The sequence below is a fragment of the Gallinula chloropus genome (genome assembly GCF_964237585.1).
Source record: "Gallinula chloropus genome assembly, chromosome: 23".
NCBI lineage: Eukaryota > Metazoa > Chordata > Aves > Gruiformes > Rallidae > Gallinula > Gallinula chloropus.
Genome location: NC_140108.1, coordinates 8,415,611 through 8,697,555, shown reverse-complemented (window position 1 = coordinate 8,697,555; position 281,945 = coordinate 8,415,611). Strand labels below are relative to the sequence as shown.

Here is a 281,945-nt window from a genome sequence, read left to right as displayed (position 1 = left end):
GGAAAAAAAGGGGTTCTCAGTTACTTCATGAGCTGTTTTCCTTTTCCAGATCTTAAGACACCTCTAACCTCCCTCCCCGCTCCCTTCTTAGCGGACTTCACTCTAGTAATGATTTCACTCCCTTCTTCCCCCTGCTCGCTGCACAGAGGGGCAGGGACAGGGAGATGGGGCTTCTCTCAGTCCCTTGCAAGTTGGTTTCCCTCTCAGCCGGGGAGGGGGGGCATTCATTCCACACCCTCCCCCTGCTGCACCACGGGGTCTCACCCACAGGAGAGAGTCCTCCACAAACTTCTCCAACGTGAATCCTTTCCCCAGGGCTTTATCTATTCACCAGCTGCCCTGGCGTGGGTCACTGCTATGGGTGCAGTCATCAATCAGTGTCTCTCAGTCCCAGTCCTCTGTGGGGTCACCAGCCTCCCCCAGCAAACCTGTTTCGGTGCAAATCTCTCTCTCACTCATCTCTGTGTCTCTGATTCTCCTCACGGCTGCAAGTGCTGGCAGGGGCTTGTTCCAACATAGGGTCACAGCATCTCCTCTCTGTCTCCACCTGCTCCATCCAGTGTGGAGCCCCTCCACGGGCTGCAGGTGGGGTCTGGGCCTTTCCCATGGGTTTCTCCAGGGGCTGCAGGGGCATCTTCCTCTCCAGCACCTGGGCCACCTCCTCCACGCTCCCAGTCCTTGGTGTCTGCACAGCTCGTTATATCTTCTCACTCCCTTCTCTGGTGGTGAAATGCAGCTGCTTCCAGGTTGTTTTCTCCTCTGTGTGATTCTCAGAGGTGCTCGCTATCTGTCAGGCTGCAACTTTGGCCTTGAATTGCTCGTTGCTTATAGTTCAGGCTGGCAGAAAGCTCTAACTGCTGCTTAAGGAAACCATCTCAGCAGCACAGCCTCACCAAACTGCAACAACCCCACAGCCGGCAGCGAGGCAGGCCCTGGCCCCCAGCCCCACGCCAGGCGGGGGCAGCCCCTGGCCCCCAATCCCAAACAAAAGCCAGGCCCGGACCCCCAGCCCCACGGCAGGCAGGGGCGCGCCCTCACCGCCCCGCAGCCCACCCCCAGGCTGCGGCTGAACAAGAGCTCTCCCGCAGCGCTTTCTGACCCCTTTTATCATCCCCCGGGCCGGGGAAGCCGGAACGTTCCGCTCTCGGAACGCCGCGGCTTCTGTCGCGGTTCCTGCCGGACCGATGGGGGAGCGGGTGGGCGGGGATGGCGCGGCCGGCGCAGGCGTCCTGCCCGCACCCGGCGCCATTGCGATCGTTCGCGGCCAGCCCCGGCTCCAGCGCCCCCACGGCCCGGACATGGCCACCGACTCCTGGGCCCTGGCCGTGGACGAGCAGGAGGCGGCGGCCGAGTCGGTGAGCGGGGGGGGGGGGTGGGAAGCGGGGAGGGGGGCGGCCGGGAGGAAGGGAGGCGGGGGTCCGGCCCGGAGGCGGGGGGCCCCCGGGGCTGCGCTGCCGCCTCCGCAGCCTCCTCAGGGGAAGCGGCGAGCGCCGGGAAACCCTTTTCTGCCCCGTCCGTCCCCTTCCTTTTATCCCTCTTTCTTCCTTCTTCCCTTCTTGCGGCGCATCAGAAGGGGCAGCGAAGCCTCGGCCTTTCCCGAGGCTGGCGGGGCCCTGCCGGCAGCCCCGCCTCGGGGCGGCCCCGGGCCTGGGCGCTTCTTTGCAGCAGCAAAGAATTCCGCCTCTCGTGCCGTTTGCTTTTTCTTTTTTTTTCAAGATAAAGGTTTTTTTCGTTTTGTGTGTACCGGAAGGACAGGGAGTGCTCTCTCCTTCCCCCTCACCCCGCATCCAGGCACAGCCCTGTCAGCAGCGCTGCTCCTGAGGTGGTCACCTTCACTCAGGGGCCAAAAACTCCCTGGTCCTCTCTTTTTTGTACTTCTTTTTTTTCGTTCCCCCCTTGGTGACAAGGTGTAAAATCGTTTGAGGCGTTGGGTTTTTCACATGGAACAAGCTGCCCGGGGAGGGGGTTGAGTCACTGACCCTGGATATGTTTAACAGACGGGTAGATGAGGTGCTCAGGGATCTGGTTTAGCACAGGACAGGAATGCTTGGACTCGATGAGCTTAAAGGACTTTTCCAACCTGTGATTCTATGATTCTATTTTTAATCTTGAGGCATGTGGGCTGACCCTTGGGGCCGTGGTAAACCAAATCCGCAGTAAGAGGGGCTCATTCCAGGCTGCCCTTCGCTCCGTTTTCCATCCTGGTTGTGAATTTTCTCCTGTTTTCCATCAGCTATCGGGAAACAAGAGATACAGGGCCAGGAGACAATCCCCTTCGCTGTGTCACTGTGACACCTTAGAAGAAGTTGCATTTGTCTGGAAACTCGTGTTAATCTTGCTTGCTTCACCTGATGATTTCCCTTTGAGTGCCAGTTCTTGCTGGGGCCTGCGCAGTAGCTTTTGTCGTCAGTAACTCTTGATGAGTGCTCAGGTTTTCCTGGCTGTCAGTATGATGTAGGAACTGTACCCTTTGAGTGACACCGGTTTTGTGTTTTTCTTCACTTGTAGTTGAGCAGTTTACACCTGAAGGAGGAAAAAAGCAAACCAGATGCCAATGGTGAGTTGCAGCTGCCCCACTGGCCTTAGAAAGGGGCATGATGTTTTTCTGTTGGGATTGCAGCACTGCTGACAAAGTAAATTCCCCATTAGTTAAGAAATTCCAGAAAAGGGAAATACAAAGCTAAGATTAAACAGCGGTGTAGACTAAATATCTGCCTTGAGTGCTTGTTCTGCTAGGGTAATTTTTTTTAATCGTCTTGTGATGTGCTCAGGGAGCTGCATGGGCAAAATCTCTTGCTGTGGGTGATAAAATTCAATTTGGCTGTAGAGAGCCAGCCACGACTCAGGTTTCTAGTGCACAGGGCTCTGGTCAGGAAGATGGGCTATTTTGTAGCTTCCTCCCCAATATTCAAACCCTAAAACGGCAGGTGTGAGCTGCCTGACCTCACGTCTGCCCCAAACCTGTCTCTCTTAATTTAGGTGCTGTTGTAAAAGCCGACGACAACATAGAGAAAACAGAGGATGAGGAGAAGGGTAAGTGCCTTCTTGAAGAAAAGCTTTGGCAAGGAATATTGAAAAGAAATTAATTTTATGTGTACTTAAAGTAAGTCTGCCTTATGTCTTATGTTTTATTATCTTGTATCCTGCCCCAAGGACTTAATTGTAAGACATGTCCTCCCTCCATAATACTTTTAAAGCCATTGGGTCCTGTAATAACTTGGGAGACTCCTGGATTAGAGTGGAGAGAAATATGGGGATAGCAGTATCCTCAAAGGCAGGACTGGATACAGGAGCAGTTGGATAACCTGGAGCTGGAATTGCTGTAGGAACCAACATGTTGCCTTTATGAAATGGCTGTTAAGAGGTGGGTAACGGCTCTAAATCCTTCAGAAAGTGGCTTGAGAGAAACTTGCTTTAGTAAACAGACTTGTTAGCAAAACCCCAAAGTGCAGCACTCCGGGCGTTCCCTTTGACCTCACGTGTCCTCAGCGCTTGCTGTGGATCAGCCCTGGGATCTTTCAAAGGAACCGCTTGCCCTCAGACTTTTTTTTTTAAAATTAAAAGAAAAAGCCCACCTGAAAGGTGTCTGCCCACACCTCGGATAACAGCAGAGGCTTTCAACCCTGCCCTGCCCTCCAGTTAGGTGCTAAGCTATGATACCTTAAGTGAGCAGAGTTCTGGACCTGTTAAGGTTCCCCCCTTCAAACAGCGCTCGCTCTGGTCTGTCTTCCTAAACGTTACATGCGGATCCCTGCGGTACCCCTGTAGATGTCTTGTTCAGCAAGTTTTGGCTCTTTTAGACATCTCTGTACTACAGAACTTCGGTTTCTAGATTCTTCTTGTCCTCTGCTGGGCTCAGTAATGTAGTGTTTCAGCAGGAGTGACACCTGAAACGGGCTCTGATTTAGTTTGGGGTTTTTTTCTACCTCCTTTTCCAACAGAGGACAGAGCTGCCCAGTCCTTGTTGAACAAGCTAATCCGCAGTAACTTGGTTGACACAACAAATCAAGTGGAGGTGCTGCAGAGGGATCCCACGTCGCCTCTCTACTCCGTAAAGTCCTTTGAGGAACTGCGACTGTAAGTCCTGTTAGATTCCCTGGCTCTGTAGCAGGTTTTGCTTAAAAGCTTATGGGTTTCTGCTTCAACCTATTGCAAATTTGTTGCTAATAAGTTAGCGTATCATTATTTAAACGCAAGGAGAATTATTTTATCTCAGTGCCTCATGAAGGCTTTTATCTGAAACAAGCTGCTTGTGTATTTTCTCCCCCTTCATGCTGAGTACCTTTAGCTGTGCCAATAGCTGCATTTCAGGCCTGAGAGACTTATGAATTTATTTTTTTTAATGTGCTGGGGAGGCTGTCCTGTTGGGATTGTTCCTGGCTGTATTGATGTTTGGGGTTTGTTGCTTTTCTGCAAGCTCCACGGGGAAATCTGAGCCAACGAGACTTCTTGCCGTGCAATGTCAGAGTGTCGTTTCACTTCGTTAATGTTAGTGGCTGAGCCTCTACAGAAAAAAAAGCTGAGGTCCTGTAATGCCTGTTAGACTAATTCCCATCTGCCAGTAGCCGAACAATCCAAGTGAGTTAATGATGGGGACAGCCAGACTAATTGAGTCTTCATTTTGTTACGACTTGGTGTAGCCTTGGCAACTGTCGCAGAGCCGGGCTGTGTATGTCCTTGTTTCTGAGCAGTGCAAGGTTACACTTTCAAAGAGCTTTTGTTCCAGCCGCTGTCTGAAAGTCATATGTGGTTCTCTTAAAAAGCTTGTTGTGCTGAGTGGGAAGTTCTTAACAGCAGGAAACGGTGGGCAGGAAACCTGTAACCTGCTTTGAGAGGAAAACCCTCACTGCTGAGCACCACTAACAGCACTCCAGTGAGCACTCAGACGTTGTTGGTTAAGGATTCGGTAGCGCCGTAACCTTTGGTTTAGGTTGTTCTTGGAGCTCCATGTCAGCACAAGTACCTGCTGAGACTAGAAAGCTGCCCTGAGAAATAGCAGCTGGTGCTTTTGATGACGAGCAGTGTCATCACACGTCTCAGGTTGAGCGCTGTCACCGTGGGTCACAAGGTGTCCATACAGCCAGCTGAGCTTGTTGGTTGTTGACTGGGTTTTGTGCACTAACCCAGTATCCCTCCAGTGTTAGGGTGTCAGTTGGTATTACAGAACCTGTCATGACTTAATGAGGGTCCTGAAACCCTGCGCAGGGGTTTCATGACATCACACTTTATTCCTTGGATACTAAGATCACGTTGTCCTGTAGTTGAACAATAATTTCGGTGCCGAGATTAAGGATGGCTGAGGAAAAGGGATTGGCCTGAAGGACAGGATTAATGCTTTCTGCTCTGGGATTCCCAGGGCTGTCTGAAAAGCGGCTTTAGAACAAGAAGCCCAGTGCTGACCTCACACTGTGACACAAGGTTTTCCCTGTGGCCATGAAAGGCAGATGTGCAGGCTGGTTTAGGAAATCGAGGCAGCTCTGGGTCTGCTTGCAAGGCTTTTCCTCACCTTTTTGTACTCAAACAAAAACGAAGTGTATGGTCACAGTATCAAAACTTTGTTTTCAGGAAACCACAGCTCCTGCAAGGTGTCTATGCCATGGGCTTCAATAGGCCATCGAAGATCCAAGAGAACGCCCTGCCCATGATGCTTGCTGAACCGTATGTATACATAACTTTCCACTCCCTTCCAGTATAGGAAGGATTTGAAAAATTTAGCTGAGTTTTGGATGGGAGGATGATGATGAGGGAGCTGCCTGGGGCTGTGTTGAGAGGGTTCCTGTGCTGCTGTGTTTCTGTGGTCACCAACTACGTGACAGCGGCCCTGGATTTGTCCTCCTAGGACAGGCACTGACCACACAGTGCTGCTGTGTTTGGCTGAGGTCAATACAGTATTTCTGTTCAGTTAGAATCCCAACTGGTTTGGATTGGAAGGGACCTCAAAGACCATCCAGTCCCACCCCTGCTGTGGGCAGGGACACCTCTCACCAGCCCAGGCTGCTCAAGGCCCCATCCAACCTGGCCTTGAACACCTCCAGGGAGGGGGCAGCCACCACCTCCCGGGCACCCTGTGCCAGGGCCTTACCACCTTCAGAGTGTAGAATTTCTTCCTAATATCCAATCTAAATCTCCCCCCTTCCAATTTAAAACCATTCCTCCTCATCCTGTCACTCCAGGCCCTTCTAAAAAGTCCCTCCCCAGCTTTCCTGTAGCCCCTTCAGGGTCTGGAAGGTGCTGTAAGGTCACCTTGGACCCTTCTCTTCTCCAGGCCCAACTCTCCCAGGCAGTTCAGGGAGAAAATATGGAACGTAGCTCCAGAAATCCTGGGTAGGTGGGAGTGGTTGAGTTGATGCCTTGCCCACCTGGCTGCCTTTTCTCTCTGTGCCCCTGAACTGAAACCTATGAAGTATTAAGTCACTAGGGGGAGATGTGCAAAATGGAAAAGTACTGACAGATAATCACAGTTTTTCTTCCAAATCTCCATAATCAAGAGCTGCTGAAAGAGACATTGGTGGAGGGCAGAGGTAGGGGGTGTAGCCAGTCAAGTTAGGCACCAACCTGGAGCGGTGGTAAATCTGAAATGCCACTCATTGTGTTTTCTTTATCATTGAACCCCTTTGAAACGCTGTCTGGGTGGTTCATCTGGTTGAGCTTGTGCCTGCTGTGTGTTCTCCAGCCCACAGAACCTGATCGCACAGTCTCAGTCCGGTACTGGCAAGACAGCTGCCTTTGTCCTGGCCATGCTCAGTCGTGTTGAACCTGGAAACAAGTATCCACAGGTAAAAGTTTCTGGAATGCGAGTGTTTGGGGTTGGAGGGTTTGTGGTGGTGTAGAGCCGCCTAGTGAAGAGGTTGGGCTTCTTTGGAGACCTTTGATAGTAAATTTATAGCGTGATGAACATACCTCTGTGCAACTGTTTCTGTAAACTGCTGACTGTTTGTTAGGGGCTGGTGGTTTGGGTATCTGTCCAAATGGCTTTAAGGCAACAGATGTGGGGTTTGCTCACAGCTTGCTCCTTTCTGGTTGCTCCCTTGCATCACTCGGGATGCCATCACTCTGCGGGGAGTTAATTTGGGGATTAGCATGCTGGGAGAAACTACATCAGATAAATACTGCAGGCCAGAGGGGGTTAAGTCAGTGGAATTTAGGATGAAAGAGATCTGTAACAACAGAACAGAGAATGCCCACAAAGGGGCTTTTAACTCATTTCACTGATGAGATAGCCTTGGTAACTACTGCTAGGTTAAATCCTCCTCCTAAAAAACCCATGCTGTTCTCTCTCAGTCTAATTATCAGTGTTGGGTTCGTTGTCCCTGCTGTCTGTGCATGTCCCTGGCAGGGCCGAGGAGCAGAACTGAACACACCAAGCCAGTAGCGTGCAGACCACAGTGGCTTTTGGAAACCATTCGCTGCTCACGTGTTCATCATTAGGAAAGCTTCAGCAGTAAGGGTTTTAAAAGCATGTGTGATGGCATTGCCCAGGATGCTGGTCACCTCGAACGTGTTATCCTTCTGTCCCTTCAGTGTCTGTGCCTTTCCCCAACATACGAGCTGGCCCTTCAGACGGGGAAAGTGATTGAACAGATGGGGAAGTTTTACCCGGAGCTGAAACTCGCTTATGCTGTCCGAGGCAATAAATGTGAGTAAGGTGGAATGCTGCCAACACACTGCAAAGGAGAAAGTGATGTTCTTCAGGCACGATGGTGAACCAGGCTCGTTCAGAGAGGGGCGAGCTCCTAAGAAACCTTTCCTTTCTCTGTTGCCAGTGGAGCGAGGTCAGAAGATCTCCGAGCAGATTGTTATCGGCACGCCAGGCACGGTGCTGGACTGGTGTGCCAAACTGAAATTCATAGATCCCAAGAAAATTAAAGTCTTTGTCTTGGATGAGGCTGACGTGATGATAGCCACCCAGGGCCATCAGGACCAGAGCATCCGCATCCAAAGGTAAGGACTCAGCCTACATTGCCTGAGGTGATTTTTGTTTCAGTTCCAGCTCCCTTGTAACATAGGGACCGCAGGGCTGGGTTCCTGACTGGTGTCTCACCGATAAAGCAACAAGATTAAAACGATATATTTAGCTCTAATCTAGATAGTTAATAGAGGCAGCACATCAGGGGAGGATAAGCAGTTTCATTTTCTTCCAGAATAAAAAGCCTGTCCCTGGAGGAGGGGTTATTAATTTTTTACAAATGCCAGTCTGGATGCTGCTGGTCCGTGAGGGAGCCATCAGGTGTTGGTAAGATTAGCACTAGTCTTTCCAGCCACTGAAATAACTGGCTCTGAGGTTATCATTCTGCTTTGCCAGTAGCATTAATCCCATCAGGATATTGGAGGGAGGCGGAGAGACGCCAGTGTTGTGTAGGAACCCTGCCCATTTTGGTCTCTCTTGCAGAATGCTCCCCAGGGACTGCCAGATGCTTCTGTTTTCAGCCACTTTTGAGGATTCTGTGTGGAAGTTTGCTCAAAAAATTGTTCCTGACCCAAACGTTATCAAACTGAAGCGAGAGGAGGAGACACTGGACACTATTAAGCAGTATTACGTTCTGTGCAATAACAGAGATGAGAAGTTCCAGGCTCTCTGTAATATCTACGGCGCTATCACCATTGCCCAGGCCATGATCTTCTGCCACGTGAGTCCTTTCAGGGAACATTCGTCCCAACGACCCTGTTGCTGTCTTCTGGTGCTAAAAACCCAGCCAGGCACCGTCTTTTCTTTCAGAAAGAAACTGAGAACACAAATTGCCCTTTTCTCTGGCTTTTCTACTTCCCTCTGAATGAAATCACATTTCTGTGGGGTTTGTCCATCCAGGTCATTTTTATCCCTGAAGTCCTCTGAAACAAAGATCAGATTAACCCCACGTTTTTTCCAAAACAAAGTAGTACTCAGGACTACTGGAAACCACACATTTGGGGTTGGAAAATGGATAAAAATAGGGCAGAATATGAGGGATGGGGAAGGCTGGTATCTGTGCAGCTGGTGCATCACTTTTCCTGGGCCTCTCTTTCCCTTGGGTAACGGGTGGTACAGCTCTGGGGCCACCCTGTGAATTGTACCAAGATTGCTTTTTTCTCTGGAAACCACTATAACTCACAGAAAAAACCCAAACCAAGCATTGCTGACAGCACCAGAACAGCATGTAAAGCTAGCTCAGAGAAGGTAGAACCTGTGTTTGGAGCCTGCTGCAGCAGTCTGCTTCGATGCTGGTTAGAGCTGTAATAATATCAGACGTAACCAGAGCTCAGGAAACTGTTTAATTCAAGACTGCACAGAGCCCGTGATCGATTTCACAGCTACATTCAGCTGTAACCCTGCTGGTTTCCAAGCTGAGTGGTTTTGTTTCTTTGTGAGTCTTTGGTAGAGTGAAGGAGCAAAGCGCAAAGAAAACGTGTCCTTCTCTTACGCGAGGGCTCCGGCAGCGGCAGGCAGGCGTTTCCCTGGCTCTGGTGTGTGAGGTGTTTGTGATGGCACAGGGATGGGCACAGCACTTCGAGGCTCTTTCCTTTTGAGGTGGAAACTGAGCAGCCACAGAGCTCCCGATTGCTCCCAGAGAGGTTTGTTACCACTTTACAGTGATAAAACTTCATAAACACATTCAAACTTTGTGTTTCAGACTCGGAAGACGGCCGGCTGGCTGGCGGCAGAGCTTTCCAAGGAAGGCCATCAGGTGGCACTGCTCAGCGGGGAAATGATGGTGGAACAGAGAGCTGCTGTAATAGAGCGCTTCAGAGAGGGCAAGGAGAAGGTGCTGGTGACCACAAACGTCTGTGCCAGAGGTAGGGCACGGCCGCGCATGGGAGTGTGTCCTAGGATAATGCTGGGTGGCTTGCAGAAAGGATTCATGGCCGCAGCCCTTCTAGTCCAGCGAAATCGGGGTCCTTACAGTAATTCCTGGGCTGCTGGCTGTGTCTGTGGGATAAAGAAGCCTGTGGCAAAGCCGGGCTTGGAGGCTTCCTGCAACTTCTGCAACTTCTCCATCCTGAGAATCTTGTGCTTCTGATGCCAAACATGGTTTGTGCTGCTGTGAGCTCTAAAACCACATTCTGAAATAGGGAGATCTGCAAAATCCTGAAATCTAGTGGAAACGTATGTTGCAATTGGACGTCCTAGAGCAGTTGAGAGCTTGGAAAAATCCACAGGGGCTGAACCGCTTCAGAGGGAGTTTCCAAAACCTCCAAGTGCTGGTTAAAGGATCTCCAACTGCGTTTCCATCATCTGTTTCAGTGGGATTCTGTGGTGTAGCAGCTAGATGGGTTTTGTTTCAAATCACATGTGATATCATAGAATCACAGAATGGTCAACTGTGACCGCTTGACATCCTCTGGGAACGAAACAGTCGGACTCGCCTGCTGCCCAGCACCCAACAGCAAAGGAGAAAGCGAAAGGAACAGACACTGCGGTTGTTCCACAGCCCTTTGCCAGCAACAGGTTACTGGAAGCTGGGTCCCTCCTCACCCCAGGGAAATGGAAACTCAGCAAACCGACGCTGAGCAAAGCCAGGGCAGAGCCAAGCTGCTTGGGGATGGAATCCCAGCCTGGTCTGGGTTGGAAGGGACCCCAGGGATCACAGAGCTCCAACCCCCTGCCACAGGCAGGGACACCAACCTCCAGGCCTGGAGCTACACAAGGTTGCCCAGGACCCCATCCAACCTGGCCTTGAACACCCCCAGGGATGGGACACTCACCCCCTCTCTGGGCAGCCCCTTCCAGCCCCTCACCACTCTCTCTGGAAAGAACTTACCTCTAATAGCTAATTTAAACCACCCCTCCTCCAGCTTCACTCCATCCCCCTTGTCCTGCCAGTCTCTGCCCTTTAACAAGCTGATTCCCCTCCTGTTCCTCTGCTCTCTTCAGGGACTGGGAGGCTGCAATGAGGTCCCCCCACAGCCTTCTCTTCTCCAGGCTGAACCAGCCCAGCTCCCCCAGCCTCTCTCCATAGTGGAGCTGCTCCAGCCCTCTGATCATCTTTGTGGCTCCTCTGACCCCTCTCCAACAGTTCTACATCTTGTATTGTGGCCCCAGCACTGGACAAAGGACTCCAGCTGGGGCCTCATGAGGGCAGAGCAGAGAGGGACAATCCCCTCCCTGTCCCTGATATTGGGGAAAAGATCCTTGTCTGAGTTTGAACCTGGCTGTTCACCCCGTGTGGAAGCAGCCACGCAGCAATCCCTGGGTATGTCAGGTTGTTTGAATGTAGTTGTGTTAATCTGATGTTTGCTCCTTATCAGGGATCGATGTAGAACAGGTCTCTGTCGTTATCAATTTTGACCTTCCTGTGGATAAAGTCGGAAATCCAGATAACGAGACGTACCTGCATCGGATTGGGCGTACCGGTCGCTTTGGGAAGCGAGGACTGGCTATTAACATGGTGGACAGCAAGCACAGCATGAATATTCTCAACAGAATCCAGGAACATTTCAGTATGTACCCTCTGACTTCCTTCTTCCTCTGCAGTTGGGTGCTGTTTCTGCACAGTCGTGACAGGCCGTACACTGGGCAGATCTCACGGGCTGCTGGCGAGCAGAAGGGCACATCGGCTGCATCTTGTGTAGCGTCATGTAGGATTGGGATGGGAGCAGGAAGTGTTAGGTGGGGAGGGACCTCCAGACCCCATCCAGTCCCACCCTGCAGTGAGCAGGGACATCTTCACTAGAGCAGGTTGTTCAGAGCCCATCAAGCCTGACCTTGAATGTCTCCAGGGATGGGGCCTCCACCAGCTCTCTAGGCACCCTGTGCGAGTGTCTCACCACCCTCAGAGGGAAGAATTTCTTCCAATATCCAGCCTAAATCTCCCCTTTTCTAGTTTAAAACCATCACCCCTCTCCTATCTCTCCGTGCCCTTGGGAACAGAGGTGCCTGTTCACAGGCTGTTGGGAGAGTCCTTAAAACAGACGTTACCCATCTCTGGAACCAACTGACTCCCCAGGTGGGTGAATCAGAGAATCCTTAAGGTTGGAAAAGGTCTCTAAGATCATCCAGTCCAACCATCCACCCACCACTAACCCACGTCCCCAGTCCCTCATGCAACCTTTCCTTGAACATCCCACGGGACGGTGACTCCACCACCTCCCTGGGCAGCCCGTTCTGATGCCCAGCCTCTCTCTGAGAAGAAATTTCTCCTCATTTTCTAACCTGAACCTCCCCTGGCACAACTGGCAGCCATTCCCTCTCATCCTGTTGCTGGTTATCTGCGAGAAGAGGCTGAGCCCCAGCTCACCACAACCTCCTTGCAGAGAGCTGGATAGAGTGTTAAGGTCTCCCCTGAGCCTCCTCCAGACTGAACAATTCCAGTTCCCTCAGCCACTCCTCATGAGACGTGTGTCCCAGCCACTTCCCCAGCTCCGCTGCCCATCCCTGGACACACTCCTTGTGTCTCTCTTGGAGTGAGTGGCAAAGTTTTATGTTGTAGTTTTAAAACCTGACCCAACAGTTCATGGACAAACCCAAACTCCTCAAGACCAGCGAAAGAGAACAGCTGTTCCTTCTCTGCCCCACATTAGGAAACCTGACCTATTTCTTATCTTTCCCAGACAAAAAGATAAACAAATTGGATACCGACGACTTGGATGAAATTGAGAAGATAACTAACTGAAGTACAGCTGCTGGAAGTGGTGTGTAACCCCGCTGTGGAAGCTCTCCCGCTACAATTGGATCAGCGTTCAGATTGGCACGCCTCTCAGCTCGTCCCGAAAAGGACTCTTTAAATATGAGTACACAAAAATTACCTCATTTGAAAAAGTCGGACTTCAAATTGTGCTACTAAGGGGAGGAAGAGGAAATGTTTACAGAAGCTTTTAACATTTCTTAGTTTAGCCTTAAAACGGGAAGATCTTTGGGATTAAGAGAAATACTTGCCAAAAAAACAACAAAAAAAGGGCAATATGGAATTAATATGGAATTATCCAAACCGTTTTTTTTAAACAAAAACAAACAAAAGCTTTATTGCCTTTAATTGGAGTAAAGGTCAGCAGTAGCCTGATCAGTTAAAATTCAACAGTCAAATATATCATGGACGTAAGTATAAAGAAGAAACTCAAACCCCACCCAACCAGCCCCCACACCAAACAAGGCAGCTGGTTTTGGTTAATATCTTGGCTTGTACAAATAGGATGCCATTCCCTTTGGCGCTCCCCTCAGCTCTTTTAAAAACCCACTTCTGGCTTTTTTTTTTGATGGATTTGCCCTGCTTTTCCTTACCTAAATTATCCCAAGGATGTCTCTGGTAGCTCCTACTCGCAGACACCGTGGTGCTTTCGCTGGATGGTGTTTTCCTTTAGTTCCTCCTCTGCTTTGTTGGAACAGGCACTGTGTGTAAAGCAGCACAGGGGCCACAGCACTTGAGCACGGGCTGGAGGCACTGGGGTGAAGCGGTTAACCTTGCCAAGGTGTAGGTAGGTGGGCTGGGGGAGGGAGGGGACTGTATTAATTAATTTTTCTGAATAAATTCACCTCTGTGAAATGCTAATGTCTGTTGGAGTGGGGGTTGGGTCACCTTGAGACAGGTGCTGCCAGTTGGGAGATGCTGCTGGGAAGCTCCACATGGGTAACACAGAGCTGCTGTGCTTCACTGGTGGCTGATAGGAGTAAGAGAATACCCAACACAGAGCTATAGCTTGTATTGACCAGAACCAAAACAGCCCTTTCCAACACCAAATTTACCTGTTACAATGTTCCAGTACCGGAGTCTTGAGTTAAACTGCTCAGCCAGCTCACAGAGGGGAAGCGCTCCACTCCCACTGTGCTCATAGCCCATTTGTCCCTTGCCCCAGGGTGATCCTTGCCAGAGAGGGAAAGATCTCCTGTGCTTGTAGGTCATTTGGGACCATTCTCGGGTTGTTCCCTGAGCCTGGCTTCCAGGAGAAGGAGGCTTCTGAACTAGAACTTAGGGTGCACAGCTTTTTTTTTGGGGGGAGGGGGTGGAAACAGGACATGCATGAGCATCTGTGGGCCTGCGACTCAGCGCAGGAATCACTTCAAAACAGATGTATAAATTGTAAATGTCACTAGGAATTTTTCTTTGCAATTCTGGCCATCATCTTCTGTTCAAAGACAGGAACGTGGATCCTTTTACCAAGTAAAAAAAAAAGGCTCGTTTAAAATGTACCTAAAATTTTAGGAAATCGTGCACCCTTTTATCAATTTGTACAAAGGCTTTAGTGAGAAAAAAACAAAACAAAAAAAAAAGAAAAAAACAAACTGAAAATTAAACTTTTTGTATTCTGGGGTGTATCTATTTTTATTCTGTTGAATCCTATTAAAAGTGGCAGGTGAGTGAGTGCTTGCGTGTCGGGTGGAGGACTCGTTTCAAACACCTACTCTTGTAGTACAGCTGAATGACCTTGTGACAGCAGAGTGTCGGGTTGAATTGTCATGAAAGCTGCTGGGCCTGTGTGCTGTTTCTGATGTACTTTTAATTGGAATAAAGACAATTACTGAACGCTGCCTCTGCTTGTTTCTTCCTCAGACACACCCCCAGGCAGGAGTCCTGACGGGTTTCCTGCTCCAGGTCTCAGGTGTGCTCTGGCAGACTGGCCTTCACCTCACTCAGTGCCGAGATTCGGCCAAGCTTCCCCCAGGGAGCTTCTGAACCAAGACCACACTGTAACTGAGGTCAGAGAGATACTGTTCTTCCTCTGCAGTGCTGCCTTTGCAAAGGTGCTGCTGAGACACACACACACACCCCCCACCCCCCCCACAACTCTCCTACTGGGAGGAGGAGAATGGGGGGAGAAACACGCCTCACCCAGCTGTTACCTGGCTGTGGGTTTGTGTGGCTGGGGTCTGGTGGAGCAGCCAGACACTCTCTGCAGGCCCCACAGAGCAAACACCAGCTGACTCAAGGCTGGAGTCACTGCTGACCAAGAGCAACGACTGGTGGGTGTCCGGCCTCCAACCAGGGCTTTCCACCTCACTGGAGAATCCTGGGGAGAACAGCCCCAGGGCTGGTACATCCTCCCTGGGAAGGGATTTGCAGCAAGACCTGGCCAGCAAAGAACTCTTCTGGGGGCTTCAGCTGGCCTAGGCTGGGGACCAGCAGCTTGTGGGGGGCTGCTGAGGTGGCATGGGCACAGAAGCTCCATGGGAAGCAGAGGATCCCCTCCCCTGTGGTAAAGGGAGGGCTCTAAGGGATGGGGGGGGGCATTGGAAACAGGGCCCTCCTCAGAGAGGCAGGCGCATGCCCTTCCCACCGCCCTGACCTTCCCAGTTACCCTACCACAGCAGGTACCGGACTCTGGGAATTGAGGGCCAGGTGTATGAGGATGGAGATGAAGGATGGGGAGTCTGCTGGGGTGACAGGCACCCCCCACAGCCTGGGACCAGTTTTAAAGGACCAAACTCCTTCAGCTTCACCTTGGCTGGAGACACAGGAGGTACAGAGTCCAGCACGAGGAGGGCTGTGCCTCTGCTCCCAGCTGTGCTGGGTTAAAGCACCAGCCCTTGTCTGATCTCCTGCCTGCGTGGTGGTAGCCATGTCTCTGGTGGTGGGCAGTCACCTGGGCAACCCCAGGGCTTCCTCCTTTGCTGCAGTCTTGTGCTCAGCTCCGGACAGAGGGAGAAGCTCCAGGAAGGCACAGCAAGATGGCACAGGCTGCTGAACACCCAAAGTCTGACCTGGACAGTCCCCTAGGTATTTGCCAACAAATTAACAACGTTTCTTGTTCAACAGGAGGCACAATGGCCAAGCCTCTGCTTTGCATAAAGTATTTTAAAGTCAAGTTTCAGCCCCAAAGGTTTTATTGATTGTACCACCACACAGCATGAAAACACGCTGGAGCTCAGAAAGAACATAGCAGAGTCAGAAGGAATTAACCACCTGAAGCTGAATTAAACACAGAAACCGGTTCCTGGTCCTGAACCTGAGTGAAACACTTTGCTACTTGCTGTTTGACTAAAAACACCCATGATTTTTGGAGTCCCTGGTCTCCCTGAAGACCCCGGGGAGACCCCAGGATTGCTACTGCGTAACCTCCATCACTGCAGCAGTAGGTAACACTGTTTCACCAGGGACCACATTTTCACTGAGCCCCTGGGGACCCTGAACACAGGTTCCAAAGGAGGTCATTATCTCTCGGGCCACACCAGCTGCTTTCTGCTGCCATTCTGGTGCTGCTACTGCTCTGTGTCACTTAAAAACCAGTTGTGTTTACCTCAGAAATACTAAAACGCACTCGTCTGTGTGGCACGTGGTCCAGGTCTGTAGCACACTGACCCTCTGAACCACAAGAATTCCCATTAGAAACCTAGAAGATGGTTTTCTGTTAAGCACAACCACACCCTATTTACCTAGAAGCTGCCACTGTCCCCTGCTGACCTCTTTCAGCACTGTTTTGGTACATGATTGTCCCCTGCCAGAGCCAACTCCTCAGTCAAATCCAATGACTGTGCTTTTATTTTTAAAATTCTCAAAGCAGCACCTGCTTTCACAGGATCACAGGTTGGAAAAGACCTTTAAGATCATCGAGTCCAACTGTTCCTGTCCTGTGCTAAACCAGATCCCTGAGCACCTCATCTCCCCTCTGTTAAACACACCCAGGGATGGTGACTCAGCCCCTCCCTGGGCAGCCTGTGCCACAGCCCCACAGCTCTGCCAGGGAAGAACTTTTCCCTCCCATCTGCTCTGACCCTGCCCTGGGGCAGCTTGAGCCCATTGCCCCTTGGCCCATCTCCTGTCACCCAGCTGAAGAGATCATTACCCACCTCTCTGCACCCTCCTACAAACTCCCAGACCAACTCGTTCCTGCACAAAGGTGTAAAACATCTGCACCATCCTCCCAACCTCTCCAGCCACCCTTACCTTCAGCTCACTTGAGTGCAGTGAGAGAAACTACAGAGAAAATCCTGCTGCTCACCAGTACAGCCACAGTAACAACTCTCTGGCCTCAAAAGGCCTTTAAAAGCTGTGCTGAGGTTACCCCCAAAGAGCTGAGCCCTCATGGTGTATCACCGCTGGATTTGCAATTTAATACTTCCCAAGAGTCCATTAATGAGTCGTTACTGGTTTGGCTAGATGGGTTTGGAGTTTGATCTCCTTTTCGGTCACTCTCAAGGAGTTGTTCAGGATGATGGTAACCTACTGAAGGGGTTCTCCAGAGAGGGACCTTCCTGCAACATGGAAAAGGACAAGGGGAGAGGGCTCAGAAGTTTCAGTTTGCAGAGAACAACATTAACTTCAAAACACCTGGAAAGGCTGAAGGTTGGTGGTGCTCAGGAAGCACTTTGTGTTGGCACGCGTGGAAAAAGACACTGTGTACGCAGCAGGTCTATCTGCTGGGAATACTATGTGAACATATACACCAGCTGGCTCCAAGGAGAGGGTTTGGGAGATGACATGGGGAAGAAGTAGACCCAGGAAACTTCAGACTTGGTTTTTGGAGGAACCCACCACGGTGGGTCCATGCCTACAGACCCGCATCGTGCTGCTCCTTCTGTCGGATGCACAGCACAGACTTGTGGAGAACCCCACACTCACGGAGGGACCTCCCAAGGTCAGAGAAGCTCCTGCGAGGCACCTCCATCGTCTCAATGCTGCAGCACTGGTATTGGGCTGACATTTTCTGTTCTGCCACGGCAAGGACCGTCTGGAGACTGTCGGTGGGCTTGAAACGCTGCTCAAACCTCTGACCAGAGGGAGATCGGATAGCGAGCAGTAGGTGGGACTCTTCTCTCAGTGACTCTTCCACACTTACAGCTGACATCAAAGGGTTCTCCTGTCTCATTTTTCTTCCTGGCTTCTCAGGAGGATGCTGTGTGCATGAGCTGCCTTCGTTAGGGACAGCAGTTCCTGACAATACACTGGCAGATCCTTGTTCTCCAGGAAGAGCTTTGATTTTCGGGTCGTCCTCCCGCCCCTCACTCACCTTCAGCTTGTCAGTCTGTTCAGCTACTGCTTCCACAGCACCACTCCCTGCGCTTCTGCAGCCGATGGAGGGGAGCACTCTGTATTTGTTCAGGGAAGAGGAGGTCCTCAAAGGCACTTGCTGCAGGAGCTCTGGGATTTCCGCAGGAGACACCTGGCCAGACGCCGGTTTTGTGGACGATCCCCTCTGGCTGTTCACTAACGGGTGGGGAGGTGGCGGTGGTGGCGAAGGCGGCACTCGGCAAGGACAGGCTTCCAGGCTCTGAGAGCAACTGAAGCTCAGCCTTGTGCGCCCCTTGGCAGATTTTGGCCTGGTGAGGTACATGTCGGGGCTGCTGGTCCACAAGAAGGCAGCTGCTGCGCTCGGAGGGAAGTAGAGGCGAGACGGTGCTGAGGTCAGAACAGCCACTGTGGCCATCGCTTCTCCAGGCACCTGTGGTATCTATAAAGTAGAAGTTTCCACTTTACAGGGGCAGAAATGTGTTTGGGTTAGTGCCCAGACACCGGTTAGGTCAGGGTTCAATGCACAGACCTGCTTTGGGAAAGACTCAAAGGCCCAAAGCACTCAAAGAGCTCTGCTTCGCTCCAGAGTATCCTTGGAGAAGAGCTAAAGATGGATAGAAAGGAAACGTGAGAGCTGGGGGATGGCCAGAGAGGAATGAAGGCAGGAGAAGTGGGCAGGGACTTCTGTGTGTGGTGTGGAATTACCACCCAGCACCCATCTCTGTGCCGACATGGAATAAATCCAGTGCCTCTGCTCTGGGTGTGTGTCGGGGTCCTGCCCAGCGGGTAACGACCCCCCCTGTGGGACAACACCCAGGGAGCGGAGGGAGAAGAAACTGCTCAGAAAGCTGCTAGAGAGCTCGTTCTCCCTGCACATCAGCTGGTAAGAGCCATCAGCCTCTGGAGTCATGCTGTGGGCAGGCAGCAACCCTACGGCTCAGACCATGGGATCAGATCCCAGCTGCATCCCAAGGGGCGTGGCCAGCAGATGGAGAGAGGAGATGGATTGTCCCCTTTGCTCTACTCTGCGGAGACCCCACCTGCAACAGTGTGTCCAGCTTTGGAGCCTCAGCACAAGGAGGACATGGATCTGTTGGAGTGTGTCCTGAGGAGACCACAAAAATGATCAAGGGCTGGAGCAGCTCTGCTGTGAAGCCAGGCTGGGAGAGCTGGGCTGGGTCAGCCTGGAGAAGAGAAGGGTCCAGGGGGCCCTTATAGCCCCTTCCAGGTCCTGAAAGGTGCCTGTAAGAAACCTGGGGAAGAACTGTTCCCGAGGGCACAGAGAGATAGGAGAGGGGTGATGGTTTTAAACTAGAAAAGGGGAGATTTAGGCTGGATATTGGAAGAAATTCTTCCCTCTGAGGGTGGTGAGACACTCGCACAGGGTGCCCAGAGAGCTGGTGGAGGCCCCATCCCTGGAGACATTCAAGGTCAGGCTTGATGGGCTCTGAACAACCTGCTCTAGTGAAGATGTCCCTGCTCACTGCAGGGTGGGACTGGATGGGGTCTGGAGGTCCCTCCCCAGGTTACTCAGTCTGTGATTTGTGTATTTACAGGTGCTGCCTTTGTCAGGAATGGTTTAAAGCTGCCTTGGAATGGTGGAAAGTTCTGCCCTTCCCCAACCAAAAGTTTTTGATGGAAAGAACAGCAACTTTTCTTTTTCCCTCCCTGAAGCTAGAAGCTCACTGAGAACAGGAGAGAACTTCAGAGCACAGAGCTGGCCTTTTCCCTGCCCTGTGCTGGCAGGTGAAGGTCCCATTGCAGGCTTTTGGGTAACACTTACTCTGCTTTGCTCCTAAAAAGTCTCTGCAGACCTTTGGGATGGGTCTGATTCAACAGAGAGAACCCCACTCTGACTTCTGCTCCTGGAAGCTGTTTCACAGGGAGCGATCGGTACCAACCCCCTGTAAAAGGTGAAGCCACGTTCTGCGTGTTCCCCATTTAACCCACCTGTGCTCTACTGGGACGAGCAGCCCAAAAGCTCCCACAACCAGGCCATGACCCCCCAGCAGTGTTTTGGAGAAGTGGGACAGGGTCACACGCCTCCTCTTCCCTTTCTGAGGTTTGTGTAGCCGGAATTGAAGGGGGAAAAGGGGAAAAAAAGCCAACTGTGACCGCTTGACATCCTCTGGGAACGAAACAGTCGGACTCGCCTGCTGCCCAGCACCCAACAGCAAAGGAGAAAGCGAAAGGAACAGACACTGCGGTTGTTCCACAGCCCTTTGCCAGCAACAGGTTACTGGAAGCTGGGTCCCTCCTCACCCCAGGGAAATGGAAACTCAGCAAACCGACGCTGAGCAAAGCCAGGGCAGAGCCAAGCTGCTTGGGGATGGAATCCCAGCCTGGTCTGGGTTGGAAGGGACCCCAGGGATCACAGAGCTCCAACCCCCTGCCACAGGCAGGGACACCAACCTCCAGGCCTGGAGCTACACAAGGTTGCCCAGGGCCCCATCCAACCTGGCCTTGAACACCCCCAGGGATGGGACACTCACCCCCTCTCTGGGCAGCCCCTTCCAGCCCCTCACCACTCTCTCTGGAAAGAACTTACCTCTAATAGCTAATTTAAACCACCCCTCCTCCAGCTTCACTCCATCCCCCTTGTCCTGCCAGTCTCTGCCCTTTAACAAGCTGATTCCCCTCCTGTTCCTCTGCTCCCTTCAGGGACGGGGAGGCTGCAGTGAGGTCCCCCCACAGCCTTCTCTTCTCCAGGCTGAACCAGCCCAGCTCCCTCAGCCTCTCCATAGGGGAGCTGCTCCAGCCCTCTGAGCATCCCTGTGGCTCCTCTGACCCCTCTCCACCAGCCCCACATCCTCCTTGTGTTGGGCCCCAGCTCTGGACACAGGAGTCCAGATGGGGCCTCACAAGGACAGAGCAGAGAGGGACAATCCCCTCCCTGTCCCTGCTGCCACCCCTCTGCTGATGGAGCCCAGGATCCCATCGCCCTTCCAAGCTGCAAGAGCTACTGCTGGCTCATGGGAAGTGTCTCCCCCACCAAAACCCCCAGGCCCTTCTCACAGGGCTGCTCTCCAGGAGCCCTTCTCCCTGTATCTGTGTCTGGGATTGCTCCATCCCAGGCACAAGACCCGACACAGCGTTGAACCTCATCAGGTTCATCCATGCCATTTTCTAGCCCATCAAGATCCCCCTGGGTGGCTCCTTTCCTTCTCTTGTGTCCACCACACCACTCAGCTCAGTGTCACCTGCAAACTTGCTGAGGGTGCACTCAATTCCATCATCCATGTCATTGATAAAGATGTTAAAGAGCACCGGTCCCAAGACAGAACCCTGGGGGACACCACATGTCACCGTCCCCTCCTGGACACAGACCCATTGACCACCACCCTTTGGCTCCGTTCTTTCAACCAAATCCACATCTCTCTGATTTAGAGGTAAGGGTGTGGTGGGGGGACATGTCAAAGGCCCTGCACAAGACTGGGCAGATGACATTGGTCAGCACTGAGCAGAGCCATGGAGAGCGACACGCTGCTGCCCAAGTGACTCCTTGGAGTTTCCTAGGAGTTCAGGGGAGGGCAGAGGGATGTGCCTTTCCTCTACTGCCTCTAACAAATAAACTCCAGGGCAACACGCTGAAGTTTGTTATCCTCCAAAGAGGAACCTCTGAGCACGCTGGGGCAGTTCCCAGCTATCACCAGTAACATCCCAGCTCAAAGGACAAACACCCCAGAACAGAACAACCTGCTGTGTTGGGGCGGGGCCCTCCTCAGCGAGGGCCCGGGCCACTTCGCTGCAGGACACGTTAGAGGCTCACCATGGGGGCTGTCTGCAGCATGGCACGCTTGACACTAGGGTGGGCAACTGCGGTCAGGGATGGCTCAGCCCACAGGCAGGCCAAAACACCGTAACTCCAGGGCCCAGGAGGGCAGGCAGCCCCTGAGTCCCTGGCCCTACAGCACAGACACAGAGCACAGCACAGCCCTACGGCTGAGCTTACGCCTGGCTCCATAGTCCCACAGCCAGGTCCCTACCCCACTCCCCAGCCCCACAGCCCAACTTCACAACCAAGTCCCAGCCCTACAGCCCCACTCCCCGCCCCTATAACCCAACTCTACAGCCAGAGCCCAGCCCTACAAACCAACTCCACAGCCGCACTGCCAGGCCCCGGCCCTACAGCTCAGCCCTGGGCATACAGCCACCTCCCCAGCCCTACAGCTCAACAGACCCCAGCCTCACAGCACAACTCTGAGCCTACAGCCCCCCTCCCCAGCCCTACAGCCAGGCTCCTGGCCCTATACCCCAACTCCACAGCCCAGCCCAGCCCAGCCCAGCCCAGCCCAGCCCGGCCCGGCCCCGGCCCCGGCCCCGGCCCCGGCCCCGGCCCCGGCGCTCACCTGCCGCCCCGGGCCGCCCGCGCCCGCCAGCAAACACAGCCGCGTTGCCACAGCGACCGCCCCGTTTCCGGTCGCGTGGCAGGCCCCGCTCCGCAACCACAGAGACGAAGCGGCCGGAGCGCCGCCGGCCGTAGTCCTCCAGCCGCCGTCCGCGCCGGCTCGGGTCGCGCCGTGCCCGCCCGTTGCGGGGGTGTCAGCAGGCTGGGCTCCGGCCGTGCTGTCCCGCCGCGGGGCCGTGGCCGTACGCGGGCAGGGGGTGGCGGCGGGACCCCCTCCCACGCAGCCGCCCCAGGCCCCGTCCCCCCGCGGGTGAGCCCGAAGCGGCACCGGGCGCCCCTGGAGAAGCCGCGCTGTGTGTGCCGTGGCATCGGGCCGCGGGGCTGCGCCGGGAGCAGCCGCGCTGGGGGAGCCCCGAGACCCCATCCCCGAGGGTCCCGAGCCGGGCGCGTTGGCTGCGGGAGCCCTGGCACCCACACGAGGATGGAGCCTCTCGGAGCGAGGCTGGAGCCGGCCGGGAAGATGATCCGAGAGCTGGAGCACCTCTCCTGTGAAGCCAGGCTGGGAGAGTTGGGCTGGTTCAGCCTGGAGAAGAGAAGGGTCCAGGGAGAACTTACAGCACCTTCCAGACCATGAAGGGGCTACAGGAAAGCTGGGGAGGGACTTTTTAGAAGGGCCTGGAGTGACAGGATGAGGGGGAATGGTTTTAAATTGGAAGGGGGGAGATTTAGTTTGGATATTAGGAAGAAATTCTACACTCTGAAGGTGGTAAGGCCCTGGCACAAGGTGCCTGGGAGGTGGTGGATGCTCCCTCCCTGGAGGTGTTCAAGGTTGGATGGGGCCTTGAGCAGCCTGGGCTGGTGAGAGGTGTCCCTGCCCACAGCAGGGGGGTGGGTCTGGATGGTCTTTGAGGTCCCTTCCAATCCAAAACATTCTGTAATTCCATCTCCCCCAGCTAATCCCTTTTAATCCCACTGCTGGTTAACCAGATGCTTCTCCCAAACAACAGATGCCTACCAAAGAAGCAATAAATAACTTAAGATAACTTATCTACCTTATCTACCTTCCCACCCCATGGGTGGGAGAAGATCAAAGCAAAAAAGTTAAGAAAATAGTTCCCGGCCAGCTGATCCCATCCATGGGACGTTCAGCCACTGCAGGGAAGACACATGCTTTGCAGATCAAAGCACCGTGTGTATTTACACTCCAGTAAGGCCCGAGCAGGGAGCTGTGCGGGGGTCACACCTCTCACTGTGCCACAGGAAGGCTGATCCTGCTCTATCTGGTAGTAATGTCCACGGGTGGGTTTTACGCCCTCGGGGTTCGTGGCTTGGTTGAAGAGAGGGTTTATCTCCGTCCTGAGATGCCCTGCGGAAAGGGAAGGCTTAAAATGAGGAGATCTAGTTAAATTCACCTGTGGATCCCAGCCCTCTGGGCTCTCTCCAGGTCCCCAGACTGTGCCTTTCACACAGGTTTAACCAAACTACGGCAAAATCTTGGGAAGATCAGGGCCATCTTTCCCAGTCTGGGCCAACACAGAAGCAAAGCCACCCCAAAGGACATGGACCCAGATCTGGTGAGACCACACCTGGAATATTGTGTCCAGTTCTGGGCTCTTCAGTTCTAGAAGGACACGAACTACTTGAAAGAGTCCAGCACAGCGCCACCAAGGTGATGGAGTGGAACCCCTTCCTTATGAGGAGAGGCTGAGGGAGCTGGTCCTCTTTAGGCTGGAGAAGAGGAGACTGAGGGGTGACCTTATTTATGTTTACAAATATGTAAAGGGCGAGAGTCAGGAGGATGGAGCCAGGCTCTTCTCAGGGATGGCAGCAATAGGACAAGGTGCAATGGGTGCAAGCTGGAGCAGAGGAGGTTCCATGGGAACATAGGAACTTTTTCTCTGTGAGGGTGACAGTGCCCTGGGACAGGCTGCCCAGAGAGCTTGGGGAGTTCTCTTCTCTGGAGACATTCAAACCTGCCTGGATCCGTTCCTGTGTGATGTAGTCTGAGTGATCCTGCTCTGGCAGGGGCTAGACTAGATGAGCTTTTGAGGTCCCTTCCAACTCCTAATGCCCTGTGATTCTGTGTGATCAGCAACACCAAAGCACATGAGCAGGAGTAGTGCAGAGAATCATGGGCAAAATCCTCTGGACTGGAAGCTTTTCATGGATGAGGGGATGTTTAAGTGTCAGGGATGCATTTACAAGTCAGGTGGGGAGAGTGGGAAGGGGGAAAGTTGGGTTTGCATCACAGAGGTTCAAGATGGTTTCTCAGGCAGGTGGTGAGTGGGCATGCCTGACTGAGGATGTGGGTGAGCTGCTGTCCCCCATCCTTTCCATGCCAGGCTTGGATGGCTTTTTCTTCCACCTGGCAGCAGGAAATAAACAGTTAGAGGGAAGAAAAGCTGGGAGGAACACCTCTGCCAGCCTCAGGGGACAGCCATGAGGTAACATCCCTCCAGTGAACAGCTTTGGTGGCCTTCGAGAAATGCCCCAAGGGTTTTTCTTCTTGCAGGACAGACCCTGGGGCCATTTCCCTGCAATCCCTCACCCCAAATTCCTTTCCCTACAAGCCTGGCTCCTTACCGAGGGTGGAGCCCTGCATACGTGCCTGATACATGCTCCTGTGTGTTTGCTCTTGGCCCTGCAGTTTCTCAGGGCAGACAATGGCTTTTGTTCCTTATCTCCTCTGGTTTTCTGCCTCCCTGCCTAGTGCTTTTGTGTTACTGTAATTAAATAAACTGTATTCGAAAAGTGTTCCCATGGTGTTCCCAGCTTTGGCTGCTGATTTGATGTGGCAGACTCCTTGCCCATGCAGTCCGGGGTATCCAGTGCCCCGAGGGCAGAGGACAGGAAAACCACAGACTCAGGAAATGTCCCACAGCATACACTGTCCTCCCTTTGCCGTTCCACTTGACCAGGTTTGGATGCAGAGGTGGATTTGGAGAGGCAATCGCAAGAGAAAGACCCCAGAAAAACCATGAGTTGGCAAAACCAAGCACTGACCGAATCCCACCACTTCTAAAACCACATCTGAGACCTCAACTGGCCTCATGTCGGAGCTGTGTCAGCCTGAGATGGAGACAGCTCCATGCCCAGACAATGAGCAGGAGGGAGGTGATGGAGGGATGCACTGTTGCGAGGAAATTCGTGCTTTGGGAAGGATGGGAACCTTCTCCTTCAGCGAGGGGCCGCTCGGCGAGGCCTGCTCTGCAATGGGCAGTGCCGGCAGCACAGGCAGAGGAGGGGGTGGGCCTCACCAGCTATATAAAGTGAACCTGCTAAGCCGGCAGTCTCGGAGATGTGAAGTCCAGGCCGGGTAAGGAGAGGGGGAGGGGGGTTTATTGCCCTCTGATTTCATCAGACAGCCAGGGGCAGAGGGGGAGGAGGGCGGCAGTGGGAGGCTGCAGACGGTGAGCTGCTCTGTCAGGCCCATGCAGCACAACCACTGTGTCCCCATACACATCCCTGCCAAGCGCCACATCCTGAAACCAGAGTCAGGAGGCCCCATCGGGCATCAGGGGTGCTCTAGGGCACGGGGACGCCTTCACAATGCCGTGTATCCACAGTCACTCTAATGTCACCAACACGGTGTTGCCCGGGTGCACCCCATCAGCTCCATGCCTGGGGGGCAGCATCTGTCCTGCCCCTGACGTGCTGCTCATCGCCCGCCGTTGCCATTTCCTTCTCCAGGGCCAGCCTGAGGATGAAGAATCTCCTCTTTGCTGTGTTCTTGGCTTGCGGTAAGTGCCCTGAGCCAGGCCGGGATCTCATCTGTGTGGCAAAAAGACGTCGCAAACCCGGAGCCTTTGTGCACCACTCAGGGGTTTGTTTGAATTTTGTAGTTTCTAACACTTGGCGTAGCACTGCCGGGTTCCAGAGGCCCTTCCTGATGGGAAGGCTTTGGGATGCTCAGCTCCATGTTTAGTTTAAGAGGTGCTGCAGCCTTTTTGTCTCCTGCTTTGCTGCCTGTTGAAGCCCAGCGCTGATCCTGGCAGTGTGGCTGGTTGCAGGAGGCAAGTGTGGCATGGCCACACAGAGCAATACCGTCTGCCAGGCCGAACCGGGTAGCAGCAGAAACCAGACATAATCCTGAGGGGTTTTTTTGGGGGGGGGGAGGTTTCTTAGGGTTTGCCTGCCTGACAGCATGCATTTCCAGCAATGCTGGAGCTCTTGAATCCCTGTGCCGGGTACGAGTGTGTCCCTCTGCCTCTCTGCAGGGCTGCTGCTGGCCCGCAGCAGCATTTTGGAGCTGGAGCGGATGATCAAGTCGACGACAGGGAAGAGCGCCCTGCTCGCCTACAGCTGGTACGGGTGTTTCTGTGGCATCGGTGGCAGAGGCACCCCCCTGGACTCCACCGACTGGTGAGTACTGGGACAGCCAGCACCACTCCCCACCCCAGTGCAGGACATGTGGGGGGGTCCCTAAAAAGCTCCTTGCTGGCAGCCGGCTGGCACTGGTGTGCTTGAAGAGAGGGGTTCTGTGCTGTTCCCTGGCCACAGTATTCTGCTGCCTCCTCACTCCCTGCTCCTGCTCACCTTGAATTGGAGGCTGGCCCCTCCCTTTACCATCCAAGTGTGGCAAGGGGGTGCTGAGACAGTGGTTTGAGATGTGTGTGTGTGTCCCTCCCTGGGTAGGTGCTGCCATGCCCATGACTGCTGCTACAGGAAGCTGCGAGAGAACAAGTGCAGACCCCTGATAACCCCCTACCACTATAGCATCGCTGACAGAGAGGTCATCTGCAGTGAGTACCGCTGAGCAGAGAGGGGGGAGCCAGCCCTGCTCCCCCCAGCACCCCAGCCCTGCATCAGGGGATGGTATTTCCCCCCACCCTGTCCCTGCCACCCCCAGTGGGGATGAAAACAGCCCTGGGGGGTGGGGGACAGTAGTGTCTGATAAACGGATGTGGGTGGGTTGGAGAGGGCGAGCACCGCAATACGCTTCTTCACGTGCTTCCCCTGAGCGGCTCCAGGCATCTGGGGTGCTCCAAGGGGATGCACCGCTGGCAGCTGGAAAAGCCACCACAGAGAACAGCAGGGGCGTTGTTTGTTCCTTCGCAGGTACCGAAAAGAACTGGTGCAAGAGAGAGACCTGCCTGTGTGACAGGGCGGTGGCTTCGTGCTTCGCCAGCACTGTGCATTCCTACAATAGCTCCTACCGCTTCTATTTCAAGCTGAGATGTCAGGGAAATAAGCCCCAGTGCTGAGGAAGGGGAATCTGCACGCGAGGGTGCAGATTGTTTTGACTTGCTTTCCCCATGGCTACCGCAAGAAGGCCCCGACATGGGGGGCTGAGTGGAGCTGGAGCCAGCAAGGCTCCCTCCTGGCAAGGCGATGCTCAGGCTGAGGGAGAGCACACACCCATTACAGAGGGAGATTTCCCCCAGTTCCCAGGAAGGCTCATCAGCTTCCATCTTGTCCTTCTTTATTCTCTGTTTTCTCTCTTGATTTCATTTCCCAGCAAAGACAATGAAATAAAAGGTATCCAAAATCATTCTCCATGGGTTTGGGGTTTTTTTCCTGTTGGAGTCACTGAGATTTGAGGCACTGCACCTGGGCCAAGCCTGGGGAGCACTTTTCCATCTGACCCCCCACGATTTTCGCAAAGCCAAGGGTCTGATGAGCAGCTGTAACTCACAGTCAGTTATTTACCCCACCAGCCGTATCCTGCCATGGAGCAATAGCTGCTGCTGGGTTGGCAGCTACAGAGGAGCACTTCGCATCAAGAACCAGGGACAAACGGGCTCCACCGAGTGAAACGTGTTGGGGTTTGTCAACGAAATGACTTCCCCGGCCACAAGCCCGGATGGCAGCTGGGGGGGGGGGTGTTTTGGCTTCTCCCAGCACCCCTGGGCTGCTCACAGAGCTGAAACAGAACGATGCATTGAGGGGAAGGAGACGTGTGGCCAAAAGGTGTTCTTACAGGAGTCACGGCAGTGGGGAAATGCAGGGCATTTCAGACCCTCCTGAGGAATAACTATCCACAGAGGAAGGAAGAGTTGAAAGCTTCACCCATCCCAGGGTGGATGCTGATTTTGGAAGGCGGGCAAGGTGGTGACTAAATGGTTTCTCCATAGGGTCCCTGCAGAGGGTTTGCAAGCAAGGAGGTGGGAGAAAATCATACAGAGAAACAAGGAGAAGCTGGAATCACCCACCTTTTGCTTCATTCCCCTCTCCTGGTGGGCGAGCATTTAATCATGCGGTGTTTGCGTAACCCTGTGCTTCTGGGGACCCACATTTGTCTTGTCCCTACACTTTTCCCATAGAACTGTAACTTGCTCTGCATCACTGTGGCAGCGTGGCGCAGCAGCAGGATGGTTCCCAAACCGTGTGATCCCTCAAAAACCCCAAACCCATTTCGTTCATGGATGCTGGCACGCAAAAGCTGAATCAGGTTTGTTATTTCCCCCCTGCTGCCACCCCGATATGGCACTGTGGTGCTGAGAAGGGTGGGGAAAAATGCCCTCAGGCACCTCCGGCCGGGGGCAGATAGCGTTGGCTTCCTCCTTGGGCTGGACATCACGCTGTTTCACCAGCTCATCCCACCCGGTGCTGGCCCTTGCATGTGAGGTACAGAGTTGGGGTGTGAGGGGGGATTTCTTGTATTCCTGTAAAGAGGAAGGATGGTGTCTTCTCCTCTGCAGAAAAACCCGGTCGGCGTGATGTGGGTGAAACGAGCAGACCCTATATAAAGGAAGCCCCGAGGGGTGCAGGGCTCTGCAAGCGAGCGGCGGCTTTCCTGAGGTAAGCGGCGATGGAGGAACACTCTGCCCCATTTCCCTCCTTTAACCGAAAACACTGCGGTGCAAGCAGGCAGCCAGCTTCACGCCAGGAAAGCAGGAGCAAGGGAGAAGCTACCTGAGATGCCAGCCCAGGGCCAGAGTGGTGGGGTGCAGCTCTCAAAGGCCGATCATTTCTCTGACTTTTCTTCCTTTCCCTTTGTTTTCTCTTTTCCCCACTCCTCCCTCATCTGATTTCCATCACTTCCCATCCCCGATGCAGCAGTGCTTTGTGCTGAAGCGATGGCAACAGGCACAAAGTCCTCACCCCCTTATCTCCCCTAATCCCCAGAGGTGGGAACATCTCTGTCCCCAGACAAGACGGAGGGGGGACAAGTAAAAAAGAAAGGCTTTGATCCAAGGGGGAAATGGTTTGGTTTCCTCTTGCAGGGCTATTGGCAAGATGAAATCTGTCCTCGCCTTGGCTGTGCTGCTTGCCTTGGGTAAGTGTCTGCGCTCTCACCAGTCCCATGGCTCTCCATGCACTTCCACCCGTAGAAATCAGGACCAGGCTGGTGATTTCTTATCCCTTCCCCATCATCACCCCTCCCAAGCATGCAACAACTCTCCTGCACTGAGCTGGGAATATGTTTCCTCTCTGTTGCACCTACTTGCTCATTTTTAAGACATCGCCATTCTGTGACATACCAGTTTTGGGGGGGCTGAGCCAGGGATCAGCGTGAGTCCCCTTTTCCCCTGCCCAGGTTCCACCCCGGCTTGCGGGAGTCTCTGGGAGCTGCAGAAGATGATCACGAAGGTGACAGGGAAAAACGCCTTGCTGTATTACGCCTTCTATGGCTGCTACTGCGGCATTGGGGGCAAAGGGCAGCCCAAGGATGCCACAGACAGGTAAGCATCCCCTTAAAAACCACCCTGTCCTAAGACATCCTTGTGTGGTTTCAAATAGGGGGGGAGGGGGGCAGGGGGCAAAAAAATCCCCAGTCCCCAAAGTCTCAAACTCCCATACAGATGCTGCCAGCTGCATGATACCTGCTACGACAGCCTCATGAGATACGGCTGCGATGCCAAGATGCAGAGATACCGCTACAGCTGGCACAGTGGCAGCCTCTCCTGCAGTAAGTTGGACCTGGTAAAGGGGGGGGGGGGGGGGTGTCACCCCTCTCCCGAGCCAGAGTGACCCTGGGCTCCTCTCTGCCCACAGAATCGAGATCAAGTTGCGCCCACTTCTCCTGCGAGTGCGACCGGAGCCTGGTGCTTTGCCTGAGGCGAAACATCAGAAGCTACAACACATGGTACCAATTCTACGCCAAGACCCAGTGCCACTGATGGGAGCTGGGATGCAGGGCTGGAGCACGCACATTGGTTCAGCATCCAGATCATCTGTGTGCAGTGTTCGTGTGGCTGTGTATTTAATCTGTGTGAAAATAAACAATGTGCTTAAAGCTGTCCCAGTCCTCTGTGAGCTGCTGCTGGGCAGAAAGAGAAATCCCCGTAAATACTCAGTATCATCCTCCCCAAAGACAGCCCAAACTCTGCACAAACTCTGCCTCGGCCCCCGCGTCACTCCAGGCTGCAGCCCGCAGGGAGGGGGAAGTTGGCTGGCGAGGGAAGGGGCGTAGCGTAAAGCATTTTTGGGACAGACAAGTCATTTCAGTGCTTCCAGTTGGGAGCCCATAAGCCAGGCTCGGAAGGCAGCACTCTCCCTGGGAGGACGGGCTGGCAGCGAGGGAGCAGAGCTGGAGCGATCTACCGGTGAGCTACTCCCACCCTCACCCTGCTGCTGCGCCAGTGAGGTTGCATTGCTGCCACAGAGCCCAAAATGCTGGGGGGGGGGGATGTTGGGAGGAGGCAGCAGGCAATGACGCTCTATCTACAGGCAGGGAAAAGAACTTCCCGCTATTATCCCTGCCTGGATATAGAGTGTCATCACTTTTAGGTTAAGAAACCCCAGCCAGGATGCTGTAGTTCTGGGGAGAAGCTGCACTGCTGCTGTGAAGTGATGCCCTGGGTGCTAAAAGCAGCAGGAAGGGAGGTGGGAGATGCTTGTGTGGTGGAGCAGCTTCACAAAGTGTTTGCTTCCAGCCAAGAGGCAGCAACAGAGATGCACAGGGGAACGGCTGCCTCCCTCCCTCCAAATTTTGGGGTGATTTGATCTGATTTTAGAGGGGCAAGGTTTGCAAGGCAGCTCCCCTCAGCCGGCCACGCTGCCTGGCTGAACCTGTCCTCTGTTTCTTCTCCCAGGGCTGGGTGAGAGGAAGATGAAGGTCCTACTGATGCTGGTGGTGCTGCTCACCTGCAGTAAGCACGGCCAAAGGACGGTAGCCAGGCTGCACTCCTGTGCTGGTGCCGGGAGCATCCCCAAACTCCCCTGGTCTCCCTGGGGAGCCCCCCTGAAAAGCTCTCCTCTCCCCCCGCTGGTTCCCTAGGCATTGTTTCTGTATATAACTTGCCAAAATCCCATTTTTTGGTGCCTCCAGGTGTATTCACAGCCCATGGGAAGTACCCACGCAAGTTCGCTCCGGGACTTGAGGGAAGCACCGTAGGGAACCTGACTGCCCGTGGCTGCTACTCAGGATGGGGTGGCAGCGGCACGCCGAGGGCTTCCATGGACCGGTACAGGCAGCACAGCCTGGGATGGGTGGCACTGGCCCTGGGATGGGTGGCACTGGCCCTGGGGTAACCCTGGGGCTTATGAGCAACCCTGGTAGCATCTTCTGAGGCTTTGCAGAACGCAGACGAAGCAATGGGCGGCAACAGGAAGGGAACAGGTTTCAGGGAAAGGGGACAAGGCAGCATTCACCCCTGGGCTCATGCCAGGGACAACTGGCTGAACTCAGTGGGATGGCTCCAGTGAGAAAGGATGGTCCCAACACCAGGATGCACCGAGCTCCTGGGGCACCGCAGGGCTTTGTGGGGAGGCAGAGAACCAGCTTGGCCTGAGAATGGGCTGGGAAGAGCAGCTCCTGGGGGACTCCAAGCAGGAGGAGGAAGCAAACGCTGGTGGCTCTTCCCACCTCACTGGCAGAGCCTGTTTCAGGTAGGTCAGAAGCTGCTGCCGCCGCGTGCCAATAAAGCCAGGCTCTCCTTCTCACTGCAGGTGCTGCCTGCTCCGTGCCTGCTGCTACGCCAAGCTGGCTGCTCGCCAGTGCCGTGTGGGACCAATCCAGCCCATCTCAGTCCCCCAGGCAGGAATCCCCACCTGCAGTGAGTCCCCGCAGCTGCGGTTTGGGATTGTCTCATTCCAGACCATCTCCCTCTCCTTTGTGGTGCCCTTTTTGGGTGGCAGCTCCTCAGGTATCTCCCCAAAAAGCTGGTCTCAGCCATGTTTTCTCTCTGGTCCCTGCAGGGTCCGGGACCTGGTGCCAGAGAGGGGCCTGCAGATGTGAGCGGGCGGCCCAGCTCTGCCGCATGCGCGGCCGGGGGCTGCTCCGACCTCGCAGCAGGTGTCAGGGACGAGCTGGGTGGTGTTGAAGCAAAAGGGGCTCTTTGCAAAACCACCTCCAGGCTGACAAGTAAAGGAACGGCGCATGGTGCTGGGAGCGTTTCCCAGCCCTGGCAGGTCTCCTCGGGGCTTTTCTGGCTTCCACAGGAGGACAACAACCCTCTTGCAAAGTTGCGTAAGCGGACACCCGGTTGGAGGAGGGAGAGTGGTGCAGATGCAACATTTCAGCACAGAAAAACAAGGGAGGGGTGGGACACCTGCATCTCGTCGCTGTGGAGGGCGAAATGGAAACCAGCCCGAGCCTCCGCGCTGACACTCATTTCCCCTTGGCCTGAGCTCTCCCTGTGGCCTGGCAGCTCCCTCTGCTTTTTGCTTCGCTATGGATTCTCTTCTGTTGCTCTGAAATAAAACCATAGAGAGCAAAACATCAGGCCTTGGTGTGATGTGACTCACCACCCCTGGCAGGGAGCAGCTCACCTCTTCACTAGGTATCACCCACTGAAATACCCAGGAAAAATAAATGGCACCCAAGAAGTGATGCATCTCCAACCGATACGTGCCTGCACCCCTGAACTGCCCCCTTGCTTGGCCCTAAGCTGTCAGGCCCCGAAAATTTGCTGCTGCTTTGAGATAGAGACATCAAAGGCAGTGCAAAGGGCTGCAGGCAGGCTGGATGCTGTGGGAGGGCTGGGTGCTGGCAACGTTCGCTGCGATGGGGTGGCTGGGAGCTTGCTCTTGCCTCACGGCCAGTGCAGAGGAAAAACAGATTTCTCACCAGAAAAGAATGTTTTGGCCCAATTCTGCTGTAACCCCAAGCACATCCCCGAGGAAAAGGCAGGTTAGGCCGTGGCTGCTTCACACCCCCAACCACCATAGCATCTCCAGCACACACGTTTCCAGCTCTGCAGGGTTGACCCCTCCTGGGAGGTCTCAGTGCTTTCCCCAGGGACTGATGTCCTGGATAGCAGCAGCTGTAATTCCAACCCTGGCTTGCCCCAGAAGTCCACAGGACCAGGCTTCCCACAAAGATAATCAAACCTTTACCATCCTCCTCATCCAGCAGCGTTGGGTTCTGGGGAAGAGGAGGAAGGAGTGGGCAGCTCTTTGCCCGACAGCTGCTGTTTGCAAGGCATTAATGGAGGATCAAATCCTCACCAAGGTGGGACAGGGGCGATCAGGAAGACAGATTGCAGGCCAGGATGAACCGAAACACACTTTCCCTGTTTGAATTCTGGGTGGATTTTAACTATCTACCCATCCTTCCTCTTGGACAGCTGGCTGTATGAACCCAGGCACAGGGAGCCCTGAGTGCTGATGTGTTGGCTCAGATGCTGCACCCTATCGGTATCTGGCAATAAATTGGAGCTGTAAAAGTTGTGATTTGCATATCAAAATCCACATCCTCCTAGGGACGAGAGTTCAGCCCAGGGGTGGGAGGGAGGGGGTGCTTCACTTTTGGAGAGGGGCTACTAGGAAACCTGCCACAGGTAGAGGAGTTTGGGCGGTGGGTGATTCACCTGGTAGCTCAGCCAATTTGATGCCCAAAAATAAATCCTGCTCCCCTGTGATAAAAACAGAATTCAGAAAACCCTGAATTATGACAAGCCCTGGTCCAGCTAATTAACTTGCCCCCATCCCACAGAACTACTTAAACTGGCCCGGAGTGCTGACGGGGCAAACGGCACGTGCCAGATGGCGGAAGAGATTTTGCTGAGGCCCTGACTGGAGTTCCCTTTTCTCATCATCTCTCCAGTTTGTACACAAGTAGCATCCTTGTTCCCTGCCTCAGTTTCCCTGTGAGTGATGAAGGCAGGGGTAGGCTAGGGGATATTTCCTTCCCCTGGCTGCATGCCTGCCCATGCTGGGGTTCCCCACAAAGTGGCACAGAGCTCTGTGCACCCACAATCTCTGCCAGCAGAAAAATGGGGTAGTGTTTGGCACCACCTACATCGTTAGAGATTCTCTCCCAGAAAACATGACCACTCCCAATTTCCTTTTTACTCTCCCTCCACAAGTCTGTCACAATGGAAACACTAAGACACAGAGTGGCATTTTCTAACCAAGACACCAAACACAAATAGTCACCCAAAGTGGTTCTGGTTCTCCCTCAAGATCTCCTGTTTTGTTCAGGGAGGGACTGGGATGCTGAGACAGAGACACCCAGAGACACGCACAGACTCAACCCCAGTCTGCCCCACATGTCCCAGTCGACCAACACCCGTGCCTGGCAAAGAGCTTCCCTGGCATAGGGCATCCTGCAGCCAGGGCCTCCAGCAATGCCGGAAGAGATTCAGACACAAAGCGGGACGGATACAGTGAGGAGTGTCAATATTTGCCCACTTTGGGTTCTCTGAAGGAGGGGCCCAGCTGCACGGGTACAAGGGCCATAAAAGGCACGACCAGTGGCACTTTGGGCTCACCCAAACACCGAAGCCGTCACCACCAGACATGAAGCTCTTCATGCTGCTCCTCTGCCGTGAGTAACCCCCCCACCAGACAAGGCAGCAGGGAAAGCCCGGCGTTCACAATTTCTCCCTGCGAACCATAAAGTTGGGGAGGGTGAAAACAGATTGCTACAGAAGGGTGGGATAAGAGGTTGCTTTACCTGATGCTCCTTAACCCTCTGTCTCCAGTTGCAGGGCTGGTCCCCACCGACTGCAATGTGCTTCAGTTCGGTTCAATGATTAAATACAAGACCGGGAAATCATCACTGTCCTACAATGGCTACGGCTGCTACTGCGGCTTGGGGGGATCCAAACGGCCACTGGATGCGACTGACTGGTAAGCTGGGAGCTGGTGAAAGCAGAATGGGTGCCCCCAGCTCCCCTTACCTCCCTGTCCCTGGATACAGCAAGGGAAGTGCTTGCAGCTGCTCTGGTGAGCTGCTGCACACCTGAGCCCAGGCATAAAAGCAAGATGCTTTTCGGGGGGGGGGGGGGGGGAGGAGCTGATATTCAGCACCACGGGCCTGTCCCTGCCCTGACCACGGCTCTCTTATTTCCAGGTGCTGCCATGCTCATGACTGCTGCTACACAAAGGTGTCCTCTTCTCACTGCAATCCCAAAATAGTGACATACAAATACAGCATGTTGAGAAACCGGATAACCTGCGGTAAGAGGCAGCACAGGGTCAAAGCCCTGAATGGGAAGGCACAACCATCCATGCTCTCTTCCAAGAGGTCCTGTACATGCCCCTGGCTTGAAAACCACTTGTTAGGAAGGGGGAAGAAATGGGGTGGAAGTGCCAGGAATAGGGCAAACATTTATTTGCTAGGACTGTGTTGAAGGTTAGAGCTTGGAGACCTCCCAAAGAAGGGGGCTCACACTTCTGTAGGGGTCAGATAGAGAGGGGTGAGGCAAGGCTTCCATCCCAGATAGGGACTTGGCACTGCCACTTTCCCAGAGCAAACACTGCTCTTTCAGGGCAATTGGACTAAAACAAAGCCCTTCCCTCTCATCAGAGCAAGTATCTATACATACACAGAGAGATAAATCAAACAGTCCCTCCAGGGCCAGACAGGGTTTGTGGCCAGGTAGCTCCATGCACCAGAGGTAAGAGCAGAACTACCCAAGGCACCCCAAAACTCACCCGGGGGCCTGGATATGTCAGAGGGATGGATGAAAAGTCATCCCCTGGCACTCAAACCCTTCACCCAGCTCCATCCCCTAAATTTTCTTCCAGGATCCGGGACTTCATGCCAAAGACACAGCTGCGAGTGCGACAAGCGGGCGGCAGAGTGCTTCCAAAAGGCAGCCAAGACTTACAACAACATCTACAAGAATTACCCCAACTTTCTGTGCAAGGGCCGCAGTCCCTCCTGCTAGACACACCGGGACCAAATCATGATGGAAATGGTCTAAACTGGGGGAGTTTTGCCTCCCCTGCAGCCAGGCAGGGCCTAGTCTGGCAGCACCTAAAAAGCATCCGCTGCCTTTCCCTGCAGCCCATGCACAGGGAATTAAATAAATCATAAAGATGAGGAAATTCCTGCAAATAAATTTTTAAAGGCAATTTGTAAAGTGCATCCAGTGTAGTGTGTTTTGGGAATTGATGGTGGAAGGGGCAGGGAATGGTGTGGAACCTCACAGCTGTTCCTCTGAAGTAAATATTTATACATGCACAGTTTTAAACCTTCTTCTTAAAAAAAGATTTCCCCAGAAGTAAGATTTCAGCAGCCACCAGTAAATCTGAAGATCTTCAGAAGAAATAAAACCCAAAAGTGACCAGAAACAGTGGGTGGCTGCTGCACCCCAACCCCAGCTCCCTTCAGGGAGCCCAGCCCCTTGTGCTCCTACTGACCAATTAAATAATTGACACTCATAAGAGCCATGAGGTAACATGGAAGTCTGAGGGGATGTTTTCTTGTACCCCGTCTCCAGGAAGAGCTGGAGCTGGCCTGGCAGGTTTCCTCAGGCCGCAGCTTGTCCCTCACCATGCTGCAGCCCAGGCACCATTAGCCCCGAGGAGCAAGGCCGGCCCGGTCTCCATGAGGCACCTCCAGTGCCCTCTCCAGAGCTGGCTCCACACATCTGGGGCTAAAGTAAAGGCACTTTCAGGGTATTTTCTTCCCCTTTCACCTCAGCCTTGGGGCTCCTGCCCAAGTCCCTTAAGCATCTGAGCAGCAGCCACATCCCTGCCCCTTCCTCCCATACCCCTGGGTGCCTTCCTGACCCCAAAGCACTCGCGTTCTCTTCCCGCTCAATTTTCTGAGGGCTTGAGGCCTGAGGCAGAGCTGAGGAAGCCGGTGCTGCCCTCTACGGTCTATATCTGCAAACAGGCTCCGCTCCCAGCAGCAGCAAGGAACCATCCCACTGCTCAACACCAGCACAAACCATATCGGTTTTATACGACTCTGGAACACGAGTGTGAAGAATGACCCCATGCCCCTGCCCTCAGACACGTTTCTGAAGCTTCTGAAAGCCAGGAGGTGAACACTCGCCTCAACAGCCACACAGCAGTCCCAGGAAGGGTTCAAGTCATACAGGCTCTTTGAATGCAAGTTTCACCTTTGACCCACAGCACACCTCATCCACACAGCTCATCACACCGTTCTGCTGGCACTTTTCTGTATGCTTTATTGAGTCCAAAAAGCAGAGGGCTGGTGAGAGAAAGGGACACCCCATGGAGCGTGCAGGAAGCCTGGTGCGTAGTCCCAAGACTCCGCAACAGAAAGGGTGTAGTTTCCACACTATGGGGGTGAAAAGCCCTCCTGGAGTTTTTTAAGGCCAAGATGTGCTTGTGGACAGTAGATAAAACCTGGTGAAACACTTCAGGCTCCCAGTTCAACCAAACTACTTACCTGCAGGGCAGGATTTGGTAAAAATAAAGTCTGGGGAAGATGATGGTGGCAGAGAGGAGCATGGAGGAAGGGGGTAGGCAGGACCCCTGATTAAATCAGTAACAAACAGTAATCCTCCTCAAATACCAAGGGAACGCGGGCTGCTCATTGTCCTATGACAGCATACTATGAAGTACAGTTAGCTCCACCAAAGAGTAAACATAAGCTATGAATCATGATGTTCCTCTCTCTTGTTTCTCACCCCCCTTCCTCCCACACGGAAAATCCATGACCTGTTTACAAAGCAAATGCTCCACCTAAAACCAAGTTCCCCGAGAAATCCTGTGTAATGATCCCCTAGAAAAAAAATATACATTGAAAGGGCAAATGACAGCTCTGATAGGGTAAAAAGAAAAGAGGGGAAAAAAGTAAGAGTTGCAACATCTTTGGATACAAGATGTTTGTGCCAGTACAAAGCCATCCTGGCAAAAATACAGAGAGTTTGGTCTAAGACGACTTAAGCCCAGTGCATCAAGAGTTTGTTTTAATCACATTACACTTGGAAATGAAAGCATTTTGAGTCACGTGTTTGGTTACAGTCATCAGAGGCCATGAGCTGAAGGTCAGTGCCAGCCTCTGCTGCTGCAGGCCTGCCTGTCTGCCTGGGACATGGATGAGGTCAGGCTTTGCAGGTCCCTTCACCCCTCACGAAAAGCTCAGCTGATTACAGGACAATTGTCAAGAGCCTCCCGGGCTTGAAGCAACAACAGTCCTCTTACCCACTCTGTCTCAGGCAGACAAAAACCCAATTAATTCACACCAAACATCTTATTTGTAGCACACAACTGCTATTTCTCCCTATCTTTTAAAATCTGCAGAACCCACCCACCTTTCAAACCAAAACACAGCTGGGCAAAGGTGACATCTTCAAATGCTCTCAATAAACAGCAACATGAAGAAGTATTACCTTGGTGATTCAATCAAAAAAAGGTATTTATATTTCTGTGTTGATTTGGAAACTTCAAAGAACACACAGGATTTTTTCAAGTGCAACATTCCTTACCTTCAAAAAAATCCACTTCATCCTGCCCTGGCTGAAGAAGCATCTCCTGTTACCCACTGTGTGTGTGAGTGCCCATGCTTTCTTCAAGCTGAAGGCTTGAAACAAGTCTAGAAACCTGGGTGAAGCTGAAACGCTGCAAACCACCACTCCAGGGCCAAGCCCCAGAGTCTACATTTCAGCCCAAATTCCCAGTCCTACATGGGCAGCACCACAGGACTCAAGCTGTGCGTTCTAGGGAGAATGCATTCCTAAGAGGAATTTAAGATTAAAAAAATCCTGCCCTGGAAAAAGCTTGATTTAGGAAGCATGAAGCAGGCAGGGCTCCCAGCAATCACTGGCACTTGGAAGCTCGTTTCTAGAACTCTTCACCCTTTGGCTACATGATTTCATTTGGAGACTAACAAACTCTCAAGTTCCTGCTCAGACTAAAGCTCTGGAGTAGATTCCAGGCATTCAAGTAACAACACTCAACAGAAGTCTCATGCCTGCTTGTGTCACACTGTACTACCTCATTGTACTTGGTGGATCAGATGAGTCAATTATGTGATCTCAGGACTCCACTGGTATTAGTATATTATTCCTTTTTTTTTAAAACTCAAAAGCTCTCTGCAACTAGCAAATAAGCTGCTCTCAAACTGAAGCAAGCACAGATGCAGCAATTCTGTTCTCCCTTTGTGCATTAATCACTTCTGAAACAGCTCAGTGCAACAACACAAGCAGTTCCAGTTAAGATTAAAACTTACCACTGCATTCCTGATGGGAGAAAATAGAAATTAAAAAAGAGGACTCATGTTTATATTCAGAATATATTCAATTTGCAATATCATGTTAGTGTTGGCTGACACACTTAGCTTTGGAAAGGATTGTGGGATTCTGTTCCATCCTTTCAATTTAAATATAACTCCCCACACTGTGTTCCTGAGTTGAGAACTGTTAAACCTTCCCCAACAGCAAAGTAAGATGAAGCTACTCCAAATGTAATCAAGTAAAAAGGTGCTGTATTAAAAATAATAATAATAATAATCTAAGCACATCACGAGATGTGAAAGCAAACCTGGCTCCACAGTGTGAAGAAAAGGTTCTCACCCTCATCTAACTCCAAAATGATAATAAGTCTGTAATTTTTGTGAAGTTCAAAGAACTCTTCTCACACACGCAGGTTGATGCAGAATTACAGAGTAACTGCTTGCCCCACAGCTGAAGAATGTGGAAGTTCTGGTGTGCCCAGAGAGGTCTCTGCAGAAACTGATTTTAAAGATAACACTGGCTTTACTTCAGGGGCTCTTTGCCTTCACCAGTTTTATTTGCTTTTCTCACCAGAGCACTCCATGCATTCTGTCATATGTTTAGAGTTGCCATGGCTTTCACTAAGGTGACATGGTTGGTTGAGTCTGTCTCTCTCCTGCTGCCATCTGGACAGTTACTCTTGTTGGCCAGGACCTTTTGTCGGTGCCTTTCTTCCTGCCGCTTCTTCTTCCCCAGCCGCTGCTGCTCTTTCTTTTGTTTTTTAGATGCCTGAAAGGAAAGGATGAAAACACAAAGCTGAAAACAAACACCTTCTCAGTTGTGGAAAAGTAATACACTGCAAAAGAGACAAGCTGATACCAAAGCAGGATACCAAGCTGACACCAAAGCAGCTGCCACAGAATGTGATGTTTTGGGCAGTGACACGTCACTATAAAATGCTTGTATCTGAGAAGTCCCAGCTGTAGCAGCAACAAAATCCAGCAAGCAGAAGCTCCTTCTAATTCAAAGATGACAGCTGCTGATTAGACAATCCTCAGCACTCCCCTAATTGTTACAGGGCTTGTAATTCACTGCCAAGCCACCCCAATTGTTAAAGGACATGTAAATGACCAGTAAGCCACCCTTCTCATACCTTGGTGTTTCTGCTAGTTTGATTCTCTTCATCAGATCTAGCCCGCCCTTTATTATTTTCTATTTTATCTTGCTGCAAGCTCCCACTTCCAGAGATTCTTGAGCCAGTTCCGTTTTCCTCCCGCAGAGTCCTGCCACGTGATTTCTGATCCTCGCTCTGGGGACTGTGCTGCTGCTCAGTACCTACCAACAACAGAGGTTTTTCTCAGCCGCTCTGCCCAAAAGCTGTTTCAGTGTCAGTCATTTCATTTTCCCAGACTTTCTGGAAAAGCATGGGGTTTGTTTTTTAACCCCCAGTCTGCTCTCACTAAAGAACCTTCCTGCACACAGAAAGGCCGAGGTGGTGGCACGGCTATCAGGACACTTCCTGAACCCATTACAGTGAACACTAAAGGTCAGACACCATTCTTTTGAAGCACCAGGTGACAAACTCCATGTACTTACTGATTCTTTCCACTTCTTTCACTTGAAAGATGGCAAATATTGCAGATTCTATATTATAGCCTTCTGCTTCCAGAATCTGGCTAACTAAATCAACATCCTGTCCAGAAGAGGAGAAAGATAAGGCTGAAAGAGAGTTCAAATCACTGACATACATTTATTTAACAACCATCTGCACTACTGAGGGGGGGCTGCTGCCTGCTTTTATCACCTTTCAATTAGCCTCTACTCCATTTCTGAGAGAGTGAGAAAGCATTAAAATCCTGAACACATCGTGATAATAGGATAGTCTGTTTCAGTGTTACTCTTTCGCTCGTGATCCTTCCCATCCTTTGCATTGGCACAATGCAAGCAGCAATCTTCAGGAACCAGGCAGCTACCCAGTGATAGCAGCAAAGATTCACAGAGTATCGAGTTGTTTGGTATGTTCAACTACAGACACCCTCAAAGGATTTCAAATTTCACAAGGTTTGGTGTTTCACAGTAAAGTTTTCTGAGGTTACAAGACAAACCTTCCAAAATTATTAGGCATCCACACAGAGTACTGATCTGATCTGCATTTAGGGGTTGAGTCTAGGATGAAAACCATCCTGATTTGTGGCCAAGGTACTAAAGTTATCCAAGATGAAGACATTTTTGAGTTTTCCCCAAGACTCCTTTCATGTCTGAAGAAGGTTTGAACATTGAATGTAAAAAGGCTGCACAACACTTACTGAACACCCAGTCGCATTGCACACTTTTTGGATAGCATCTTCCATTTCAACTTCAGTCTCATCTTCAGACTCACCCTTCAATGGCTTCACTTCCTGCTCCTTATTCAAACCATTTTTGCAAAGCATCTGCAAGAAAAGCAAAGCCCTGCAGATCCCACAAGCACATGCAGCAATTTCATCATATGCACTAAAAAAAAAAAAAAAAAAACCCAAACCCTGACATCATAATACATTTAACTATTACAGCACACTTTGTTCAGAAACATCCTGTGCCAAAGCACCTTGGAAACTGTGCAACTTCCATCCTGGCTGGTATCAGACAGTGTGGCCAGTAGGGCTGGGGAGGGGATTGTGCCCCTGGACTGGGCACTGGTGAGGCTGCACCTCGAGTGCTGCGTCCAGTTCTGGGCCCCTCACTCCAAGAAGGACATTGAGGTCCTGGAGTGAGTCCAGAGAAGGGCAACCACGCTGGGGAAGGGACTGGAGGGCAAATCCTATGAGGAACAGCTGAGGGAGCTGGGGGTGTTCAGCCTGGAGGAGGCTGAGGGGAGACCTTCTCCCCACCTACACTGACCTGCCAGGAGGGTGCAGAGAGGTGGGCGATGGTCTCTTCAGCCAGGGAACAGGAGATGGGACAAGGGGCAGTGGGCTCAAGCTGCCCCAGGGCAGGGTCAGCTCAGATGTGAGGGAAAAGTTCTTCCCTGAAAGGGCTGCCCAGGGAGGGGGTTGAGTCACCAACCCTGAGTGTATTTAACAGACAGGTAGGTGAGGTGCTCAGGGATCTGGTTTAGCACAGGACAGGAACGGTTGGACTCAATGGTGTGAAAGGTCTTTTACAACCTTGTGATTCTGCAATTCCATGATCACTGGCACCACTTCCCACAGCTCATACACTACTGGGCAAGCTCTCTCACACTACAAGACCATGCATACCAACAATCAATCAGTAGCTTCTGAAAGGCAGTACTTGGATTTTTACAGTACAACACGTTACACAGACGTGCAGAGAACGCAAGGGCAGGATGGCTCCTCCTGAACAGCACAAAGTGAGATATGAAGAGGCCTATGGTCTCCAGCTGTTGCACTTCCATCTCTTTCCACCCTTCCCTTTGTTGTTGCATTCAAGGTGCATGAGTATGCAATTTACATGGGGTTGCTTCAAGACCTCTTCAAGCCTGAAGCATGATTCTGGATGGATTTTCCACTCAAGACAACGGGCAGCACTGGTTACAATGACCTTAGTGGCTTTTCCATCCCCAGCATAACACAGGGACCAGACTAGTTTCTCAGTGCCAATGCAAATGAGAAAGGAAACCAACTGGTCACCATCAGCTGTTTTATTTATCATCCCACAGCTGACTCAGGTCAGCCTGTCATAACCAACCTCCATCTGAAGATACGCCGGAGCTTCGGAATCGTCACTGATTCTCCTCACGCTGTCGTAGTGCTCCCCGTAGCGATACGCAATATGCAGTTCCCTCACGTTGCTTTTGTCTGTGCCCCGAATCTGGGTGAAACAAATGAATTACAAGTGAGGATTTGGAATCCACTTCAGCATCGTGTACTTCAAAGTATTCGTTTGTCGAAGCCATGATACACACTGTGATGGGAAGCAGAGTACATAACTACTGAAGAATCTTTAAACAGGAAGAGTTGAGCTAATAATCCAGACGTGCCTACAGCAACAACAGAGCTTCTGTCTCCAGGATGGAGTTTGAAAACCACAGAACACAACACTGTGTCAGTTACATCATAACTAACAGAATGTGGTATGAAAACACTGCAGTGCAAAGCTCAAAGCTATTTCCTACGCTTTACACAGAAGCCATCAGCTGGCTGATCATCTTCCCAGAAGCGGTTTCAGCAACAGCTCCCACTGAGCACAGTGTCTTCTTCCCCTCAAAGAGGAGAAGAGCCCGTTGAAGTTATGACCACAGTGAAAACAGTTAATCAGAGCAAGTTCTGTTCTGCAGCTGGGACAAGATGCCATTTTTTATATACAGATAATTTTGTGGGTTTGTTTTTTTTTTTTAAAGAACAACAAAAATACAGCCAAACCATGAGAACACATTAATTCCATTCAGGAGTACTGTTAACACCAAATCTTCCTTTGCCTTGTCAGCACCAAGTACAGCAGCTTCCGTAGAACCTTCCTGCCCTGAGTATTATCTGTACTGATGCAGGAATAATTCCTACCCTAATCATCCATGCCTCAAACTCTTAGGTAAAAGCTACAGCATTCCAACTCTTGCAAGGAATGTGGAGAATCACCCTGCCTTTGCAGATCTCCTTGGCTTACCTGTCAAGCCAGAGGTCAAAGATCTGACAGGTCTCCTGGAGAAGCCGTCAGTAAGCAAACAACAAGGAATGCTTGCTTCAGGGCTCCAGAATTTCCCAACCCTTTTACATCTCTGAATCGGTTTATCCCAAATTACAGAATATACACCAAGTCACCTTTCAACCACTGTGCTGCACTAATGACTTCAGATTTCACCAGATATTCTCCATTCATCTATTTTACACTAACTCACCTTGAAGTTCCAACTCAACGCTTAACTCCTGCCTTTTATCCTATTAAGTTACTCAGCAAGAGTTATTCTCAACATTTGTCCTCTGCCAGAGCCTATTAGATATGTATCTAACAAATCACAAGGCTCTCCAAAGATTATTCTGAAAGCTCATTTGGCTAGTTTTCAGTAGCAAAGCCTTTTTTTACCCCCACGTGCTCTTTCCACAATACAGTGGTACATGCTGCTCCGTCTCCACATGCTTATCTTTCAGAAATTCACTGTTATGTTTCATCCCCTCTCCTCCTTGCTGAAATGTGGAGTGTTTTCCTTCAAGGCTGAAAAAGCAAGCATGGTTCTACACCAGGTCCAACTAACTACAGCTACCAACTGCTCACTCCTAATAAATCAGGAAGCTTCAACACTATTTGTACACTTCAGCTAAAAATCAGGCCAAAACATATAAGTTTTGTTTCTCACCTGCCACAGCGGAGCATTAAGCTGATGAATAACCACATTCATCTGATTGTTCCTTGCAAAGGCCACTATAGCATCGTTGCCAGCAAAGGTACCGGGCTTTGCCAAATTGGTAACTGAAGGGAAACACATTCAGAAGAGTTGGAAAGCCAGTCTCTGACACTTCCAAAAGCATGGAGGGTTAGCAAGTTAACAACATTTCAACACAAGCCCAAGAAATTCTCCAAAGGAAACTCCAGCTGTGAAGCAGTTACTGCTGAGACCAAAGTGTGGCAGTGACAGAAGTTAACACATCTCAAAGGACCATAGAAACCTCTAAAAACCACATTACACCCTTAGATTACCAGGCCATCAGCTCTGTGTTAGCTCGGAAGGAAGAGTGCCGCGTACTAAATGACCAAGCTGCTTTCGTGTGTCACCAGCATGGCACATCCTTGAAGCTGTTAGAAAAAAGGCTGCATTGGTCACTGCTCCGGGTCTTCCCCTGGGTTACCACTATGAAATATCAAGTGCCAAGGAAAAGGAGAAAACCAAAGAACTCAGGCATTCAATACCCGTGTTGAGTATTCTCTCGTATTCACGGAGAGCTAGACAAGTTTTGCAAGTTCCTTTTGAAAACACCAATTCTTTACTCCTTGCCTTTCTTTTCTTCTCCAAGGTTTTTCTAAATTTAAAAAACTTCCTAAGGAAATTTAATGCACATTTAATAGCCCATCTTTCCACAGAGGCATTAACGGACAGAAATGTAAACTCACTGTTTCTAAAAAGCAAAGGGGAGCACCGGCATGAGGCACTGTTTAGTAAGCAGGTGCTCAAATGAGATGTAAACACATCACACAATAACCCCTTCCCTCAGTGTCCTATGGAGACCATACCGTGCTTCTCAAAGGGCACATCATCCTCCACAAAAGGCTCAAAATCCTCCCGTTGCTTTATCATGTAATCCACCGTTTCCTGGCGATGTCTGAGGTGGTTCCGTGAGTGCCCCTCGAGCTGGTCACCGAGGGCCCGAAACAAGCAATTGCTATGGAAAGAAATAACACCAAGTTAGCGTGTCTTCAAACAGAGCTAACAGGAACACCGTTAGCTCAAAGCACACGGCGTTAATGGGAAAGGAAAAGAGCCATGCTCTTTCTACCCAGTAAGTTCAACAAAGATGTGAAGAAGGTAGTACCTTCTATTCTAGCAGCTCTGAATGGCTGCTGAAATTAGAGATGCTGGCAGAGAGATAAGGCTTTGAGCAAACGTGTCACCAGCTCCAACAGAGTAAGTCAAGGGCGGCAACAGCACTGGGCCAAACGGTCTTAAAACTGACAGCAAGACAAATGACACAGTGCAACAAAGGCTAACCCGAGGGCCTACCAAGCACCTTCCAGCAGACACATCTCATCGCCTTCTCCCAGTACACGCAGGTTTCCCCACCACCAGGCACCCCACTGGGGATCAGAGCAGAGCCCCCGACCACTATGGGGTACAGCAGGGAAGCCCTCACCCCTGCAAAGACCTGGACCTGCTTGGCCCCGAGGGGAAAGCCCTCGGCCCCGGGGATACAGGGTCCCACCACCCGGGGGAGGAGAAACCTTCAGCCCCGGGGACTGGGAGGGTCACGGAAGCGCCGGCTCCGAGGCTGCCCGGGTGACCCGGCGCGGCGCTCACCCATCGCCCGGCACCTCCCGCAGCTTGAGGCCGAGGGCCCGGAGCTGCCCGGCGAGGCCCCCGCCGCCCGAGCCGGGGCCCGGAGCCGGCCCGGCGGGGCGCTGCCGGGGCCGCCGCACCTTCCTGGCCCCGGCAGCAGGCCCAGCCCTTGCCGCCTGCTTGCGGGACATCCCCGCCGAGCGCCCGCTGCGCCTGCGCCGCCCCTCACATGACCGCGCCACCACCGAGACGGGCGCAAGAGCGGCCGGGGCGCTGTCGCTCTAGCCTCCCCTCTCGCTGATCGCCCTCCTCCATCCCGGCGGATCCCTCCAGCAGGAGGAGGATTTGGAGGAAGAAGAAGGTGAGAGGAGGGTATCCCGGGAGGGAAACCGAGGCCGGGGAAAGCTGAGGGCTTTAGGGATCCAGAGGGATCTTGGCAGGCTTGAAAAGTGGGTTCGGGTGAGCCTGGTGAGGTCCAACACTGCGAAGTGCTGGGTCTTGTGCCTGGGCTGGAGGAATCCCAGACAAAACCCATTTCCCTGCATTCTCTGTGATTCCCCGTCCGTTATACTCACTGCTACAGAAAGGTGAACCCTGGGAGTGGAAATCAGAACACAAAGAGGCCGTAAAAACTTAAACTGAAGAACTAAACCCACTGGGACCAGTACACCCACACGACCCTGGCCCAGTTGAAGGGAGCTGAACGCCCCTCGTACTGTGGCCTGTTCCAGGCCGGCCCGAGGCACCACAAAGACCTTTATTGTTTAGCTCAACCACCTTTAGAGAAACAGCAGAGGTATTCTGCATGGGAAAAAGGACTCTCAGCTTTAGCCCGAGCAGTTAAACTAGTTGAGAAAATACATCAGGGACAACCTGTGAAAACTAGAGGACCATTTAATTTACTAGCAGCAATCTTCAGGGGGACTGCTTCTCCGGAGGGAATTGCTCAAACCCCACCATCAGGAAATGGCAGGCTTACCTGACAGGAGCTGCAGAAAACACGCAGTTAACTGAAGGACACACTGAGATTTACGAATTTCAAATGTCCATAAACACAGACCCTTTAGCAATGATTGCTAGATATAGCCAGGAAGACACCTTTTAAGATGGGATGGGTAAAAGCTCATGCTAAGAATTACCAACCAGCCACAAAATGGAATCAAAAGGTAGATGAACTAACTGAAATCCCCCAAAATCGCCTTAAATCCTGAGTGGTATCGATTAGGAGAATGGTTGCATCAAAACTTAGGCCACACAAGTAAAGCAGCACCTTGCTGCGCAGAGTAAAGGCTGGCCTGTAAACAGAAAAACCTGTGAAATTGTTCTCACAGACTGCCCTCCGTGTAGATTGGAATTGCAAGCAGACCGTCCTGCTAAAGCACCGCCTCTGCATACCAGTGAAGGGAAAATGTTATGGTCTACATGGCAAATAGATTGTACCAGACCATCCAGGTCCTCTGCAGGGTATCAGTGCATCCCCACAGGAGTAGAAGTAGTCTCTGGCTTACTTATGGCAACTAAGTGTTGGAAAGCCAATGGAGGAAATACAGTGCAGGGACTATTGTTTGGTTCTCACATCTGCCTGCTTCTGATGTTATCCAGAGTGATAGTGGCTCACGTTTCTCATGTAAGGAAGTACAAGGCTGGGCAAAACGAAGAGGAGTTAAATGGGTATTCCACACCTCATACTACCCTCCATCAAATGAGGTAGAAAGAGCTAATGGCTTATTGATAAGGAACCTCAAACCACATGAGGCTCCACAGGATACTGGACCTCCCCAGATACTCTCCATCAATTAAATAAACGATATGAGCCTATTGGAAGCCTTGTAAGCTGAGCATTCCTTGTAAAAAGTGAGTTCAATGCTCCATCTACTGGGAAAGGAGAGCACCCAGAAACACTACAGCCAGGACAACCTGTGATGCTAGCTCTACCTTCCATTGGTACTGTGCCTATGACTAGCTAAACCTCATGGCCCATGTGCTTGGGAAGCTACCAGTATCAGTGATGCAAAACACAAACTTACTCCTCGGGGTCGAGAGAATCTTTGCCACATCTTTCATTCCAGACACCTTTGTTCTGTGAGCTATAGCTCTATGTGTAGCATTGTTGAAGTGTGACACTGGGAAAGCTGGAAAATTACATAGGACAATCTTAGGACTATTCCCTTGGCTATTAACGCCGTGGACTCCAAGGTCTGTGGGGCTGCCTGTGGGCTCCATGGGGAGGTTTCAGACTAGGAACATCTTCCAGTCCTCCTACCTTTGGTTTGGGAGCTGTTGCTTGAGGTTTAGCTATTAAGTAAAAGACACTGTTCCGATGACCCTGAAGGAGCTTTTTAATGCTCCTGTGCAAGAAAACCCATGGTCCTGCTGACACAGAACCTACTTGTCATGGATCATTCTGCTCCAGCCTTCACATTTATTTTGGCAGTGGGCTGCCTCTCCCTTGGTATGTTCTTGGAAGTCAGTGGGGCCTTTTTGATTTTTCCACTTGATGAACTCTGTTTCCCTGGCTGCTTCTGCCTCTTTGTATTGCAGAGCCTGGGCATGAGGTCCAAACATCTTGATGGGGCTGTGACTGACCTTCCCAAATTCATCTTCCTGGGCAGTCATGGAGACTGCAAGAATTTCTTCCCCTTCTTTTTGTTGAGAGCTCTGTGTGGGATGGCAGAATGAGTAGCTTGTTCCAAAATTTAGAGATTGCTGCTGTCATATGCAAAAAGAAGGCAGGGGAGTTCCTGGCATGATGTATCAGGTTGACATCATGCCTCTTGGTAACCCCTGGTTGTTACACAAGATACGCTGATGGCTAACAGGATCCATTTCCTTCCCAGCCCTCACTGCAGCGTGATCTGTTGCTGCTGTGTTCAGTTGTCATGGTTGTAATGTGGTGGTGGTATCTGTAGCACCTTGGCCATAGAAAGCTTAGTCACTGATACTTCACTTACTGCAGTACAAGCATTGTGTGAAACTAAGAGAGCCAACACAGTGGGAAGAGAGGAAATCCATAGCTGTAACTGGTGCATCTGACAGCTGCCATGTAAAACAGAGTTTAGAACTTGATCTGCTAATGTGGTTTATGTACAAAGAAAAAAAGGTTGGTTTATGTGTGGATTTTTTCTGTAGGCTGATGACCCTCTCCTTGTGACAAATCTTCTTCATGGCAAAAGTTGTGTCTGCATGTGCTCCCACTCAGTGAGGGACCCGAGCTAAATGGAAAGGAAGCTGGGAAATCAGTGGATCTTGGTTGATACATGAAAAGATTATGAGATTGTTGGAAGAGTGTGAGGGGAGCAGGGAAGCAGGAAGGAAGGGGGCATTTAATATTGCTGCTATTTTTTCTTTCCCCACAATTTTGTGTAAACTCTGATTTAACTAGTTTCATTTTCAAGCTGACTCTGTGACAGTAATCTCGTGGTAGAAGAAAGAAATGATGAATGGCCAAGTAGATACAGCTGCTGTTAATCACAGCATCTACCAAAGGTGGGCATTCCCTTAGGAGGAGCCCACAATAGAAGAAAGATGTAGAACTGTTGGAGAGGGGTCAGCGGAGCCCCGGGGATGCTCAGAGGGCTGGAGCAGCTCCCCTACGGAGAGAGGCCGAGGGAGCTGGGCTGGTTCAGCCTGGAGAAGAGAAGGCTGTGGGGGGACCTCACTGCAGCCTCCCCGTCCCTGAAGGGACCCCAGGAACAGGAGGGGAATGGGCATGTTAAAGGGCAGAGACTGGCAGGACAAGGGGGCTGGAGTGAAGCTGGAGGAGGGGTGGTTTAAATTAGCTATTGGAGGTAAGTTCTTTGCAGAGAGAGTGGTGAGGGGCTGGAACAGGCTGCCCAGTCCCTGGGGGTGTTCAAGGCCAGGTTGGCTGGGGCCCTGGGCAACCTTGTGTAGCTCCAGGCCTGGAGGTTGGTGTCCCTGCCTGTGGCAGGGGGGTTGGAGCTCTGTGATCCCTGGGGTCCCTTCCAACCCCAACCATTCTGTGATTCTATGATTCTATGAGTAGTATCATTTCTACATCTACATGGGTGAGTTTCACACAATGTATCTTTTCCAATTTCAGATGCATTTTGATGGATTTGGAAAATCCTTGGGGATTTCCCTCTTTAGACCAGAATAAAGCTTCTTATTTAAGTCGCCTTTGAATCATTTGGCCAGTAATTTTTACAATACACTATGAAATCTTCCTGATGCCACATTGTCAAGGAGGAAACAGTGACCATCCTCTTTACTGAATTGCTGGATATGTTTCAACACTTGTCCTATATCGTGTCTGCACAAGAACTTTGTATTTCTATATTTGCTTTCCTCTGAATTCTGAGTAAGAGTAGTTTTCTGCCTATTACTAGGGATGTTGGCATGTCCTGCAGGTAAAACTTCTGTCAGGAAGCAGTAGCTAGTTCAGGGAAGAGTATGAAGATACTACACTATGGAGAATGAAGGGATCAGGAAGGCAGTGGAAAAGTCACAAGAAATAGTTGAACTATTTTCCCCCTTCTATAGAGGAAGCCTGTATAACTGATGAAGAGGGGTTCCTTTCTTTCCAAAGGCAGTGTGTTTGATCCATTCAGATCTTAGTTAATAGTGGATTGAGTGGCTGTTCAGTCTAAAGCACTGGGTATGCTGAAGTGATAAACAGTCACGGTGGGAGGAGGCAGGAGCTGGGAGGGAGGTGGCAGTGCTAGCTAGAGACAGCTCTGCCTTCATGAGTGAGGCACAGCTGGGGCAGTTGGCTTGGAGTTGAGGACAATGAAGTTTGTGTGCTGATTCTCTGACAGTCCTTGCAGCCCCAAAAGGGAGATTAAATACTGCTACATTGTTGGGAATTATTTGTTGTCAAGCTTAGCATAAGTGGCATTTGCTGATTGGCATGACTAGCTTAGCATAGATGTCTAAATTTGTGGAAAACTTAGGCCATGAGCTGTGAACTTTCACCTAGACATATTGAACTTCTGCTGAACTTTCACCAAGTTGAGTAAGAAATGACCCCAGAGCTGGCTCAAGACAGAAGGTAAGGATACTACACCCAGGAGTGAAAAGCTGCAACCTTAGAAATGAGAGAAGGAACAGCCTACCTATTGCCAAGGGAGGGACCAGAGGTGGAATGGGAAGACCCCCGATGCTGTTATTACTATTGGTGACAGTTACCTAATAATAGGGAAGCTTTCAGAAAGCAAGGAAAGACGAGGCATGTTGGAGTGGAAGGTTTATTTCAGACAGTTAATTTGGGGGTATCCATTCTGTGAGGATCCTTTGGCTTTCACTCTTGGAAACTGAAAAGTAATGGCTGAGAATAAATCAGTTTCCAGATTCTCATAACCATACAATGTGCTGAAAAGAAGTGTCAGATTATCTACCAGGAAACAACACCCCTGGCTTAGGAATCGTGCACTTTGTGGAGATCAGGTACTGTGAAAAAGCTTTAAAAAAAAGTCCTGCTCCTATAACTCTGCTCCTGAACATTGTGCTTTCAGGCTGAGTTCTGCAACTGTGATCACTGGACACAGACTCTCGTGCTTTCAGATCTGGACCTAAATACAAACACATACATCTTGGTTCTGCTGCAGTTCTAGTTTAATAAGAAAGCAGCTCACATCTGTTGTGTGATCACTGTAGTCCTTGAAAGCTATATCTAGCTTATTTCTAAAACAGAAAGGAAGTGAGAGAATTAATGTCATACGCATCTTATTCATACATGTTCTGCTTATCCAGTGACTTCAGAGATTGCTTCATGCTTATAAATGCAGCTTTTCCTAAATGAGCAATAGTCCCATGACCTTGAGCAGTTCTGTAGGAAAAATGCTTTTGTCAGTATGCCCTGTGCCATTACTGAGCCTTGAAACACTGGGGTTTAGCCTTATGGAGTGAAGTAGTGAACATCAGTGGGAGAACAGTTTACCCAACCCAGTTCTTCCAAGCTATTGTGTCCTCTTGTTCCCAATGGCACGATTGCCTCTGGTGCATTGGAGCTTTCCCATGCTTACTGTAGAAGAAACCTCTGTCAACCCAAGCCTAAGTATTCTCCTCCTGTTGCATTAAAATAATAATTAAACACCACCACCAGCAGCAGCAGCTATTTTGTCCCGTTCTCACACTGGGGGAGCTTTTATACATCCACATCCACACCCCTGTACTCAGAATGTAAGGGACCTCAACAGGTATGTCAAAATCCCATTCAACTAGTTGATCTTGCCCTTTCTCCTCCGGCTATTAGGTCCCCTGCTTTTCACCTCTAGAAGCCTTTCTTTTAGTTGTTTACCCATAATTTTGCAGCAATTCAATCTCCAGAGGGCAGGCACTACCTTTCCATTGATGTTCCATGTGTGGCAGTAGGACTGTTTTTAAAAAGGGAAAGGATCTGGGTTTTGAACCTTTGGCTTTTTCTAGCATTTTTCATATCTAGTTTCTCGTTCCTTTTCCTTTGCCCTTCAGAAACTCTCTGACACTACCCAGGGTGGAGGTGGTGCTGGCATACTCGATCCCTGACCGAGCACATCAAGGACTCTAAACCAGCACTGAGCTGCAGCCTCAACCCGCTTCAGGGAGATCTCTGCGGGCTGGATTCTCTCCGCCCTGACTCTCTCCGGATCACCTTCCTCACTTCGCGTCCGCGGGCGGGCCGGGACAGCGGCTGACGCCACGGGCACTGCGGGCTCCCAGGCGGGGCCGAGGCGGGGGGGCCCGGCGGCTCTGCCTCGCCTCTCCCCGGCGCCCTCCCCGCCGGGCGGGCAGCTGCCGGCCGGCCCTTGGAGCAGCCGCCGGCGCAGGCGGGCACAGCGGGGTCTCTCGGCGCGGCCGGGCATGGCGGGGCGGGACGGGACGGGACGGGGCGAGCAGAGCCGAGCGCGGGGCCCCGGGGGGGTGGCCGGGGGCGGCCCTGCGCGGAGCTTGGCCCAGCCCGGGGCTCGCCCCCGCCGGGACGCGCCTCTCTCCCTCCGTAAACACCGCTGGGCCGCGGCAGCGCCGGCTTGGTCACGGCCCCCCGCGTGATAATTGAGGGCTATTTATTGAGCGGAGGCGGCCCCGAGCGCAGGCTGCAGAGCGGGGGCTCCGCCGCAGCTCGGGTGTCCCCTTTCAGAGGCTCCGGCCGCTTGTCCTTGAGGAAACCCCCGCCGGGAGCGGGACCTTGCGGAGGCTGCGGCCCCACCCGTGGCAGCCGCGGACACGCGCTCCGCGGGGCTGCGCTCCGGAGACGCACCAGACACACGAGGTGCTGCTCGCCTGGCCGCCAGCCTACCTGGTTCTGTTTTCTCCCCTCCCTAGGCATCGCTTGGAGGATAACTGCAGGAACCCTGATCAGTGAGTAGCCCCAAATCGTCGGTTGTCCGTTACTAAACCTGCTCCAGGGCGATCGGGTGACATGACCAGAGCAGAAGGACAGCTCACAGACGGCCATCCGCTGCTGGCACTGGCCTTTTATCTCCAAGACCATCACCACCTTGCAGACCTGACTGGGCTGTAGGCTATGGCGAATGGTCCCTCTTCCAAAATGACTCTGGAGTGTCATCTTCAGGGAAGTCAGCTTGCCGATCCTGTTCCGTGGCCAAAGGCATGGGTCTGTTACAGGAAGCCCATTGCCTGCAACTCCCCGTGTGCAGCACCGTTGTGGCAGCTGCACTCCTGATATGGAATAGAAGCTGTTCTCCTGGGTTTGTACCGTAAGCAGATCTGGAACATTTCTGCTTGTATTTGAGCTATGAAAACATGATTTAAGAATAACCAGGGGGAGCGGGCAGTTGTCTTCGCTGGCATTTTCAGACAGGCCTATGTTATTATGTACCTCACCTTGGTTAATTTTAACTTTTTGATTTAGTTTTTCAAGAAGCCAGCATGTGTCCTTCTCTCTCCTAAGCAACAGTTAAATACCACTTTGTAAAAACACTTAGTGACTGAGAAGCTAACTTTTAGAGTGGGATTACACGCATGTTCTCAGTTGGAGTAATGTCACAATGATGAAGAAGAGTCCTCTCAAACTAAATCTAAAGGGGGTTTGCTCCTTAGTCTTGTTTGCTTTCCCTTTTTCACCTCAGTAATTGTGTGGAATTTATTCTGCCATACATACACTGTTTGACTGTAGACATTTAAATTAGTGAATCATCTACCTTCCTTCACAGATGCCCTCAGAACATGTCTAATTGGACAAGCCTGTGGTATGTCTGGTAAGTTTATTATTAATCTTACTAACCCAGAAGAATTTGAACGTTACTGTGAACAGTAACTGTAGTAACATTATGTAGTAAGGTTATGGAAACGCTGTTCTGTCAGACAGGACAGAGGAAAGGATTTCTCCTCAGTTTGATGAAAGTTACCAGTGGAATATATTACAGATGAGACCACGGGGAGATAAGGTGTCAGGCAGGGTACAGCATTCATCTAGGGATATGTCATCTTTCCTTTCCGAGGACACCGCAGTTTAACTCTGGGGCTTGTTTGTTCTTCCTAAATAGACAACTTTGCTGAACACAGTGGCAGCTGTGCATAGCATGGACTTGTTGGGGCTTGGCACCGCATTGCCTAATGCTCAGCCCTCTGCTCCCTCCCCTTTATGGGACAGCAGATTCTTGGCTTACAGTGGTGTGTTTTCGTTCTGACCTCAAGCTGGTTACAAACCTGTTTACTGGCAGTTCAGATGACTGAAAGGGTGAAAATAGTGACACGGGAAGGGCTAAGCTGTTGCCACAAGAGGCTTTGTCTCTTGCCTCACACACACATCATGGGTATCCTAACATTATTTTTCTAGTTTAACCTTCTGTCAATGTATTTATGTTGAGGGACACACAGAGTGAGTTGGTTACTTTCAGCTGCTATTCAGCCCAGCCTAATTGTGGTTGATACTCTTTGCTTTCTTCAAACTGATACATATAACTGTTTATAAGGACTTGCATAAAATTTTTTAAGAAGGTTTCTGTATTTAGGCAGCATTGAAATCATGAAGGTTAATGTGCTAGTGCTGAGATTGATACTGCTGGCATGCCTTTACCTAGGTGATTTTTGCCTTCATCAGAGGGCAGCAGCATGTGAAGGCGTGCAGATTTCACCTAACTCACTAGCATGCAGCTGGTGGAGCATCAGGACATAGCAATCAGCTAGCAAGGAGGAATGTTTCATTGCAGAGTTCCAGCACTGCAGCATGTTCTTCTCACACATGGTTTTAGGTTTCCTGAAAAGATTTTTATTGAACAATAATTTGGAAGAGAATGCATGACATTTGTGGGCATTCGAGGCCCTCGCATCCAACCTTTCTACCAAGCGTAGTCTGTGTGTACCTGACTGTCATACTAACAGAAATGCTGTTGTTAAAACAAAATAAATCAGTCCCGAAGGAAAAGTTTATTTTGGAATCATGATTCTTATGGGTAATTATTACATTCAGTTTGGAAAAAAGAATAGAATGCTACTGAGGCCATTCTTATACATATTTAGTGTGGAATATAATCCTGATTCAGGAGTCAGGAGCACCATCTGTCACAGAGTAATTGCTATCAAGCTACTATGAATGTACTTCAGCTTTGTCCACAGACCTACTTCTTTACAGGATTTTGTAGCATTTCTTATTACCTCATCCTCTCATGATATGTCTTACTGCTCACCCAGCTCCTGAGAAGTGTGTATTCATTTGAGAAATCAAGGGGTAGGAAGGTAGAGTTTCAACTGAGAGGAGAACCTGAAACACTAGCACGTTGGCCTAGGTACGCTACAAATTCTTAAGCAATAAGCTTCATTAAAGAATAGCTACAGATAGAATTGCATTTTCAAGACACTGTAAACTACAATTTCTATGCACATTTATAAATACAGGTCCTAGACCTTGGGAAGTTTGTACCTGTATTTCCCTCCAGTTATATACACACTCTTACTTGTGAAAGCAGAGCCATTCTCACTGCATGGAAGTTGAACTCACAAATCCTTCAATAAGCCAAAGATTCAGCACTGGAACAAGTAAAACAAAAGCAATGAAATGATGGTATTCTCCCTCCTCTAAGGTTAATCTTGCTGACTGTATTCATGCTCCTGCTCTGTGGGATCACAGCAAGCTGCATCAAATTCTGCTGCCGGAAGAAGAGGCCTCCAGTTGAGACCTTCCCTAGGCACCCTTATGATTTGACAGTCATTCCTATTGACAGTGACAGCACTGCCCACAGCACAGTGACCTGTAAGTATCCTCTGAGAGCCAACTGTTCAACAGCGCTTTGCTGTTGAACCTTTGCCTGGAATCCTCTGTCTAACCCTTGCAGTAACGGGGACTTTCTGATACACTCCCAGAGTCACTTTCAGCCCCACGGGGTGGATGAAAGAGATAAAGGAAGGTCATCAGGGCAACACAGTGAGTGAGTGCAGAAAACAAGTAGGAATCACAGCTATAAAGGTTAAAATAAAGTCCACATTTGGTTAGTTTCTTACATGTCATCTCCCACATCTGTTCTTATTGCCAGTCCCTCATTTTTTAAACTATTCTGCTCACCTCACTGTCCAACTTTGCCAGCCAAAGTGAGTGTGAGGAATTGTTCACAGCTGTTCATGAACAAACCTGACTGAAACTGCCTCTGTTGCAACATGCTACGTCAGGTATTTCACAATCATTTCGGGATGGTGACATGCTGAGACATGTTCTCTTCTGACTGAATTCTTTTGGAGAATGTATAGTTTCCATCACAGGTAATTCTATGCTGATAGCTTTTATTATATGGTACATATGTTCTGACACTGCAAAAATGGGTCCATAATTTCTTGGAGAAAAGCAGGTTTAGCTCTTCATAGATCAGTGTTCCATGCAAGTGCTTAATTTGTTTTTAAATTCATTTTCTTCACAGCGTATAGCTCGCTGCAGTACCCTCTAAGTGCCCCTATCCATTCAATATTTGTGGATATGGATAAGAACACTGTGTCCCCTCCAGCTTACACTCTCTATGAGATGGACTTGCCACCTTCTTATGATGAAGCTGTCCAAATGGGTAAACAATACATTGAAGTAGCACGGATAAACCAGAAACTCGATGACATCCCAGGACAGGTCACACCAGGTGGGCTGAATCCCATCCAGTATTCGCCAGCTACAACCAACAGAGATCCAGCAAGACAGGCAAATTCAGAAGATGCCACACAAAACCAACTGCAGCTCTGACTCATTTTACATGGGAAGGAAAGGAAGGGAAGGACTGGAAGAGTTACAGGAGACATGAAGAGTTTTGTTCTATAGGCAGGGTATGATGGAAAGATGTTTCCTCTCATGCCCTTGTAATGATTTGTCAGTACAGAAGAAAGTTTTTCTGAGTGCTATAACCTCCTGGTGAAGCTTCAAGGATGTGAAATGAAGTAAAAGGGCAGTTTAAAAATGACTGTAGAAGTGGGACATGAATGCTTGTTCATATTCTGATTAAAAAAATGAGTAATTCCTTGTGTCCAGCATACAGCAGTAAAAAAGGTCAGGGGAATTTTTCCATCTTGGGAACACACATGGAGTCAGAACTGTACAAACAGCAAGTTGTTGTTATGGAACAGAGGCTTCCCAAGCTGGAGTTGAAAGAGGAATCCTAGCAAGGCACACTGAAGAGCCTCTGTCCTTTCTCTTCTTTTGACAACATTAACTGTCCAGCGAATTACTGAAGTGCAAATTGCTCCCTAATGAAACAAGTTCTTTAAACTGGGGGAGGATGGCAAACAAGGACAGGGGAGTGTGTGGAGGGACATGTGTTATGTTATGTTTCACAACTAGAGACAAGGAATGAGGCAGGAAAGAAACTATTTGGGTCAGTTGGTTGGTTTTGTTGGTCAGGAGACCTGAAGGGATTGGGTTTGGGGTTCTTTTAATCTCTCAACTCATTCTTTTTAAGATGAGCCTGCATTTGGGGGGGATCCTGTTAATACTTATTTTTGCCAGTTAAAGTACAAATTAGTCTCAAAGAGACACTTGCACTCATGGTTAAGTATTACTAATGTGTTTCAAATATTCATCAAATATTGCAAAGATGTCTTTATACTTGGGTATCTGCTCAGGTGTCAGGGCCTCAGTCAGAAACAAACCCCAAAGGTTCCTGGCAGCTTCTGCCAGGTTAGTACATAGATGAGCTCAGTAATGTGCAGGGTGAAACAAAGCATGTTCTAGGTGTGCTATCCAGAATAGATGATAAATGCAACATACCACACTACAGGCTGGTCAATAGTCCAGAGAAATTACTCTTTAGGGATGATTCTTTGTGAAGTCCTGATAGCAAGGATAACTGCTATGCATCATTTTAGATCTGGAAGATTGGAGTGGATTACAGTGGTCTCAGACCAGACAAAAATAGGGGCTATGAGAAGCCTTTTCAAAAATGAAAGCTCTTTCCCTTTCTTGCCCCTCACATATTTCATATAGCATGAATTTTGTCCACTCTTGAATAGTGATTTTCTCTGAATCCATTAGCAAGGTGCTAATTTGGTGGCCTTTAAGCATACCAGCAATCTACAAAGTGGTTCACTGCCATGGAATAATCTACAAAGAGCAGGAAATGAAGCACGAGCATTAGGTGCTGTTAATGAATTTAACATAAACTGTGGAGTGCTAGGTCAGAACTAATGTTGACAGACCTTTAGTAACAGGACTATGATCTTCATCTTCACTGACGCTGTGAAAAGGGGCTACCTTCTGCAAATATTGAGGTGTCTGTCATTCATAAGCAGTAAAACCAGTGGGCACAAAATCCTGCACAGCTTTTAGAAGATGTGTTTGACAACCATCACTGCAAGAACTACCCTTGAAAGAGCACTAATGATTTAAAAATTAAGATCTTTCTGCCAGCCAATAGGCCTGAGGCCAGAAGCTCTGCTGCACATTCACAGTGTGAGCTGTCCCTGCGCCCAGCTCCCCGGGGAAGGGTCGCTTCTATATTTAACTTCCATATAGCTCTCCATGAGGGGTGCAGGGAAAGACTGGTTTAACAAATCTGCTTCTCAGCTGTCTTTTCTCTTTCGTTCTTAATTATAATTCTTTTGCTGTACCCTCTCCTCTGCCTCCTTTTTCCTGTGTCAAGACGGAGATGAGGCGTGACGCAGTGTTCCCGCCTGGCTGCTTCTGCTGCAGGCATCCTGGGCGTCTCAGCGCCAGGTCACAAATACAGTACATGTGTGCTTATTCAGTGAACCCTTTCATTAGGGCAGGGCCCGGGAACACACCCTTCGCCTTTCCAGAGAGGGAAATGGCTGATAGAGGATTATGAACCCAGGCAGACGAAGCCCCGCCGAGTGACACAAGAGGGCAGTCGGCCGCCTTTCAGCGCACGGCCCCGGGAGCAGCTGTGGAAGGGGCAGCTCCCGGCGCTGCAGAGCGGGGCGGGGGGGGCACTGGGTTTGCTCGGCCCTTCAGAGGTTACTCTGCAGTGCCCGGGCTGAGTCTGCTTGAGGTGGGCGAGGGAATCATCGCAAGGGTTTGTCTTCCCTTCCTGGTTTTGCTTGCACAATGCTTCTGTCTTGGGAGCTGTCAGCAGTACCTGGCAGACTATCTACCAAACGGGGAGCTCGGCTTCCATTTGGTCATGGGGTGTGACAGTTCCAACTGCAAGAGCCCAGACTAAAGCCTGAAAGCCCGTGGAGTTCTTACAAACCAGATCTGGCTCTGTTACCGCCTGGGTTAACAGGAGAGTCTGTCTTGCTCTGAGGTACCTCTCTTGACAATCTACCCTAGTTACGAGTTTCTCTACAAAAGAAGAGGGTAGGCAAAGCAGGAGCAAGGCTGCAGGAACTGACCTGCCACGTGTCTGCTTAGGAAGCAAGTGTCGCTTGGAAATCAGCGAACAAAACACTTGGAGGTTTTTTTCCCAAACTTCTTAGGAAGAAGAGAATCATATGGTGTTTTCTTTCTAATGCCTAAGGAAAAGTCTGGCGTGTTGCCCAGGTTCTTGCCATGTAATGTGGGTCATTAATTCAAACACAAATTGTTTGTTAATATAAACTACTGAGCTAATCCACCTGCAGGAATACAGGATTTTCTTTGCACATTTCTACTCCTCACCATGTTTTCAATAGTGATCTCAGGCTCTTATTCAAATCAGCTGATCATCTGACTCCTCACAGGAAGCTGATAATCAAAGCTGGCCTTGGCCTTCTGTCTTTGACAGGCAGGTTACCCCCACAACTGTTCTTTATTTACATCTTCACTTAGCAGGTTCCTTCACCCCAGCAGCATTACAGAAGCCACGGCTCTCCAGACAGGCTGAAGGTTCATGAATAGGGGAGTTACAAATTCTGTTTAAACTCCTGCTGCGAAGAGTGAGCTCCCCCCCACTCCAGAGAACAGGCTATATTGGTGTGGAGGGTCCAGTTCAGCAATTAGAGCCATTGCTGCGTGTGGGAAGGCAGTGAGAGGAAACGAGCCCTTAACAAGCTGATGTCAGAAAGAGAACTAGGAGGGCAGGCTGTGAGTGCTTGGAGAACCTTGCTCCCCTATGCCTTGCATAATGCAGGAATTAGGATGGAAGAGTGTCCGTTGATCACCTGGCTCTTCTCTGCTTAACCGGGTAAATCAGAAAAAGAAAGACTTTCTTGTTGTGGATGTCTCCAACAACAGGCTTAGTAGCCAGTTTCCTCTCAGTGTGTATTTTTGCAATATGAAGAGGACATTACCAGCTCCTTAAACCCATCCCATGGTAAGTTAAATTTAACTTCTTTGTTGTAACTGATGTTTTAAAACTTGCAACTAAACCAAAAAAGTGGCATCGAGATTTATGTTCTGTCTTTATTTCTACTGCTGTTTTCCATAAGTTGGCTCTTTCAGCTTCTGCTCTGTGTTCTGAAAAGCTCTGTTTACCTCTCAGTGTGGGATCTGACTTAATCCTAGAAAACTTTGTTTTGCTGTTGATGCTTTTAATGAGGCTCAAACAGCAGGTGGGATACTTTCAAAAGCTCCCAGCCCAGGGAGATCCTTTGTGTTTCATCTACTGAGCGTGGAAAGGGGAAAGGAGGGGTAGGACTATCCTTAAACTTCACTACTTCTTACTGGGTATGATGACTGGGTTACTGGTTTTGCCAGTTCAAGTATTGGGCATGTCAGTGGTTAGTTTGCTTTTATTGAATTCTGTGATATTAAATCAGAGGAAGCAAAAGAGATTCTGCTGCAGAAAAATAGCTTGTGTTCTGGTGTATCCCTCAGCCACAAACGCAGCCTCTCGGAGCAAGCATGACGTGTCTCAGGTTCTGGTCAGGAATCTTGCAGTGATGACACAGGTTCTGAAGAGCCATCAGATAGCATCCAGAGGTAGGGGTGTGTCCGTAAGAAATTGTATCACTTGATGTATTTCTTATAGCCAGTTTTTAAGGGACTCTAAGATTTCAAAGACGCTGTAACTGATATTAGTTATTAGTGCTAGAGGCATCTAAACTGGGAATGTCTGAACCAAAAGCCTTTCATGAGAAACATGCTATCCCTGGTGGTAATACAGACTAGCCTCTTGGGAAGATCCAGAATTAGCATATTTCCACTCGTAAAGAATTAATCTATATATTTTACACCCCCTCAAAATGCTTTAATAATTAAATAGGAGGGTTTTTTTAAAAAAAAAAAAAATAGAGCTTTCCAGAACTGAGCAGCAAACTTAAATGGACAGATTAAAAATAATTCAATTACTTTCTAATAAGGTTAGTCATTCAAGCCTGTCTAAATCATTTTAAATGCATGTATAAATAATTTTAAATTACGGAATTAACCAAACAGGACTTTAGTCATTGCCAGATCTGCTCAGGGTTACTCTGAAATAATTTGTCTTTGACAGATGTGTATTACAACACATTTTTCATACAAGTCTCATGCCATTTGTGTAAAAGATGTGATGTTACAGGCACATAAAGAAGCTGCAGGTTTTACAGAGCAAAGAAAGGTAATATACTTGCTATATTCTTAGCATCTTTAAAGACTGCTCAGATAGAACATCCCTAATCTCCTGCTAAGTGCTGGTCCCAAATGGAAAATGAACTCTCCCTTTCATACTGTAGAAAAGGGCTGGGTGGTTAGTCTTGAGCTCCTGAAGTCATAACAGTTGTTCAAGAAACCCTGTCCCTAGATGACTAAGAGCTCTATTTTTGGAATACTTGATTCTCACTATCTGCTTGAGACAGGAGTTCGCAGCCAAACTCTGTCTCTAATATGTCCCAAGGATGCATCTTCCTAAACCATATATTTTAAAAGATAAGTATTATAAAAGATAAGCAGTTTAGGCACGCTTGCTAGGTGTATCAGAAAAGAAGGTTAAGAGAAAACATGTGATGGATGTTTCCTTTCCTTTAACCTTTTGAGTAATAAGAAATAATCCATTGATGATACCGATTGTCCCCTGGCACTCAACTGGCATAAAAAAATGCTTTTACTGCTTGCAGGGGTATGAAAAGGCCAAACTGCAACCACGTACCAGGGATTAGTCTGGTCTGTGCTGAAGAAATCTACAAACTCTCCTCAAGGCTGCTTACCCTGACTCAGCTCTAGTGGTCCTGGGCAGGACTGGAAGCCATAATCTAGACAGGATGGTGATGAGCACAGTTAAGGCAGCAGTTTCCAAACTCGGTGCCTGTCCTACCCAGTGCTGCTCTGACAGCATATTGATTCCAGTGTTCACATTTTGCTGTTGGTTTTATCAGCCTGCTCTCACCTGTTGTAGGAAGGCATTAGGAAGTGTGAACTCCTGTCAACATTGCTATTAAACCAGTTCCCCTTTATACTGCTTCTACACCCTATGCAGGGAATCTGCTCACAGCTGTCTGTGTGCTATTGAGAAGTGTTCTGTGTAGAAGTCTGCTAGGTGACCTCCCTCAAGTCACTTCCCCTCTTATGTCTGTTTCTTTTCCCAGCCTGTCTGTCTGGTGTTTAAGACACATGTTTGATGGTGCAGGAAATTCTTCCAGAGTGCCTGTCATAGTTGGAATCTGGTCACAGAGGGATCTTCTCCATGTTCAAAGAACATTAACAATTGGGGAGGGACAAAAAAACCTGAAACCCAGAAACAAACCCTTCAAAACCCTCTGGATTCCTTGAGCAGTGGAAGACTCAGAGCCTGGTTTTCTAGATTTATAAATCTTTAGAGTTCCCTAACATTTAAGAATATGTAACCTTCCCTGGATGTGTTTTAAAAAAAGGGTTGATCAGGTACTTAGAGATCTGGTTTAGCATAGGATGGGAACGGTTGGACTTGATCTTAAAGGTCTTTTTCAACCTTGTGATCCTGCAGAAGCTTTCCTTATAGTTAGGACATACATAAGATGACCAAACCTCACTTCCATAACAAACCAGGTTTAGAAAGAATATCAGGTGGAAGGCTTGGTCCCACTGCAGGTTTATATGGTCAGCTGGATGGAGGGATGAGAATTTAGATATGTCAGTCAACATTTTTCACCACCACTAGATCCACTCAAGTTTTATCCACACAAGTTTTGTGACACCTCTAAGGGAAAAGCCCTCTCTGTAAGTACCCAAAGTGCATTTCTAATTGTGATCTGAGGCTGGTGCTCTTTTGGCCCTGTGCAGCATGCAATTGTTCTTCTCTCAGCTATCCAAAATGATTGCTTTCACAGTTATTTTCAGTTGTTACTGGCTGGCTGTGTGAAAGAGCCTGTGATGGGGAGATGTGCCATTAGAGGAGTTGGTGCTTACATCACTGTCAGCAGCTTGCAGTCCTGCCTCTCTCCTCTCACACACACACGCACGCATCGCGAGCTCTTGCGCTCGGAAGGAAAACGCAGACTTGGAAGTAAATTGCCTCAATAATTCATGGGCTTTATAGCCCAGAGCAAATTATACCTTGGCTCTGTCATGAAATTCAGGTTGCAAATCCCTTTATAGCCAAGCTCATTAACAGTGTAAGTAAAGTGGTACATCTGTAATGGCTTTTATAATCAATGCATTATAATCTTCAGAGTGTATTAAGTGGTAAACCTGCAGCATCCAGAGCGAAGCATCAATAGGGCCTGGACACAGTAAGAGTCAGAGAAAAAACATCTCTTTCTGCCTGGCAGTTGCCTTTGTCTGCCCTGCTGCCCCCAGGTACCTTAGAAGGTTTGGTTTGTTTGTTTTCTAACTGCATTTCAACTTCATCAGATGCAGTTTTTGAGGGAAAAGAATGACTGCTGTTGACAGTACTGATACTTGGTTCACTCAGGCACGTGCAAAACCTGCTCACTCAAAGAATAACGCAGCTCTCACAATATCACTTCCAGATCCTTGCTCTTAGCTGTCTCCTGGCTCTGACTGGAATCATCTTTACCTGTTGGAATTAGTTTTGCTTAGAGAAACGTTTAGTAATTTTTCTTTACCAACAACTATAATTCTAACTGAGAGAAGCTTTTGAATCCTGCTCCGAGCAGACTATGAAAACATTGTATCATAGGAGAGTTGTGTTCTGTGAATGTGGAGAAGACAATAAATGTTTTATGAAAAATTACATCCTGAGGTTAAATCCAATGCACAAGAAAAACCTTAGGTGCAAAACCACATCACTGGAAAAACCATTTTGTTCTGGTCAGTCACAATTTAGAATATAAAAAGAGCTCTGGCATTTCATCTCACGGGGTGGAGGGGGGACATGGACACGGGATGGGGGTGTCAACAAGAATGCACACTTCCAAAGATATTTCACATCTTTTTAGAAAAACCAAGCTCACTTTGCACACTCAGAGAAAGGAGAAAATCAATTACTATTTAAAATCTAGAAATGCCTGAATCTGCACGAAAGTGCTTGATTTTGCTCAGGTTTTTTACCCTGCTTTCCCAAATAGCTTAAAAAGGAAACACAACATAAGAGCCTGATGTTGAGCTCTTGTGTGTACATTGTTTTCTCTCTTTCCACACTAACAGCTTGTGGCATAAACTGCTTCCTTCCAACAAGTAAGGAATTACGGTACCAAGGTTGAAGAAGTGTCCTGGGAAACCCAGCTCAGCTACTTGTTTTGCCACAGACTTCCCATACAACCCTGGGAAAGTCACTTAAGTCTCTGCTGGCTGCTGCTCCTGGCCTGTAAAGTAGGGGCTGCAGCACTGTCTTATCTTGAGAAGAATTTTAAGGCTGACTGCCCTGAGCGTGGGCTGCGCTGTCATAATGAAAAACAGATACAGTCAGAGCATGGTGAACTTGTGTGGGACATGAAGCTCAGGGAAAAACCTCCCTGCTCCCTCTCTCTCTTAAGGGAGGGAATCTAGAGAGGAAACCTGGGCAAAACAAATGCTGTGAGCTTTCTATCTTCCCTCTGGACTTCAGATGCTTAGTCCAGGCATCGTTAGGTCGTGCCTAATGAGAGGAAGAAGCGGAGGGGAGAGAAATGTAAAAGATGGGCCCAGGATCAGTGTGAGGTACCTGATGAGGTGATGGTAGGAATCTTGTGACAGCAGCGTGTCTTGGAAGATTGCAGACCTGTTGGGGATCAAATGTCCTGAGAGACACCAGCTCAGATGTAAACATGAAAAATAATTCTTTATCAGTTTGTACAAGCACTTAATGCTTATAGTTTTGATTTCTCTCTTGCTAAAACTCAGCCTGTAATCTGTAGCTCTGTAATCTATAATCTTTTGGCCTGGTTCTGAAGGGTCTGTAGTCTGCTTTCCACCCTCTGCACACTTACCAGATCAGACTAGGCAGGAAGCTTTGTTCAGCTCCATGGGGCAAGAAACACGATCCTTTTTACCCCTGAACAGCACTTGCCAACTGGCTGCATCTCTTGTCACCAGGCAGTTGTTGGAGCCACACCACTGTCCTGGGAGCAGGTAGAAGGAAGCTGCTTTGCACTGCACATAACCTCAGTTCGGGTCTTTTAAAGGCAATATAAAGGTGATTAGCTGGCTGACCGGACGGCCTTAAAAGTAAACCCACCCTGTCTTTTTGGAGAACGTGTCCCTGGTTTCCGTTATTCCGGCTAAAGCGCCTTTTCCCACGAGGTGTCACGCGTGAGCCGAGGCGGCCATCGGCCCTGCGGGTGCCGCGCTGGGCGCTGCGAGCAGAGGGTTGTTTGGAGGGGAAAACGCCTTGTCCGTTTTTATTCGTGACTCTAAAAGCGCACATAGAGTAGACTTTGTCATCTTGGTAAAAGCTCTCCCATACCTGCTGTAAAATGCTGAAATCCAACTGACTCTGGCCAGAGGGGAAGCACAAAAGTCTGTGTGCTGGTACCGTCACCAATATCCCAAACCCATCTGTAATGGGAGGAATTGTCGTTCAGTCAAGCAGCATCCTGGAGTGTGCCAGGCTCCAGCTTTACCACAAATGCATCCTGGGCAACTACACATGAACCGCTATCAATATCTTTGCCTGTATTTTCCATTGTTAAGCAATTCTAGACCCACGGAGATTAGAAGAGAGCTCTGGACATCATCTGGCCCAACCCTAGAGCAGCTTGCTCAGGGTCCTGTCCGCTCTGGCTTTGAATTCTCCAAGGCTGGAGACGTCACTGCCTCTCTGGGTACCTGCTCTAGTGTCTGGCCACACTTAAAGTATGTTTGAGTGGTATTTCCTGTATTTTGGGCTGTTCCCACTGCTGCTTGCCCTGTCAGTTAGTGCCCACTGAAAAATGTCTGTCTCTGTTTTCTACACATGTTCCCATCAGGTGTTTATGCATATTGATAAGATCCTTCCCGATCCATGTTTTATTGAGGCCAAAGAATCTCAGTTTTCTCATCTCTCTTCATATGCCGGATGCTTCAATCCCTTAATCATAAATTTATTTAATCTCATCTTTCATCCAACTTGTCTAAATTGTTCAGGAATTTCACCTTCATTTGAGTGAGATATTCATTGTATTTCTATTGAACTTGGGCATAGAATAAACAGTTGCATAAAGCAGACCACGGGAAATACCACGTGAGCTGGATACCTAATCACTCTGTTTACCTCCTCACACTGTGCTGTAAGCTTTGCTGGTGCTACCTATGCAATGTCTTTTATTGCACTACTTAGGCTGACATTGCATCATCTCATACAGGGAGAGTTCAACACGAGCTTGTGATTACAGCGGTCAGCTCAGTGTGCTGCTGATTTGTGTCCCAACGGTAAGAAAATTGGCAAGATGAAATCAGACAGAGAGCAGAGGAGAGAGGAGAGATGCATCTACATGAACTGTTTAATCAGAAGGGGATAAGCTAGTTGACAGTGGGGAGAAAAGAAATGCAATCTTCCTACTGCTTTACATGGTGCTCTTGGGTAGAAGATGCTTTATAAATACCCCTCCTGTGGGAGATCGTGCTTTAGAACTACAGGAAATTGCCTGGATTAAAAAAAGAACGTAAGGAATAATGCTCTTCCAGGCCAGAAAAGGAAGAGAGGTTTCCTTTCTCTAGTTTATCTCATTCTTGCCAGCAAGAAAACTGTATTTCATCAGTGTGCCCTTGCTTGCAGAGATTTCAATCAAAATGATTGGTTATTGATAAAAAATACTTGTCTTTGTTTTCTTATGTAAACTGTAGCTAGTGATACTGTAAACCCCCTGTTCAGTGCTGTGCTATAATAGTAAAGAAAAATCAAAGTTTCTGATTGATTCCTGCCTGTTTCCTAACATATCTCCCAATTGTTGGTAAAAAATCCCAAAATCTCTAAGCTTTAATCCTTTAATCAATGGGTAAGAAGCTAGGTAACACATGCTAACACAATTAAAACAACAAAAAAATCAAGATAAAGATAATTTGAGCATCTGTGGGATTAGTTTGGTGACTTCTTCATCTGTTTATAAAACATAAAATTGCAAGTGTGTACACGTATCTAATCAGTTAATAGCTCTGCTATATACAGTCTTTCTTAGTTCTCACCTCCCCCATTTGTCTGCTACGGATGCCTGTTTCTTTGTCTCTCAGTTTGTGCAGTCTTTTACCCATCTACCCTTGATTAATCCAGATGCCCAAATTGGCTTTCACAAGTCTGAAACAACATTCAGAGAAATGAAACTAAAAGAAGAGGGAGTTTCTTATCAGTCTGGGCATGGGGTGGGGGACAGAAGAGACAACTGCTAGGTCCAAAAATTAGTCAGATTGTTCATTATGAATTCACAAGAAATACATGAGTCCCAAGCATGGATGCAAGAAGGGTCTTCAAATCCTGCATGTCTGCAGTTCTAGTGATTCATATCTTAAGCTGTTGCTACATTGTCTTGAATTCAGGGAAGACTCCAGTACAAAATCGCTGGCACAGGAAGTTCAGCTTCCTCTCCAGATTTCCTTCCTCCACCTCCTTATATGCAGAATAGCAGGGAACATGCTTTTAAGCCCTGCCTGTGTGAGTGAAAGCTTGCACGACTGCAGAGCAACTTGGATTTATAGGCATTACCTTCAGCTGAAGTGCTCAGGACAGGCAGCACGGGAGGCAGTGGCTCTTAATGACAAGACTTAATCCCCACTACATGCTGAACTGTTGAGTCGGTTTTGTAACTGCACACTGAGCTGCACCTACTCTGTACAGAAAATAAGATCAAAATGAGTGATAAAAGTGACTCTCATGGCCATTCAGTCCCACTTTCACAGCAAATGAGGCAAAAATCTTACTGATGACAGTGGGGAATTTAGACATAATGAATGTAAGTCTGCCACAATTGCAGAGTAAGAAAAACTACAAAAAGCAGGCCTGGATCGAGTCAATATCTAAGCTTTCACTAATTTTAATAGACTGATTTCACTTCCTAGAATTTTATCTAGGCTTCAGTGTCCTTCAAAACCTACTGGCTGAACTCCAGACTGAGGGCCCGTCCATCCAGCTGTCCAGTTTGAGCCTCAAGCTGACAGAGGCAGGAATAGAGAGAGGCTACATTATAGCTAAGCTCTGGAGATGCATGTTAAGCATGCTAGGTAAATAATGATGCTTAAAGTGTGATACAACGTTAAAGAGCCTGCAGAAACTGGTGCTACTTTGTGGCATTTATGCATATGTGCCAAGGTCCTTGTTAGCATCACAGAAGCAACACAACCATGGCAGTGCTGTATCCCAGGGCTAAACCCACGTGTGGCAATACACTAATGTGGCTCATGTTGCCTTCAGTGCTGGAATTTGTCTGTTGAGCTCTCTGGGATGTGTGGCTGTGCTACTACTGCTTCAGTGTACATATTCTCTACAAGAATGCTCTCTTGGTGTAACAGACCCAGCATGCTGCATTTGCAGAGTGTGTATGACTAAGCTCTACCAAGCATAGTTTATTCCATCACCAACTTCTCTGCAGAACAGAACATGCTATACTGGGGAAAAGAACAGGAGCAGCACCTGCTTCAGAACCTTTCACCAGAGTAGCCAGAAAAGGCATCATCTGTACAGCTGCAACATGAACATGGGGAGAGAGGCTCCAGCAGCTAATTGCTGGTTGTATGATCCAGATACTGAGCAGTTATACTAGGAAGAGGACAGGCAGAGAGCTACAGTATAGCTTTCTATACCATCCCTCCCTGGGTTAAATCTTTGCTTTCCTAAGATGGCCCTTGACTTCTCTGAGTGCCACACACACACTGGCAGAAGCACGTACAGGGATCTGGCTCTGGCTGTAGCACAGAAACAGGAAGTGCATCATTGAAAATAAACGAAGGCAGTCCAGACAGCCAGAGCCCAGCACTGCCCTTGGAACACGCTGGACAGCTTTCTGATGAGACACGTGCTGCTAACATGCAGCCGACCACAAGGCTGGCAGAAAGTCAAGGTCTGAAAGCATAAGAAGGGGAGTCACCTTGGTGCCAACTGCAGCTGCTTTCCCTGGGAAGCTCTGAGTGTTTAAAATCCATATCGTGCCACTTGCTCATTCATACAAGGAAAACATTTTTTTTAAAAAAGTTGTGTTTCAGTCACATTCAGACACTCAAAGTAACAGCCACCAATAAATAATAAATAGCAGTACCATCAATAACAAATGCTGGGGGGTGATGCTGGATCTCCACGCGTATCTGCTGACTGGTGCATATTACCAAACCACAGAGTGCTTTTAGCTCCAACTTCAATATTAATTTTGGCAGCAGAAAGAGGTTTTATTAAAAGTACTGAAAATGTCATTCATCTTCATTTGTATTACATTTGTTATAAGGATTTAAACCCCAATACACAGCTGTGTGTGTGTGTGTGTATGTGCAAAAACTAAAATTGACCGATCTGATCATAAAAATAAATGAAACTCAAAGCAGAAATGTTTCAGATACTGAGAAGGACATTCACTTCTTCTATTTCTAATACTATAAGGTGTTACTGGTAGGAATTCTTCTTCAAGGTGGTTTTTTTTTTCTCAAAGCTGTTATTTTTAGATCCATTGCAAGCTAAATTATCTACCTGAAGGTACAATATGTTGGTAGCCCACAATCCATAGCACTAAAAATTTAAAAAAGGTGGGAACATGGAGAAATGAAAATAATTTATTACTTTTTAAAAATACTAATTTCAAAGGAAACAGAATATTTAAATACTATCCAGTAACCTAAGCTGTTCAAAATTATGCAGTAAATTCACTTCTTTGAAATTGTGTCCATTTTTTTTTTAATTAGGTGCTGCACAGCATATTAATATGTCAGTCTTCCATAATGCTGAATCTTTTATAGGATGTTCTAAACTTTTTAGAAGTCACTTAAGCTAGTGGGGAAATTCACTTACAGCCCAGGATCCATAACCTCAAAATAGGACTCATCAACAATTCTCTAGATTGTTCTGCTGCTGTTATATTACCAATGCAAATCCCGACTGGTACCAGCGTGGTAGAAGTCACAAAAAATACAATGGTCGTTATGTTTTATTGGATTAGCATAATACACATCAGTAATAGACCAGCGTAACTCAGCCTAAACACATACAGGTAATACTGTAGCTCTGTGGCTGAGCTTTTGTAGGTTAGAACTTTGTCAGCATGTTGCTTGCAGTATGATGTAAAACCTGGTTTCCAGCTGTTACAGTTCTCAAGTAAAAATGTCTTTAATCAGGCATCAGAACTCAACGCACAATAATTACCTACAAATAGAAAGGTATTATCAGTTCTGAAACTAGTTTGTTCGGTTAATTAAAGTTCAAAGATTTTTTTGAGAACGCTGGTTTTTTATGGGTTTTCCTCCTAGTTTTGTGTTTGCTCATGGAGACCTGTTACCATTGGGGAAAGCAAGTGGTTTATGTTACTTTGACTATCTATGTTTTGAATGTGTTCCTTGACCCTCAGAATTCTTAGTCCAAATCTGTTTGTGTTTTAAGGTTTATCAAAATATTTCCTGAAAAAATTATTTCTTCAATAAATATTTTGGCTTGCCTAAGCAAAAATATACATGGAGAGGGGCTTATTTTTTTTCCATTACGTGTAATTGTCTTTGTATAAAAACTCAGTTTTGCTTGCTGTTTATTTACTAAAACATTAATTCTTCCCAGGAGAGAAACTTCCTACTGGCTCAACACGCAGGGATATTTCCACATGCAAATCTCTAAATACAGGAGAAGGATGGTAACTTTTCTCATTCCATATCCCTGTCAATTAATTCTGAATCCTGTTTCCAGAGCTGAGAAACAGAATTCAGTAACAGCAGCAATAATAGTTGCAAATTCTTCATCTCTTTCAATCCAAGAATCTCAAAGCACTTTGAAAGCATTGCTGGATTAAGTTTTGCAAATACCATTGTGTGTTACTATGTCCATTCCCCATTGGTGCATATAAAGTAATGGAGCTAAATCATTAATTCAAAATCAGCCTTCACAGCTAATCTAAGAATAAAACTCAGATTATAGAGTTTCACTCTGGAATTTCAAGCCTATCTTCTTGAAGCAGCCATAACCCCTTTCTTTGGTGCTATGTGGGGGAACTATCAACAAGACCATTTTGCAGCTGGGATAACACGTAAATGGATTTTTCTTTAAACAAGACAACCAAGATAGCAAGCCATATGTTGGCACCCCTGGAGGGAGCTGAAGAGTTATAAAGAATAGTAGAAACATGAATAAGAAGAAAACTGAAGTTAGATTTCCTCTATAGTAAATGACAACGTTCATAAACAATTGGAGTATTTGAAATGCACAGTGTGGAGGGGTCTGTTGCACATAAAAACAACACAACCCACACCTCATTTCCAGTGTTGTCAGTGGGAGTTATTTTCTGAACAAATATAGGCCAGCACCTAAAAACCTAAAAGTACATTTGATAGATTTCAGCACAGAATTTTGTATCAAGCCAATTTGTGGATATTGGGGAAAAGCTGAATGAATCATAGAATCATAGAATTGTAGGGGTTGGAAGGGACCTCAAGAGATCATCGGGTCCAACCCCCCGGCCAAAGCAGCTCCCTAGAACATATCACTCGGGTGTCCAGACGGGTCTTGAATATCTCCAGAGAAGGAGACTCCACCACCTCCCTGGGCAGCCTGTCCCAGGGCTCCCTCACCCTCACTGGGGAAAAGTTCTTCCGCATGTTGGTGCAGAACTTCCTGTGCTCCAACTTGCAGCCATTGCCCCTTGTCCTGTCTCCACAGACACTGAAAAGGGGCTGGCTGATTCCCCCTGCATCCCCTGCTTCAGATAATTATAAACTTTAATTAGGTCCCCCTTTAGTCTTCTCTTCTCAAGGCTGAAGAGTCCCAGCTCACTCAGCCTATCCTCCCAGGGGAGATGCTCCAGGCCCCTAATCATCTTCGTGGCCCTTCTTTGGACTCTCTCCAGGAGATCCCTGTACTTTTTAAACCAAGGAGCCCAGAACTGGACACAATACTCCAGGTGGGGCCCGACAAGGACGGAGTAGAGGGGGAGGATCACCTCCTTTGACCTGCTGGCTACACTCCTCCAGATGCACCCCAGGATCCCATTGGCTCTCTCAGCCCCCAGGGCACACTGCTGGCTCATGGCCAACCTGTCATCTACCAGGACCCCCAGGTCCTTCTCCACTGAGCTCTTCTCCAGCAGGTCATCCCCCAGCCTGTACTGATACAGTTGGTTATTCCTCCCCAGGTGCCAGACTTTACACTTGCTCTTGTTGAACTTCATCTGGTTTCTCCCTGCCCAGCTCTCCAGCCTGTCCAGGTCTCTCTGGATGGCAGTGCAGTGTCCTGCGTGTCAGCCACTCCTCCCAGCTCTGTATCATCTGGTACTTGCTGAGGGTGGATGCTGTTCCCTCATCAAGATCGTCAATGAAGATATTAAACAGGACTGGACCCAACACCGAGCCCTGGGGAACACTGCTAGTCACAGGTCTCCAGTCAGACTCTGCTCCTCAAATCACCACCCTCTGGGCTCAGTCCGACAGCCAATTCTCAACCCACCTCACTGTCCACTCATCTACCCCATGCTCTCTCAGCTTTGCTATCAGGGTGTCATGGGAGACAGTATCAAAGTCCCTGCTGAAGTCAAGGTAGATGACATCCACTGCTCTCCCTCCATCTACCCAGCCTGTTATGAGATCATAGAAGGCTATGAGATTGGTCAAGCACGATCTCCCCTTGGTGACTCCATGCTGACTGCTCCTCATGACCTTCTTCTCTTCCAATTGCTTGGAGATGGCATCCAGAACAAGCTGTTCCATTACCTTTCCTGGGACAGAGGTGAGGCTGACTGGCCTATAGTTACTAGATTCCTCCTTCTTGCCCTTTTTAAAGACTGGAGTGACATTGGCTATCCTCCAGTCTTCAGGCACTTCTCCTGTCCTCCAAGACCTGTTGAAGGTGATAGAGAGCGGCTCAGCAAACAAACAAACAAACAAGCTATGTTACTGCTATGTAAATTTTAAAAATGAAGTTATAAAAAATTACATATGTTCCTTTTTATACAGTACTGAGTAACTTAAGCTCCCAGCTCATGGGAAGTGAGGCTGGAGTGCATGCTCATGTCTCTGTTCATGACTATATTTGCTCTTTTGTTGCCTTTTTTTTTTTATAACTAGCTTAAGCATTCAATCATGCAGGATGAAATTCTGGCTGCTAAGACAGCAGTAAAACTCCTGCATATCAAGTGTTCATGTAACTTTAAATCTCCTCTGAACTCTTGGAATAGCACTGCTCAGGCTCTGAAAATCAGACTTTACTAGCTAGGCAACTGTCTCTGTCAGTTCCCTTGGGTTAGTGGCTTAAGAGATGTTTCACTTTATGTATGTTTTGTTTTGTTGCTTGGAAACACAAATTTTATAAGCACATTTTTTTCTAACAGGTGCTCACAAGCAAGGGTTTTGCAGAACTGGGATCTTTGCTGACAAGTGGTTTGAAATGCGGGATGTTTACTGCAGCAGAATCCCAGAAGTCACAAGAAAGTTCTCTTTTTGTAAGTTACGACTCACCCCACCCTCTCGTTCAAAGGTCATGAATTTTCAGAGGTATGAGATGCATGGACCTTTGCAGCAAGTTCTTTCATTCTTAGTAGCAACCAAACAGCAAAGTAGATAAGTGTCCTGAATGCTCACAGTTTGATAACATTAGCTTGGCTTTTTGAAACTCAATTTTGTAAAGAAATTTCCTCCCTTCTGCTCCTCTCATGATCTTCATGAATTTCTCATACTAATTCCTTCTGGTCTGGTGAGAAGGAAATACAATATGCAGGTCTTTCTAGGAATCGCTGTATCATTTCACCTGCTCAGGTTGTGGTTTAATGTACCATTAGAACCAATTTTGTATTCAGTGTATACACATAGCTAAACCCACACAACATGGGACCTGATGACTGGTGATTCTTATTGCTTCTCTCACAGCTTCATGCTCAGCCACATCATTTAACCATTTCATCTCTGCAGTCCCTAAACCTTATAAAATTTATCCCTTTCCTGTATAACAAATGGGGTTTGTTTGATTAAACATAGATAGTCCAAGGACAAAGGTACAAACTCCTCTCATCCAAACATTTTTGCTTTATGAATGTGGAGTGCTTTTTGGTTTTTTCCTGGAATCTGCAGCAGTACTGAAGCTTTCCTGCAACTGTAGCAATGAAATCAGGCAAGGACGTTTGAAAGAACAACGCTTTCATCAGTCATGCCAACATTTGGTAGCTGCTTCACTAGGACAAACACCCATGCCCACCTTCTGAAACTGATGTAGGAATCTGGCACACAGCTAAGCAAGCAAATTCTTTCTTGTGTTTTGAGGTATTTCTCACTGGCAAACTTCATGTCAGGTCTGATGCACCTGACATCATGGGAAGTTTAGTAGCTAGGCTGAATTCTCCATGTGGGTTCTAAACTCTCTCCTGGGTACCTGTTGTTTTTCTGTTAGTTGGTTGGTAAGAGAATGATCCCCTTGAGGGAAGTCCCTTTAAATGGGAAAATATCAGGCTTCATGCTTTTGCTCAAGCTGCTTAATCAGCATTCATGCAACTGAAATGCAACTTAAAAGCTTATGTACTTGAAGAAGGACCTGCAGGTGTGCAGTTGGCTCTGTGCACGCATGTGTGTATTTGTCCTGTAGAATCTGACTTTGAGGATTATTATAACAATACTCGTTGTTGCTACTGTAGCTGGAGGATATGTGTCCATAAAGGAAAACATACTTCCACCTACTTGCTTCTAAATATCTGTCCACTTACTCCTTCAGTTCCACCTCAGCTCTGAACAACCTATGCTCAGGACAGGACATGAGATTTTTGGAAAAGATGTTCATACCTTATTGTATATTCTCTCCTGCTCCTAGCAATGTTTGCTGTGACTCGAGTCACTGCAAAGCCAGCTATGTTTGTTCCATGCCACTGAGGGGTTTCACAATGTGGAAGAAATATCTATTGGCACAGGTGGGGCAGCCTCTTTGCCAGAAGCACCAAAGGACTTCTAAAAGCTGAGCTCAGCTTGCCAAGTTTAAATGTACAGACCCCCCCCCCCCCCCACCCCCCCAAAACAAAAAGCCAGTAACACAGGGTTGAATACAAAGGAAAAGCAGATCAAGACCTTGAACAATCCCCAGTGCACGAAAAGAGCTCTGTTATAATTCTGATTACAGCAAAAAAGCAATTAAACCCTCATCTTCTGGCACTTCCAACATGTATAAATAGAAGAAAAAATGGAGAAGGTGGTTGGTAAGTGTACAGATAGGCTTAGACCAACCTTAAGACACCCATGTGTGTTTGAAGGCTGGAAGATGAACACACAGAAAAATTCAGAGCAGAGCTCCTCCCAGCAGGGAAGTTCTGTTATTTTGTTGAACAAGTATACACAGAGATTACAAAATTACCAATTTGTATCACACAGTTAAGACTGTATCTCAGTATAAAATTATGGCACTGGCTGCAAGGAATGCTAGATGCAGCTTCAATAATAGATATGCTTGTTAAATTCACAGTAATGTATCTGTACATTGATGCAGTAGAATGAAACCTACAGGACAGCCCTGGGCCTTCACAACTCTCCTCTGCTTAGAGGCTACAATAGATTATTTTCAAAGGATTTTGAAGCAACTTGCAAATTCTCTCAACATTTCTGAATTAACTGTTCTTTAATCCATCCCACAGATAAGCCATAATTCATACCACAAGAAGTTCAATATCATCTTCCAAGACCGCATTAGTTAGGAAAGTCGAGTATATGGATTTTCCTGTCTTTTTTTCTAAATTACAAGATGATTCTCAAAACTAGTTCCCCCTACCTTAAAATCTTGTCAATTATATTCTCTTTAGACTAAAACAGTTCTGTTAATTTTATGCTTTGTTCTCAGAATTCGTTTAAAATAACTCTTTTGTTCCATAGCAATAGGCAAACTGCAAGAAGCTGTGAGAATGCAGAACGTAACTAAGGAGACTGAGTTACTCCTACTTTTTCCTCTGCTTGGCCTCACTGAATATTTCTGTTCAGTATGCTTTTATTTATTTATTTTCTTTAAAGAACGATCAGGATGCTCAGCTACCTGGGTCCTTACTCAGAAAACAGCAGCCATGATTTTCATTCAGTTGTTAAAGGATGGGCAAGTAACAACAAGTTGGTACAGTTCTGAATCAGATTTGGGGTTTTTTTAATTAATTTTTTAAAGTAGTTCCTGAGCTCCTGAATAGGGTTGGGACTGAAGCATATGTGAAACTCAAACATGGCAAAAACTTCATTTAATTTTGGTGGAAATACAGGAGAAACGAGGATTCTGCGTTGCTTTTGGGACCAAATGGAGTGAGAAATTCAACCAAGATTTGTGTGGCAACGTTTTGGTAGCAAGGGGACTAAAGAAAGGTTTCTTTGAGAAAGTGCTAGAAGCTTCCTCTAGGTCCAACAGAGCCAATGCCAGCTGGCTCCAAGGCAGACCCGCTGCTGGCCAAGGCTGAGCCCATCAGGAATGGTGGTAGTGCCTCTGAGAGAACGTATTTAAGAAAGGGGAAAAGCCTCCACAACAGCAAGAGCAATTGCAGCCAGAGAAAGGAGAGAGAATGTGAGAAACAGCTCTGCAGACACCAAGGTCAGCGAAGAAGGAAGGGCAGGAGGTGCTCCAGCACCTGGAGCCAAGATTCCCCTGCAGCCCACGGTTACGACCGTGGTGAGGCAGGCTGTGCTCTTGCAGCCTATGGAGGACTCCATGCCACAGCAGGTGGATGCCCAAGAGGCATCCCATGCTGGAACAGTGCATGAGGAACTGTCACCTGTGGGAAGGTCTCGCACTGGAGCAGTTCAGAGGAGTGTGCCCTGTGGGAGGTACCCTGCACTGGAGCAGGGCAGGACTGTGAGGAGTCCTCCCCCTGAGGAGGAAGGAGCAACAGAAACAGTGTGATGAACTGAGAGCAACACCGCACTCCCTGTCTGCCTGTCCCACTTGGGTGGAAGAGGTAGAGAAAATCAGGAGTAAAGTTAAGCCTGAGAAGAAGGGAGGGGTAGGGGGAAGGTGTTTTTAAGATTTGGTTTTATTTCTCATTACTCAACTCTGATTTGATTGATAATAAATTTTCCTGAGTTGTCTGTTTTGCCTCTGATGATAATTGGTGCACAATCACTCCCTGTGCTTACCTCAGCGCGTTTTTCCGACTCCCTGGAAGTGCTTCCTCTGTTACAGAGTGCAAAGACTTTGCGGATGAGAGAAGAAAAATGACATTTTTTGGTTGTCACAGTTCCTAAGTCTGTATGTTACAACTATTTTAAAACCTCTCAGTAGCCTTCATGTTTTACATGTTGATAGGAGTCACATCCATGTAAGAGTGAAAGCAGAGCCCGGAGGCTGAAAGCTAGAAAGCACCTTTTGATGGGTATGCAATCATTGGCTCTATTAATCAGGAGTTGGTAAAAGTGTAAAACTATGTGTGGCATAACTGTCCCCCTTTTAGAAAAGCTTCCCAGGAATACCAAGACAGCTATTTTTCACTTTATCAACCAACATTTTGTATTCCACAAAAGGCCTGAAACATTGGTTTTTCAGAGCCTGGCCACCAGGCAGAGCAGCCTCCACAAGCAGGTGTTCTACTAGCAGACCAGGTAAGACGGTTTTGTCTTCATGCCTGAAGCAGCTGAAGAGACACACAAACCAGTGAAACTGCCTAAAGATTAATCTAATTCTGTATTCTCCCCATAAAGGGGTTAATATCAGCTGATTGAGAAAAAGGTGCAAGAAATTTTGCAAGAGAGAACTATGGAGCAACCTGCTTACAGGAGAGGGGTTTTTTAGATCTAAACTAAGCTTCAGGAGAAAAGCTATTTTTTTTCCTTCAGCTGACCTTGTCCTGGCATATGAGGAGCCCTCAGATTTCTCTTCAGAAGTTTCACTATTTTGTGAAATTGTGTGAGTTACCATTTCCCAGCTAATTTGGGTATTATAATTAGCTTTGCCTATGCAATCCACTTCCAAGTAGACCAATCTAAAACCACAAAGATTTGGCTTTAATTGTGTGTAGTGGATGGACAGGTATTAGCAGATATTTTCAGCTCCATTTTTAGTTATAAACCATATATTTTTTAATGTACAGAAACAGATATACACTGAATAAGTACACTTATTTCTGGTGATCTGCATGCTCCTCTACTTAATACTAGGACAGTTTCTATATGTATCTGTATGCACAGACAAAACCCAGTGATTAAAAATGAAAGAGAAATTTAAAATATAAAGATAATGCATATACAGTTGCTTCCAACACAGGGCTATTCAGAGAGATCAGAATTAAACACCGTGTTGCACACAGTAATGTGTGTGATTCTTCTGACAGATTTTAAAATGAAGCAAGGCTGATTTGCCCAGTGAGATTTACAAAACAAAAAACCACCCCACCCACCCCACCTGAAACAACCCTGCACTTTGTAAACAACCATTTCCCATCTTCAAAATCCTTCGTCACACCAGTAGTATAACCCTATATCAATACATTTTTTCACTGGAGAACAAGACATAATTAAGTCACTGGATCAGAAACAGGAACTACTGCAACAGTTGTATTTTTACAAAAGAAGAGGTGTGGTGAAAGCATTAGTTTTGTGTATGTGTGGTTACACTCAACATGTACAAACACATTTGGCACATCCAACTTCCTTACCCAAATTCCATGGATTTAAAGGCATGGCAGAGCGCAGATCTGTGGACAGAATTTCCCTTTATCTCTCATAAAACAGAAAATTCATAAAAATTAGAACGCAAGGAAAAAAAAAATAGGTATTCCTAGGCCAGGATAAGATCTGAATGTATATTTTATTATGCACGCATACATTTAGGTACTATAACTGTTCCACTACTAAAAGTGTGTAAGAATTGTAAGGAAGAAAAGCAGTACTTTTATGATAAGGCACATGCAATGGGGAAAACCCCATGCTTTATTATGATATAGTTAATTCACACAATTCTTCTAGTGCAGTAATAAAATTTCAATGCCATTACCCTCTCAAAGAGACGAAATGTGATTTACTGTTTGTTATAAACCTCGCAAGGGTATTTTTGTTCATTACACAGATTTCTTCTGTATGATCTAGCAGAAAATTTTCCACAAAACCTCATCATTTTGGACTCGATGATCTTAAAGGTGTTTTCCAACCTAACCTAGGAAAAAAAAACAGGATTCTGTAAGACTTTTACATATATTCTTTAGCAAAACATGGCATGTGGGGGTTTTTTTCACCAGTCTTTCATGTATCACACTTTTTATTCCGCTGATTAAGTGGTCATTCTTTTCCAGAAAATTGCAGTGTATCCTCAAATGGGCATTTTAATGTCTAAAAAAGCCATGCAACTTGCCCACTATAAATCTCCCTGAGTCTTTCTGACTTAAATATTGCAGTAATGTGTGTAACTGCTTTTGATATTTTGCAAATATCCAATAAACTTCTGGTGTTTCTTAAGCACTTACGTTTAATCAGTATTTGGAAGATAGGACTGCTAAATGAATCTCTAGCCCCACTGTCATGGACACACATCTCTAACCTGTAATGTGTGGTTCCCCAGATTTAAATTGGGTAATTCCTCTCCATGATGCACATGTGCATATATTTATTTCAGGAGTAGAACTGAAATTATTTCCCTATGGTTACTGAACAGAATGTAAGCAATTTGGGACACCAATTCAATAATCCTTTATTCTGATTTCAGGAAATTTCTTACTTTATTACTTGTAACCTTCAAGGCAAATAATTAAAACTTTAATGCAGCATACATGTTATTTAAAAACAAACATCTGATTATTATAAACCAAAGGATTAACTGCACCAGCATCTAGTAGCTTTTCATAACAGGCAATGTGAATGATAGCTAACTCATGTTGCAACGTTTTAATTGGCAAACCTTTTTTTTCCCAGAAAGCATGATGGCAAGTAACAGCTTGGTTTAAATTCTGGATAAGCAATTATTAGGGGGAGAGTTTGCAGGAAAAGTATTTATCTCTCTAAACTTTTTTTAAAAATTAATTTCATTACAACGCATTCTTTCTGGATAGGTTTGTAGTTCAGAATTTGCTGTAATGCTGTAGGTTTTTTTACCTTTTGCTGTAGACCTGCTTGGGCATAAACGGATAGGGGGGGAAAACCCTCAGATTTATACCTGTGATGGGAGAAAAAGTGATGTGATACCGTACGTATACTTACTTTCTATTATTAAGTAATAATATTTTAGTATGTGAGCGCTGGTGTGAAATGATTCCACCCTGGTAACCCATCTGTCCTGCCTGGCTTGTGTGAGCCCCAGTCTGTAGAGTAGAAATTGCATTTTTAAAGGTTCTCTTCTCTTTCGTTTGACTTGCTATGTTCTGCGATGCTTTCCATAACTGAGATGGGTGCTCATCCGGTGAGAATAAAGGTGCCTCTGGAAACTTTGGCTGCACGAGTACCCTTACAAGTGATACTAGAGAAAAGGAAGCTGTAAGCCTTCTGAATTGTGATTCCCTGTCAAATTCGTGAGGGAAAGATGGTGACACCAAGGCGTTCAGTGCTTGCGAGCGAGGCATTGACCTCAGGCGCGCAGGGTTTTGAGACCTCCGGCCCTGGCTCCCACCATCAGCCGTGCTGAGCAGCCTGGAGTTCCCACATTGCACACTGCCTTGCCCTGCTGAGAGGTACCCGCTCCTCCCCCGAGCCCCGCTCTCTCCCGAGGGGACTTCTCTGCCTAAACAACGTCGTTTGGGCGGGGGGCGGGTGTCTGTTTCCTCGCCCCTGCTTCTTTTGTTCGCGCCGGGCTTTCACACACTTGTTTGCGGCCTGCAGCGGCGGCCTGGGCGCGGCGAGGCAGAAGCGAAAAACACCCCGCGTCCGTCCCTCCCTCCCTCCGCCACCCGCCCGCGGCCTTTGTTCGCGCTCCGGGAGGAAGCGCCCGAGAGCGGGGCCGACCCAAACCCTCGATGGGCGGGAGGCGGCAGAGGGGCAGTTGCGCGCGTCGCCGCTTCCCGCCGCCCGCGGAGCGGACGGACGGGCGGGCGGGCGGGCTGCCTGCCTGACTGGAAGGGCGTTGCCGCCTGCGTGCGCGCGCGCGGGAGGGGGCCGGGGAGCGCGCGCCGTAGCCGCGGCCCTGCCGGCGGGTCCCCGTCGAGGCAGCGAGGCCTCCGGCGCGGCAGAGCCTGCGCCTGCCGTTGGTGCCGCCGCCCGGCAGGGCGGTGGGGCGGGCGGGAGGGGAGGGGGGAGGTAGGGCGGGGCGGTGCTGGGGGCCGGCGACGGGGCGGGGAGCTGAGCGGAGCCGAGCCGGGGTTTCCCGGCCGGGCAGCACGGGCGGGGCGGAGGGGGGAGGTTAACCGCGCCCAGGCTCTCGCTTCCCGATGGCTGCGGGGAGCTGAGCGGGCACCCAGCGCGCGAGGAGGAGTCGAGACCCAGCGACACCCCCCTCCCCCGCGGCTCTCTCCTTCCGACTCGACTCCCCGGCCGGCTCTGCTGCCTCCCCAGGACCAGCCGGGCAGAGAGCGGGCGGCTCCCCTCCTCCGCCCTCCCCCTTCCCTTCCCCGGGCCGGCGGGACGCGGGCGGGAGGCGCGGGCGACGGACGTACCGGCCCGGTTAATGAGCAGCGGCCGGGAGGGCAGGTAATGGTCTGCGGGGAGAGGAGGTGGGGGTGGGGGGTCCGCACAAAAGCCTCGTCGCTCTTCCTCGCTCCTTCCCGCCGCCGCCCAGCTCCCCACGCTCCCCCCCCCCCCCCCCCCTCCTTCCCGGTCCCGACCTGGCCCCACCCTGAGGCCATCTTCCCGCCGGCGGCGGCCCCGGCTCCCCCTCATCCCCGGTTCCTTCTTCCTTTGCGCGGCTGCGCCCGTACCCCGCTCCCCTCCCCCGCTCTTCCTCCTCGCTGCCGCACTTCTCCTTTCCCTTCGTCCTCCCCTTCCGCCTCTCCCTCGGTTCTCGCGTCGCCCGGGCACCGGGTTGGGCCCCCCCCCCACCTCGTTCCCTCCCTTCCTCCCCGCCGCGGCGGTGCCCTCCTCCTCCTCGCCCACCCGTTCTTCACGGCCCCCGCAGGAGGGAAGGGCGGCCGATGGTTCGTCCACCTCTTAGCATGGCGGGGTTGGAAATAGCCCCCCTCCCCCGCGCTTCCCCACCTCCTCAGAGCTCCAGCTTCCCCTAAAAAAGAAGTGTGTTTGTGGCTGGGGGAGGAGGAGGAGGAGAAAAAAGGTGGGGGTGGGACTGGTTCTCTTGAAGGCTTTAAGGCGAAAAGGGAGGAGACCTTGGATCTTGCGGGGTTCCATTTTTAATTATAATTACGCCGTAGTGGTCTCTGATAGAGGGTTTTGGGGTGTTTTCTTGTGCGCCTTGAGACACAAAAGGCGAGCTTCGCGAGCGATCCGGCCGGCAGAGGGAATATTTGGAGAGAGATCCAAGGGAAAAAAAAGCTATGGTGTGCCTGCTGTAATGGTGGAAAACTGATTAAGAGGAGACGGGGGTGAGACAAACAGGGTAAGACTGCTTCCAGCAGCCCCCGGGCCGGCCAAGGGCTCGCAGGTGGGGTTCGTGCTGGGGGGAGGGACGGGGTAGGTTTTGTTCTCTTTAAAATCAGATCCGAGGATGGATTTAGACCGTATTTGTTGTTCCCCCATGTATTATGGTGCTGCATATTTTTGTGTGCCCGTAGCAGCAATAATGAAGATCATGGAGGCTGTTTGCTACAATAGAAAAATGGAGTTTTCTTCTCCGAAATGTGGTTAAAATTATTATTTCTCTTCCCATCTTATTCTTGAAAGAATTTCAGCTTTCCTTCTAATCTGTACAAGGGATATTTCAGTTGTAGGATTTAAATTCTACAGCTTTGGAGGAAATGAAGACGTGTAAAGTCTTGTATGTAAATATGAGAGAGATGAGACGTTTTATTAAATAAAAAAATCCTGTCCAGGAGAAAATCAGGATGATGTAGAGGTTGTTGTAAGATGTCAATTTATCATTCCTGAACATGAACTGAAATTTTAACGAATGTGATATTTCATTATTCTCCAACAAAGTCGCAGTTGGGATTCGTTATTTTAAATCGGGCATCCTAGAAAGGATGCCGACTGCCACGTTATTATGTATTGTCTCCACAGCAGAAAATAGGAGGAAAGGGCTGTAAATGTAAGGCTTCAGCGATTATTGAAACAGCTTTTCGGACTAGTTGTTTGAACTTGGAGAGGTGATTTAAGACTGAAAAATGAAACATTTTGCTGGCTGTAACATATCTGCACGTAATCGGGAGAGATTTATCCCATATTTTAAGCTGACCTAAACACAAAGATGTGAAATCAAGGCAAATTCTGTCGATGTGTATGTGAGATACATGTGAGAAAATGAAGATGCTACATTACACCTAGAACGAATTTAGATCTTTATATATTTAAATTATTTTTTTCCCTTATGTGCTTTAGGAAAGGGAAGGGGTGATAATAGTGTAGTTGTTTTGGTGGCTGCAGATTAGGCAGGGTGTGTGTTTGATTTTCTTTTTGCTGTGAATGAATGGATCTTTCTGTGCCTGGGCCCAATAGCTGCAACAAGATGGCGTTTGCAGCAAGGCAGCTCTCATTTTTCAACTCCTCCTCACCACAGCTTTGCCAAACTAGATCTTATTTCGTAATTGTATTTTAGGTTTACTTTCTCATTCTCTTTGCTTTCTCGTTTTTTGGGGTGGGGGTGTAGGAGGAGCGTTTGGAAGGCTGTTGGGAGAAATGTGGGGATTCTTTTTTTTTTTTCCTTAATTTTTTGTGAGCTTCTCAGATAGGAACTAGGTGGGAGGAGTAAATAGTTTTATTGAAATGTTCGCATAGGCTCTCACTGGATAAAGGTGTGACATAATTTTCTTTATTACCTTGCAGTGCCTGCTTAATACCATCAAAACGTTCTTAGGTTTTATTAAGCTTGTTGCTGAAAAACAGTATTTTAAACCTAGAGCACAGGTATACAAAGACTCTGGGGCTCTGTACTGTTGCTGGTTCTCTGCTAGCCAGGTAATCATCAGACCCCGTGCAGGCAGTTCTCTTTCTGTAATACAGAAGAGTCTCCCATCTGTTTCAGAATGCTAACAATTTGTGGAGGTTTTTAAAACTGCTTTTGACCTGGAATTATTCTCACAGTCTGGGTAACTGTTCTACGGGAAAGAATAAGAAAGGTTTTTGGGGGATGTTAAAACAGTTCTGTGTCTGTGAGGTATTGTATTTTAAAATGACATCACAATTTTTTAAAGCCTTTTATGTGTGGGGTTTTTTTAATATCTTTTAAGTAAAATGGACTTTCCGTTTGTAGCTTTCATGGTATTTCACTGTAGTGCCAAGCTTCTACAACTTTGGTAGCCTAAATAAAATAGCTTGGTTAATATTTGATATACTGAACTCAGGCTTAAAATAATACACTACCCAGCAAGAAAAATAGGAAAAACTTGTTATGTCTCCTGTATTCAAATGACCTCCAAACCTTTGGTAATATCAACCTTTTTAGTACTGTTTATCTATGACTTAATATATAATCAGTTGTTTGTTAGTTTACTGTAATAGCCCAGCTGTAGCTCTCACAGGAGGAAGCTGGGAAGCAGAAGAGGCCTGTGTTCTCTTTTGGGTGTGTTTGGGTTTGGGGGTTTTTTGGGGTTTTTTGTTTGTTTTTTTTAAACCAAAAAATACCAACCTGAAAACAGCTGAATGCATTTTACTCCTCTAGTATATCAGGAACATTTTTATTTTTTCTTTTACATTAAGAGGATTTGTCCAATAAATGGTTAGTTCCATTTGATGGCACTTTTAATGTGCTGTTGAACTTGAAACTAGTCATACGAGTTTGGTTTTGGGGTTGGTGCTTTTTGGTGCTGCTGCTGCTTTGGCCTTTCAGTAAAGGATCAGAAAGCAGCAGAGTGAAGTGGGATCCTGTACAGGGCCAGATAAATGGCGTTTATCCTTGTTCAGTCCTTGCAGTTGCCAGGTCAGTGTGTGGCAAGCATCCTACCATGAAATCTTCAACACCACGTGAAGTTAGAGTTACAGGGTAAATCCCAGCAGGGCAGTTTTTATACCACCTCCATACCTCATGGAAATCTGAAAATACTATGTTTAAACTTAATAAGAATTTCTCATGTGTAAATAACCAATAAAGCTTTGTATAATTAGGAAGTGTGTGGAATTTTGTGTATTCTTAATAGTCTTAGTATCATCCAAGGATAAACACTCTATAGCTATTAAAATATTTTGGCCTAGAACAATTAAGCTAATATATTTATAATAAGAAAATTCTTCAATTACTACAATTATTTTTCAGGATCTTTTAGTTATAGTGGAAAGATAGGGATGGGTTTTTGGTGTGTTTGTAGGGTGCCTTATTCTGAAATCAAGCAAAATGGTGTTGGCTGCGGGGTGTGTAACAACTTCCTGGTGCTTCAGAGGCTTCACTCTGGTCATGTGGGAAACAATTATAACTGTTTCCTTCTACATAGTTACTTAGTTATGATTTCTCAGCCCGTGTGAAAGGAGGTGCCAAATCATAGGAAACTCCCCCCTTGCTTTACAAGGTTTCTGTGGTGCCTATTCCTGTAGTTGGGGATGGTAAAGAAGTGTTAGATTTAGGTAGTTTTATCCTCATTGGAATAGAAAATCAGACGTGCCTGCTCCCTCTGGAACCAGCAATAGGTTTGTCTTCTGTATCTCAGGCTCAGCTTGTGTTTTAGTGAATTGGATTAAATTCTTACTGTCCGTGGATTTTGGCTCTCGGCATTAGTGGATTGGTAATTGATATTCTCAATTTTAATATCCAGTTTTAGCCATATGGCACACCGTATTGTTTCAAGAATTGCATTTAGTTTGCTACTAGCAAGCTGAAATGAGGAATCAGGCATTCCAGGGGTTGAATCAGGCTTGGGTTAGTCGTCTTTGGAGTCTCTAATGCCAATGTTAATGCCAGTATTTTCTGCGTGCATATATATATATATATATATTTCAGTATTTTACTGGATATGTGTGAGAGAAAAAAATACAACCTTGAAAGCAACTGGCTTGTGTTAATGAGATATTTCTTAAGCATGTGATTGAAGCTAAAGTGGAATTTTTTTAAGGGAGTCTCCTGATGGCTTGAAGAGCAGACTCAAAATGAAAAGAATCTGCATTCCATTCAGAACGGGTTTTTTCTCCCCACTGATAATGTTGGAACTAGTGTGAGCCAAGGTCGTGATAAAAAACAAAAATACCCCCACGCCCCTATAGTTTCTATTTAACATAGTATCTCAATTTATTGTTTCTTCACAGGGTGTCTAGTATGCTGGGGATTTTGTGTGCATGGATTTGTTTTTCACCAAACAGAAATGTATGCAGAATCCATAGATACTTGAGCCAACTGGTAGTTCAGCAGGACATTAAGAGGTTTTTAAAAGCTTTAAGCTGGCTATGAACAGTACCTTTACTTTAGATGCCAAAATAATAAATGTAAATTACTGTGGAAGGCTTCCTAGTACAAAAATATGGACACTCCAAAATAGGTTTTGAAGCAGAATACTGCATTTTTTATTAAAGCACAAGAAGAATTTTAAGTAGAGAGAAAGGAGATGGTTAGTCTTTGAATAAAAATATACATTTAAAAGTGTTTTGGGGAACATAAAGATCAGATGCTCTTGGCTTGGTGGGGTTTTTTAACAGCTGACCTAAAATGTGCTCTTCAAAATTAACATTTTTTAACATTAATTTTTAAGACTGCATTAATTTATTGAAATGCTCGCATCCATTCCATTTACTAGACTGATACAAATCTGTTATGATTTGTTAGTCTCCCTAAATATAATAGGATAATTCTGCTTGTCTGGAAGACTGCAGTTGGAACCTTGAGTGTACAAGGTTCAGGGGGTAACGTCTGCCTTGCCCAGTGAACCCAGCTAGAGAGTAATGACATGACAGTATTCGTGGGTGCCACCTGGAAACAGCTAAGATAGGGTTAGCTTGCTACGTATATCTTAAGCTCAGTGTCATGGGGATGCTGCAGTAAGATGCCTACATGATAATTTGTATATATATGAGCACAAATTTTAAAAATTACATTTCTGGAAGTGTGATTTGTAGGGAGCTTTGGAAACAATAACTTTAAATTCTGTCCAGGATTTTCAGCACCGTCCTGAGCACTCATTTGTTTGGTTTCAACATTTTAAAGTGGCAGAAAATAAGGACCCCGGACAAAGCGTTACGTGCTGACCTGGTTGTGGTCACTGCTGTTCTTCAGGGTCAGGAGGTGGGGGCAGGCAGGAATGTCATGACACAGGAATAAGTGCTTAAGAAAACTGTTATCGAGCCAATAGTGCAGTTTGGATTTTGCCAGATTTAAGCCTTTTTGAAATCCAGTACAAATAATTAGAGCTGATTTACAATAGGAATGTTTTAGAAGATTTTGCAGATGTTCAGAAGACCTGGCTTTGGATTAATGAATAGGTTCTCCTCTGCCAGCTATTCCATGGTAATTATCCAAGCATCTTAAAATAAATGCAAGGTTATTCAAATAAGCATAGCCCTTCATGGGGGAACAAATTTATCCAGATACCTTGAACTCAGTATAGGCTAAAAGGATGCATATAGATGACTTGTGCAGGTCAACTAATGTTGGGAACTTGCTCAAATCTGAGCCCTGATTGGCTTGTGGGCAAGCAGAATTTGATGGTTACCATCAAGATCTGAGATTTCTTACTGACCTGAATACTCTGGAACACTTGCTTTAAAATTACTTTTTTCTAAATATTTTTGTCTTAAGAATTATTGAAAGTGAGGTATTTTTGTCACTTGTCACAGGCTTATGAAAAGAAGACCTATAGTTATTTTTTATTTGGTGGGACTGAAGGGTTAAGATTTGATCCTCCTGTTTTGGAAACCTAATAATGGGTAAGTGAAGAGGCTGAAGACCTGAAGAAGGTGATCTGAGGGAGCTTACAGGAGACAAGATATAAGGTACCTCTGTAATTGATAGTAGTAAAGATAGGCTAAGCCTTCAAATAATTTTCATAGATGGTATTTAGAACTTGATGAGGGGAAAAAATAGCAGATAATAAAGTGAAGGTGGAGTGATTTAAAAATCTAGTTGCCGTTTTAATGTAAAATGTAATTAATTTCTAGAAGTTTGCATGAAAGTGCTTCATTAAAAATGTGGGGTTTTAGTTGTTCAAGCTAAATTTCAGCGTATCAAATCATTGCATTTCTGAAGGCTCCATGTAGAGAAGAAATACCTCATGTATGTTATAAGCATTAATTGAGTAGTAGATAGCTAAATATTTTTTCTGTGTGTTTCTACATTGGTCTGAGAAACAGGAAGGTTTGCCTAAGATTTCTTGCCAATTATGTTTATCATGTTTTTCTCAGATGAGAATATTTTTGATGTCTTGAAATCTGCAGTAGTGCCTGCCAGAACTCCCCAAAAAAGAAAATATTAATTATCTGTAATTAGATGGATTAGATAATTTTTGTAGCTTTATGTAATGCAGTCCTGCATTAAAAACTATGTAAAGATTTTTGTCACTATATTCAGCATGCTTTTTTTTCTTTCCTCTCTAGCAAAGGGGGGGAAAAAGTAAAACTGAAATACTTATCTCTGAAAACTCCTGCATGTTATCTGTCAGACTGGTTGTGAATATTTTACCAGTTCAAGTGTCAATGATGATTTTGCTCATCCTTATGGAAAAATCAAACTGTATTGATTACAAGGGACTAACCAAGAAATTTTGCAAGGCTTTCTCTAGATGACTTTCAGAAAGGCAAACACCCACAAAGCTGACATCACTGACAGGAAAGCAGTATCTTCTGTGGCTTCTTTCTTTCTTCTGTAACAGTAGGCTTCATTATAACAGCCGATGACAGTTATTTTCTTTTTTTGTAAGCAATAAAGAGTTTCTGCTTAACTATTGCAGGTGAGATGTTAATTCTGTACACTTTAATTTATATTTTTTCTTATTGCTTTTCTGGCCTTCTTGCCGATCTTGACTAGATCTAGGGAAACACCTTAGAAGCCACTTTGGGTAATGTGCTTTGTGTTTATCCTGGCACTAAAGGCTATCTAGAATTATTTGCAAGCTCATGAAGTTATTTGACAAACTGAGTGGGGTTTTTATTTTATGAAATGATAAAACAAATTTCCAACACTGTGCTGACAAGAATTTTTAATTGTGCACTTCAAAATTGGAGTTTAACTTACATGGAAACTGAAATACATATATATATATATATGCACAGTATTAATGGTGTATGCTTCACTGTGAGGACTTGCTCACTGGGCCACCTGTGGTAACATGGTATATTTTACTAGACTTTTGCTGAGGGTTACTGTTGAGCTTGCAGATGTTCTTGGATATCATGATTGTATCTGTGCAGATCTTGTGCCTGGCAAGCTACTGCCTGAGGTGTTGCTGCCCTTTTGTAATTGTTGTGGAATGTGGATGCCTTCTGGAATTAGAGAAGGTGAACTGGTAGATTCTCTCTTAAAATCAGTACAATTTATATTCTCTCCAACCATTTGACTTTTGGAGGTATTTAAGGCACTGGCTGGAAGGAGAGAGAGGAGGTAGGTCAAAGCTTCAAGGTTAAAAGCGTACAAAAGATGATATGACTGTGCCTTTTTTGTTGATGCAGAGGTCTTAAAAGTTAACGCTTAGTTGTCTTAAGCAGTGACATTTGTAAGGCCAAACAGAAACATTCACTCCATGAATGGCATTGACCAGAAGTCCGCAAATGTATTTCTTAGTTAATGTGCACAATACTATTATTTTCTGGTAAGATCTTTGTGGTTAAAACTAGTGCAGTAAGTCTGGTTTTGCCATATATATATATATGGTTCTGTTCTATTGAAATTGTTGAGGGGATACCTTGAACCATTTGGTTTTAGTGAGACACAGGTGTTGAACATCACAATGCTTTAATGTCAAGATAAAAGAGTAAACTTATGTTTTCATATTTTAAAATATAGTTAGTTATAACTGCATAGTAGAGAACTTACTGTGTGTGTTGTTTTCAGTAAATGAAGTAATAATGCTCAACAAAGCAGGCCTGTGCGTGCTTCAAGATGCTGAGAAGAAATCTGCTTATGGTCCTCTTGAATTTTTCCTGTTGAGTTCCCAAAACTGTTCTCTTCAAGTGGCCTGTTGTGTTTGGAGAGTGGTGGTGATAATTTCTTCTGCTTGTCTAGAAAAATTAAGTAGATGTGGTAGTCTGCTGAAACCTTTGACACTGGAAATAAGATTGCACTGTACTAATTAAAGTGCTGTCTTTTTTGGGGCATATGTTTGATATTCCTGTTGCCCATTGTTTGTGAAGTGGTAAAATGCTGAAGATACAGGGCTGTCTGTTTAACAAAGGTGTTGTCTGTACAAAGATCAAGAACAGTTCGCTCAGTGCTTAGAGCGATTTAATTGTGCTCAGGGTTACTAGGTCCCAGACTTCACTACAAGTTGGCAGATATCTGGCTGGTGCCTGAAAGCTTACTGTCCAAGTTAATATGCAGCACTTGGGCTAAAAGACTGTAAAATGCTTAAAGAAAATTAAATAATATTGAACAATTTAACAGATTTAAAATCTTGACAGTGTCGTGTGTATTGGTAGATGCTTGAGAAATTGGGGAAGAATTTCTTTCATGTATGGAAACTCAAATATATAGAAACTTTGGGCAGTGAAGTCAAATTTGTTAGTTCAACTTTCTTCCTTTATTCTTGTGCCTGTAGACAATAGGTAAAGCTTCAGCATTTGAGGAAATACTTCAATTTATTCTACAAAAAGGTTCGCTGCTGATATATGGGGGAGGTGGAACTTGTGCAGAGCTTGCATTTGGGGCTTTAATATCTAGGCAGAGTAGGTTCCACATGGGAGTACTTGGGTACCTGATTATTTGGAGCTTGTCATTAGTCTTGAACTTGACATACTACACATTCAGGATATCCAAGATTCAATTATGTAATGATTGCAAAAAGAAAAAATGTGTTTCCTTATCAAATGGAGTACTTTTCTTGAAGAAAAGGAGAATACACCTTAAAAACACCTTAAATAAATTCAGGAACTTAGAAATATAATTAATTTCTTCCAAACATTTTTGAAATTTTAGGCAAGTCCAAAGATGTGAGAAGATGCCCAGTGATCTTCACATTTGCTTCTAGTCTGTCTATTTCCTCTTCACTCTAACTCATATTAGAAGATTGAACTTGTACAAAATCATAGGTCAGAAATTGGTTTTTGTTTGCAACCCTGGGGATCAATTTATAAAATATAAAGCATTTGGACATGTTTTCTTCAGGCAAGATGGGGTGTTAAGCTGTATCACCTAGCTATCAGTGACAACCAGTTTACCTGGGTACATACCATGGAGAATCCAAGATTTAATTTGTTTTTGATTTCTCAGTCTATTTATCCTGTAGTATTCTCTTGTTCCATACCCTGCTGTTGTGAATTAAACTCAGAAGGGCTTCACTCTGGAGAAGCCAGTTGTTGCTGCCCTCTGTCTCAAAAGGTGGCCCAGACATCTGCTGTGCAGCAGCTGCCTTGCCCCTTCACAACTTGGCGTGTGAAGGAAACCAAGGTGGGCAAATTGTTTATTACCCTGCACTGTGCTGCAAAGCTGTGATAGTTTGGGATCTGGTTAGTGAGCAGCTCAGCTCTTGCAGAAGATGAAGGAACTTAAGAAAGCAAGCTGAGGCTGAAGTTAGAAACAAGAACTGTGGTTTTTCCCCCGTCAGAATCCTTAATATTCTCTGTAAGGTGACAGTGGCAGATCTTCAAAGCTCTCTCCATTTCTGTTTTTAAAGTACCACGTTGATATATTCTTTACTGCAGTTAGTATGTTTCCTGTTTTAAAGGCTCAAACCCATCCTCTTGTCAAAAACTCCAAGGTTTTGCACAACAATAGTGCCCATGGGCTCCAAGGTTTTGCACAACAATGGTGCCCATGGGCTCCAAATAAACATGAAGCAGTGCTGCTACAAAGGAGATGCGCGGAGGAAATCGCTGCAGAACCTTAAGAGTTACAGATTTCACCTCTGCTTGCTGGCTGCTGACTATTGAACAGACTTTGCTTTCTGACTTCACTTTGCACATATCTTTCCCTAAAATAGATCAGTTGCCTTCTGATGTTTTCAGTTTTGTCTTGGCTAATTCCCACTCTGGTTCCTAACCTTATTAGTACTTTACTTGTTCTCTTTTAATTTTATTTTCTTCTTTCTTTCGATGCCCTAACTAGATGCATACTATCTAGGGGAATACAACTGCTACTTAAAGGCTAATGCCACAAGTTTTGAGAGGGTTAATGCAACATTATGAAAGAAGAATGTCCAAGGGTGAAAGCGAGTATTTCCTGTTGTACCTTTGTGCTTTGCGTTGTGATATTGTCCCTGGGTTGTACTTGAAGTTTACCTTTCCTATCAGCATTAAGCGTTGTTGCACTGTCTGCTCCAAACACCACTTTTCAGTCTGATAGCTTCAAGGTCTCCTGCCTTACTCTACTTTTTAGTCTTTCAACCTTGCTTTTCTTGTTCCTATTCTTCTGTACCTTAACTTACTTTTTATCAATGGTACATATCGAATTACAGCAATTGCTGGAAGAAACCAGTGAGCTACTGGAGTATATAAATCATTGGTATTAGAACTCAATGGAACTGCTTGCACATGGATTAAAGATGGGTGATGTTATTGCAGGGCTAAAGTATTGCTTGGTCTCTTGACTAAAAAGATCAGAGCAGTTGTGCCATGTTTTAATATCTACTGAGTACTCTTTTCTGTGCTATATGCATATAATACGTTTTGTTGATCGTTAAGGACCACTGAAATACTACTTCCCTTAAGACTGGTGTTTCATGGTGAGGCTTCTTTCTGTCAGTGCTCTGTTAACTTCCATTGAAGATCAGTGTGCTGTTTGAACTCCAAAGTTCAGTGAAATCTATGTATTCTTTTTATTAATTACCTGACAATAAGATCTTCAGCAATTGTAAAGCATATTTTTCTTTTTGATGATCTCTGAGGCTGTTTTGTACTTACTGCCTCAACAAAAATAGGGGAGTTACATGATAGCAGTTATGGCCAGAAGGTAGCTATCAAGTCTTGTTCAGCCTGTCTCTAGGATGGAATACCTTTCTTGCTTCTATTGGATTTTTTAATTCATGATTATTTTTGTAAAAGCTTAATACATTAGAGCTTGCTTACTTTCTCAGAGCCCTTCTAAGAGCAGAGAGAAGAAACCATGTTACTGAGGTACTCTATCAGGATTCAGTCCTAACAATGAAAGGTATTTTGGATGGAACTCTTGATCCACACGGTTCGGGTTTGATAAAATATAAACTGTCTTCCTGCTTCTGGAAACATGATGTGTCATTCATTCGTGTTTTGAGGGCCTTAGTGCAGTGAGACATGTGAGTATCTGAAAGTCTGTGCCTGCATGCGTGGACATGCTTTTCAGAAGAGAAATTGTCCATAAAAAACCACCTTAAATGTCTCCCTTAGCTGAAGAATAAGGGTGTGTTGATTTGATTGGCTATTTCTTCTGATTTCAAAAGGCTTGACTTTGAAGGATGTGAAAAGTACTGTAGATAAATGTAGCATTAGGAAAGTTGGTTGTATTATTTAAGAGGACATAATAAATAGGAAGCAGCTGATTCTCCTTTGACTCAGTTGACTCTTTACTAGCTGGCATGTGTAGAATGAAATGGATGATTCAGCTTCTGTTGGTAAAATAGTTGAGCAGAAATTTATGGAAATAGAAAATACAATAATAGGCATTTATAAATGTGTAGTGCTTACTGATTTTTATTAGTATTTTTCATGTCTAATTTTGCTATTTTTGCTTCTGGGTTTTTTTTTTAATATTGTAAATAAGTGATCACGTAGCCCATTTCCTCCTCTAATATAATAAATACTGTAGAGAAGATGTTAAAGTATCTACTGATGTCACTGTAACCGTAGTATCTGAAACAATACATGATTTTTAACAAGGTTGAGAGGATGGTGCAAACACAGAGGTGTGGCAGAGCTGAGAGAAACACCCTTCAAGCTTTTGGAAAATACTTGTTCTTCTCTTACACTCCAGCCCTCAGTCAGTGGCAGCTGGTTTGCCTGATGGATTTTATTGAAATCTTCACGATTTGGGTAACAGGAGGTGGTGTAATCACCTACCCCTGTGCCAGTTTTTGCATCTAGCCATCCGTTCGCTTGGGAGCTCAGTGCAACCCATCCCGTCATATGCTGTGCTCTCCTCAGCACCTACTGTGAATTATCTGGGGAGAGCTTGAGCAGAACATCGTCATGCTAAATACATCAATCCTCATGGAGACTTTTAAACATATTTAAATTACAGAAAGTTAACTGGAGACCTCCTAGAAAATTGACTTTAAAAAAACCTCTGGAAGCTTCATGAGACTTGAGAAGAATTGTGTTTCTTAATAGCATTGTAACTTACTACAGGCATGTTCTTAAACTGTGGTTTACAGACTTGTTTTGATATCTGAATAAATGTGTTTCAAATGTTGATTTTTTTTCTTCTTTATTAAAAAGAAACAAGTATAAATGTTTAGGTGTGTAACATTGTCATTTGCTGTGTTATGATTCTGTCACTGCCTTGGAACGCTGGGGTGATGTACAAGCTGGCCCCACAACAGCATGCTTCCATTTTAGCTTCTAGGAGAAAGATGTACTGTTTGTACTGGCATTCTGAACTGCCCTAAACCTGTCACCTATAGATTCAGCTGATATAGGTGAGAGATTACACATTGTCTGAAAAGATAATCCCGATACTGTGGCATTACCTTAGGTCCCCTGGAGAAGAAATGATGGATTTCTTGGTTTGTTTCTGGGGTTGATTGGGGTTTTTTGCATTATTTTGTTCAGCTTCTCCGCAATGACACTGGTGATAACACTTTACCAACCTTCCTATATCTGACTGATTTTATATTATAGTTTTACCTTTGCTCTTTTCCTCTTCTGCCTCCTTAACATTTTTAAATCCCAACTATGAGATTGTTCTGGTTATTAGCAGCTTTCCAGATAGCACCTGCTATACATGTTTTTTCCTATTAAGCTCTTAAGCATTCCTGATGCTAAAGGGCTTATGTTAAAAAGTGTATTTCCTCAAAAAATCACAAAAAATAAGTTAGCCCAATGCTGAGGGGATAATTGCTATGTTTTAAAAAAAGAATAATGGAAGGAACTGTGGTATCTGGATTAATGGCACAAAGCCTAGTTGGTTCATATTAGCAGGCCTGAGAAAGTAACTAAAACTTTTTTGATTTGTTTTTAGTAGTTAGTGCAAAGTTGATGTATTTTTGGCTTAGTTTTTGTTTCTGCAGCTCATAAATAGTTGCTTGCCAGATGATGTTTGGGTCCTGCAATATTTGGTTACATGTTCTTAGCTCTGTATCTAAGCTTTGTGTCTAAGGTCTCTTTTTTTTCTAAAGAGTGAGAAATGAGGTGTGTGTCAGTGATGCTGGCGTACAGGCAGGACTGCCATAGCCCTGTTGTGTGTGTGTTCTGACCTGTTTAGGTAAAGAAAGATTCTGGTCAGTGTACAAATGAATTGAAAATGCCAGTGAAACCTGGGGTTAATGATAAAAAAGGTTGAAAGAAGCAATGAGAGATGATAGTTGAGGTAAGAAACAACTGTACCGTTACTGTAAGGCTCTGCAGATAGAAGCATCTAGTAATAGATGCTTAGTCATTTCTGTGTTGGTTAATTAATAGTAATATATTCTTCCTGAATGCTGCCTGGGTTTTGTTTTTCAGTTTGAAGGGAGATGTCTAGTACTATGTGACAAAAAATTGCTTGGTTTAGGATAAGGAGATGGTTTATCAAGTGACAATTTTCAGTAACATTTTTCTGATTAACTAGAAATTTGTGCACAAGCAGAGTTGAAGTGTTCCTGATTACTGAGGGGTTTTGCTTCTAAGATCAAGAAAGAAGACAGCCAAAACCATCGCTGGCCAGTTTAATAGAATTGATGCAGTTTATGGATAGATGAGTTGCTCTTCAGAAGGAGTAATTGTCAGTAGGTAATTTTGAAAAAAGGAATAAAACCTGGAGTATTATTTTGACATTCTTAATAAATGCAAGTTTATTGAAAACTCATACTAAATATCGGTCATCTTTGTTCTTAAAATAAGTTGGCTTCCTATGCCTGCCACTTACCAGGAAGGATTAGAAAGCTCTTAAAGGTGAATTTCTTTCAGAGCAAGGCAGAAAAGAGGTGTAAGAAATGTTTTGATTGAGTTGCTAAAGTAGTAAGAGTTACTAATATTCATGAAATACTACAAAGATCTCCCAAGACTTGCTCTTCCTAAAATGTGTGGTTTGAAGCATTTAGCTTTTAAGCATCTGTTAAACTTGTAATAATCAGTTTTTATTTTTTACATAAGTTCTCTGCTTTACGTAGAATTAAGATGATTTTTTTAATAATGCACGTAGGTTGCAGATGCCTGTAGAAGGGATTAATGAAGTGACCTGTTACAGTCCAGATTTTTATGCTGAAATATTGCATCAGTGATATTATTTTTTTTCTTAAATGTAGGTCATGGGATTAGCATCAGGAAATGTGTTTTGGCAACATGGGGATGCTGACTTTCATGAAGACAGCTTGAGTTTGTTCACTGCTGGTGGCAGAAGAGGACAGGCTGCTTCACTATAGAGCTGTTTATTGAAAGCATGTGTTCCTGCCATGATCTTAAGCATTGTTGTCTGCTGATTAGTATTCTATTTTGAGAAAGTGGTAAGCTATCATAGAAACACAGGATGGTTTGGGTGGGAGGACATCTTAAATATCAACCAGTGCCCCCTGCCATGGGCAGGGACACCCCCCACCAGCCCAGGGTGCCCCAAGCCCCATCCAACTCGGCCTTGAGCCCTGCCAGGGATCCAGGGGCAGCCCCAGCTCCTCTGGGCACCCTGTGCCAGGCTCTTCCCACCCTCACGTGGAAGAATTTTTTTATATCTAATCTCAGTCTGCCCTCTTTAAGTGTAAAAAGGTTTATTTTGAAATACTTGTTAAACAGAGGGAGTGATGAATCCTCAGGTCTTAAAAAAATGTAGGCATGCAAGCAAAAGGTGATGGATTCTGCATGTGTAGCTAGATATAGCTAGGGTTTGGTGATCAGTAGATGATGATGTGTTGCTTTACTGGGTGGTGGTAACCTCTGGTACATTGAAGAATTTGCACATAAAGTTAACTTCTGTGAATGACTTTGTAACGCTTTTGGAAAAGAAACATGCTGTGCTTCTGAGGCAGAAATTAAGGTCTGGGACTTTCAAATGCAACTGTCTTATTAGATTCTGGCTTTGTGATGTCTTGTAAAGTTTCCAGATTTCTTAATATCTAGTTTCTCCTCTGAATTTTCTGAAATAAAAGCTTAAATATTAAATTTTTCACTTTTCTGGGTACTGGCAGCCATTTATAGTGGATGCAGTTTTGGGGGGTTTTGTTGTTTATGGGATTCTGAAGTGCTAAAACTGCTCTTCTCACTGCTTGGTGAAAGCAGATTGATGGAAGGCCATATTGATTGGTCAGAAGCTGTTTTGTGTAGATCTCTTACCCCTAGATTTTCCCTTTGGATGTGCATCTTTGTGTGAATAAGGTTACTGGATGAAGGGACGTAGCCAGAACTTTGGAAGGACCCTAGACCTGACCTTTAATCTTTAGTCAGGTATCTCCCCGTGTTCTCTGGAGCTATGAGAACTTTTTTTCCCTAATGCAGTCTTTCAGATACACCAAGCAGAGTAGAAAATAGGGTCCAACTTCATAGTACCAAGTCACAAGCAGAGCTCAAATGTGTTTTTCTCAAACTCTTGTGATGTGAAACAGGAGAAGGATTTAATTTACTAGAGCAACTCGTCTTCAGACAGAGCAAACACCAGAAAGCTGATTTTTTTAGAATCTTATGTTGCCAGGTATTGAGCTATACGTGATGATGAAGCATCTGTGAAATCAGTTCATTCAGTTGCAGGTATTTTTAGCTTCTGTAATTGTTATTTTGTACTTGCACACTCTATTGAAAATGAAAGTTTGTTAGCTTTTTAACCAACTAATGTTACTGTTGTATAATGAGCGTTAACACTTATTGACCAGATATCCGCCTGGGCTGTGTGTGCTTCACACTAATATATGGAAAAATGTCGACTGGGCACAATGACTGCTTCAGCTGGAAGCTTGGCAATTCTTCAGCACAAGAAGCAGCCAAGACCTCCCACAGAAACAGTCCAGCCATGCTAGCCTTTGCCTACAGAAGTGTTTTCGATTAAGTTTTTCAAGGGGTAGTACCAGCTAAGAGTGTCTTTACTAAGGTAATCTGTTTCTGCAAACCTGTTAGTAAGGTAGTGTTTGCTTTTCAAAGCTTATACACTTGGAAATCACAGAAGTAGCAGATTTCCCAGAAGACATCAGATAAATGAGAAGGAGTTGTATCCGTTTGCTTGAGCATATTTAGATTGATGAATTTGTAATTATTATTTTATACTTCCATAGGCTGTCCTTCAAAGCTGCTCTCGTAGGAGGTGACAGCAAAGACTAGGCTTTCTGGAATGCAAATCTCTACTCAACAAGAAAAGCCTAAACTAGAATTAACTGTTGGAGAAGCAGGTACAGACCCCAAGTTTCCAGCTCTCTGATAAAGCTGTTTATGTTGATAGGACAAAGCCATCAAACTGAGGCTAGGTTAGCTTTTTTGTATATAGAATAGCCGTAAAGAATAGCTTTAAATTTCAGGCTTCTAATTACTGTTGCCTGGTGGCATAATTAGCATTTCACGTTGCTAGCAGGGATTTGAAAAAGTTCTATAATCTCTTGGGCATCGAGTTACTGTTTTGTGATAATAATCAGCTATGTAGACTATAAGAAATAATTTTAATAAACTAACTTGCAATTCCTGGCTTCACAGGCATTAGCTCTACCGTGTAGTTGATATTATAGTAGTGATGAGCATTGGGTACTCTAACAGAAGCACCTGCATAGTAAATTAGTAACTGCCTGCCTACATACAGCTGTCCTTTCTGGGGATAAGATGTATCCCATTCAGGTGGGTCCATGTTGATAAGGCACATATACTAGAGTAGCAGAGTAACATCTGAAATTGTTATACCTTAATAGTAATATTGATGTTTGCTAGTAGGTTCTTTGTTGGGCTTTTTCCGCTCCACTGAAATCATCTCTGGTTGAATGCCCTGGATCAAACAACCTTGTGTGCCACTCTTGCAGGAGGATGTGTCATGCAAGACGTTTTTTCAGATTCAAGTAGTGCAGTGTGGTCATGGAAACTAGTCTGTACTAGTGTTGGTTGAAATCCATTTTAAACTGCTGATAAAGCCACTCAAACTACACGTGACCCAGGAGGCTGTGCACATCGATAAATCCCCCTCTGAGCCTTCTTCAGGTTCAATGTGTGTCTCAGCCTCTCCTCATATCAGAGATTCTCTAGTCCCCTTATAATTTTCAAGCCCCTTTGCTGGACTTCCCAGTAGCTCCATGTCTCTCTTGTGGTGGAAAGCCTGGAACTGGACACAGCAGTCCAGCTGTGACATTTGCCTCCCCTGAGCTCTCGGCAGTGCTCTTCCCAGTGCAGCGCGGGATGCTGTTGGATGCCTTTGCCGTCAGGGAGCATTGTTGGCTGGTGATCAGCTTCCAGTCTGGCAGGACCCCCAAAAGATGAAGTGGTGTACTTTTCTTGGGCACTGGTTTGGGGTGGGATCCCTCCTGCAGCTGTGCTGGAGATCTCCCTGCTAAAGAGGAATTGGTGGTGGCTGTGTTCCTGTGACAGGTGCTGCTTATGAAACCTCGTCAAACCTTGTTCCAGGGGCTGAGCCAAACCCTTGGTGGGCAGGTGTCTTTGTCCTGTGCCTGGCCTCCCATGAGCTCATGTAGGAATTGATGGTGTGTTACAAGAGACTAGAATGCTTCAAATACTGGCCTTGGCATCTAGTCAGTGTATGTGTAAAGCACTCTTAAGAAGGTGCGTAGGTGGAACTAAAATACAGAATATTTGGGGTTTAAGTCTCATTGAATCCATAGGTCAAGAAGGAAAATGTATTTATGCAGCTAATGGCTTTGGAGAGGGCTACAGTGAATGTATTCAATCTTCTTAAGAAGTTGCTTAATTTTGGAGGATTGTTCAGATTTGCTATGTTAAAGTAAAATACTACTAAATGTTTTCTCTACTCTTCAAAGTCCCTTTGTCCCTTTTCTTCTGTTCCTCCCTCTTTTCTTCCCTGCTTTCCCCAACTTCATGAAGAAGTTGTAGTGTCTTCTGCAGAGGAGTCTTCTTCACGTGAAGGCTTATGCTCTGATGGATATTGGAGTTAAATTTTTAGGCTGGGTTGTCCCTTCAGTATAACAACTTCAGTACCTTTTGGTTTATTTAAAAAAAAAAAAGGCTATTTAGGCTGACAGCAGTGAGTGAGAACCTGTAGTAGGGCTGCTTTACCCAGAAATGATGATGCTTTTGGCTTCTGGACTTACTCTATTCTGTGCTGCTTTACTTGAAGCAGAACGCTGTGGGAACATGGGGACACTGGGTACATTAACCATGCGTAGGGCTGGCTGACCTCCAGGTCCTTTGGTATAATGGTTTAACCACTTGAACTGTGCTTAAAGTATTCTGTGGTACTTTTTGTTCTCTCCTGCTTTAGAAACCCCAGTTCCTGATGTTGAGAACCTCAAGCTCTCAGCTAAGCAGGGTTATAAGGGCTGATTAAGGAGAGTGCATGAAGCTTGCTGCAATAACTTTCTCTGTGCTGAACCAGTACTGTGGTGCAGTGAATGGGTTGGCCTGTAATTTTCACGTTGCTTTTACCTGGCTAAATTCTTGTTAAAAATGGAAGCTTGTGGCAATGCAGATCTTTTTTTTCCCTCTTCCCCACCCCCCACCCCCCCCCCAAGTAGCTTGCCTACTTTTATTCTTAAATGTGCTCCATCTTTAATGTAGAATTGAAAATATCTCTGTTGCCAGGGTTGTGCTCTGCAGGCATCACAGGCTGCTGTCAGCATACCCAACTGAAAACTGACTTGAAAAATAACCTAAACTTTGCAGAAGTTTGCTGTTATGCTTCCTTACTCTTCTTGCAGGCTGGTTAAAGTAGCTTTTTTTGTTTTGTTTTTGTTTTTCTTTTTTGCAGAAGGCATATGAAATCTGCAACACCTCTCCTGCATTAATGAGGGTGCAGCACAGGACAATAATGGTGTGTGGTTTGGTTTTTGCTATTGTGTATTCTGTGTGCTATTAGTGTTCCAGGGTAATTTTACTTGTTTACACTACAGCTAATTCCTTCAGAATTTCATTAGACTTTTATTATCTCTGCAGTGTTGGGCTAATTTTTCTGTCAAGCCTTCTGACAGTTGAATTTAGTTGCTCTCTCTTCAGAACTTGAAATGGTTGTGTCGTGTTTGTGTTAGTGGGTGGGTGGAGTTTGGCCTCTTAAGTGTGAGTTACTGTTTTATGTCTAAAAGTGTGTTGTTCTGGCAGGAACAAACAAAACTGCTTACACTGTGATGGTTTCATAATCACAGTATTAAACGGTTCATCTATAAATGAGCTTAGATGAGGATGACCCATATCCTAAGTAGCTTAACCTCCATACCAGACACTGCGTGGCTTGTAAATTTACCAGCTTATAATGACCCTGTAAAATCAGAAAGACTCATTGCATGCAAGCATTTCAGTTTAAAGTGTATCAAACTGTAGAGTGGCTTTCTGGTTCAAGATTATTTTGCTTCAGTACATTCTTGCTTTGTGCTTAGAATAATCTTCCACTGTCCTGGTGCAGTGGCTCTGAAGATCTACACTCAAGGATCCATTGACATACCCGTAGCCCTTGTCTTGCTGTGCGATAGGGACAGATTGCAGATGTTTTGGATGTATAAGAGGTTGTCAGTGTTTCACATCTTGGGGTGAGCTGTGATTATTACTTTGTGCTGCCAGAGGGAAAAAAAATTGTTCTGAAATTTCTTACAAGAATTTTTTTTCACCTTCCTACAAAGGCAGTTTGTATGTTAGCTCATTTCAGTCTTCCAGACTGTGAGTGTGCGAGTCACTTAATGTGTTGGGTTTTTACCTCTCTACTTATCTTTAGTGACCAGAAGCTGTAACTCTTCCAGAAGTGTTGTACTCTCACGTGAGCTCATTAGGTTTATGTAACTTCTTTGGATAAAATAGATGATACCTTGATATTTAACTGTGTTTAGAAAGCAAGCATGCCTCAGGAACAGGATTGAGCAGAAATAACTCCAGTGCTTTGAAAATGCAGGTGGGGGGGACACACACCTTGTAGTGCAGTGAAAACTACAGCCTTGTATGAGTGAGGTGATGTTTTCTTACAGTCCTAAACTCTGTAGTATTATGGACCTCTGCATTACTAGGAAAGGAGAATTAATGATCTGAGGATTGCAAGAATTTTCTTGGAAAAAGAATGTTAAAAGCTTCTTGACACGAGCAAGTCTTTTGGTTGTGTTAGTGCTATTAAAGCACTGCCCATTTCCTTCATGAAGATGAGCTGGCTGTTTAAGATACCTAACACAAAATAAGCTGTGCTTTAATAATAGCATATTAATCTCTGCAAGATTTGTTAAGAAATTGGTGTTATTTCTTGGTAATTGTACTGATTCTGTTTTGTTTTCTGTGTTTTTTTTTCCAGAATTTACATGTTTGACAGCAGCAGTTGGCTTTCTACTGTAGTGAGAGAAAATGTAAGTAGAGAAATAGAATAACTTCTTTTTTTTCTAGTCCTTGAGAAACTCAGGCTATTTTTATAAAGTGACTAGCTTAAGGCTTTTAGCTATTAATCTGTGCAAGCCTAAAGTACCTGTTTTTACTATATCATACGTATTCTTATGTCAACAGGAAGGATTTTGAAATGGCCAGGAAACCTGGTAAATAATAGATGTTAGTGCCTGCCTTCTTTCAGAAATGGAACTGGCAAAGCAGAGGGAGACCACAGATGAAACTGTTTCATCTCAGTGGGACAGGGAACTGTAATAAATAAAATGATGAGAATAGTTATTCTCTCATGCATGAAAAATTACTTATCCACCATGTTTGACAAAAGAAGGCCAAATTCCTTCCCAGCCAAGTGACTTTGTCAAACGTTCTCTTCACTGTGTCAGTATTATTTAAACACAACCTAAAATTTTCAGAGTTTATATTCTGCATAATCATAATTATTACTGATACTTCTTGGAGCGGTGAAACCTTCGTTATCTTCCAGACTATAGCTTCAAATGTTTCTGCCTCTTGTGAAGCCCCTTAGTCTGTTAGGAGCTTTACTAGTGTATTGTATAGCAAGTATTTGCTCAGCTAAGTTTTTTACTTTCAATTATTAGATGTTTACCTGCTTTTCAAAAAGCAAGCAGCAAGCTAGCCCCCATCTCATTCTCTAAACCTGTTTTCTGAGGGGTTCTCTGATTAGTTAGTCTAGGGTCAATCCTAGACACCTCCAGTGGTTTTGTTTTCCCTGTGCAGGCAAACCAAACTCCTAGTATTCTGGATAACCTTTAGTTTTAACCTGTGCTGGATATGAAGCCAATGTCTTTGGGCCATTCAGTGCGTGTTCTACAGGGATGTGTCCCCCTCCACCCAACTAAAGTTGTGTGATTATGTATGTTCCTTAAGTTGTGTTCCTGTACATGTTTTCTATGATTTCTAACGTCTAAAATTCTCTTTTTTGTGTTTTTTTTTGTGAGGATCAGAAGGCACACCGAGTTGTTTTTTTTGTTGTTGTCTTCTGTTTTGGATTCTGTAAATGAGAGAAAGGACACCTCAAATTTGTTCCACAGGCAATTCTGATCTATCTTACTGTGGACTTCTATTCAATAGAAAACAGGAATCAATATATACTTTGATTAACAAAAAACCGCTCAGCTTTTCAAAGCCAAATTAATGTCAAAACGTTGGAACTAACAGTGGATTGTGTGTAATTCCTTTGTCATTGTGAAAACATACAAACTGGTGTGCATGTTGCTAATAGGATTTATGGTATCTAATAGATTAGCACAGCTCCCTTTAATCAGATGACCTGCTATGAGACTGTCTGGTAGGCATAACATGAACTCGTTAAGGCTGTAAAGTTTGGGCTCTGTTTTTGCAGATTACGTGTTTTGCTTTTTTTCTGGCTGTTTCATACATATCTGAGTGATCTGTATTAACAGGAAAGATGTTGGGTGAACAAATATCAAGACGGCCTGTTCATATGGGAGAAGGTTGGACAAATCACCTTCTTACGAAACTACTGTACAAGGGCAACACTCTAAGAATATAACTTTAAACCCTCCAGGTTACCAGGCTGCATCAACAATAGTCTGGTGGGATTACTTTACTTTTTGGCAGTAGTAATGTGTAGTAAAAATACCTTGTAGCAAACCAAGGTTGGCCATCAAGGGATAGAAATTCTAAATGTTTGACTTGATGATAGCTGTGGTTTCAAATCTGTCTTCTCTTACTCTGTAGAGATTATTCACAGGGCAGGCTCTATCCTTATTTGTTCTCTTGTATGTGAATGATGTGAGAAAATAAGTGCCTAGTAAGTGTTGCCTCATTGCTGTTACCAGGTAGTAGTCTCAGAGAGGAATTTTATTTAACCAAGAATATATGTTTGTATGAGTTGTATGCAGTTCTTCTCATTTCTCTTACAATGTAGGTAAGCATCAGTCTGCATACAAATGTGATAGTATTAATGATATCTTGGTTTCAGTTACTGGGATTAATTGGATAAGCAGCTTGAGCTCTGGAAAGGACACTTAAAGTTGTAACAATGAAATAAGTGAATTTGAGTTCTTCCTTAGCCTTTGAACTGCTCTATCACTTTTCTGAGTAGTGATGTTTACCTTTAAATTAGTAGCACCATATGGGGATCCTAAGTATATCTCCATTTGCAGGGAGTATGTGGACGTTCTGTAGATCTCACAAGGCTTTCTATTCAGTTCAAAGATTTCATGCAGAGTCGTTCAACATGTAATTGACTGTCTGGACACACACAGCTTTCCTCTTGCATAGGAATATGGTTTGTGGCTTAGAGAAAACCAAACCCAGAAGCTGTTACTTCAAATGTGATGAATCCCTTTGAGATAGTTGAATCATGAAGTTTTATCATACATGGAAAGTAGCAAATTAGGCTACTTCAATACTTGATTTTTCCTGTAAGGGAAACAGAGGAACAAAGTGACTCTTCTATGGGTGATTTAGGAGAAGAGATTAGAGAGTTGGGTTATTTGGAGTAGTGAAGAATAGTAAACTACCTTGCAAGTATGCATATTGTTGTCCCTAGCAAGAAGAGAATTATCTGCAAGGTATACTTGTCAACAAGATTAGGGGGAATTAGGCTTAGAGCAGAGACACTTAAGCACTTCAGCCTCTGGAAAGGTCTTGAGTGAGTTCAACAAAGTGAATGTGTTATTCTTGAGAAGCCTGCCTTCAAGTAACATATTCAAAAGAAACGGAGGTAAGCATGAATTTGGCTCCTACCTATTTCTTCACAGCTGTGGTGGGAATTTGGGAAAAAGGAGTGTGGAACTGGAGTAGTGACATTTTGCATGAGGCTTGCTTCATTTAGAAATTTAGTAACTTTTCAAAACCCCAGAAAGAGAAGCATCATCCCTACCAGGCTTACAGTTTCTCTTGGTAACCTTTTCAGTGGGATTAAATGCCTTTAAAACATGGTGAGAAAAAACGCATAGAATTTAATTATATTTGATTGTGCTAATTTGCAATGAGCATAGACCATATATTGAACGCTCCCTGCTTGCTACTTCTGTCTGTAATGAGAACAAATCTGTATTAAAAATTCCTATGTATCAAGACTGACAGTAGTTAATAATATTTTTCCCATGCATTTTCCTGACCTTACCTCTTCATCTTTTAAAGATTTTTTTTTTCTTAATGCTAGATGCTAGTAAGAAATGCTGGATACTTGTAAGCTCTGCTGAATTACAGTGCAGCTGAAAAGTACACAGGAGGATGGAACCCCTTTTTTTTTTGTCCCCATGAATCTAATATTTCAGCCATAAATTTAATTGCCTAAGAGTTAGTGTAAGAGAAATAGGGTAGTAACCAAGTTGGTTCACTGGTTTTCCCATAAATTTTATAGTCTGCTTCAGATACCTATATTTTAATGCCCTTGGCTTCATTAGGATTTTTGCTTCCTGAGTGGTAGGGAGTTCAGTCATGTTGGCAGGAATTAGAACTTCCTGTTGATGTCGAAATAACAAAGAGTACAAAGGGAATGTGGAAATCTGGTTTAACCAATTCCTATGGATGCTGTCAGAAATGCAGCTCAGGGTTTGGAGTTGCTGGAAATGTGTAAGGGCTAACTTGTGTATCTAACCTCAAGAGACAGAGTTACCATGGGGGTAGGTGCTTACAGATGGGAAAGACACGAAGGGCTGTATGCATTCAGCTACCGTTTGTCATGCACTGAATGTCGAAACCAGTCCTACCAATTAAGTGACTGAAGGTCAAGAGCCATAGAAGCTGCTCAAACAATGGTAGTTAACTTCCTTGAACTCCTTGATACCTGTGATAGTGGAGATGGTATCTTGCATGTAGGTGTAAAGGTTTCTGCAGTGTTGGTAAACCATTTGAAGTTGTTTGTTAAAGGGAAGCTTTCTTTAAAACATTACTGAGTGACTGTCTTGATGTGGAGGTCACAAGAAAGCATTTTAGGATCTTGGCTGCACAGTGGGGAGGGCAGGTTGTGTGTATGCATGTGTGTATGATAAAGTGCATGTCTGAAATGAGTCTGAAGTCATTCTGATAGTGTATTTAGTGAATTGTTACAAATTGTGAAGGAGTTTGGGTTGTTCTTCCCCCGCGTGAAGTGGGACTTGGAAGAGAACGGAGGCAAAGTGCTGTGCCAGCCAGAGAGCTGGCTCGAATTCCATGGGTTTCTTCCACAACAGCAGCACAGGTATGGTTACAGCGCTGGGCCTTTGGAGGTGTCACAGAAGTGTTCTTCATGTGAAGCAGGACGTGTATGTGCTAGCTAAGCTGTGACAGCCCAGCCACTGGGCAATGTGATTTATGTCCTTTCAGCAGCTTCTACAGCTCTATTAAAGCCAGTGCTTCTGCTTGACTGCAGGAGACACTCAACACGATCGGGCTGCTTCATCTGGCTTTGCCATATGCAGCAGTACTCTTCACTGCCTGCTGTATTAAGCAATAAAGCACAAGCATGAGATAATCTTGCACGATCTGTTTGAACGATTATCAATACTGTGATAGGCGCTTTATATATATCTAAACATATAAACTCAGTATATACAGATACTTCAGAATGAAAGGGCTCAGTTTCTGTGAAGTGAGCTTTCTCAATATGACTCTAGCCCTAGGATTAGTGCTCATCTGCTTTGGCCTCTTGCTGTTCTCTGCAAAGAAGGTTTTCTCATCTAAATGCAAGAGAATTCTATTGTGTAGTGAGCAAATTCTGGCAGAAATAAATTGGTGCTATTTTAAACTGTATGTTACAGGAGAACGTATCTGCTTTGACTGACATTAGATTATTCATCCTATTATATTTTTAAATAGAGCTGCATGTAAATTTTCTATGTCATTACCTGTAACTCTGCAGCTGGAATTATGGTATCCTAAATCTTTATCTTAATCCTGTTGCTGAGTTGCCATGACCTTGAGCTGATCACTTAAGTTTTGGATCGTGTGATTTCTTTCTCTGAAATAGGAATGATACCATCTCTAAATTCTTTGTACTCTGCCTGGAGAGGTTGATATTTACTTAGTGGGAAATGGGCTTATATATTAACTTAGAGAATGGCAGAAGTAGAACTGGATATCAAAAAGCTAAAAGATGTGAAAAATTGCAGTGTATTCTTAAGAACAGTCTTTAGAGTATATATACTATTTCACAATGTGTCTCACCACCAAGAGCTGTAGGCTGTGACGACTGCAGGCAAAAAACTGTAGAGGCCCAACCGCAGAGTGTTTTGTATTGAATGTAGAAAGAACAAAGCATCTTGGGTATAGGATAATAAAACACCCTTGATGGGTTTTGTCTTAACTGGCTTTTGGACTAAGCTGAACAAGCAGTCTTAAAAGGGCTTAAAGATGACCCTGGAACCAGAAGAGAGAAAGAAGAGACCTAGTTTCACAAGAAAGTGAAAGGGCTTTGAAGCAGGGGTTGGACTCATGACCTTTAAAGGCCCCTTCCAACCCCACACATTCTATGATTTGAAGTTGTGTGGATGGAGGCTTTCTGAGGGAGGCTAACTAAAATTCCTCTTCTAAAACATTTTTGATTTCAGAGAAGAGTATAAATTTGTAAATGATGGTATGACAAGATCTGACACTTGTTCCTCGAGGTCCTTGGCTTGGAATATTGCCTACTATGAAGAGAGCTCCTAGACAAGTGGTTTTGTGAGATAGCAATATTTAGGGAGTGGTAAAGTCTTAATAACTCTCTTGAAACTTTTGCTTTTGACAGTGATGTTTGCTCTACTGCTTTAATTTGCCTTCACAATATATTCTCTGTTACCATGACTGGATAAAATTCTGGAAGTTATCCTCCTCTTTCTCCTTGGATGGAAAGGGCTTTAGGAAAAAAAACAAAACCTGCATGCTTGCAAAGATAAATAAGCTCATTACATCTTAACAGTGTAAATTTGCTAGCAAAGCATTTACTTTATTTAATAGTAGAGGGTCAGTTCTACTGTCTGTATGGCTAATAAAATGTTTTTAAAACACACTACCAGTATTTGTTTATAAAGTCCAGGTGCTCTAACACTTGAGAACAGAACCAATTATCTTGTTCATGATAGAAGACAAACTTCATCAGCACATTTCTTCAGCATCTTATATTGGTATCAAGCTGCAGAGACTTTGTAACAAGAAGTTAAAGAAAGCTGAGTTTTAAGTTTGGAATGCTAGTGAAAATGCCAACAGTATCTTTCTGGAACAATGATTTTTAAATAGAAGTTGTGTGCTTAATGGAAAATGCCTACATACTTGTTACAGTGGAAAACAGCCCAGTAGTTGAGGAACTCTGTAGGCAATAGCTGGGATTTTCAGTGACAGTTACAAGTCTCTGTCTTGCTGGCTGCAGAGTTCAGCAGGCAGAGGGATATATGGTGGTAACTTGGTGCTTACTGATGCTAGGAAAATAGTCTGTCTCTTGGCAGTGGTTTCTCAAATACCTCCCTTCACCCTAACATTCAAAAAAGAGTCATTTTATTCTGACTGTATGTTAATGTTAAAATAAAAGTAAAAACCTGAACAACCTTTGTGAGTGATCACCTTTTATCCAGATGCCAGCACAGCGTTTCTCATCAGTGCTGTGTAACAGACAGTGTCCATAGTAGATTTTTTTACAGCATTTTGCAAGTGTTTGTGTCAGTCTAAAAATTTCAGATGCTGATTTTTTTGATAGGAGGAGGATTCCTTAACTCTATTCTGAAGACCTACCAAGTAGTTCTGACGTTTTTCTCCAGCATTAGTGTTATTTGCTGGGAAGTTTGAGTTTATATAAGACTGAATCAGAAAAACACTGATTTAGAAAAAGTAAAGAGAGGCCTGGAAGAAAGGAATAAGTCAATTATATTTTATTTACTGTGGCTGGAAAAGTGCTGAGCATGTTCCTGTATGGTAACATCTGACTCTGAAGGGATTTATGGAAAAAATATTTTCACCTGTATTCCAGTACTTATAAACCAACCTGCCTTTTCTCAAAATGATGTTTGAGATGGTCAATTGTCTACTCTAATACTTTCAAGCTATGACTTCTACTAATTCTCATTATCACCTGTCTTTCAGATTTCTGGTTGTTTTGGAGGTGGCAGTGCAGCACACCTTTAGCACAGGAAAATGAGTGAGCTTGACCAGTTACGCCAGGAGGCTGAGCAACTGAAAAACCAAATCAGAGTATGTATTGTATCAGTGGGTCTTGAAGCCACAGGAGAGAGGAATGGTCATTTGTGCATCTTGAGGGGAACAGAGATGGACAGAAATGATGCATGAAGTTACATGCTTTCACAGTGTCAGTGTTAATGTGGGTATTTAGGGTGACCACATGTAACTGCTTTAGGAAATTACTTTTGGGTCTTTATTATTGCTTAGACAGTAAGTTACATAAATCATGCACAAAAATGGGTTAGATTAAAATTAATGTTTATTGACGTTTTTCTGAATCAATGTTAAGAAACCTCTTGTTTAAAATGAGGTCAGCTATGAGGTTATTCAGAGTTTTGTCCAGTTAGCCCTTGAAAACCTCCAAGGACAGAGACTGCATAGCCTGTCTAGACAAGCAGTTCCATTGCTTAACTGTCTTTGTGGTGAAAATTGTTACCTTTCTCTCAAAATAAATTTTCAAAGTTAAAGCTCAATGTGCTTTGACAGCAGACAGCGTTATTATGTTTATGCTGCAGTTATAGGTCCTTCTGGATGACACAGAAATGTTTTCTGAACTTTGTTTTGAGGGTGCTTGATCAACTTCACCAAAAATAGATAGATTATAAAGACATGTACAGAACTTCTTCTGACTTTCTAACTCTCTTCCATTGCAGGATGCTAGGAAAGCATGTGCAGATGCCACCCTGGCTCAGGTAAGCATTTAAGAGTTTAACATGAAGTATGAAGAAAGAAAACATGGTCTAAGAATTTAAATGCAAGTTAATATTCCCCCTCCCTGCCCCCTATTTTTTTATTCTGCCTTTAGGTGATTTTTTTTTTCCAGAAACAAGTACCTTATTTCTGTTTGTCCAGTTTCTGACATCTGTAGAGCTGTAGTTTCTGTAATTGACTTGGGCTGTATCTCTACTGCTCTATGGAAATGAATGCAGGGGATTCCCAGTGTTCTGCTGCGGATGTGGTAGTACCACAGTTGTGTTCCTGTGATAATCGGAACCATAAGACCTGCTGAGGTTAACCTACTTACTAATTTCTACATGATGCTGCACTTTTGTCTGCACTGCTGCTGAACAGGAGCCTACCACCTCTGCATCGTGCTGTGCGTTCACATTTTGATCCCATTGGCTTGGCTTCAGTCACCATTACTTTGGGCAGAGAGAAATCTGTACTCTCTAGTACATCTCCTGGAGACACAGTGGGTTTTTTCCTAGAAACCTGTAGGAATTTAGACTGCAACAGACTATTATGGTGTTGGAAGAGGTGGCTAAGATTTTCTTGTTTTCTAGCTATATCATAAATCAGTTTATTCTTGTCATCTATGTCAGCCCATTTGCTTGAATATTGACTATTAATCCTGTGTGTCTGATTTAAGGTAGTTGGGACAGTAGTGGCTGATGACAGTTTATTAAAAATGTGACTAAAATGTCAAGTGAAAAAGGTAATATCAGTATTTCTTTCAGTGTATATATAACTTGTGATCTCATTTTATGGGAGGCACAATGTTGCTTTTGATGAGGCAGTTTTTTAAAACTCAGTATTCAAAATGAGGGACCTTGCACTGGAATGTTGGTTTAATTGTAATTGTGGATGATGTGTTAGTTCTGCAACCATGGAGTGAAAAAGTCAGTGTCTGCCACCATTCCTGTTTCAGATCACAGCCAATATTGACCCAGTGGGGAGAATTCAGATGCGCACTAGAAGAACACTCCGGGGACACCTGGCTAAAATTTATGCAATGCACTGGGGGACTGATTCCAGGTGGGTGCTGGCGACACCGAATCGGATCGTGCGGCTTCACTGCTCTTTGGGAAGCTCAGTGCACAGGACTCTCTCTTTCTTCTGTTCCTACCACTAGGAACCATTAACTCCAAGAGAATTAATGTCACTTTTTCCCTCCTAATGTTCACATTTATCATCCAAATCTAAATTTGGTGTCAAAATACCAGTCTTCATTTACTTGCCAGAAACATATAGTTGTGATACCACATGAATTCTGAGGAACTGTGGAGATAGAGTAGACTTCATTATCAGTTGTGTCTTTTCCTTAAATGCTTCCTGTTAACTACTGGTGTTCAGTTAGAGAGCAGCTAAACGATACTACTAGCAGCTACTTTAATTCTCTTTTCCTCACAATTATTCTAAGGCACACTGAATTTTCAAACTTGACTCAAAAGAATATGCTGCTGATTCCTTGTAGAGGAAAAATAATCCCTTTAGGAAGGTTTAATTTACAGCTAGCGAGTTTGTAAGTACAGCTAGCCTCTTCCTACTCAGAGAGTTTCAAAGGAAGTTTGATGTTGTTAGTAAAGTAACTTTGAATGTGTGTAAACAAGCTGTGCTTTATGAAAGAACTACATGAACTCTTGTGTGTACACATACAATAACTGCCCTGAAGCAAAATAGCCAAGTACTTAAGAAAGAGCACATCATAAAGATAAAAAATTAATGCTGTGTTATACTTCCAGTTTCTGAATTTAGTGCTTAAAAATCAGAGCAAACACAGTTGTTATTGTGAGTGAAACATCAGTGTTGTGCACCTCAGTTTTCTTTGCCTGGGAAAGAAGCTCCTTTCTCACAGATGTGCGGAATTCGTTGCTTTGGGCATCTCTTTGGCATGAAGCTTATTTAAAAGATGGGGATTGAATTTCTTTTTTGGCAAAAGTATTTCAAGACAGCTCTAAAACATAACCAAGAGGAAAAAAAAGTTAATCCAAAGAGACTGAAGTATTGTGGCGATCATTACATTGTTCAGCTGGGAAATTATCATAAGACAAAACATGAAACAAATTTGAATACCATATTGGAGTCCTTTATCCAAAATAACTTCAAAAATGTTTTTGACTTCATGAGCTTTTCATGTCAGTATAGCTAATCTATCTCTAAACATATTAAAAGCAGGTAAGAGAGGTCTGAATGATGAATTAGGTGCATCATGTTTCAAACACGATTGCTGGATGGAGGGATGAGGTTGTGGTGGTTTAGATTAAAAATCTTCCCAATGCTACCCCTTCCTTTAGGGATATCTTTGTGGCATTTCATTTGCATTGTATTTCAGTGCTGACATTCATTTAGGGGTTTTGGATGTCTTAGAACGTAAATTTTTGGTTTAAATGTAGGAAAAAAAAGAAAAGAAATTGATGGTGTAGATTCCCAACCTTTGTGAATCTGAAGCCTGCGTGTAGAACACAGAAGCCTTGATTCCATGCAGGTTTTCTCCCTCTGTTTTCAGGATTGAGATGTTAATTGCATGGCTACAGATTTTTCTGAAGTCAGAATGTGTTAAGGTGTAGGTGTTCCATCACACCTTTCCATAATGTTTAGCATTATAATTGAGTGCTTGCAGAATTAATCTTCGTAGTGCTAATAATGGAATGGGGCAGTGCTGACCTGTACTTAGGGCCAAGGTACGTGAAACCACTTTGAGCTGAGACAAAGGCCATCACAAAGGTGATCATCACAAAGCTGTTCTTTCTGTTCTTCCTGCAATGATTGTGTTTACCTCCTGTTTCCTCTCTAGGCTTCTAGTTAGTGCCTCCCAGGATGGCAAACTTATAATTTGGGACAGCTATACTACAAACAAGGTAAGACCAACTCTTGTGTTGCTGTGTAATGCAAGTGTAAAGACAAAGGAAACATTACTTGTCGTGATATTGGCTGCTTTACTTTCATAGGCATAAGATTAAATGTTGAATTCTTCAAGCACAATGAAGTTAGCCTTTAAGGAATACAGCAGTGTCTGAAGTGCACTGTGCATGGAAATGTGCACCACAAATGGAAGACAGTGAAATACTCAGTTCTAGAGAAGGTTTTGATTTGTTTTGATATCACAGAGAAATTGATCAACAGAGAGCAAGAAGTAATCAGCATGTTGCACCAGAAAGGTCAGAGATTTAAGCACAGCCATAGCAACTTGTTCTCTGCAATTAAGTATTGAAATTCCCGCCATGTCTAATATCATCGCTTTCTGCTTGCAGTCATGTGGTGCAGTGCAGGATTACTTTTACTTTCGTGTGACGGGGATGGGTGTTTACTGGTTATGGTTACTGTTACCAGGGTTAGCAAAACTCATCTGCTGCCCCTTTGGGTTGGGTTGTTGCAGCTGCTGAAGCCGGTTGTGCACAGCAGTGACTTTATTTCAAGCAGCTCTTCCTGGCTTAGCTCTTCTTAGCCTTACAACCAGTTTTGCCAGTGCACCTCAGGAAGTGCATGCTAGAGAGGAGAGAGAAGCAGAAACAACTGCAGCAGCAACTCCTGCAACTAGGATTGTTGTTGAAACCCAGTTGTGAAACTAATGAATCTGGAACTTCAGTAAAGAGTAATAATCTCTTATTACTTTAGTAACAGTATTATTACAGTTTGCAAAATAAACCTCCTTTTTTTGCCTCATCCTCCTCCTTTGACCCCAGCACGCAGGTAAATGTGATCTAAACTGCTGTGCAACTGAAAGATGGTAAAAAAATCACTATATGCCATGATTTCCATATTGGTATCTTCATTTTTTTCTGTGAATGCAATTATTCCATGGCATAGACAAGAGGCAGAGAGCAGCTTTCTTATCTGGGGAATGGAACCTGAGGTTCTTACTAGATTGGTAAAACTTTTACTAGAGCCAGAAATGGAACTCTTCAGCTACAAAAACATCCTCTCTCCCATCCCTTGTGGCAGTAGTGATACTGAGCAACTGAGTTGAAAACAAAAAAAACCCACTACCACCCCACCCAAAAAGAACTAAAAAACCCCCCAACGAAAGCAAACCTCAAAAAAACCAAACCACAAACCCTTTAAAAACATAGGTAGCAAATAACTTGGTGTTGAAGCAATATGAAATTTGGCAATCCTAATGATAAAATAAAATGGGACAAGGTGACTATTCTGATTAGTTCCTTGGTAGAAGATTGGAAACAATGAGCTGGTTGTGGTTTGAGTGCAAGGTATTTGCTTTTTAACTGCTGATTGCTGCGGGATCACTGATCACCGTGGCAGCAGAGGAACACAGCCTCATCTGTACTCAAGAAATACATGAAGACTTTAGACATTGCATGAATTCCACAGTACATATAAGAGTATGCTCACGTTCTTAAAGATTTTATCAACAAATTTAAAATAATGAATGCAATGAGTTAATACGACAGAACAGGTTTAGCTTCAATAATGTGCTGTTAAATAAAGGGGTTTTTGAACACGGAATGACAAGGAAATGTGGGGTAGTGATTTAAATATGAAGCTTGATTGCTTGTCGTTTGTTTCCAAAGAAGCATTTAAATGGCAGCAAAGATGCTATTTCCTTACTTGTTCGTTGATAGCATAGCATCTAAGCCTGGAATTGGCAGTTTTGCTGACTGTACTTGGAAGTCAATATTTTCCTGAACCTATAATAAACCAATAGTAATCAGAGCACTGAAATGAAATAATTTAGTTTTCATGAAAACTGCTGATTAAACTGGATTCAGGAAAGGCAAGTCTGAAGTTTTAATGATGTCATTACTTGATCTGACAAGCTATATATGCAAGTTACCCTCAAAATATTTTGGTACTCAGCCAGGCATCTTCCTTTCCCCTACACACTACTGTTTTCTTCTTGTCCCTTGTACAAACATGCTGTATGCCTTGAGACCGGTGAAGAATGTCCTGATGGTAAATCATTGGATCGGTTGCTTTGCAGATGAAATGCATTAATGTATCTGTTTCAGGTGCATGCTATTCCCCTGCGTTCCTCTTGGGTCATGACTTGTGCATATGCTCCTTCTGGAAATTATGTGGCTTGTGGTGGTCTTGATAACATCTGTTCCATTTATAACTTGAAAACTCGTGAAGGGAATGTACGTGTCAGCCGTGAACTCGCTGGTCACACAGGTGAGTGCCTGTTCAAGAACAATTTGAGTTACCAAAGCACATGGTGAAGATACTTTTATTTAAAAAAACCTTTCAAAATATGATTTCCTACTTCAAAAGCTATGCTGAATTGTGCACCTCTGGTTCTTGGGTGGGACCTTCGCTGCATATTTCCTGTTTTCAAACATTGGGTTTGTTTTTCCTCCATCCTTTTAACAAACTGTTTTTAAGAATGATACTCTGAACCAAAGAAGTGTAATGAGAATGTGTTTAACTTTTCGTAAGCAAAGCAGCTGCCTTCTGGTGGAGCTATTCTTTAGCCACAGAGATTTGAGTTCTCATTGCTTCCTCTTCTGTTTGTCCTTCTCCCCAGCCTACTGTAGCTTAGTTTTTGCCTTCAGTTTCTGTTTCTAAGGTGGACTGTCTTGTGATTAATGAGACTACACAGAGAGACTTGCAGGCTTTACCTGGTGAAATGGGATATAAACTGTAGCTGCAAAGTTCTCTTAGTGACATGTGAAGCAAAAATAATTTTGTTAGGTAAGAGGGATTGTAGAAATACAGGTGTTACAGCTTTTGAAACAAGAAAATCCCTCATGGTACTTAAGCTAGTATTTAAGTGTGTGAAATGAGTTGAAAAATTATCTTTCTGAACAAACCAAGGGACTCAGTGTCACAAAGCAAACTCCTTGGCTGAAGATACTCTTGATTCCTAAAGAATGCAGAGCTAACAGAGAGGAGCACCTTGTAAGCACTAGTAACCTACAAAATGTGAACTGCTTTTGTATATGGTCTGATAATGGTCAGTTTGTGTATTTTGTGAATGGGATGGGAAAGTTTTCCCAGGAAAGCTGGGTGGGTGGTTTCTTGAACTCCATTAAGATTAAAACACTTGCTATTTATTAGACGCTCTGGTATCTTGTACAGTTCTGAGCCTGTCCCATCAGTAGCCTTGCAGAATCAGTAATACCCCCAACAGTCTGTGGAAGGGGACAGACTCTGGTTAGGCATTTCTCCTACAGCTGCAGCTCCGAAGCTGCACATCATCTTCATGGTCTCGGTTTCCACAGAGCGTGTAATCCCAAACACAGCAAAACAAAGGTGGGTCTCTGGAGGCTGAGCTGGGCTCCAGGGAAAACCTCTAACAGTTCTTGTGAGAAAATGTCAGGTGGCTTTTGTGTTGCTGGTTTTCAGTCTAATCAAGCCTCTAACTACTGAGAGTAAAGAAAATGGTGTCAAGACTGTTCACTGAAGGAAAATAAGGTTGTTCAGAAATAAATAGTTACTCATTAATTTGTATCCAGAAGTTAAATGTGAATGAAAGAAAACTTGCTGCTGTGAAATTTCTTTCAGTTGTTTTTCTTAGGAAGCATAATATATGTAACATGGAGGAATTGTGTAACCTCTGTGTGTAGTTAAGGGTGTGAGAACACGGTATTGATCTGACCTTCAGATAGTGGTTGTGATGTGACCAGTAAAGTGATTTCTAAGAAGGTACTCTCTTTAACCCTGCCTCCCTCCTGTCCTTGAGGACATGGAAAATAGGAGTGATGTTTGGACACAGGGAGCTTTGAATTTGAATATGTATATCAACATACTGAAAAACACTTTGGCAATAAAAAGAGCGTTATCTCTGTGATATTCTGGCTGCTTAATGATCTTTATGGCTGTTAACTGTATAGCTGGGAAAACAAAACATGGATTTTTACATAACATGAGACCAGAACTCTGCTGTAGTTCAAGGGGTATCACAGGAGTACGTTTGAGGCCTGACCAGTCTGAGTGGAATCTTCTTGGCAGACCTGTTTCAACGAGCTGCTTTTCTATTGCAGTTGGATGAAGCCCATGGCTAGAAGCTGATGCTTACAGGTTTTCATCTTCTGCTGTGGTTTGGATTTTCAGGTGGTGTTTGTGTTTTGTGAGAGAGGTGGCTGGCAGGACAGGCTCATTTTGTAGTCGGGGTTGTTATGTGGATAGTTCAGCATGTGGTACTTCAGTACAAGGATGTTTCAGAGCATTCAGGTGAAACTCTGACACTGCTGTTGAGGAACATCCCATGTAAATGCTCTGTTCTTTGTACTGACCAGGAATATAGGTTTTCCCAATAGTTGTGTGTTACAGTTGAGCCCAGAAGCATTTGTTGTGCCAGGATGCAGGGATGTACAGGTAGCCTTTACTTTCTAAGCATGTGTGGTGTAGGGTAACTATGCTTCTCCAGCTTGGCCAGTGGATTCCATGCTTTTTGTGTCACTACTCCCTCCTCTTTCTCCTCCTCCTTTTCCTACTCTTCTCAACTTTTCTTTTGGTACAAAGTATTTGCATAACAGTGTCTCTGCCCTGTTGGTGAGCTGCTTAAGCTTATTTTCTTCTGTGTTACAGATATCTCTGTTTAGGTGGATTTGCTGCGATACGGGTGTCTCACTCAGTGTAGGGTTGGATTAAGTATGGTCTGTAAAGAGCCAAAATGTATTTTGTCCAAAACGTTGGAGGTTCCTATATAAAATCTCTGTGTAGTATTTTGAGCTTATATAGTAATTCTTGCTTCTTCATCTTATTTTGTTTTCAGGATACTTGTCATGCTGTCGTTTCTTGGATGATAATCAAATTGTTACCAGCTCTGGTGACACTACTTGGTAAGCAGTAGAATTTTGACATGATTGTTAATGACTTTTCACAGCTATGCTCTATTATTGAAGGAAACTTTATTCTTTGTAAACATAATAGTTAACCAGAGGACTAAATGGGATTAAGTATTGTTGATCTATCACGTTTTTACTAGTAATAACGAACTTAAAGACCAGGTTTTCCACCTTTGGTTGTTTAGTTATGCCTGTGCTCTAAAGAGCCTGACCCTAATTCTCTGTTAAGGTGGCATGGGGTTTGCTTCTTTTACTATGACTGTTTGGCTTTCAGAAATAAGTGTATTAGATTCATGACTTTTCTCAAAGTTGTTTAGGATTCAATATTTGTTAAAGTAATTTGGATTTCTCTAATGCAAAATTTAATTTCTGTTGCTATTCAGAAGATCTCCTAGAAAATATTCTACAGTGACAGCAAATAGGTTTTTTGAGGAGAATGTAGGTGTGTGTATTAATAAATGCTAGCTTCTGAACAAAAAAAAAAGAACTCCATCTTTTTTCGTAGCTTTTTCTATTGTATCTAATTCTTAAAAGCATTACAGCTCTCCCAAGCAGCAGTTCTTATAGCAAACCTTGTCTAATAAATACCTCTCCTACACAGCGTCAGTCTCTTTGAATGCCTATCAGTCCACAGATTCTGAGTAGCTATTAAATATATATGTTGGGGTTTTATACAGAAATGCTTCTAAATCTGCATTCTTGGGGTTTGGTAGCGTTTGTGTGGTTTCTGGTTTTTGAAGAAGCAAGATTTGTTGAAATTCTATTCTTTATAAGAGAATATGGCTGCTTCACAAGTTACTGTAATAACTCTACAGTTGTCTAGATAAGAGCTTGTCCTTGACATAATTTCAGCCAACCTTCAATGTACAGTCATCTCTGCTTGCCTGGTGCAGATTGTCCTCTGATGGGCCTAATTTACTGGGAAATTATAGAAATTAAAAGTCCTTCATATTCCTTAAATGCCTAGGTCTCTTGTTAGAGGTGATACTATTCTTTATTTCTTTATATCACTGTAGTAATGATTTTGCTGTCCTGGAAAAGTGGTTCAGCTTTAAGATGGAACACAGTTCACAAAATTACAACTCAGTGAGTCTTTAAAAATCAGAAATGCTGACTCAGCTTTTGCTGTAGCCTTACCACTACTGCTTTTTGTCAGCCTTGTAGTAGGACTGGACAGTAGCCATTGGCACGTCATAAGAACTTTGTGCATGAACAGCTGTTGAGTGTTAAGTCATTGGGGTTTTTGGACTGTTTCTTAATTTACCCCCCCACCAGTATTTTAAAATTGAAGATGTTTTTTAGTCTTTTATGCACAGTTATCCTGTAACACAGCCAAATAGTTCAATAAAGAATGTTTGGGGGGGTTCTGCTCTCAGTATATTTTTTGTCAGTACTTCATGGAGTTTTCCTTTCAGCAGCGATGTGAGTGAACCGGTTTAGACAAGCCTTGCTGCCTAGACCTTCTAATGGAGCACAAATGTGTTGATTTCTTCTCTTTAACTACTCTTTCCAGCGCTCTCTGGGACATAGAAACTGGTCAGCAGACAACTACATTTACTGGGCACACTGGAGATGTCATGAGTTTGTCTCTTGCTCCTGACGCTCGGTGTTTTGTTTCTGGTGCCTGTGATGCCTCTGCGAAACTGTGGGATGTTAGAGAAGGAATGTGCCGGCAAACCTTCACCGGCCACGAGTCGGACATCAATGCCATCTGTGTATGTATCAACCTGACCAGGGGACATAATTCCACGGGTTTATATTTCTCTGGTCTCTGCTTTTAAGCATGCACTGTATCTTGTAGATGTTTTCTGTAAGGCACAGGGTTGTAAATGCAAACTGTGTCTGTCTTTCACATGCTCTAATTGCTTCACTGGTTTTGCCTGCATCCCAGTAGTGGAGCTGCTCCTTTTTGAAGCTTTCTTTCTGCACTTGATCTGTACAACACGATGTATTCAATGCAACAGAGGAATCAAGGCTGCAATAATGTGTCATCTTTGTTTGTTTTCCTTTCCCCCTTAAAGTTCTTCCCAAACGGCAATGCGTTTGCCACCGGCTCGGATGATGCTACGTGCCGGCTTTTCGATCTCCGGGCTGATCAGGAACTTATGGTTTATTCACACGATAACATCATCTGTGGCATCACCTCTGTAGCATTTTCCAAGAGCGGACGTCTCCTCCTAGCTGGTTATGACGACTTCAACTGCAATGTCTGGGACACACTGAAAGCTGATAGAGCAGGTGAACATTTTTGGGTTTAAATATTATAAACAGTTGAATTTATCCTAAAGCTGCAGCTCTGAAGCTGAAGGGAGCAGACAAACAGGAGAGGAATCAACCTTTTAAAGGGTAGACAATGGCAGGACAAGGAGGGATGGTTTAAAGCTAAAGGAGGGCAGGTTTAAATTAGATATTAGGGGGAAGTTTTTTACAGAGAGTGGTGAGGGGCTGGAACAGGCTGCCCAGAGAGGGGGTGGGTGCCCCATCCCTGGGGGTATCCAAGGCCAGGTTGGCTGGGGCCCTGGGCAGCCTTGTGTAGCTCCAGGCCTGGAGGTTGGTGTCCCTGCCTGTGGCAGGGGGGTTGGAGCTCTGTGACCCTTGGGGTCCCTCCCAACCCAGACCAGTCTGTGATTCTATGAAACAAGGGTGACCTACTGAACGTGTGAGTTGTCACAGGCAGAGACCTGTTAGTATTCCCTGTCCCAGATTATAAACTCTATGATGACCTGTGCTAAGATGGCCAGTGATGAAAGTACCTTAATGATGTGAACAAATAAGCTGGAATAATGGATGATTGAGAACAAGACGTTTTCCATTAAAAACAGGGTTTTGAGGGTGGAGGGCTTTTTTTTTTTTTTAGACTTTACAGCATTTTTAATGTCTGAACTGTTCAAAGCAATTAAACATTAATGTTGCCATTTATATAAATTATTTTTGTTCTGATACTTGTAGCAGTAGCTGTAGAGACAACCAGTGAAACAGCAAACACTGTGGAGATTGTCTTTTGAGGAAATATAAATATTAAATATATGGGCTGAAGATGATTTAACTTCAGTTCTTTAAAATTAACAAAAAATTAGAATAAAGGAGAAAAGATACACATTAGGCTGCAAATATTTTGTTATTCTCATCAGAACAGAAGGTGAGAACAAGGACCTACTCAGTTAACAAATAATGGTATAGACTTTTAAAATTATCCCAGGTGGGGTTTAAAATCAAATACAAAACACCAGCCAAGCAGACAGAATATTCTTCCATATGCAGTTGAAAGGACTAGTTCCAAGTATATTGTTTGGTGCAAGTTGACTCATTGCTTTGAGGGGAGGATATACTGCAGGTAGAAAAAATATAAACCACCATATAATCCTGGACTATACCAAAATAGTCTCCACTGGCTTTGTTAAATTTCTATCTATAGCAACTTTGGTTTATTACTCAGATTTTATTCTTTGTTTCTTCCAGAATTTCTGAGTTTCTCATTAATTTTATCAGTGCTGAGAAGCTGAAACTCTGGATAATCTATTTGGTTCTATTTGCAAGTCACTGGTGTCAAATACAATTCATTTTATGAATTGGCTTTGTGTGTTGAGATTTACAACTCAGGGTTCTTGTACTTTGATTATTGAGACCATAAATTTCCACATAAACCTGTGTGGAGATGAATTGGGGAATTTCTCTTGATTAATGTCTAGGCTAGTTTACAACTGGCTGTATTGAAGTGCTGTAAGAACAGTTGTGTGTGGTTTTTCCTGTATTTTTTCTTTGGAAGACTCTCAGTAAGAAAAGAACAGATGCATGTGCTGATCTTGATACCTGTAGAAATGAGAGACAATTTTTTTATCCCAATCTGGGTTTACAGCCCATGTATCTGTGCAGTGTGATTCTCTTGCCAGGATTGAGAACTGATTTAAGAGAACTGCTTTGTCAAGTTTTCTGCTTATTGACACGGTCTGAGGCTTGAGATTGCAGAGCAGATTTGACACTTGTGTCGTGCCTGATTCTATATTAAACACCTTTGTGGTTATGTATTCAGTTCAAATTACGTAAGACTCCTTGGTGCTCTTTGTTTTACTGACATGCAGCGCTTACTAATGTCCTGGATAGGCTGAATTCTCATATATTAACATTATTCCCACAGAAGGGAATTCTAGGAAACTCCTGGGTCTCTGTTAGTCCTGGTAGCTGGCTTCAGTATGGCACCGAATTGATCATCAGCATCCACACTTAGAGTCTGCCTGTGCTGAGGCTTAGACACCTGTATTGATTTAATTGGATCTGGAGATTAATGGTGTTACTCACACGGTGCTGCTGCTTCCATAAAGTGTATCGGAGATGTTACTTCAGACATCAGGAGTGTTTGTGTATGAGGCAATTGCTTTTACACTGAATTTAGCAGTTCAAAATACTAATTTTTAAACATATTAGTTTGTGTAAGAACTGATTTGATTAATCTTCTGTATTCAGGAAGAGTAAAGGGGAAGGAAAAGCCCAAAATATGAATAAGAGTCCTATGAGCAGTGTAATTGATGTAGAAAGATTAATTTTAAGTCTATCAAGAATATCTTGGCTAAGTGCTGTGGACTGGAAAGAGCTTGAGCATAATTAAGTTTTCTTTTTACCTCCTTGAAACTGTTAAATTAAAGGGGACAGAGGAAAATGTTGGCTCCCTTAATTTTTCTGTTTAGTGTCTCAATTCTTTTTTTAATGGTACTATAATTGAATTGTAGCAGATCTCCATATTGACAAATAGACTGTATGTAGGAGTTTGCCTTGTAAGTGCTTGTAAACATAGTAAGATAAAATTAGATGAAAAATGCTTTAGTGTTCGGAACATAATTCAGCTTCTGGGTTTGAACACTAAATTTTTTTGTTAAAAATCTAACTGATCTTTATCCTTACGGAGAGGAAGTATGAAGAGCTGTGCAATGCAGGGTTATGCTATATTCATTTATTGCTATGATGTTGTCAGCAGAATTTTCAAGGCTGCGATTTCACCATTTGCAGGAACACAGTAAAGGTCGTAACAATGTAGGGAATATAGAAGGAAAATTTTGGAGTAATGCTTTTACTGAATTGCCTCCTGTGAACCCACCCAAGTAGCTTCAAGTTCCTACTTTCATAAGATCAAAAGCATTTAGAAATGCCAAACGTGTTCAGGATTTTTTTAACGTACAGCTTGACTAATTCAGACTCATTCAGACCTGTGTGCCTCTGTTACTTGAACTGAAATATGAAATAATGTGATATGTTTGTTACATGTTCTTATTTATAGGTGTCCTTGCTGGTCATGATAACCGTGTCAGTTGCTTAGGTGTGACTGATGATGGCATGGCAGTGGCAACAGGATCGTGGGACAGCTTCCTTAAGATCTGGAACTGAAGTAGGTAGGTGTCCAGTTAAACAAGGCTGTTCTTGTTCAGTATGCAGAAGGGGTTTTTGCAGGTCCGAACAGTGCTCTCTCTATCGATGCTGCAAGCTTATAGTTCAGATTAGGAAAATTGCTGAGGAAAAAAAGAAATAAACCAGTTATGTATGCAAGGAAATTTGTGGGATTAACTGTTTTGGGGATGTTTAATTTCCTGGTATGGATGACTGTCTTTTGAATCTGGGTTGGGAAGTTGCAGTCTTGAAAATGGTGAGACAATAGCTAAATCTGTCAGTGGGTAGTGAGCAAAGCTTGAAACCTGATTACAGTTTATCCAAGTGCAACTCTTAATCAATGTTTCTGTGTGTCAGAAGAGCGCTGGACTCCAAGACTGGAAGAAGTTTCCAACGGTTGAAAATTAAAAATGATAGCATATCCAATCCAACCATACTAACTTGGACCCCCATCCTCCCCAACTTCAAAGGGCAAGATCTTTTCCGTCTCCTGTTGCTGAAATGAAGAGCACAATTACCTTTCCAAGAAGAATTTCTGTGTTGTAAGCAAAATGAAATTGTGCATTCCTTTTGGGACCATATTATTTTTTTTTTGTCTTGAGAAATTAAAAATGAAACACTATCATAAAAGCATGACCAGAAAATAAACTTGAGCATAATTGTGAAACAGTTAGCTTTCACTGTAGTTTCCAAGTTGAAGTTAAGGACTTTATCTCACACACTTGCAAATTTTAAAGTCATGTTTGTAGCAGGATTTTTTTCAAGTTTCCTTTTTAAATACATTTCTCTATGTATTTAATTGAGCAAAACAAGGGAGTCCTAGCCCAGAGCATCTGGGGGTTGTTAACGCTGTAAATTTAGTCCCTAATTTTTTTTTATTTTATTTTCTAGTATCACAGATAATTGTTGCACAAAACTTGGCATATATAGGATAATGTTAAGCAGTAAGGTAACCAAGCACATGCTGTAAAAGGTAATGAATGCTTGTTTAAAGAATCCTTTCACCTTTTATGGATAACAAATGCAATCCTTGGTCCCTCCTGCCCCCCCCCCCCCCCTCCTTTTCACCACACTGATTTTTTTAATCTGGTTTGGTTTTGTCCACTTGAAAGGGCAATTTCTATATCCTAACACTATCCTAGAAGTCTCAACAACCAGGAATCTCTGTTTTCAAAAGAGACCTATCCTACACTTGGGTATGAGTCAATTCTTTGTGTATGAAATGATGTACAAATCAATGTTTTGAAAATAATGATCTTGAACTTTCTAAGTTAAACAAAAAACAAAAAAACCTTTTTTGATTGTTTGCCATATTGGGTGGGTTTACTCTTAGAATCGCATGCTGTAGAAATGCTAAAAAAGTGCATATTGGACTAAGTCCTTAGATGTTTTTTCTTTGAAGAAAATAACCTGTTTAAAAACTGTAACCATTGTCGCTGTATTCATTTATTGTTGCTACTCTGTGCATAAATCTATGAAGAACTCAAGTACAAAGCTATGCACGTTTTGGAGTAGCGTGGTAAGTCACTTCTCTTTGAGTTTTTTTAAAGAAACAGCCTGTTCAAACAATCGCTGTCAAAAGATTCTGGGGTGTGGGAGGAGGGAACCTAGACCATCTTCTTTATAAATCAGTTCCTCACAGCCAGTTCCTCTTGTAGGATTGAGTCCTTTGCATCTGATCAGAGTCATTTTTGTAATGAGCAGGTTTTCCTGGCTTTCTTTTCAAATAAAATGTTAAAAGCAGCAGTGTTTGGACAGCAGATTGTTCTGTTAAACTTTCCTATCTTCTCACTGTATCCAGAGATGCTCCTTCCTAGCAGCAGTAGTAGCTTTTCTCCATTTTGTTTTTTCTGCAACATTCTGTACAAAAATGTGCTGTAATTGTGCGTTAGGCCTGGATTTGGCATAAAAGATGAATTCCCTCTTACTCTCTTTCATGAAACTACTCTGTAGAGCTTTCTCCACGCCCTGTATCCCTCTTCACCTTTTGTATTTAATTTTAAAGTCAGTGTACTTCAAGAAAGCTGGATGCAAGATAGATACTATATTAAAATGTAATGTTATTTAAGATGTAATAAAGCAGTTTGACATGAGTTTGGACTGATCTGTTTTGCAGCATATTGTTCAACCCACAAAACTGCTTCTGGCAGGATATGAGTTCCCAAATAAAGATGTGAAAAGTGTATGCTGCCCCCAAACAAATTGTTCAGTATTTTAATGGTTAATTGGGCAGAGTATGCCATGTGTTAGGTCCAAACTGGATTCATGTGAAGGAATGTGGATTTTATTTTAAAGCTAAAAAAAGTGGCAAGATGAGCTAAACTCCCTTGTGGCTTTTTGTTACTGGAAACTGTCACCAGCAGTATCCAAAATGTACATGTAGATATATGAGAGATACTGACACCAAATGAGGAGTATATGGAGCTTAGTGGCTGCAGGCATCTTGCTTCCTCTATTCTTAGCTGTTTAAGGTGGGCATTTCTGAGTTTGATTGCTAGAGCTACTCAAGAGCTTAATCATGAACTGCTGGTAACTGTCTCAGCTCAAACTCCAAATGAAAGTAGCTAGAATGGTTTGTGTGGTATACATGAGAAAGATGCTTTGTGGAATGTAAGAATGTAACACCTGAAGCAGGATATCAGAGCACAGTGTTTAGAAACTTCTTTTACAGCGTTTGTGGCCTTTAATAGGGAAAGAATTGAGCTGGAACATCTCATGTTATTGCTCTTTGAGGAGCTGGCTGGATAAGCTCCCTTGTCAGTTAGCTGTCCTCATTGTAGGTACAGAGAAGGGTAAGTGGTTGCCACTTCAATGCTTGGTAAGAACAAAGTCTCCACAAGGCAGAAAAAAAAAGGGGGGGGGGGGGAATAAAGAGGATTTTATACCCACAGAATCAAATTCCTGGACCAATTTCTTTTGAAAGGCAGTTGGTTTAGCAGCTTGGTACTGGTCCACTTCAGAGTTTGGTTTTGTATTTTTAGAGGTTAAAGTCTCCTCTTATTCTGACATAAACAAAAATGGATTTCCCTTCATTTCACATCAACCAAGAGAAGAACCCAGTGCTATGGGTTGGTTTCATACCAAACTGGAAAATTCTCAGCCTCAATGGAGAAGTTTTTAAGAACTGTGAGTATGGACGATATGATGGTGGCATTGCTTAACTAGCAACAGTTACCTGTGAGCTCTGGATTTTTGGACTGCAGAATACTGGTAAGTAGCTCATGGCTGGAAATGCTTAAATTTGGGAATTCAAATTTGGTCTTTTCCAATTCCAAACACTATAGCTGTGTTTTTCCACACACAGGGTAGAGTTTTATTCCAATGGATGTTTCATACGTGACTTGATTTTATTATGGAGTAGATAAATGCAGACATGATCTGTCTACCTTCCCTTAATGTATATCCATATGTTAAATCACTGCTTCCTGACGTTGCTGAGAGTGCTGGCAATACCTGCCAAGACAGGCAAGAGGCTACTGGGTAGTGTGATTTATTTGAAATGCAAACAGTCGCTAATGCCTCTTCAGTTAATGATGAAGCTTTAAACTGGATCATTTAAATATTTGTCTCTCTCTGTATGCTTAGCTATTAGAGAGCTGTAACTGAAGAAAAATGGGTATGCAAAGTGAGAGGCACTGAACTCTTGTGTCTTTGACTTTGGGCCAAGTTTTGAATGCCTTGAATTTTGGGATGGGTTCGATACAGTACCCACATCAAAATGGCTTATGCAATCTTACAGTAATCACAGTAACTCCTCTTGTAGGCTTACAAAGTACAAAGACTTAGAGATAATTCTGGGACATGGTTCCAAAAGAGAAGCTTTATCTAGCTGCTGGCAATTTTCTAGAGCAAGATTTCATAAACTGAGAACAATAATATGTGAGAGTGGCTTGTCTCTGCATGGTCTTCAGTGGCAGTGCTTGCAGTTTCTTGTGGGCTCCAGAGTATCTGTTATAGGAAGGGATGAGGAGAGCTGTCTTTGCAAAGGAATGGAGTAAAATTTTCCGTGGTTATGGAACCTGTTAGATGATGAAGGTGGACCAAGACCGATGGATCTGAGGTATTTGGGTGAGAAAGTGTAGAGGTGGGAAAAGCAGGAGTTACAGTTGTCTGCTCCTGGCTTGGGAAGTGTGTCATGTTAATAGAATGGGTTTCCACAGGCCTGGAATCTTCTGGAGCTGAGGGGAAGGAGTCAAGTGATGGAAGAGTAAACATGTTTCTCAGTCTTGGTACTAAGAGTTAAGGCTTTGAATTACCTTTTCTGTGCCCCTTATGGTCTTCCATTTCTTAGTGAATGAAACATATTCTAAATGATCTGAGGTTGTCCTGCTAGAAGAAGAGAAGGGAGTTGGGCATTCTAACTTCTGACCATTAAGTGTCCTGGACTGTGTGCTTTAATTCAGCTGTGAAACGTACTTAAATTACTGATAAAGAGCTATAAATAGAAGGATCTGGTTTCTGGGAAGTGGCAGTGTAAATAAAGAACAATAAAACCTATCACCCTTGCTGAGTTCTGTGTAACTTGGTCTGAAACAAATCAGGATCCTGTGTGGTGTTATGATTAACACTGTTTTTAGTGTAGGTGTAACCATGAATTCAGATTTGAGGGGAGAGAAGAAAAGAACCAACTAATGAACGAGTTCGAACAGCAGATGACTATTTTTGTGTAGTGATGGGTGCTCTGGTTTTGTGCTCTTCACATAATCTTTAGGAAGTCTGCTGCTGCTTTAAATGTGCTGCTCAGTGGATCTGTGAGTTGAACTGGGCACTTTCTATCTCATTTGAATGCACAAGAAATCTCATGAAGTATGTGAGAGGTTCAATTTTCTAGGGTTGCACTGGAAAGGGAGGAAGATGAGCTGGAGAGTGTTTGGAAAGAATAGAACAGCGGAACTGAAATCTATTGTTTAACAGGGATGCTCAGCCTATTCCCTTGTCACCCTGCTCTCAATGGCCAGCACATGAAAATTCCCTGTCTGCTCAGCGATGGGAGCAGACATCTAGTATCCTGAATGGCAGCTGCTGCATCCTGCCAGATGTGCATTTTTCTGGCTGTGTTATTTGCTGATTTAACTATTACTCCTTTGGGCCAGGGCACCTCATGAGTTAGGAAGTTCCCTGCCCTGTCCCCTTCTGGTTGTTTCTGTAAGCTACAGGATGCCTCTTTTTCCTTCCCTGTTCTCGTGAAACCTGATCCACTGGTAAATCAAAACCCGAGGCCTGCTCTATCAGTCACTTGGACTGAGAAAATGAAGGCCTTGCTTCTGACGTGGCTGGATGTTGTTCCAGGCTTTACTGCTTGTGTTAAACCACTCTCCAGGAAATGCTGCTCAGACAATCTGCAGTTCCTGTTTCCTGACAGGAGACGGTACATGACTGGCAGATTTCTGGCCTTCAGACCACAGGCCTCGTGTTTGGATCTGTACTTTCCTGCCTGCTAGTTTGTATCGCGTGCGTATTGCAGGGTGCTGAAATACAGGCCCAAGAGAGTTCCTCTCATGCATCGCTTCCTCTGGGTTAAATCAATTCAGTGGAAGCAGGAATGCTTTAGCTCATACTTCTCATGGTGATTCCTAAACTCTTGTCAAATGCTGACAAACTGCAGGGTCCCAGATCTGGAGCTGATCTTCCAGGGCACTTCTCTCTGGTAATCTGGAGCCGTTCAAAGTATCTTCATCAAAGGCAGGCGAAACTGAATCATTCTGAAACTGTCTAATCAGCTTTTAATTCAAATGTCAATGCTCAGAAATCTCCAAGGAGTGTTTTGAAAGTGTATTTGGGGCAGTAACACAGACAGTATTTGTCAAATTACCCAGTGTGTCACATGGGGAAACAGAAGCCACAGAAATTCTTATTGCTTTGAGAGCTGGCTGCTAAAAACTCACCCTTTAGAAACACAGGCCCTGGAAATACTCATTCAAGTGATTCCAGGCTTAAACCAAGTCAATTCTGTCATAAAGCAGAACAAAGAGAATCTTCTTTTCCTTCATTAATTATTCATAAGCCGTTTGCTCTAGATTAGTGCAGTGAGATGTGATTGACCGTGAGAGGAAATCATCTGTTGAGCTGGAAGTGAAAATTAAAAGTTGGTTGGATGGAGTTCGTTGCCATTTTAAATGGCAAAGCAGGTAAGGGAAGGAAAAGTCTGTTAAAAAGGCTGAAGGATTCAAGACGGTAAAACGCTGAGTTCTCATGAAAATTGTGTCTAGAAGCACGAGCAGCACTGCTCCATCTGGTGGTGTCGAGAGTAGTGAAGATGGGTGCTCAGTCCAGAGGAGGGGGGGGTGTATGCCAGAGCCTGTCCTGAATTTGGTGGCAAAATGTGTTCTTAGTACATGTAACCCCTCTTCTGTGTATCTTCAGTCGATTAGGGATGTTGGGAGTTTTTCATAGGCTTACAAACAAAACAAGCTCTTCAGGATGGTTACTTGTTACAGAGATTTTCTTTACTAGTTTTTTTTGATGTAAAAACTTGAGATGGCACAGGTGGAGAGGTTAAAATCAGCCAGTCTTAACTCAAACAGGGTGTCTCAGACAACTCTCAATCCTACTCTTACTTAGAGAGTAATGGATGGAGATCGTGAAGAGTCTCAGTCATTCCCTGCGCACACACACACACAGTATTTCTGAACTCCCCCTCCGTGTCTTTGACGTGCCCCATCACAGCTCTAATCCCAAGTGCTTGCTCTGCTCAGCTTTCCTCCTCTGCCTTAAGTAGCAATTGGGATCTGGAGTTTCTAATAACAATTGTAAAGGTGTTCATGCTCAGACCATACTTTGATGTCCGCATCTCTCCAGCAGTGTAGTAAGGACCTTTCTGCAGTGGAAGTGAGTATTGCTGTGATATGTACTGTTCTTGTATCTGATAGAGCCATCCCACAATCTCCAACTCCTCATTTGCAAAAGCAAATACATTTTAAGATCTATAGATTTCTAATATTTCAGCGTTGTCGCTTACAAAATAAGGATTCATGCTGAGTGAAGAGCAAGTAGGCAGCAACAGATCCTTTCCTACCCTGGCTGGTGCTTGACAGAGTTGAGTCATACTGTAATAATATGTAACTGCATCTATATATATATTTTAAAAAAAAAAACCTTTCATTGATTTTTTTCTTTTTTCACCATAGTTAATACTGAGTTCCCCTTAAGAGCATCTGTTCCAACTTCCCTCTGGCCCCTCCAAGTTTTCTCGTAGAGGAGCTGTTTAACTGTTAAAGAGCTGCTGTTCTCTGCATAGCAGGGATCTGAGCTGGGAATGAACAGTAAGTATTCACAGAGTGACGACTCTGGGAGTGATGGACACCGTTTTGCACTAATGAGAGATCTGGGACCTCTTCCAAGGATTACTGCATCACTAAGTTGAACAATTCTATATTTCATCTGCTACTTTCATCAGCTGTGGGCTTAACCCACTGTGTGCTGAAAAGCTTGACAAATCTTGTCCCAAGTTCATGCTGACCAACAATGTGAAAGAATTGCCTGGGCTGTGAGGTATTACTGAGTTAAAAGAAGGCTGGGGAGCTATGAACATTCAGTCTGGAGGAAACTGGGATGTGTTGGCCAGGCTGGTGGCAGTCACAGATATAAAAAGCCATGTTGGAATTAAAAAATTCTTCTGTTGAGCAGTTCTGTCTTCCTCCTCCCATGGCTTATTTCAATCAAGTGATAACATCAGACATGGTGACAGGAAATGGAGCAATTACAGATAGACTTCAAGGAACAGCTTATCAGAATTGAAGGTTAAACTCTTGTAAGTAAAAGGATCATTCTTGTTCTTTGAAGCTTGTCACAGTTCCCTACACAGAGAGTAACAACCAGAAATACCAGGCGGGAGCCAGGCAGTCTTCTGACCTCACCAAGCTGTAGAGCTTAATTTAACAGAGCTAGCTTCTCCTTCTCTACTAAAAAGATAGATGAAAACTCTTGGACCTGTTCTATGGTGTGGTGGCTGTATCCTCCCCACCTTTAGATTCCAAATTATTCTGTCTGAGCTCTGCAATTCAAACGCCATCATCAATAAACATTTGTGACACATGCCGGACATGCAATGTGCAGTTCAGGGTAAGCAATATGAATGCTAAGAACTTCAAAACCTGTCTGTCTTTGCACTGGTTCTGAAGAGTTCACCTTATTAATATACTATTTCTAGTGCTTTGCTGTTTACATGTGACTGGCCAGCAGCCCTGTTAGCAGCTTAGCTTGCTCCTGCAGCTCTGTTGCGGTAGCATGGGGCTTGCAAAGAAGCACCTTTATCTGAACCCTTTTCAACTTTATTTTTTGCCTAAGGAATCAAGTAAGAAATCCCTTGCCCAAACTTCACATGCCCTCCTGAGGCTACTTTGTCTGCTTGATAATTCAATGCTGCACATGTCTTCAGCTGAAAAAGGCAAAAGAACCTCCCAGCAGATTTCATCACACCCCTGCCCTCCATTTCATACACAGGAGCGGGGCAGCAGGGGCTGCCTGCAATTCACCCCTCCCATGGAATGGCCGGCTCGGAGCACAGGCCAGTTCCCTGACCTGCAGTTGTGTGTAGGGAGAAGAGTATTCTGCGTTCGCTCTTCCTGTCTGGCATCCGCTTGCTCAGGCTGATGCGTCTTGGCAGTTGCCATCACTTTCTGCCATGCAGACTTGCTCTACAGAGGAGCAGAAGATGATGGCAACAGGATTGGGGTGGGATTAGAATGACATTCTCGTATCGTTGGAGGAAATGTCAACTGTAATACATTTGGGTGTCAGACAGATAAAGCACAAATATTCTTAATTTTACAGTGTATTCTAGCAGTGAGAGACGATCTCAGGAGCTGTGTTTGGCTGGGTTCTTCACAGGACATCCTCTGCAATTATATCAAGGGGATTTATGAGCCCAGTCCTCCTACTCAGATGATAGCTCTGTTTTTCTTGGTATTGTTTGAGAGGCTTTAATGCTTTGCAGTATGGAAATTCAGCTCTGTGGAGGAAGACCAGATCATAAAATAATTGTCTGGGCTCTTTGAAAAGTTACATAACTGGGCAGCTGCATCACATCTGAAAGTTACTTGGATCTTTCCTTCTCTCCACCCCCAGCCTTTTCCATGTCACAAAGACAGCAAATCTCATTAGTAGTCCAGTGCTATTTAGGATCCACTGGTGGAACAGTCTGCAAGCATTTCTAATTTGCATCCTACCCTTTCCAGAATGGCTACCTGCACTATTCCTGACTGAAAGCAAAAGGCTTGGGATCCTGACTGAAAGCATTTGCATTAAGAACTAGTTCATAGTATTGCCATGCATTATTTAAGAGCTTTGTCTGCAGGAGTGGTCAAGGACAGACTCTTCAGCTGCTGGGAATTGCAGGTTATGCTGTATGGGAACGTCAAATACTGCCTTCCCTAGGCTTGTGTCACATTGGGGCTGAGTTCTGCTCTTGTAGTTGTAACTGTGTAATTAAGGATCATGTTAATTATACCTCAGCACTTGGATTTCTGTTGGGTTCAGAGTGACGTTTGACAGAACGTGCGTGAATTGGCTGATGTGTTTTGTGAAGGGGAAGAAATCCAAGAGGTGTAAGGGAACACCAGCTGAGACTTAAACTCTCACCTACCAAAAAGGTTCTACTCTTGTAATTTAATATCATGAAATTGGCTGTGCTGGGAGAATGTGTTTAAAATGTGGAGAAAATGGCAGTTTGGATATAAGTAACGTGAGGCGCTCAACTCTGCGAGTGGCCTGGTGAGGCAGGGCACTCCTGCAGGCCCTTGTGCGGCCTGGTGAGGCAGGGCACTCCTGCAGGCCCTTGTGCGGCCTGGTGAGGCAGGGCGTTCCTGGGACCCTCATGCAGGGTGGTGAGGCAGGGCGTTCCTGGGACCCTCATGCAGGGTGGTGAGGCAGGGCGTTCCTGGGGACCCTCATGCAGGGTGGTGAGGCAGGGCGTTCCTGGGACCCTCATGCAGGGTGGTGAGGCAGGGCGTTCCTGGGACCCTCATGTGCAGGCACGCTTCCACACATGCACAGAATATCGTGGGGCACCAACTTGCAACGTAACTGATGTGTTCGCCTCCATATGACCCATTGCCAGGTATCTTCTTCCCACAGCGCGTGTGGAAACCACGCCGAGCCTGCTGCGTCTGGGGTGCTGGGTGCTGGAACACCAGCGTGACGCCTGCTGCCTTCAAAGTACCAGGCTGCAGCTTCTGCTGCCACCTGGTGCTGATGCCCGCTTTAGCCTGGGAGCTTCTCTAGGGCGATGCCTAACGCTTCACAAGACTAAGGGTCTCTGGAATGAGGAGGATGGCGAGAGGGACCATCCCCTCCCTGTCCCTGCTGCCACCCCTCTTCCGATGGAGCCCAGGATCGCATCGCCCTCCCGAGCTGCGAGAGCCACCGCTGCTCATGGGAAGTGTCTGCCCCACCAGAACACCCAGGTATGATGAGGAGCTACTCTTTCTTCAGCTGTCTCACTCTTTATAGCCAATGGATAAAGGGACACCAGGGCTGAGCGCGTGTGGGTTCCAGTCTGGGCTGACTTAGACAGTTCCCTGCAAGGAATGTTTGGGACAGGCACAGAAATGGGGTTTGTGTGGCTGACGGCCCGTCTGCTGGCACCGGCGTTGTGCAAATGCTCGTACCGAGCTCAGGTAAAAGCTTCACCTTTTGTGCCTGAACCTGTGAACCTTCTGAGCGTAATTAAAGTTCTTAATTGAACTCTCCACCATCTCGTATCAACACCAGAGGGCACCGCAGCCGTTGCCTGGTTTGTAGGATTCAGTGCTCCCTGCCCACCCCCCCGCGCAGGGTTTGGAGCAGGGCGTATGGATGCTACAGGAGCAGCAACTGCACCCTGTGCCGCTCCCTGTGTCACGGAGCTGTTTGGGTGCCCCTGCCCTGGGGACAGAGACACACCCGCTGCTGCAGTCCCGGAGTGACAGTCCCACAGCACAAAACCCAGCGTGTGGTGCTGCTTGAGCCTGGGAAAGGTCTGAGGAGCCCTGAGAGGTGATTGCAAGCTGTAGGAACCCCAGTATTAAAAGCCAGAGGGAAACTCCAGAGCAAGTCAAGGATGCTAATTGCTACCAAGCAGAGGTGTGCGGGGTTATGTATGCGATTGAACTGCTCTGTGCTCCTTCATTCCTCCTCTCCACAAGCTCAGTGTAAGCAGAAACAGTTCCTGCCATACTAATAGGCTGGTAGCATTGTGTTTACTCTGCCAACATGAAGGTGTTCTGCTGGGCTCATTGGAACTGGCACAATTCTTGTACCCAAGAAAGTTCTATGTGACAAGTCAAACTGGCTAAAAACTCTTGCTCCAAGAGTTTGCAAATGGACTTACTGCCTTCAGACTTTCTCATGGATTTGAAATACTTTTAACATCTTAAGTCTTTTAGCAACTATTTTTTTTTTTAAATCCCCAAAGCAGTTGTTTTAAAACTAACCTTGCAAGGGTGTGAGGGCAACCTTTATTATTTCCTCTGTTTTGAGCAGAAAATGTGAAATTGAACAGGACTGTAAATATGTTGAAGGACACTGAAATCTGTAATGATCAGGACAATTAGAGAAATAGTCTAGAAAAAAAGGATGTCAGCCGTAGGAAGTAGTCCTGCCTCACTTAAGAGAAATAATAACATGCAAAATACAAACAAATACAAATAAGCAGCAGTGCTTCAGACAAGGATCACAGAATTAAAACAGATCCTCAGCTAGATACAAGTCATCGTCGTCAAGCCACTGCAGTAAAGGCTAACATGGTTCTAGGCTTTAGAAATGGGATTACTCCTGCAAGCCTTGTAAAGTAACTTTTTCTGAGGCAAGGGTAGCTCCTCAGACAGTGCAATGGTTCCAACCTCAGGTGCTGCTCTGCAAGAAAACAAGGAGAAATTGGAAAATGCCCCAAAGACAGCAATGAAAACATCAGATTTAGCTATCACGCTGCATAAGGACTGTTCAAACAATACAGAGGTTTCAATCTAAAGAAAATATGACTGAGGAGAAACATCAGGGTTGTGTAAAAGGCACCTGGAATTAAGGGCCTATTTTTTTTTTCCACATTCCTGATGAATAGAGCAAAATAGTAATGAGAGTTCAGGGTGTATGTGAGCACTGGGAGAAGCTGCTTAATGTAACAATTAGGAGTAATGCTGGAATACGGCCTTGCTGTAGTGTTGCTGCTGTTAGTAAACCTTGAGTAGAGTGCTGGTAGATGTCTGCTAGACATGACATGGATAAAATAGACCCTCCACTGGGGCAGAGGCACTTCTGGAGGTATCACCAAGTCCTGTTTCGCTATGATTAGGAGTTGTTCAGTAACAGGCTTACAAACACCACCCTGCTGACCTGGTTGCTGACATGTTTTCTGCATCACTAACTGGCTGTCTCACAACAGGTGAATGCTGAGAGACAAAAACAGGAAGGGAAAGGATGATTCAGGATCAACCATCCTTACTGGGAAGTGAGGAACTGTGCTGGAACTGGAAATGTTGGAAAGTTTGTTCCTCAGCAGCAGAGGAAGAAATTGTCAAGCTCAGGAAACCACAGTGTATCTGTTGGCTTTTAAAAGAAGCATCATCTAAGGAAGAGAGCTACCTGGAGACAAAGCTCTGGTGGGAGACGGCAACATACATGGATGGTATTTGGAATGGTATTTTATTTAATTTTTTTTAATAGCTGCTTGACTACTGAGTTAGGAAACCATCTGTGGACGAAAAGGGAAGGTAAATTGGTGCCCAAGCCTGGCTAGTTAGGACTCAGAACAGGTCAGTCCTACAAGAGCAGACTGCTGCTGCTTTCTTGTCCTCATTCTAGTGGAAATGTCTTGGGGAAAAGACAGGTTTCAGTGGCATCCGCGTTCCTCTTCTGGCTGAGGTAGGACCAGTAATTGTACCCGAGCTATTGTAAATGCAGGTGCAGATCTCTCGAGTGTGTCTCTTTTATCTGAACAATTACCTGGCTCTTTCCTATGGAGAGAAGGATCATCTAACTGTAGAGCAGGCTGTTCTTTTAATGTGGGGTAGTTGGTAGGTGTATTTCCCTTTGTGCAAAGGAAAAGGATATATTCATCACCCCTCTGAGAACTTGAACAGAGGTTTTGAATGGGAAGGTTTTCAAATGCATCTGTGATCTGAGCATCTGCGAAATACAAGGGAGTTGAATACATGAAAAGAATGTTAATAATGCTGGGGGATAGAGAATTCTAATGCAAATGAGCCAGCAGTTGGCAGAGACCAGTCTCTTTTCATTTCTGTTTATGACAGTTAGAAGGGTGTGATATAAGGTTTATATTCAGATTTAATCCTATCTTATACTGAAGCTGTTGGATTCCAGGCTGGTTCCCTCTGCATTTGTCTTGTACCGATCATATCAACTGTTTTTATATGTTTCACTTTTCAGGATTATAGTTAAATTTTCCCTTTTGCCTAGGTTATTCCAAGCATTGATTCTGTCTCTTCAAGTCCATGTTGTGTTGGCACTGGCTGTAGTTTGGCTCACCTATTGGTAAAAAGTGAGCTGGCTCCGCAGGACTCTCAGCAGCAGATCAGTACCCAGACACTTCTGAAGTTCTTCCATCGAGATTTTTAGGTTTGTTTTAAAAAAGCAAAGTGCCATGGTAATACTGAGTCACGGGTTAGGATTCTTGTCTTGTTCCTTCCCATAATTCACAGGGCAGCACAAGCCTAAAGGTCAAAGGAACAAAAAGCTTCAATTACAAGGAAAAATAACAGAGGAAGAGTAACTTTCAACCCAGAGACTGGCTGCTTTTTGGTTGTTTCAACAGTGTCTGGTACAAGAGTACACTGTAGCTGTCTGAGGAGCCAACCGCTGCCAAGGAGCAGACACTGCCAAGTCCTTCGGAGCCACACAGTAAGAAGAGATCAGTAACTCTGCTGACTGTGGACAGCAAAATTCTTGGACTTAGGACTGGAGTGTCTTAGGGCTGCAAGGAAATCTTTGTTAATGATCAAGCTGCAGATTAGGCTCCCTGCTGACTTTCAGAGCAGAAATTTGTTAACTCATTATGAGTTAACACTTAATCAACTGCTTTGCAATAATGAATGTGTATTCCTCCAGTGAGTCTATTACTACACAGTACTTCCTGTAGTCAGCCTATATTTTGTTGTGATAACTGAGAGCTAGGAATTAGTCTTCCATTTAATTCTCTTTGGAACACGACCCTAGTATTTGATACCTGTGCAGCACTGGAGTAAGAACAGCCTGCAGTGGTAGGTCTTTTGCTTGCTAACCCTTGCTAGTGGCCAGAACAGGGTTTGTCCACGTTACTTTTCATGTCACCTGTTGACCTTGTGCCTCTTGTTATTTAAAGTCATCCCAGAGCTGTGCAGCAGTCTCCAGACATCAATGTGACTGCTAACACATGACAACAAAGAGGAATCGAATGTGAAGGGACTGTCTTACTCGGTTTCTTCACTGCTGCTTGTGAGACTCTTGTCAAAATTTGGGCAGTTATGAAAGCTTGTGACCCAACTTCCTCCATTACTACAACACAGTGTTTATCTTAGTCCCATGACTTGGGTGGTTTCTGGTAAGTGAAGGACCCAGAACAACAAGCTCCCCCTGCAATCAAAAGCCGACTAGTCACAAAGCTGGAATTTCAGTATCTTACAGGTGATTGTATTGGCGATGGGGTGTGCTCTGATGATAGCCTAGGTGATACAAACAAGCCAGTTCCCTTGAAATACTGAGTGTTGGAATTCCCTAAGGCTGGATTCTGGTATCTCACCTATGTTCCTGTCCTACATTTGTCTGGTGGCTCAGGGGCAGGCACCAACTGCAACTGGGGAACTTGAACCAAACAGAAGCTTTTAAATTTCCCAAATAATGAAGCTGCTTTCCCAAAACCAACAAAGGTCTCCTGTGAATCAAGGACTTTCCTAAAAAAGAAAATCACAAGGTTTCCTGTGAACAGTGAAACAATTTAGTTAGTAGACCTGGGGTTTAATTCTTATTTGTATTAGGGAAGCAACTAGATATTCATAAAACATGGACTCTGTGTGTCTCAGGCACAGGCAAAGAGGCACTTCCTGTATCAGAGAGATTACAATCTTGACAAGATTGATAAAAAGGGAAGTAGTTGTTTTTATTTTCAAGGTGCAAACCCCAGGCTCCATTAGTCACACAGGGAGAGACCTCACAAAACACCCCAAGTCATTTCCATAGGTCTGTCTCTTCTCTTGTGCTGTGAGATAGGAGGTAAGTCCTCTGTGCTTATTTTGATACTACCTTCACACCTTGGCTATCTCCAACATCTCTTCACTCCCTGCTACCCAACTTTTCTTTACTAGCTGCCAGCGATCCTGTCCTGACCTTATCAACCACCATCTTGCAGTTAGGTGGTTTGAGTGTGGGGCTAAATACCGACATTCCTGATCGCTTCTCAGCTGTGCCACAGATGTATTAACCCTTGTGCAAGTCAATTAATCTGGCTCACTCTCTAAAACCAGGATAATGATATTTACATAACAGTTGGAGGTGTCTGTAATCACCCAGAATAATGAATGCTATGCTGGGGCATACCTTTTTCTGTTTTTATGTCAGCAGCTTTGTAGTTTGTGACCATTGATCAATAGCTCCTTTGTCACGCTCATGTGCCTCTGTTTTTATCAGAATTTAAACTTTGTGGTACATTTTTATACCTTGTGATTTCTAAGGTAACTTCTCTGGGTCATCAGAAACTGCTTGAAATGAAGTTTGAGAGGTAAGGACTATGTTCTTCAACCCTTTTATGTGACTAGTTGTTTCCTGCTCAGTGGAAATGGCTTCTGCTGATGGTAGGTTTGGATTGCAGATGGAGACTGGACAGTATATAAACGCTCAGTAACAGGCACCAGTCTCATGGGCAACTAGTTAAACAAGCAATAGTGTTTTTGTTAACTTCATTACTCATCTTAATCCAGTCAAATCGTATTTCACTGGATTTAGAACTTTTTAGTTGGAAAAAGCTGTATGTCCTCAGGCCTGTTTCTCAACTGGCAACACCTCTCTATGGTTTTCCCTGGGTCTTCCCTGGGAGAAAGGAAGGGCAACCTGGCTCAGAGTGCTGAGCTACACCATTCTGGTGGTGGTGGTAGGCAGGATGTGCTCTGAAGTGATACAAGACTCTTCTGTTTCTCATGACACTTCAGTCTGTAGAGAGGCAAGAGGTCTTACCAGTCTGTTACTCATCCAGACCAGCAAGCAGAGCTTCCAAGGTCGCTGCTGAACCCCGAGCAGCTCAGAGCTGCTGTTTTAACCATAGCTCTTTTATAAATAGGATGGGCTCAGCTGATTAGCGGTCTTATCCCCAACAATTAATGAGGATAAGTGCTCATCATGTTGTGGAGTTCATGCCTCTTGCAAAATGTTGAGCAACTGCATGAAGTTACTGTGCATGGGAAAATAACCCTGCCACTTGGAAACGGCTGTGTTTCAGCAGTCAATGTATATTCTTATGGAAAACGGCTCCAGTGGTGATTTATGTCTTTTACCTTAAAGCATTTGGAAAAAATCCATCCGAAGATCCAGCTTGACTGAAAATTTACTCCTTGGTTAGTTTTTGTGCTCAGTGATTGGGTACAGACAGGCACGGCTAACAAAGGCTCCGTGTCCGAGCATGCCTCCTCTCTGCTGGAACTTCTTGTTTTACTGCAGCTTTTCAGATGAATGTTTTGACCTGTAGAACTTGCTGCTATATCCCTTCCTAGCCTCCTCCCCTGTTGTCCCTTTACTGAGTATCTCTTTCAGCACCCAAAAGACATTTGCGTCTCCAAGATACCAACTTCACAGAACAGTGTATTATTCCCTTAATTGCAGGCTGGGCTCTCAGCATTGCTTGGGAGGAGGATGGAAGAGTAGTTGTGACTCAAAATACTTTCCAAGAAGCAGCGCAACATTGCCTATGGCATTTCCCTATGTGAAACTTCCTCTTTTTCAAGTTGTCATTTGTTGTCTGTTGCTTCTTTGTGGTTTCCAGAAGACACACACTTCTGCACAAAGCAACAACAATAGAAAGCCCAACTTTCCCCATTCTCAAAGGGCCTAAGCTCTGCTTGCTCGGTGGAATTATCCTGGCACACAGTGAACTGTGTGTGTGTCTGTGATCTCTTTAAAGCAGGATTGGCTGGAAGCGCGGCTTGGAAACTAGAGCACCTGGTTTGGTTGTGGTAGCTGTGAAGGATTGCTTTCTGGCCCCTGTCTGTGCAGGGGCCTGATCCTCGCCCTGGTGCACTTGTGACTGTTCCCGGTGATGTTGTGGCAGCACGCATGCTGTGACCGTGTGCCTCTCTGTTTTGTTTTGCTCTTGCCCAAAATTCGGGGCTTTTTTCTAGGCTAGAAAGCTGCTTCCTGTGTTCTGGGAGCTTCTGTTCAGAGCTGAGGCCAGAGTGCTGACCCCACAGTGGGCAGCACCCGCTCACACACGGGTCGTGGCAAAGCCTGTGCTGGGCAGGCGGGTGCGGGCTCTCGGCGCAGGCCTGAAGGGCTGTGGCGGGACCCGGGGGGGCCTGAGCTAGATCGCAGGCCCCGGCCCGTGTGTTCACACCCCTGGCGACCTCCCGCCGGTCGCCACCCGAGCACTCGGCCCCCTTCCCGGCCGCGGCGGTGCCGCTGGGCCCTGGGCACAGGAGCAGGACGCGGCTGTTCTCTTCCGCTGGCCCGTCCCTGGGTCCGGGCGCCGCGGAAGGGTCGCGCCCCTCCACTGCCGCTCACGCAGCGATCAGGCCGCGCAAGCGCCCCGTCCCTTAGCGCCCCGCCGGCTCTGCGCAGGCGTACGGTCCCGCCTTCCCGGCCCGAGGCGGAGCGGAGCCGTGCGCATGCGTGGTGCCCCGCCCGCGGGGCCGGCTCTCCGGTGGAGGCGGGGAGAGGACGATGGAGGCACGTTGGGGCCGCCGGCCCCGTTCACAGCCCGGGAGCAGCCGCGGTCGCTGCCACCGCCGCCACCACCGCCGGGGCCGCCCTGCTGGCCTCTGAGGGGCTGGGACGCTCCGCCGGGTGGGGACGCGGTGAGTTCCGGACGGTTGTGCCGAGGGGAGTCCCCGGAGAAGCTCGGCCCGGCCGGGCGGCCTCCGGCGAGAGGGGGGCCGGGGTCGGCGCGTGTCCCTGCGGAGTGCGGGCGGGCTGCGCGGTGACCGGGCCGGGGTCTGCGCGGGGTTTTTAATAGAGCAGCCCTGCCGGGCCTGCGTGGCCCCTGGCGCCGGGGCGGGCGGAACAGCAGCGGCTGCTCCCTCGGGCCGGGCCGGCGGCGCTGCCTTGCGGCGCTCGAGGAGGCTGGGGGCGGCCGGTCCCTCCCGGGACCTGCAGGTAACACTCGCGACACCGGGGGAGCTCCTCGGCGGGCACGGGCCGCGGGGCGCGGTGTGGTAAGGCGAGCCGCCGGGAGCCCCGCGGGGGGAGGGTTTCCTCCAGGGGTAGCGGGTTCGGCCCGCCGTCGGCGGGGCCCGCCTCGGGGGTGTGCCGCCCGCCGCCGCCCTGCTGCAGCGTCCGCGGCCCTGGCGAGGGGCCTGGCCGGGAGGCTGGGGGTGCGAGCCCCGGCGTGGTCGGGGAGCTGACGCGCCGGGTTGTTCCCCCGCGTGTTTAACACGCCGTGGCGGTGCGGCCGGGTTTGTAGTAGCACAGCAGTGTGTGATCACCAACCGCGCTGCTCGGCTCCAGCTCCTGTCAGGCTGCTACATCTCAACGCGGAATAGTGCTTTGTGTTTTTAACTGAGACCATCGGGTCCTAAGCTGAACCCAAAAGGAAGCTTCGTCTGCCCGCTACAGTTGTTCGCTCTTTTTCTGGGTGAGGGAGGGCTCAGTGCCGTAGGGATGGAGCCGTGTCCGTGTAACCTCTATTGGAGTACTTTCTTCAGCAAAATATAACGATTAAAAAACCCTTCCCTGCAGCATGAAGCGATGAAGCAGCGGGTGTGTAGCGGTGGGTACCACTTTGTGGCATGACATCGTCCTCTCACGCCCTAGTAGAAGGCTGGCAGTAAGATACAGAATGAGGAGTTCTGGCTGATTGATACTGTGCTAAGAACTTGGCAGAAAGCTGCAGTCCTGAAGACACGTTAAAAGCAGTGGGAGTATTTGGTCAGGGTGGGATCTTGCAGCAACCCCCTAATCATCATGTAGGGCAGTGCATTTGGCAAGAAAAGTTTGTTACAAGATAACATCTTATAAGCATTCTTATTAAACTATTAACTATTAAATTGCCCAATCATTTTCCACCTCATGCTCCTTGTGTAGCTGCTTGCATCAAAAGATCCTCCTCCTCTGTATGCAGCTCAGTGCAAGAGGATGGCTTTCAAAGATGCTCGAGCACATAACTCATATTTGGCCACCTGTGGCTGTATGGATTGCATGTGGAAAGCTTAGTAGAATTGTTTCAGGCCTCCCTTCTAACTAGGACTCTTTCACTCAACCTGCAGTATGATTCTTTACAAGCATTGGGCAGCATAGTGAAGCTTTGGGGATGTCCTATTATTGTATCCTTATACATGATGATTTGATGAAGCCTCTGACCTCCTGGTTCATGGGAGAATTCGTTTATAATGACAGAGAAGTTGAAGATGGGGGAACTACAGTGTTAACACTTTCTCAGTTGTTCTTCATTCTGTGATGCAGAGCATCTAAATATGGTGGGGTTTTTTGGGGGTGGGCTTTTTCCTTGTTTGTTTTTTAATCTTTTGGTTTTTAACTTTGGATGTGACTTAGACCAGAACAGCCTTTTCACTATTTTGTTGACCTGTGGTTAAAGTTTTTTGGATCCAGTCCTGGAAGCTGTGCAGTGATAGTTTTGTCCTTATGTCAAGTCTGCTTATTTAATAAAGGTCCTGTGAGGGAATGTTAATTAAACAGTACATGGTGTAAGCTGGAGTTGAAACATCCTGAATTGGAAAGTATTACATTAGGCTGTATTTAGTAGGTCTGCACACTGTCTTCCAGTTTTGTGCTAATCTGATTTTCTTTACTGGCAGCATCTGTCAGATGAAAATGTTTCAGAGTCACTTGGAAATGCACCTTACTTACTGCTCTCTATATAAATTATCCTTCTCTGCGCCTCTTAGTTAAGAGTGATGCAGCAGAACAGGATGCATATGGATCACCTCTTAAATTACTGAGAAAACTACTTCTCCATAAACTGCATTTCCATACACTTTAACTTCTGTTGTGACTTTCCTTTTCCTTTTGGTGTTCCCCTTTTGCAGTGTGGGTTTTTAAGAAATAGTTACTTAGAATTTTTAAGATGTGTCAACAGGGCTTGAATAAGTGTGTTACAGGTATGAGTAGCTACAAACAGATGGTAAACAAGTGTCTAGCATTCTGATTTCCTTTATGGTTTATTTAAAAATAATTAAAAATATTTTAAAAACTATTGGCTAAAGCCTTCTTTTTTAAAAATTAAGAACTCGATATTTTGAGTTACATCCATCAATCTACTAACTGGCACAACATTTATATTGAGCCTAAAGTTGTATAAAAATGAAATTGCGTTTTTCCTAATTTATAGATGTAAAAAATTATCAATGTGTTGAATTGACTATTTCCAAAGTCCTGGTCCCAGATGGTACTAAGGCAATGAGTAACCAGCAACCAAATGTTGCTATCTTTACAAGTGCTGGACCTTATAAATTATTGATGGCTGACAGTAATTGTACCTCTTTGTAATGGTGTTCTCTTAGGGTAAGCCTAACCTACAGCGGGAGCAGAAGTATTTTCTAATTTGATTAGGTGGTGGCTCTGTCTAATTTAGTAATGAGCCAGTGCTCGTTCTAAAATTACAACTTCATTTTATTGATGCTTTTAGTATCTGAAAGTTGGGGGGCTGTGAAACGCAGTATGTGTAAAAGCGTGGTGACTGCCATCCTCAAATAACTTTACAGCCCTATATCATCACTGGATGAGTATTTCCCAGAGCAACAGTCTGGTTTAATGCTTTCAACAACATCATGGTCTGTTCTCTACAGCACAGTGGGAAAACGTATCCTGAGTGAGGAAACTGTTGTAAAAACCTTGGTAGATTTTTTACTGTGCCAACTTTTTCCCTGGGTTGAAATCAACTGACTTGAGGAATGTCCTAGACTGCCTTATCTTGGATACTCTTTGTTTATAGTTTAGTGTTTATTCATATACTGAAAATGACTTTCTATTTATATTCTGATGACTACTTCTACTTGGTTGAAATAATGATGAGAACTTGCACAGGGGATTTCTAGTACTTTTTGGGAAGGGTGTTTATGTGAAGTTTGGGCAAGGGGTTTTTTTTTTACTTCTGCAAAATTGCTGCCTAGTCAGCTGTTCACCTATTTTTTGTGGAAGTGAAATGCTTCACATTTGTCCTTATTTCATCTTGTTTGTTTTGGACCATCTCTCAAATTTGTCACAAATTATTTAAGAACTTTGGTGTTATCCCTCAACCTGTTCTTGTCTCTTCTCACATCGGTGTTCATTTTGTTTTTGTGAAGAACTGAAGCTCATTAAGGTTTTCTCTCTTGCTTTTTTTAATTACTTCTTTAATCATGTGTCTTTTTCTGTTCTATTGAACAAACAGAACTAGAATACTTTAAGCTGTGTGTATCACCTAATAGGAAACTTTCTAGTTTTTCTTGAGACTCGATTCCATGGCAAATATTTAAAGCTTTTTGTCCTCTTTGGTATCTTCAGTCCTGTATATAACTGGAGATATGTATCTGCTGGTGTTGAAACAAGTTTATGTTGAGCCTCTTCTAAACCTGGAAACATAGGTGTTTTAATTCTGTTTTTCCTTCCACTGTGTTCTGATTACCTTGAAGGGCTTTTCAGTTGTCCAGATCCTTTCAAGAAGTTTTTATCCAGGTGTGTAAATTCAGTGTTTACTCTATTACCTTTGCTAATGCTGAGGTTTTTCTTCTCTTTGTCCCCTTTCTCCTGGTGTTTTTTTCCACAGGAATTGAATTTCTCTGTCACTGAGACTCCTTCACTTCCAGTATGGAGATGAATCGAGAAAAACTGTGTACCAGTAAGGCTGATGTGAGCTCAGATTCTGCTTATCATTGCTCAACATGTCACGATGATGAAGAGTGGAGCAACAGTAACCGGGGACGAGCCAAGTCACGAAGTTTGTCTGCTTCACCGGCCCTCGGAAGCACCAAAGAATTCCGGTATGGCTCTGTGGTTCTTCTTTGTGACTGTCTTTGAAAAGTGTGTGAGGGGAAATGTTATCTAGATTCCATTTTTTCTCTTTTTATATAACCATAGTCTTGCAGATACGTGTGATAAGCAGAAATAAAAATAGCATTTTATGGTAACAAATAGAGGAATGTAATTAGTGAACCATCCTATTGTGGTCAGTGCTGTGTGAAGAACTTGATTTCCTGAAGGAGCCATGTAGGTGGTCATTTCTGAGCTGTAAATGTGTTCTGGCTGGTTGGGAGGCCTGCCTTCTCCATCAGTGCTTCTTGGGAGATCTTCAACTGCTTCTTGTAGATACTTCAGCAGCATCCTAAATGTACATATACAGCTTCTGCAAGACAACACAGTACTCATCTGCTTTGTGTTTGCGCTTGAGCTGTCCGAGTCTGGATTCACGAGGTGTTTGCGCTTAGAAATGGTGATGTGAAATGTCTTTTAAATAAAGGATCTACTACAACTGCACATAAAGCTCCTATCTGCGGTGTGATGTTCTGAAATGACTTCTTGATCAGTAAGGAAGCTACCTATGGGTATAGCTCCTACTAGGAGAAATTCTTAAGAGTATAAACAGTTAGAAGGTTATAAGCAGATAAACACAAAATATTAATTCTCATATTTGAGGAACCCATTGTGCCCAAGTACTTGAACCCAGGGTTTTGGGGTAGATTTGAATTTGGAACACTGATATTTGTCATAGTTCAAGCCAATGGCAGAAGTTTGAAATACCTTCAAAAGATAAATTACAAATGCATCTGTACTGAGCTAAATTACTTCACAGCTTGATAGTAGCTCAGGTGACAATAAAGGATGTGTTTCCAAATCTTTAATTTGCAGGCAGAACTTTACCTCTTGCTCAGCAAGTTGCTTTTAAGGGATTCTTAAAATGCACTTCTAAAGGTTGTTAGTCCAAAGCGAGGGCAGGAAGTCCAAGGTGGGGGGCTGAGTAAGAGCAGACCTGTAATCAAAATGGGGGTGTCTGCAGAGTTCATAGTCTCACAATCAATCAACAGTAGAGACACTTCTGTAAATGTTTACAAATGCTCTAGCTAAAGCTCTAGTGCTGTCTATTAAGAACCTGTATGAGTATTTAGGTTGTGTTTAGGTAATGAGATTAGGTTATATGGTAATGTGAGTAAGTTTGTGCTGGCAGATTGGTTCACAGCAGTGAGAAATGCCCTTTTTTTTCTGAGACAAATTTGTAATCCAGTTGCAAGGCTCTTGTCATGTGGGCAGCTTGGATAGAACTTTTGATTTTGCGATCTTTGGACCCATTGCAAATATTGAATAGCATGCTGCAGTGGCAGTGTGTCTTGATCTTGTGGGAAGCACAGCAGAACGTTACCTCACTGACTCTGCCACCCTCTGTACAAGCCCGGAAAGAATCACTGAAGAGTTTCTCCTCAGATGAAATTCTCGTCCAGAGTCACGGCTGTGCTGGTAGGAATGCTCGTGAGGCAGAGCACACACGGGTGAGGGGGAAGCTTTGTGCTGGAGGGAAGTGTAATAAAAGCCTTCGTCTGAAGAGGCTGAGAGGTTATGAGAATGCTTCCTTTGCATATGTAGCTCTGAAAGTCAGCATACTTTAATCCTTTCAGAAAACATTCACAAAGAACCGTGCTCTGACTACTGTTCTAGCTACTGTGTTGTGTGTCACACGTAATCCTGAAGATGTTCTGTTAAGTGTGCTGTAAAATGGGTGTGTGTGTGTGTTTCACTTCTTCACTTAAGCCTTTAAGAATGTGAACTCCTGTATAGGAGGTTGGGGGGGTCTCAATTTTTGCATATTATTATCTTCTGGTTAAACAATAACCTTTTTTTAAACTAGAATTGATCGCTGTAGACCCTAATGATTGTGGGTATGAATTAGGGTTATTGTTTATGAGACTTTTTTTCATTGAAGACAGCTGGTGAATGTGTGCAGAGCATCTTAACTTAGTGCAAAATGGTCACAAGGCGTTTTATAGAAGGTCAGGAAGTGATCTCAGGCTTGCTGTGTAGTATTCAGATTGAAGGAGTTGCCTCTAAACTTTGAACTGACAAGTGTATTATCCCAAAAGCTGTGTAACTCCTAGTGCATTGCTGCTCATTCTAAGCAAATGACAGTCATACTACAAACAGCTTTAAAAATTCTGTTTACTCAAACTTTTTACCTTCAATTGATTGAATAGTGCATAGAGTATTAATAAACCCAAGTAAAGTCTCAACCAAAATGTGTATCAATTATTAATTAGAGCTTGTAGAGAAAACTTTGAATGTCACAAAGGTCAGATGTGGATATTTAATGCCTCTTATATGAACAGATTTTAGTCAATTACTGGGACTGGCGTAGAATTAAGACCTGTGATTGAAAGAAGGCAAAAAAGCCAGCTCTTTGGGGAGCAAGAAGTGGGAGGTGATGTTGCCAGTGTGTCATTTAACTATCTCGATTTCAAGTGTAACTGTTCATGAGTAGATAAAGACTTACCATTTCTTTACATGTATTGGCATGCACGTTAATTCTGTCAGTCCTTGCTCGTTTTTCTGTTTTAATATAAATAAGGTAAACTTTAGAAAGCACTTAGTAATAACCTTATCTGACAGGATTAGCCATGCCTGGACGTATCAATGGAAAAATATATTTGAAAAACAAATATAGCTTCTGTGTTAGATGTAGGAAATGAAATACTAATTCTCATTGTGGGAATTCAGATCTTATATATTATACTGGACATGGAACAAATAGGATGTTGCTGCTGTTCTGTAATTGTATCTGTCATCTGGTTTTGATTTTTATTAGATTTCTGGGGTTTTTTTACTACTAAGGGTGAGTCATCAGGCTGGTCTGAGATACTTTATAATACATACAATAGAAGACAGTGCAGTAATGATTTGTTACTGCTGAGCAATAGGTTAGTTACCAGTTCCTGTGTTAATTGAATTAAGCACAGGAAAGGCATATTTCCCCCTTCTTTTTAATGGAATCATTCTAATAGCATTTCTACAATGTTTCAGCAGTTACATGGCTTGAGTATGCTCTACTCCCATTTACAGATTTCCAGGTGGGAGGGAAGTATGGCAGAACAGATCTGATGTGCTCCAGATAATCTCATCCTAGAGCTAGGTGTAATCCTGTGTTCTGGGTGGGATTTAAGTTTGAGGATAAATGAGGTTTCAGAGCTCCAGTTTATTTGAAGACAAAAGATCATATTAGCTCTTACTAGGTAAATGGAAAAATTTAGCGTTTTTCTACCTGTGGTGTGGTACTACAGGTATATGTCTCCAGGTACCTGAAGGATTTGAGTTTTACTAATTTATCAATGCAGAGATTTATATAATAAAAGCGTTGAAGTGGTCAGGACACCATTACTGTGACTTGGCCATGGCAAAAATATCTGAAGGTGTTGGAGATTTCATTGTAAATGCTCGTTAAGGCACTGGTAGACCTAATTTATATACATTACTGTAACTTAGTGAGGTGAAGAGCGCTCATTAAGCTATTTTACGTATATTTATACCAGATATAATCATTCTGCATGTCCCATTCTAAGATTACTTGCTCTTGGATAAGATATAGTGCTTCAGTAAATCCAGAAGAGAAAGTATTGCATCTGCAGCAAAGCCGATGTCACTTAGGCACTGATGTGAACTAGTCCTTTTCACACGTGACTGTTACAATTTTGTAGGATTGTAGGGTTTTTTATGAAAATGTGGCCTGAAAACAAGAGTCTTGGGCTTATTTTTGTTTGTACACTTAATTTTTTGCTTGCTCATTGTCAGCAGGAGAAAGTGCTTATACTGTGTAAACAAAAGCCCTGGCTTATACTATGTATTCTAACTGATTGCTTAGGCATGCTTGTTATGTGAAGGTTGGGAAACTCCTGGATTACATAACAAAACCTGACCTCTGCGGCTCTTTTGCTCAGCCTCTGTTATTACAGAGATACTTTGAGTTTCTTTTGCAATGAACGTGTCCACCAGTGACTCGTTTCATAATTTCTCAGTGTTATTTAATAACTTCCTATGAAGTCTGAGGTGTTCCACCACTGAAGTACCTCGTTGAGTACTCAGTGTTAAATTCCTGGCTCTGCTGTCATGTTTACGGTTATAACAACTTGAGGAGTTGAAATATGTTCCTTTTCATTATTTAAATTCCTTCTTACTCTAGCTTTAAAAATTAAAAAGGTTATTAGCATGGAAGAATTACACAGCAAATTCTGAAATGGGAATTATCAGTGCTTAACCATAGGATTTTTCCTCTTCACAGTAGTGAGACCTTGAAAACAGATGATGTTTTTATAATTTTGGATTTATTTACACTTTTTCGGTCTCTGAGACACAAATGTTCTGTATTGTAATGTCCAGAGGAGTTAAACTGAATAGAATTTTTGTAGGCTTGTATGAATTCACATGACCATATCTTGTTTGAGGCTTTCTGCTTCCTTTGCATAAGGCAAAGATGAAGTGAATAGAAGAGTGTGTGCCTGGTGCTGGTATTTAGGATATGATTACTCAGTATGTGGAGGGGATAAACCGTGAGACATCAATTAAAATCACTTTCAAGGAGTAGATACAGGAGTTAAGCTTTACATTTGAGCTCATACGTATGAAATGACACTGTCTGCTCAACACGATTTACATTTAAGAAATGTACTTTGCCCTTTCTTGCCTGGTGCAGCTTTTTCAAAGAAGTGGATTTGGTGGTTGGGTAATTAATTATACCCGGTATGTCATCACATTTGTTTTACTTATTTATTTTTTTAACACATACATTTAGGAGAACACGCTCCCTGCATGGACCATGCCCAGTGACCACATTTGGACCAAAGGCCTGTATGCTGCAAAATCCTAAAACGATTATGTAAGTACTTGTCAAATAGATAGTATCAGGCTGCTTCTGTGTGAAACAAAAGTTTGCTTTCCTGCTATTCACCCCCTGACCAGCATTCTTTGTATTTTACCTGTTGCTTGATTGCCAATTTGGGGTTTGCATTGTGAAAATTGTCGATTTTATCACACATTCACCATTTAAAACCTCAGTCTGAGAGGAGAATAGATGGGGTGGCTGAGCTGTATTCTCAGGTAGAACCCCATTAGATGTGCATTACCTTGATCTGTGTGGTCAAATGTATAATATGGATTTGTATGTTGGGTTTTTTTTCTCCCAAGGGATGATAGGACATAATCTGTATTTCTCTGGATTTATAGTGGCTTTGCCAGTTGGAATACTTCCTGCAGGGTAACAGATATAAAAGGAAATTTATGTTAGTAGTTTTATGTAACTAATTCATGAGGCTTTCTTAGCCTCACTATCTACTGCCTAAACTAAAGGGGGTTTTGTCATGGCTCAGTGTATCTACTTTGTAAAAAAAATAATTAACCATTTTACATAAAAATACAGCAGGGCATGTGAGTAGCATTAAGTACTGAAGTTTTGTTTAGACATGCTTTGCATAATCAGCAATCCATAGTTCCATGTCAACAATGGCAATTACAACAAGCACTTTCCAATGTAGCTGCTGGTAAACACACTGTGATTTAAACACCCTTACAGCAATCTGATGGTGATTCCGAGGAGAATCTCTTGGTACCATTTTGTTTGTTCCATCAGCTTGAAATAGGTAAAAACCAGTGTTGCTGAATGAGAGAAACACAGATTTTTATGGATGACACAAGGAAAGGAGGAGAAATAGTTACTGTGAAGTCTGAGGAAAGCCTTCTCTCTCTTGCTGTTGTGTGTGGGGCTAGTGAAGTTTGTATTTGATGTATGGTGTTTCATTGTATGGATATCATTACTGCAAGTTTGCTGTTGAGACTTTGCTGATAAATTTAATCTGAAAATAAGGGTTGATTTCTGCTTGGCAGGCACATAAACATTTTAATTTTGTAGGTTGGGTGGTATAAAAGTGTTGCTTTGTACATCACCTACCATATACTTAATAAATGGTGTCTTGATGTCATCAAACAAGGGATATCAGGGTTCTAGAGGTTAACCAAGGTAGCAGTCCTTATTTTTATTTATCCCTTTGAAAAGTTTTATTTCATTGTTCTTTCAATTAAAAGATAAGGTATTTAAGTATTTGCCTGAATCTTTACCTAAATAGCAGCAATCTTCCTCAAAACAGGTTGGTGTTACCCTAACCTGCCCTCCAAAGGTGTGGTGGAAATCTTGCAGTGTACAGTAACTGTTAAGTTTCCTCATTCTTTCTATTCTCAAGCTGGTGGCTTGGAGCTCTGCTCCTCATGTGCACACCCCCGGCTTGGGTATTGCTCCTCCCCATGGGCTGGGCCACTGTGGTGCAATGTAATGATAGTGTCAAGATCTGTTGAGTACAGAGGCTGGCAGCAGTGCGAGGAGACTGCTTGTGCCCTGTTCTGAGTGGCTGGGGAGGAAAGGGTGCTCCTGGGTCGCTGAAGGAAAGGACTATTTGAAGAGGAAATTGTAAATCGATATTCTTACTATATTGTGAGGCATTTGTTGCTGCTCCTGGAAGGAAGCAGATCTTTTTGTTCAGTTTTTTTCTTCTCTACAGTCAGTAGTAGGATTGCTGTCTTCACTGGAGAAAAATTAAGGGAAAGTTTTAAGCTTTAGGTGTGGGTGTAAGTGAAGGTCTTGGTGTCTCTTTAAGTTTTGGTGTCTCTTTAAGTATTGACAAACCTGCTTTCTGAAGGCAGTTGTGTAAGGTGCCCAGATGAATTGAATAACTATTGAGTGGAGAAAAGGTTCAGGTGCTTGTGGTGCTGAGGAGAGGTGGTCAAATACCTGTTTTAAAACTCTTTCTTGAAATGGGATTTTTTGTTAGGAAACCTCACCTCTGAAGAGCTGTAGTAAAAATTTTACAGGAGATTTTTCTGCAAAGCCTCACAGCTTTTTATTGGGAGCGACTGAAATACTTAACTGGGAAGATTTTTCAGAGAAAAATGTTTTGTTTTGAGGCAGCTATTTATTAATTAAGTGATAAAAGCCTCAGCCTTTTCTTATTTTTGGAGCTGTTATACTTGCCTGACTTCTGGAAAGAGACATGAAGATCTTAAAGCATGTTATGAATAATCTTTCCTTTAGTAGAACTACATGGAATTGGTAAGTATGGTTGGAACAGGCAGAATGCTTGTGGGTCGAGTGAAGTCAGGGTCAGTTCTAGGCTACTTCAGTGAAAGGAAGTGCTGTGATCTTTGTTTGTTCTGCAGGCTTTGAAGGTAGCCTGATCGTCTTGAAGCGTTTCTGGGGGTGGTTTCTCTGCATGTATTTTCTACCTTTCAACAATATTAAGATTTTGAGGAATTTAATTTTATTAAATGAATTTTAGTGTAGAAAAATGCTTCCTTAGTCACTGTTTGTATTGGAAATAGCAGGTGAAACTTCAGCTCTGGTTCCTTTGCAGCTGTTAGGCAGCAGTAAGCAGGTTAATGCAACTCTTCCTGTTTTATTTTGATTTGATTTGGTTTTCAGTTTAGCTATCGGTTGGTTAGTCAAGTCAAAGGAATCCTTCCAAATTCATAGCCAGCTCAGATTCACAGTGGTGTTTGAGACCGAGTATGGAATCTTCAGAACACCCTTAGTGTCTAGTCCAACCCCCTGGCTCAGCATATCTCCAGAGGTGCCTCCCACCCCCCGCTTTGCTGTGATTCCTTCACTGTAAAATGCAGTGAGATGAAACAGAACATGATGTTGAAAGCCTGTATGTGATGCTGAGTGTAACTGCATGTTTGTATTCTCCTCTCTTATGTAGTAACATTTAACTGTTTGCTAGTAATGGCTATCAGTGTTAGACTCCTTCATTAAGCTATAGTTTCTGCTGTATTTGTGTGTGGACCGGGGCATTTTGGAAAGTAAAATGAACAGGTAATTCCACCTCCAACATCATCATCAGTTTTATTTTAACCCTTGAAGTGCTAAATCCAAATCTCTCTGTAAAGTTGGCTTGTTCAGCATTTACATTAATCTGCTTTGCTTTATGGATTATACCTGTGCTGTACAAAGAAGGGTGGGATGCCAGTTACATGTGAAATACAGCTGGGGAATTACATAGCCTAGAAGTAGATAGAAAAGTAAGCAAACACAACTGGATATTCTGTATTAATCAAAAAGCATTATAGAGCAACAGGAGTTATTTGTGTCTGTATGTTTAGTTCTTGAGGTTCTCAAGTTTTAGAACACTGTCTTGAAAATAGCCAGTTATTTAAAAATATTTAATTAATTTTTAAAAAAATAAAGGTTTTTATTTTCTGTTTGGTTGTGGGTTTTTTAAATAAACAAATTAAAGCAGTAGTTTTGTACTTTAAAGCTGTGTTATTAGCATGTTAGCAGTTACAGGAATGGGCACTGTAATGCTGTGTTACTATCTTAATATAATAAAGCACTGATTGTTTCATGGGGGGGAACAACATCGCTGTGATATGAACTATTACATCCTCCTTTCTGTTATTCTAGGACTGCATGCAATTATAATTAGGGATAACCTTAACAGACCAGAATGTTATCAAAGCAAAAGGTACTAATGCTGCCCCTTTTCCCTTCTCTAGGCACATTCAGGATCCAGCAAGCCAGCGGTTGACATGGAACAAACCTCCCAAGAGTGTCCTTGTTATTAAAAAGATACGTGATGCCAGTTTGCTGCAGCCTTTTAAAGAGCTTTGTGTGTATCTCACAGAGGTAATGAAGTAAAGTGGTTTCATTATGGTAAAAATGGAATTTGCATCTAGACTGTTCTCAATTATTGATTCTCTTGAATGTGGAATGTGCAGAATTGTATAATGCAAGTGAATCGTTCCACCCATTGTCACTGGAAGTAGTAAAACTTGTTTCTTAGCTTAAGATCAGTACTTAAGCACTTTAAGTACAAGAGCTTTAAAAAAAAAGTCGTCAAAACTCCAGGGAATGAGATATAAAAAGCTTAATCCTTTAAGCCTTGAACAAACAGTGATGTTACTGTATTGTGTAATCTGTATTTCAACATTTAGTTGAATTTATTAGATGCTGCAAATTTCTCACTAGAATTAGACCACACACTCATAAAAATATACCCTACAACCAGCAGATGCAGTCCTGCCTCTGTAAAATATTAGTGGTGTTAAACTACTGCAGAGTGTGGGGAGAGTCAAGTAATTTTTGCATTTTAATAGGTATTAACAATCTTATCTTACCTCTCTTAAGGAGAACAATATGATAGTGTATGTAGAAAAAAAGGTATTGGAAGACCCTGCTATAGCTAATGATGATAATTTTGGACCAGTGAAGAAGAAATTTTGCACCTTCAGAGAAGGTATGGTACTGATTTCTTTTAAATAAAGTTGAAATACATTGCTTATTTGTCTTGACATTTCCTTAGTCGTCGGATCAGGTTTGTTAGATGAAGGTGTCCTTTGCAGACAGCTGCTGTTAACCTTAGTCGTGGGTTGTCTTTTTGTCTTTGTGACTGCTGCCACGTTGCACTTCAATTCATGTTAGGAAATTAAGTCTGTTGATAAAACTGAATTCAAAACTTGCATCTCCATGTTCCTTCTAGATTATGATGATATCTCCAATCAGATAGACTTTATCATATGCCTGGGAGGAGATGGGACCTTGCTTTATGCTTCTTCGCTTTTCCAGGTTGGTCCTTTGTGGGAAATAAAACCCCCTTTTCTTTTTGAAGTATTTCAGGGTTGTTTCTTTACACTTTGTTGCTGAGGACACAGGTTGTCCTTGGCTGTTTGTTCCTTTTTTTTTATAATTAAGCCTGCTTTACCCTGTGCCTTCTGAAAATAATTTCTGTAATGTGTTGTTTTTATTATGCACAGTTGAAGTTACATCAATAGTCAAAATATTAATGGGCAATTAGTTGAAGTATGAATTGCTTTTATTCAGTAGCTTTTAAATTCTTTTCTTTATTGATAGGGTAGTGTACCTCCAGTTATGGCTTTTCACCTGGGATCCCTTGGATTTCTTACTCCATTTAATTTTGAGAATTTTCAGTCCCAAGTCACTCAGGTTATAGAAGGTAAATTTAAGGGGACGAGGTGTGGTGTTTCTTTTTGTTACATTTGCTGTAGCTTTTTCCAAGACCAGTAAATTTCCTTAACCAACTCATTTAGGTTGTCCTCCAAGACAGGAGTCACAAGAAATGTATGCTAAGCTAACAAAAGTCTTGTGTTACATTGAGCTGTTCAGTGCTGTTTTGTGTACTACTTCATAAAGGAAAACGGCCAAGAAATAATTGTGTCCTGTGTGGAATAAACAAGTAAAAGATGATGCAGAATTTCTGATAAATGATGGCTAAACATATAAATGGGGCACAGCTCGGAAGTTTGTTTCTGTAATCAGTGCAGTCAGGCAAATAAAATATTTGGGGAAAGAAAAGCTTTGTTTCCTCACTCTGAGGTTGTGTCCAATGTAGATTCCTGAAAAGATGTATAAAATTTTCATGTTGTAGGGGTGTTGGACTTTAATAGGTGCTTCCAATGCACTAATTCTCTTTAAAGGCTTAGCTTTTATCTTGGCGAAGGTCACGTGAGCCCCTACAATGTTTCCCAGTCTTGATCATGTCCATATAATCCTTAAATTTTCTCCTTAGACAGTGAGGAAAGGGAGCAAGGACTGGGTTCAAATTTTACTTCAGTTTAGCTCATTGCTTCTAAAAATGAGTTTTGAGCTTTAACCACGTGTGGGCATTTCCCTTGTGAGCGAAATTGGCAGCGCTGAAAGCGTGAGCAGTAGTCAGACAGCGTTTGGTACAGCTTGCTAGTCGGTGCAGGGGTTTAGCTGTGGTACTAGCACATCATTCTGTGTACACCCTTCTATACTTCACTTCTAGGCAACGCAGCGCTGGTTCTACGGAGCAGGCTGAAAGTGAAGGTTGTGAAAGAGCACAGAGAGAAAATGACAGTACAGAATGGTATAGAAGAAAACGGAGTAGTCTCTACAAATGTAGAGAAAGAAGTGGGCAAGCAAGTTATGCAATACCAGGTCAGAGGGCAAAATAACAAAATTAATATGCCATTTGTAAATCACTGTGTCCTTGTTTTATTGTGACTTTCCTCCTTTCCAGTACTTCACTTGCATCAGCCCGGTCGTGTGGGGCTGATCCATGTTACTCTAATTCACAGTATGTGCACTAACAAGGAAGCCGTGTACATCATCGCTTCCTGCAATCGGAAGGGCTCATAGTGGACTTTCCTGTGGGAATATTTTCCTTCTGTTCTGAAAACAAAGGTAGTGGGTTCTAAAAGGGGATGGTAGTTCTAAAATGGGATACTGGGGGGTTTTATAAGTGAAAAGAAAAGCCCTGCACGTTGCTAGTACCAGCTTCTGGAAATAATTCTTAATATCAAAAAAACTTCATCTGGCACTTGATAGGACAGAACTGTAAAGAGAGTCTAACTTGGTGGGTACTAAATCAGTGTGAATCCCTCAAAGATCTGGAAAGCACATTTCAGCTTGTCATTTGTTACGTTGCCAAGTCTCCAGTAGCAGATGGGTGTAATATTTGATGTCACTGCAGGTCCTAAATGAAGTTGTAGTGGATCGTGGTCCTTCTTCCTACCTTTCCAATGTAGATGTCTTTCTAGATGGACACCTGATAACGACGGTGCAAGGAGATGGTGAGTCTGCTTCTTGAGTTAAACTGCTTACCGGGTCGTGTGTAGACTCTGTTTTACTGAAGGATTTTCTTGTATGGAAACAAAATCTGAAGCTTCAGTTCACTGATGGAAACATCCGTGTGCAAAGAGGAGGTGTGTTTATTCATTGGTAACTAACGTGTTCCACAATGAAGCATTAAAGTGCCTTAAGCTTTGTTTACAGATTTGGGAAGGGCAGTTTCTTTGGGTATGATATGGTAGGGCTTGAGGGCAAGAAATAGTTCAGAACAAAAATTGCTTAGACATCCTGAGTTTGCTGAAGGATCTCAGCTCATGAAATGCAGAAGTTCAGATATAAAGCTCTTACCCTTAAAAAAAAAAAAAGAGGACTGTCACTTTGTAAAAGTTGTGTAACCTGAGATCTAGAAGTTTATGCAACATCCATGAAGCCATAGAACAAATGTGCTGTGCCAGGATTAGAAGAGACTTTGACTTTTGTGTATTAGACTGCAATTCTCCTGTGAAATACAAGTTGTGTGCTTCGTTTTCCTAACTGTGCTATTTCTTAGTTGCCTTCCAAAATACCACATTGATTGTAATGCTAATGCAAGTGAAATCTTTGCTCCTTTCTCAGGAGTGATTGTCTCCACACCCACTGGTAGCACAGCGTATGCGGCTGCAGCAGGAGCTTCTATGATTCACCCAAACGTTCCTGCAATAATGATCACCCCGATCTGTCCTCACTCCTTGTCTTTCAGACCTATTGTTGTTCCTGCTGGAGTGGAACTCAAGGTTGGTTTCTCATACGTTATTTCTCTATCAAGTTAGAAACTTTTCTAATAACTATGTGAACAGGACCGAAGCAGAAGAGGATAGGAAATGCTGTGTGCCTCCTGCAGTTTCGTTTCCAAGAGGCCCAGATCAAGTCTGGTTGAAAAATGCATCTTTGTTTAAAATAACTGCTAGCAGAATGCTTTGTACTGCTTCCTACTGAATTGCAGGAGTGCAGTGTTGTGCAGAATGGGAATATGCACATTTGCATTCTGACCAATACAATTTTACATAATTCCGGCTTAAAAGTGTGTGTAAATCAGTGGGTAGCTGAAGGGAAAAAGAAATCCTGCTTTTGTGGCTAAAACAGTTATTGCAGACTTTGAGCAAAACTTCCCAAATGTGACAGCTCAGATCTAGATCCATTACCTGTTCAACTGTTTTTCTGGATTAACTTTGCAGTTTTTACTTGAAAGAGATGCTAAGTCAGCTCATGTCACTGAGTCAGACTTGGCACTGGCTGTGACTGGAAGGTCTTTCAGGTTTACGACCTTGTTATTAGAAAGGGGGGGTTTATTACACATAGAAAACTCTATGTATATATGCCACATGTGAAAGGAAGGGTTGGAACTTGTGGAGTATGTTACCATGGGACAGATTGCGAATCTCAGTGCAACCATAAAGTTGTGAAGAGTCAGTTCTGAGCTCAGGGGGAGGATGGGGAGGTGTTTGTTCAATGCTTTTGAAAAATAAGTCTTGGATCTGAAGTTTATTTCTCTCTCTTTCAGATTATGCTCTCTCCAGATGCCAGGAATACAGCATGGGTTTCCTTTGATGGAAGGAAGAGGCAGGAAATATGCCATGGAGACAGGTCAAGCCTTTTTTTAGTTGACGTGTCTCTCCCTAAGTATAGAAAATACTGATTCATGTGCTTCTCTCGCTCTCTAACGTAATTCTTAACACCTCTCACAGCACAAACTACACTAAAATAGTTAATTTCTAACTTGAGTTGTTTAAATCTTCCTATGAAAGCGAGTGAAATGTTAAGACAGAAGTGACTGCTAGGCCTGCTGCTCAGGGAGGTGTCTCTTTCTGGCCCATACACGCTGCTGGACGGAAGATGTATCATGGGCATGAGACTCCATCTGGAGCTGCTCGTATTTCCTGGGGTTGGAAGATCTGTAGACAGATCAGGAGACTAGTAAGGCTTCAAATGAGAGATTTGTCCCTCTGTTAGATGTTAGGCTTCACAGTGCTGCAGCTTATGATTAAAACTTGGAGCTGAAGGCCAAGGTGGTGACATAGGTTTTCCTTTATCCCTGTGGTGTTGATGTGAAGACCAGAAAAAGGCTCCAGGCTGCCACGGGGTGTGCTCAGTACCCTCACTGTGGCAAAGCCTGCTATCCATGGTGCATCTGCTAACAGTTTTAAGCCCTGCCTGCAGACTTTGGTACTGCTTGGCTATGGAAGCTTGCTGTTTTACCAGGCTGGCTGAGCACAGTGCTCTGTTAGACAGCAGATAGAAGATGTTATTTATTTCTTTTTCAAAATGTTATTCCTTGCCCTTGAGTGACCGGGGTGTTCCTGTGTTGTTGCAGTATTAGCATCACTACCTCTTGCTATCCCCTTCCTTCGATCTGCTTCCGAGATCCTGTGAGCGACTGGTTTGAAAGCTTGGCTGAGTGTTTACACTGGAATGTGAGGAAGAAGCAAAATAACTTTGCCGTGGAAGAAGAATTTTGAGTGTCTACATCTAACAAGACTCGTGGGAATGGAAGTGGCAGTATCCCTTCTGCATGTTGGAGTTTTTAAGCCTTTGGCTAACGAGTGTGGTCAGAATCTCAGACATACATGGTGATTATAGTTGATACCTGTCTGATCTGCTGATGGCTGGACATTATCATGCTCCTTTCTGTCCAGCAAGAGTAGGAACGGAAGGAATTAGGCTCTGATTGTTGTAATCCAGTTTGAATTTCCTTTACATGAGCAATCTGGAAATGGGTTATTTTTGGTTGATATTGACAGCTGTGTCTGTAGATTCAATTGTAACCTCTTCAGTTACTGGTAATGTAGATGCATAATAGAAAAGTGGCATTAAAATAGTCTGTTTAATTTGGTATATTTTGAATTCCATCTAAGACTGCTATGCATATAAAGGCTCTAAGAAATTTTCTTTTAAAACAGCCCTCCTTTTTCATAGCTTAAATACTCCTTGCCCCAACAGCTCCCTGTAGGGACAGCGTTAAAAATATTTTCTCCTTCCTTGTGAATGTGACACCCTTGGAAGAACCACCCCTGAGGAATGTTTTATATGAATAGGTGGGACACATACAAAAGTAGATTTAAAAATATATATATATTTAATATATATTAATTACTGGAATTTGAGTGGTGTTTGACCCTTGGCTGTGATCACTGTGTTAAATATCCATAAAAAGCATAGAGGAGCATTAAGTGGGCCTGGTCAGCTATTACAGGGGTCTCTGTGTTTGTAGCTCTGCAGTTCCTGTGGCTGGGAATCATGGATGTGGTTTCCAATTATTTTGTTTGATCCTCTGGGATAAAAAGTAGTATTACAGACTAAAAATTCTCCTCTCAAGTGTGCAAGAAGAATCTGGACTTGAACCAATACCCTATTGTTTAGTTCCACTATTGTTTTGAAGGAGAATCTCCTGTACTAGACTCTGAATGCCCGCAACTTCCACAGATACCTTCTGACTCTGGGTAACAGCGAAAGGGATACTGCGCTGGTAACGAGAGGCCACATTCCCAGCAGAGTAGCAATGGTGCCTTCAGCACACTCAAGATATTCTAAGTCTGGTATTTACTTTTTTTAAGATGCTTTCAAATGTTTCTAACTTCTCTGTGTACATATTTTACTGTATGTGCTTTTATGAAAGAAAACAAAACCCAACGAGAGAGTAGTTGGGAAGGCAAAAAAGGGTTTGTACTGTACTTTAACTGAGAAGTATCAAACCCAAGTACAATGTTTACATTTATGTTCTCTGTGGTGCAGTCTCATCATCATACTATCCAAATTCTAGCATTTTTCAAAGTCTCGCTGCATTGATCATTAAAGGAATGAACATTATCTGTTTAAATTTAAGCCTATGACATAATATTGTGGAGGAATTAATTTACAGATTAAGGTGGGATTTCCTTGGAAGTGGAGTGAGAAGCTCTGTTGAACTTTTTCATGATTGTCTTAATGTTGTTTCTGTGGTCCAAAGTGGTGATGGGAAATCATTCCCAAGCCCTACCTAACCCTCTGGTGGTTCAAATAACATACCCTGCATTTTGGATGCTGCCCCAGTCTGTCTGGTTTTATTAAATCCAGGTGGAGAGCACTTTTCCTCAAGAGAAACAAACTCTTGGTCAACGATAACAAATCACAATGAAAATGTGTGAATATAAATTAAGACTCTGTAAATTTTGTAAAATAGAATATTGGTTTGATTTGGTCAAAACAGACAAATTTAGTGCTGTCTTGGAGAATATCCAGATAGCTTTTGGTATTTATCTTTCATGGTAATTGTTTTATCACTGTTTTGAAGCTGCTTACGGGTTTCCTAGGTGGAGTATTCAGTTATTTAATAACTGCTTACTTTTCTGAACTGTAGAAATGTCAGACTTTATTGCTTTGAAGCTATTTTATTTAAACATGCAATAATTGAGGAAAGGAACCAGGGTATGGTGGCTGTAGGAGTGAATTGTGAAGTGGAAAGCGAGCGGGATGCTAGGAAGTGGAAATCACTTTGCAGAAGTGAGGCAGGATGATTAATGAGCCTTATCTAGTGTTTTTTAAAAGATATAAAACTATATTCAGCACTTTTTATTTATGCTTTGAATAATAGTAAAGCTATTATTTGACTAAATACTTTAATTTTCAGAGTGTGTAGGTCATGAAATCTGTAATCAGAATTTACCAAACTACTGTCTCTAGATTAGCTCTAGATTAGGAGCTGGGTTGGAGTTCATCACGTGCTGCAGTTGTGTTACTGGCTTGGGAGCTGCTGTGGTTTGACTTGTCCGACTCTTCCCGCTCGATAAGGATCTTCCTTGGGTCACTGATCAGCCAAGCAGAGCTCCAGTTGCTGGCTAAAGGCAAGTCACAGGCTGACTTTAGTCTTTGCTTTTCCCCAGAAAGCTGCGCTGGTTATAATGGTACTTAATCTGCTCTATATGGAAGCACAACCCAAAGGGTGTTAATACATTACGGATTTATCTAACTGTACAAAGTCCCTTTCCAAGGCCTTTAATCTGCAAACCAGCGATTCATAAGCAGGCTAGTGAGGTGTAAACAGCACTCGAGTTCTGCCTATTTAGCTGCTTCAAGTGGGGGCAACTTCTGTTCGAACCACAGCTTAACCAGAAGAAAAGCTGCAATGCAGACTTGGTTATGTTGGCAATAAAAGCTCCTTTTGCTGATGTAGCTTCCCCCAAGTAACTTGTTTAAACTCTACTAGAAAAATAGGGTTTTGCTGATTAAGAGTGGCGTTTCTAACATAAGGGTTTGTAAATGTCAGTGTATACAAATCCTTTCCCATCTACAAAGGGCCAAAAAGGAAGCTTGGAAATGGATTTTTAAAAAAAATTAATAAAATTAATTCTGTAGTGGTGAGTTATTAACAACTGATGTAGTACGGAATAAAGCAGTGTACTGAATTTTTAAAAGAGGAAAAAATCCTGTTACATACTGTTAATGCTTTGAAAACTTGTTTTAAATATTGTTGAAAACAAATATTTTTCAATCCTTTCAATAAAATCTTTTTGTAAACTTGGATTTGTAAAGCTGCATTCTGACTGTGGAGAATATAAAACTGTATACACAGTTACGTGGAGGAAATGCCCAGTGTGGGGTTGGGATACGTTGTCTCATGGGACAACCATGCCTCCGCTGTACCCTCAATAAACCAGATTTGTTTAGGAGTCTAGGATGGGGATTTTCATATCAGTTTTGACACAATCTTTTTAAATTTCCGTACTAAGCTGCTTTTCAGGCCAGGTATGTCTTCAGTGCTGGCTGCTTTGATTTGGGAGCTACTGCTGGATGTTTAGCATGTTTTTAATTGAATGTGTGTGGAGCCGAGAAATGTCCGTAGGGAGCTATGAGGAGGGTTCCTTGGAAAAGGAAAGACCTGAGCCCCAGGGTCAGAGGGGCTGCTTGTGGGCTACATGGGGAGGAATAAATTTTGCCTGGAACAGGCTGCCCAGGGAGGGGCTGAGTCACCTTCCCTGGGTGTGTTTAACAGAGGGGAGATGAGGTGCTCAGGGACCTGGTTTAGCACAGGACAGGAACGGTTGGACTTGATGATCATAAAGGTCTTTTCCAACCTTGTGATTCTGTGAATAAACTATTGTAACTACTTTTTGCAGTATATGTAACAGCAAGTTAAAGATGTATCTGCAGAGGAATGTGACAGCAGCATTCACAGCACATGTGAGCTGCAGTTCCAGCCTATTCCATAGCCCGTGGGTAAACAGGCTCCCGCAGAACTCACGCTGCTGATAGGAGAAATAATTATCCTTGTGCAAACCGTGTTTATACTTTATTAAAAAAGAGCCAGTAGCTAAAGGTTCCAGTCAATAAAATACCGAACTTTTAAATTGCAATATTAAAAGCTTATTTTAAGTCACCCTTGTGTATGGAATGGCACGTTGGTTAGATACACCAGGGGAAGGCAGGAGAGAACACTGTGGAGGGCAGCTGGATTATAAGAAACATGAAATATTCTGAAGCTGGAGAAGGAAGAGCCCCAGCGGTTCTGCTGGCGTTCAGACATCACACAGCCAGAGTGGAGACCAGAGAATGCAGATGTCATCGAAACAACTTCAGGGCTTGACCTCTGAGCAACAACAAGCTGAGGAATGCCAGCAGGGCAGTGTGCTTCTAGACCCAGCAATGAAAGGTGGGTGTGCAAATTATTTTCGTGGTGTTTGTGTGTATCCAGAAAAACATATTTACATGGACAGCATTCTCTATACTCACGTGTGTGCTGTGAACCTCCTGCAGTTACAAAGCAACACCAGGAAAACAGGGAGTGAGAGATGTGCTGTCCTGTCAGCAGAGCTGTGACCAGAGAGGATTACTGTGCATTTCCCGAGCACGCTTTGCTTATTAAGCTAAGGTACCAGCTGCACTGCTCTAGTCCCCTAGCACAATACAAACCAAGAAACATCCAGATGCTTTTCTGAGGAGCTTCCCCTACATCTGTGAGATTGGCTACATCCTGAACATAAATGTGGGATCAGAACTTCCTCAGCCATGATTTCACCCTGTGAGAGCTGCAGGTACGACACAACGGGGATGCTCAGGAGTCATCGATCCTTCCATAGGAAGAAAACACTGTGGGAAGAAAGGAGGATCAGTCTATACTGATGCTTAGCAGCGTTTCTGTCCTACCTGTAAAAGGAGGTTTGGGTAGTTCAGTATTAGTGGCTCTTGAGGTCCCTTTTTTCTGCCTCTCTTAGATATAAGGCAATTACATATTATGAAAAATAGCACAGATCTCGTAGAGATTTTCTGCCCACTGGTCTCCTTCCAGACAGCAGCAGCTCTTGACCAGGGTGCAAGTGGCTTTGACTAATGCTGCTTTTCTTCAGGGAGAGTAAATTCTGAGGTTGCAGTCGTGCTTGAAGTGATTAGGGATCTGCCTGTCCCTGTGACTCCCCCTAACTATCTTCCTGGCTTGACAAGCTCTCTAGTTAATTGTGCCTGTGATACTACAGGCTACAGCTTCCCAGCTCAGTCAGCCTTCCTAGGTACTTACTTCTTTCTCGCAGCCCCTGCCCGAAGCTGCGGTAGACGTGAGCCAATGCCCAAAACAAAACAGACTTTATTGCCACAGAAATGCAGGAGCCAGTAATGAAAGCAGCTTCCAGAGTGTAAGAACTCCCTTTGCCCCACTCTCTGATCACCTGCAGGAACACAGACATAGAACAATCAACATCCAGTGCCACAAAAACCCGAAGCCATAAAATGCTGTTGGCCACTAAACTTTTGGAAGAAGTTGCTGGGTAGTAACTGGAGGTGGGGGAACCGGTCTGAACTTCCTCACTGGCCCCATCCCGATTCCCTGGCCGCACACTGGCTCCAGCTAGATGCATTATTGCACCTTCTGAGCTCTGCATCACTGAAGCCGTATTAAACCAGCGTTGTGCCTAGTTTGAGTCACTGGTCCAGCGAGCCTGGTGATGGCCAGGGTGAGATTTTAAAAGCACACTTCTGATACCTCCAATCTGCTAACAAACAGGCAGTGTGTATCCTGAATCAAGGCAGGTTATGGATGGCCTGGCCAGCTGTGGTGCAGTTAGGTTCTCTGGTAAGTTCAGTCAGTTTTCCTGTTGTTAAGCAGTCGCTGTACAGAGGTGATGCAGCAGCTTTTTCAGAGCCAAAGAAATGAATGCTTAAGTGCAGCTCCCTTTTCCCTCCTTTTTTTAACCTTTTCCTTTCAGGCAGTTGGATAAAACACACCAAACCGAACTGGTTTGGAGAAGTGTCCCCATTACAGAGCTCTAGCACAGACTGTCACCTGCTGCGTGCCCACGCCCCCGCTTGCTGGGTACTCTTACACAGTCGCTATTGTCAAGCTGTTGTGCTACTCTCACATCCAAAGCCACTACCTGCACTTTTCCTCCCAGCTGCAACACATGCAGTCACCAAAGACAGTGTGTGGTCCTTCTGTGCTTTGCCAGACCCACCAGGCCTGTGAATTCCTGGAAGAGTCCGATCTGAGGGCACACCTGAACAAACAGAACCCCAAGGACTTGGGTGAGAGCTGCCATGGGGCTTTTATCAGTACCTGGAGACTATCTGAAGCATGAGAAACACTGGCTGCTATCAGCATTTGAGCCCTTCCTGTGATGAAAAATCTGTTTTGCCTTTCTTCTTCCTCACCTCCTTTCACAGATCTTGTGGGAAGTGCCCCACTGATCAGTACGTTTATCACTAGCATGGTGCCAAAAAATGCTTAACACTGGAGTTGGTTGGGCTCACACTATCTCCCTTGGCTACATCCAGGCTGACAGCTGGAGGTGCTGCCTACAAAATTCTTTAAACTGTAACAACCTTGCAGGTGGTCAGACGTTCTGGCACCATTTGAGACTTCTCCTGAAGGGGGGAGGCATTTTTGAGGAGCTGTTTATCTTGTACTGGTAAATTTTGTTCCATGTTTCTCTAATCATTCTGGACACTTTGCCAGTTGCAGAGACTTCCAGGACCTCTCCCTCTTAACTAATCGGTCAAGAGCAGTTTGACATGGTTCCTGTCTGAAAAGTTCATCCTGAAGAGGTAGGATGTGCCTGCTGCTCTCACTGGTTCTACCAGGAGCTGCAGGGAAGGAGTATGCATGGAATGAGGCACCACGTTTTGGGCCCAAGGATCCAGGGCTGAAGAGGAGGCCCCCAGCTCTGCTCCCCATTACTGACCAAGGAAGTTTGATGAGTTACCGTGTACAGCAGGTAGATGAGATAAACTACTTCAGGTATGTTCTGACTCAGAAAAATCCACACCAGAGGTTTCAGTTCCTTTAAAATCTGTAAAATGAGATGAGATACACACAGCTTTGTAACACGTTGCTCTGTACACTATAAAGGCTGCACAGAGTTGATTTTGCAATAGCATTTCAAGTGCTGGTCTAGCTGAGGTCTCAGGTGTAACTTTGCTCTCCACTTGCCTTACCTACCCCTGGTTTTTAGCAGGAAATAGAGACTCTATTTTCCAGTGACCTGGGCCAGGTGAAATCAGAACCAGTGAGCACATCCTGACAACCAGGTGCAATCTGAGCCATCTCAGCATCCCCTTGAGCTCTGTCTCTTGTGCTACTTCCAGTACAACTCCAGCCAGCTTAAGTGGAGAAGCAGTCGACTCCTCTGAGCTGCTGATGTCCTTCTCTGGCTAGGGTCAAATTTTTCCCTAACAACTCAATGTCTTTCCAGCCAACAGACAGCAGGTGCCCTGTGACTGATTCCTCCATTCTGCTCCTGCTGCAGAGAAGTGAAGTCACTGAAGACCAAAACGTGGGAGCAGCAAAAGGATTTAACTGTCTGAAAAACTTCATTTCACAATTGACCTTGGAACTTGGGCAAGAAGAAATGACAGGCTGCTTTCCAGTGGGCAGCAGCTTTCAGCAGTGCTGAACTGGAAGGGCAGGTATGAGCAAACGAAAGGAGAGCAGCCCTGACACTGGCAATGAGAGCAGGAGCCACACCAACACTACGGTGAGATTTGATGCGTCAACCCCAGATTCTCCCCCCAAACCAATACTGATCCTTCAGCAATGGTTGATTTATGAGCCCCTAGAAAAGCATTAAGGGAACTGTCCCCCTCCAAGGGAGTTTGGTCTGTTCTCTGCCACCTTTACTATGGTCCCCATTTTCTGTGGGACTACAGGGCTCCTCGTAGATGAGGCCAAAAGGGAAAGGCAAAGAAGGATGAGAAACAGCAAGAGGGGAAAGAGAGAATTAGTGATTAATGGGGGAAAAGAGAGAATGAGTAATGGAGATGGGAAAAACAAATCCATTACAGTAAATGGGAGAATGTGTACATAAATAAAAGAAAAATAATAAACCCCTTGGGAAGGGGCATGTGCATCAACCCAGAAGGGAGCATGGGGCTTCACTGAGCTTTCAGGCACCAGGGTACTGTACAGGACAGTGTACAAGGCATTTCCAGGTTTCCCTTCTGTTATGTCTATACTTTCTGGAGGATTATGTATGTCTCCATTCCTTTCTTACCTAACAACCCCAGAGCAGGTGCGGCTTCTGAGAGCACCAAACACCCCAATGAGAAGTATTTCTACTGCTGCACCATCTGCAAGAAGATGATTGTGAAACACTTGTCTGAACAGGGTAAGGCAAAGGATTTCCTGTTGTGACCCCTGTGAAACTGTCTCTGCATGTTGTAGCCTGGGACAGTATCATTTTTACCTTGGATGCAAAGCTACCAGCCCCTCAAGGAATGTGTCCACCTGTTTTGGTTGCTGCCAGTTATGAAATACAGCACTATATATTTTTTCCATTATTATATTTGCTATCTCTTTGTTAAAGAAGAGGCCATTAGCTTCTCCCAGTAGAGAAGTCAGAGGTGTACCCAGAGTTGGTAACACGTAGCTCTCATGTAGTTCTCACATAGCTGTGAGCGAAGGGCAAGAATATGTACTTACCCCAGGCATGCACTGAGCTGAACTCTTAAGACACAGGTTTGCTATGGCTGAAGGCATAAGCAATATCAGGTATGTTAAGACATGAGAGCACCTAACTGAAGTGCCTCTTTCTTTCCTTAAAAGAAAGGGGGCCTCTTTGGAGGCCTGAAGGAAAATCAAGGAGAAGCAGAGCCCTCCTGATCTGTGAGTGGCCACCACTCAGAGCAACCTTGTTTCTGACAGTGGGGAAAAAGTAACTGAGAAGTTTACACTTTTAATGGCAATGGGAAAAGAGGTGGTTCTGATTGCTCCCTTCTTTCCATACCTGATACAATTTCCCTGAAAGCAAAGATCCAGTGCCACACAAAGGTCTGTCAGGGGCTCCTAGGAGGAAGCCAAGCTGTAATATCCCTGGTGTCATTCCCATGTGTCACACTCCCAATTAGTCCCATCTCCATGTTTCCCTGCTGGATAGCTCTTAGTGGCCACAATGCTCTGAAGTCCAGGAGAAAGATGATTCTGTGCAACTTTTCACCTAAAATTACTGAAGCATTTTAAAAGCACAGGGCTTGGTGCTAGCTCCCTTTTGAGCAAGGAAAGCAATAAAATACCTGGAGAGCTGGGTTTCAGCTGTCAGGAATTTGAATGGCTAAAGCAAACACCCAAGGAGCCTAAAAAAAACCCCAACAAACTCATAAGCCCCTAAACTGCTTCCTGGTAATAAGAGACTCACATATCTGATGGACTTTGGCCCCGACTCTGTGATCTTTCTGAGCTCTCAGGATTTAAGAGGAAGTTTAGTCTGACTGACATGAAAAACTCCATTTCAGGTTCACAAATCCTTCCACTGACCTGACAGCTGTCACCCACCCTTAAAGAAACTGCCCCAGTAAAGGACCCCCTCATCTGTTTGATGAGGTTTCCTAGGGATATAAGGCCTAAGCAGTCTCACTGTGTCTGTATAGCCACATTCCTAGTAATTTGGAGGACTTCTGCCAGTTTCACCTACCCTTGTCAGAGACAGGAAGAATCTGTGACCCTACAGGTTTTGTTAAAGCAGGAGTTTGAGGCCTGAGAGTAAAACAGTGTCCCTCAGGAAGGAATAATGATGGTGTGACATTGTTTCATCCTGTATGCTCAACTGAGAGAGACAGGTTGATAAGAAACCTGACTTCATTATTGTTGGTGCTCTTGTTTTCTGCTGGGATCCGTTCAGGCTCCCTTCCACTCAGCAGTATTCCATAGAGTGGGATGGCCCTGATTTCCCAGCCTGTGGCAATTGCTGTGGGTGAATCTCAGACATCGACTACCCTTGCTAGTGTCACTGTTAGCATAACACTTACTGCGATGATGCTAATGGTCACCTTCAGGCAGGCCCAAAGAACCCCTGTTGCTGAGATGATGTTATGTAGAAGGGTGATCTCATGCAGGCTTATCAGCAGAATACACAAGCAGAGCTGAAAGAGAAGAACCAGAAGCAAAGAGCTGGTAAAATGATTATCTAGAGACCATACAGCCCACCAAAAAATACGTGACACAAACTCCCAGCAACACTAAGTTGGGCACAGGCCTAAAGGCTGTTTCCTCAAAAGCTGGCAGACACTATGCAACAGGACACAAGGACAGATACACTTCCCAGTATGCTCCAATAGCACCCACACAGAGCAGGAAAGACAGTACAATGTGCTCCAGATGGAGCATAAGGTACTGCAGGGTCATACAGCAGCAAAGTACAGCCGAAGGGTAGGGTACAGAAGTGCCAAGTCTTCCTAGACCTTGGGTTCTCTTCACTCGTCTGTAATTTCAGGCAGCTATCTCACCCTGCTTGCCCTGCTCGGCCAGGCCCCCATCTCCTGTCCCAGTAAATCCTCAAGGATGGCTGGAAAGGGAGAGACCACAGGCAGAGGTGCTGGGCAGCAATAACCTGTCTTATTTTAGGCCATGTTGGGCTGGAGCTTCTGGATGCAATTGCTTTTATGGACATACCTCCCAAAAATCGGCATCAGTTTTCCTTTTGGGCAGCACAGTGGTAAAATATATAGTGATTCATGAAAAAAGGGAATGCAGGGGAGACAGTTCTATACCTGTGCCTGAAGATCAAAGGTCAACATGGAGAAACAGAGGTTCAGCATGAAGTACTGTGACTGTAGGCTCTCTAGAGCACCACCCACTCGAAAGGCCATCATGCTCTGACTCTGAATGAGGATGATGGCACAGATCACATCGAAGGAGCCAACCAGGAGGATCAGAATGAAGCGGGCCTGACGGGAAAGAGAGAGAGGGATGTGACTGGCCATGCCAACACAGGGACAGTCTTTAACCTGAAATATTCTGACTGGAAACAGAAAGGATGGAGCAGCAGGGAGAACCAGGCTGCACAGCAGTAGTGTTTTACACAGACACCAATTAAAGATTACTGTTTGCCAGGCTGACAAAGTGGCAAAGGTCAGGCCATGATTTCTGCCATTTGCTGCAACCACTTGGTAACAGCTGTAAACTCACGTGGGCTATTTTGGTTTATGTTACCTTCAAAGCAGTAGTTCTACAACTGTTGAGAGAAACATGACCTCTGCAACATCATGGTGACTTTTAGCAAGGTTTTGTTTGAGGTTTTATCATACAGTTTGAAGGAACAGCTTGCTTTGACAGAGACTGGCTCCCAGATGCCTGCATGGCATAAACCAACCAGCCAGAATCTTCCCCACTGACTGCCACAGAGGTTATTCTGAACACTGTACTGCCAAAAAATATTGGGTTTGTCTGGGTTGTACCCACAACTTCGCTGGCATTCACACTGCCTGCCATATTAAAGAGGATGAAACAGCAAAACAGCCTAAGCAGATTGATACAAGAATATTTAAACTAGTGTGTCTTGTTCTCAGGAAGCAGGAGTTAGTGTGATCCAAGTTATTTTTATAGTAGGGGGAAAAAAAGTCCTTAATAGTACCTGTTCCACACCAGGCTTCACTTTGAGGTTTGTGTTTAATATATAAACTGGTAACTGGGGTGCATATGTTAAGGTAATTTGTATCTCTCATGCCTGTTCCTTGTTGACCCTCATTGAATAGGCAAATTCTGCTTTGCTGCATCTCCCTTGCATAGCAGCCATCTCTTCTGTCAAAGAATAATTGTTGGATGACTTCACAGCAAGGAACCTCCTTCTCACATCTGAGATAAATGTGACCCCAGAAGGGAAGGACTGCTGAGAAGCACGGCAAGCGGAAGTTTAACTACAAGTCTTTAACTACAAATCTTAGTAACACCTAGAATACAATCTTTGTATTACATTTTATTGTTATGAAATGCAAACAAGGTAATCTGGCACCTTCCCTAGAGCATTCTGGCTTTTCATTTCCTTGACTGTAACTCTCTGCGAAGCACGTGGCTGTGCTTATGGAGCAGAGGGACTCAGGGATAGGTCCTTGCATATAGATATGAGGTTCCACTTCTGTTAGCAGGGTGGGTGGATTTAGGTGACTTCACACGAGTTGTTTGACAAGACAGAAATCTGAAGCAGAGTAGGTGAAGGGTATCTTCTGCAGTAATCCTGTGTGGGTAAAATTCTTTGATATTTATGTTACTTTCAGGTATCTCCATAAAGGAATCCAGAGAACAGCTCAGAGGGATGGATTTGCAATTTTGTTATTTGGGGGTAGGAATAACTCAGCCTGTTTTTTCTCTGTTATCAGTGCCCTTCTCACAGATGTTTTTGCCTTTCTAAGGTTTTTTTAAATCCAAAATGTGGCGAAAAGCAAAGTTAAAGCAAGTGAGACTAACCAGGAGTTTTGGCTTTTGCTCAGCAGAGAGAACTGTGAAGTTGACAATGGAACGAAACATCACTAGCAAGATGGACAGAACAAAGACGATGAGCTCCTGGCGATTCTCCTGCAGGATTCCTCTAGTCACATAGTACACACAGAACACTGGGGAGGAGAAGGAAAGGTCAGTTACCAGCTGAACAGGCTGCACACAGTAGGAGTTTCCAATCAGCTCCATCCAGGTGACAAAATGGAAGCACCAAGCCCATGTACCAGGCTCCTCAGCGAAGGGTGCACCTTCATTCTCACCAAGCAGCCTGAACTGGATACCCCAAAGGAGTCCTCCTCCCCCTGTGTTCAGTACAACAGAACTGAGTTTGTTAGATTTTGATATAACTTGAGGCAACTCTGAAAACAGCAACACATCAGCTATCCAAACTGGCACCAGTGGTAAGGTATTCTACTCCCACTATATTGAACATTAATGTCAAATTGTATATTGGAATTAAATGAAGCAACACCACTTTCAAGAACTGGACATCATCTTCCCAGTGTGAGTAAGTCAAGTGACTAACAAGTCATTTACTACTCACACACATGCCTCTATTTTTGTGGTTCTGACCACTACAAATGACTTGCCCTGAACTCTGACTGGATTACTAACAGTTTGGTTTTGTTGTGTAAATCCTGAAACACCCCACCCCACAAACTGTACTCCAGGAAAAAAAACGGATATGCAAAGTTCTGAGTTAATGTTTTTCCTCAACCAAAGCCCACCACTCTCAACCCCACAGTTATTCATCACCGGTGAACTCCACACATCTGTTTTTACAGTGGTTAAATAATGAAAAGGCTTTCCTTCATAAAACCAGGACTCGGGGCTTTGTTCTTGTGTAGGATGTTCCTGCAAACACTAGTTAATTCTTACCACAGGCAGAGTAACAATAGATTCTTTTTCCAGAGGAAGACTTCCTGGATTTATAACCTAGCCCTGCTAGGGACCTGGGGACAAAGCCTTGTAGAGGTTTTCAAAGTAACATCATCACTTCAGTTTCCCCCAGCAAACCCTCCAGTGCCTGCACTTCCTTTTTCACTTTTATTAAGAGCGATTAAGAAACCTGAAGATTACAAAGTGACTCGTGATTTTTGTTGTGATGATGTGATTGTGACCTCAGGAAGACCGAAAAGACTTAAGACAGTATTTCCTTGTTTTGCAAATTCAGCTGCTCCATCACAAGTCTGGACAAAGAATTTGAAAGCAAACTGTTTTCTGAGCTTTATTTTATTTTGCAGAGATGGCATAGAGCATGTTTCTGAAATAAAGGACGCCCGCTTGGTTTTGGTAAGCTAATGTTTATCAACAGATGAAATCCCAAACTCTCTTTCAAATAAATATCCCTAGTGGTGAATCCAAGAGATTCACACAGCTGGAGCATCTATTTTTCTGTGAAGACCTATCACCGGGTCTCTCAGTCTTTTGTCTGCCCTACAGAATGCATGTGGCTCGGGGATGTGGTGGAGGTTAGCTTGCACATCTTAAAACACCAAGGTAAGCCAGTCCTACTATTAACAGGTTCCTTGAATGATGGTCTCTTTGCTGACGAGCATGTGGAAACAACTTTTCTTTACATTAAAACTCTGAAGCCTGAAGGAATGTGTTACAAATGCCCTATTTTTCCTGATTTCAACCAGAGGTTTGTGAGAGGTGTGCACTTCCCCCTGTGTTGTGTTGTTGTATTAGAGTCAAACACCAATGAGTCTCAACAGAGGGTGGTGGAATAGGTTCACAAGCCTGCTTTCAACTTTGCTTTTTATATCATCATGTGGTTCATTTGGTTTATTATGAAGGTTCTTGGTTCTTCTAGGAATGACAGGACAGCAGTTGCTAACAAAACCAGTGTGACAGATCGGAGGCACCCGCGGTCTGTTCTAACGCTGCCGGTTTTGTTGGTATGCTGAGTCCTGTGAAAAGCTCAGCAGAGAGTTTTGGAATAAAAGTATTGTTTGTATGTGTCTAATTATAGAATCTGGAACAAATCTATTGTCTTTGTTCCCTCTGGATGAAAGCTGGAAAGCAATGATAGGCATGCTAATCGTAAGCTTTCTCATGCACGAGATGTTACACCCACAGAACATCTATTCTTCTCTAATGCTGTTTTGGCCAGTGAGCCAACAGCCAAGACCCATGAAAGCCAGCAAACAGGACTTCCTAAAATACTTAACAGCTACACAGCTGTTACTTTTGTGTTATGTTTCATTTCTATTTAATACAAATGGGCCCAGGAATGTGAACCTGGGTTTCTACTGAAGCTCTAATTGGAAATATCCAAGGAAATTTGGATTTTGCTTCCAGGAGGACAAAAACCGTTAGACAAAACAGAGAGCTTTAAATAAAAATTAGGTCCTTATTTGCTTTTATTAAAATACTTCAGGGGAAGCAACATTCTTGAAGGAACTTAATGCAGAGGGATGACGTTTTCTTGTTTCAGATCCAGCTCTGTGTGTTTGGTTTCTTGCAATGTAAGAAGATGCCTTGAAACCAACTGGAACTGGGGTAGGAGCACGGCTCATGTCAGGAGAGGTATGTTCTGTGACAAGCTGGGAGTGTGGACACCTGAATTCCCCAGCACAGACACTAAAGTGGGAAACTGTAAAGCACCTCCTGGCACAGCTGAACTTTCAGTGTGTGTGGAAGCAGCAGCTGTCTGAAAGCAACGTCACTGCCACGTCTGCGTCACAGGACAGCAGAGAAAGCCAGTTAGAGCAAAGCTTCCAAAACCTACATCTTTGTTCACACTATTTGGACGTGAATGTATTTTGGATGACACCACATCCATTACTGATCCTTCCCCTAAAACATCTAACTTGTTAGCAATAAGCCAGCAGAAGATTCAGTGTGCATTGGGCTGAATGGGAGTGATATCAGAAACTTCAGTTGCTGCTTAATTACTACCTTGGGAAAAACCATTTCTGTTGTAAAATACAAACAGTTACACTTCTTACCCACTCCAACTAACTGGATAAGAGAAATGGTGAAGTCTTCCTCAGTTTGCTGAACGAGTGTCTCTATGGTGAGCCCTATGACACTCAGCAGAGACAAAATAGTGACGCAGAAGTAGATCTTCACGGGAAACGATAGCTCTGAGCATGGTTTTATCTGCAAAGGAAGGACATTTTTAAACACAGAATGCAGCATAAGGTAGCTGCTGTTCCTAAGGAACATGCTCAATGACACCAGCACAGGGTTTTGTTTTCCTTAGAAAAACAAAGACAAACTCTGCAATCGCATCGAAGCTCCAGAGCACTGAGGAATGGCAAACTCTGTTTTGTAATTAATCTCAGCCTAGATTTTGCTAGCTTATACCTACAGACTGACGTCTGGGCCTCAAGAGGGTCACGATTTCACCTCTGAAATCGAGACGACCAGCGCCCACCTGCGCAGCTATCACAGTGCAGCGATGCTCCACCAGTGGCGTTTTCCCCAGCACCTTGTATGGAGGTTTTTGGCTTTAGAGAACTGCAGAGGACGGTTCACACTCCTGAGGAGCGCGCAAAGGCGTTGAGGGATGGGGATTTTTACCCCCGCTACTCCCAGGCTGAGTAAGCGATGCGGTCGGATACAACCGAGGGAAGCGGGGCAGGCTTCGTGGGGAGGCGGCACTGGGGAGGCACCCGGAGGCAGGGCTGAGCTACGGCAGCGCCGCGGCTGGGGCAATTCCACCTTCGCCGGTTGTTTGCTGACACCCAATGGACCGTTTGAAAGCGGCGGAGCACTGGGCGGGTGGAAGGGGCGCCTCGGGCACCCCTCAGCCCCGCCTTGCCCCCCGCGCCCCCGCATTCCTCACCGGGGCCCGTGCAAAGCCCCTCGCGGAGCGGCCGGCCCGGGGCGGGGGGTGTACTCACGGGGCCGCAGGGCGTGGGGATCAGCTGCCGGTGCCGGGGGGTGAGGTTCGGCAGCGGGGGGGCCGCGGCGCCGCTGGAGGGGGAGAAGAGGGGAGACAGAGGAGGGAACCGTTACCGGGGCCGGCAGTGACGACTTCCCGCCCGGCCGGCTGGGCCGTACCAACCGGTGCCGGGTGCGGGGGCGCCGCTCCACGCCCCTCCCCAGCCCCCGCCCGCGCCCCCTCCCACCCCCCGGGTAACGAGGCGGGGAGCGCGGAGAGCCGCCCTCCCTCAGCGCCTGGAGCCGCCCGCCCCGATGGCGCGAAGCGCCGCGTGTTCCCGCCTCTACCTGTCGTCGCCGCCCTCCATGGCCGCTCCGGCGCCGTCCCCCTCCGGTAACGGTACCTACATGGCTGCAGAGGCCGCGCTTCCGGGGCAGGCCGGGCGGCCGGGACGTCACTTCCCCGTGCCGGGCGGGAAGCGCCACTGGAGGGCGGCGGGGCCGCGGCGCTCCCTCCTTTCCCTTCTCCGCTGCGGCCGTTCCCGCTTGCCCCGGGTGGCCGCCGTTCTCCTCAGGCGGCGCAGCAGAGCAGGGCGGCCCGGTAGCTCCCGCCGGGGCCGGCCCCGCGGGGAGCGCCTGACGGGGCTTTGTGGGGCGTCAGCCGGCCGGTACCGGGAGCCGCGCCCCTGCCACCCCCGTTTCCTTCCCGCCCCTGGTAAAATGGCCTCCCGGTGCCCGCCCACGGGGGCAGGGGGACGAGCGGCTGCCGTGAGGAGGGGGCGCGGGCTCTTCCCCGCGGGGGCAGCGCCGCTGCCCGAGAAGAGCCGCCGCGCCTGAGGCGCTGCCAGAGCTGGCCCCGAGGGGCGGTGCCCGGCCCGTCCGGCCGCTCTGGGCGCCTCCCGCCCTGCCCGCGGGGGCGGTGCGCGGCCCGGTGCCGCCTCTCCCGCCCGGGGCGGCGAGGCAGGTGAGCGGGGCTGAGGGGCCGAGGGAGGGGCGCGCCTGAAGCCCGGCTTGAGCGGGGGCTGCCAGGTGCTGGCCGTGCAGACCGGCTCTTGGCTCCCGCCGGCGGGAGGGACGGACCATCAGCCGTGCGGCGCTGGGAAGACCCGAGCCCGCGGGGCAGGGCGATGCCCGCGCTTTGCTGCGGCGCCGGGGGCTCCGAAGCGTCCTCGAGCCGGAAAGGCGGGTGGGACGGGCCGCGGTGCAGCAGCGCTCGCGCGCGGGGGTGACCGGCCGGCGCGGGGCCCGAGTCCCGGGCGGCCCAGGGGCGGCCGTCGGGCTGCGTGACCGGAGCGCGGGAGGCGCCGAGCGGCTGCGCCAAGGATCTGGGTGGCTTTGCGGGTTTATTTGCATCTGCGTTTCTCTAAACGCGCTCGTCGTGCGGTGCGGGGTGTCAGTGTTTGCGGCTTACTCGGCAGGCTGAGTTCTGCGAGGCTGCTGAGGTGGGAGCGGCATTCCCGCGTCCTGCCTTGGCTCTGCACACCAGGCTCTCGCTGTTCTCGCTGCACACGCTGACTTAGTTTCTCTTGCAATGCTTTTGAACCGTTTTTAGTGCACGTGTGAGGTGTAATGCTGAGTTACAGAGAGAATTCTTTGTAGGCATTGTCAGAAGGAGGTGTTTGTCCACATACAGGTGCTGACAAGCAGAAGAACATCAGCAGCGGTGCTCTGTCTTCAGAGGTCACTGGAAGTCCAGGGCCCGCCCAGCTCCTGACAAATGAGCGAGATAAGGAGCTGTTGGTGTCCTACGTGTAGTGGCGACTGTCCAAATCCGTTTGGGACTAGAGCTTCTGACCAAAACCTGTGAGTTCTGAGGTGAGCTGCAGGACAGAAGGGTTTTGTATTTGATTTGCTGGAGTACCTGATAGATGCTTGCTAATGAATTGGCATTTCCATCCTAAAAAAATAATTAGCACGCTCTGTGGAAGGACCATGAAGGACTTGGTGCACAACCATGGTTGCCATGGACAGTCAAACTCCACAGAATCTGTAGTGCTGGAAATGCTACTCTTTATTTTCAAGATAAAGCCATTTCCATTTTCAAGATAAAGCCATTTCCTTTTTCAAGTCACTGCTTTGTCTTTTGTTGCTGTAGTGCTGCCTTTAAATAACTTTATTCCTTCAGTTCCAAGGAAAGACTGGCTGTACTGTTGGCTTTTTAGCTTAAAGATGTGAGCGTTTTCTAGTTCACTTGTGTCGCTCCTGCATTTTGTTTTTGCAGCCTTATAATTTCAGGAGGGAGCCCTTTCCCTGGTTTGATCTATGGTGTGTCTGGAAAAACAGTTGTTGCAGTTGGAGCGAGCAAAGGGGCTGCGATTCGTTTCACAAGCTGTGAGCTGGTGTTAATCCCAACTGTTCCTTAAGCTGTGGCACCATTTCCACGAAACCACTGGACAGACAGCTGTCACTTGTATATATTCATGCAGGCTGCCTGGCAGTGAAACGAGGTTTATTCCCATTGAGGCTGCTTGCACACAATAGAAAATAGCATAAGCAATTCAGTTATTGAAATTACTACTCTTAAAAACAGAGGGAAAAGTAGTATTTTTTAATTAAATCTAGAAGCACAACCAGATAATGACTTCATTTTTTTCACTCTTAAAAGTTTTCAGAGAAAAGGTTTTTCTCCTGTTTTAAGTTTGAAATGAGTGTGTTTCTGATTAAATTTAGAACTGTCATGAGTAGAAAGGGGAGAAATTTGAGTGCAGGTAGTCATGAATATGTCTTAAAGCTTAAGAAATTGGGGAGTTGTTGCATTGGTAGCTGCCTACTTCTGAGTCAGAATTTGTGTCAGGCTCTCAAAACTTATATTCCATATTTTTTTCCAGCTTTAACACAAAGTTTTTGCAGTTAATGTAGTTAAAAGTTGGAGAAGACAGTAAAATGCACTGCGTGGTATTTGCTCTGAGCTGGAAGATTAAACCTTTGTGTGCAATCCAAGAGAAACAGTCTACCAACCACTGCCACGTTTTCATCTATTGGTAAACATCAGCTGCTGGTTGGCCTTAAGGGAGGCAGCCTGAATTAGTTCCAGATGGAGAACTCTTCCAGCCCACTTAAGACTTTCCTGTTGATTTAAGACAGCAGGTCAGTAACTTAGGGAAGCAGTTTTGCTGTTCCTCCTGCGTATGTGGAATCAGTGATACCCAATGTGGTACCACAGCACTGCTGAGGGGGGAGTTTTGCTGTGCTTAATTGCTTTTGTCTGTAATTGAGTGGTGTAAAATGTATTAACGAAGCTGTGATAACTAACCATTTTGAATGTAGAGGGCTGGGGCTTTTTAAAGACCTGGAAAAAGGAGGAGGAGTCAAGAATCCATTTTTCTTAGCAATTTCTCTTGAAGAATCTTCCTGAAGTTTTGCCTCAGTCTGGGTTAATGCCAGCAAATGATTTAACTGAGCATATCAGAGGGTCTCGTGTGCTGCTGGCAGGGCTTCTGGTAAGATGGAAAGAGGGATGGGGATAGGGATGGGATCCTGGGGTGTGTGGCTGTAATAACAGAAAGAGGAGGAATGAAAGATCTCAGTGGACAGTAGCTGCTGTTTGGATAGTGAACCTGGCACGATACATTCAGCTCCTCAGTACCTCCCTAGGGTTTATTCTGAGATGTCACACTGGGCATTAGCAGAGCATGAAGGAAATAGTGTATCTCCTCCACCTGTTCACATGCTAACAAAATCGGGGCAGGTGCAGTAGCTCTCATTACAGCACTTGTATTTTTGCTTGCCATTGATTATTTCCTGGGCTCTCATTGTTTGATACATTGTAGTATTATGATCTTATTTCAGACAGCTTCTCCAAGATGTCCAGTGATTAACTTCCCCACACAGAATTACACAACCCACCAGCTTTTCTATCCAGAAAACTTTTCAGTAGAAAAGTATTTTAAAATTTATTTTCCCCTATTGTTTGTTCCTTGTCGTGTGCATTGTACCATTCTTACCTGACTAATCCTTTTTTCCCCTCATTGAAAAACCACAGCCTACAAAATATAAAGTAATAGTTCTGATAGTGTGGGTTAACACTGCAGATAAGCTGCCTAAGTGTTATTTCTTTCTTTCTTAATGCAGACTTTGTTAGCATTATGATAATAACTAACATTACTTCAGAAGAAGAAAGGTGTGGGTTTTTATTATTCTCTATACTTTTCTACTGTAACTTGCCTCATTTCAAGTAGGTTGTAAAAGGAGAAAGCTCTAGTTGGAAATTATTTAAGGAATTTTTCTATTGGGTATTTTAAAAAGAGTTTAAGAATTATTGGAAGTACTAATATTGACTTGTGAGCTGTGGCAGTACTGCAGTGGCAAAATAAGTAATTTACAAGTAATTAAATGGAGAAGGAGTCTATTGAGAAAGCTCTTTAATGTATTTTCCTACTTTTGTTCACTTAGATCTTATAATTACCAGGGTAACTGTCTTTATGAGGGCTGTAAATTATAGTCCTTGACTATTGATCGCTCACTTAGGCTTGAGATGATAACGGGTAAATGAATACTAAGGTTACAGGATGCTGCCCAGATACTTTGGCTTGTGGAGGTTTTTCTGTTGCGTGGTTATGAGAAGACCTTAGACTGAGATTGGTGAAGCTATAGACTATTGAGGAGACTTAATCAGAGTGGGAAAGGCTGTGTTGGCAGGCTGTAGAAGAGAAAGATGTTAAAAACAGCTATGTCTTCCAGTCCTGGCTCCTTTGGTTTGGGAGCTACTGTTTGAATGTGAATACTGGTAAAGCTGAGAAAAATACACAGGGAAGTATTAGGAGGGTTCCCTGGCAAAGGAAAGCCCTGAGCCCCAGGGTCAGAGGGGCTGCTTGTGGGATCCATGGGGAGGTTTCAGGCCAGGTATGTCTTTCAGGCCTCCTGATATTAGGAGTGCAAAATAGAGTCTGAAAGACAAGTTATAGAAGTCTCTTTTCTTTCATAAAACTGCAGGTGAAATGGGGTATTTTTGCTGCATTAGGAATTTAAAATGTCAGTAAGTTCAGAGCTACATGCTTTTTCCTCCTTTTTCTTTTTTCTTTTCCTCCTTAGGCAGAAAGAAAATGGAACAGACCACATGAAGAAGCATGTGAAGTTTATTTTTATGCAAGATGTTGTTTGGAGGACCAAGTACACTTTTTCAGGCCATGGGAGATGAAAGACTAATCACATGATATTTCCATCCCATTGAAGTGCTGTTCTGTGCTAAGTCAATGTTGGTTTGCATTAAGGACAGATACTGGTTTTTAATGTCAGCATGTCAACTGTGACAAGTGTTCAGACACAGGAGGAACCGAATCCTCCCTCTGTTGAAGAAAAGCCAAAGGGAAAATCACTATTTCATTGGGTCTTTCCTAATAGGAGTGAGAAATTTGTCATTGCCAGAAGTGATAGTGTACCAGAGGAGAATGTTCTGAAAATAACTATCACAGAGACTACGGTCATTGAGTCGGACTTGGGCATCTGGAATTCTCATGCTCTCATCTACCTCACTTTGTGGTTTTTCTTCAGCTTTTGCACTCTTTTTCTTAACAAATACATTCTTTCATTACTGGAAGGAGAGCCCAGCATGCTAGGTAACCCCACTTTTCTTTTACCCTTTAATTCCAGTAAGATATTTCACAATACCAGATCCTCTTAGATAAGGCTGAGGGACAACATTGTTCAACAGAAGTGAAAATGATCTAGTGAGGAGATGTGGGGGTGGATACTGGGGCCAGGAACTCTTGAGCTGTCATCTCAACATGCTGAAAAATGGTGTGAAACTTTGCTCATAGAGGAGCTGTAGGATGGCATTTTGAGAATGTAATTCTTTTGGTTTTCTATATTGGGTTGTTGGGTTTTTTAAAAATAAAATGGAGTTATTGATAATCTTAACAGCCCTGCAGAAGTGTAAAAGTTGCCTTTGTGTGACCTTTCTTATACAAAGGGCTGCTTATTCTTTTTTTCTTTTTTCTTTTTTTTTTTTATTTTAAGGGGGAAACAAAGGGCATTTCATCTGTGAACTGGTTTTTATAGGTGTATGCCACCTTTGTTTTATTCTGCTGCCCTGCTGGTAGATGCAGGCAGTAAAAGGCTTTAATGAGAATTCATAAAATCTAGGTAGCAGTTGCCATGTTTTTTAGCTGCTGAAAGTACCAGAGAAGTTTGTCTAAGACATGTTCTTATGTTGCTTGAATCACCATGTTCCCATCATCTTCTGATTTTATTTGTTTTCCCCTCATATCTTCCTTTAGGTGCTGTTCAAATGCTTTCAACCACCTTCATTGGCTGTATAAAAATGTTTGTTCCATGCTGCTTGTATCAACACAAAACACGCATCTCTTATCCACCCAATTTCATCATGATAATGCTGTTTGTTGGATTAATGAGGTAAATGGTTAAATATTTCCTAGAGATCTGATTGCTTTGTTGTGGTGTTCTGAACAGAAGCTGTATTTTCATGGCTCTCTCCCTTTTCATTCTTGATTGGATAGTGTTTGGAATACTCACTTTGCCCCAACCCCCCCAGAAAAGACCATATTATAGTTTTATTTTTAGTTCCTGTTGCTAAACATTGTGTTCCTTTTTCCAGATGTCAAGGGTTTTCCTAGCTTGGTTTCCCATCACATTTAGAGAGAACATACTTCTTTCTGCATTTACTTTTTTCCTGCTCTCTTTTGAGGCTGATACTTCTTCAGTATACTAGTATTGATGATGATGTTGCCTTGTTCTATCACCTTTTCCAGCAATTTGCCTCAAAAGTGATGCAGGTTATTAACATTTCTCTTTTTAAAAGTATTTGCTGCCTGTTGGGATAGTATCAGTTTGTAGTCCCAGAGATAATATGTGATTTGGCTTTCTCTGTGCTGCAAAAGTGATAAAGGATAACAGGGTTCATCATAACTTTGCTGCCCTGTTTAATTTCGTGCTTTCAAGCATGGTAAATGTGTAGTGCACCCAATTTACACTAAAGATGGGTAACTGCAAATGACAACATTTCCTTGGGGAATTACTGTTTGTTAGCAGAAATGCACAAACTTTTTTAGCTGAGCCTACTGAAAAGTTTAGCTTAAAATACTGTCATCTGAAGCTTGGGTCAGGGCATTGAAAAGTAAACTCTGGAAATGGTTGTACATCCACAGACATGGCATGGATGCCCAAGGGTCTGCCTCCCTTGGAGCTACCTAAATAACTTAAACAAAAGCAGAAAGAAATAGATATGACACATTGACCTTGCCAGTGCTGTGGAATAAAGGTGTGTTGCTGAGGAGCTGCTGCTTTCAGTCAAGCTTCCATAATTTGATAACTTGATTGCCAACTACATCTGTCCATATCCTTAGTTACTGCAGCTCAAATCTATAAACCTAAAGAAATTATAATGCAATTCATGCAATTCTTTTTTTCATGCTGGATGTCTAAGAGTAGCTCTTAAAGCATTCATTTATTTTCTGCTTAATTTCATGTGTTCTTCTGTCCCAGATTTGCAACAGTAGTCTTGGGTCTTGTCAGCTTGAAAAACGTGGCAGTTTCATTTGCAGAAACTGTGAAGAGCTCTGCACCTATTTTCACTGTTATCATGTCCCGGATGATATTAGGGGAATACACTGGTGAGTGCATCACTGCTGAAATGGGATTTACTGTTGGTGTAAAAAGCAAAACAAACACACCCCCCCCCCACCCCCCCCACCCCTCAAACCAAGCAACTGGCTTACCACAATATATTTTCTTCCAGCCCAAAATATAATTTATTTGTGATTTCCCCTTACAATTGCATGCTAGTTGCTTGAAGAGATTTTGTATCACTGCCTACACTGCCCTGCCAGGAGGGTGCAGAGAGGTGGACGATGGTCTTTCCAGCCAGGGGACAGGAGATGGGACAAGGGGCAATGGGCTCAAGCTGCCCCAGGGCAGGGTCAGCTCAGCTGGGAGGGGAAAGTTCTCCCCTGAAAGAGCTGTGGGGCTGTGGCACAGGCTGCCCAGGGAGGGGCTGAGTCACCATCTGTGGATGTGTTTAAAAAAAGGGTAGATGAGGTACTTAGGGATATGGCTTAGCACAGGATGGGAATGGTTGGGCTCGATGATCCTAACAGTCTTTTCCAACCTTGTGATTCGAGAGCACCCTGCTATTGTCTGAGATCTCACTCCAGACCCTCTTCACTTTAAATTCCAGTGATGTAAGCTGCTCTGTCTTTCCATTAAAGAAGTTAAGGTGGAATTTGAACTTCCAAAATCCTGTGCTATCTGATACATGCAATTGGAAGTACAGTAATTAAAATCAGACTTGCATTTTTCTTTTCATTTGCAGGATTGCTGGTTAATCTCTCTCTCATTCCTGTCATGGGTGGGCTAGCGCTATGTACAGCCACTGAAATCAGCTTCAACATTCTAGGCTTCTCGGCAGCTTTATCTACTAATATCATGGATTGGTAAGGCATAATGATAACTGCACATGTGGAATAATGGAATTTTATTTATTGGTAGATAGAAGAAAATTGTTACTTGTCATTGGTTTTGCACACTGGCAGTTAGAAGTTATTTTTAGGAGAAGACACAGCTTTTCTTTCACATCTGCCAGCATTCATGAGATTAAAAGACAGTACAGCTCCTTTGGACTAAAGGAGGTACACCAAACTCCTTCCTGTAGTTGCACAGCAAACTATATAGTCCAGAGCTGGGGCCTCCAATACAAGAAAGATGTGGGACTGTTGGAAAGGGCTCAGAGGATGCCATGGAGGTGATCAGAGGGCCGGAGCAGCTCCCCTACAAATTGGGGAGAAAGAGGGGCAGGGGGTTGGAGCTCTGTGATCCTTGGGGGTCCCTCCCAACCCAGACCAGTCTGGGATTCTATGATTCATATCATGTAGAACACAATGTGTAGCAAACCGATCTCCCCATCTAAAGGAAGCAACTGTCTGTCTCGTGGGTTGATTTACTTGTAACTGAGACACAGATAAATGGTGTTTGGTTTTTCTCTTCCAGTTTGCAAAATGTCTTTTCCAAAAAACTTCTCAGTGGAGATAAATACAGATTTTCGTAAGTATTCAAAATATATGTATGGAAGTGATATGATGATATTGCAGCAAGATTATCTTTGTTTCTCAGATAGTTTGCAAACCACTTTAACCTAAATAATTTAACCAGAGGAAGAGAACTCCTCTACGCTCAGATCCCACTGCAGTAGGTCAGAGTCTCATAATCAGCTAATACTTTCAGCATATTCAGAAGCAAGTCCTTATTCTGCAACCGTAAAACATCCCTTAATGTTATTAGGTATGCAGAAATGAACTTGAGAACTCTCTCCAGGAGTAAAATATGGTAAAATATACCTCTCTATGTATCTTACTACAAGATGATATGCTAGTTTTGGTCTTTAAACTCACACCTTTTATCTTCTGTCTTGGCCAACATAAAAAGCAAAACACTATCTTTGCAAGAGATTGCTGAATTTGTTATTCTCAGAGCTTGGTAGATGGCTTTTACTGCTTTTTGATATCTGTAAATACAGGAGTGGTGCAGCTTTTAAAAATTTTAATCCTTTTTTTTTTTTTTCTCCTTTGTAGAGCCCCAGAGCTTCAGTTCTACACAAGTGCTGCTGCAGTGGTTATGCTTATTCCAGCTTGGATATTTTTCATGGTTAGTGACCTCAAATCCACTAACACTGATTTATGTTTTCTTTTTGAACAGAATGTGCAACTAAGGTTAATCTTAATTTTTACTTTTCATTCTTCCCATGTTTTTGAAATGTCCCTGAAATGCATTTCATCCTTTGTTTGTCAGCAGGAGGTCAAAAAGAGAAAAGATTAATGCAGACATGAGTTGGCAAATGACCCAGAAAGCCTGAGTTTATTTCAGGACTGTTAGATCAAATCATATCTTGGTCTAAGGGCATTTAAAGTTTTAGATAAAGATTTGAAAGCCAACTCTTAAATATTTGTTTCCTTTTTGCCAATATTGACATTGTGTCCAGTAATATTAACTCTATGAAAGCAAAATTGAGATTAAGTATAAGGTATCACATCAAATAGATATCCTTCACATCCTGATGTTTTGTTGCCAAGAAAGTATTTCATAGGCAGGCTGAGCACAGGGGAAGGTTCAGTCAAATGAGAGCTGTTTTTCTAGTACATTCTCTTTTGGGGGAAACTGTCGGATCTAAATGTCCTGTATGTTTTAGGGTTTGCTTTGCTGAAGTTTAAATGTAAACCTGTATCTGTTTATAATAATAAAAACAATTTTCTGTCTAACTCATCTTTACTAAATTTATTTGTAAAGTAAACTCTTAAAGTCCTCATTTATTTTTTTTCTCCTTTCTTTTTTTAGGATGTGCCTGTGATTGGGAAAAGTGGGAGAAGCTTCAGCTACAACCAAGATGTTGTTGTACTTCTCTTAATAGATGGAGTCTTGTTCCACTTACAAAGTGTTACAGCCTATGCCCTGATGGGAAAAATTTCTCCTGTGACTTTCAGGTAAAACTATTTCCACATCAAGAATGCTGTTTTCTTTTTAATTCCTCAGCTTTTCTGCTTGAGAACCAGGCAGTAAAGGTATTGTGCAGAGATATAAATAATGCACATGCATAAATGCATGAAACCAAGAAGAAAACGTCTGTCACCCACATCACCAAAACGTTGTGGTTTGCTCCCTGACTGTGTGAGGAGGGCAGCATTTGACCTGTGCTGGTGAGCTTGTGGAACAGGAGTACTGTATGGAGGTGTAACAGCCAGTCCTTAAGGCTGGTTCATGAGACCCAGCGGACTTGCTGAAGCCCTAGAGTCAAAGTTTAAGCTGCCATTTGCTTCAGTGATAAGGCAGCACCTATGTACATCTTGGTGTGGTACAGAATGAGCTCTGCAACCCTTTTTCCTGAAGCCTGACAGCAGCATGTCGAGCTGTATCTGAACTGTGTGCTCTGCAGTCAGCTGCCTCCTGTGCTGCCCGTTATCGGCAGCTCTGTTACCCTGACATTTGTATGGCCAGCCCTGGGACCTGTGGGGTAATCCTGGTCCTACACTCTGAAGGCTTCTGCAGTCTTATTCTTCCAGGTGTCCCTGCTACACTCCTGTGACAATCCACTGTTAGACACATGCTTATTCAGAAGTAGTTGGTCTTCTCTACCTAAGGGGATGTAAAAGGACACATTCGTATTTACATGTATATGAAGTTTCTTAAATTCTTATTATAAAGTAGCAGCAGACTTGCAAATGATAGTTCTGTTGCCAGTTAGCATTTTCTGGATGTCTGTGAGCTGTACATGAGCTGCTACTGCTGTAACTGCCTACTTAATGCAGCAAAACAAAAAACCTAAGGTGAGTTCTTCATACTAACTCCCAAATTAAGATGAGTGTAAAGATCAGAGTGACGATACACAAGCAATTTGGTGATGGTATTAGCTTCAGGAGGAAACAGTGGGATCTGAGTTGGGGTTTAAAAAGCAATCAAAACAGAAGAGGTGGTGTGTGGGATGTGAGAATGCTTTCATTCAAAGCCGTAACTTTTACTATTCCTTTCCAGTGTTGCTAGTACTGTGAAGCATGCGCTGTCGATCTGGCTAAGTATTATTGTGTTTGGTAACAAAATCACAAGCCTCTCAGCCGTTGGGACTGTTCTAGTGACGATTGGAGTTCTTCTGTATAACAAGGCAAAGCAGCACCAGCAAGAGACTATCCACAGCCTGGCAGCTGCAGCGCCACAGACTGCACAAAGTGCAACTGAAGATACCGAGCCACTAATTTCCAAGGATTTGGAGCCCTATGATTGACCTGGCCTTTCATTCTTATAGTGTAACTCAGAGAAGCTCTTCCTGAAAGTGGCTGTTTCTCCAACTGTTGATACTGTTTTGGTTCCTTTGAGTTTGTGGCAGGTTGAGCCTGGGACTTGAAGCAGAGAGAAAACAATGGGAGGAATCCAGAAAGTCTCGATTTACTGAGAAACTGGTAGACCAGAGGACCCAGTGTCAGATAATGTGGTAAACGTGGGCTTTATTGTTGTCCTTGACTGCAGATAGCAAATAAGAACTTTAGTGTCTTATGGGGAAACAACTCCTTTCTCCCTCCTCCTCATCAAAATAATGTGAAACCATGGACCCATCACTGCATTCTGCTTGTGTGCAGTGAAATGAAATTGGTCGTAACTGAAATTCCTTGCTGGCTGTTTACGCTGCCTGCGTCCTGTCGTGTGTGTGCATTGTAGAGCTGGAAGAAGGAACCCCCTCCTCTCCCAACAGATGGCTTATTTTGGGTGTTTTAGTTGAAGTGAACAATGAAAATGAATCCATGCCCCAAAGGAAAGATGAAAAGCTGTTTCTGACTACAAAGCTAGGAATAAGCCACTTCTCTGAGGAAAATGATCATATTGCATCCTGGTTCTGTATTGGCAATGCTGAAATGCAGTTATACACACACACACTGTGTAAGCAGAGTGTTGAATGAAATACTTGCAATTCCTTAGTAAAAAAACACTGAAAAAATTTTATGATAGAGAAAGCAGTTCTCTACATTTCTCTTAAGAAATTAATTCCATTCCTTGAATTTCATTCTCTGCTTCTCTTACGAGGAAATAGATACTTTTTTGGCTATTATTTCTAACAGTGCAACAAAATACTGCCTTTTAGAAACTCAGGGTTATAATTCTGACCTCTGTGCCAAGTACAGAGGTCAGAAGAATCACTTCTGGTTCTCTAAAGAGTCTTGTGTCTGAAAGAGAAGGATGAGAGGTCACAAATGGGAGGAATATTAACCATAAACTGAGGCTCATCTTTATTTCTATTGCTTTTAAGAAGTCTTTTTTGAAGGAAATTGTTTTGTGGTAGATCAAAGATTAAAAGATAACTTCCAAGAGTTAAAAAAACCCCTCAAACTTAAGTATTTAGTCTTGAAAAAATGTTACATGTAGCTACAAAAACACTCAAATGGACTTTTTGGTAACAAAATTAAGTTAACAGTTAAAATTAGCTGATTTTTAACAATTGCCATTGTTCTGAAAGGTGGTAGCATGACATTAGAAGAATGGTTAAAATGGGCTTTGTGGTAAAATAGTTTCTACTAGGGAATTAGTAGGGAATCATACTAGGGAATCCACTCTACTAGTGGAGTTCCTGAAAAATTTAAGCTTGTGAGAGAGTCCGTTAGCTTCAGCAAAGTATTCCTGCAGAGATCAAAGCTGCCTTTCCCTGGAAGGTCTCTCTGAAGGAGCTGTCTTTGTTTATTTAAGTAGTGTGTGCCTGTTTTGACTTGTGCTTACTTCAGGTTACATTCCTCTCCTGGCTGCTTGCCTGGGGCGTGTCCTCTGAGGATCTGAGCAGGAGGGAAACGTTAGTTATTTTTTTAATTCCGTGTTGTGTACACAGTGTCTGTGGGGGTTGTTTTGTTGTACTCCTGGCATTTTACACAAAGTGTGGACTAGGGCTGGAGCTGTTGTTTGTTTTCTTCTGGTTATGCTTTTAATAATTTCAGTGCACTTGGGAGAAAACAAAGTCTGATTTGTAGTAGGTTATCTCCTTGTTGGGAGCCAAATGCAGGTGGCTTTCTGGCTGCCTAGCTTCATTCTCATGGAAACCCCTTCATGAAGCTCTTTGAGCTTCTCTGAAAGCCAGCAGGTGTTTGCCTTTCCTGTTGCTGGGAAACTCTGTGCTCCAAAGAGCTGTGAGGATTTTGGGAGCTCTAATTCCTAACACAGGTCTGAGCGTCTTCGTGGCTGGCTTAGCCCCACCTGTTCAGGGCAGCACGACTGGGGGTTGTTTTCAGAGTGGTGATTTTTATGTACTTTTCTTACGCAGCCTTGGCCTGCACTAGATTAAACAAGCCAACCTCTTCCCTGTCTGGTGTGAGGCCTCTTCTTCCTCCAGCCCCGCTGTTCCCGGGGCTCAGCCAGGAGCGCTCCTCACAGTGCTGCGCCCCAGCTCCCCGCCTCTGCGCGGCCGTGTCTGGCAGCAGCGGGGCCGCCCGGCTGCTGCTGGGTCGGGCTTGAGCCGCCCTTGTTTTTGGGGCGTTTCCCCGAGACTCGCGCTCCCCAGGACAGCACCGCTGGCTGCTGCGTCACAGGGACTGCCTGGGGCCCCCTGCAGTGGCCGAGCCCTGGCCGCAGGCCGGAGCCGGGGCTGGGGCGCGTTGCCGGCGGCTCGCAGCGGGTCCTGGGCACCGAGGGGCACGACGGCCGCGCCCTGTGCTGCGCTGTGACCCCGAGCCCGGCTCGCCTCCGCGCTTCGGTGCGGAGCTGCCCCGGCCCAGCCGCCCCCGGGCCCTGTGCGGGGGTGAGGCCGCTCGGGGGGGTCCCACTTCCAGCCGCAGCGGCGGCACCCGCGCCCTGCCCCGCGTCCCCCATGGGCACGGGCGACGCCCTCCGACGTTCTTCCGCCTCCGGCCCCGTTACGTCATCAGCCTGCTCCGGCGGGCGGAAGTGGCGCGTTTGTCCCGCGCTGCTCGTCCCAGTCTCCGGTAGCGGCGGCGGTGAGTGGGCCCGGCGGGGCGGCGCCTTCTCTCCGGCCCAGCCGAGCGCCCCGGCGGTGCCGCCCGGGGCTGAACGGGAGCGGGGGGGGGGGGTGGGGGGGAGCGGCCGAACCGCCAGCCCAGGCGGAGGAGCGGCCCCAGGCGGAACCGGGCGGCGGGGGCCGGGCTCTAAGGCTGCCGCTGGCCTGGCCGTGGCGAACGGGCTCGGGCGGGGCGCGCCGAGAGCAGCGGCGCCGTGCGGGCTGCGGCGGGCCGTACCGCCGGCTCTGCGGCGGCGAAGGGCCGGGCCGTGGCTGCGGGCCGTGTTTCCCGCGGGCTCGGTCAGGCCCCGCAGTTGGCGGCGGAGGCCCGTGTGTGCCGCGGGCTTCGGGCGGCCTTTCCCGGCTCTCCTGAGCGGGCGCCGCCCGAACTGGCAGCGCCGCGGTGCTCGTTGGTCCGCGCGTGGAGGCCCCGGGGCGCGCAGGCAGCCGCCGGCGCGTTGGGCTGTGCGGGTCTCGTCACCGTCGTGTTCTCTTCCAGAGTTGGGTGTTTTTAAACGCCAATGGGTGATGAAAAGGACTCTTGGAAAGTGAAGACTTTAGATGAGATTCTTCAGGAAAAAAAGCGAAGGAAGGAGCAAGAAGAGAAGGCAGAGATAAAACGTATGAAAAATGTAAGCTGCCCTCTGGTGTGTGAGCGTTTCGAACGAGGCCTGAGGAGCCTCAGTGCCCAAATCTGAACCTTCTCCTGGGAACAAGGCAGCTTGGCTCTGTGCTCGTCCCACGTGTGATCCCCAGTCCCACAGCCTGACAAGAAACCAATGCTTTGCCAAGATCTCATGTTCTTTACTGTGTTTACTGTGCTTCATTGTGTAGATGTTTGTTAGATAAACAAATCTATGTGATTGACTAGAAATTGTGGTAAAACCCTGTAAGTTTTATAGAAAAATGGGTTTAAACAATTGTTCTTGAATATCTTTTATTTACTTTTGTACACCAAGGTACAAGATAATATTCTTTTGGGAAAAAAACCAAACCCCAAACACCACATAGTTAATGCAGTCCTCATTAATTGTTGTTTAATTTTGTGTAATTGCATTAAATTTAGGGAAGTTCAGCTATTAGTGCAACCAAACTACATTTGGCTGCTTGTGACTGTGGAATCTGTGCTTGAAGAGTTAGTGTACTGTACTGGTGTGGCCAGCTGAGGGTGGCTGTTGAGCAAGGAGTGGAAGAATTGAGCACTATTTATAGTTTTTCCTTCTGTGACATAAAAATAAGTTGCATTTTGGCTTTGCTCTTTCTGCCCCAGTCAGATGATAGGGATTCAAAGCGGGATTCTCTTGAAGAGGGGGAGTTGAGAGATCATCGAATGGAAATAACAATCAGAAATTCACCTTACAGGAGAGAAGATTCTATGGAAGACAGGTAAGAATAAGAGAAAAAAGTTTACCAGTAGGAGTTACTGCAGTGAATCTTTAGTAGTCCTGAGAAGGTTTAAAAATATCTGAAGGGGAGAAGTTTAAATTCTTTAGTGTGTGGATGCTCTTGCCTCCTGTTCCTAGAACGTGCCAGGCCGTCTCTTTGAAGCGCTGATTAAGGCTTAGCAGAGTATTGAGGTCCTATTTTGTCCATAAAGGTGTTTTCTCAAGACACACTTAAAGCAAACCTGCTGAGTTCTCCTCAGTGCTTAAATCACCCTCAGTCTGCTGCATATTAAACCTGTGCAGCTTAATTTCTCATCTCCATGACTGATTTTCTGTAAGGTACCATTAATGCTTTGGTGCCAGGGGTATTATGGGAATAAATTTTAATATAAATTAATAAAATGGGAAAAGAGGCAGTAAGACACAGTCTTTTGGACACTATGTGTAACCTGCCTGGCTTTGTTTATTTGTCTTGTATTTTAGAGGCGAAGAAGATGATTCCTTGGCTATTAAACCACCACAGCAAATGTCACGGAAGGAAAAAACCCATCATAGGAAAGATGAGAAGAGGAAAGAGAAGCGTAGACATCGTAGTCATTCAGCAGAAGGTTGTTATTACTCTGTCTGGATAACGTTTCTGGTAGCTTCCCAACACAAAGCCAAACAGGCATTATGGAGAAAGTAAAAAATAGCTGCAAGCTAAAGGACATGTGTTAGGTGCATAAGGCAAAGGAGTTTCATTTCTCTTTATTAAGCAAAACTTATTTCTTTGATTACATTTAATGCCCTTTTAGGAATGACAGGGCTGTGTACATGTTTGAGAGGACAGTAATCACTTTGGGACAGGGACATAGAGTCTCCTTTTGCTCTCTGAAGTCTGTTAAGCTTCTTTCTGGCTTTGTGGAGTGAGTGGGCTGAGCTATAAACTTTGTACCTGACTAAAGGAAGAAATACCCTTTCTATAAAGGTTTGTGTTGTATTCCTCTCGCTAACAGCCTCCTTCTGTTTTAGTGCAAGTATTTGTGTGAGATCTTACAGACTTTTAATCTTCCAACACCTTTTCAGAGCAGGATTTTTCCATTAAGAAAATAACAGAGAACAGGAAAACAGGTTGCTATGAGTGTCCTCCTTTCCAGTTTTGCTTTTTTAAAAATAGGGCCACTAAGTATTTTGAATAGTAACCCTCCAAAATTCACTTTTGTTTGTTTAGGGAAACATGCCAGAGTGAAAGAGAAAGAACGGGAACATGAGCGTAGGAAGAGACATAGAGAAGAGCAGGATAAAGCCCGTCGTGAATGGGAAAGACAGAAACGGAGAGAGATGGCAAGGGAGCATTCCAGGAGGGAGAGGTACATCCATCCCTCCCTCCCCTGTGACAAACCAACAGAGATGTGCAGCTTCCTCCTCTAAATCTGTCTCTAACCTTTTATTGCTCTGAAATGGAAACATGTTCAGAGCAAAAACTTGTAAGGTCTGGTGCCAGTGCCACGTTCCTGTGAATGTGTTGTCTGATGAAAATGTGTTCTTGACTTCTGTTACCTTTGTGACCTCGTTACAGCAGATATCTCTAGGTGCATTTATCAGCAGCGTTTTGCTATAATGAAAAGGGTTTTGCACAGGGGATTTGTTGTCTGAACCTGGTTAATTTCTGTTTAAATCCTGGTAAGGGTACAGAATCTCGTGTGTCTCAGACCTCATGGTCTTTGTGTTTGACACCCTTTTCTTAAAGAATACGCTGCGAAGCCATATCTGGTTTTGATGCACAATTGGTGGTGTCGCTGATAAAATTGGAGTCCAGTTTCCCTTCATAAGCTGAATTTTCAGTGAACTGCAGTTAACAACAAATCATTGTGTTTTAGAGATCGCCTGGAACAACTTGAGCGAGAACGAGAGAGGAAAATCAGAGAGCAGCAGAAGGAGCAACGGGAGCAGAAGGAGCGGGAAAGGAGAGCTGAAGAGAGGCGTAAGGAGCGGGAAGCGAGGAGAGAAGGTAACTCTACTCTCTCTGTGTGGATGTTCTTTGGGCTTGCTGGCTGCTGGCACAGTGGTGGAACGGAGGTAGAGGAAGCTTTTTTTTCACTTAGGTCAGTGCCAGAACTTCAAAGGGGCAGGGGAGTGGGGCAGTGAGGGGAAGAATAAATCTAGTAAGTTCTGTCTGGAGAAGCCAAACAATGTCATGTGCCTTAACGTCGTGGTACGGTGATTAGTCAGCGAGTCTTTCTTCGTCTCCCTCTGTGTATGTCTGTGTGTGTGCACGTGTCCGTCACGATCCCACTGGCTTCTCAAATCTTTGGCTGAGTTTAACCCAACCTGAGTGAAATTGAAGTCTTGAAACTAAGTGTTTGAAGGAGTTGGGGGAATGCATTGCAAAAGGGGGGAGAGAGGTCATGTGAGTGCTCCAACCCTGGAAAACACTTAGTGAGAGTCAAGTGAGGAAGCTCGGATAACTGAGCCGTTCGCGTCAGCCTGCACGTGAAGCCTCGCTTTGCACAGCGTTCCAGACACTTGCAGTCTAAGTTCAGATCGTTTGTGATTGAAGGGTGTCTGTTGGTCCCAGCTTGCAGAGGTAAAACATCAGAACCTGCTCCTGTGATGGAGACAAAGATCGTTGAAGAGTAGCAGAAGCAGCCACACTTGCTGCTCTTCTTCCAAGCGCAGCTCACCCCGAACAGCTCCTCTTTGTGCTTGCTAGTTAATGCTGATACTGCTCAATCTATCTAGCCTTTCATTTTAGTTATTTTTATTGCTTTAAATGCTCTGTCAGCTCCTTCTAAACCTCAGCTGGTTTTATTCTTTTACTCTCACTGGCATTAACACCGTAGTTTCAGGGCCTTTACTCTTCAGCATGTGGTGCATCTTGCTTCTGTTTCCTAAGCATGGCAGCACCTTTCTCTAAGTAGTACAAACCAGTATTTTATTATGTGAGGTAAACCATAGTCCTTTATTCTCTTAAAAACAGTTAGATTCCACTTCTACTCCTCCCCATTGCCCTTAAGCTTGTAAGGAAGAATGAGAAGTGTGCAAAGCAGTCGTGGCAGACCCGAGTATCCTAATTAGGGCAGCGAGATGTAACGATTTCTTCCGGTTTTGTTTTCACTAGTTTCTGCACACCATAGAACAGTGAGGGAAGAATATGGAGACAAAGTAAAAATGAGACCCTGGAGTCGCAGCCCATTACGACAGCAGAGAGACAAGCTTGAGCAAGGAGATAGCAGGAAACCAGGTAGCATTTGCCACTTTATAATGTCTTTGCCTGGGGGCTCAGAGGAGCTGTTTCTAGCAGTAAATATTTATCCCTGGTGCTCTGTTGTCCACTTCAGCCATGGTGGCATGACTGGAGTATTCATGAATATGTACCTGTGCACTGTTTTCTAAAGCAATGCTGGTTTTGCAGGTAATTGTGCAAGTAACAAATCGAATGAATCTTTCCTTTTTCAGTAGTTAGAGTAGTGATCTAAAAAGTCTCTAAGTGAGTTACTTCAGTGATGAAAGAAGCAGCTGACTGAAGTTGTCATTGATTTCCCTGGCAGATTAAAAAGGGATTGTTGCCACTAGCTCCAGTTGGATTTGTTGTCAGGAACTAAGCTACCTTAAACAGTTACCTTTTAGGGATCAATACAGTTTTAGCATCATTGATGTTGACATTGTGTACAGGAAAATGAAATGCTTAAGGCAGCATTCTGGTTAGGTGGTGAGTTTTGTTTTCTAAGCCAGAAGATGGTCTTTCCCATGCCTAGAAGGTCCTAACTGTGAGCAGAGAACTTGCACAATTGACATAAAAGTGTCTTTGGTTAAAGAAGAAAAGCTCTGTGTCTGCCTCGTTAATGTGTGTAGCTGTAAGAATAAACTTAAGCTGATTGCAGAGTGTAATCAGCTGCAATTCCAGGTGGAGACAGGCAGTAAGTCCTTGGAAGCTGCTGTCTCATTGGTCAGCAGTTATTCACACCTGCTGTTTCAGGGTGCTCTGGAGGGACTCCCATCAGAACAGTAAGCCCTGACAGCTGGATGGACACACATCAGTGAGACTGTGTTGTGCTGATACTCGTTACCACGTTACTTTTCTTTTTAATTTCTTTTTGTAAGTTAATCCTCCCCCCCAGTCTCAGGCATATCTCACCATAAAAACCACAAGGTCAGCATTCCACATCTTAGGCTGTTGGTCCTGCACCACTGCAGTTCAGAAAAGCTGTTTGTCTTTTGAGTGGTGTGGCTTTTTTTTAGTGCTCCATATATTCCAGTACAGAGTGTTCAGCACCAATTTGATGGCCAGAGAAAGTAAAGCTGTTCTCTGGGTGTTCAGAGTCTCTTTAAGTAGAAGTGATTCTCAGTTAGCACCTTGGGTTTAATTTTCATGGTCTCAACAGTGAAAGAAGAGAAACCTGAAGAGAGAGATCCTCTTTCAGACTTGCAGGACATCAGTGACAGTGAGAGAAAAACCAGCTCGGCAGAGTCTTCATCAGGTAATTAAATGCAGTTTAGTAGATGTAATTAATTGTACAGTGTTAGAGTGTGTGCCTACTTAGATATATATTTGGTTGTTCCTGAACAGAATCTGGATCAGGCTCAGAAGAAGAGGAGGAAGAGTCTAGCAGTGAAGGCTCTGAGGAAGAGGGAGAGGAAGAGGAGGAGGAGGAAGAGACAGGAAGCAATTCTGAGGAAGTGTCTGAGCAGTCAGCTGGTGAGTAACACAAAGCAGGTCCTAGACTGGTGTGTTATGATTTACTTTGTTTCTCATTCAGTATTGTTTTATTTGATCATTTTCCTTTTCTCTTAGTCTAGGATAGGCTGAGACCTCACAGGTCAAGATAACTAAAAAGAAAAAAAACAAGTACAAGTCATATTCTATCCTTTTATATAGAGGTAATATCAATTATTTGTCTAAGCAGCCAGTTTAGAAAATGGAAAGCCATTTTTCTCTTCCTAAGTGATGTAAGGCTAACAGTTTAAGTAGTTTTGTAACATAATGAGTAATCTGTAGAAAACAATTTTGCACTTCTTTTGGGGGGTGGTGAAATACTAAGGGGACTGCCCAATTCTTCTCACTTGCAAATTTCAGATACTTTTCCTTGTACTGGCATGAAAAAAATGAACATAATGAAAAAAGTTGTAAAAAAAAATGTACTTAACCATTCTTGGAAATAATTAACATAGAAAAGGCACAAAAGCATGCTCTGGTGGCCGAGTATTTTTCATTGAAATCAATTACAGTTAATAAGCAAATATTCATAAGTTTCCTGGCTTAAGTTTGTTCTCCTGCCTCTATCCCTGAATTCCCAGATAACTGGTAAGAATTGTATTGCCAGTTGGAAGCCTAAAGATACAGCTCTGAGGTAGGGGAAGCTTTTGCTTCCCAAGTGAAGCAGAAGTGCAAGGTCACTAACTAGATAATGAAGAAGCAAGTTAGAAGAGCATTTTGATAGTGATCTGTCTGCCTTGCAAGGAACTGCTGAAGTGTTGAGTTTATTCAGTTGAACTTGATTCTGTTTTGCAGAAGAGGTGAGCGAGGAAGAAATGAGTGACGAGGAGGAACGGGAGAATGGAAACCACATCCCAGTTGGTACAATGCAAATACTAAATATTTCAAGAATGATTTGGCTGAACTTTTGCAGCTGGATAGATCTGTTTCTATAAATATTTAAAACTTCTTGTCACACATTTGTCATCCTTCTGGAGCAGTGTGTAATTGGCATTTTGGGGCCGTTCTCATGTCAGAATGACAAATTCCTTGAAATCTCTTCCAGTGTCTGCTCAGAGGAAATCAGATCCTAGTCTAATGAGCTGATGTTTCCTCCTTGTTCAGTTTGGGGCTCTTGTCCTGTCCTCTCATCAAAAAAGCTTTACAATCAGAATGAGATATCCTGGGTCAGTTTTCTCTCTCATTCTGTCAGTGTGAAGATTTATTTTTCTGACATGCTGCCTTTAACACTGGAAATGTGTGAATGACTCTGTTCAGAGTTCTTGAAAGCAGCATCTCAGCTAAGAGAAGAAATCAGCCTTCTCTGTGCTCTTTATTGTTACAGTAACTTAGGTGTGCAGCTTATTTAATATGTAGAGATCAGTGTTTCTCTCCTACCCTTGTCTGTCTAAAGCTGAGCTTCATTGTTCCAAAGAGCCCCCTCTTTCAACGACTGATTCTGACTTTTAAAGTTACAGAGTCGAGGTTTGACCGAGATTCGGCTGGAAGCGAAGTAGAAGAGGAGGAGGTGGGGGAGGTCAGCCCTCATTCCAATGCCATGACAGAAGGAGACTATATTCCAGACTCACCAGCTTCCTCCCCCATTGAATTGAAACAGGAGCTTCCAAAGTATCTTCCTGCACTTCAGGTAGAGCATCACTCAAAGGATGCTTGGGAATATCGTGGGCAAATGGATTTCCCTAGCAGCTTTGTTAACCTCATCAACACGTGTGAGGGAGTTAATGGGCAGAAAATGCCTTGCTGACTCAGGGCACAAAATACATGTGTCTGTGAAATGTTGCTGTCCTGTTTGGACAAGGGAAAATGAAATGGCTCTTTCAGATGCAGCTGATAATGCAGCAATACATTTGGTACTCTGACACCTTGGTATTGCTATCGGAAAATACATACCTGTGAGAGAAGAGTTCCACTGATGTGAATAGAAATTGATGGGTGGTGAAGTGTAGAAATACAGGGAGAAAAAGTGTTTTATTAATTGAACTACATGAATAGTATTAGTCTGCTGAGTTGACACCTTGGCCATTGTGGCAGAAATTGCAGTTTATTCTATGCCAAAGGGAATATGTGAAGAGTTAATGAAGTAATTTAGTTAATCTACTAAAATACAGACTTTGTCCAGGATTCCTTTAGAGATCCCAGTAAGAAACAAACCCCAGAGATACCTTTTGCACACGGAGTGGCCAGACTGTTGAACTCTCTGGATAAATTTTAAGTATTTCTGTGAAGCTGCTGTTACCTTATGTCTCATTAAAAAAAGGGTAGCAAACCCCTTCCTCAGATGCTGCAGGAGTAAATGTTGTCTGTCTGTTTTTTCAGGGCTGTCGTAGTGTGGAGGAATTTCAGTGTTTGAACAGGATTGAAGAAGGAACGTATGGTGTAGTGTACAGAGCCAAAGACAAGAAGACTGGTCAGTATAAGTGGTCTCCAGACTTTATCTTACAGTATTGAGGGCTCCAGCTGTATGCAAATTATGGTTCTGCATTTTTCATTGATAAAATTATCTAAGATGAAGAACAATCTGTGCTTTTTAATAGGATGTGGACTTTATGATATAAGGGCTTTGCTTGCAGCTCAGGAGTCGCCTGTATTGGCCATGATGGTGTAGAACAATCAATGTGATTTCAATTTCTGGCTCATAAGCAGTTATTTGGGGCTTGCAATCTGCTGGAGACAGTTCCTGATTTGGAAGCTTTCCAGATTTGCTACAAGTGTTCCTCCAAGCATCACTGTAAGCACAGCTGCTGATTGGAGAGTTCCTGAAAGCAGCACTTGGTGTGCAGTGTGTATATACTGAAGCATTTTGTTGTAGAAAGCAGTTTCACTCTTTTTAAGCTCCCTTTAAAAAAAAAAAATCCTCAGAGCAATTTTTGTGAATACAAGTGGATTTAGATCTTCAAAACTTTACTTATCTGGTTTGCAGTGGCAAATATCTTTGAAGAAACTCTTGCATTTCCTTTGTGGTGCACGTGCCAACCATCAAGTCATTTATATGCCCCTCTTCCATGGTGATTCCTCAAGGGAAAGAAGTACTTGCTTTGATAGTTTAACTAGAAATGATGATTTTAGTGCAGTACTTCTGTTCTCTTGGAAGAATAGCACACAGCAAGATCCGATCTGTTCTGTGGGCTCTGGCTGTGGTTTCCCCATAGCATTAGACCAGTGGCACATCACTTCCTAGCAAGCTGCTCTTCTTCAAGGGAACTTCACAAATGAAATGAAAGTGAATGAAATGCCTGCAGGTTGAAGTAGAGTTGGCAGATGGTGAAGAGAGCTTGTGAAAAGCACCGTGCTCCAGAGCAGACCTGGACAGACTTTAGGGTTAGTTTGTTCTAGAATAACATGAACATTTGGTCTCCTTTGGGGAGCGGAATTATACAGCTGGCTTTGTGGTTTCTCTGAGTTCACTTGTTTACTGGGCAACTACCATGAGCTCGTTTTTCTTTCCCTTCTCTTGTCTTGAAGCCTGCTCCAAGGCTGACATAACCGTTGTTCTCCTCAATACCCTGCAAACTCCAGATGTGTTGTTTGAGGCGATTCTGTCTCTTATCTTCCTAAGTGCAGGGAAGAGTTCAGAGTTAAATAGAGTTTTGCTTTACTTTCTTTCCAGGTGAGTTGCATTAGAATAAGCTCAAATCCATGATGCAGCTTTTGGATTGGTTTTTGGGACTTAAAAATTGGCAATCTTGTGGTGATGGGTTCTTTTACTGTGCTAATATGAGACTGACTCTGCTTCTTGTTTGAACAGAATGTCTTAAGTAATGATTTTTGTTCAAGTGAACTAAATTAGTGCCAGAACACTGGGCAGCCTCTTAACGTGTGCTTTGTTAGCCATGTGATGGGAGATCTGCAGTTGATAATTGTGTTTTCTTTGCAGATGAAATTGTGGCTCTGAAGAGACTGAAAATGGAAAAGGAAAAAGAAGGGTTTCCCATTACGTCTCTGAGAGAAATAAATACTATTCTGAAAGCACAGCATTTAAATATTGTCACTGTCAGAGTAAGGCCACAATCTTCTATTCAAAAGTGGTTTTGTTCTTGAAATACCACCTCTTGGCTTTTAAAATGCCATATAAAAATGTCAGTGTGGGTAGCAGAGCTTGTTTCTGTAAACAGCTGTATAGTACCCCTAAAACTGTACAGACATTCTTGTCTCTTTGTAATCTGATGTTTTGTAAAAATTAGTGGTTTTCTAATAGAAAAATACATTTTCTATGGATTTAACTAACAGACCTCACTCCCCACCTTGCCAGTACATTTCTAAGACTGATTTTTTTATCTGCTACTTTAAATAGTGTGTGCTTGTTTGATCCTTTGTTTCTGTGTTTTAGGAAATTGTGGTAGGGAGTAACATGGATAAAATCTATATTGTGATGAACTATGTGGAACACGATCTCAAGAGTCTGATGGAAACGATGAAACAACCATTTCTCCCAGGTACTGTTTGCCACAGTCTCCTGTAATTCTCAAAACTGGCCAACCCTCGGGGTCTTTGGGCTGTACTGATGTCAGAGAGATCTGGCTTTGTGCCATGCTGAGAGACTTCACTGTTGTTCCTCGATTGAGTTTGTTTTTACTGTACACGTTAGGATCATAGGCTGGGAGTGCTGGTGTTCGTGGTGGTATTTGCGTGCTTTGTGTGAAATTGAGGGAGCTTCCCTGTGCTAAGGTGGAGAAGAACACTGGATTTTAATTTTGGGCACTTCCTATGTTTTTGAAAGGCATTAATTTCTGAGCATTATTTGGATTCATTCCAGCTCCCAATATTACTTTTAACATGCAGGCTATACTGTGCTTTTAAGGTGACATCCCTTGCTCCCCCCTGCCCTCTGACCCGTTCTTCTGAAAAAGAAGAGAGATTTCTTCTTTAAAAAGAGATTTTTTTTTCCTCTTACTTGGCTTCTTTTTATCATTTCAGGTGAAGTGAAAACCCTGATGATTCAGTTACTGCGAGGAGTCAAACATCTTCATGACAACTGGATACTTCACCGAGACCTGAAAACGTCCAACCTGTTGCTCAGTCACTCGGGCATCTTAAAAGTAAGAATTGCATGAAACACACCACACTTCTCAGAGGGCTTGTCTTGCAGAACTACTCTGTGTTATACCTGTGTTAGCAGCGGGGTAGAGTGTTTTGAGGTGTGAGATGGGGCTTGTAAAACAGATGGTTGCAAAAGACTGAGCTTTACTAGTAAAGTGAGGAGGCTGCCTTGCCACCACTGTAAGGATGAGACTCCTAAGCATCCTCTTTCTTCGCTGAGGAATGCCTGTAGTAGTGCTGAGCTGTACCCTTACTGGTAGAGGTGGAGATTCCCCTTGCAAAGAAAGAAGCTTTTAAAAAATGTTGCACCCTTTAAAGGTCTTATCTCACCTTTTACTGACTCCTTACAAAGATCAGAGAGAAAAGCAGTACTAATAAGATCAGGACATAACATTTCAGTTATGGAAGGGAAGAAAAAATACATGTTTTCCTTTCGCTGGGAAGAGACAGGGAAGTTGGGAGGCTGGAAGCTGTGAGGTAGCCAGCGTGGCCACGGTGTGTCGGCCCCGTTAGGAAGCTGGGAATACTGACTGCCTGTTCTCATTCAGGTTGGAGATTTCGGCCTGGCCCGGGAATACGGGTCCCCGCTGAAGCCATACACACCAGTGGTCGTGACGCTTTGGTACAGGGCTCCAGAGCTGTTGCTTGGAGCCAAGGTAGGCTTCTCCTTGTTCCTCTGGCTGCTGGGTGAATGCCCCTTCGGACTGTTTTATTGTTTATGAACAAAGTTATGAGTATGGCTGATTCTAAAACAATATAAGGAGGTAGAAATTCTGAATCTTCAGTATTACTTTTCCTAATGACACAGCTATAAAGGTTCTGTTTTCCCACAGCCAGGAGGTGGCTGTGTGGGTGATCAAGTTTTGCTCCTTTAGAAGCTGGTGTGTAGTGCTGCTGGACTTCCTGTGGTGTGGTGCAAACTGTTCCTGTCATCTTAAGCAGCTGGGTTTTTATATCTATATTTTTAAAGTTGGTCTAAAATTTCTGACACCTGAGAGCAGAATGAGGTACTGGCAATGTTCTGGAAACTTCCCTGATGATTTCCTGCTTTGTAGCTGAAATCTGGACAAAATCAGCAGGGTTCTGTAGGGCTTCAGTGACAAGAACCATGCCAGAAAAAAACACTGCACCACCAGCAAAAAGAATGGGTTCAGAAGTGAAGGAAACCTGGTGATATCATTCCAAAAGGTTTTTGTGATAGGAGAAATGGCTGCATTTAAGAGAAGAGGGGTACCACACAGACCAGGCTTTATGCCCATCACCTGAGATAGCTGTAGTGCCAAAATAAGAGCTGAGGATCTCTGTGAAAGAGAGATGTGATGCTCTGAGTGAAGAAGAAAAGCAACATTGTGGAGACTTTGTTTTATCTGAAGTATTTGTGTATTTTAAAGAAATACTGTTGAGACCCATGCCTTGGGCATTGGAAGGGCTGTGTGTGTCTGTTCAGGGTGCTGGAATCTTTAAGGATAAAAACCCCAAATAAAACCCCAGACAACTCATGGAACTATTACATTCCTTGATTTTTATAACACTTTCCTTCTTTCCAGGAATATTCCACAGCAATAGACATGTGGTCGGTCGGGTGTATATTTGGAGAGCTGTTAACACAGAAGCCACTGTTCCCAGGGAAGTCAGAAATCGACCAGATTAACAAAGTTTTTAAGGTAACATCTTTTACCAGCTTTGGATTCTGACTGGTTTGAGAGGCACATGAGAGTAGGATAAAATTAAAAGTGTTTGTTGCTCTTTGATAGAGGTTCAGCCTCCATAAAAGTCTCCTTACTCTGGGTGATGTGCTTTAAGGAGGCTAAGATCATGATTTGTGTTTTTCTCTGGACACTTACCAACTCCTATAGCTACATAATGAACAAGCAGAAGGGTTGCACTCTAGAATGAGTTTATTAAGGAGATACTTTAATTTACAGGATCTAGGTACTCCAAGCGAAAAAATCTGGCCTGGTTACAATGATCTGCCAGCAGTAAAGAAGATGACATTCACAGAATATCCCTACAACAATCTACGCAAGAGGTTTGGAGCGCTGCTCTCTGATCAGGGCTTCGATCTGATGAACAAGTAAGTGCTGGCTCCCAGGGAATCCTTGGGAAAATGTGGTGGAAAATGACTTGTAGTGTGGAAGGTCAGTGCCCTTAAGCTTGTCAGAACATTCTGATGCACATTCAAAAACTCCAGGATTTTGAGTGAGGTGTGAGTCATTTATTGGAAGTCAGATGACCTTTCAGAAGGTCCAGGCACAGCTTGTCATCATAAAGTTGGGTATCACACCAGGGTCATCCACTTCTTAATTGATGTGGTTACAACAGGGCTGTGTCTCTGTGATTCTTTGTGACCAGTGACAACACTAGTACTCATGAACCTGGAACATCCAAACACAGGAGTGAGTGTACAGACGTCAGTGAACTCATTACATGTCTAAATCTGGGATATCTCAAGTGTTTGCACAGCCAGGGCCAGATACTGCTTGGCAGGATGAGCAGTACAGTCAAACACCTTTCTGCAGTGTGAGAGGTTAAAGTCACTGGCCACAAGTGGCAGAGGTATGGTACGCTGCATTAACGTCATTGGTGGTGGTGGTGATCTCAGTTGTCTCCTCTAAATAACAAAGCATCACTGTAAAGTGATTAACTGAACCAGCCTGGATCCCTTCATCTGATCACAGCGAGGTTCTGAGGTGGTGAACGGTCTGTACTCTGTATCCAGCGCCCGCAGAAGCGACTTCTGAGATGTAGCTCCAGCTGCTGTTCATTTATTACAGGTTGATGTTGAAATGCACATTTCAGGTCAGCCAGCTACATTAGATCACCCTGATGTCAGCATTCATACCCATCAATAGGATTCTACATTAAACATCAGGAAATTCTAAATTGCATTTCAGAAGAATTTAGAACTCTGGGGCTAATTTTTTTCCCTTCTTTCTGTCCCTCTTCCCTATTCCATTGTCTCCCTAACTGCTCAGCTTTCTGACGTACTACCCAGCCAGAAGAATCACTGCTGAAGATGGTTTGAAGCACGAGTATTTCCAAGAGACTCCCCTTCCTATTGACCCCTCCATGTTTCCCACCTGGCCAGCAAAAAGTGAACAGCAGAGGGTGAAACGCGGCACTAGCCCACGACCACCCGAGGGAGGCCTTGGATACAGCCAGCTGGTAAGCACAGCAGATCCAGGCAACTTCTGATGTCCTTGGACATGTCCAAGCCCTGAGTTCAGGAGAAGTTCACTGGACTGTGGTGTGTTAGCCTTCTGCAGCCTGGGATCCTGAGACTCACCTGTACTTGCATGAGAAAGGCACCACCACAGTCCAGCTTTCCCTCTGCTCCCTTTCAAAGGCCAGGTCCAATTACTGTTGTACTCACAGAATTGTAATTTCAGTACATAATCTGAGATAGAAATGATGCAGGGTTTTATCAAGGCACAGATTTTCATTTGAAGATGTACACTGTCTTAAACTTTCACTGAAGCTTTCAAAGCTGCATATTTATTTGAAAAACAAAATTCCAACCCCTGGTAAGTTCTGTGTAACTTGTGGATAGCAGCAGTCTCCTGTTTCCAGTATTTGGAGAATTAAAAACAAAGGCAAGGGTGGTGTTTTCTGTCTTGGGGATTGTTCTGCCCATTTTGGGGTGGGAGGAAGACTGGAAAAGGTGCCTGTGTAAGTAGGGCAGGGTTGTGTCAAGGGCCTTAATTCTGACAGCTTCTTACTGCTGTTTCCATGGGTCAGCACAGATGAAGTAGCACTAGACAGTTCCTGCCTGCTTCAACAGATGAAATAGCCTAAAAGCTTGGTTAGCCTTCATGTTCTGAGGGTATAAACAGCGACAGGGAGGGTGTGCAGAGTGTTTCATTGCTTAGTGCTTCAGGTTTTGTCATCTTTCATATGCAGTTGGTGAGCACACAAAGCAGGGATACACCAGAGATGCTTTTAGACCAGACAACTTGAAGGGCAGCATCTAAAGATCGTGAATAACACTCTGCATCAACCACTCAACCAAACACTTGCTTCCCATATTTTGATCTGGTTCTGTTGTTCAGATTTTTGTGTTGGGGAGGTAAATGCATCCACACAGCCACTGATAAATGACCCATGATTGGTTTTCACAGGGTGACGATGATCTCAAAGACACAGGTTTTCACCTGACCACCACAAATCAAGGAGCATCTGCTGCAGGACCTGGCTTCAGTCTCAAGTTTTAAACTTGATGTGAAAGAAGAGAGAAACAAATCACAAACCAACGCAGAGAACTGTTCTTGTGAGTGGATTTCTGAGCCCCAGGTCCGTTCCTCATGTCAGGGGGACTAGATGAATGCTCACAGGGGGGAAAAAGTCAAATGTCATCACAGATTCAAAGGCTGTTGCTGGGTGTGGAGTATAACTGCTGCATTCCATTAAAGGACTGGAACTAACCTGAAAAGCCAAGGATCATTACAAAGTTTGACAAAGGAAATCTTGAAGTACAATCCTGGAACAGCTTCTGGTTTATTTTAGGTTGGTTTTTTTTTTCCTTGTTGGGTTTGTTTTGGTTTGTTTCTTGTAAATTTGTAGAATTAAAATACATTTTTAATTGTTTAACAGCGTGAAGGATTTAATTTCTTCCCAAGCAGCAAACTTGGATGTTTGGCAGCATTAAGTCTTCTAGAGTAGGAAGTTCCTCCCTCTGCCACCCCCAGATCTGTGCTGATGCTATTACAGTATATTGTCAGCTGGGCAAACAACTTGGTTTTCATTTTAAGTAACTTGTATGTGTCTGAAAAGCGTTAGGGCAAAACCCTGCACCTGTTCTGAAGTTTCTTTCCTGTTGTGTGCCTTGGAGAGAGCTGGGCTGGGCTTGATCCTCCCTGACTCCATTTTTGGGTGCATTACCGAGCTAACCCTGATAGGTTGTGTACATGTATCTGCAGTGGCACTGGGACAAAAGTACTGCTCTGTTGGTTTATAAATCAAAAAGACTCCATATGGAGTCTTGAAACTTTATTTTCTATAGAAATTTCTTTTAAATATGCCCTTTTTTCCATTAAAAAGAGCTTAGCTTAACTGGTTGTATAATGCCTTATTCCAGTCCTTCTTTGTACACTGAGGGACCAGAGGAATCACAGTGGCATATCACAGCCTTCTGAGTCTCTAACTGAGATAACACTCTCCTTCTTCTCTGGGAACAGAACATTTGGACAGTACAGGGGTATGTGTGACCAGTTAGAACTGGGCACCGGTCCAGAGAAAGGATTAACTTAAATGATAAACATTCCCTCAATTTCAGTGAGCTTTAAGAGTTTTCTGGGAAAAAAGCCTTGGAACTGGAATTTGGATGTACTAAAACTGTGGTAGATGTTGAAACTGGTAGTTTGGGGGGTTTTCTGTGGAGGAATGCAGGATTATTTTCTCTTTAGGCTTAGTGCAAAGAGAAATGGTTGTGTGACTGGTCTGTTAACTGAAGTACACATGATTTTAGCCAGATTCCTCAGAGGTGGAGATGAGTAACTCACTGAGAAGCTGGGGTTTTCCTACATCCCACCCAGTACAGAGACACCTCTGCCCCAGCCTGTGCAAAGCTTGACAGGCTTCTCTGCATACTCTGTGTTTCAAGCTGTGCTGGGCATCTTGTCCTCTCTGAACGGATTTCCTTCCTTCACATCTACATCACTGGGGGATTATTCAGCTAAATTAGGACTGAGTAAAACAAAACCTAATGCTGGATTGCAGTGGAAACCTAATGCAACTACAAGACAACGCTGTAACTCCTGGTTTGGGGTTGTTGGGTTGGTTTGTAGCAGGGAAATCCCAGCTCTCTCAGCATTGTTTGGGTACTGCAGCTCAGCTGGATTGTCCCAGTTGCCTGTGGGTGCCTTTTACCATCCTGCATTTAATTGCTCCTCCTAAGCCACATTTTATGTCTTATAGTGTCGTGTTCTCAGCTAACTGATGGTAAAAATATTTCTGCTAATACTGTGTCAGGATTGTACTGATGGAGCCTTTCTGCTCCAGTACAGAGATCTTCCTACCCTGCTTGCTGCAGCGCAGGAGACGCGGTGCAGTTTTGTTGTGCTTGAAGTCCCTGTTTGCAGAGGTTAAGAGGACAGCTGAGAACCTCCTGGAAGAGCAATGCAGCTGCCTTTATTAGCCACTGAGGATCTTGCTAAACGTCCTGACTGTTGGGGCTTCCTAACTGCCAGCGAACGTTCCTCCATGGTGGATGCTTTGAGTGCTCTACGCTACTAACACGGTTTGCCTGTTGGATGGGGCACGTTCACCTCCCTGTTTGAGTGCCTGGGGGTGGGCAGTGATGCAACTCGCCTCATCTCCGCTGATGGACACGAGAGGCTTCCTGGTCAGACACCTAAAGGACGAGTTGTGAGGAGCTGCTGATGGAGGTAAAATGTCTGTTGGGATAAGATTACACAAGCAATAAATACAGACCCCAGGAAAGCGGTTAAAGGGGGAGAGAATCTGTGGGTACTTGAACTGAACATGTTGAGGTGTGGAATGGAGGAGCTAGAAAGGCTGTGTTCTGACCCTACATCCTCCTGACAAGTAAGAGGAAAGAAACAATACTAGCTCTCATACTTTAAGAAGTTCTTCTAGTGCTATGAACCAGGATCTAAAAAAAGTGACAGCAAAACACTTACAGAGTGTAACTGGTCATTCTTCCACATCGCACCAGAGCTGAGCCAGCCATCTGCTCATCCACTTGGCCGATGACTGGTCATGGTCTTGATGTTCAGCAGCCCGCAGTGGTCCGCAGTTCGACTGCAAAATCTGACACCTTGCGTGTGTAACACTGGCTTTTAAGTCTGTGCAGCATGTCCTTGATAAGTTCTTTATCATTAAAACTAATTTGGAGAAGTTTTGTGTTCCAGTAATCAAGTCCCAGAGTCCCTTCTGCCCAAGGTGTGGAAGCAGCTGGTTGAGAAGTTGGGTTGCGCTACTCGAGGTTAAATATAAAACGCCAAAGAAACATGTTGAGTTTGAAACAGACCTGGCAGTAACTGAAGTGCTGGTCCCAGGGCCCTTGTTAGTGCTTCAGTCTGATTCTCCAGGAGTAAGTAGTCAAGATTCTTTCTTTTTTCTTTACTATGCAAGTGTAAGTTCCTTCGTTAATTGCATTTGCAATGATGCTCATGTGATCTTCATTTAAGGATAAGTAACCTGGATAGGAGTATTCCAGAAGCTCCTTATCTTTGTACCAGCTGTCAGGAAAAGAAATAATAGAAATTAAGCTACACCATGTCCAGTACAACACAGCACGTGTTGGTGGGTTGATTTTCTCCTTGTGTGTTTTGCTTTGGCCAGCACACAGCAGAGCTGGGCCTTGGGCAGAACAGGGTTAAGTTTTCCTTTGTATTTCAGGTAGATGATGGCAGTTACAACAGGTCTGGAGCCTGAATCTTAGGGAATTTGGGTCCTCGGCCTAAACTGACCCATGGATTCGGGCATATCTGCCTTTTAGATACCTCCAGGAATAAGGTGGCTGTACATTAGTAAGAGCCAACCCAGTATTGACTGGAAGGGTAAATGAAGACTGTTGGGTTTCTTGCAGAATGGGCCAGGGCCGTTGCTGTGGTGGTAAAAATCACCTTTGTGCTTTATCCTTTTTCAGCTCAGCTCCATTTCTGATCGCTCTGCTTTCAGACTTAATGCTTTGCAGTGTTACTGACACGACTGCCACCCTCCCTCCTCGCAGGCAGCCACCCACCCCCTGCTCCTCTGGGTGCCCCAGGAGACACTGACATGTTCCAGAAGACAAACCACAGTCATCTTCCCACTGCTGTGTCATTCCCCATCCTTTTTGGTGTGTAAGCTGCAAAATCTCCTAAAGGACTGGAATAAAGGATAGAGCACTTACTAAACTTTGCCTTTTTTGTGGATTATCTTCTGTCCGCAGCGGAAGGTGACGTTCCTGCCTTCAGAAACAGTCTTGGTTTTTGTCCTTGGGGGGGGCAGGGTGGGTGGGACTGTTGGAAATGGGAATTCTGTCCTCCAAAGGGGGGAGAAAGAAAGGGTGGGAGTTAGCATATCCACAGGCAAGCTTGAGTCATTCCACAATGTTTTCAGTTCTCCCTTCCCACCGAGTAATTCTTGGGTGGACCTGTCTCCCAGTTCTGTGGGATGCAAACTGACAGCAATGGATGAAAATCAACGTCATGTCGATGGAGGAACATACATCCAGTGTATGAACAGTCCCTGAAACTATATAGGTGAGCAATTACCTGACTGCCCTTTGCATTAATCTGGTCTAAAAAAATCCCTCTGAACTAGGGAAAGAGTCTGTATGGCCCAGCTTCTTAAGGTCAGTAGGTATCTAAGCCAACGCTTAGTTCCACGGCTGCAGTACCTTGACCTCAGTTAGTCCCTTACCTGGAGACACTAGGTTAAGGTGCTTAACATACTTTTATCTCCTTTTCTGCAGAGCAGCTTGAGGCCAGCTGTGTGTGAGATGGCATTTGTCTTGTTTATGGCCTGTCCCTGCATCAGGATCTCTGCACTGCATCTCTCAGCTCTGAGAGCATCTCACTTCCTCAGTGGGCCCAGAAGGGAAGCTGTCTGAGGCACACACGTGCTTGTGGTCTCAGAAGCTCCCCATCAATCACTGGCTCAGTTGAACTAGAGAAGCACAGAACCATTTAATGTTCTGCTCCACAAATGTTTAAATACAAAAGCTGCTCCCCCCTTTCCCAGCCTTGCTCTCAGCTCAGATGTCTGAGGTCATCAGTATGGGCCGAGCCCCTTTTTTATAGAATCACAGACTGGGCTGGGTTGGGAGGGACCCCAAGGGTCACAGAGCTCCAACCCCCTGCCACAGGCAGGGACACCAACCTCCAGGCCTGGAGCTACACAAGGTTGCCCAGGGCCCCAGCCAACCTGGCCTTGAACACCCCCAGGGACTGGGCAGCCTGTTCCAGCCCCTCTCCACTCTCTCTGTAAACCCCACCAAGGACCCCAGAAGAAAATCAGGTACCGTAGCAGAAGTCACAGGTGGATGGACAGTGCTTTTTCATCAACTTCCTGCGTTTCTCACAGAAACCTTTTTGTGCCCAGGACGGGCACATAAATAATCTGTCTTTACAGCCTGAAACAGGAGGAGACAAGGTGTTAGAGGGGCTGGGGAGGGCTGTTCCTTCTGAAAACCAAATTGCCGTTTAGGCCAAGGCTCTTTCTACAGAGGAACCCAGAGCACAACCCTGCCTTCCCTACCATAAAGTCTGTGAATTCCCCAGACTTCATCTTGAGAGATGGTCTTCTTGCCAGTCAGCGTGGCGTTGATGTGCATGAGGGCGTTGGGGTTCAGCGAGTGCATGAGGCCTAAGGCGTGGCCTATTTCATGAGCCGCTACGTGTACCAGGTCTGTAAGCCAAACGCCTGGAAGAGAAATGGGAAACCAGCTGCTGGTGTGTGGTGAAGTACAGCTCCCTATCCTGGTGTAAAAGCAGAGGAAACAGTTTAGCACTGGGAGGGTCTGGTCTGAGGTTGGCCCGGGTTTATGTCTGAGTGTAAACAGGCCAGTTCTTGCCACACGCGTCTGCCCAAACACCAGCACTGCTGGCCTGCAGGAAGAAGTGCTCTGCCTAAAGACTCTTGCTAAATCTCTCTGACATGAGCTGGAGGAACAATGATTTTGTTCTTCTCCCTATCCATCCCTTCTGCCACTAAAGCTAATTCAGCTTTGGAGCGAGCAGCAGTGAATAATACTGTGAACAACTATTAATTGTCTCAGCTGCTCCCTGGCCTTCTGAAGTCAGAAGAGTTATTAGTGTTCCACAACGGTGCCTGGGCTGGCTGCAGACCCACCCCATGCCCATCCCCTCTAAACAACTGGCGTTAACGTGGCCATGTTGGAGTCAGTGGCAGAACTGGCACTCAGGACTCCCTATTTGTTCCATAAGCTTAGTACAGCTTCACTAGGACTCAAGTTTTGCCAGGCTCTGTTTGTTTTAGCAGCTGCTGGTGGAAAAACACCAGCTGGGAGAACCCCGTGGTCCCTGACATGTCTGACTGAAGGACTCTGGTTTGTTACTGGATAATCTCTCCAGTTTTTATTATCCCTGACAAACATTGCAGTTTGGTGCACTGAGCAGACTTCAGGAGCTCAGTGAAGAAGGGCAGCTTTTTAAAGCCAAGTATTTTACAAGATGTAATCTGTGCAGGTTGTTTGCCTTAATAAACCCTCATACTGTTGCTTTAGAAGTCACCTCCCCCAGGTCTTTGACCCTAGCTGTTATCTGTTGCTGTGCTTTGGAAAACAAGGATAGGAAAAGTCCCTCTCTGTCACCTAAAATCCCCTCTCCTCGCTGTCCATCTGGTGAAAAGCAGAATCCCTGCCTTCCAAAAGAAATGCTGAGCTGGTCGTATCATATGAACCCAATTTTCTAGTCAGTCAGGGCCCATCGGGGCCCATCTGTGTTTAATCTAGAGTCAGTTCCAGTACAGCTTCAAAAAAAAAACCCAGGGAGGAAACACCAAGCTGGGAGTACCACAGGCAGTTTTAGGTGCTACAACCCCAAAAAATGACTGTGGACCCAGGAACACGAACCCCTGAAGAGCCGTGCCAGTCGAAGTAAGAACACCCCCCTCGCAGAGAGACACCTGCCTGGGCAGGGGTGTGATGGAACTACTGAGTGTGTGGTTGGACTACTGAGCAAGCCCAGCAAATGATTTGGAATGGAAAGGCACCACCACCAGACACAGCCCTTTCTTCTGTCCCACACCAGCAAGGCCAGCACCTTCCAAAGCTACGGGAAACCACCACCCTTCCTGGGGTCTCTTCCCCATACTAGGAAAATCCCCCAGAACAAGGACTAAACTCTAAACCCACAGGGGCTGGAGCCACGTGCTCCCCAAAACACAGGTTACCTTTTTTCCAGCTGAACCGCGTGTGCCCCAGGATCCAATACTCGTGGTCATCGAAGTGGATTTCCCCGTTGGGGGGGAAGAAGGCGTGGGCAAGTTCCCCTGTTGTTCCATCGAAGCAGTGGTGGATGAGGGACTCCAGGCAGTCCGTGTGATTGATGGAGTAGAAGCCTGGGACAAAAGCAGCAGATGTGAGGTGTCCACCAGCCCGAGCCTGGCCAGGACAGGGACAGGGGAAACTTGTGGTGTAATAAAAAAAAATAATAAAAAATCTCTTCCGCTGTCCCCCGTGTATTTCAACCCCCAGAGTCACAGAAGAAAGGCTGAGCAACTGGCAGGAGTGATGCCTACGGGCTGCAAACTATGCTCAGCTGTGATGATCCAGCTGTGATGATCCTGCATTTAGAGCCATATCCCACAGACACAGCTGAGCCTGGTTTGCAGAAGGGAATGCTGAGCTCTTCTTGTAAACTTGTTTTGAGAGAGAAGATGGCCAGTGAGATGGTACCACCAGGATGTAATTGTTTCATTTTAAAGACCAATCATAGAATCACTGACTGGTCTGGGTTGGAAGGGACCCCAAGGGTCCCAGAGCTCTAACCCCCTGCCACAGGCAGGGACACCAACCTCCAGGCCTGGAGCTACACAAGGTTGCCCAGGGCCCCATCCAACCTGGCCTTGAACACCCCCAGGGACTGGGCAGCCTGTTCCAGCCCCTCTCCACTCTCTCTGCAAAGAACTTACCTCTAATAGCTAATTTAAACCACCCCTCCTCCAGCTTCACTCCAGCCCCCTTGTCCTGCCAGTCTCTGCCCTTTAACAAGCTGATTCCCCTCCTGTTCCTGGGGTCCCTTCAGGGACGGGGAGGCTGCAGTGAGGTCCCCCCACAGCCTTCTCTTCTCCAGGCTGAACCAGCCCAGCTCCCTTGGCCTCTCTCCATAGGGGAGCTGCTCCAGCTCTCTGATCATCTTTGGGGCCCTGAAGAGCCTTGGAGGCACAGCAGCTCCCCATCCTTTTGCTGGCATCGTGAGAGCAGCACAGCTCTCCTGCGTCTGCGGGAGCTCCCATGTGGGACCAGGACAGGCCCTTGGGAAGGGAGATCATGTGCTTGTAAGCAGCATCATGCGACAGGAGAGGAGTGTGTTGTGAAACACTGGTCACTGCTGGTTATCTCAGGATTGCTGCCATCTGCACAGGAAATAATTATTCCCCACAGACCATAAATCCCTGGAAAGAATTTACATCTGGGGTTGAGCTGGAGCAGATAACGCTGCAGCACGAACGCTTTCCTAGTCCTGAGAAACTCAGGGTGTAACTACTACAGGGACAGAAGGAAGGGAGGGATGGAGAGGACAGAGAAAAGCTGGTGCTTTGCCAGGGCCAATAAAGGGGAGACCATAACCAAGCTGGAGTCTGTCACCTGCTCTCTGGCTCTGTGTGGCCTTGGGTACGTCATGTCACTATTCAGTAGTTAGTGGAACAGAGGAAATCCTGTCCCAGGGGCAGGGTCTGAGGGTTAATTCTCCCTGACCAAGATTCACAGAAGCATTAATTACCATAGTAACATCTCTTTAGAGCAACCAGAAGTAGTTTCTCCACCTAAGTAAAGGCAAAGGATGCCCCAGCCCTTGTCCAAGAGACCCTGCTGAGACCAGGCAGCAAACAAGGGCCAAGTCCTCCCCCAGACACCTGGGATTCACACACTGACGCTCCCCAGGTGGCTCTGAGGGACGGACAGGCAGTGCCCAGCCCCTCCAGCAGCCCCCGCAGTCTCACCTATTTTCAAGTCGCTCTCCACGTGGCGGGGCACTTCTCTGAAGCTGAAGGGTGACACTTCACTCCACATGCGGAAGGCGGCGGCCAGGCCCCTGCGCGTGTCCCTGGCGTTTATGAGGTTTCTTGGGAAGGACAGGATTCTGTAGGGACACAGAACAGCTTCAGGAAAGTGCTGTTCCCTTCCCAAACACCAGCTGAAGGCTCTCAAGTCTGCATCAGGCAATCCAGTCTTTCCATTCAACTCAGCTGGGTTCAAAACAGGAGCAGCTTGAACTGGATATTAGGATTATAATAAATAATGTTTAATAAAACCCCCACAGGGACTAAAATAGCACTGATGTTCTTTGCAATCACATGTGTTCTAGGACTACAGCTTATGTCCCTCCTCAAGCACATCATTTTAGACAAGACCACCGTTTTTAGCCTAACATCTCCCAGTCTGCTGCACAAAGTTGCACGTAGAGGAGACAACCACAGACCAGGTAGCTCCTATTCCTAACTCTGAGGCTACAACAGATGTGCACACACTGATTTACAACACTCTCAGGCAGAGCTTTGGAAAGAGGGACCCAAAGGGTTGATAGCAAACTAAGTGAAAAAGGTCTCACATCGCTTGGGAGAGGCTCAAGAGAGGGTTTTGCTTAGGCCACAGGTAGAGAGAGAGCTGAACTATAGGGAGAGCTACTGGTGTGGGCTGGCAGAACCCCTGTTCGTACCATGGGAACACACAGAAGGCTCCTAGGAACTTACCTTGTCCCAAAAGAAGATCTGCATTCAGGAAACTGCCTGAAGTGTAGCAATTGGGAAAAGTTGTGTATAGTCTGCTATCCCCTCTGGTGTTTTTTAGCTATGCTCTTTCTGCTCTCCCCTCGTCCCAGCACATCCTAAAGGGAGCAGAAGGTTTCGTATCAAGCCAGGCTGTTAACCAGTATCAACCTGGACAATTAAGACTATCATGAGGCTTCCCCTGTTCGGGATGAGTGTAAAGGGGGATGTGTTCTCTATGGAGCTCAGGGGAGCCAGGCTCGTGCCACCCCCTCCTCCTCTGTCTCACAGGCAGACACCCCCCAGCACGGCAGCATCACCCACTCAACAGCACAACAACCGCAGCTGCCACCAAGCAAGTGAGATCCCACTTCTGTGACTGATGGTGTAACAGCTCCCCAAAGAACAGAGGTGGGAGCCTGAGACACCCCACAGCTCTGTAACTGCATCCTCAGCCCAGTGACAAGAAGAAGCTGCAGCTCACGCTGCTGCTGCTGCTGCCAGAGGCCACCTGCCACTCGTGTCAGGAGCAGCAGAGTCAGCAGCAGCCACATAAAAAGGGCCTTTGTAATCATGAAGTTGTTGAAAAACCCCGAGTTTGGCTCCTGCATCTCCAGGGAGGTGCAGACTCAGAGCCAGGAGCGAACAACAGACCTTTCTTCACTGAAACCTCCAGGACTAGCCTGAGGTTTCCCTGACAATGTGATTCTACCTGCCCGTGCTCAGCTTATGGAACTGTTTCCAAGGGGGTTCCCTGAGCCTTGTTCTGTCTGAACTAGCACTGGCTCTCCTGAAAGACATTCAACAATGCTGTTAATATTCTCCCAGGGAGAAAACCCCATCATTTCAGGGTGCTGCCCCACAGCCCATCACACTGCACAGTGCCAGGGGTGCTCAACTACTGCCCAGGTAAGGAAGAGAGCTGCTCCCAGGCAGCAGCGAGACACGGTTCCACGTGGCAATCCCCAGGATGACACCAGCTCTTGCACAGCCTGCTTGTTGGAAGCAGAACCAGTACCACACAGCTCCATCCTACCAAAACCAGACTGCCTCATGGCTGCGTGGTGCTGCTGGTTCTGAGCAGCGACAAAACCAGCTGGGAACCAGTAAGCCAGGCAGCCACTTTCCTGGGCAGAAACATCTGAAAACAAAAGGATTAATATTCGCCCACCCTAGAACTGCTAAGGGCTTTTTACTGTGTATTGTTAGTCATCTATGAGTTGGCATCCTTTCCCAAAGAGAACAGGGAGAAAGTTGTTCCTGGAAGCACTCGGCACTAAGAGACCTCCATCCTCCTGGCATCACAGCACCTCCCAGCAGCGATCTCCCTCAGTGATGGCTTTCACCACCTTCTGAGGGGAGTCCCGTGTTCTGGGGCCTGTCTGCCCAAAGCACAAACCTGCCTCTGAACTGAGTTTTACTCTAAGTAGCCTCAGCATGCAGCCATATGTGTTAACAGCTTCTAACACTGTGACATGCTTCACATGATCCCCAGCCGAGGTGAGAGGTACAGCATTTCTAGAAGAATTTCATAGAACCATCGAGCACCAGGTTAGAAAGGACCCCAAGGATCCTCTGGTCCAGCCTTTCACAGCAAAAGAAATCTCTGTGGAGACTAAAGCACCAAGGTGGCCCAGCACCCTGTCCCCACGGATCTCAAGAGTGTTGGGGTATCTCCTACTTCAGAGTGGCTCCAGCAGCCACCTGTTCCCAGGCAAAGGGACCAGCAGTTTATATGGTTATATCTATACCCATGGGAGGAAAACCTCAGACCCCGGGAGTGCGAAGCAGGCACTGACTCTTAGGGCTAATCTGAGTCCATACTTGTATGTCAGGTTGAAGTGGTTCCATTTCAGGTGCCCTGGAGTGATCGTGTATCGTTTTCTCCGTGCCGGAGGCCGAGGTGGGAACGCTGCGCGGTGCGACGCAGAGGCACTCACTCCACGGAGACCAGGTGATGGGGCATCTTCCTTAAAAGACAAAGCAGGAGGTTGAAGGAGAGGGGAGAGGACTGAGCAGTGTACAAGAAAGGTTACCAGGTGTGGGGCTTTTGGGAGGCTGGGGAGCACAGCTGGAACCCCCTTACGGGTGGCCAGGAGACAGGACTGGTGCGCTGGCCCGCCGGTGCTTTGCAAAGTACGCCTGCTCCAAGTGTGCTGCCAAAACCAGATGGGGCAGAAGAGGGGTTATGCTGCCAGGAGTTCTTGGGGCATGTCCTGGATCAGACAAGGAAAGGAAGGGATCACAGGGGCTCAGTGCTGCGGGTGCCCTGAGCTGCCTTATAGGGCTGTCGCAGGGCACTGCGGGGGCTCCACTCTCCTGGGGTGAGGTACAGAGGGAGCAGAAACGAGGCCTCAGGAGGATTCTGGCCACAACGAGGGCTGCAGCTCTTCCTGGAAAGTGTTCATTTCCTTTTCACTTTCCTAATGCTCTCCAGCCTCACCACAGAAGAAATGAAACACTGGTCAAATGAGTAAAACAGGCAATGCTTTGTGCAGAGAGCTCTTTAGAAAGCTGAAATCCCTTCAAAGGAAAGAGAGGCCCTGGAAACCCTGGAGCACATCTCAAGTCATCGTGCAGTAAAAGACATCCCATGTAGTGACACATCTGTAAAAGCCTTTTAGTCCTTAGGGGAGCAAAAGGGAACAACAAACATCCATGTCCCCTGTGACTTATCCTGAAAATACAACCAAAGTACAGCCTGACAGTGACCACCAAAACCTGCACCTGACCACTCACCAGATGGAGAGGTGCAGAGGATCAAGCTCTCTCCCCCAAACACTCTGCTCAGTCTCTGCTCTACTCTAAGCTCTGTCCTACTGACCACTGGTGCAATAGGATGCTTTGAATTAAGTATGTGTTGCAAGGTGAATTGGGGCTGGGTGGGTACCACACATAGGATGTGGCTCAGCTGAAGGACTCTGACAGAAATGGAATGACCTCGTTAAAAATCTCCCGGTATCATTTAGATCCAAAGATCTGTCTGGATGCCAAAAACCCCACGACCATGGGAATATCCACAACTGGAGAAGAGGTCCAGGAGGAAACCCATTCCACTGTGGGTTCAAGACTCAAATGTTCCAAAAGCTTGGAAGGTGCTGGAAGGACACATGCTTCAACACCCTCACCAACCACAACAGACACCAACAAGGCAGACACCAGTCAACATCCCCGCTCTACACTGCTCACCCTGGGCAGTCAGACCCCCATCAGTTGACTCTGTTGAGTCGTAATGAAGGTAACTTGTTCCCCTCTCTCCTAATCACACCTTCCCCTCTCGTAAATTAAATGGTAATGAAACTTCATCACTTAGTTAATAATTAATGACAGCCCTGAGCATGGGATGCAAACGGGGTGCTGCTGCTGGGATCTTCAACCACACAAACAGCAGGAGATGGTGAGAGACTTACAGTAAGGTTTTTTAATATATATGTGTATATATATATATAAAAGGTCAGGTTCTGAGTCCCTGAGCCTTGCTACAGTCCCCCTGAACACCAGCCACTCCCAGAGTATCTTACTAATCGATGCACCTTGAAAGGCAGTTAGTATCAGGTAATAGGTCCAGCGTTAAGTCCCAGTTTAGCTTGTACACCAGGAGCTCCTAGGAGAGCTCAGCTGCTGTGGGAATGAGGACATAAGCCTGCCACATCATCCCAGGCTGGAAGCTGGAAGCAGAGGTACTCAGAACAGCCAAGGCTCTGAGGGGAAACACCCCAAATCTTTTGTGCGCTCATTGTCTGGCTGGCTGCAAGCTGCACACACCTCTCCCAAGCCTGATTCTACTGGGATGCAGCTAAGGATCCTTCTCTGATCCTTTCCAAAAAGGGGCTCAGCCAGCCATAAACAGATCCTGCTGCCTTAACCATTCCCTACCCATCGTACAGCTCACTGCCTGAATTTGTCCCAGGAGATTTCACATACACACACATTCCACATCCCCACCCCCCCTTCAATCATTCCAGAATCAGATCCTTTCCCCTACCTGGGGTTTTAGGATGGCAGCTCCAGGTGGATCTCCCCCAACAGCCAGGAAAGCCACCATGGGGAACAGGCATAAAAATCCCAGAACGGTTCTACAGCCATTGCTCCTTCTCTTGTCACCCAAGGGGAAGCTCTTCCCTCCTCCTCCTTGCTCCATGTCGTTCTTTAGCCCTTCTGAGATGCTCAGACAGACACTAAGACGTCCCCTTCACGGCACCCATCGGTAATCCTTTCTCTCACAGATGGCTTTGGAGCATTTGTGTGGAGCCCTGCAGCCACTGCCAAGGTTGTGCAGAGCCACTGGAGTTTCCAAAAAGCTCTAAAAATTAAAAAAATGCAGACTTTACATTAAGCCTCCTTCCACCGTGCCAGAGATTCTCTCAGCCTCTGCCAAGCGGCATCATGTTACTGCAGCTGAGAGAGGAAAAGCAGCAAAGTGAAACAAGCTGGGATGGACTCAAACTCTTTTCTTTAACTGACTCTAAGCAAGAGGGGACAAATCTGCAGTTGTCAGCTTTATGTAATGAAAAAATTGGGGGAGGGGGCAGAGAAAGGAATCCAGAAGCCAACATCACAGCCCTGGAATGTTTCATTAGGGATGCTTAATGCTAGAAGAGCTGTCATTTGTCAGGGGCTGTCTTGGGGAGCAGGATGAGTAATGAGATGCTGTGAGAGAGCAGGCAGGGCTTCTCTGCTTAGGAAGTTCTGGTCAGGGAGTTTACAGACTCAGATATAAGTAAACATCAACTCCCCTCTTCCATGAAACTTGTCAAGCGACCTGGGAAATGTCCCGTGTCCTCGGGAGCTGCCCAGTTGGGGTCACTGAGCTGACTGGAAAGCCAAGAGCTTTCAGACCCCACTGATTCAGTGCCTCTGCTTGAGTGTGTCCAAAAGCCCGGCTGTGAGCAGCAATGTGGTTGTCTGAAGCCATATGGTTCCTTGAGGCATCTCCAGGCTGCGACAGGAACTCAGCTCAGGGCTTGTTGGAGGCTTACTCAGAACTTCTTGGGTTTTCCAGGGATTATTGTCCAGTCACCCAGCACTGCTGCTGTGGGGTGTCCTAGGGATGAACAGCTCTGGCCAGAGGGAGGGGAGCTCTGTAACCTCCAAGTTTCACAGGCACATGGCAGGGGGGCAGTTCTGTTGCCAGGCAGTAGAAGACATTCATCACAGAATCATAGACTGGTCTGGGTTGGAAGGGACCCCAGGGATCACAGAGCTCCAACCCCCTGCCACAGGCAGGGACACCAACCTCCAGGCCTGGAGCTACACAAGGTTGCCCAGGGCCCCATCCAACCTGGCCTTGAACACCCCCAGGGATGGGGCACCCACCCCCTCTCTGGGCAGCCCCTTCCAGCCCCTCACCACTCTCTCTGGAAAGAACTTCCCCCTAATATCTCATCTAAACCCTTTCTTCCTCCAGCTTCACTCCATCCCCCTTGTCCTGCCAGTCTCTGCCCTTTAACAAGCCCATTCCCCTCCTGTTCCTCTGCTCCCTTCAGGGACTGGGGGGCTGCAGTGAGGTCCCCCCACAGCCTTCTCTTCTCCAGGCTGACCCAGCCCAGCTCCCTCAGCCTCTCTCCATAGGGGAGGTGATTCCTAGGGAATTATCTGAAGCATTTGAAAGATTTCAGAAACTTCTCACACTTTTAATAGTGAAAAAATGGTGCAAATTCAATATTTTCCCTAGTTCATAACTAAGCTCATGGCATTTTAGAAGGTTCACATACCTTCAGACTAAAGCTGGCCTGGGGCTTTTAAAGGGCTCAGGGTAAATATGACCAGCAAACCTGTTACAATTTCACACAGAATTTTTTTTCTCAGTTTTCCCCAAGCTGCCCTCAGGAGAAAGCCCACACTTTTTGCAGAGATTGTTTGGGTACCAAGAGAAGAACAAGATAAGGAATAACACGGAAGGAAGTTATGGATGTAGCTATAAAGGAAAGCTGCAATGAGGAGGAAGAGAAAGAGCAAAGGGATCAGGGCACTCATCCTGTGGGCTAAAGCACTCAGCTGCAGCAGCCAGAGATCTTGGCTCATCTCATCTCGACCTCCGAGGGACAGTTACCTCTTCCCCAGTAGCACAGTTGGCAGGAGGACACAGGAGTGTCTGAGCTCTCTGGTGAAGTGCTTCGTTTGCAGCTCCAGGGTGGTGCAAACATACCACATCAGTGGTTTCAGCTGTGGACCACGGCACGAAGTACGTACCTGGTACCACAACCCCTGGTACTCCCAAACACCATCTCAATCCCCCTAAACAAGTTTCTGAGAATATGTGTAAAGAGAACACATCTTCAGGAAGCCTGATTGCAAAGGGAGCCTTGAAGTAAAAACCTGCCTTGGAATGGGGCTCAAAAACTCCAGCCAAGAGCTCCTCTCCTCTAAAGCAGCGCTGGCTTGAAAGACAAACACAGCCAGCAAACACAGTGCTGGAAGAACACTGAGTTTCAGTCCTGGAGCTGTGTAAGAGCATGAAGTGCATCCGCCTTTCATATGGCCCTAAGAGTCAGCAGCCTGTGGGAAAGACTCTAACTTGTTACATACCCTCTGTCCTCTGGCTGAGTATCTGAGCATCTCACAGTCTCTCACAGCAGCCAAAGGCACCTTACAGGGTGATGAGAAGACTTACCTGAGGCTGAGCACAGAATCTTGCAGAGCAGGAACCTGAACTCTTCCCAGCAGCTACTGCCTGACTTCCTGAAGGTCACTACCCAAACCTGAGTGTTAAAGGGGAGGTGGAGAAGCCAATCACACAGCCCCAGGGAATGAAGTTTCCCTCAGCCCTAGGTAGAGAAAGTAAAAGTTTTAGTAACCTACATCTCGGTTCAGACCCAAGTTAGCACTAGAGCTTTAGTAAAAGCATATTCTTGAGCTCCCTGTTTCCAAATCCTTCTTGGAGTAGCTACTCAAGGTTAGCACAGCCAAGCCCTTTTCCACAAGTTCCTGAAGCATTCTGAGTGGGAAAGGGACCACACTGTATATTAGTCATTTATCTTCGGTGCCACGTGGCGGGTGGAAAATGGGAATCTTTAGCTGCAGAGATGATTCCTGACGTCCCTGCCATTCAGGATCCTGCTTCTCCCTCAAGGTAGCAAGCAGGTTACACCTTGATGGCTCAGAAGTGAGGGAGAGGTTTCTCTAGAAGCACACAGTTTGCTTTCCCCCCACAAGCCCAGACCACGCTGTGCCCATGCACAGGGAAAGGCAGCTTGTGCATCCAACCTCACCAAACCGCTGGCTGCAGAACACCCTCACAACTCCTACAACTGGAGCCAAGTATTTGCTGAGAAACCAGCTCAGCAGCAAGGCCAAGACAAATCTCAGTTCTTGTGGCAATGAGAGGCAGATGAGGGAAGCTCTTCTGTGGAGGAATTACAGATACAGGTTGTGGAGCTAAAGGAGACACAAACTCACTGCTGTGCGTGTAACCCCACTTCTGATGGTCACCCTGCATCTGGGTTCCTTGGGGCAGGAGCTCTGGCCAGGATCCTCAGGGCTGCTGCTGCTGGTAAGGCAAAATCTTGGGTTTATCCGTAGTTCATGAATACCATGGCTGTTAAATTTCAGGCTCAGCCCTCTTCTGGAGATATTTTGAGGATTATTAGGACCATAGTGCACATCTGTTGACATTTCACCCCGTTCCCTGCCCCTGGTTTAGAATATCCTGGCTTTCCCAAGAGAGACTTGTGCTTTAAAGGACTCTCAGACACAGCCATCAGCGGCCTCAAATCTGCACTTGTCAGGATTTAAGTCTCTTCCAAATGCTTCTGACAACTCCCCAGACTCCTTGCTGGGAGCCCAGGGCCATGGAGGAGTTACTCAGCACTCTGATGCTTCCCCTCTGTCTTTTGCAAGAGGTGACAAGGCTCTCCTGCCGCATCAGGCAGCCCGAGCCCCCACAACCCTGCTTTTATACAAGCACAGAGAAAGCTGCTGTGACTTCAGAGTTCTGATGGATTTTATAGCTCTCAGGTTCTCAAGTGCAGATATTTGGTTTGGACTACAGGCAAGAACTGTCATCCTGACTATATTTGGACAGAAAAAGATTCCTGGCTTTGGTTTGCACAGAGCGTCTGGAACACATGACGCTGTGAGGGAACCCATCTGGTGTCCTGAGGAGCAGGACAGCGAGGCAGGGTACAGGGCTGACACTGCTTTGTCTTCACACTGTTAGCAGCAGGGGCTGGGCCCTGGCTATCGGGTGTAGGGTGCTGGGACTTTGTAAGCAACGTCAGGGATGCACAGAGCGAGATCTCCACATGCCATAAAGGTCACAGGCTCTGAATGACTCTCAGAGGGAATGGATGACGTGTGAAAACTCACTGGGGGTTACGGAGAGCACCACACACGGCTCCGTTCCCCAGGGCGAGGTTTAGCTCAGAAATAAACTCACGTGATGTGATTGTTCTTAACATTTCTCTCCTCCCCTTCTCTCAGCGCCCTGAACGCTTACAGCTACTGGCAGCACCATTTCTGAATGACTCTCTCTGTTAGACTTGCTGCTTTTGGAGGCCAGCTCGCCCAGGGCCAGGAGGCACATGGCACCACTGCCCTCAAGTCCCCCAGCTGATATTACAACTTATCTATCCCCCTGCTAAGAGGTGCCACGCAGACAACCATCCTTAGTGCTAAAATCGCAGCCAAATACCCCAAATGCATCTCATCTCTCATGGAACCTCTTATTTATTCATGGATGAAGCAGGTATTATTCAGCCCTGGAACAAACCCCTCTCTGTAGCTTCTCTTGTCGTGAACTGGGAGTTCGATGTGGAGACAGGGAAGAGAGGGACAGAAGGATCTAATGTCCCATCATGTCTGATGGCTCCAGGCATGAGCATCAGCGTTTCATCTCTAGGGCAGCAGCCCAAACCCAGGCCACAGGCAGAGGGCTGGTGGGGGGTGCACCCAGCTAGAATGATTTACTACATATTGTTGGCTCTCTGGTGGCCCATGTGAAAAGAATTAACAGATCCTCATATAGCTCGGATTGAAAAAGCACTTACATGTTTATCCCTGTCTCTCACAACCTGGGGGGGAAAAAAACCCCTCCACATTCTTGTGTGGTTCCTGTGGGACTGGTGGTTAAAGCTTGGAGCTTCTCAATGGGTCAGGGACTGAAAGGGATTGTATCTGCCATAGCAGAGAGCAACATTCCACAGGGATGGGGAGAGTAAGACTGTTCCTTCAGCCCCCAAACATTCTCCCACTTTCGATCAGGCAGCCCCTCGTGATCAGTATCTGCTGATGTTCCTAGAAAAATCCATGGTCTGCCGGATAGCAAATGAGCTGGAAACAGGGGCTTGCTCCAGCTGGCAAACAAACTGGAATATTTTGCTTAACTGTCAATTTGGAGCTGCAGCTCACTGAAGTGCCTGTACTAGCCTGACCTCCTGTTACCAGAGAGACACGTCCTGACCCTGGTCAGCAGCACAGCAGCCCGCTCATGGCCACGTAGGGAGCAGGATTTCTGGGGTGAAGTGAGGGGGAATTGTTACTCAGTATGCAGATGATAAAGCACATCCACACAGAGTAAGAATTGCTTCCTTACGTGGGGTTATCTTTGTTGTCCCTCCTTGGTGGGCTGTATTAACCATCTGTCATCCATTTGTGGATGGACCAGCCCTCCTTGATTGCTGGGAGCAGCATGGACTAGAGAGAACCTAACTGAAGGAGGGATGGGTTCTGTTCCTGGCTCTGGCTCCTGACAAGTCCTCTCCCTCTCTTCATTCCCCCAGTCTTGTGCTGTCTGTCACATGCCAAGTCTTGGCCACATTTCTAAAGGTTCCAAAGATGAGATGAACTGCTGTCTTACCAGTTTTTACCCCAGGAAGGCTCAGCAAGGTCTCTCCCTTTCAAACCCCTTGCTGTACACAGCTGCAAGGGACAGAACTGCAAACACAGAGCACAAGGAGCTCCCAGCTCGTTTGCAGAAGACCTGTCAGTCTCATTTGTAGTAATAAGCATCAAGCAGAAAGTTACCCACTGATTAAGCCACAATCTTTGTCTTTTGTCTTTAAAGGCACATTTGCCTGCTGCTCCAAATCTCCTCACTGTCCCTCTAACCAGCCAGAACACCAGCTGGCAGCAAGAGGAGGAAGGGGAAGAATGTCTTGCCATTTTGTCCCCTTTCCTCTCTCATACTCTCTAACTCAATGTAATGCACCTCCTGGTCTCAAGCTGGGCTCTTGGCTCTTTTCCTGCTCACTAGTTACCTTTTTCTTCCCATACTTCAAGTTCAAGCCTGGACTGGGGCAAAGCAACTGCTGGACAGGCCGAGCACAGAGAGATTACATGTGAACTAGATGAACTACGCAGCACACCGAGCTAACCACTCCACCCAGCGTGTCACCCAATCACCCAAGCCTCTCTGATCCGGCCCTCCATGTAAGCAGGCTTACCAGGAGAGAGCAACCAGCAGAACCTTCCTCACACCTCCAAAGCCTCAGAATCCAACAGATCTGAGCTTCCCAAAACCACACCCAGCACATACAGGTATCTGCTTGCCTCCTGTCACTGCTTCTTCCCGCGGCTCCACGGACCATCTTCTTTCTTCTCTGTTGTGGTGCAGCAATTCCCTTCTTCTCACTAGGAAAACAAGAGGGTCAAAACAGTGCTTAACAGCTCAACTCTAGCTCCTCAAAAGCCATCACAGCAGAAACAGGGAAATGAGAGGAGACTCAAACCCAAAAGTGATGCTTACCACCCATTGCTGTTATTCTTAAGCAGGTATATGAGCTGTGCAATGTTCCATCTCTAACTTGGCCACACGATGAATTTCAGATATGAAAACAAGATCAGATGATCTTGAAATGGAGCTTGCATTTGAAAAAAACTAAACCATAAAACAGAGGGGAACTCTTCTTGCCCTACAAAACCTCTTTTCATTAGCCAGGAAAAAGATAACAAAAAGAAGAAAATAAAGAGCCATTTGCTGCAACAGCTGCACAGCTTGGAAGTTGAAGGCTGCAGTCTTCCTACAAGTTTTTTTCCTTTAGGGAGAATACTCACTTGGAAGCCTCTCTTCATTTGGTGTCCAAAGAAATGAGGAAAAAAAGTGAAACAGATGCTCCCTGTTGTTTTTCCCTGAATAAACAAACACCTTCAGCATAAGGGATGAGGAGAACACCACAAAGACCAACCAGTTGGCCAACTCTGTCCCCTCTTCCCTGAGGGCCACCAACACACAGAGATTTAATACACATAGCATGGAATCATAGACTGGTCTGGGCTGGAAAGGACCCCAAGGATCAGAGAGTTCCAACCCCCTGCCACAGGCAGGGACACCAACCTCCAGAAAACAGCTTTTGGATGTGATGGAGGGGCCTGTGTATTGCAGAAACTGCTTCACACAGCACTGGGGTAACACACAGTCCAGACAATGATCCAACTTGCACTGAGTAGTGGTTAAAGGAGCTCTTGAGCTACGAGGATGGCTCAGCCTTGTGCTGTTTGACAGCAGGCTCTGCTTCCTGGAAGTTTTGATATAAAATAAAGACAAATACTTCAGGCCACAGGATAGTATCTATTAAACACCAACAGGGAAATCCATCCTTCTAAACTGCAGTCTGGGAAGACCTAGCCTCTCTGTCACCCTTGCACTTCAAGAAACAGAGTCAAAGGAAAAAAACTGCTACCAAATAACTGTTATGGTGCCTTCCTGCTGCTGCACCACGACACAGCAAACAGGGTGGGAAACAGTCTGGTGTATTCCAAAGGAATTTACACTGACATGAAGGTGGGGGGAGTAAGTAAACAAGTACCCACACCTCTGATTTTTATCAGCTTTAGGTTGTGTGTGTGTTAAATCCAACCCAAGTAATTTAGGGGTTAAACCTGATTTACTCTCATAGCTCCAAAAAAATCCACTGAAGCTGTAACAGCCACAAGAGAATATTTTGACAAAGACTATCTCCAGGAGCCAGAGGCTGTGAGGTAAGACTCTCCCGACACCGAGGGATTATGGAGAGGTAATAAATCCTGTAACTACCCAGATCAAGTTAAAAATCTCTTCAGAAGATTTGCTGCCTCTTTGCTAACACAACAAAGGTAGTAGAGGAACAGAGGATTTTTGTTTGCTTTAAATACTGCTTGCAGCATGTAACAGAGTATGCTGCTGTGTGACTGTGCTGTTACAGTACACACCACACGCCGGCACGGCACACCAGCCCCACAGGCTGCCACTCCCACCAACAGTTACTTCACAGGACGGACTCAGTGGATGGTATTTCTTCAGTCAGAACAGCTGGAGTACACGACACAGCTGGATCTGTATTTCAGCTACTGTTTGTACATTCATTGTAATGCTCAGGAAAATATAGATTTTATTAAGTTTTGCTGCAAAACAAAGGAACAGAAATGAAATCCCTTTTCCTCAGGTCTTAGTTATTACTATTTATTTTCTTTACACTTTGATTGGAGTATTTAACACCTGCCTTTGGCATTATGGGTAGAAAGCTCAGGAGTCTCTGAACACATGGTTGTGCCAAAAAAAAAACATAATGGAAGAAGAGTGTCCCTTAGAGGTCAGAAATATTTGTTGTAACGACATTTTCTCCAATCAGTGTTCACTACGTTATCTCTAAGGCACACACTCTGTCTTGAGGATCTCCTTACGTCCAGCTTTGCCTCTGTCAGTCCAAGTTCTCACTGAGCCCCTATGTACTTGTCCAGAGTGTGCTGTCTTAGGACGTTACCTCCCCACCGCTGACAGGCACCTGGGAGAACCGACGCCACGGCTGATCTCTGGTATCTCCTCAGGGGAAGCACAAGCACACGCTTTGCTGTTGCCTGCCAAGGCATAAGGTGTATCCTCCTGCAGCATCTCCTTTCAGAGCAGTGCAAGGCTGCAGATGTGGCACCGCCGGGTATCAGCCACGACGCAGGCGCTGGCGTTGGATGCCATTGAAAACACGTGCATACAGAAGCCTGAAAGTCTTTTCTGCCTTCAGTAGACAGCAAGGCGAGTGTTCTGCACTTCAGGTCCTTCTGCTGGATCAGCAGCAGAGCGAGGGGGCTGCCTGCCCTCAAGCACTGCTCCTGGGCCTTATGACACTATGCAGAGGGGACTCCCTCCACCTCCACCCAAGTCACATCAGTTACTCGCTTCCCTGTCTTTCAGGATGGCTTTGCAGGTAGCCAAACACATCAGCCTGACTAGCACTTCTCCTCTAAAATGCAAACAAAAAGGAAGTAAAGGAGGGAGGTGGGAATGGGAGGGAAGGAAGCGTGTCCTTAGACAAAGATCTGAATCCTGTCCCGGATAACCTGCCGGCAGATGGGACACACGGTGAGGGCTGTGCTGCAGTCTGAGCACGAGCCATGTCCACACTGGAAGATCAGTTTGATTTGGTCATCGATGCAAATGGGGCAGGTGATGCGCTCTTCCATCTGCCGGTAGCGGTTCTGCAGGTCCTCCATGAGCTTCCTCTGATCTGTGGATTCAGAGCTTGGGCTGCACTCCACCTCAGTGCTGTCTGCAGGGGTGGAGAGCAGGAAGAGAGTTAGTCACCAGAGCCCTCTGCCTCATGTGATATCTCTCTCAATTAGACTCTGCCCCTCAAGAGCAGCAATTAGTTCAGAGACCACTCTCTTCCCTTAGCCTTATCCGGGGACTCCTCACATAAAAAGCCTGAGATGATGCTTTTTACAGACTGGCCAGTGTTGCTCTCCTCTGTTTAGTTGCTCAGCTGGCATGTGTGTTTATTTGAGGTCATTTGTTTGGTGTTTTTAAAAGGGGGAAAACATTTTTGTCTGAAATGCCCTGTCTGCACTGGGCAGGCTGCTGCTATCTTCATGTAAAAACATGCCGAGCTGGTTGCCATGCTCTGCCATACCAGTCTGGGAACCCTCACACCAGTACCAGCTTCTCTCAACCTCCTGTTGGCATTTGGGGTGCAAATTTCGGGTTAAGTCTTTCAGGACACACACAGTAAAACAAGAAGAAATACTCTGACGTCACTTTTGTTGACTTTTCCATGCATGAAGCTACACAGAGTCATTTAGTCAACTCTATGAAGTGGAAGAACCCCAAATCCTGGGCAGCTGCCAGCTTAGGTAAATAGACGACTCCTGGTTTCAGCTTAATGCAGCCAAGATTCCTCTTCTGCTCCTCAATATGTGATTAGCAGCTTTACACTTCAAGACAGACACCCCTTTCCCCAATGTTCTGCAATTAGTTGCACTTCCATGGTGCAAGAAGTTATTTCAAATACATATAAGTGAAGCAAGTTTGGAGATGGGGAGCTTATATAAGGCAAACACTGAAGGCATCACTGATGGGGAAATCCTGTTGATATTCTTAAGGACCTTGGTGCTCCCCCTCCAGTGGAAATTTGATGCAAATGTCTCCCTTGGAATCCTCATCACCCTTTTGTTGCCAGCCTGTAGCAAAGACAAATGCTCCTGCCTACTATCAGGTAACTTGCTTTTGTTTTAGCACGATGGAGCTCCAAAGAGGACTTTGTCCAATGCTGTGTGACAGATCTTGGTTCACCTCTGCTTTTTGTCCAGGCATCAAGTCACAAGACTCCAGCCTGCAGCAAAGGAGTCCACAGCACTACTCTATGAGCACCAGGACATGTGATTCATTGTAATGTGGGCATGTCCTAAGAGAGATCTCCACTAGAAAGGCATCAATCTGACAACTGCTTCACTGGGCAACCTGCATCAGTGCCAAGGCACGTGCAAACCTGCTATGAGCTTGCTGAGACACGTAACATTGCCAATTCTGGATGCTGAGTAATGTGGACAGAAGACAAAGCTGTCTCAAAGTGGGCTGAAGAGCTTTCTCAAAGCAATCCTGCTCAGTGATTCCTGGATCGCTGGCTAATGCCAGCCCGGCACAGGCACCGTCATTTCAGCCAGGGGAGAAGCAAGGCTTTCACAAGATGTAATTTTAGCTGTTAAACCACTGCCTGTGGATACTGGCAGACAGAGAACCTGTTATTTGCACAAAAAGAAGCCAGGCCCTAGGCAAGCTTCCTCTAATGTCCTACCTATAAGCTTGACCCATGAGAATCTACCTTTTCTTTTCTGAAGGTGGGCAACACCACAGGCACACCCCTGCTCCTCTCCCTCCTCCCCAAACCTCAACCACCACCACCAAACAACCCCAACTCTCTCTTATGCTTATTTCACTGAAAATCATTGCTGCTGCTTAACCTAACACTGCACAGAGCCCTTCCCACAGCACTTAACAGCAGGAACAGCAAACTCACCTTGTTTCAGTTTTTTTGTTATCGTCACTTGACATTTGATGCACTTCTTCATTCTCCTGGAACATTCTACCACAAATGACACAAGAAAGAGATTACAACGAAGCCCACTGATGTCAGAATCAAAAGGAAGGTAAAAGACTCAAGAATGTCAGCTCTGAACAACCTGAGACCTGCCTGGATGATGAAGAGATTGTTTTGGGTTGGAGGTAAAGGCAATGCCTTCTTTTTCAGCTATACCCCAGTCTTCTGCTTTATTCTTTCCTCAACCAGTAGCAAATACAACACAAGTCCTCAGAGCTCTGTGCTACTGGAACTGGTGCACAAAGGACTGGATGGAAACAGTCCTTTGCTCTGAGGGGAAGAGATGCAGCTCTGGCACAGAGGCCATACAGACTGCAAGTGCCTTGTGAGATGATAAACTTGCTGATGTGGTTGATCCAGTTGCCATTTAAACAACACAAACCAGTAACCAAAGCCAGAGAAGGGGGAAATCCTTCTTGGGAGGTTTTCGATGGATAAAGCTAGAACTGAAACATCTGGCTTTCCTCCTGAATTATCCAGGGCATCTATAAGCACAAGCAGAGCTGCCTGGGCTCCCAATGAGTGGGTGGTCAGAACACTCTGTGCTTTTTATAGATAGCTTTGGACATCTTCTCTAAGGTGATGGTGCTGAAATCATGCTGAGGTTGTTTCAGGACACAAACAGCACAATAAACAGCTTTGTGTCTAAACAGCACGTGATTCATGTCCAGCTAGGGAAGGGATGTGATGGAACAGGGAAGAAAATTTTTTGAAAGGAAAGAAACCTCCCCAGAATGGACTTACCTTCACACACAATACTGTGCTGGCACGGGAAGAAATGGATGAGCAAGGCCAGCTCTGAGCAGACCAGGCACTCTGTGGGGACAGCCGCACTTGAGACACTGAGGTTGGTCATCGTGTTGGGGGTGGTGTGCACGCGGCGAAGGCTGCAGGTGATGGCTGAGCTGTCTGAAGAAACCTGCTGTTCCCTGCAAACACAAACATGGAACAGAGTTGGAGCCATACATTCCAGGTCCTCCTTCAGCAACCAGGTAACATTGCATTGATCCATGGCAAACACTCCACAGAGCAGCAGATGCTCAGGTAGCATCTTGTGAACCTTCATCGCCCGAGGGGGACCAACTCAGCCTTTAGCAGTTGGGAGTCTGACTGGCTCTATCTAAAAAGAGCAGAGATGACTAATATTCACACAGGCTGAAACTGATCTTGTGAAGGGCAACAGTAAAGTATTGGCAGTATAATCATCTGCTGTGAGGAGTCAGCTTTTAGGAGTAATTTTAAAGTACAACTCTAAAGATCTTCCATACTTGCATACTCTGAAAAGCACCTGAGGTTTGTGAGCTTTACCTCTTAGAGGCTCAGATTCAGACTTCAGTCCTGGCATTACAAGCCCCAAATCCAAAGAAATTCCTGGCACACTAGGAGTGTTGGGAAGGGGGCTTTTTGGTCTTTTGATACATAGTCTGGGAGGAAACTGCTATCTCGGTTCCTACCAAAGTGGCCACGGCTTCATTTTAATGTATATAAGTCCCAGATACTCTTCCTCCTCCAGATTTATTAGTATCAGTCAGACTAACCATGCAGCTTAAGAAGGTGTAACTATCCTGTCCTGACAGCTCCTGTGTGAGATGCTGGAAGACACCAGGCTTATGATCTAGCATAGAGCACTCAGCCTGCAGTGGCTGCCTTAACTCTGCAGATACACACCAAAATCCTCCAGTCAAACCCCAACCCAGCAGCTGAAACCAGTACACTGTTAAGAAAATTTCAGAACTGGCATTCTTTAAAAGCAAAGAAACTGGCTCCAACACACACTCCACTGACAAAATTCCTACGGTGGATGGTTGAAGGGACACCCTTCACCTGCTACTGACAGTGACAGAAGCATGGCCAGTTACAGTATGTGCTGCACGGTTCCTCCTCCAGCTGTACCATGACTGTGGGTCTGTGCCCTCAGATCAAACAGAACTCTATATCCATGTTTGCAAAGTCAAAATCCAAACAACTGTTTCTCAGAACCTAAGATAAAGCTGTATCTGACTCACTATTTGCCCTTTGGCATCTTCTCTGCTATTTCTCTTATCAGTTGAAAAACAAACGTTTGTGGAGCTCTGGAATAAGTTCTGCAGGTTCTGGTGCCCCCCTTTTGTTGCACTTTCTCTTTGTTTAGACTTTAAATTTCTGTTAACTGCAGAGTCCAATGAAAGTAAAACAGAACCCAGAATCACTCTGCAAGAGAGAAGTTGCTCTTGGCCTCAGTGGCCAGTCTCTTCAGGCTGCCTCGGGGCAATCTGAGTTTGCACGGAGTGGCATTAACCTGCTCTTCCCAACTCTTTCCAATGGCAGTGTGCACCCTTAAATAACCCTGCCAGAAATACAGGGTCACAGCCAGCTTCAGAGGGAAGCAGAAGGTGCTCACACTGACATCCAAAGCGTGGTTCACCTGCCCCAGGACAGCTCTGTGCTGTGACCCTGCAGCGCTGTGGGAGCACTCTGCATCCTGCAAGGAAGTAGATGGTAGACATGGTTTACCTGAATTTCTGTGCAAAGTCTTTGACCATCTGGACAATCCTTCCATCTGCAATGAGGTCTAAAGGACTCTTTCCCCGATGGTTTGCATAATTAATATCTGCTCCTTCTTGCGCTAAGTAACATGCAATTGCACTTCCAACGTTCAGCTCTATGTTTCCAAGAAAGCCAGAAGCCTGCAGCTAAAAGACAGTGAGAAACACTCTGTTAGCAGAAACAGCTTCTGTTCTGTGGCTTTGATCAGTATCAAAAGTCTAAACAAAGTCTTAATCCTGGTACTTAGAACTGAAAGTGCAATTTAGCATTAGTTTTTGAAAACACGAGATTCTTCAGCATATAAATACCAGGCTGAAATCTGGCATTCCAGGAACAAGAGTGCATAGGACTGGTCCTAGCTGGTGCTACTCATTACTAATCATTGTAAATGGCATTAATTTCTTCAGGCAGTGTTTGCACTCTTGGTTTGCACTGCAAATCTGATGTGTGCTGGTATTTACATGGATGGCAGAACACTCTGAAGGGCTAATTTAATATCTTTGCCAGAAAGCCAGGCTAAGCTTCCAGTGCTCAGTATGTCACATGTTGGTTTCTAGGTCTCAGGCCTTTCCTGAAAGGCCCCATATATATATATATATATATCTCCATGGATACAGAGCAATGTACTGAACCCCAGTTCACTGGCTTTGTAACCAAGCTATTCTTCTTCAGCCTGATATGTCTCACCTCTCACATCTGCAGATAACTGGGGTGTTTGTGGTTAGCTAGCCTCATATTTTCCATGCCATCAGACAGAAATGAATTGCTGTGGTTCTGGGGCACGAATTAAACCCAAGACTCTTGGCTCTGCAACTGGATTCATGACCTTCCCCATGTCAAGAAAGAATCACACACTGGTAATAAAAATACCAGGGGAGAGAGCATAAAGCATTGTCTGCCTGTGTGAAGTTCCCCACCAGAAATTCAAGCACACCCACAGAGGCCTCCAAGGATCTGTCCTTGCTTCCCAACAAACACAAAGATTTGCTTCCATGCTCCCCATCTGAACCAGCTTTACACAACTTCACTGCCTTAGATCCCACTACCTGTTGTTATTCTAACATTGTCAAACATTTTCCTGCCCTTGGGACTGGAATTTCTCCAGCTCCCAGCTCACCTTGGAGAGGAGGGAAGAGCCCAACTCCCCTTCATGCTTCTCCATCTTGACAGACATTAGCTGCTGCCGTTCCAAGGCGATGTGCATGGCTGTGTCCCCATCCTCATCTTCAGCATTGACAGCACTACCTTCAGTGACCAGGAGCTGCACCATCCCCACGTGCCCCTGGATGACAGCCAGGTGCAGCGGTGTCTGGTTACGGTTGTTCTTGAGGTTGACATCACAGCGACCCTTAAAGAGAATGGCATCAGAGTGAGATGTTGGTGCTGACTTTGGCTGAAGAAGAGCGTTGCAGTGGTGGGGCTTGTTGGGGCCCTGACTCTCAAGTCCGTCCAGATCCAACCCACTTTGCTCCAGCCTGCAAGATGCTGCTCCCCTACTGCCAGTGCCGAAAGAAAATACCCTCAGGCACACCAACTCCTGTTCTTCAAAGTCTGGCAAACAAGGTCAGCTCTTCAAAGAGACAGGGACATTCTTGGCATTAAACCAGAATTAACTCAATAGTGCTTGGGAACGTGGGGCTTTGGGAGTGGGACAGGTGGGAGGTTTTGGTGGGGGTGGTTTTGTTTGGTTTCTTACCTCTCTGATGAGAATTTCTGCCACTTCTTTGTGATTATTGAGAGCAGCAAGGTGCAGGGCAGTGAATCCATCTTCCTTTTTGGCATCAACCAGCTGCCGAGCTCTTGCTAGAATCTTCTTGATGGCTCTAGAGTGTGGGAGGTTAACAGAGATGGAAGGGTTACCTTACTGGGAAGAAAACAATGCAGAAGAGACAGACCAGCCTCTTCTGCTCAGTAGTTCTGAATGTTCATGTTTTAATAGGCAGCTCCAGGAGTTGGCAGCTGTGACACAGAGCACTGCTTCTATCTCAGAGACCCAATTGCAAGAATAAAACAAAAGCCTTCAATGTCATTTAATAAAGTAGGGTCAGCTCACACTGCAATGAGAATAATGAGATTTATCCCTGAAAGGACTCCAGAATCTCTCACTCTGACACAGCCTTTTCAAGTACTGTGTACTACAGACCTCCCTCCTGTCCTTCCATGTGTGAACCTGAACATCTATGGAGACTATCTAGGAGCACATTTCCTAGCCAAGCTGGGAGGTATGAGAAAGATGGGATGGGGAAAGCAGGAAGCAGTTTCCTGTGAGTACATGGAAAAGGGAAGGAGTGCAACAGCTCTACCTACCATATCTAAACCCAAGAAATGTATAACCAACCGTTTCCTTTCTAGCTATCTAGAACTACACCCACTGCCACCTTGCTGCTAAGACACCAAGCACTAGTTAGCACCTGTAGTAAAACTGGAAAAGGTCACTTACAGTTTGTTGCCTTTTAGAGCAGAATAGTGGAGCAGGTTGAAGCCTTGACGGTTCTGGACAGTGAAGTCTATGTTGGGTACTTCAGTGAGGATCTCAATAATGGCTTTGTAATCTGCAGTGATAGCATAATGCAGGGGGGTGTCTCCCTGGGAATCCTATACAAGGATACCAAAGCAGAACACAGGTTGCCTACCTCAGAGTGTCAAATGAAACAGCTCACCCTGAGGGACAGCTCAAGACAGGAAGACACACAGTGTCATCAGGTCACATCAACTCCAGGCCAAACATCCAGCCACCACTGGTATCCACAGCAGTTTCACAACCTTTGTGAAATCCTTTCCTGTCTTGAAACCAGCTGCTGAGCAGACTGGTGCCCAAATTGCCAACCAGCTTTGAGACACCAACCCAGCAGAGTCATACAAGCACAACCTAAAAACAGGCTGGGTCCAGCTCACCATCACTGCCCTCCAAGTTCCTAAATGCCAGTTTTAAAAACCTCACCACTCCTTATTGTGCTTCAACAGGACACAGAAGCAGCAGGTCAGCTTTCACTGGAAGCCCAAGTCCAGTGCAGCAGACAGTGCTGCTGGACTGAGCTGAGCAGGCTCACAAGGATGAAGGAGCAGACCCCAAGCTGGAATTTCAGTGCTGGAGGAACACTTTCTCCATGCAATGCACAGTAGTGCATTTGAAGAGAATAACCTTCACAATTCCATAAAGCAGCAAGTGGTCTAAGATATAAAGACGACAAAAACAACCCCAAACACACACCCTCTCCCCTAAATACTAAAACCCCAAACTCACTGGGAGGTTGACATCACAGTTGAGCTCACAGAGAGTCCGCACCACGTCTGTGAACTCCTGACTGACAGCCACGTACAGCGCCGTGCACTGCGCGCTGTTCAGCAGGTCAGCGCCGGCTCCTTTGCCGATGAGCACGCGGGCAACCTCGGCTTGGTTTCTGATTCAAAACCAAGAAGAAAGGGATTCAGTTCAGTGCTGTGCAGAGAGTAAATTGTTCTGCCTTGCAAGGCCACAGAATCACAGAATTGTCTGGGTTGGAAAGGAACTTAAATCCCCCTCCCAGTGCCACCCCCTGCCATGGGCAGGGACACCCCCACCAGCCCAGGGTGCCCAAAGCCTCATGCGACCTGGTCTTGAGCCCTGCCAGGGATCCAGGAGCAGCCCCAGCTTCTCTGGGCACCCTGTGCCAGGGCCTCCTCTCCATCCCCAGGAAGGATTTCTCCTAAATATCTCATCTAAATCTGCCCTTCTTCAGCTGAAGGCCATTCCGCCTTGTTCTCTCACTCCCTGTCCTTGTAACCAGTTCTTCTCCAGCTTTCCCAGAGCCCCTTTTGCTGAAGGTGCAATTGATCCCATGTCACCTAAACAGTGCCAATCCAGTACCAATCCCTGAGGAACATCACCAACCACTGGTCTCCACTTGGACATCAAGCTTTTGACTGCAACTCTGACTGCAAGCATCCAGCCAATCCTTTTCCACTGAGTGGCCCATTCATCAAGTCCATGTCTCTCCAATTTAGAGACAGTGATGTGGTGCAGGACAGAACTTCTCGTGTTTTGTATCCTCTTGACCTCATCCCACCTCCTCTTAGTGTTACAGAAAAAAACCAACCCAACCCAAACACAACAAAACCATCCTAATTTGCAGTCTAGAATCTGCTCTCTCTTTGCTTTACATCACCAGGAACCTCCCACTCCTAAAGATGAATATTTCTCTGGCAACTGACAACACAATTCAGTCTTTCATCTCGCTCTGGAAAACACATGGAAACCAACCAAAAAACCCTCTAATCCCAACCAAAGCACCTCATCCCCCTGGGGAAAAAAAACTAATCACCAAAACTCCTTATCCCTTTTTCTATTTCCCCCCAAAATTTCTAGCACAGAACCTGACGTAGCTGCAGAGGTCAAATTAGTACACTAAGAAACACACTTGTGGCCTTGGAGCTCAAAGGCATAAGGTAAAATCAGAGCAAAGCCTCCATCAACCACATGCCCTTCACACAGACTGGCTATTTCTATCTAGAAACATTCCTGCACAGCCCTTTAGATATCAGAGAAAGAAGAAGAAAGATATCCTACCCAAAAGCTGCGTAGTGCAGTGCTGTATCCCCCTCTTCATCCCTTAGGTTGACCGTGGCATGGGCCTGCAGCAAAATCTTCACAACATCCAGATGCCCCTGGTAAGAGGCAATCTGCAGGGCAGTTCTGCCCTGGTTCTTTGCGTCGACCTACGAGAAGGACAGAGGCATAGCAACATTAGGAAAGAGCTCAGCTCTGTTATGGAGCAGGCCTAGCAGGATGGAAGTCATTAGCTGCAGAAGAGTTGCAGGCTCAGAAACGTTAAGCAGGAACCGCACCCCGTTGGCTCCGCTTTATCTGCGTCAACTACAAGGCTGACCTTGTCCCAGAATACTCCTAAAGGTGGAGAGGACAGCACATTTAGTCAGGAAGGGAGAAAGGAGTGAACAGGGCTGGAAGCCAGGGCTTTAATTGCAACTTTGATGCCAAATCCCTCTATGCCTGCAAGCAGAATACTCCTCGACGTCTCTGCCAATAATTCCTTTCCCAGTAGGAAAGTATGCGAGGAAATCGAGTTAGCTTTGCAGCAGGCTGTGAAGATGCCAGGAAGTCCCCATTGTTCCATGTTACCCCAGGTATTTTACTGGGAATGATGGCTGGAGGGTGTATCACAGGGAAGTGCTGCAGTGAGGTTTTTGAGAATTAAAGAAATTGGGAGGCTGTGTGAGAGGCAAGGAAAACATTGGGAAAAAGAAGGAAAAGAAGCTACTGAAGTCAGTGGGATGCAGAGGAGAAGAGACGAAGGAGCTGGTAAAACCTCAGCAGGCTGGCAAGGAGAGCAGAGGGGGTTTTTTTCTCCCTGCAGCTAAGACAAGACTTCTCTTGATTCACTCAAAATGTTGGGTGAGTCAGTTAGGCAAGGAGGCATTAGAGGCCACGGTGTTATTAGTTATTCTTCTGCTTGCACAAGACTGACAGTGCTGATAAGCTAGAAAGGCCTTAGCAAGCAATTCCAACTTGCCCTGCTAAGTGAGCCTCAAATACAGCCACCTCTTGCTGTATGTAGCATTCCAATGGAAACAACTGGCTTGATAATATAAATATTAGAATAGAAATAGAATACAGAACCCTAATAAAAATATCCAATAACATAAAGTACCAAGAGTCAGGAGCCCATTCTCATCTGGGATAAATTTGAGAACTGCAGATATTTGTCTCTTTCTTCCATCTCCAGAGGCCTCATTAACTTTGCAAATAAAGAACTGTATGAAATGGCAGACAATTAACTAAATCAGCTTCACAGGGGGTCCTTCAGAATTGAGACTAGATTTCCTGGTTCATGCATGCAGCTGCTCCTGCTGGCTGTGCAGACTTGGCCTCAGCAAAACCTATGCTTTGTTAGCAGTGGTTTCCAAGGACGCTACTGAAATACTTTGGTTCTCCTTTTTTAACCTGTTTTTGAGCTCTGTACCCCTCACTGAAGAAGCCTGAGCCTTCACACAGACAGCTTGAAAGAGCAGTGATTTGAGATGTGATCCTAACCGTCTGGCACCCTGAAGCACATGAACTGTTCAGCAACAAGGCAAGGCCAGTCCCCTGCGCCAGGCAGACGGGAGATAAGACACTGCACAGACATGCACAACATCAGGATCTGGGCAGCTTTTCTCTCTCCTGATTCCAACAAATCCATTCTGCAAGGTCATCCAAGGACAGACACACTCACCCAGACACAACCCGGGCTTTCTTAGTTGGCTACACAGTTGGATGCCTTGCTACTGGCTTTGGTATAGATAAATACCTCTCCCTGTAGTTCTACAGGTGCAGTGCCCATCAGGAAACCTGGGAAAAGCCAGCTTTGGAAGTGTGAGGTAAGCATTTCGCTCTAGTTCAGATTCAAGGTCATACACCAGAGGCATAAAATATATATATTTAACACACAAATTTAATCCTAAATTGCAGCAAAATAACTATCTGGCTGTTAGGAGCTAATACTAGGTCTGGAAATCTTTTTCTCCCATCCTTTTCCCCACTTGATTATAAAATTTTACATCAGTATTTTAATCAGGAGCAACAAAATGTAGCCATTCAGGATGCACTCAAAACTTGCCTTGTCTGGGTACTTCTGAAGGAGCTCCCGCACTTTAGCTGCGTTGTTGAGGGCTGCACAGATGACCAGGCACCCTGCATACTCTGACTCCATCTTCTGGGACAGCAGTTTCTCCAGCACAGTAGTCAAAGTACCTGGTAGGAATGAGAAACAGGAACAGGTGAAGGCGGCCAAACAGCATGTGGGTACACACATACAGCTGGCATAGCACAGCTGCACAGCCACAGTATGAGCGTGCTGTACCTCTAATAATCAGGGGACACAAAGAGCTTTACAAATCTGTGGCTGGAACAGGACTTTGCTTTACAAGCCTGATGTTTGAGAACCCAGAAGACATGAGACTGCTACAGAAGACCAACACTGAAAAATCAGGTATAAAAGGCAAATGCATGGTTTTGGAAAAGATTGGGTAGGTCCTTTCAGATGGGCCCTCTAATTACACTTTTGAGTGTTTAAGAGGACAGAAGTGTTACAGCTCTCCAGAGAAAGAGCAGAGTTAAAAACCTTGGGCTCCTACACAAGTTCTCCCTGAAGTCTAACTTGAGCAAACAGTTTAAGACCCATCTACACAGCAAAACTCCAAAACCCACAGGTCTGTCCTCTCTCCCTCCTGATCCTGACATCTGAAGGAAGTAAGTCCAGTGAGGCTAGAATAAATTTTATCATAAGATCCTCTCTACACATCATGTGATCTCACATTCAATTTTTGGGATGGACCAGGCAAAATAATTGTTGATTTGACAGCACTCACACACAAGGACCTGGGAATATTTCACAAGCATTCAACTATTAGTACTCTTTGACAGGAAATGCAGCACGATGGAACAAAAATTGAGAGAGGCAGAGGCAAATACTGAAGCCAGGGCAGTGCTACAGTCAGCATTTCAGAATCCTAAATTCTGTTAAGGCCAGCTTCACTTCCCCACTAAGGCAGAGCTTGGTTTTAGAGCTCTGTCCAGGGAAGAACAAGCAGCTGGAGTTTATCACTGTTCAACCAGCATTGCTGCTGTTACACCAGAGCAGCCATTTCACAATCCCTGACAGATCAGGCATCTCTGTTCTCACTATCTCACTTTTTGATTCCTTCGCATTCTCCGTGGTCATGAGGTTTGCTTCCTCATCTCTCTGATAAGCTGTCAGGCAAGCTGGGTTAAAGGTCCAGTACTGCCCTCCAACTGAGACTCGCAAATCTCCATCCCCATAGACTTTGATCACCTTGCCGATGTGCCCTAGGGTCTGCAAGGGAAAGAGAGAAAGGGTTTTTAAGAGGTAAGACAGGGGTAACTCTTTGCACCTCAGAACCAACACAAGGCTTCTATGAGTGGTTTCGCAGGCGGCACTCCTGCTGTGTGAAAAGAAGCACTGAGCAGCGACACGCAGAGCAGCTCCCACTTCAAGGACACCTGAGGGTTCTCAGCAGTTTCTCTGTTACTCATTTGACATGAGAAGGGTTTTCCCAGACACGTTACAAATGTCCAGAGAGGAAGGTGATGAAACAACAAAACATGATCTGAAGAACCCTGAGAGAACTATGAAATCGGGACTAGGAAAGGTTTCCTCTGTGCATTTAAATGCTCCTGGAGGACACCTGTATCTGGAGTTTTAGCTCTGTGGGTCTGAACAGATCATTTTTCCACTTGGACACTCTTTCCAGAGAAAGAGCTGTCTTGCCTCGTTCCAGAGAATTAGGGTCAGAGGACTGGTTCACTTTGCTTAGTGGAACCTCTTCTCTGACTCACTGGTAGCCAAATCCTTTGTCAGATTCCCCATTGGCCCGCTGTGCTTTGGGTGCTGCAGGAGGATGGTGTTACCGATAGCCAATAGCACTAGGCAGTGTTTATTTTGCAAAGCCTCAGCATTCCCAGAAAGGTCTGTGCACTCACTGACCAGGGAATACTGGAGGGCAGTGCAAGCCCAGTCACTATTACTAATTGCTTGGGAAACCTCAGGAGGTTACTGGACTGTCCTGGAACTGGCGCGCACTCACAGGTGCCATTTCATCTGTCCACTCCCCATGACCAGGTTGGAATCGCTTCACTGTTTCCATATCATCTATCACCCGGACAACATCACCAACCCAAAAGGTGTTGAGCTACAAGAAAAAGAAAGTCATAAGCTTTTTGGGGGGGAATGAAGCCAGACAAATAAAAAGAAAGAAAAAGTGATCAGTCTCCCTCCACCCCCACCCTCAGAACACCCAACCAAACAAGAAGCCCCTCCACTCAAAACCCAAGGCACTACAAAGCCTAAGTAGGGCTACCAAGGAACCTGTAATCACTGCACTGCAAATAAATATAGTCTGAGGGCTTGGGTCTCTCTGTTTTACGCAGAGTGTACATTTAAGTAGGGAAATAATTTGGGACAAAACCATTTTCTTCTTTTCTTTTCTTCTTCAAACCATTTATAATTAATAGCAGGATCAAGCACACATGGAACTTCACTTGGTCCATCTCCTCACTACACCTGACAGCACTGGAGACTTTAATTCACTTTAATCAGGAAGTTAAATCTGTTATTTAAAACAGAAAAGGGGAACCAGAGTTTATCTCTACTGGTACTTGGCCAGATGCTCCCTCTGCTCGCCGAGCTAAGGAGGGAGCACTGTCAAAACACACTTCAAAGCAGACTGTGCAAAACAGTCTGACACTGCATTTTCCACTGGTATTGGAGTTTTTAGCATTGTGACCTCATTCAGGTCTTTCAGGATTTTGTAGTCTTTCAGCAGCTCCTTCTATACTTATTCATCCTAATAATCCACAGCTCAAGTCCTCAAACCTCTGCAGAAGGCCAGAGTTATGAGCTTAGAAACGTGGATGCAAAATGAGAAGAGCTGGATTAAAACATCAGGCTATCCAGAAGAACCAAAGAGAAGCAAGAGAAAGATGCAAAAAGGAGAACAGCACAGAGACACAAGAACAAGGAAGAAAACAAAATCAAAGATGGAAGAAGGTTCACCACAGTTGAATGGTAGCTGCAGAAGGATGAGCTGTCGTAGGTCTACTGTTACCACTCTTATCAAAAAGCTTAAATTAAGAAATAGCATTTATCTTAAACACTTACAACATTTGAAATGCAAAGGTTTGTACAACTGGACAGCCAGGCAGCCCAACTCCCACTGTCTGCAACCATCTGTCTTAGCTCTGATAGCTGGCAGGGAATTCTGCCCAGAACTACTGCTTTTCCAACAGCAGCGTGTTTCTCCAGCACTTGCCTGCCACACGTTGTTCCCTAAACACAGCACACTACATTGACAGCCATTCCCTGCATCCTTTCTAGTTCTGGCCACGCTCACCTATCAGCACCTACCTTAGTCAGAGCTCCAGGATGGAAAGTCCAGCGGGTTTCACTGTTGAACTGGACCCTCACGTCCCCTCTGTCCGTGATTCTGTGCACAGTCCCTGTCTGGCCAATGAACTTTTGATAGGAGGAAAAAAAAAAGTAGGGGAAACCCCCTAAATAAATCACATTGCTTAATAGTGGGGAAAGCAGGCATCCAAGGCATAGATGGCTAAATGACACACCATTTCCAATTCACAGACTAACAGTGCTCCTAAACCTGCTTTGAACATGAGACAGTCATTGTTTTTCTGCAAAAGGAGGGAAAGGCTGTTTAAGAATCTCCTCTAAGGAGCAGCATACTGGGAAAGGAGGGTGATTGGAATACAAAGTGTGAAAATCCTTGAAAATGCAGCACAAATTGTCCTCCTCTTTCCAAGTGAGAAAGGTGGGCAGAGATTACAACATTTTACTGCAGCGTAATCCTAGCAGGGATTGCTCCAGGAGATAAAAAACAGGGCACAGCAGAGGACACCATAGAAAACCAAGTATAGTGTAGTGCAATATTCTACAGTTGTGGATTCTGGCTGGTCCTGAGTGGGTCACAGTTTGAAAGGAAACAGAAAGTACCAATTTATGAGATGGCAGGAAGTTCCTGTTTCTCTGTTTAATCTCTCTCTCTACAACTGCACTCCCCAACACCAGGCATTCAGACACACAGAGCTTTAACTACCTGGCAGCCTATGGTAGCTACACAGCAACATTCCAAAGCTACAGCTCTGGGAGTGAAGGTCTCAGCTGGAATAAAACTCACGGCTCTGCTGACAGCCTTCTTAAAAGTTCATGCTAGAAGAGGGTAAGACCCTCCCTGCCTTATGCTCAGCTAATAGATTTCTGCACTGAACCTCACGTGGCATAGTTTGTCTTGACATTTTCAAGTCTGATTTCAAAACCAGTGTTCACCCACAGGACAGGGCAGGCTAGGGTATGTAATACATAACATCTGTGACATTTTATAGCACTGCTTCATAAACCCAGGGTTCAGGGAGCTGCCTCAGTCTCAGACCTCCAGGTTGCACAGTTTGCTGACTCAAGTGCAGCAAGTGTGTGGGTCACCCATGGCTGGATGCTCCCTTCCCTCTCCAAAAAGCCACCTGTACCCAAGTGACTGGTACAGGCTCAGAGACAGGTGTTAAGACTGGAATGGTGAGTATCAAAGTGTGGTTTTGTCTGGCAGTACATCAACCACACAGCAGCAGTGCTGCCTTCTGCAGTATGAAGAGGTAATTTAACCTATTTTGGGCAATACCTGTATATGATTCAAAGCCAAGAAAACTGACTTTAAGAGAAACAAAAAGCTCAGAGTTTTAAATTTAGATCACAATTCACTTAGCTGTTACCATTTTCTCTGGATGTGAGCCCACACTAAATGTTCACAACTCCCTGTGGACTTACTTCCACAATGGCCCCCTGAGGTGCTATACTACAGCAACAGGTGTCATTTCTAACCCTATACTTCCTCTACAGTCTGAGGGGTTTTTGGACAACAGGTGACAACACACTGATAGCTCTTCAAACTAAAGACAAGACAACAGGCTAAGCTCCAAGGACATCATATGGGCCAAGAAATTTTAGCCCCAGTCAGGGACAGAGCCCACTGTTGACAAAACACATAACTTTCTTTAGTAGTAATGCACAGTACAAAAGAAGCCAAACAGGGAATGGATCCAGAATTCCAAAGAAAAGATCCACAGCTCATTTTAAAACAAACAAACCAGCCATTAGGTTTTTTGCACTGGCTTCCAAGACTTTTGAGCAACCCTTCTGACCCACCGTACCCTCTCAGATATTACACAAGACTCCACAAGGCAACACGTTCATCTGAGCCTGAAAATAAGAATGACTCCAGCATCCTATCACGAAAGAATTTGTGATACAGTCAAGATAATACAAATAGAGAAGGTAACATGTTGCCCAAAGATGTTCTGGTAACTTCCTAGCCAATGCCTAAGTGTGTAGTCTGAGCTGGTGACTGGTATGTTACTGGGGGAAGAGGAGCAAGCAGCAGCATACCTCAGCCATTTTCGGATTCCAGCCACCGTGGCCCTCCTGCATCTCCCGCAGGATGTCAACATCCAGCAGGCATTTCACCTTGTCCCCATGCTGGAATGGATGCCTCTCCGTGCTTTCTTTCCTCTGCAGCTCAGCTGGTTTTCCTAAAGAGAAGAACAACCCCGCTCACATCCACACAGGATGCAGTCGTGCTCTTTGTGTCTCATGTGACTCTGCATCAAGGGTTGCAATTTAACATAGTCTTAATTGGGCCAGAATGGTCTAGAACCCTCCTTCTCCTGTGAGGTATTCCCTACATGCTCCATGGAGCAGCAGTACACAGAGAGATCAAGAGGATTTAGCTCTAACTGAATACTGATACAGGTTAAAAGTGAAGTAGTTCTATCAAGACTCAATTTTGTCCCTCCCCAGAGGGCAATGCCTCTGAACGATGCCTCTCACGTCATGTCAGGCACCAGGAGCTGTTCTTAGCAACACAGTCACCCTCAACTATTCTTCAATAGACACCCACACAGCACTCAACATAAGTTCTCTTCTACATAGCTTGCTCTGTGGAGTGCTTTACCCTCCTAGCCCTCCAGCTAGGATGTCCTTCTGGAAATAAACTCCCCATCCAACCCTTCCCTTCTGCTCTTGCCAAGCTGCTCAGAGAGAGAAAAGAATGAGAAAGAACCAATTCAGCTGCTGCAAACTCAAGAAGAGACCTTTCTGTTTACCTTCAGGGGGGCAAAAGATGGCTCCTGTCCCTTATTAAAAAATAAAAGTGATAAAAATTACACCTTAGTAAAAAATGCTGTAAGTCCAAAACCACAATCAGTTTCCTTAGTTTCACCAGAGTGAAGAGGAAAGGTGGATTGAAACAAGTTGCCAATAAAGAGATCGCCTTTTCCCATGACTTTCTCTTATTTCCTTGCTGGGTGAATATTTGGCAGCTCCACTCTCAAAAATCTCCCTTTTGTCACAGTCCCCTTCAACACACTTTTTAGTCACACAGAACAATAATATTTGCTCTCTAAAAGCACAGTGAACACCAGTTGGACCACTGCCTGCCTGAAGAATGCAAAACTTAGGGTCAACGAAACTGACACTGGGTTGAATTCTGTGCTGACAGGCACAGGCACTCCCCTAGGGGAGCTTCATGCACTTGCAGCAGCAAGAAGTTGCCTTGGCAGAAATTCCCTTCTTGGAATAGAGCTGTGGGCATCTGATGGTCTTACACAGAATTACCACTGAAGGGCCAAGCTACTTTACTAACAGCCATGAAATAAAGCACCCCATGTTCTCACACAGAACATGGGGTTTTTTGAATGGTACACATGTAATGGAACTTTAGAAAAGCACCTGCTAATTTCCTGTCTTCTGAGCAAAGCAGCTTTAGTGTGAGGAAATGGCAGTGTCAACCAGAAGTTCTCAAGAGAAGACTTGTCTCTACACACCTAATTTTGGGAGATGCTCCTTGTAGTAAAAGCCACCAGATGCCTCCACAGTGCACTTCAGGTCTACTTTTCCCTTGTGTCCAACTCTGTAGACGTTTGTGGTGCCGTCAGACCACGTGACACTGGCCACACTGCGCCCAGTTTCTACATCCCAGCCACGGATATCAACCACACGTCCAGTTTTACCTTCACCACCTGATGAAAAGAGAAGGGGGGAGAAGTGTGAAGCTTGCATTTTAACTGAGACTAATATACAGTAACTAAGCTGGCAAGGGGAACTTCACTGAGGTATGATGATGGTTTTATCTCAACTAAGTAAAAAAACCCAAGGAACAGACCTGTCAGTTCTCCAACTGTTCAGCACAGAGACAGATGACAATAGCTGGGGAAGATGAAATTCTGGCAGAGGTTGCCACCAGGAAGGATTTCTGGGGGTCCTACCACAGGCCAGTTTTACAGAGTGAACAGAAGGACATGGATCTGCCTCGCTAACAGCATACCGCTGCCTGAATCACACCCTCTGATTAAGTGCTCTTCATACATATGAAATAAGGAACTCACACCACAAAAACCCCAAGCAACAAACTATTTGGCAACTCATGTAACTTCCTCACCGCCCGCCTGATTCACCTGGATCTGCAGAAGGCACAAGAAATCTCTGTACCCTTTTAATTAGGGAAATTAAACCATGAGACCATGGAGTGTCTCTCTGAGTTAAACTCCCTGAACCCCAGCCAGCCACTTCCTGGGGAATGCAGAGATGGAACAGCTGAACAGTGTGTGGAAGCAGCTGCTCCTCCTGGCTACAAACACTGCCCAGCGTGGCGACACGCGGCGTCACGGCACCACGTTGTGGCAAGATAAAAACACAGCAGTGCTGTAACATCCACCCAAGAACTTTAATCTCTTCCCAATACCGGCGAGGTGGAAGAACACCAAGGAAAGTTTGTTCTGGTACTTCTCTTCAGGGGCCCAAGCAAGGAGGACAATGACTGACGTGATCCAGAACCGGTGGATGTATTCATAGAATCCCAGACTGGTCTGGGTTAGAAGAGACCCCAATGGTCACAGAGCTCCAACCCCCTGCCACAGGCAGGGCCACCAACCTCCAGCCTGGAGCTACACAAGGTTGCCCAGGGTAAGGTAAATCCAGCTGGGCACATGGGACACTCTCAGCCAAGAGGAAACAGCCCATCAGCACAGAACGGAGCAGCAGGCAGGCAGAATTTGCATACTCCCTACCTCACCCTGCTGCCAAATCACTGGGTGAACTTGGGGAAGTCTCAGCACCGGTCTAGTGCTTTCCCAAACAGGGTCAGCAACATCTGTCTGTCTCACTGGGTGGACAGTGAGCTTCTAATTGCCTGCAGAGCCTTGGAATTGAACTGCTTACAGGAGTTAATGTCCTCCCTAAGCATATATCTATGTAAAAAACACCATGCAGACAAACCAGTGGGCTTTATTGTCAGCCCACAAAGACAAGGCAGTGGTCATTACAGACCAGCCTTACATTTCTTCCCACCTGTCTTGCACATGTAACTGCTTTCAGGTCACAATCGCTGTGAGCAACACAAGACTCAGACATGTAAATGCTGATCTGATCTCAAAAGGATGGATAAGCTGTACTGAGCATAAGCTTCTTTTGCTCTCAGACCCTGCAAGTATCCATGTCCTCCACTGAACTCAGAGCTGCAATAAACAGTGGGAGTCAATGTTGGAAATCTTGGACTTAATAATTAGGGGGGAAAGGAAAAGAAAAAGCTGTAAACATCACAGGGTGTGCAAGGAGGAACAGAGAGGAATGTTTCCTTAACCCTGTAGCACTACACAGAAATTGCTATCAGGAGTTATACCCCACAATCAGCTCTGGAAAAGGTTCTTTTGTCCCTTCACATTTTGAACCTGAAGATACAATTCATACAGAAAGTGTTCTTCAAGCACCGCAGCAAACAGCTCTTCATTAATGGTGATGGGAAACACTCCTTATAGATCATTTCTACTCACTATTCTTAGAAGTGTCTAAACAAGGATATTCCAATGAACTCCGAAGGAAAAAGCAGCACTGTATGCTTTGTCAGACAAACCTTATCCCACTGTGAATAGAAGCTTTGGGACAAGATGGGTCTTTATTTTATTTCTATACAAAATCTTTCAGGATGGTTCCCATGAGTTTTTCTATCTATGAACCAGGAGCAGTGAAACTTCCCTCCCACCCCCAAATGGCTGCATACAGTTCATGTCACAGAAATGTTTCTAAACAAATACAAGATAACAAACAATATTCAATACTCTAAAGCACAGCAACCTGCATCATCTGAACAGCTCCCCCAGACAGTACTGCACAGCACGTGCCTTTTCAACTAGCAATTTGGGAAAGGAAGTAAGAAAAAGAAGAGAAAGGAAAGAATTGGCCAGGGCTTTACAGGTCATCTCAAAAGCAGCTTACCATCCTGGTTACCCCACTCCCAGTCGGGGCCACGGACTACTTTAGCCCCCTGGAAAGTCCCTTTTAAGGTGATACGAGTCAGATTTTGCCGAGGACTCACTAGGACTCTGGAAAAACAAAAGGAGACAAAACAAATTAATCTATTGGTACTTTTCACACTTATAAAGGTCTGTTCCAACTGAGGTCTGCCCTATGAGGACCAAGTGTACCACACACACAGAAAAACATGGCTCGAGTTCTGAAGAGCATTTAAGAAGTGAGAGAAAACATGAAAACAGCTGAACAGGGTCTTTGATCCAAAACGCTGATCTCCCCAGGAAGAGCAGAATACTTGGGTGCTGTTCCACTTATAGCAGAAAGACAACTGGTGGATAATACTCCAGGCTAATGAAGACCCAGGTTTATCTTCTAACATCAAGAATTGTGAGATCTGTGGTGAGCTTTAAAAAGTTCTGTGTCTCTCTCAGCTGTGGGATGGGGATATCTGGGAATAAAGAGGCACACTTCCAGTCCATGGAGACAAACCCATCCACACAATGCAGCAGGGCTGTGGTGGGGTCTCCCATGTTGTTACAGACACCAGAACCCACCTCGCTGACTTGGGAAGTTGAAGGTATAGAAGCACTAAGATTCAAAAGGATTCACTCACACACACAGTGTGCTTAGGTATAAAGGGAAAAAAAAAGAAACACATCTTTGTTTCAGAACTTGAGGAGACTGTGTAAGGCAACACTAAATTGTAATAGCTCCAAGAAGAGAAATTCCCCACGTGCTTTATGAGATACACAAATTATATTAGGGCACAGCAGCTCACTGAGGGCAGACAAGTTAATACTTTTTAACATAACCATTTACCAGCATTCTACAGTATCAGGTACAACATCTGCAAGCCAAAGTAATCAAAATCTGGATTCAGCAACTGCACACCATTCCCTACACAGCACTGGGAAGCCCTGCTACAATCATCACCAAGCTACAACCATCACCAAGTGATCCTAAACATCACAGCAGGAGGGCACGTTACTTTTCTCTGCCAGCTGTGCCGCTTCAAACCCACACACTTCCCAAAGGAGAACACCCAAGTTGATTAATGTAAGCCTCATACAATAAAATATATATTTAAAACAGAGTTTCTGAGTAGGCTGGGGGGAGAAAGGGGTAAGGAGAAAGTTAGTAACTTCTTCAAACAGTCTGACACTACTTCAGAGGGAGAGTGAAGCTGACTTTCAGCTGCCCTCGGTTAAGTTTAAGGCAGCACTTGTGGACATTACCAGGGTGTACACTGCATGAAAGCGTTAAAGGCTCAGGCAGCCTCCTAGCTCAAAGTCATAAGGAGTTCAGCACATTTCATAACCTAAGCTGCAGACTGCCCAGCCCAGCTTGCCTGGTGAAAAGCAGAGCAGATTAGACCAGCAGTGCTGTGGCGAGACTGTTTCCAGGATAACACAGACCTCGCTGTCTGCCCTGCAATCCACACCACAGGCATACACACGAATCCACCTGCAGAAACAAAGAGGAAAAGAATACCTACGTGATGGTAAACAGGGGGTCTGATGTCCTGTTAAAGCAGCTTCCAATTCCCATAATGTTACAGCAGCTTCTCTGCTGGTTTTGTGCGTGCTGTTCCTAGTCTCTGCTCCCTACCAGAAAGCGTTCTCATGAGATACGAAGTCCCCAGAGTCCTTAAGGACCTGTCTGTGTTGTTCACCCAGGGTAGATCCACTTCCTAGGTGGCTGCAAAGATGCCACAACCCATACCCAGGATGACACACCTCCTCCTGACAGGCTCTTGGCAGCTCCCAGACCAGGCAGAGCAAAATGAAGTTCAGCAGCTGTTCCACAGGGGAAGGGGAGGGGAAGCTGACCAGGGCTAGGACTGACCTCAGAATGCTGTGTTTATTTTCCATCTAATACCTAGAGAGAGAAGGTGGAGACTCAGAAGGATAAAAAGCTTATGCTTGAACTTACTATTTACTTATCCATCAAAAGCCTAAGTCTTTTACCTTTCTTAACTTGTTAACAGATCTCCCACCTGTGCTTTACAACCTTATGTGTTTAAAAAGAGGGAGAGATTATTTACCCATGCGTGTTCTTCTAATCGTTGAAGGTTTGTTATCCAGATTGTAGCTCAACAGGAGGAAGATGAAGGCTGTTTTGTGAATGGTTGGGATTTTGTCTGGTTTAAACCCCAGCAAGGCTGGCAGTTGTTATGAAAGAGAAGCTAATGAAAGGGAGCTAGGGAAAAGCTCAGCTAAAAAGAAATGCTGATGATCAGCATTTGTTTTATAGCACCGTGTTGTGCACTACAGACTGGCTTCAACAACCAGCAGGGACTTGTGTACTGCATCTGAAACTGCCTGGCTACACATGCTGCTTTCACTGATTTCTGTCAAATGTTTTTCTAAGAAATTATCAAAGATATCTTAGTCAAACCCTGACACAAAGTGATAAAAATACACTTCCTTCCCCTAAGCCCTACTCGAACAAGGGAGGGGTTTCAACGCAAAAATTCTCAGTGATAGTGAAATAAAGCACCAAGATGCTTAACCAGGAAAATAACCACTATTCATTACATTCCTAGCATAATTTTTCTCTTCCTATTAACACATAAGAGCCGTCATCATTTCCCATCCAAACAGCTCTCACATTAACCTAGCACTTTCACTGGAATCGGTGGTTAGAGACCAGACAAACAAAGCTGACCAGTTCAGAGAGCTGAGCTTCTTTAAAGAACAAAGAAGCACAAGGAACTTCATCTCCCCTTCTACTTACACATCAGAGGGAACCCAGCACAACTGCCTTATTTCCCTGGCCTCACAAAAACTGTGATTTTGTCTTGAACCACACACTGCTGACCAGCAACACTGAAGAATGATGTGAGAACCAGCTGTCCTGATCCAGTACATCTTGGGTTTTAATCTAACTCGATGAGGTTTGCTCCAAATACTAGATAACAACCAAAGTTATTAGTGTGTTGCAAAAACACCCTAGGGATAAATTTAATCACTGCAACATTGCCTTTAATAACAATTTTAATTATGAGAGCCCAAGTCTGCAGCCATTTCTGCCCTGCAAATTCCAAGGATATTAAATTACTGTAGAGTCCAGAAAACACTGGGGAGCACACGCTGCAGATCCTGAAGCTGTGGCTGGGAACCACCCCCGGTTGACATTCTGCCTGTGCTCAAATTTCCCTGAGGTGCTTACGTAGCCTTTCACATCCCTGAGAGCTATGGTTCAGACAGAAAGGCAGCATCATCGCTGCCTTACAGAGATGGAAGACCAAAAGCAACGACTCTGAGAAGTTTAAACAGAGCTGCTTTTAATTTTCAGTAGCAATCTGAGGCCCTGAAGCAGTTGGGGCCCCTTTGCACCAGCACAGCTAACGTTCTGCAAGGCAGAGGCTTCTCTGCTCCGGAAAACTCTTATCCAAAGAAGCCAGCACAATGGGCAGGACTGGAAAGCAGAAGGGATGGTCGCCCTGTGCAGTGCCTGGCTGTAAATATTGTGTTAATTAGATCATCCCACCTCCTCAAAAACAGCAGTAAAGCAGAATCTCAGCTCGTGGTACAGCCCCACACCCCTTGTAGGCATGTGAGCTCTCTCAAGTAAGCCAACACCATGATCTTGCAGATACCACAGGTAAAACTGACCTCAACGATGCAAGAAATTCTAGATTCTCTAATCCTCCCTAGCAAAGCTTGTACTGAAACACTTCCAGCAAAGGATAAAGGAAGGAAATTCTGACAGATGGCAGGCGGATGCCGATTGCTCAAGCATGAACCAGACTAAGACAAGGATGCTACTAAGTGAGGGATCAGGATCACAGAAACCTATTTCAGGAACTGACTTAACCAAGAATTTCTATTGTCAATCCTTCCCTTCCTTGCCAAGGCACAGTTCTTCACAAAACCAGCTGCCTGTTGGTAACTCAGACCCCAGGGTCTGAGCTGGGCTGTCTGCCTCGTAACCTCCAAAGCTAACTCCCATGAGACTCAGTTTGGAAAGCCACAGTGGGCAAGATTTGAGACAAAGACTACTACATGTGAATTAAAATGCACCTAAGACTGCACTGTGGACAGCAGGTCATCTTAGCTGTCCTCTCAGGGATGTCTACACGCAGCCTGTAACAGCAGAGCATCGTACTGAGAATGATACAGCAGCACTGGCGAGCGTACAAAGTGAAAGGTCTTGTTACCATCCTTTAAGCACAAATGTTAGTTCAAAACACAGGCTAAGGATGTTCTAGTGAAGGCTTCTCTTGCCTAAGGTTTGATCATGTAATTCCAGAAAATGTAGAGATAAAATACACCACTGAAATTTAATCCCTATTCCACAAACCACACAGAATGTTCCAAACTAATTAAGGGCAGCCCTAATGGGAGGATATGCTCTAAAGTTCTGCAATGTACCTGTTTTTTTAAGGAGGTATAGCTAGGTAGTTTATCTGGTAAATCATGGCAGGGGAGTGTAAAAGTAAAGTTATATCAATTTATCAACAGAATAAATGAATAAATGCACATTAATAAATTGATACTTAATGAGCCTTTTAAGATGTTAGGAAATATCCTCACACAAAAGAGCCAGATTTGATTCAAAATGTCACTCACCAAAGCTTCCTAGTCTAGCAGCTTAAACTGGCATTGCACAAATAACACAAGTTACAGAGGTTACTACAGTAAATAAACCTGCAACCCCTTCTGGCCTGGTAATCACACCCCCAGCAGTTGCCATTCAGCTGCTGTGTTAGTTCAGGCTCACAGCGTAAGCAGTCACAGATGGAAGGCTCAAGCTGCCTTGAACAGGTCTGTGCTGCACATACACACCTAAATGACAGCATGCACTTGTTCCTGTAACTTATCAGATTCAGAAATCCAACTGGTAACCAGACTAGACAGAACTGGTTTAATAATTATGGCTGAGGGTATCTGCAATCTCTGCTTTGACTACAGCATAAACTACAACATGAGAAAATATTTGTATTTCTTATGCTTGATTACACAAAACACTTCCCTGTGTAGGTTGCTGGCTCCTCCAGCTCCATTGTTCTCCAGAAAAAAATAGGAGTTTTGAAGATTTGTGAAGTTGTGATTTATTGGTGAAGGAAATCTAGAAAATAGCGTGGGTAAAACACACCCCACATCCCCTGCTGAAACCCAACCTCGCATCACCCCTGAGAAGGTGATGCATGCCAAAAGCCACTGCTGCTTTCTCACTGGAATACCACCAGCACTTTGTGCAAGGCAAAGGTTCTCAGGCTTGGTTATTTGCAGAACTTACCAGTGTGCCAGACTATTCCAGCCCTAACACAACTCAGGTAAGTTTTGCTTTGCTATCCCGCTCACAGACACTGATTTACCTTCCAATTACTAAGGGGATATCTAGCAAACAGATAGGAGATTGTGAAAACAGGTCTGCAGTGAAACTGAGCTGTCCATCCATTAAAAGTAAGGATGAGAGTCTCTCCAAAACAGCCATAAAATTCAAACCAAGCAAGACCAATAAAAACCACCAGCAACTGGCAGATACCAGTAGTCCAAATGGCAAAATACTCAAAATATCAGCACTTCCTGCCCCCAGCAGTTCAAACCCAGGTCACTTAAGACCTGAAATAGCCTTCAGGTAAAGGTGTTTTCAAAGCCTCTTTAGAAAACTTACTGGGAGCCCTCTGCAGTGTCTGTCTGGGTTTAAGGCCTCTTAAATCCAGGATTAGTGCTGAGGTTTAATTGCACAGGTGCCATGTGGTGGGCCTGACAACAGCAGTTTGCTGTGCAAGGAAACTGCCCTAAAGCCTTTGCTTCCTCTGCCAAAGGACCAGCTGTTGCAAGGTGGGACACATGACAATGGTCTCTGACAACAGACTAAGAACTGAACCCCACAGTTCTTGATCTTTGGTTCAAGAGACAACTGATGTGACAAGAGCTCTTAATACAGCTGCTTTCTACCATTCTCCATCTGATCTCACTGATGGTAAGCCAATGGCTACAGTCAGCATGTGTAAGTAGCTGACCCTGCCCTGGGGCAGCTTGAGCCCATTGCCCCTTGTCCCATCTCCTGTCCCCTGGCTGCAGAGACCATCGCCCACCTCTCTGCACCCTCCTGGCAGGGCAGGGGAGGTGGGGAGAAGGGCTCCCCTCATCCTCCTCTTCTCCAGGCTGAACACCCCCAGCTCCCTCAGCCGCTCCTCAGAGGATCTGCCCTCCAGCAGCCCACTGCTACAGAATAGCAATCTACAAATCTCAGCATAGTTAAGTGGGCTTCCCCTAGGGCGGCACTTACGGCTGCGAGTGTGCTGTCTCGTAGCGCTCGAAGGAGTGAGACAGATCGTGCTTGTTGTTCATGTAACACTGTGTGCACAAGTCGTAGTCGAAACACGTTTTGCACTTCCACCGCATCCCCCGTATGCCGTGCTTCTTGCAACAGTCACAGATGATGTTAGGGTGACGGACACCTGGGAGAATGAAAGCAAAGCAATGTAAGATCCACACAAAATCCCAAGGAAACAGGCTGACCCATCTCTTGGAAGTACACCAGCATGTTTGGAAGAGAGAAATCATACCTTGCACACAGCACACGCTGTGCATGTACTGGAGATGATGCAATAATATAACACCGAGTAATACGTGTAACCTGAAGTATCCATTTCCTGGCTTAAATGACTCTCATCTTAAAAGTCACCCCAGAATCTAGCAGAATGACAGTCAGAAAAACTTAAGTCCCACAGATAAAAAAGAAAGAGGAAAGAAAAAGCCTTTGCATAGAGGCAAAGAGGAATTCCATTGCCATGACCTGGCTGAGCACACAGTGCTTCTCAGCATCAGTCCACAGGCAGCTGGAAAAGGCTTCACATTTCTGCTAGCAGGAGAGACAGATGTTACATACACCAAAGGAGATGGGTTTACAGCACTAGAGTTTGTGCTATACTCACCTATTTGTGCGTTATCATACAGAAGAAGGTCGTAAGCCCCTTGGAATCCAGTCCGGTAATTGGTTCTGTTGCCTTGATCCCACTGCACCACCACAGTCTTATCTGGAGTGGTTGGGCTGCCTGTCCGACCAATCTCAACCACGGTCCCAACGTTCCCTTCACCATTGTCCTGGCTGCCCCACTTCCAGTCCACTCCACGAACTACCCGCATCCCAACCTGCATGCTGGCATAGAGGTCTGCGTCCATGGATCTGCACAGCAACCCCTACAATTCTTCCACGTAAGGAGTCTTGGAGACAGGCAGCAGCAGCAGCAACGCATTCAGCATCGTCAGCAACATGTTCAGCACACCTAATGAGATAAGATACAATTAAGTGATGCCACTCAACACATCACAGCAATAACTTCCGTCGCAAGAACAGATGCTGGTTAAGCTCATGCCCTTTGGGCACAAACTCATGCTGAATTAGGAGGGCCAGTAGGTTTTCTAGATTCAACTTTTCAAATGAAAATATCTCAAACCCCAACTTGAATTTCTTACCTCACTGTGCTGTAAACACCATCATAAGACAGTCTGTGCAACACCATGACTGCCTTCTACTCAGCTTTAACCTCAGTCACAGTCCAACTGGTGTTTCAAAAATGACAGCTGCCTCTAGCAAGCAAGTTGGAAGCCCCTCTGCTTCATAGTATCGTATGTAAATTTAACTCCAACATCATTTAAAAAAAAAGGGAAGGTAACTTTTTTCTCCAGAATGATTAGAGAAGAGGCCTGACCTGCTGAGTAGATAAATCCATACTTCATTTCAAACGGGATCCTCAACAGCTTTAGCTCAGATAAGATGGATACGTAAACTAGCCAGACTTACAAGGTACAGAAACATTTGCATAATATCCAAAAAGATTTATTCCAGAGCACTGGGTAGAAGGGAGAAGAACCAGACAAGACATCTTTACAGAACCCCAATATCAGGTCTTAGTTTCAAACTGAGGAATAGGTGCAACAGCTACAAGAGACACAATGGCAACAAAAAGCACAGAAAACAGAGTTGAAAGAAATGATCAGGAAAAACCCCCAACACGTGCAGCACGATCTTTGACTCAAAAAGTCAGTAACAGCCAATTTTTGAAGAAGACTTTTCATATGCAACTTACCACATAACACCACAGCGTTGAGTTTCACCTGCCCAAAAAGTTAGTTTTAGTTTTGATTTTGGGATACAGAAAGTTTTAAAGATGCATATAAATGTTTCACTGCTTTTCAAAAGTAATGGCAGTTTTAAAGAAGTGCCAATGCCAGAGCAATGTCAATCTTTGCTGCTATTTATCAATGCTGGCTACAGCAGGAACAGGGAAGGGTTATTGCTTACTTGCAATAAGCACTGCTGATTGTGCTGGGATCAATACAAGCTTGGGGTGGCCTTTCCAGCTGTCGCCATGACAATTGGTAAATGAGCTGAATATCATGAGGACACTGCACATCCCCAACTCTGAATTACATCAACTAGACTGTCAAAGCCTGGTTTACTTCTTTGCTGGAACAAGACAGAGCAGTGTGGCTCACAATATTCAGCTTGGGCTGCTGCTGGGAATTCTGAAAAAAAGCCTACTGCTGCATCCTTTCACCTTTGGGCATTGCTGGGCTTCCCTCTTCCTCCTGAGGTATCCATAACATCCGAACTTCTCTCGAAGTTTAAAAAGACCTAACAAAGCACAAACCCACCAGAACACCAAGGGCTAAATTGGGCAGATTCCAAAAGTACAGCACATCTTACCAACTGCCATGACCCAGAGCCAGGTCAACCCAGGCTGACAAACCAGCTGACAAGCTCATAGGATGTGTTCTCAGATGTGGCCAGGTTGGCTGGGGCCCTGGGCAACCTTGTGTAGCTCCAGGCCTGGAGGTTGGTGTCCCTGCCTGTGGCAGGGGGTTGGAGCTCTGTGATCCTTGGGGTCCCTCCCAACCCAGCCCAGTCTGTGATGCTATGATTCTATGGCTGCTTGGTGCAACATGACCTGTCATTACCACCCCCGCCTACCAATAAAGCAACTGAAACCACTGAGGCCTAAAAATAAACTCCTTCTCCAGCCAAACACCCCCTTTGAAATGTATGGAGGAGTAGTTTGATGTAAAATCAAGTTTCTAGCACGTAGAAAGAGCCTGTATCTGTTCAGCTTCAGCATCTCTCTTGCTCCACACTTTTCCTGCTGCACAACACTGTGACATCCAAACACAAATGTCCCTGTGAACTTCATGTCATCTTTCATTCTGATCAGCACAGAAAGATGCCTTGGGCAGCGCTTTCATTTAGACTGCCTTTGTGGAGGTGAACCTAACATAGCTGAGTTGATGATGCTCTGGTGTTTGGTCTCTTTATGAAAACAGAAATTATCAAAAAGACAGACTGTCCTTTTTAGAAAGCACCACAGAGCCTAATGAGCCTAATGAGGTTTGTACAATCCCCTCTTCCTCCAGATCAGAAACAAAACGGACACTTTATTGTGTTACCTAAGATGCAGAACTGCTTTTTTCAAAGGGTCAAGAGAGTCAAACCTACTGCAGAGGAAACAAATGGAAGCATCCAACAATACAGAGGTACAAGAGCAGCACAGTTCAGTTATTGCTACATTGCTTTTCCTTAAAAACAACCACCTCTCTTGTTTTATCCAAATGAACTGGTGGAAGGTGGGGGTGGTAATAACAGTGGGAAAAGGAATTGCATGCTTAGAGAAGGCAACAAATGCTGTGGGGGGTTTTAGATGACGATGGAGTACCGCTCACCAACCTGGAGTTTCATGGCATTTCAGTGGACCTTTTCCCTCTCCCCAGGGATGAATGAAACATCACAGGCTCCAGAACTCTCAGCATTTCAAGGAAGGCAATACCAGTTCCCAAAATTATTCATCATTAAAGAATATTCCAGGCTGTGCCACAAACATGTAAAATTTATGTCACTGCAGCATAAAGGAGGACGATCCCTTGCTACCTGAAGACAGGAGAGCAGGCTGGCACACGATGCAGGGTGACACACACTGGAGCGGTGGAACAGCAGAGTACCACCCTGAGGACAGACCTGCCTGGAGCCTCAAAACGTATCATCTACGTACAGGCAAACCCACGCCTTCCCTGTGCACCTTCCCACTATGTTTTAGACACGGGTGCTACAGAGATCCCTTCTTCAAACTGCCAGTGAACCACACAAGCTACAAAGACACCATAAAATGGTCCTGGAGAAACACATCATCTCACTGCACTGTGAACTAACTCACTGGTGCAATGTAACATGCCTACACCGGGTGTCTCGTTACAGAATTGCCAGATGACAGCAACTCTGCCAACATCAGAGGTACTGAGTTGCAAGGACAAAGCCCCATCTGATCAGTAGCTCATAAGCAGCTGGATCCAGATGGGAACAGATTTTTACTGCTGCCATAGGCATCAAGCTGCCCCTGGTTCCGCAGGTCCCTGTGACAAAGGAGCTGTGCACATATTCATCCCACAGCTCGAGGAAGATGTTGTAGTTCACCTGTACCCCTGTGATGCTGAACACTAGCTAATGGAGCTGGCTGTGCTGCAGCAACCTTCCTGCAATCCCTTGCTCACTGCTCTGAAGGATGTCTTCTTAACACAAACACTCCATTTTCCACACAAGAAGGCACCAAAAGCCTTCTGCATTCCCATCTAATCTGCAGGGGTGATGCATAACAAGAGTAAAGAATCGTTCAAAGTCTTTATGAGATGAATTATGATGCTCATGCAGTCTGAACCTTGCCAGAGATCAGTATTATTTACTTCCTAAATGGAAATGTTTCACTCATTGAAGCAAATACTCCTCCCTCAGCACTGTCTGGGTCCTAATTATTCTATGGCAGGATAGGTACAGCTGCCAAAAATGCTTCACAGAGAAAACAGCAGCTTCCCACGGGAGTTCACAGACAAATAATCCATCGCAAGACAGAGGCATATTCCTGAATCCTGACCTCATCTACTGCCACACCAGAAAGAACAATCCAGGTGTAATCTAGGAGCCCATTCTTAGGAAATCCCAGTAATACTTAACTGGAAGAGAGGTTAAATACTTGAATGTCTTCAGTCTGCAACATTTTAATTGCAATAACTGTCGCAACTTCCTGCCAATGCTATTGGTAAAGGGCTCCAGAGGTAACCCAACATCTGTGGTCAGAGGCAAAGGTTGCGCTGTCCTGGATACACAGTAAACAGAACCCAACAGCAGTATGAGCAGATTGACAAAATCAGTTAATGTCACTTGGTTATCAAGTTATTTGGACAGTTTAGCAAACAGAGGAAGAGGCAAGCTATTCAGTTTCTTTTTTATTTTTTTTTTTTTTAAGCAGCTTTTCCCTCTACCACCCTCCTCCCTTTATATATTTAGCAGACTGAATTGTGTCTGAATTGCTCTACCTTGGAGTGCTTTGCCTTTCCCAAGGATGGTTCCTTCAGTGCCTGGGCAGAGCAGACTGTATGCTTTTTCAGAGGAGCAGCCGAGGCCTGCTTAGCTCAGGCTCTGATGCTGCTCTAGAGTTTGCAGCTCCTGAACACCCTTTGGAAGTCACACAGACATGGCCACAGCAGAGCTTTTATTGCCGGGTCTGTTCTGCAGCTTTCCCAACTGTCAATTCACACGCCTCAGACAAACCCACTGTACTGTTTCGGAGAACAACTCATTCCCCATCTCTCCCCGGTTTCTTTCACTTCCTTCTCCCCAGGTCCAGTCTGTCACCTCGGGCATGACATCTCTGGTGAGCCGGGATCCACAGCACCCGACACCCAGCGCAGAGCTCACGCCCCTTCGGCCTTTCGTCTTCCTGCTCTTCGGCAGTTTCCCAAGGATACAAAGCACACGCCGGCTACAAGCCCCTAAGGCTGATGTAAGGGCTCGGGCCGCGGGGCCAGCCCTGGTGCCCTCCACACAGGGAGGCGGCGGCAGGCCTGCCGGGCCTCCATCGCTGCGCAGAGCGACGGGCCTCCCGCCCCTAACCCTCGGCCTCTGCCGCTACCACGGCGGCGGGTCGGCGGCACCGCGGCCGGGGCCCGAGCTCCGTCCGCCCGAGCCCGCGACACGCTGTCGCCGCCCCGGCCGAGAGGAGGGAGAGCCCGGCCCGGCCCGGCCGCGTTACCTGCAGGCGGGAGCGGGAGGCGCCGCCACGCCGGGCCGCGGCCCCGAGGGGTCCGGCCCTCCGGCCGCCAGGCGGTTCGTTTCCCGCAGATGCCCTCGGCCCGGCCCCCTCTCCGCGCTTCGCCCGCAGCCGCGACCGCGCAGCCGAGCCGGGCCGGGCGGGGCGGCTCCCGGGCGGGGCCAGCCGCTGCCTGGCCCCCCCGCCCCACACAGCCCCGTCCCGTACCGGAGCATCCCGGCGGCTGACAGCCCCACGGCTGAGGCACCGGGCCGTTGCCCGAGCCCTGTGCGAAAAGCCGTGTTTCCTCCCCAGTCAGCCGGGGCTACAGCCTGCCCGCTCACAGGCGTCTCCGTCAGGCCGGCAGCGAGCGAGGAGCCGCCTTGTTCCCTCCAGACAGCCCTCCAGAGACTCCCAACTCTACTCCCCAGCCAGCTGGAGACAGGCGTGGCTGTATGTCGGATTCCCTGGAGAACAGCCACAGACAGCACCGTTATTCTCATGCTTTAAAAGCCACGAACCCTGCCCCAATACCCACAGCACCAGGCCAGGAGCAATCCCCTCCCAGCGAGGTCTTGCACCCTCGCTCAGGCTCTCCCTCCTGTGCACGCTCTGGACGCAAGCGCCACGCACACACCTGTGCAACAGGGTAGAGACTGCCAATGACGGGCAAGATCTTCACCTTGGTGGATCTGGGCAGTGTGAGCAGTCATCACAGGAGCCAAGATTCCCTCCATAAATTCCCATTCAGGGACAGAAAACACAAACATTACTAAGAGGAGAAAACACTCTGTCTTCCACCTGATAAAACAGGCAGATCAATGCTTCCTGAAATTCATTATTCAGCACATACTGCATTCACGCTGCCCCCACGACACTGCCACGCAGCTATAAACCCATTCTTCCACACAGCATATACAGTGAGTAAGAGAATTAAGCTTTGGCCTCCTCAGCACAACTCAGAGGTGGGTAAAGAAGCTTATTTTAATTAGAAGAGGATCTAAAGAGTTTTACAGCCTGTGTTCTAAGGCCTGCCCTCCTCATGCAAACAGTGAAGCAGCAGCACAGGAAGAGCTACAGCCCAGGCTGCGTTTATTACATTAACTTGCAGCAGACTGGGAGCTAGATTACATCTCAGCCCCCTCTCCGGTCCTCTGGGAAACAGCAAAGGCAGGAGAAACAAATAGCAGCACAGTAAATTAATGAGATTCTTCCATGGAAAAGCAACAGAAAGCATTGAAAGGATTAGGAAAACAGTGGAAAGAAGAGAGCCACAGCAATCAATAGCTGCAAGTGGCAGTAACCTGATGACAGGAATGCAAACGTTTACAAGGACCCTTGAAGTGACCAACCATCCTTCTGGATCAGTGCTCATAAGGACTTAACAAGCAGAGCAGAGGTATGCCAGGGACATTCATTAGCAAATGAGTTGAATCATGCTTCAGTATTTGATCTTCAACTCATCTCTCAGGGAAGAGGTGAACATATGCAGTGTGCCCTGGCTCTGGTTGGTATGGCACGACTCACTTGACATCAGCAAAATAACTGCAAGACAATGAGCTCTGTCAAGACAAACGTCACTCGCTTTATCCTCCCTTGATCCCAGTGCAGACTGGGCAAACCTCATGAAATGTTTACAGACATCTTGCACAGACAGCCCGGAACAGAGCGCATCAGCACTGCCTGCAACAGCAGAAACCCAGAGGAATCTCAACAGAAGACCAGGAAGCAATCAGAATGGGGTCATTCATCCTTCAGCAGACAGCGTGACAGTGGGACACCAAGGCACACTGGTGGTAGTCCTGCTGGCCTCCTGCACTGCGCTGGGGTTCTACACAGCAGCCAAGGTCTGCAGTCCACACCAGGGCTCAGAAGGATCTGTTCCCAACTAAGAAAGGCAGCAGAGAGGCACCCGACTCCGGAGCAGTTTCTTCAACCATTCTGCATTATTTAGCTGCTGAGGTGCTTCACAGTCACTCCAAGCATTTTATTTCAAGCCCTCACCACCCCCCACCCCCCATTTTAACTGCTTCTTCCAAGGGAACTTCAGGGACACCATGCTGTTAAAAAAAGTCCTATCAAGCAGCGAGACATTTGGATTGATCAGCTAGCACTGCTGTAGAGTTTCAAGCATGACTTTCCTTTGCCCTCGCACTAGGAACATCAAAAGAGATCCACACAAGTGGGGTGTGATGGTTGATTTCAGTCAGCTCACACCAGCCTAAGAACGGCTTCTGTGGCTGTGCAGCCAGGGTTCAGCAGTGCTGCTTCTACACTCCTCCTGCAGGCACTCACCCTACAGAAATAAGGCTTGGCAAGGCTCTTCCCCACTCCCTGACACAAGCAGTGTTTTTGTGAAACCCACACAGGTTGAACAGCTAAATGTTTGGCCAGCCATTATCTACACAATTAAGTATTGTTCCCTACCTGCAAACCAGAAATAAATACTTGTGCATTCTTTAATAATAAACAACAACTAGGGTCAAATGCCTCTGACCAAGGCTCGAAACTGCTAAGTTAATCACCAAAGCTAGTACTCATGCCAATAAGCTCAAATTCAGAGTTACCCTTCACTTTCTGCTCAGCAAACAGTAAAACCCCAGGACAGCACAGCATGTGCTCTCACTACAGGAAGCAGTGTGATTTCTCTCAAGGATACACACAACTTACAAATATATCTGCTATTAAATGAAACCAGACCAGAAAAGCAGCAAAACACGCAGTAAAGAATCCTTTCTGACTTAGCACGATATAAGGACTGTCCCATGGCTTTTGTCCCTTCCTGGCTCCAAGGTAGGGCTGTGGGGAGCTGTCAGCCCTTGCCATGGGCAGCTGGCTGTGTGCTGGGCAGATGTGCTGCCTTCTGCAGCTTCACACCTGGAAGGGCCCTTCCCAGCTCCCTGCACACCTGAACTTCAGGCACGCAACCCCCAGTTTATAGCAGGGGTCCTGTCTGAAGACTTCTGTCTATTCCAGGGCACTTTATTATTATCCCAATGCCACACCAGTTGAATTCCCAGCTCTATCACTTAGAAGTCTCTTTCCTTGTCCACTCAACTCTGGATATCCATGCAGTCCATTTGTATTGGGCCCAAGAGTCCTCCCCTGAAGATAAATATTCTAATCCTCTCCCATTTCTTCAGAACAGAGCTCATCATCTACTCCTCAACTCGGTCAGTCTCTTACTTTGAGCCAGCTTCCCCACTGCTCAAATCCTTGCCTCCTCAGCAGGTCTCTCCTAAGCAGCTCCCTGGCAATCCCTTTGATTACCTATGCACAAAACCCTACTAAACAAGAAAAAAAACAAAACCCTCTAGTATAAGGGTGAATATTGAATTTTAACATATGATACCTTTTTCTTGCTTCCAGAATGGTTGTTTCAATAATTACTGATAAACACAGGGCTTAATACTACCTCACCACACAGCACTAGTATCAGGCCCACTTCTTGATGGGGATAAATGTGCAGTCAGGCCCGCTGAGCTGTTTGCTGTTTTCCAGATCTCATTCCACAGCCCTTGCTCATGCAAAGAGAAGCTCTGTCAGATCAGGTCTTGTTGAGATGAACCAGGACTGGGTGGTGAGGCACCTTAGCAGGAGCTGAACTACTTGCAGAGGTGTTACTTGCAAGAGGAAAGTTTTGCAGATCAAAGCAAAGGACCAGCAGATCAAAACCAATCATTTCTAAGTCATGGAAGATTTCACTGCTATCAGATCAAGTCCAAAGAGACAAGAATGGACCCAAATCCTGACAACTCCACTCCTATTTAAAACAGCCATCTGATCCTAATTGAAGACATTAATTAAAAAAAAACAATGAAAACTTCTCTATCAGGGTTAGTCTCAGCTTAATTTTGCTAAGATGAATCTTTTCAACAATTATGCTGTAAAAATTCAACAGGACAGGAATCTTCACAGAATCACGTTGAGAGTTGGAAAGAACCTGGAAAGCTCATCTGATCCAACCCTCTGCCAGAGCAGGATCACCCAGACTAAATCCCACAGGACACATCCAGGGGGGTTTGAATGTCTCCAGAGAAGGAGACTCCCCAACCTCTCTGGGCAGCCTGTCCCAGGGCTCTGTCACCTCACAGTGGAAAAGTTTCTCCTTCCAAGCTGTAACTGTGCAAATCCTACTGGGAACCAACAGCACATACCAAGAGTATCACCCCAGGCACTGCTATGTTGTGGTTCTCTTTGTTTTCAAGCCCTTCTGGTAACAGCAATGAGCAGTGAGCACACTCCAGCTGAAACACAGTTGGGGAAGGATCTTGCATCATTTTATCCTGGGAGAGAAAAGAATGCATAAGGTGATACAGAGAACGTTTGAGTTCAAGGTGGTCAGCACAGCACCTCTCTCACCCACCACTGTTTGGTAGCAACATTTTTAAAGCCTGGTAAGGCCCCACTCCCCTTTTTGGAGAAGGCAGTTCCCAAGGCTTGATCTTCTGCAGCTAACAAAGATGGCTAGAGAGCAAATCCAGAGCCTAACAACAGCACAGAGGGCACAGACTCTTAGTTCCCTGTACTAGAAGATCTTCTAAGACAGAATGATCAGCCACTATGTGACAAACTTAACCACTACAAAACCATTACATTCCCCCCCTCAGCCCACCAACAAGATCTGCAGAATTGGCAGCATAGTTAAATGTTTCACTGAAAAGCCACAAAGTCTCAGAGACAGTTTACTTCCCTCTTCCCTGTGCTGTCAGGACCTCTGTTTTGTCTAAACTTTGCAGAACAGCCTCACTGGCACAGAAGGGGAGACAAGAGCAGATGATGTCTCTGTGGGTTAAGCATCAACAGCAGATAAATGAAGCCATTTCATTCTTACTTACAAATTACTCTCAGCAGAAAAAAATAAATAAAAATAGAAGTGGGGCAGCTGCCTCTGTTAAAAACCAATCAAGGAAAAGCCTTCATGATGTTAAAGCATTGCCATGCCCCAAACCTCACCTGCTCCAAAGTATATTTAACTGTATTACATAAACAGAATAAAGGAGGTGATTAATATGTCTTTGCTCAGGGATTAATATCTTATCATTTCAGCTCCGCTGTGTAAGAGCAGGCACACATCCTGAAATACTGGGACACAGAGTGAAGAAAGGCTAAAAATACCTACCCAGGCACGATGCTATGCTTAAAATGCTCTTGATGGGACAGTCTTTATCTCTACAATCAACACTTGTCCTTTACAAACACCAGCCCACTGATCTGTTTTGCCTACACTTAATTTTCCATCACATTGTATTCTAGCACTGATGTGTTACAGCCAGAGGGGAGTGGTGCCTTCCCCTGCACCTTGTAGGAGAGATACTCACAGTGGCTTACTATCTACTCCTTCACCTTGTTAAAGAATGCAGGCCTAAAAGAAGCACCAGCAAATTTATTAATATTCAATAAGAGTTTTGGGCAAACCCTTCTGAGAAGCTTGACCCCAGCACTCTGGTTTCCTAAAAATTGGCAAACGACCTCAGAGAGGAGAATGGTGAAGTCTCAAGAAATACACTGATCAGGGAAGTTCTTCCAGCTGGGTGTGAAGGCACAAATGAAAAGCCTGCAGTCTTCTGGAGATCTCAAACTTCAACCCACCTGTGATGACAACAGGTGAACCTGCTTCAAAACCCCAGCACTCATCTGCACAGCCCCAATCCAAACTGGTTTGGTCACAAAGGGATTTTTGTCAGTGGTGACTAACAAAATAAGTCAAACAGAAAGTGACAGTAATCAGCCACGTGATCTACCAGAAGCAAAGACCCAGCACAGCGCTTTTAATTAATCAGGTTCAGTGCTAACTACAGGAGCAGACCCATGAAATAAACTGGACTGTGCAGTAGGTCACCATCTGTGTGAAGCCACACAAACAGCACATGCAACCTTCAGGAAAGACCTGGGTGAGTCAAAAAACAAACAGCTGTCACAGGCTGCCAACCACTGAACTTGTGTATAGCACGGTTTTGGCAAGGACAGAGGTAAGCTTCCTCATAGCAGCTTCTCTGGTGCTCTGTTTTGGATTCATAGCCAGTCAGTAACATCCCAAAGTTTTAGCTTTGCTGAGCAGAGCTAAGACAATACCCATTCTTTTCTGCTTCTCACACTGCTCTGCTAGCAAACAGGCTGGGGGGGCACAAGAATCCGGGAGGGAACACATCCAGGAGAGCTGACCCCAGGGACATCCCATATGACATCATGCTCTGCAATAAAAGCTGGGGCAAAGAAAAGGCAGGGTGGGATGATTTGAGTGATGGTGTTTGCCTTCCCAAGCGACTGTTAGACTCAAAGATCTGCTTTCTCAACTGTACCTTTCTGGTTCACTTCCCCAGCCACACTGGGGTGGAGGTGAGCAAGCAGCTGTGCAGTGCTGCCCTGCCAGCCAGTTAAATCCCTGTCCCACCCAGAAAGGTGGAACGTTTCTTGCCAGGGTCAGAGATGGTCAAAATGTAGATTTACAAGTCAACATCAGACAAGCCCTGCAAAAGAACAAGCTCCCCTTAGCAGCTTCTACTGAACACAAAAACTTCAGGCTTTAAACTGGTGAGATGAGTGCTCATCTGCCTGCTGGAGAATTAAGAGTGATTATAAGTGAAAGTTCACACTGGGCATCTAGCAGATCTCTCTTATTTCATCCCACAAGATAATTGCTCATGAGCCCGATGAAATTTCCTTCTGGCTTTCGATGAACTGTGTTCTCTCCAGGAGGGAGAAAAACAGCTCCAGCCATTTGCTTTAATTGGACCTGACAGTTTGCAGATTGCTGCCTCCAGCCTCGAAAAGCTCAGTCACTGGGGCTGAGGAGAATCCACTTTTTCCTCAATAGCAGATTTCAGAGTTAAATTAACACTGTATTACAGTAAAAACAAACACACCCTGCCCAAAACCACCTACAACTACCACGTGATGTTGTTTAAATAAGAAAAAGGGGGAAAAGTGGGGGGAACTGGTATTTTAAATTCCCCATACCCTCCATGGAAGATCCTTGCAGCACAAGGAAAATAAACAAGAACTCCCAAGTGTTGCATTGAGTGAGTGGCTCCCTTCCCCACTCCTGCCAAGAATCCCCATCACTATTCTGACTGTTGGCATGAAGAGGTCAGTGGTCAATCACCTACCACCCCTTGCACTGGCTAGCAGGTCTTCTGGTGCCTGCTCAGAACACTGACAAAAAAATCACAATGTAATAATAAAGTCAAATATAACCCACCCAGGGAAGTTAGAAAACCTCCATTACTTAAAGAACAAGCTCAGCATATCTATCAGGAGTGGTTTCAGTGTAGTTTATCATGCCTCATGGCAAAGGATGGACCAGATCCCCTCAGCAAAATCACTCCCAGACCTATTTTCAATCACCTAGAAATGGAGGACCACACAGAAATGTATTCCAACACTGAGAACTCTGTCTCTGCAGCAGATTTCAACTGTGCCCTTAATCAGCCATTGCTGTAATGTCTTTCTCAGAGGCAAGACCATCTGGCCCAGAGCTGATGGCATTAAGCCCCAGGCAAAGCTCAGGTCTGCACCTCTTTCATGCCAGCTCTCACTCCTGTTCACCAAGAAATTATGGGTTAAAGTCAACTCCTAATCCTCCAATTGCTTTGTCTGTCCAAAAGGGCAGCAAGTTCCCCCACAAGTCATGCCAAATCAGAAGACTAACATTACTGAAGGAGTAAAGAATCAAGAGGAATTAAGGCTGAAGTCCTGCTGGTAGACATGTGGTGGGATGGAGAAAACACGTACTGTGGGTTTGTGACACAGCTGTTCCTAGGTACACAGACACTGGCCCCCTCAGCAGTGGTGATACAACAGGATTACAAATCATCCAAGTGAGGAACACAGCTTTCTCCAGCTTTTCAAAACCAAAAGTAGCTACTTCAGACTCTGGCACAGAGCAAGCTGGAGCATAAAACCTGCTGAATCTCTGATGAGCCTTGATAGCTCATCCTACCAACTTTCAGATTCCCCCTCAGGCTTTCAGAATGGTCAACACTGCACTCCTGTCAGTTTTCAGCCTGGAACGTGCCCTTTCTGTGCTCTGAAAGCAGATCAAAAGGTTTAAGTCTAATCCATCCTGACATGCCTTTGGCTAGAGAGACATCAGTTGCGTAGGAGCAGAATGAATTGAGGAGTTAGCTGTTGCCTTCCTTGCTGGTATTTAACGGAGGTTTGAGGGTCAGCACGTACACCAATTCATTTACAAGTCTGTACAGTTCAGAAGTGCAGATGTTATCTTTCAGCTCCCAATAGCTGAGTACACTTTACAGATGGGAAAGCCATAGTTATACATGGAATGGGTGGCAGAGCTAGGAACAAAGCTCCCATTTCCTAGCTCCAAGTTCTGTTCTCCACAGCCTGGCCCATACTACTCACAGGAGAGGGAATAAAAAGAAAGTATCAAGCCATGGTCCAGCATGTATCCTTGCATTCCTTGGGCTCATATCAAAGAACATGAATGGAGGTCTAAGATCAAGCCATTACTGTCCTGACAGCACACATGCACATCCACTGAGGCCACTTTCCACACACAGCCAGTCTAAACTCTAGAAGACTCATTCTGTGTTCTGGGAGATTTCAAACACTACAGCTCTCATGGCAGAGGGAGTAGAAATATTTAAATTCTACAAACCTCCCAAGAAACAAGAGACTCAACTTTCTCACTCTGTGCTTAAGGAGAGAAGAGCATCCAGTGCTCTCCCTCCAGAGCTTGTAGCAAGAGCACACGGAACATTGCACTGGTGTCCCTCTGAGCACGCTGTATTACAACACCCCAGCCCCTCCAACAATGCCCTTGATATACCAGCAATCAGAATCCTTGAAAAAAACAACTAGGACTCACATAGTCTGCTCACAGGACTCTGCTTTCTATTCCTGGATCCCAGCAACTCAGAACGAAGGGGGATGATCAGCACTGTCGCAAGCGGTACGGTCACATTCAGCATGACCCTGAATTCTGCCAGAGCCCGGGGAGCAGTTCTGTGCCACAGATGATGAGCGAGGCAAACAGATCTGATAGGAATAGGCAGCCAGGGTCAACATGACCTAGAACTTAATTATCAAGTTGGAGAGAAAAACTTCAGGAAAACCAGAGATAGGCAAGTGACAGAACTGAGCTCTGTGAGCAACCAGGACCAACGTCACACCAACGCAAGGTGAGAGATGAGCTTATTTCAGAGATGCCTGCCGCAGCTCTGACGAGCCCATGGTGGTCACATGGCCACCTGCTTTTGAACAAGGTAGCTTAGAAAGCCATGGATATACCCCCTTTTTGTGTAAGGATGGAAGGAGACAATTGCCACCTCCATACCTGCAGTACTTCTACAGTTTTTGCAACTCCCAAGACAGAAACACCACGCACAGTGAATGAGAGCGATGGCGATCCTTCCATCCAGCCCGACGCAAGGCGCACGTGCAGCACAGCCTCCCTGCCTGCTCAGCTGTGAAGCTCCACGTCTGACCAGCCTGTCTGGGAGTTCACAGTGAGGGAGCCCTGGGACAGGCTGCCCAGGGGGTGTGGAGTCTCCTTCTCTGGAGAGATTCCAGCCCCGTCTGGACACCGACCTGTGCGCCTGTCCTAGGGACCCTGCTTGGGCAGGGGGTTGGACTCGATGAGCTCTGGAGCTCCCTTCCAACCCCTACAATTCTGTGGTTCTGTGATTTGTCAAAGTTTTGGTAGACAGATGCTATGCATGGATTCTCAATCCTTCCAAACCACCCTAGCAATGGATTAGCAGCCGTTGCAGAGCGAAGCAGAAGAACAGATTCTTTATGTGCTATTTTGGCACAGGGTCCTTCAGCCACAGAGCTTCAAACGTGCATTAGGAATAAACACAAACCACACAAAGGCATACAGCAATATCTTAATCAGCAGAGAATTAAGCCAACCCAAATATCACACAATTATGAAGATTCTTCTCATGTCGGTGACTCAGCAAGGTACACTGTGCAAAGAGAAAGGGATGGGAAATGTATTTACTTCTCTGAAGCCTAAAATGAGAGTAATTAGTCAAGAAAACAGCACCAGTGGTGATGCTGTATAATCACAACTAGGTAACTGCTTGTTACACCTGCCAGGCCTACACAGCGTCCTTCCAACCCAGAAGCAGATGAGATTAGTACAGAAAACAGGCATAAAGTACTGAAGACACATCAGTTAGAGCTGGGACTACAGTGTGAGCCACCAATCCACTGCCATGTTAGCTGGCTGCCTTAAGGACACACATCTTGAAGGGAAGCATCACCTGCCCAATGGAAGTCAGCTGCTGCAGACTCAGTGCAGAAAGCAAAGCTCAAAACAGGGCAAGAACCTCTCTAGCTCTGACAAGGCTACTGCAGCTTTCTCTTCCTGATTTCTGTTGTCATCACACGATATCATTCCACTCATAACAATGTGGGCAATGTGGGTTATTTACAGTAACCATGGCCCTAACAGTTCACTCATCTGTATCCTGAAACCACGGATGAAAAATTCAAATCAAGCATGAAAGAAAGACCTAGAAGGGTGCACAACTGCACTGCTCTTTGTAGGAAGCAGTTTTAGGAACCCAAGGAGCTGGAAGCAGAGGAGGAATAAGAACAGCATCCCAGTGGAGCCAGATAAAACTCCTCCTTAAGCAACAGAGAGGTGCAGAGGATGTAATGAAGCTCTTAGTCAAAAAACAGAGAAGGCTGACTAGTAAAGCTGAGCTGAGGTGACCTCCATGAAGGTGAGCCAGAGCTCACTCGTTTCTAAGTGAGGTAGAAATTAGAATTTGTTACATTCAGAAAGTAAGTTCTGGGGTTGAGTGTCTGCAGGGAAATCAGGACAAACACATGCAGAGCTTCCAATGCAGCTGTACCATCTTCTCTAGGATTAGGTTCAGGACTCTGAGTTCAGGAAGACTGCAAGTATCATAGGAACACAGGAGAGTAAAAGCCTCATGTGTTCAGTTCTGAGTTATATCCAGCATACAGCACATGCTCCAGTCATACAAGATGCCCAGTAGGAATGGCTGCCAAGCTCTCACCTTAGCAAATAAGGACTTTTACCTGCAGTACCTGTTTCAGAACAGGAAAACAAGACATGTGTTTACATTCTCCAGGGCTGCCAGCACTCCCCATCCAGAAGAAATGAAAATGGAGCAGGAGCCATCAGACACATCCCACTGCAGACCCGACCCTGGCTTAGCGCGGCCCAACGAAAACTGACCACTCAAAGCAGACCTGTTCCCAGCTGAGCCCGAGGACGAAAAGAGGGGAAAGGGCAGGCACTTACCCGGCAGAACCGAGAGGGAACTGATTCCAGACGGGCCTCCGGAACGCCGCTGTCCTTCGCCAAGGGCTGCGTCTGCTTCCTTCCCCCATTCATTCTCGGTGCGGGAGTCTGAGCAGGGGACCCGCCACAGCGGCCTAGGGAGAGCGCAGGCCGCGCCAGAGGAGGCTCAGGTGGGCACGGCGGCCGCGGCCACCGGCTCCTTTCCCACTCGAGGCCTCCGCCGGACGAGACACGAGCCCGGCGCCCGCCCCCGCAATCGCGGCGGCACAGGCGGGCTCAAGCCCGGCCGCAGCCTCCGCACCTCCCCCGGCGCAGGCACCTCCCCGCCGCCGCCCTCCCCTCTCCCGCCCCCGGCGCCCCAGGCCCTGTCCGGCAGCGACACCCAGAGAGTCCCTCCGCGCCCGGCGCCGCCGCGGCCCGCCGGCTGCCCCCGCGCCGCCCAGGCCGTGAGGCGGCCTCGCACCCGCGGCGGCGCTGAGGCAGCCCTGCCCGCTGCGCCGCCGCCCCGCCCCGGCTCCGCTCCCTCCGCGGCGCCCACCTCTTACCCCCGGGGATGAGGCCGAGGAGCCGGACCCCGGCCGGCCGCCCCGCGGGTGCTGCAGCGGCGCCGCTCGACCCCGCTCCTCCGGGGCCGCCCGTGCGCCCCGCCCAGGCCTCCCGCAGCCGGTGGCAGCCGGCGGGGCATGCTGGGACAGGTAGTTCCCCGCCCGCCGCCCGCGGGGCGCCGCTCGACTACAAGTCCCGGGAGGCCGCGGGGGGCCCCCACGGCGAGGCCCGGCCTGGGGCACGGGGCGGGGCGGCCGCTCCAGCCAAGGGCGGGTTCCCCGGCCCGGCCAGGGGCGGGCGGAGGCGGCTGAGCCCCGTGTGTCGCCCCTGCCCTGCCGGCACGGCGCTCCCGCCTGGCCGCTGCTTGGGGCGCAGGCGGGAGGCCTGAGCCGCCCGCTGTGGCCTTTGCGGTGCCGAGGGCAATAAACACGTGGATGGGCTCCCGCGTGCCGTGCGCGGGCAGAGCGGCCGCGGAGCCCCACGGGAAGGCCGGCCGGCCGCGGGCGGGGCAGGCTCAGGCTCAGGCTCAGGCTCAGGCTCCGCGCCAGGACGCGCCTTTTAAAACCATTTTATGCAACGCTGGGGCCGTTTTAGGGTAACTCAGTCCACTGTAGGGGACACACGCGTTCAGTGCCACTCCCCTCGAGGTGCTGTGCTGCTTCGTTCCCAGGTGTCGGGCTGGCTCCGGGAGCCCCTGCAGCTGCCGGCCGGCCGTGCTGCCAGGGATGGGCCAGAGCACAGCTTGGTGCTGCCTGCCTGGCAGCACTGCCGGCGCCCAGACTCAGAGCATCAGTCCAAAAGCACAAGCTATCGCTACCTTGGTAGTAACTTCTTCTTCACAGCAGCAGAGGCAAATTATGAGCTTGTATGTATCTCTGCTGATGATACTGATGACTTAATGTGGGTCTCTTGTGGTAGGACACGCTCCACTTACTGACTTCACACCCGCTGAGGCCAGAGATGCCTTGTAAACACTGTTCAAGCTTCCCTGTCCCTTTCTGTTCCTCAGTGGCAGGTCAAGCATGGCTCTGTTGAAGCTGAATGACTGCTATTTTGTGTTATTTTTAGCCTTTGCTACTGTAAACTGGCACAGCAGAGCAAGGGCTAAAGGAATGGCCAGCACTGATAGTGTAGAACAGCACCAACGGCAGTAAAATCAGTATGTTTGTGCCAAACCCAGGCCTGCAGGACGATAAGAACACAGCACAGAACTTGCCAGCGTGAGACACTGTACCCACAACAGGAATAAGGCAACAAAGCAAAAAATCATGTACCATTCTTTTTCCCACTAGCCCATAAGGAACACAGTGTGGAACTCAATAGGGGGAAACAGACAGCATGCAGCAGAGTCACCCAAGGCTTATGAAGACTGGAAAGAGCAAAATTCTGAGGGAAACTCACAGCATTGTAGCAGTTACTGTAACTTTTATGCCCACAGGGTACAAGGGGCCTGTCCAAAACCAAGCTGGTCGCTGCTGTTTGATAAAAACCAAATAGCAGGACTCAGTGTCCCTCGTCCTCCACATTGCGTAAAGGTGGTGTTGGCCAGACCCCTTACACACACACGGTGGGGTGCCTGAAAATGTGGATGTGTGAATGAGAGCTGAGTCTGACTCTCTTCTGGCCAGGACTGCTGTGTGCTCTGCCCTTTGGCCAAGAAGGTGGAGAATGAACATCACTCGGTATTTGGGATTGTGGTGAGGGGATGTTCTGATGGGGACACTCTGATGGGGACGCTCTGATGGGGATGCTCTGATGGGATGTTCTGATGGGGATGCTCTGATGGGGATGCTCTGATGGGATGCTCTGATGGGGATGCTCTGATGGGGATACTCTGATGGGGATGCTCTGGTGGGATGTTCTGTTGGGGACGCTCTGATGGGGATGCTCTGATGGGGATACTCTGATGGGGATGCTCTGATGGGGATGCTCTGATGGGATGTTGTGATGGGGACACTCTGATGGGGATGCTCTGATGGGATGCTCTGATGGGGATGCTCTGATGGGGATACTCTGATGGGGATGCTCTGGTGGGATGTTCTGTTGGGGACGCTCTGATGGGGATGCTCCGATGGGGATGTTGTGATGAGGATGTTCTGATGGGGATGCTCTGATGGGGATGTTCTGATGGGGATGTTCTGATGTGTAAAAACCTGTGAGCTGCAAGGATCTTTTGTAGTGGGGCAAGATCTATGAAAAGAGCTGATGTGGTGTGTGTAGCCCAGAGGTGATCTGCAGGACACAAGAACTTTTCCTTTTGAGGTTTTCAACTGCAAGACAGGCATAAGAAGTGCTGTCCTAAGAGAAGGGAGGGCTTGAGAGACTCAGGAGAATGGAATAACTCAGTCTATGTGCTTAGAGGATGGGCCAGACAGCAACGGGGCAACACGTAGCAGTGAAGACTTGAGTTGGATGTCAGGGAAAGCTTTCTGAGGCTGGTGAAATGCTGCAGGAGGCTGGCAAAGGGCCATGAAATCTCTACCTGGAGAGGCATTAGGAACTGGTTGGGCAAACAGCTGAAACCACAGGGTAGAACTGACATGGTTGTATCCAGGGCATGGCCTGGAGGGCTTCTGGAGGCTGCTTCTGATCTGGTGCTGCTAGAATTCTGTGCTCTTGTGTTTCTACAACATCCTTCTCTGGCATCTGGAAAACCTGAGTTCACCTCAGCCCCTTGCTCAGCGAGGACATCGTAACACTGACTGCAGCGGGCAGGAGCAGGGATGCATAGCTCCGGATGGGGAGACAACACTACTCTCACATGGTCCTATCCTGCTTTTCCAGAGATGTTCCTGGGAATCTTTCCTTGCCCACTGGATGCCGCTGTTACACAGAAATAGTCTCGGACTGTTTCTGCAGGCTCTGGGCGCCTTCTCTGTCAGACATGGAAGGCTCAGCCAAGCCCTAAGGATGCAGCCCTGCCAACCAGCCTTTCTCCACAAGGAACTCTCCCAGCGTTCTGCAGCTCGCTGCCATGGGGCGTGGGGAAGGTGGATGCCCATGTGATGGCAGCACCAGCAGCAGAAACCTGGTGATGGTCTTTGTGGCGATTCAGTGGTGTGTGGGACAGGGTATGGGCTGGGGGAAACAAGGCTGTGCAGAGTGTGTCATGCAGAGACAGGACATGTCTCCACCTGGCCGTATAGGTCATCTGTAGAAGGACACTCTCCTCAGGCACCGTGTCCTTCAGTGCCTGCTTTGCATGCTGAAGATGTGTGTGGGAAGACTGGTGTGGAGAATTCTCCTCTTAAAGGCAAAGCTGGGCAGTGGCAGCCTGCCCTGGCTCACGCGCTGGGCTGTGTGCTGATGTTGGGACTCAGCTTGTGGCACTGTCTTCAGAGGCGATGACCTGGGCAGCACAGAAGGGAGATGTGTGTCTTCACTCTTCAGTGAAAACTGAACGGTGTTTCAAGCTCAGCTGAGTCTCAGAACAAGCCAGAAAGTGACCTACATCCAATACCCAGCTTTGGGAATTACCTTTGAGGAAGTTCAATTCCACATCTAGGTCTCCTCTGAAACAAATTGAACTGCAGCCTCACAGACTCCAAACCCAGGGGGAATTCCTCTTTATTCCTTTCCAACAATTTTAGCACTGAAAAAATAAATCCTGATTTCTTAATCCACATTTCTTCCTGGAAAAAATGTGATTCCAAGTTAATGCAAAACTGTGACCTGGGTGCTGCATGTTCACCTCAGCAGTGGCTGGTTCCCTGCTCTGTAGGACTGACTCTTCATCTGCAAGTGCTCATCACCCCTTCCAACAGTTCTGCTCTTTGAAGCCTCTCTCAAGACCCCTCTCCCTGCTGTGCCTGATCCCAACGGTGCCTAAGACAGGCTCCCTCCAGTGCTGAGCATCCCTGGAAAATAAGGAAGACTGGAACAAGCTATTTCATCCTGTCTTCTGGCCTTTGCCAAGTGTCCAGGTAGCATCAAGTGGAATACAGGTGGAATGCTGGGGTGGCTGTGCCAGAAGCCCAGGGTTGAGTGTAGGAGTCTCCCAGGGAAACTCTTAGGAATTGCCAAACAGCAAATAGCCTTCCCCTGCCCTCTCTCCCACCCACTTCAGCTGAAGCACATCTAGAGGCATGAGGAGAAGCTGTATGAAAAAAACCCCAGGCAAATTGCCATTCAGTTATTTCATCTATGTCTAACTTTAGGGTTAGAGGATTTCAGAATCAGAAACATCTTCTCAGCCTTCCCTCTTTAATGTGGTTTATTTATCACGCTGGATGAATATGGCATATGGAATTCTGCAAGGGAAGGCTGTCCACGCTGCTATAATTAGCTAGCAAGGGTGACAGCAGGCATCTCAGAGCCTTTATTAGTTTAAAATTCTCAGTGCCGTATTCTGGGATGAATTTCTACTGCATCAGAATGCTAATGCTTGGGAAAGCCTGTGAGTGCAGCATCCTGCTGCATTAACGCAGCCTTCACGCTCCCCGAGCGATCCCAGGGGTGGCTGCAGTGAAACTGGTGGGATTACACCAGTGATGGATCTGGTCCCAGCCACAGACCAGACAGGAAACTAATCCTCCTTTTTCTGCTGCTGCAATTATTTAAGCAGCTTGCCCATGTAGCTGAAGTCGGGCTCTCTGTGCCTGGAAATGAATGTCTGGCATTGCACCTCCCTGCACCACAGGGAAGCCGTGTAACACCTCGTGTAACACAGACAGGGTGTTTTTATGAAGCCCTTCTCTTGCTCTCAGTGGTGCTGGATTTAAAAAGTAAACACACCCCCAGCAACCCCACCCCTCCAGCCCTTAACAAAGGCTGGGAGCCCTTGCAGGTCCAGGTTTAGGGATCTTTGCAATCACTGGCTCATGAAGCACCTGAAAACCTGAGCCACAAAGTGCCAGCACTGGGAGACTCCTCAGAAGGGACATTACACCTTTGCCACAGGACCATCTGCTGGTTTTTAGGCTGCTGAGGAAGGAGATGCTGTAATGCTGGCCATCTGCCACTTCTTTCCCTACCAGGAGAGTCCCTTCTCCACTCTGGACGGTCCTTGTGGGGCAGCTGGTGCCCAGGGAGAGATACTCAGTGGGTTGCCGTTCACTTCAGGTATCGCTTTTACCTGTACACCAGATACAAAGCCTGGTGGGAGCAAATCACAAGGAGGAGTGTGAGATGCTGCAGCACACCACTGGGCTGAGCTGGGCACAGGGAGGACACGCCAATGGGAACTGCAGAGCAGGCAGACAAGGAGCAGGGAAAGAGGGAGTAACTGGCAGAGCTTCAGAGATCAAAAGCTTGAGTATCAGCGTAGTAGTGCTGTGGTCCTTGGGGTATTTGTCAGCACACTGTAGAACTCAGTCTAGCAGGCAACACACTAACCATCAGCAGTCCCTCACTGTCTGGAGAAGAGGGGCTTGAATTAGTTTGCCTTAAAGGTTTTTTTTCCTTGTCTAAATTATATAAACAGGGCTGGGAGAGTCACTTTCCACTAGGCTTGTTGTTTGGTGTTATGTTAGAGACAGAGTTTATGTGACTGTAATTGCTCCTTGAGGTTGAGTTTGCAGGCAGTGCTGGCTGGAACGTGCATTTTTTGTGTGAGAGCTGAGTGCCTGCGTGCCAAATCGGGCGTTTGTGTGCACAGCCACAGGATCTGTGAGGATAACAAGCACTTCTGTGGATTTTATCTCCAAACACGGCCTCTCAGATGTGTGCAGGGAGGAAAATGAGCAGTAGGACTTTAAAACATCTGGGTTGGTCAGGCATGTGGGTCTGGGAATACAGGCAGGTAACAGTTTTCTGTGTTTAGAAGTCTTTATGTGAACTTAGAGGTCTTTATGTGAACCTAGTGTGAACTTGATTGTTGGCCATGGAGAGAATTTTTGACAGGTTAATGTAGATCAGGAGCCAATTTCCATTTTTATAGCTCCGTGTTGTTCTCCCTGTTGGATTCTTACCATTAAACACACCCATCCCATGCCAGCTGGAGATGTATAACTGGAAGGAGGCTGGGGAAGGCACCCACCTTACAAGGATTCCCAGCTAGTCGCTCTGAGGGGTAGATGAGATCCTCCTGCCACTGTTCTGCAAACAGAAGCAGACCTCAGAATCTGAGACACTGAATGAAGCTTGCAAAAAATAACACAATCCAGGAAGGTCTGCTCTATTTAAACTCAATGATCATTAAGCAGTTTGGAGAAGCTCACCCTAAATCCATGTCCTATCTGCTGACAGCCACAGTTAAGAGACCATGGCAGAGCAGGTACGAATGACTCACACTCTTGGCATGCAGGGGTACTGAAAACCAGGGTGACATTTCTCTGGCTGGCACCCAACACACAGGGAAGCCAGCGTAAGCTGCTCATAACTGATCTTCCTACCTGATGATCAAACCATATCATGGACAATTAGACAGCACAAACCCAAACCTACAGTGAAACAAGAAAGCCCTGTGTCCAGCTGTCGAGGCTGGGCGATTCAAGAGAATCCCTGTGCAGCACACTGGGCTTCATAGAACTCAGCAGTCATGTAGGAAGAAAAATGGCTGAGCCAGTGGCAGATTCTGTCTCTCTACAGCTCTGTTTCTGTGCAGCAGGAACAGAGCCACGTGGAACAGAAGGGAAGGGACATCCTGGAGACAAATAAATTCACTCTTAAGACGAGGAAGGCTCGTGTCTGTGGCTGTGGCTCTGTGTGACCACTCCTGGCAAGCTCTTCTCCCACTGCCCAACAAGAGTCCTCCCTCCTCTCTGCGCTGCTGACTGCCTCCCAGCTGGGCAGGCTTCACCCACAGCCTTTACTCCAGTTACAGACCATCTTTTCCCACTAACGCTTCTCTGGAATGGACAGGGAAGGCTTCAGCCATGTGCAAAGACTTCTCCAGGCATCTCGTCTTCTACCTGATACAGACTCAAAAGAAGACAGTGAAGGAAGAGGAGTCTGCACCACCACAGACCTGGCTGCCCAATGCTGGGGGGCTGAGCAGGGCACGGAGCCTGAACCCCCAGGTCCTTCAGCTCATGAGCTGTGAAGGTCGGGCTAGTTACACCCTCAGCTGAGTCCAAAAGACATGAAGCCAGGGAGGCTTCGGCCAGATGCAGCAGCCCTGGGAGAGTTTAGGAATACAAGGTGTCTTTGTGCAGTAGGAGGAGAAGGGGGGGCAGACACTGGAGCCCCTCAGAGAGGGGCAGTTGCAGCAAGCTTAGCAACACCTAAACAAACTGAAAACCCTTTGCTAGCTTGCTATTGTTTTCTGGCAAACTGCATTTTTATTACCTTTGGGGGTTGGAATGTTCCCTGGCTCCAATAAAAGTGTCTGTGCCTTGGTAAGGCAGTAAGGACTCTGCAGATTTAAAGGGCACTGGCTTCCTTTGAACAGCTTCACGTGCGGCGCAGACACGGAGAGCAAACAGGCAGGGGAGTCACAGGGCTTGGGTTGTACTGCAGAGGATTTTCTATGGAGAAAGCTTCCCCCCTTCTTGTTTTGCTCTGTCTCCAATCCCTCTTGTTTAAAAAGAATGCCAAATGACAGCCTGGTTCAGACAAGCTCCTTCCCTAGACAAGGAATCCTCGCTGCAGGAAGGTTACCAGCCCGAGCCATGGAAGATGAGATGGAATTAAAAAGTAAATATGTTTTCTTTTTCTAGAGGAATTAAAATGCAACAGTTCACATTGTGGAATATTTTTGTCACTGTAAATGCTTGGAATGTAGATTGTGGGGTTTTTTTTAAAGAATAATGAGTTTCTCATAATGCTTTAACTCTGTGAGCTGATGCTTTAAGGAAAGTGCACTAACTAATCAAGATTACCTTACCATCAAACCTTCACCAATGTCATGTTTATTATCAAACACCCTTACAACCTTTGATTTATATCAATAAACAGATTGTTGCCTCTCCCTTAACAGTGAAGTGCAGGAGTGCATCCCTCTTCTCTCTCCACCTGCGACACTTTCTCCTGGTGTCAGCCCGCTGCTTGCCTGGACACATCTTCTAGCAGTCGTGGATGTAAGCATGGATCTCTGCAAGCTCCAGCTGCTGTGGAATATTCTTCACTATAATGTTTGACCCTAGAAACTTGTACCTCAAAAAGTCAGGGTTTATGCTCATTATGGTCCCCTCAATCACCTTCTCTTATATTGTATCCATGTCCTGTTTGCTCCGTGCTTGTCCCCAGGGACTGACAAGGCTGGGAGAGCCTTGAGATTTCTTGAGATCTCCTGTTCTTCCTCTTAGGCATGGCACAGCAGGGAGATGACTCAGGGTACAGTACGTAGGCTTGGGGAAGATAAGGGAGAGAGCTGAGCCAACATGCCATTCTAAAACAAAAAATCATCCCAACAATGCTGCCTGAGAAACGGCCCCACCGGCTCCCTGGGGCACCCTCTAATGGATCCTCATTAGAAACTGTCACTTCTTGTTACAGGGAGGAAGGAAGGGTTCAGCTTTCCCACCCTTTAACCTCGGGGAGGCTGAGATGAGAGCTGCCCCTAGGAATTGATTAATTTAGGGCACTTTCACTCCTGCAAGAAATGAATTGGGAGTTTCTGTGTGTGGTAAGTCAGGCTCCTCCAGGAGATGCGTGACACGCAGACACCTCCAGCGCCACAAATCCCTGTGTGCCCATGCATGGGTGCCCATGGGAGAGAACGTTATGTTTTTAACCAT

At 45.8% G+C, this 281,945-nt stretch overlaps 15 protein-coding genes across 23 annotated transcripts; 10 read left to right on the top strand and 5 right to left on the bottom strand.

The window, feature by feature from the left end:
• Nucleotides 1–1,263: 1,263 nt before the first annotated feature.
• Nucleotides 1,264–13,370, top strand: LOC311200248 (ATP-dependent RNA helicase DDX19B). Of its 2 annotated transcripts, XM_084274450.1 has the most exons (12): nucleotides 1,264–1,355; nucleotides 2,509–2,557; nucleotides 2,980–3,033; nucleotides 3,942–4,077; nucleotides 5,566–5,658; nucleotides 6,674–6,776; nucleotides 7,522–7,636; nucleotides 7,764–7,941; nucleotides 8,390–8,627; nucleotides 9,609–9,771; nucleotides 11,224–11,415; nucleotides 12,526–13,370. In XM_084274450.1, exons 1-12 carry the CDS (start codon nucleotides 1,299–1,301, stop codon nucleotides 12,585–12,587), a joined length of 1,440 nt encoding a protein of 479 aa, XP_084130576.1. In that variant the 5' UTR covers nucleotides 1,264–1,298; the 3' UTR covers nucleotides 12,588–13,370. The 2 variants fall into 2 exon arrangements, with proteins under 2 accessions (XP_084130576.1, XP_084130577.1); XM_084274451.1 differs by lacking the exon at nucleotides 2,509–2,557.
• A 4,024-nt stretch (nucleotides 13,371–17,394) lies between these two features.
• On the bottom strand, nucleotides 17,395–18,270 carry UBXN10 (UBX domain protein 10; the record flags this gene model as incomplete). The annotated part of the gene is made up of 1 exon (XM_084274460.1): nucleotides 17,395–18,270. The coding sequence occupies one exon, from the start codon at nucleotides 18,268–18,270 to the stop codon at nucleotides 17,395–17,397; it is 876 nt and encodes a 291-aa protein (XP_084130586.1).
• A 7,636-nt stretch (nucleotides 18,271–25,906) lies between these two features.
• LOC311200382 (phospholipase A2, membrane associated-like) lies at nucleotides 25,907–27,407 on the top strand (the record flags this gene model as incomplete). The annotated part of the gene is made up of 4 exons (XM_084274594.1): nucleotides 25,907–25,943; nucleotides 26,421–26,565; nucleotides 26,839–26,945; nucleotides 27,262–27,407. 4 exons carry the CDS (start codon nucleotides 25,907–25,909, stop codon nucleotides 27,405–27,407), a joined length of 435 nt encoding a protein of 144 aa, XP_084130720.1.
• A 1,975-nt stretch (nucleotides 27,408–29,382) lies between these two features.
• Nucleotides 29,383–30,266, top strand: LOC311200306 (basic phospholipase A2 homolog blK-PLA2-like; the record flags this gene model as incomplete). Its single annotated transcript, XM_084274507.1, has 4 exons — nucleotides 29,383–29,422; nucleotides 29,684–29,828; nucleotides 29,949–30,055; nucleotides 30,142–30,266. The coding sequence occupies 4 exons, from the start codon at nucleotides 29,383–29,385 to the stop codon at nucleotides 30,264–30,266; spliced, it is 417 nt and encodes a 138-aa protein (XP_084130633.1).
• A 323-nt stretch (nucleotides 30,267–30,589) lies between these two features.
• Nucleotides 30,590–32,754, top strand: LOC311200381 (basic phospholipase A2 A-like). Its single transcript, XM_084274593.1, has 5 exons — nucleotides 30,590–30,692; nucleotides 31,182–31,238; nucleotides 31,418–31,553; nucleotides 32,038–32,144; nucleotides 32,287–32,754. Exons 2-5 carry the CDS (start codon nucleotides 31,199–31,201, stop codon nucleotides 32,409–32,411), a joined length of 408 nt encoding a protein of 135 aa, XP_084130719.1. The 5' UTR covers nucleotides 30,590–30,692; nucleotides 31,182–31,198; the 3' UTR covers nucleotides 32,412–32,754.
• Nucleotides 32,755–34,830: 2,076 nt separating this feature from the next.
• Nucleotides 34,831–36,206, top strand: LOC311200305 (group IIE secretory phospholipase A2-like; the record flags this gene model as incomplete). The annotated part of the gene is made up of 4 exons (XM_084274506.1): nucleotides 34,831–34,858; nucleotides 35,016–35,163; nucleotides 35,387–35,493; nucleotides 36,064–36,206. 4 exons carry the CDS (start codon nucleotides 34,831–34,833, stop codon nucleotides 36,204–36,206), a joined length of 426 nt encoding a protein of 141 aa, XP_084130632.1.
• A 3,498-nt stretch (nucleotides 36,207–39,704) lies between these two features.
• Nucleotides 39,705–46,565, bottom strand: OTUD3 (OTU deubiquitinase 3; the record flags this gene model as incomplete). The annotated part of the gene is made up of 8 exons (XM_084274563.1): nucleotides 39,705–40,238; nucleotides 40,603–40,784; nucleotides 41,046–41,142; nucleotides 41,756–41,881; nucleotides 43,140–43,262; nucleotides 44,743–44,855; nucleotides 45,615–45,763; nucleotides 46,396–46,565. The coding sequence occupies 8 exons, from the start codon at nucleotides 46,563–46,565 to the stop codon at nucleotides 40,062–40,064; spliced, it is 1,137 nt and encodes a 378-aa protein (XP_084130689.1). The 3' UTR covers nucleotides 39,705–40,061.
• Nucleotides 46,566–53,417: 6,852 nt separating this feature from the next.
• On the top strand, nucleotides 53,418–58,296 carry TMEM52 (transmembrane protein 52). The gene is made up of 4 exons (XM_084274620.1): nucleotides 53,418–53,670; nucleotides 54,486–54,530; nucleotides 56,355–56,524; nucleotides 57,183–58,296. Exons 2-4 carry the CDS (start codon nucleotides 54,499–54,501, stop codon nucleotides 57,491–57,493), a joined length of 513 nt encoding a protein of 170 aa, XP_084130746.1. The 5' UTR covers nucleotides 53,418–53,670; nucleotides 54,486–54,498; the 3' UTR covers nucleotides 57,494–58,296.
• Nucleotides 58,297–82,386: 24,090 nt separating this feature from the next.
• On the top strand, nucleotides 82,387–126,788 carry GNB1 (G protein subunit beta 1). Of its 2 annotated transcripts, none has more exons than XM_084274613.1 (12): nucleotides 82,387–82,642; nucleotides 103,641–103,692; nucleotides 110,756–110,863; nucleotides 111,505–111,543; nucleotides 112,500–112,606; nucleotides 114,366–114,429; nucleotides 116,539–116,701; nucleotides 119,247–119,313; nucleotides 120,833–121,034; nucleotides 121,341–121,557; nucleotides 124,589–124,700; nucleotides 125,056–126,788. In XM_084274613.1, exons 3-11 carry the CDS (start codon nucleotides 110,807–110,809, stop codon nucleotides 124,693–124,695), a joined length of 1,023 nt encoding a protein of 340 aa, XP_084130739.1. In that variant the 5' UTR covers nucleotides 82,387–82,642; nucleotides 103,641–103,692; nucleotides 110,756–110,806; the 3' UTR covers nucleotides 124,696–124,700; nucleotides 125,056–126,788. The 2 variants fall into 2 exon arrangements, with proteins under 2 accessions (XP_084130739.1, XP_084130738.1); XM_084274612.1 differs by having other exon boundaries at nucleotides 125,053–126,788.
• Nucleotides 126,789–146,570: 19,782 nt separating this feature from the next.
• Nucleotides 146,571–161,588, top strand: NADK (NAD kinase). The gene is made up of 11 exons (XM_084274649.1): nucleotides 146,571–146,780; nucleotides 151,565–151,648; nucleotides 155,311–155,440; nucleotides 155,942–156,050; nucleotides 156,294–156,379; nucleotides 156,665–156,767; nucleotides 157,581–157,732; nucleotides 158,268–158,367; nucleotides 158,981–159,138; nucleotides 159,906–159,988; nucleotides 160,716–161,588. The coding sequence occupies exons 1-11, from the start codon at nucleotides 146,608–146,610 to the stop codon at nucleotides 160,858–160,860; spliced, it is 1,323 nt and encodes a 440-aa protein (XP_084130775.1). The 5' UTR covers nucleotides 146,571–146,607; the 3' UTR covers nucleotides 160,861–161,588.
• A 3,063-nt stretch (nucleotides 161,589–164,651) lies between these two features.
• Nucleotides 164,652–177,268, bottom strand: LOC311200304 (uncharacterized protein; the record flags this gene model as incomplete). The annotated part of the gene is made up of 9 exons (XM_084274505.1): nucleotides 164,652–165,463; nucleotides 165,888–166,035; nucleotides 167,566–167,652; nucleotides 170,603–170,716; nucleotides 171,344–171,520; nucleotides 173,037–173,182; nucleotides 176,021–176,174; nucleotides 176,921–176,993; nucleotides 177,249–177,268. 9 exons carry the CDS (start codon nucleotides 177,266–177,268, stop codon nucleotides 165,429–165,431), a joined length of 954 nt encoding a protein of 317 aa, XP_084130631.1. The 3' UTR covers nucleotides 164,652–165,428.
• A 4,868-nt stretch (nucleotides 177,269–182,136) lies between these two features.
• Nucleotides 182,137–189,273, top strand: SLC35E2B (solute carrier family 35 member E2B; the record flags this gene model as incomplete). The annotated part of the gene is made up of 8 exons (XM_084274732.1): nucleotides 182,137–182,455; nucleotides 183,116–183,251; nucleotides 184,341–184,468; nucleotides 185,167–185,287; nucleotides 185,841–185,894; nucleotides 186,422–186,494; nucleotides 187,182–187,327; nucleotides 188,373–189,273. 8 exons carry the CDS (start codon nucleotides 182,137–182,139, stop codon nucleotides 188,617–188,619), a joined length of 1,224 nt encoding a protein of 407 aa, XP_084130858.1. The 3' UTR covers nucleotides 188,620–189,273.
• Nucleotides 189,274–191,286: 2,013 nt separating this feature from the next.
• CDK11B (cyclin dependent kinase 11B) lies at nucleotides 191,287–207,030 on the top strand. 7 transcript variants are annotated; one of them, XM_084274754.1, is made up of 20 exons: nucleotides 191,287–191,305; nucleotides 191,825–191,957; nucleotides 192,596–192,711; nucleotides 193,194–193,318; nucleotides 193,921–194,059; nucleotides 194,570–194,700; nucleotides 195,811–195,933; nucleotides 197,075–197,170; nucleotides 197,260–197,388; nucleotides 198,202–198,267; nucleotides 198,858–199,033; nucleotides 199,723–199,813; nucleotides 201,281–201,402; nucleotides 201,734–201,839; nucleotides 202,321–202,442; nucleotides 202,992–203,099; nucleotides 203,991–204,107; nucleotides 204,369–204,517; nucleotides 205,419–205,608; nucleotides 206,562–207,030. In XM_084274754.1, the coding sequence occupies exons 2-20, from the start codon at nucleotides 191,847–191,849 to the stop codon at nucleotides 206,652–206,654; spliced, it is 2,310 nt and encodes a 769-aa protein (XP_084130880.1). In that variant the 5' UTR covers nucleotides 191,287–191,305; nucleotides 191,825–191,846; the 3' UTR covers nucleotides 206,655–207,030. The 7 variants fall into 7 exon arrangements, with proteins under 7 accessions (XP_084130880.1, XP_084130881.1, XP_084130883.1 ...); XM_084274755.1 differs by lacking the exon at nucleotides 191,287–191,305 and having other exon boundaries at nucleotides 191,822–191,957; nucleotides 198,864–199,033; XM_084274759.1 differs by lacking the exon at nucleotides 191,287–191,305 and having other exon boundaries at nucleotides 191,861–191,957; nucleotides 192,688–192,711.
• Nucleotides 207,031–209,467: 2,437 nt separating this feature from the next.
• On the bottom strand, nucleotides 209,468–219,982 carry MMP23B (matrix metallopeptidase 23B; the record flags this gene model as incomplete). The annotated part of the gene is made up of 8 exons (XM_084274504.1): nucleotides 209,468–209,642; nucleotides 210,299–210,425; nucleotides 211,412–211,522; nucleotides 211,648–211,812; nucleotides 213,304–213,471; nucleotides 215,077–215,216; nucleotides 217,666–217,811; nucleotides 219,827–219,982. The coding sequence occupies 8 exons, from the start codon at nucleotides 219,980–219,982 to the stop codon at nucleotides 209,468–209,470; spliced, it is 1,188 nt and encodes a 395-aa protein (XP_084130630.1).
• An 8,149-nt stretch (nucleotides 219,983–228,131) lies between these two features.
• MIB2 (MIB E3 ubiquitin protein ligase 2) lies at nucleotides 228,132–272,802 on the bottom strand. The gene is made up of 21 exons (XM_084274509.1): nucleotides 272,782–272,802; nucleotides 272,534–272,564; nucleotides 257,556–257,583; nucleotides 256,401–256,751; nucleotides 255,752–255,923; nucleotides 249,473–249,579; nucleotides 247,027–247,221; nucleotides 245,591–245,733; nucleotides 243,548–243,655; nucleotides 242,229–242,333; nucleotides 241,315–241,477; nucleotides 240,242–240,375; nucleotides 238,195–238,343; nucleotides 236,893–237,049; nucleotides 236,089–236,243; nucleotides 235,345–235,471; nucleotides 234,766–234,996; nucleotides 233,616–233,794; nucleotides 231,867–232,051; nucleotides 231,042–231,107; nucleotides 228,132–229,298 (listed from the first exon to the last, which is right to left on the bottom strand). The coding sequence occupies exons 4-21, from the start codon at nucleotides 256,645–256,647 to the stop codon at nucleotides 229,057–229,059; spliced, it is 2,865 nt and encodes a 954-aa protein (XP_084130635.1). The 5' UTR covers nucleotides 256,648–256,751; nucleotides 257,556–257,583; nucleotides 272,534–272,564; nucleotides 272,782–272,802; the 3' UTR covers nucleotides 228,132–229,056.
• Nucleotides 272,803–281,945: the final 9,143 nt, after the last annotated feature.

Excerpts from the sequence above, each read along its gene's own strand:
- LOC311200248 (XM_084274450.1), top strand. The coding sequence starts at position 1,299 with ATGGCCACCGACTCCTGGGCCCTGGCCGTGGACGAGCAGGAGGCGGCG. Across the intron at positions 7,942-8,389 it reads CAGAGCATCCGCATCCAAAG|AATGCTCCCCAGGGACTGCC; the intron begins GTAAGGACTCAG and ends TCTCTCTTGCAG. Across the intron at positions 9,772-11,223 it reads CACAAACGTCTGTGCCAGAG|GGATCGATGTAGAACAGGTC; the intron begins GTAGGGCACGGC and ends GCTCCTTATCAG.
- LOC311200381 (XM_084274593.1), top strand. The coding sequence starts at position 31,199 with ATGAAGGTCCTACTGATGCTGGTGGTGCTGCTCACCTGCA. Across the intron at positions 31,239-31,417 it reads GGTGGTGCTGCTCACCTGCA|GTGTATTCACAGCCCATGGG; the intron begins GTAAGCACGGCC and ends TGGTGCCTCCAG. Across the intron at positions 31,554-32,037 it reads CCGAGGGCTTCCATGGACCG|GTGCTGCCTGCTCCGTGCCT; the intron begins GTACAGGCAGCA and ends TTCTCACTGCAG.
- TMEM52 (XM_084274620.1), top strand. The coding sequence starts at position 54,499 with ATGTCTAATTGGACAAGCCTGTGGTATGTCTG. Across the intron at positions 54,531-56,354 it reads ACAAGCCTGTGGTATGTCTG|GTTAATCTTGCTGACTGTAT; the intron begins GTAAGTTTATTA and ends CCCTCCTCTAAG. Across the intron at positions 56,525-57,182 it reads TGCCCACAGCACAGTGACCT|CGTATAGCTCGCTGCAGTAC; the intron begins GTAAGTATCCTC and ends TTTTCTTCACAG.
- GNB1 (XM_084274613.1), top strand. The coding sequence starts at position 110,807 with ATGAGTGAGCTTGACCAGTTACGCCAGGAGGCTGAGCAACTGAAAAAC. Across the intron at positions 116,702-119,246 it reads TGAACTCGCTGGTCACACAG|GATACTTGTCATGCTGTCGT; the intron begins GTGAGTGCCTGT and ends TTTTGTTTTCAG. Across the intron at positions 119,314-120,832 it reads AGCTCTGGTGACACTACTTG|CGCTCTCTGGGACATAGAAA; the intron begins GTAAGCAGTAGA and ends TACTCTTTCCAG.
- NADK (XM_084274649.1), top strand. The coding sequence starts at position 146,608 with ATGGAGATGAATCGAGAAAAACTGTGTACCAGTAAGGCTGATGTGAGC. Across the intron at positions 159,139-159,905 it reads CTGCTGGAGTGGAACTCAAG|ATTATGCTCTCTCCAGATGC; the intron begins GTTGGTTTCTCA and ends TCTCTCTTTCAG. Across the intron at positions 159,989-160,715 it reads GAAATATGCCATGGAGACAG|TATTAGCATCACTACCTCTT; the intron begins GTCAAGCCTTTT and ends GTGTTGTTGCAG.
- CDK11B (XM_084274754.1), top strand. The coding sequence starts at position 191,847 with ATGGGTGATGAAAAGGACTCTTGGAAAGTGAAGACTTTAGATGAGATT. Across the intron at positions 197,389-198,201 it reads AGTGTCTGAGCAGTCAGCTG|AAGAGGTGAGCGAGGAAGAA; the intron begins GTGAGTAACACA and ends TCTGTTTTGCAG. Across the intron at positions 201,840-202,320 it reads GAAACAACCATTTCTCCCAG|GTGAAGTGAAAACCCTGATG; the intron begins GTACTGTTTGCC and ends TTATCATTTCAG.
- MIB2 (XM_084274509.1), bottom strand. The coding sequence starts at position 256,647 with ATGGACGCAGACCTCTATGCCAGCATGCAGGTTGGGATGCGGGTAGTT. Across the intron at positions 247,222-249,472 it reads GGAGTGGGGTAACCAGGATG|GTGGTGAAGGTAAAACTGGA; the intron begins GTAAGCTGCTTT and ends TCTTTTCATCAG. Across the intron at positions 238,344-240,241 it reads TTCAGAAGTACCCAGACAAG|GTCGACGCAAAGAACCAGGG; the intron begins GCAAGTTTTGAG and ends TCCTTCTCGTAG.